General features: G+C 53.1%; 8 protein-coding genes and 1 pseudogene across 39 annotated transcripts; 3 read left to right on the plus strand and 6 right to left on the minus strand.

Moving 5' to 3' along the window:
- Positions 1-306: 306 nt before the first annotated feature.
- On the minus strand, positions 307-12,894 carry NKPD1 (NTPase KAP family P-loop domain containing 1). 6 transcript variants are annotated; one of them, XM_054463656.2, is made up of 6 exons: positions 12,876-12,894; positions 10,345-10,472; positions 9,739-9,900; positions 8,338-8,775; positions 5,463-5,594; positions 848-4,342 (listed from the first exon to the last, which is right to left on the minus strand). In XM_054463656.2, the coding sequence occupies exons 2-6, from the start codon at positions 10,352-10,354 to the stop codon at positions 2,508-2,510; spliced, it is 2,577 nt and encodes an 858-aa protein (XP_054319631.2). In that variant the 5' UTR covers positions 10,355-10,472; positions 12,876-12,894; the 3' UTR covers positions 848-2,507. The 6 variants fall into 6 exon arrangements, with proteins under 6 accessions (XP_063514194.1, XP_054319631.2, XP_063514192.1 ...); XM_063658122.1 differs by having other exon boundaries at positions 10,345-12,186; positions 12,876-12,890; XM_063658123.1 differs by lacking the exon at positions 12,876-12,894 and adding an exon at positions 10,607-12,451.
- TRAPPC6A (trafficking protein particle complex subunit 6A) lies at positions 12,585-28,376 on the minus strand. 6 transcript variants are annotated; one of them, XM_054463665.2, is made up of 6 exons: positions 28,099-28,376; positions 14,775-14,842; positions 14,505-14,622; positions 13,817-13,900; positions 13,568-13,661; positions 12,585-12,875 (listed from the first exon to the last, which is right to left on the minus strand). In XM_054463665.2, the coding sequence occupies exons 1-6, from the start codon at positions 28,174-28,176 to the stop codon at positions 12,844-12,846; spliced, it is 474 nt and encodes a 157-aa protein (XP_054319640.1). In that variant the 5' UTR covers positions 28,177-28,376; the 3' UTR covers positions 12,585-12,843. The 6 variants fall into 6 exon arrangements, with proteins under 6 accessions (XP_054319640.1, XP_063514202.1, XP_063514203.1 ...); XM_063658132.1 differs by having other exon boundaries at positions 13,817-13,937; positions 28,057-28,238; XM_063658133.1 differs by having other exon boundaries at positions 13,817-13,937; positions 28,099-28,236.
- A 140-nt stretch (positions 28,377-28,516) lies between these two features.
- BLOC1S3 (biogenesis of lysosomal organelles complex 1 subunit 3) lies at positions 28,517-69,118 on the plus strand. 10 transcript variants are annotated; one of them, XR_010124976.1, is made up of 5 exons: positions 28,517-28,789; positions 29,246-29,896; positions 37,316-37,715; positions 53,602-53,699; positions 68,790-69,118. XR_010124976.1 is itself a non-coding variant. In XM_063658131.1 (3 exons), the coding sequence occupies exon 2, from the start codon at positions 29,255-29,257 to the stop codon at positions 29,855-29,857; it is 603 nt and encodes a 200-aa protein (XP_063514201.1). In that variant the 5' UTR covers positions 28,517-28,789; positions 29,246-29,254; the 3' UTR covers positions 29,858-29,896; positions 37,316-37,933. The 10 variants fall into 10 exon arrangements, 5 of the variants coding, with proteins under 5 accessions (XP_063514201.1, XP_063514198.1, XP_063514199.1 ...); XR_010124978.1 differs by having other exon boundaries at positions 37,562-37,715; positions 68,790-69,114; XR_010124977.1 differs by lacking the exon at positions 37,316-37,715 and having other exon boundaries at positions 68,790-69,111.
- On the minus strand, positions 61,777-96,996 carry EXOC3L2 (exocyst complex component 3 like 2). Of its 2 annotated transcripts, none has more exons than XM_054463658.2 (12): positions 96,910-96,996; positions 90,106-90,644; positions 85,854-86,487; positions 83,411-83,522; positions 79,899-80,000; positions 79,708-79,808; positions 79,396-79,506; positions 76,883-77,018; positions 70,301-70,423; positions 69,643-69,798; positions 68,193-68,314; positions 61,777-65,475 (listed from the first exon to the last, which is right to left on the minus strand). In XM_054463658.2, exons 2-12 carry the CDS (start codon positions 90,626-90,628, stop codon positions 65,187-65,189), a joined length of 2,409 nt encoding a protein of 802 aa, XP_054319633.1. In that variant the 5' UTR covers positions 90,629-90,644; positions 96,910-96,996; the 3' UTR covers positions 61,777-65,186. The 2 variants fall into 2 exon arrangements, with proteins under 2 accessions (XP_054319633.1, XP_054319634.1); XM_054463659.2 differs by lacking the exon at positions 96,910-96,996 and adding an exon at positions 93,383-93,491.
- A 5,859-nt stretch (positions 96,997-102,855) lies between these two features.
- Positions 102,856-155,840, plus strand: MARK4 (microtubule affinity regulating kinase 4). 3 transcript variants are annotated; one of them, XM_063658137.1, is made up of 18 exons: positions 102,856-103,208; positions 110,546-110,746; positions 114,706-114,759; positions 114,912-114,960; positions 116,282-116,347; positions 116,441-116,511; positions 117,842-117,898; positions 123,085-123,321; positions 129,570-129,689; positions 130,164-130,263; positions 132,031-132,140; positions 132,232-132,391; positions 139,116-139,333; positions 146,195-146,298; positions 149,832-150,110; positions 150,273-150,352; positions 152,002-152,046; positions 154,566-155,840. In XM_063658137.1, exons 1-18 carry the CDS (start codon positions 103,158-103,160, stop codon positions 154,628-154,630), a joined length of 2,067 nt encoding a protein of 688 aa, XP_063514207.1. In that variant the 5' UTR covers positions 102,856-103,157; the 3' UTR covers positions 154,631-155,840. The 3 variants fall into 3 exon arrangements, with proteins under 3 accessions (XP_063514207.1, XP_054319642.2, XP_063514208.1); XM_054463667.2 differs by lacking the exon at positions 150,273-150,352; XM_063658138.1 differs by lacking the exons at positions 102,856-103,208; positions 110,546-110,746; positions 114,706-114,759; positions 114,912-114,960; positions 150,273-150,352 and adding an exon at positions 115,757-115,793.
- A 2,745-nt stretch (positions 155,841-158,585) lies between these two features.
- CKM (creatine kinase, M-type) lies at positions 158,586-176,078 on the minus strand. The gene is made up of 8 exons (XM_054463668.2): positions 176,023-176,078; positions 172,717-172,927; positions 171,033-171,187; positions 168,679-168,811; positions 163,959-164,130; positions 160,587-160,710; positions 159,639-159,828; positions 158,586-159,101 (listed from the first exon to the last, which is right to left on the minus strand). The coding sequence occupies exons 2-8, from the start codon at positions 172,907-172,909 to the stop codon at positions 158,923-158,925; spliced, it is 1,146 nt and encodes a 381-aa protein (XP_054319643.1). The 5' UTR covers positions 172,910-172,927; positions 176,023-176,078; the 3' UTR covers positions 158,586-158,922.
- A 10,321-nt stretch (positions 176,079-186,399) lies between these two features.
- LOC129019982 (small ribosomal subunit protein uS9-like) lies at positions 186,400-186,849 on the minus strand (annotated as a pseudogene).
- A 7,671-nt stretch (positions 186,850-194,520) lies between these two features.
- KLC3 (kinesin light chain 3) lies at positions 194,521-205,275 on the plus strand. Of its 7 annotated transcripts, XM_054463672.1 has the most exons (14): positions 194,957-194,985; positions 197,694-197,773; positions 199,344-199,609; positions 200,275-200,505; positions 201,227-201,296; positions 201,701-201,920; positions 202,407-202,494; positions 202,581-202,682; positions 203,188-203,361; positions 204,123-204,213; positions 204,292-204,329; positions 204,419-204,525; positions 204,727-204,790; positions 205,058-205,275. In XM_054463672.1, the coding sequence occupies exons 3-14, from the start codon at positions 199,352-199,354 to the stop codon at positions 205,127-205,129; spliced, it is 1,515 nt and encodes a 504-aa protein (XP_054319647.1). In that variant the 5' UTR covers positions 194,957-194,985; positions 197,694-197,773; positions 199,344-199,351; the 3' UTR covers positions 205,130-205,275. The 7 variants fall into 7 exon arrangements, with proteins under 7 accessions (XP_054319649.1, XP_054319651.1, XP_054319652.1 ...); XM_054463674.1 differs by lacking the exons at positions 194,957-194,985; positions 197,694-197,773 and adding an exon at positions 194,521-194,669; XM_054463676.1 differs by lacking the exons at positions 194,957-194,985; positions 197,694-197,773 and adding an exon at positions 194,536-194,664.
- Positions 205,276-205,355: 80 nt separating this feature from the next.
- ERCC2 (ERCC excision repair 2, TFIIH core complex helicase subunit) lies at positions 205,356-224,513 on the minus strand. Of its 4 annotated transcripts, none has more exons than XM_054463669.2 (23): positions 224,390-224,513; positions 223,989-224,088; positions 222,948-223,025; positions 222,808-222,870; positions 222,507-222,620; positions 218,929-219,045; positions 218,725-218,841; positions 218,314-218,437; positions 218,125-218,221; positions 217,876-218,009; positions 217,633-217,801; positions 215,340-215,458; positions 211,438-211,507; positions 211,282-211,351; positions 211,076-211,177; positions 209,465-209,528; positions 208,530-208,651; positions 207,019-207,111; positions 206,861-206,933; positions 206,525-206,595; positions 206,285-206,428; positions 205,992-206,135; positions 205,356-205,483 (listed from the first exon to the last, which is right to left on the minus strand). In XM_054463669.2, the coding sequence occupies exons 1-23, from the start codon at positions 224,392-224,394 to the stop codon at positions 205,391-205,393; spliced, it is 2,283 nt and encodes a 760-aa protein (XP_054319644.1). In that variant the 5' UTR covers positions 224,395-224,513; the 3' UTR covers positions 205,356-205,390. The 4 variants fall into 4 exon arrangements, with proteins under 4 accessions (XP_054319644.1, XP_054319645.1, XP_063514209.1 ...); XM_054463670.2 differs by lacking the exon at positions 224,390-224,513 and adding an exon at positions 224,324-224,347; XM_063658139.1 differs by lacking the exons at positions 222,808-222,870; positions 222,948-223,025; positions 223,989-224,088; positions 224,390-224,513 and adding an exon at positions 219,421-219,494 and having other exon boundaries at positions 222,507-222,619.
- Positions 224,514-232,274: the final 7,761 nt, after the last annotated feature.

A 232,274-nucleotide genomic window follows, 5' to 3' on the forward strand; every position in this document is an offset into this window, starting at 1 on the left:
GCACAGAGAGCCCACCTTCATCTGGAACTTTTAGCCTCCAGAAGTGAGAGATGACGTATTTGTCCTTCAAAGGCACGTGGTCTGTTAGACTGTTAGAGCAGCTCTAGAAACCACAGCCGTTATCACAACACCCCAGCCTATTGCGCTCCTGATTTTCTGAAGGGTCCCAGATCAAGGGCTGGAGGCTGAGAGGATCCCCCTTGCCATCTTGTCTTCCCCTTCCCTTCAGCCACCCAAGTGTCGCCCAAGCTTGTCACGTTTTAGTAGCCTTTGCTGAAGATGTAGGGGTCTGTTTCATGCAAGATCTCAATGTCCTAACACAGGAGATGTTTATTGTCACATGTGGATGTTCAGAGTGGCAGGCAGCTCTTCACCAAGTTATTCCTGGACCCAGGCTCCTTTGAAGCTCTTAGGGCTCTGTTGCTCCCCAGGACCTCAAGGATCCCAGATCAAGTGGGCAGATGGGGGAAGGGAGTGGAGAAGGGAAACCTGCTCCCTAACTCATTGCTGGGAAAGGCACACAGGTCAGCCGTGCTCCCTTTTTGTTGGTGACAACTGGTCCTGTGGCCTTACACAGGTGCAAGTTCTCATAGCAGCTTCACGTGAAGATACAGTGGCCAACAGTTTGGCCACAGCTTGTACCACGTAACAGAGGCTGCGGCTTTTTTTTTTTTCAGTCGGAGTCTTGCTCTGTCACCCAGGCTGGAGTGCAGTGGCATCATCTTGGCTCACTCCAGCCACCACCTCCCGGGTTCAAGTGATCCTCCCACCTCAGCCTCCTGAGTAGCTGGGATTACAGGCGTGCACCACCATGCCCAGCTAATCTTTTTGTATTTTTATTAGAGACAGGGTTTCACCATGTTGGCCAGGCTGATGCAGCTTCTTACTGAGGCATGGGGGGCTTCAGTCCTGCCCCCACCTCCAGCCAAGTCTACACATTAGCATCTCTCACAGCACCCCACTCCTGGTAATAGGAGTGAAAATTTATTTTCAGCTTGGATTCCAGGTGGTAAGAAACAAACCCAACTGCAACTGGCTTAAGGGAGGCTACAAGGATATATTGACCCCAACCACACATCTACAGAAACAGACTTAACGGTGTCACGAGGCCCCATCCTTCCCCCTCTGAGGCCAGCTCTCCCTGACTGCTGGGAAACAGCTCCCAGGAGGTCCAGGCGTATCCTACCAGCTTAGCCAGTCCAGGAATGGGAAACAGCAACTGTGCTTGCTCAGCCTCAGGGAAGATCATGGAGGGCTCCCACTGACCTGCATGCACCTGTGACAATTGCTGTGGCCTGAGAACTCCGGTGCTGCAGCCAGACCTGGATGCCATGCCCAGCCTTGGAGCTAAAGAACTGTGAGGTCAGTGACCCAGTCCCATGGCCTGAGGGTGGGTGCCTTTGCAGAGCTCTCAGGTTCCTAGCGGGCTGTCCCCTCCACCAGCCTCAGGGCCCAGGCTCAGAAGCCACACCCTCAGCCTCATCCCAGGATATGTTCAGTGTTGGCCCTTGTGGCCCCTGCCGGCACACACTTGGAACTGGGCCAGGCACCCCAGGGCCTGAGTGTGTGGCTGAACATTTGACCAGTGAGGAATCAGGAACTGCCCAGAGGAGTGACACCCACCCCCAGCCCAGGGCTCTGCCCAGAGGGAAGGTGGGGAGCCCTAGTGTAACCCCTCCTGGCTGGCTGTGGCTTGGGCCCTGTATGTCCCCATCTCTGCCCAAATTCCCTGTCCTCATCAGAGGGCTCATGCAGTGGCTTCAGTGTCAGTGACTAACCAGTGGCCCTGGAGTGACTTGTAAGGCAGGTACCCTGTGGACAGTTATTTGTCTGGGGGAGGTTAGTGCCACCCACCCCAGCTGGCTGAGGTGCCAGTGAGGTCTAATTAACCCATTACGTTGAGAATGGAGCCACCCTAGGGGTGGAGCAGCCTGCTGAGGTCACCGAGGTCACCCTCGGAAATGCCAGCCCCTGCCCTACTCACAGAGGGGCAAGCTAGGGCATGGGGACAAGGACTGGGATTCCCTGAGGCCTGGGTGCTCCATGTTGCCTGAGTCAACCCGGCCCATCCACCTGTCATCTCTGCAGCCTCACCCACCACCCCCGCAGCCTCTCGTGCCACAGAGATGCCAGATGAGGAGGCCAGCATGGTGCAGAGGAGGAAGTGGGCTTAGCAGGATGGGGCAGGCCCTGTGGCAGGACGGGGCAGGCCTGATCCCTGGTCAGATCAGGATGTGGAGGGCAACTCGGGGCTCTCGACACCTCTATTTATTGCATGTATACCCTGACTTCCTCACTGGTCCTTCTGTGCCTGCTCTCATGCTGGCACCGGCTCGTGGCCCCACTCCTTGGAGGCTATGTCCACGGCTCTGGCTCAGGTTCACCTGGGGGTGTGGGCCTCACAGGGCTCATTCGGACCCTGGGCTGCGGCCCCAGTCCAGCCCCCTATTCCCCCATCTGGGCAGATGGAGGAACCCTTGCCTCCTGCTGCCCGCGAAGTCCTCCATTCAAGGCCCACCTGGGCTGGATTGCCCTGGACGGAAGAGCGCACAGGCCACCGGCCATAGCTTGCCCCTGTGGGCCAAGTCCCCAGCGTGGTGGCCTTCGCCGGCTTGCCCTGAGGCACGGCCCGACGGGGGCGCCCTGGAGGCGCTGTTGGCCCGGTGGGCAGCGTGGGGGGCATCGCGGGCAGGGGACTTGGGCGGGCTGGGCGGCTTGAGCGCGCTGACGGCTCGGATGAGACCCATGCGCCGGCGGATGGAGTGGTCCAGGTTGACCGTGCAGCGCAGCAGGCTCTGCGCCTCGGCCACGGTGAAGGGGAAGTCGGCGCCCAGGAAGCGCTCGAAGAGCTCGGGGTCGCCGTCCAGGTCGAGCACGTTCTGCAACGCCTTGGTCATGGTGTGCAGCTCGCGGCTGTTGTCGCGGAAAACGTCCCAGAGGCGCGCGCGGCCCTCCGGCGCGCCCCCGGTCTGCTGCCGGTCCTCCAGGCACTGCAGCGCCCAGCTCAGGCGGCACGGCCACTGGTTGGCAAGCACCACCCACGCCACTGCCTGGCGCGGCGTGGGGCCCCCAAAGTCCCCCTGCTGCTGCTGCTGCAGCAGGCGCACGGTGATGGGCACGGTGTTGACGATGCGCCGCATGGACACCACGTTGTCGGGCACGTACTCGTAGAGGCAGTCGCGCTCGTCGTGAAGGCAGAAGAGCGCCTCCTGGATTCGCCGCGCCGCCTCGGCGTCGATGCGGCCCTGCCCGCGCTCCGTCCCCGCCTGCGCCTGCACCGCCAGCAGCTGCGCGCTCTCGCCCCCGGCGTCCCCCGGCAGCCACGGCTTGCGCGTCATCTCGCGGTACAACAGGTCGTCGCGGCTTTGCACCGCATCGTGCAGGAACTGCAGCTTGGTGCGGCGGCCCATAATGGGCACAGAGAAGGGCAGCGTGACCGTGCGGTTGAGGAAGAGGTAGCCGTTGTCGGCCGTGCCCTTCATGTTGCCCGCGCTCTCTAGGCACGCGGCCAGGATGCTGGGGTCTACGACCAGGATGAAGATGAAGGGCGCGTGGCTGTCGGACAGCAGTGTGTTGATGGCGTTGAGCACGCCCACCACGCGCTCCGGGTAGCACGTGTCCAGCCCGGTGACCTCCAGCACCACGCGCAGCCTGCGTCGCTGGTAGATCTCCAGGAAGCACAGGAAGTCGGTGAGCAGCTCCACCTCCTTCTTCACCTCGCACATGAAGCCCAGCTGGCTGCCGAACTTTTCACGCGACACCAGCCGCTCGATCTTCTTGCGCTGGCTTACGAACAGGTGCTTGCCCACCGAGTACACGGCCATGAGCAGCCCCGAGCCCGACAGTGTGGTGGCCGCGCCGCCAAACACCTTGAGCAGGCTGCCGTTCGGGCTGCCGTGGCCCAGCGCGTGGCCGCCCAGCGACAAGTAGAGCAGCCCCACGCCCAGGCCTAGCGCCGCCAGCAGCGCCAGCAGCCCCAGGCACACGCGGCGCCGACAATGCCACTCGCTCTGGCAGCAGTCCTGCCTGGTGGCCGGCTTGTTGCCCAGCACCGAGTACACGCTGAAGGGCAGTGCGCCATAGTGGTGGCGGATGCCCTCGCACAACGTGGTCACCAGGCCGGCCCACAGCTTGTCGGTGCCCGCGTACTGCCAGGCGCTAAAGCGGATGAAAAGGAACTGCACGTTCCTGCGCCGCAGGTGCACCTCGGTGATGATGGGCTGCAGGAACACCAGGTACCACAGTAGCTGCGGGACGCCCCAGCCGCTCACGGCACGCGGTCGCCACTGCACGTGCTGCAGCTCCTCGCTCTCGCGCTGCGCCGCCTCCTGCTGCATCAGCGCTGCGGGAAGGGAGCCCGGGAGCCGCGTGAGCCGCAGACCCGCCGGGGTGGGCGGGGCCTAGTACGGGCGGGGCGGAGCGCTCCTGGAGAGGCGAGGGGCGCCCAGCAGAGGCGAGGGGCTGGAAGCGAGGCGCGGCCGCTCCTTGAAGAGCTGGAAGCCGGTGCAGAAGCGGGGGCGTGGAGAGGCCTGGAGCCAGGCTTGGACCGGAAGTGGTCTGAAGGCCAGGCTGTGGGGTCGGGATGGGCAGAGGTAGAGCCGGCAGAGGAGAGACGATGAGAGAAGGCAAAAAGAGATACGAGGAAGAGCCAGGGCTGGCAAGGGGCTGGAGGCGGGGCGAGGGTGTGGAGGGCACCGGGAAGGTTCTGAGAGTGGGGCAGGGGACAAGTGGTCGGTGTGAGGGATGAATGAATGAGATGCTGAGGAGCAGCTATGCTAGGCAGCAGGATACAGCCTTGGTCCTATCTTGTTGACTTACTGCTCCTCCTACAGGAGGCCCTCCCTGATCCCCAGGCTGGGTCGGGGGCCCTCAGCCATTCCTACTCTGGGTCATCACTGTCTGAGGACAAGTCTCTCTCCCCTGCTGGACTGTGAGCCGGAAGCACCATTGCACTCCAGCCTGGAGACAGAGCAAGATTCCGTCTCAAAAAAAAAAAAAAAAAATAGCTGCTGGGGAACCTGGCGGGTTCCAGTTCATGTCTTCAGTTGGCATCTATATATCAGGTACTTTGTGACCACCAAGCCTTAAGACGTGGGTCTGGGTGGCACAGAGGCCAGTAGGGGCTTGGCAGGAGCCTGCAGCCTCAATAAAGAGCCTGGGCTTTCTGCCTCAGGTGCTGGGGAGCATGGAAGGCACCAAGCACGGGAGGGACAGGGTCAGATCTGTCCTTCAGAAAGAGTCCTTGGAGTGGATTTGGTGGCAGAAGCAGGGAAGGGTAAAACTTGGGGGCGGCCAGGAGGCCGGAGAAGCAGAGCCCGGGGTAGAGGCATGGGCTTGGGGAGGGCCTGGGCTGGAGCAGGCTGGCCGCAGAGGTGGGGGCATCTGGGGGAAGCCTGGAGCTAGGCGGGGACCAGAGGCCCTGTTTCTCATCCTCCCCCCAACAAACACACACAGCTCCTCACCCGTGATCTTGTCCAGCATCATGTGCAGGCGGCAGCCGAAAGGGGCATAGAAACCCACGGTCACAGGGACTGGCACGTGACAGAGTGTCTTGGCCAGGCAGCTGCAGTAGACGTCATCCTCTGTCAGGATGTCTGGTGGTTGGGGGTGGGGACACTGAGTAAGGACCACTGGCCAGGCACCACCCTCCTCCCATCTGCCCTCCATGGCCCCTGCTATCAGCCCCTCCCTGGCACCCTGTGCAAAGGGGACTCAGGTCAAACCCTGCAGTGGAGGTTTCTGTGGCCATCAGTGGCCCTCACCTCTAGGGTAAGCTGTGCCCCTTTGGGTCCCACCAGGCTGACGCTGGGAGGCTGGAATCCCCCCAGCCACACACCAGAGGCTGAGGCTGTGGGAAGTCAGCTTTCCTGGCCCTAGGTCACCAGGCTTGCTTGATCACTAGCCCGTGATTCCCCCGGGGAAAATCCCAAAGGCCTTTCTTTGGGATACGATGCCCTCAGATGCCAAGACACCACTTTCCACCATCAGCAGGACTCCAAGCCACTCTGCCTGCTCTGCTGGCCCGGCCAGAGGATGGAGAGGCCCTGGACCGCAGGCTCCTCTCACCTTCCTGTCCATCATGCTGGCAAGTCACTAATCCCACCTGAGCCCAGGCTTGGGAGAGAGATGACCAGACTGGAGCTTCAGTCCCGGCCCCACCGCCTTTGTCTGCAGACCCCAGGGAGAGCCACCTCTGAGAGGCTCAGTTCCCTCTGAAGAGTGGGGCAGCAGAGACACCAGGGAGCAGGAATGCCAAAGGGTCTGGCCAGCGCCGGGCCCTTGGTCAATGTCATGGTCTCCAGTGGCCATTTAGGGCCCTGGGGACCAGGCACTGGCATTACAGCGTCCACTCTGCAGAGGGCACCCTGTCCCCCAGCGAGGGTTGCTTCTCGGACCTGGAAATGGGATATCAAAAAGGTAGGGTTCAGTCTTGGGGGGACACATGGGGCCAGCCTTGTGGTGCACAGTGGGGGTAACACAGCCACTTTCAGAGAGGCCTGGTGGGCTGTAGGAAACAGGCCATGCCTGGGGGCAGAGCCAGGAGGCCAGGAAGCAGACTCAGGAGTAGGTCTACTAAGGTGTGGGCCAGGCGGATCTAATTCCAGCTCTGCCAGATCACTGGGTGGCTCCACCTCATCCACCCTCTATTTCCCTGTGTGTGAAACAGACATCATAGCCCTGAGGCTCTGGTGACAGGGCTGTGCCCGACCTAAGTCCTGGTTGCTCTACTTTCAATCCAGATCTGGAAACCCAGCCGCCGTCTCCACCTCTGCTGCCACCACCCCGGCCAGGCTGCCAGCACCTCTCGCCTGGATTTTTGCAATCTCCTGCTCCCTCGGCCAACTGCTTCTGTCCTCCTCCCATAGTCCATTCTCCTGGAGATCCTGTCAGCTCACATCCATCCTCGGCTCCTGCCTTCTTTAGGGCAAAAGCCGAAGTACTGGCTCCTTGCTGGCCTGGGAACACGCTTCCTCAGGGCCTCTGCTCAAACGCTGCCTTAATGAGGCCCAGCCTGACAACCCTATTTAAATCTGCAAACCCTGACATCCCCCATCTCCTATCCCTGCTTTATTTTTCCCTAGTGTGGTTGTTACCGAGTGGCATACTTTTAGAGGCAAGGTCTTGCTCTGTCACCCAGGCTGGAGTACAGTGGCACAATTATAGGTCACTGCAGCCTCGAACTCTGGGGCTCAAGGGATCCTCCTTTTTCAGCCTCCCATGTGGCTGGGACCACAGGCGTGCGTCACCATGCTGGGCTCATTTTTATCTTTTGTAGATACAGGGCATAACTATGCTGCCCAGGCTGGTCTGGAACTCCTGGCCTCAAGCCATCCTCTCGCCTCAGCCTTCCAAACTACTGGGATTACAGGCATGAGCCAGTGCACCCAGCCATACTTTTTTTTTTTTTTTTTTTTTTGAGACAGAGTCTTGCTCTGCTGCCCAGGCTGGAGTGCAGTGGCGTGATCTAGGCTCATTGCAACCTCCACTTCCCGGTTTCAAGTGATTCTCGTGCCTCAGCCTCCTGAGTAACTGGGATTACAGGCACCGGCCACCACACCCGGCTAATTTTTGTACTTTTAGTAGAGATAGGGTTTCACCATGTTGGCCAGGCTGGTCTCAAACCCCTGACCTCAAGTGATCCACCAGCTTCAGCCTCCCAAAGTGCTGGGATTACAGGCATGAGCCACTGCACCCGGCCTCCCAGCCACTTTTAAATTTCCATGTTTCCTGTACCTGCCCCTGGCTGCAATGCAATGTGAGCCCCATGAAGACAAGAGATGTCTGTTGATCCTGCTCCCCACTGTGCCCCTAGAACAGGGTCTGGCATGCTCAGGGTGCTGGATACCTAGTTGGGGAGTGAATGAGGGAGGGAGAGAACAAGCAAGTGGGTCCTCCCATTGCTGACCTTTGCTCTCCGTTCCCCAGGCTACTCCCTAGCTCTGTCTTCCCCAACGCCAGAGCCGGCCAACAACCCAGGGCTCCCATCCGTGCCCCATGTACCCTGTAGCCTGCTTAGCCAGAGGAGGGGGCTGAGAAGAGACCAGAGCAGAGCCAGGGTGTCAGCAGAGGGAAAGGGGGAAGGAGAGGGAGGCCTTCACTGCCTGGCGCAGGATGGAGGCACCAGGGCAGGCCTGGCCTGGAAGCCTTGGACCCCAACAGGCGAAGCTTAGGCAGCCAGCCTGAGCCCCATGGCCAGGGACGCACCCCTCCTAGATAGAGAACAGGGTGTGGATGAAGAGGTCAGGTGCAAGATGCTAGGCAGGGAGCAAGGGGAGCAGGTGGGAAGTGAGGCGGCAGGAGCGGGGACAGAACCCCCAAGAAGGCCAGGGTGAACACCGGAGCTGTAGGCAGTGAAGGAGCCACAGGCCGCTGGGGCGGGCAGGGGCCGGGCATCAGTGGGCTCGCTGGGCTTCAGGAGGACGCCAGCCGCGGAGGGTAGAGCTGGGCCACTCCTGGCCATGGCCGGTGCCGTGGTGGGTAAGGTGGGTGCCTGAGGGGCGCTGGCAGGTTCCTTGGGGACAGTGGAGGTTGCAGGCAGCCCCTTCTGGGCTTCGTGAATGGGGCAGAGCCGCTGCCTCAGGGGGCTGGGAGGTGAGGGCTGGGGCTGGGGCTGCCGCTGCTGCTGCAGGACGGAGGACAGGAGGCCCCGGCGCCAGCCACTGCCACCCACTTGGTGGCTGTGGTAGGCCAGCTGCCAGTGTGACTGGGGGGAAGGCCGACAGGGCCCATGGGCTCGGAGGGCCGCTGAGTCCTGGCGCCACTGATGACAGCATCCTGGAAGGAAGGAAGTGGGGGTGACTGGGCCTGTGTCCCCGACCCCCGGGGACACCGGCACAAGCCAGACCAAGTCCTCAGGTAGAACCTGGGGGCCAGAGTATTCTTGGGAGCCCCAGAAACCCCTCAAAAAGTCAGATTATGTGCAGGGGAGGTATGGGCAGGGGAGGGACCCGGGGTCTGTGCTGTCCCATGGCGGGGGAGCGGGGAAAGCGCAGGCTTGGACTTCAGCTGGGGGCAGAGAGAGGATGCCTGAGGCTGGGGCTTCAATGGAGGCTGGTGCCTGCCACAGCAGATTCCTGGATCCCTGGGGGGTGCCCCCAGTGCAGGGGTCAGGGAAACTGAGAGGATCCATTGGGAGCTGGCCCTGGCTGGCCCAGGGAGGCCGGAGTGATGGGTGGTGGCGTGGAGAGGGGTAGGCCAGGGATTTGGATGGGGGGGGTGGACCTTGTCCCCAGCTCGGGCCAGGGTGGCAGGAAGGGTGGTGACCTGGGAAGCTCCCACCCTCGCCCTAGCCCTGAGGAGGCTGAATCAGCCCCAGTGGGAGGGCACTGCCCTCTCCCCACGCTGAACAAGATCACCTGTGGTCACCACCAGAAACTGGGCCCAGCCTCATCCAGACACGTTCAATAGTGGGGGGCTCCCTCTCCTACCCCTCACTTCCCAGCACACTGCTCCCCTCCAGGCTGGGGGCTGTCCACACAGGCCTGGGGGTTTGGAGAGGGGGAAGGGCAGGCCAGGCGGCCCCTGCTTCCAACTCCAGCCCAGGCTCCTATCTTTGGTCCCGCAGGCCCTGTGGTCCCGGTCCTGGGTCCTGGCCCTGCTGCTACACAGATGCCTCTGGGTGGAGCGCAAGTGGCTTTTCTCTCCTGGGGATGGCGGCTCCCCTTCTGTTCCTCCATTCACTCTGGCTTCCTCACAGGCCTCTGTCGGCCATCACCCGCCCCCAAACTGTACCCGTACCTTTTTGGTGCCCCAACTCTGGGTCCCAGAAGTAGTGCCCGTTGGGGCTCTGGGTATCCTTGGCGAAGTGGACTTTGTAATGTTTGTGCATGGCAGCCGGGCAGCTGGGTGCTGGGGGCCTGCTCCTGAGGCAGGAGGGAGCACACAGGCTTGGCGTAGCCTCTGGGGCACGAACAGCAGAGAGCTGAGGTCAGGGTCCCTGCCCTGTCCGACAGCTTGGACAGGGGAAAGGCCAAGTCCCAGATGCTGGGTTCCTAAGTCACTTGGGAGGAGGGGGTAGAGGTAGCCTTCAGGGTACAGTGAGGATCAGGATGAGGAGGGATGGCCAGAGGAGGGAACGGAGAACCACTGGGGGTGGCTAGGGGCTAATTTGAGGCTGAGTGTTGGGAAGCCCCTGGGAGTTTCCAAGAGGCTAGGACATTGGGGAGTGTTAAGCAGACATGGGCTGGGGAAATAGGGGGTCAGGTGTCGTGGCTGAGTGACACAAGGGGGTCATTAAGTTGTGGGCGCCGTGGGAGGCTGGCACGCTTTGGAAGGACATGGAGCTAGTGAGGTGAGCTGGAGAGCAGATGAGAAGCAGGGTGAGTGAAAATCAGAGCTGGGTACCTGTGGGCATTGAATGATACAGTGGAGGAGGGAATTGTGAGGGAGCAATGAAATCGCGGTGGTCCAATTTGGGGAGAGGCTCAGCAAACTCGGGCAAGATGGGTGTACCGTGTTTCAAATGTGAAGAGCTGAAAGCAGGACAGGAAATGATGCTGTGTGGGGGACAGGGATGGGGAAAGGCTGAGGGGCAGAGGAAACTGGGGTGCTGAGGGTTGGTAGCCTGCCCACCACTCCCCACCCCCAGTCCCAGTCCCACTCGTACCTGATGGCGGCCTCACGGCCCCAGCTGCCTGCCCCGCGAGCTGCTGCCACACCAGCCCGGACTGACTGTCAGCGCAGGCCCATCCAGATGGAGGCCTCAGCCCAGCACCCGCCCGACCGGTTTGCCCGCCTGTCCCCGCCCCTTCCCCAGCGCCTGCCTGTCCTGGTGCTCTCTGCTCTCGAGGACTGGGACTCGGACTGGACTCAGTCTTGTGTCTCCATCCCTGGTAAGGAACGGAGATGCATCCTGCAGCACTGCCTGAATCTCCTTAAGGCAGCCACAGGTCCAGGCACTTCTGCTGGTGTGGGGGGGACAGGGAGCTGGGATGCCAGCTCCTCCGTGGCCCAGGTATATGACCTTGGGCAGGTGACTTCACTCTCCGAGCCTTGGCTTCCTGATTGCTGAGTGGGCACCTGTCTCTCATGGTTGTCGTGAGGGAGGCACTGGGTGGGAGTCCCCTCAGCTCACGGCCTGGGGCGCCTGACCTGGGGCTGTGCTGACCCATTTACCTGGCGCTGCTCTAAATGGATGTCCATAGGACGAGGGCAACAGTGCACACATCAAGGCTTGCTACACCCTAGCCCCATCTTCCTCTCCGCCACCCAGGGGGCCAGATGTGATGCCCGTTTCACAGATGAGGACACTGAGGCCCAGAGAAGCGAAGTCCTCGACCCCAGGGCACACAGAGGCAGAGCGGGGATTTGGAAGCTGACAGTGGTTGCCACTCCCAGGCTCGCCAAAGCTCTGTCTCCTGCCCTTGGGGCCAGCACTCAGTGACTGTCTCCTCACAGATGCCCTCTGAGGGGTGAGGGCCGGGGAGAGGCTGGGCAGGAGACGCCCTGAAGGCCCCTCGGCTCTCTGGGGCCCTGGCTCCCTGTGGCTGCCGGTGTAACGGGGTCAACAGTTGCTTCCCTGACAGATGGGGTGCTCCAATGGGGATGGGGGAGGCAGCCCCAGAACAGTGCCCAGGACAAGATAAAGGGAACCCACCCAGCCCTGGGTTCTGCCCAGGTGACCAAACACACTGCTCCCTACAGCCAGAGCCAGGGTCCTTCCTGCGACCTGGGACCCGCTCTGTCTCCTCCCCCACCCTTCAAGCTGGTTGCTCTGGGAAGGTTCCTCCCTGGCCCACCAGGGAGGCGGGGCTGGCATCTGAGCGTGGGCACATCTGCAGTGGACCTCCGTGCCAACCCCCCACACCCCCAGCCCGAACATGAAGCGTGGCCCAATGTAAACGAGCCATCTCCGCAGGACGAGGTTGCCCCAGGCTGGAAGCATAGTGGCCAGGAGGCTGCTGGACACTAGGGGGAGCAGGCATTTGGGGAGTGGGCCAGGCAAGGGGCAGTACTGCAGAGGCAGACACAGGACACGGCTACACTCAGCCAGGTGGACTAGGAAGGGGTGACCCAGGCAGGGGCTGACGGGGTGACTGGACCCCACTCCACAGGGGAGTTTCTTTAGCAAGGGGCCCCTTTCTCATCCCATCCTGGGGCTCACCCCCAGCCTCAGTGGGCAGCTCTGAGCCTGGGGCACTTACCCATGTCAGGCAGCGGGCGGCGAAGCCCAGGAGTCCCCAGATGCTACAGATGCAAGCGGGGTGGGAGGGGGCAGCATAAGGGCCACTCTGCCCAGGGACAGGCAGCAGGAGTGCGTAGGGGCCGCGTGTGTCCATGGGGGTGTCTGGCCTCCCCCTACCCCATGCATTCCCAGCCCTGCTCCCCCAGGAAGATGCTCCGTTCCGTGCACATCGCCGGGCAAAGGGCAGCCCCAGACTTGTTGACTTGGCAGAGGTGCCAGTAAGGCCGCCCGTGCCGGAGGCCAGCATCCCTCTGCCAGGAGCACGGGGAGGGAGGGAGCGGAGGGGGACCTGGCAGGGGAGGGAGGGTCTGAGGGGAATGGGAGCCAGAAAGGGTGCCCACTCCCCTTCAGGACCTGTGACAGTCGCTCCACAGATCCTCCCCCGCTGCTCTGAGTCAGATTCCACACACACAGCCTTTATTGAGCAGCTGCTGGGCAGTAACGCTGCCAAGGCGGGAATCCCACCACAGTCCTGACCGCAGCTGGGACCCCTTTGCCTCCTGTGACACCCCCACCTCAATTTGATACCCACTTCCTGAGTAAATGTGACCCCTAGGGCCTGGGATCCCCAAGACCACCCCGAAATGCAGCGGTCCCACCATCTCCTGAGGCCGGTGAGGCCAGGGGCAGCAGTGCGGCTCGGCGGGTGCAGGGCGGGCTTAGGATTTCGGAATCACCACCTGGAACTTACCTGGAAGAGAAGGCCTGGCTTAGGCTTGAGGATGGGACGGGGGAGGCAGAGGGCACCTGGACGGCTCTTAGGTGCTCACCCCCGTCCTGCACTGACACCCCAGTGGCTAGGTTGGGCTGTTTCCTCCCGCCCACGGGGCCGCATCCCTGGGCTGTGTGAGTAACCAGGAGCATGAGGGCCATGGATGCGGCCCCAGGGAGGCGCCCGGCACGGGCTTCTGTGGTATGCATTGCTCAGTCCTACCCCACGGGGGCCCCAGGGCCCCCCATGAGTGAGCCTGGGGAACCGGCAGAGCGAAAATAACTGAAGGTGGGGGAGGTGGTGGGGCAGGCTATCCCCAGGCAGGAATGGGGCTCCAGCTTGTCTGACAGAGGACACCCAGTCAGGCAGGCTGCAAGTTCCCTGGAGCCTGCCGTCCCCCCCATCGAAGGATCAGCGAGGATAACTTCTATTACGTCCACCTGGGCTCCCGTGCCGGGAAAAAATGTTCAAAACCGCCAGACAGTTCTCTCTGCAGGGCTGGCGACATCATGGCGCCAGGGGCACAGATGGGCCTGCACCGGCTGTGTGGCTGAGCAGGTGACTTAAACCTGGGCCTGCCTCCCAGGCACCCACACAGGAGTGGGGCTGGAACTCTGAAGCCCCCAGCAACTCAAGGGATGAGAAGAATCCCCCCACCCCCCATGACTCACAGACGGGGAGGGCTGCCACGGAGGCGGTGACCACACTCTCGATGCCCAGGGTACAGAGGGCGCCGCGCAGGAGGCCGCAGGTGAAGGCCAGGAACTGGGGAGGGAACACAGACCAGCATGGGAAGAGAGGGGAGGCCGGCACCCGAGGTCTGGGGCACCCCTTAGGCCTGGGGAAAGGCCTGATGTGGGATGGGGGCTGGGTAAATAGGAGGAAGGGAGGTGTGGACAAGGCCCCAGCTCCCCCCATACCTTGGGCGCTTCCTCCAGATACTGCAGGCCAGAGGCCATCGGGAGGAGGAGGGGGAAGCTGTTGTCTTGCAGGACGTAGGTCCCCTGGGGGAGAGGAGAGGCTGGTGGGTGGGGACAGGGCCTGTACATTTGAAGCGCAGGGAGGGTAAGCAGGGACCCAGGTCTTAGATTGGGCTGAGGTTGGGAAGGCCCCCTTCCTGAGAACCACTGGAGTCACAGCCTTGGCCTCCAGTGCTGTGGTAGGGCCCAGGGCTTCCAAACTTGGAGTGGGTGCTCGTGCCCTGGAGAGTGTGGGTCCTGCCCTCGCCTCCCAGGGTTGTGCAGAAAAGCTGGGGACCGGGCCCAGGAAGCTGCAGAAGGGCAGGTACAGCCTGGGTGTCACTGGGGGACTAGACCAGCTTGGGACAAGCAGCATCGCACTAGGGGGAGGGCAGGCAGCCACCAGGGGCTTTCTGCCCATGCATGGCTCACTCCTGGTAGGCTGGAGAAGTTCCAGAAACACCCCCTATGCCCCAGCGCAGCCTCCTGGCTTCCTTTAGAGGATCAGACAGAGCAAGAGCTGTGGCCGCCTGTGGAAAAGCTCTGGGCGGGTCCCGGCAGCCGCTGCTCTGGCGCCGGGGCTTCCTCTCTCACTCTCTTGGTCTTGCCCTCAGGAGGGAGCTGGACAGGCAGGTCGGGGTGCTCCCACCTGGTGATTGGTGCGCAGGCTGTCCATCTGCTTCTGGAACACGGCCACCCACAGGTCTTTGCACAAGAACTTCAGGACATCGAGCTCCTCCCTGAAGGCCAGCATCTCTCGGGGCAGCCTGGTGGGGCAGTGCCAAGCTGAGGCCGTGGGGCCAGGCCAGGAAGAGGAAGACAGGCCCGACTCCCGCATGGAGCGATGCAACCCTCCCCGCCCGGGGCCTGCCCAGCCCTGCCAGCCAGACTGGGGGAGAGCAGGAGGGGCCGTGCTCACCTCTCGCCTAGAGCCTGGCCCACACGGAACCCCATACCCTCCAGGACCGACAGGCTCATCTTCTGTCCCTAGAAGGCCAGGGGAGAGATGCTCAGGGGCTCTTAGCCACCTCGAATCCAGGGTCACCCAGCGGGGGACCTGCCAGGGGACCCGAAGACCAACTTGCTGGTGCTCGTCAGTTCAGGGATAAGCAGGGAGGGGCTCTGGCACAGCCTGGCCAGGGCAGGGGCAGGCCTCTAGGGTGCTGGGGCTCCCTCACCCACCTCTGCAGACCTCGCAGGCTCTCTGGATCCCCAGATCATCAGCCCCCAAGAACCAGCTCCCCCTTCCCTCAGGAACAATGGGGGTCTTCCCCAGGCTCCCTTCCTCCTGCATGACTTTGCCTGATAACACCCGTCACAGGCTGCACGTGCTTTCAGCGCGAACCCTCACAATGCCCTGGGAAGTGGGCGCTGCGACTCCACCAAGAGGCTCCAGGTGACCTGCCCAAGGGCTGGAGGCTGGGCCACAGGAAAGGGGGCTGTGGAAGTCAACCATGATCATCATGCCTTATAATATTGGCCAAGATCCCTGGGGAACACGTGGAAGCTCGGGACAGGCAGATCTTCATTTGGGTGCTCGCAAAGGACAGTGGCAGCCATGTAGTGTCTGGAGGGTAGGCCAGGGTCCATACAGGAGGGGACTGTGCTGGCAGAGGCAGGCCCCAGGCAGGAGGGCTGCACTCAGTGTCTGTCCACGTGCCTGTGTGTGTGGATGGCATGGCTGGAGGAAAGGAGATGCTCATGGATTTTTTTTTTTTTTTAAGAGATGGAGTCTCGCTTCATTGCCCAGGCTGGAATGCAGTGGCCCGATCTCTGACTCACTGCAACCTCCGCCTCCCGGATTCTAGCAATTCTCCTGCCTCAGCCTCCAGAGTAGCTGGGACTACAGGGATACGCCACCACACCCACTATTTTTTTGTATTTCATTAGAGACAGGGTTTCACTGTGTTGCCCAGGCTGGTCTCGAACTCCTGAGCTCAGGCAATCTGTCCGCCTCGGCCTCCCAAAGTGCTGGGATTACAGGCGTGAGCCACCGCGCCTGGCGAGTTTTCTTTTTTGGAGACAGAGTCTCACTCTGTTGCCCAGGCTAGAGTGCGGTGGTGCGATGTTGGCTCACTGCAACCTCCGCCTCCCGGGTTCAAACAATTCTCCTGCCTCAGCCTCCCGAGTAGCTGGGATTACAGGTGTGTGTGCCACCACACCCGGCTAATTTTTGTATTTTTGGGAGAGATGGGGTTTCATCATGTTGGCCAGGCTGGTCTCAAACTCCTAGCCTGAAGTGATCTGCCCACCTTGGCCTCCCAAAGTGCTGGGATTACAGCGAAAGCCACTGCACCTGGCCACGGATCTTTTTTTTTTTTTTTTTACTCGGGTGTTTTGCTGCAAGCAGAAGAAGGGAGGAGGCCCAGACTGGGGGGCACCAGAAATTCCAGGACGGCTTGGGCGTTAGGCGCCAGGTTTTTCAGAGAAAGCCTGGCAGAACAGAAGTGGGGGAACAGAGGTGGCAGGTGTGGAGCCCTGAGCTGAAGGAAGCTCACCCTCCCGCTGGCTGCTCTCAGGAGGCTGCAGTCACCGGGCCTGAGCCCTGTAGCCCTCCCTCTCCTGCCCTTGACCCCTGCCTTCCCTTGGGAATGGCAGCTACCGCCTCCTCCCTCCCTCCAGGGCTGCATCAATGCAGCCATCCGAATGGGGATGCAAATTATCTGCTTGGCTCCAGCCCTGGAGAGGGTCTCCCAGCCTGGAGAGGGTGTCCGAGGAAGGCTTCTTGCAGCCTGCGGGCCCAGCTGCCTCCATCCCTCCCTCACCCTCTCCTCTGCCCACTCAGGACATTCGCTTTCCTTGGTCGGGAAGGCTCAGACTTCTGGGCCTTTGTACTGACTTCCTTCCCTCCCTCCCTCCCAGCTTGTGTCCCCAGCCATGCCCACTGCGCACTGTCACTGGATGAGGACACAGCTCTGTGAAGGTGGGGACCCAGGCTGACCAATTCACATCCGGCCTTCAGCAGCCAACACAGGGCTTGGCATGTGGGTCGTGCTTAATAGACTGGCTGATGAGACAACGTGCATCAACAAAGGACACCGTAAGTCCTCACCTAATGCTGTCAACAGGCTCTTGGAAACTACGGCTTTAAGCAAAATGACACATGATGAAACCAATTTCACGCAGGTTAATTAACATAAACAAGAGTGAAGTTCCAATGCCATATTTCTGGTACAAACACATCACCAAACTTCTAAATAAGGATGAAAACACTTGAAATATTAAACACTGAAATAAATGTGAGCTATACATACGTTTAAGAAAGATTAGACCGGGCGCAGTGGCTCAATCCTGTAATCCCAGCACTTTGGGAGGTCAGAGTTTCGCTCTTGTTGCCCAGGCTGGAGTGCAGTGGCGCGATCTCAGCTCACCGCAACCTCTGCCTCCCAGGTTCAAGCGAATCTCCTGCCTCAGCCTCTTGAGTAGCTGGGATTACAGGCATGAGCCACCACGCCCGGCTAATTTTGTATTTTTAGTAGAGACCGGGTTTCTTCTCTTTTGGTCAGGCTGGTCTCGAACTCCCAACCTCAGGTGATCTACCCGCCTCGGCCTCCCAAAGTGCTGGGATTACAGGCGTGGGCCACCGCGCCCAGCTGAGCCCAGGAGCTCGAGTCCAGCCTGGGCGACATGGCAAAACCCCTTCTCTACAAAAAATACAAAAGTTAGCCGGGTGTGGTGGCATGCACCCGTGTCCCAGCTACTTGGGAAGCTGAGGCAGGAGGATCATCTGAGCCCAGGAGGTCGCGACTGCAGTGAGCCATGATCATGCCACTGTACTGCAGCCCAGGCAACACAGCAAGACCCTGTCTTTTTTTTTTTTTTTTGAGACGGAGTCTCGCCCTGTTGCCCAGGCTGGAGTGCAGTGGCGCGATCTCGGCTCACTGCAAGCTCTGCCTCCTGGGTTCACGCCATTCTCCTGCCTCAGCCTCCTAAGTAGCTGGCACTACAGGTGCCCGCCACCACACCCGGCTAATTTTTTTGTATTTTTAGTAGAGATGGGGTTTCACCATGTTAGCCAGGATGGTCTTGATCTCCTGACCTCGTGATTGTTAACCAGGATGGTCTTGATCTCCTGACCTCGTGATTCGCCCACCTCGGCCTCCCAAAGTGCTGGGATTATAGGCGTGAGCCACCGCGCCCAGCCCTGACCCTGTCTTAAAAAATAAATAGAAAACAAAAAACCAGTAAGACATTTACTCGCTTCCTCCAGCTCAGGGTCCTGGGTGGCCAGAGCCCATCCTGGCAGGGCCAAAAGCAGGAATGGACACTGGACAGGACGCCATCCCATCACAGGGTGCACACGGGCCCACACTCACTCACACTGGACCCACGGAGACCCGGGAGCTCACCCAGCAGACACATCCCAAGGATGCACAAGGAAAGGAGAGCCCAGAGGAACCTGCACCAGCACAGGGAGAACCCGCAACCACCACCCAGACTGTGGTCCCGGGAATCAATATTTTTTCCTCATCAATGTCACAACAAAATGTTATTCCAGGACCGGCATACTGTGTAGCAGGCGTTTTCTACAGCCCTCTTGTTTTACCTTTCCAGCCTCACAGGAGGCTGTAATTCTAGGTGGAAACTGGGGCTCTGAGGTTAAGAAGAACCCATCCAAGGCACCCTCAGCACAGGGCTGTCTTTCACACCCCAGCAGGTCCAGATAGGAGGGTGGGTGGGGTGACAGCCATGGCTGTTGAGGGCCTCATGGAGGTGGGGAGCGCTGGGAATGGCGGGGGGGCCTGAGCTGAGGTTGCCCATATCTGAAGCCAAGGTGGCCCTTCCTCTGCCTGGCCCCTTGCCAGGCCTTGCCCTCGTGGGTGACAACAACACAGCTTCGTGTTGCACTGTCTCCCTCTGGTGTCACCATCTGCTTTCCTCTGGTGTCCTCAGGCACAGCAGGGCCAGCCACACAGCAGAGGCTCAGGGAAGGGGCCGATGACTGCAGGAGACAGGCAGGTGTGTGTGAGAGACAGAGTGGGAAGAGACCCCTGCCCATGGGTCCTTCATGGCAGCACTACCAGCGGCGCAGGTGCAGAGCCACCGCCCGGGTCCAGATCCGCCCCAGCACTTACCAGGTGTGGGACCTGGGCCAATGGCTGAATGTCTGTGCCTCAGTTTCCTCATGTAAAAAAGAGGGTCATTTTCTTTGTTTTTGAGATAGGGTCTCATTCTGTCGCCCAGGCTAGAGTGCAATGGCACGATCTCAGCTCACTGCAGCCTCTACCTCCTGGGTTCAGGTGATCCTCCTACCTCCGCCTCCCAAGTAGCTGGGACTACAGGTGTGAGCCACTGCGTCCAGCCCAAAGGAGGGGAATATTAATGGCAGCTACCTCCAGGATCCTCACAAGGAGTAAGGGTTGGTAAAGGCAACCTGAGTGTACTTCAAGGCAGTTCTGGGAGCCTTACTTACTGTCATTCACAGCCTCCACGTCTGTCAAACAAGGAGACAGCCCCGGTCAATGAGGGATGAAGCCTTTGGCTGGAGGAAAACCCCAAGAAGAAAGGGGGTCTGTTCTGTGGGCTCCTGTAGCCAGCACCTAGAACAGCCCGGGCGAGAGCTCGCTGCCTGGTGGCTGCGGCTCCCGTGTCACCTCCTCCTACAGCAAAGCTCCTGGAGGCAGGGCCCAGGCTGCACTCTGATGGAACACATCTGTGTCCCTGCTCGTTAAGGGTTCCTTTATGTCCCTCCCTCGTTCATGCCACAAACATTTCCTAGTGTCCTCCAGGAGCTCACCTACCATGCCTGGTGGGGTTGACAGGTGCCCAGATGATGCCAACTGACAATCTGGGAAGGGCTGGGAGACTGAGTGCAAGGGGCCCGGGCAGTGCAGTGCAGAGCCTGCCCTCCAGGAGGGGGCCGGAAGTGGCAGGTATTCCAAGCAAAGGGCATGTGCCAAGGCAGGGGTGAGAGGCGGGGAAGGGAAGGGGCCCTCAGAGTGGGGCTGCAGAGGGGATATTTTCCCCTACAGGCAAGTGCAGCCAACCAGAGGGTCAACACAGGCCACGCTGCCTCAATGCCAGCCACAGTGGGCCACAGACTCAGTCCCTGCTCTGCTGGAGCTGGCGTTTCACCCGGGGAATGGGCAAAGGTGCAATGGCCGGCTTCACTATGCTCACAGCAACTGCCAAGAGGGAGGCAGGTGTGCTGCGAGGGTGCACTCCCACCCCTAGGAAGCACCCCGCCTGCGCTGAGCCTGAGGGAAGAGGAGGAGTTCAACAGCAGGAGTGGGCTGTGAAGGCACACCAGGCCCAGGTCACAGCCAGGACGGCAGCCCCGGGAGGGGTGAGTCAGGGTAGAGAGTCAGCAGGGTCCTTCAGCCAGGCCAGGAGCGTGTAGTTTGAAAGGGTTCCAGCAAGTTCAGCTTTTCCCTTCATGAACTTCACACTGCCTAGGTTTGAATCTCAGCCCTGCCACTCACTGGCTCTGTGACCTTGGGCAGATTATCCAACCATCCCATGCCTCAGTTTCCCCACATGTGCCACGGGGCTAATGGCAGCACCTGCTCACAGTGGTGGTGTGACTGGCAGGTGGCGACAGCTGGATACACGGCTGTGTGACTGCTGGCCCCACTGTACCCAGCCCTGGACAGGGGCCATTCAGATCCCTGCCGAACTGAAAAGGGCTGTGGGGAATCACGGCAAAAGGGAGGGGCCGAGGAGGAGCAGGAGACAGGGAAGAAAGGGCGGAGGAGGAAGGGAGAAGCCTCCACCCACCTCATCACAGCGAGATTTGGTGGTGTCCATGCCCACGTCACTGCAAAAGCTCTTCAGAGGTTAGGGGTTTATCTTTCTTAAAAACAAAAGGGGCTGGGCGCGGGGGCTCTTGCCTGTAATCTCAGCACTTTGGGAAGCCAAGGCGGGAGGATCACTTGAGGTTAGGAGTTTGAGACCAGCCTGGCCAACACAGCAAAACCCCGTCTCTACTGAAAATACAAACATTAGCCGGGCGTGGTGACGCACACCTGTAATCCCAGCTATTCAGGAGGCTGGGCCACCAGGATCGCTTGAACCCAGGAGGCAGAGGTTTCAGCGAGCTGAGATCACACCACCGCATTCCAGCCTGGGCGACAGAACGAGACTCAGTCTCAAAACAAAACAAAACAGAAGGGCTGGCCAGACAGAGACTCTCCCATTCATATGAATCTGCCAGAGCCCAGCCCAAAGCCGGTGCATTTCTGGGGCTCCCCACGCCTGCCTCTGCTGAGTTTACACACAGACCGGATGAAAGGAAAGGCGGAAGGGAAGTCTTATCAGTGTCGGTGCTAATGACATCCACCACACAGGAAGGATCAATCAGACACAAAGCAGAGTTCCTGGAAATGAACAAATATGGTGGCCAAAATCAACACTTTTTAACAAGGGAACTGAATAACAGAGAAACCTGTAATACAGATAACACCTCCCAGAAGAAAAACAGAAGGGAGGAAAAAAATGAGAGAAAAGCTACAAGATGCTTGGAAGAGATGCAGGAAGTCTAATATTCCCTGCGGTGCCACAGGACATACAGGGAACGATGCAGGAGAAATCATCAGAGATCACAGGAGAAAAATGTCCTGAGCTAAAGGAAGATCCACACGTCCAGACTGAAGCCAAGAGGTGAGCTCCAAGGAGGATGAATGGAAAACGCAAACCGAAGCCCCTTCAGACACTTGGGAACGTGGAAGAGAACATTCTGCCCTGAAGCGAGAGGGAGGCGGGTGTGGGCCATGTGCTCCACCCCTTCCTGTCTCTTGTGTCTGCCCTACCCCTCGATTGTTTTCTAGGCACCTGCTAGCTCCTGGGCAGAGGCTGACCCTGTTCAACGCCCACCTGCTGAGCCACTCTGTGCCAGGCCCAGGGGTGTGGTGGAGAACCCAGGGAAGGAGCAGCCCTGGTTAAGAAAAGCACAGAGAGAAGTGCTGGCACACGGACGGGTGAGTGAGGGGTGGGTGCAAGAAGCCTGCAGGACTCCCCCACTGTCGCTCTCAACTCTCCTCTCTCGTCCAGCAAGGCGTCCTGAGCAAGTCCAGATCCTGCCTCTGCCCACTCAGAACTCCCCATCCTGTCCCCTGGCCCAGCCCGGAGGGTTTAGCCTGCCACAGCCTCTGCCCTAAGCTCCTGCAACAGCGGGGCCCTTCCCAGGCCAATCTCCATCCAGTCCATTCCTGTGGCCAGGGAGGCATTTCTAGAATGTAAATCTGAGCCAGGCGCACCTCAGTTTAAACCCAGCTGTGGCTCCCACTGCCTTCGGGATGGAGCCCCAGTTCTCAGGAGGGCCTCGCTGGAGCTCCCAGCCTCAGATGCTCAGCACAGCGTTCCGGGCAGGGACCTATCTGACAGCTGCTCCGCCCGCCCCACGCCCTCCTCAGATAAGGGGCTGCCCAAGTGCACTCTCAGGGTGTGGTGGATGGAGGCTTGGCCCAGCAGGACTGTTCTTGGGGCGCCTCGGGCCTGGTCTCAGACAGTGGGTGACAGCGCCTTAGCTCTTTACTACATGCACTCAGGGGAATCCTCTTTGCCCAAAGGCTTCCCTTGTCTTCAAAGCCTCTGAGGTAGAAAAGCCACGGCCGCCTCCTCCAAGGGCTTCTCCTGCTTAGAGAACAAAGGCCTTCCTGGCCCCTCTGGCCGGTCCTCCAGTTCACAACCTGTGACAGCCCAGGAGAACGGCCACAAATAACCACCGTACCAGGCAGGATAGGAGGTCACAAAAGCCCTACACGCTGGCTGTGGCTCCTGGGCACCTGTGCTGTGGGGACAGAGATGAAGGAGCCACCATCCCTGTCCTCAAGGAGCTCTGGAGCTGGTGGGAAGGGCGGCCTGCGCTACCCAGAAGCCCTGGGGCCAGAAGCCTGAGTTGTAATTTTGCCTTTGAGTCTTGCTGAACCGCCTCAGGAAATCCCTTCCTCTCCCAAGCACAGGGTCTCTCCTCTGTGAATCGGGAGGGCTGTCCTGAGGACTAAATGCAGTCAACACTGTGCAAGTACTGCACAGACGTCCTCAGGAAACGGGAGGCCTGTCTGGTTCACAGGAACCCTTTTGGGCCAAAGAGAAGGAATGGAGAGAGGAGGTGGGGCCAATCAAGAGAAAGGACTGAGGAAATGAAGCCGTTTCTCATGACAGGTCCCCTGAAAAACAGGGCTCCACAGGAGGAAGGAGTGCGGGGAAACGATGCAGTTCTCGCCCCCGGCTGCACCGAGAGCCACCTGGGAGCTTTCTGAGGCCTGACACTCAGGCCTCACCCCAGCTGGGTTCGTCGGAGTCTCTAGTGTGGGACTCCAGCATCGGAATGTAGTGGCAGCTGGGTAGGGAAGCCCTGCCCAAGGTCCCAGGCACATTCGTGTGCTCTGAAAGGCTGGTGGTGAGCAGAGCTGAGTAAGCCAGTTTCCCACACTCGCTTGACCACAGAAACCCATTAAAATCCCTCCCAGGGAAAATGCTGAGAAATGCAAGTGAGAGTTTACAGCACAGGCTTTGGAAGTGGGAGGCCTGGTCGCGCTCCTGACTCTGCCACTTGAGAGCAAGGAACTCCATCCATCAAAGCCTCTGCCGCCTCATCTGTAAATCGGGGAGGACCATGCCAACCTCTCTGGGTCGTCAGAAGATCAAATGAAATCAAGAGTGAGAAGCCATGAGTGCACACAGGAAGCACTCATATGAGAGGAGGGAGGGAAGAGCTAGCACTGCTCATAAGCCAAATGAATCCCAGTCCCCACCCATCCCCACCTGCCACGGCACAGGCTCTGCATTCACCTCCTCAACACGTCCACGCTGAGGACCCACTACGAGCCAGGACATACAGTGGTCATCAATACACACCCAGGCCCATCCCACACAAAGTACACTCCAGCCGGGGGAGATGCATGTGAATCAAAGGATCATACAGATACACAATTCAGATGCATCCTGGCAGGGCATGGTGGCTCACACCTGTAATCCTAAGTGTGAGTTTTTGGGAGGCTGAGGCCAGAGGATCGCTTGAACCCAGGAGTTCAAGGTCAGCCTGGGCAACACTGTGAAAACCTATCTCTACAAAAAATTAAAAAATTAGCAGGGCATGATGGTGTGCCCCTGTACTCCTAGCTACTCAGGAGGCTGAGGTGGGAGGATCACTTGAGCCCAGGAATGTGAGGCTACAGTGAACTATGATCATGCTACTGCACTCCAGCTTGGGTGACAGAGCAAGACTCTCTCTAAAAAAAAAAAAAATCAGCCGGGCGCGGTGGCTCACGCCTGTAATCCCAGCACTTTGGGAGGCCAAGGCGGGCAGATCACGAGGTCAGGAGATTGAGACTATCCTGCCTAACACAGTGAAACCCCGTCTCTACTAAAAATACAAAAAAAAAAAAAAAAAAAAAATTGCCAGGCACGGTGGCTCACACCTGTAATCCCAGCACTTTGGGAGGCCAAGGCAGGCAGATCACAAGGTCAGGAGATCGAGACCATCATGGCTAACACAGTGAAACTCTGTCTCTACTAAAAATACAAAAAATTAGCCGGGCGTGGTGGCAGTCACCTGTAGTCCCAGCTACTCGGGAGGCTGAGGCAGAAGAATGGCGTGAACCCAGGAGGCGGAGCTTGTAGTGAGCCGAGATCGCGCCACTGCACTCCAGCCTGGGGGACAGAGCGAGACTCCGTCTCAAAAAAAAAAAAAAATTAGCCGGGTGTGGTGTCGGACGCCCGTGGTCCCAGCTACTTGAGAGGCTGAGGCAGGAGAATGGCATGAACCCGGGAGGCGGAGCTTGCAGTGAGCCGAGATTGCACCACTGCACTCCAGCCTGGGCGACTGAGTGAGACTCCGTCTCAAAAAAAAAAAAAAAATCAAATACATCCTTATTGAGTATGATGAAGCCTACCAAGAAAAAAGTGGGAGAGGGAGACCAGGAGAATGTATAAAGGAGATCCAAATTTGACTGGGGGCTCAGGGAAGGCATCCCTGAGGAAGGGATTGCTGCGCTAAGATCTGAAGGATTAATAGTTGTTAGCATGGTGAAGATGTGACAGGTGGAATGGGCTGGCAGAAGGGAGCAGGCTCATTTCACAGGAGGGCGGAAAGCACTGGACCAGGGCAGAGGAGGGGCCACGGGAGAAAGGTATTTAGACCGACTGGGCAGAGCCTGGGGGAGGGCTGCAGGTGAGGGAGACAAGGCAGGTGTCGGGACTCCAGGGTTTCTCGTTTGAAAGCCAGGAAGGATATGGAGTGTTGGGACATTATTACCCACCCCCAGGCTGATGCATACTTCCTGGGCCATGCTGTATCTTCTTCATAGCAGTTACACAATGTACCAGATACTTTACTCATTTACTTGTCTGTCTCCTCCAATGATGACAAAGCTCCAAGAGGGCAAAAATTTTTGATGGTTCACTGAGTAATCCCCATTTTTTTTTAGAGAAAGGGTCTCACTCTGTCACCCAGGCTGGAGTGCAGTGGCATGATCATAGCTCACTGCAGCCTTGAACTCCTGGGCCCAGGCGATCCTCCCACCTCAGCCTCCTGAGTTGCTGGTAGTATAGGCACGTGTCATCACGCCCAGCTAATTTTAAAAATTTCTTGGCCAGGCGCAGTGGCTCACGCCTGTAATCCCAGCACTTTGGGAGCCCGAGGAGGGCAGATCATGAGGTCAGATCAAAACCATCCTGGCTAACATGGTGAAACCCCATCTCTACTAAAAATACAAAAAAAAAAAAAAAAAAAAAATTAGCTGGGTGTGGTGGCAGGCACCTGTAGTCCCAACTAGTCGGGAGGCTGCAGCGGGAGAATGGCGTGAACCCAGGAGGCGGAGCTTGCAGTGAGCCAAGATTGCGCCACTGCACTCCAGCCTAGGCGACAGAGCAAGACTCTGTCTCAAAAATAAATAAATAAATAAAAATAAAAATAAAAATTTCTGTTAGAGGTGGGGTCTTGCTATGTTGCCCAGGCTAGTCTTGAACGCTGGGCCTCAAGTGATCCTCCCACCTCTGCTTCCTGAGTACCTGGGATTACAGGTGCAAGTCGCCACACCTGGCTAAATGCACTTTTGATTTATGATGTTTTCAACTTATGACAGGTTTATATCTGTATATCGAGATGGTAACAAGCAACATCCTCCCTGGGGCTTCTAACCCTGGAAGGAAACCAGAGCCAATAAAAATGTCTTACATGGCCAGGAGCGGTGGCTCACGCCTGTAATCCCAGCACTATGGGAGGCCGAGGAGGGTGGATCACAAGGTCAGGAGTTCAAGACCAGCCTGGCCAAGATGGTGAAACCCCATCTACTAAAAATAAAAAAAAAAATTGGCCGGGCGCAGTGGCTCACGCCTGTAATCCTAGCAATTTGGGAGGCCGAGATGGGCAGATCACGAGGTCAGGAGATGGAGACCATCCTGGCTAACACAGTGAAAACCCGTCTCTACTAAAAAAAAAAAAAAAAAAAACAAAAAATTAGCCAGGCGTGGTGGCGGATGCCTGTAGTCCCAGCTACTCAGGAGGCTGAGACAGCAGAATGGCGTGAACAGGGAGGCAGATCTTGCAGTGAGCCGAGATTGCATCACTGCACTCCAGCCTGGGCAACAGAGGAAGACTCTGTCTCAAAAAAAGAAAAAAAAAATAGCTGGGCATGAGCCTTCGAGGCGGAGGTTGCAGGGAGCCAACACTGCGACACTGCACTCCAGCCTGGGTGACAGAGTGAGACCCCCATCTCAAAAACAAAACAAGGATGGACGCAGTGGCTCATGCCTGTAATCCCAGCCCTTTGGGAGGCCAAGGCAGGCAGATCACCTGAGGTCAGGATTTCGAGACCAGCCTGACCAACATGGAGAAATCTCATCTCTACTAAACATACAAAATTGGCCGGGCGTGGTGGCACATGCCTGTAATCCCAGCTACTCCAGAGGCTGAGGCAGGAGAATCGCTTCAACCCAGGAGGCGGAGGCTGCGGTGAGCCGAGATTGTGCCATCGCACTCTAGCCTGGGCAACAAGAGCAAAACTCCATCTCAAAAACGAAAACAAAAACAAAAACAAAAAAAGGCCAGGTGCCCTAGCTCACGCCTATAATCCCAGCATTTTGGGAGGCCAAGGCACGCGGATCACCTGGGGTCGGGTGTTCCGAGACCAGCCTGGCCAACATAGCAAAACCCCATTTCTACTAAAAATACAAAAATTAGCCAGTCTTGGTGGCGCCAGCAGCGCTTGTGGTCCCAGCTACTTGGGAGGCTGAGAAGTGGGATGATCGCTTGAGCCCAGGAGGTCGAGGCAGCAGTGAGCCATGACTGCATCACTGCACTCCAGCCAGCCTGGGCGACCGAGCAGGACCCTGTCATACACGCGCACACGCGCACACACACACACACACACACAGAGTCCCGGGCCAGTCACGGTAGTTCACGCCTGTAATCCTAGCACTTTTGGAAGGCCCAGGCGGGAGAATCACTTGAGCCTAGGGGTTCAAGACCAGCCTGGGCAACATGGCAAAACCCCATCATCTCTTTTTTTTTTTTTTTTCCTGAGACAAGTCTTGCTCTGTCGCCTAGGCTGGAGTGCAATGGCACAATCTTGGCTCACTGCAACCTCCGCCTCCCGGGTTCAAGCCATTCTCCTGTCTCAGCCTCCCGAGTAGCTGGGATTACAGGTACCCGCCATCATGCTCGGCTAATTTTTGTAGACACGGGGTTTCACCATGTTGGCCAGGCTGGTCTTGAACTCCTGACCTCAGGTGATCCGACGGCCTCGGCCTCCCAAAGTGCTGGGAGCTACAGCGCCCAGCCGGCATATTTCAGTTTATTTTTATTTGACTCCCCTAGTGAAATGTAAGCTTCACGAGGACAGGGATTCTGTCTTAGAACGGTGCCTGGAATACAACAGACGCTCAATAAGTGGGTGTCGAATGAATAAATGTCCCACGCTGAGGCTTAGGTACGTTATGATGCTCATTTTACAAAAGAGAAAACTAGGACACACAAAGATTAAGTCATTGGGTCGCACACCTAGTGAGTGGCGGAGGCGAGTCCTCAGCACACGCCCAATAACAGCATTATTATGATTACCAGCCGCTTACTCAGACCTTGACCTAAGTGCTTTACCCTGAATCATCGCGCTCAATTTAGCAATAACCCCGAGCCCGCACCGTCGCGAACGCACTTTCCAAAGGAGGAAGCCAGCGCCAGACGTTGCCCTGCAAGGCCGGGGCTGGGCCGGGTTCGAACCCGACGCCTGACGCGCCCTCCGCTCTCCCCGAGGCGTTACCTTGGTGGCCCCCGCTTCCTCCCCACGGAGCCCGGCGCTCACCCCCGGGCCGGGGTCGTGAGCCCACAGCTCAGCCACCATCTCCGTGTGAAGAAACTCAAACAACACAGTATCCGCCATGCGCCCTCCTCGCGCGCCTACAGATGAGCCCAGCGCTTCCCGCTCTCATTGGCCAGGCTTGGTAAGCCACGCCTCTTGCGTCACGGCGCGAGCCCTCCTACTCCCGCTTCCATTGGTGTTTTAGGCTAGCCCCGCCTCCCCGCCTCGGACTCATGTGGTGTGCGCGTGAGCCTGGGACACTAGGGGACGGGCGTACGCCTTCTCTGGCCACACATGACAACATCTTCTGCACTTACTGCCGTCCCTTCCCTATTTCCGGGTTCTCGAGCATTCCTATTGGCCAAATTACTGGTTACACGTGACATACTCGGCTTTTAAAATCCCTATTTGTCCACTCCAGACTGTCCTCATCGCACAACCTGGAAGAGCCGGCCCAGCTGCTTCTCTATTGGCGGTTCCTCCATTCATGTGACTCTTCTGCACGCGCCCTCAAAGCTGATGCTGAGAACTTGCTTCCTGATTGGTAGCCGGGCGAATCCACGTGACTTGGCCGCTAATGCCCGCCCAACTCGCTCCCCTATTGGTTGAAATCGCAGCCCTTCAGCTGCTACGATGAGAACGGAGCACTCGGGCTAGGAAGCGGATCTCGCAGGCTCCGAGCGTCAGCTGCCGGGTACGGTCTTTGGCGTTAGCGCTTCTCCCATCCCATGAGTGCCCCCAGCAGAGTCCAGTCGGGCTGTCATCCTTTCTGCGACTCTGGCGCTGGTCCCGAGCAGCTCACGGGCCCGTGTGCTTCCGGGTCTGAGATTGGCACGGTGGACCAGGTGGAGGGTGTGGCCTCTACTAGGAGGCAAATTCGTGAAGAGCTCGGCTCGGGACTCCGGGAACTCGGGCCCCAGATCCTTGATCGAGCTGGTCTTCAGTTTCCCCATCTGTACGCTGAAGAGCCTGGGGTCCAGTAACCCCCATCATCACCCAGTTTACAGAAGAGGAAACTGAGGCCCAGACGGGGAGCAGCTGACCTGAAGTCGTTAAGAGAATCAGCGAAGGGGCTGGGAATCCAGGACCTGCGCCTTTTACCCACCGCGGCGCCGGTCTCACGTGCAGTCCTTTCACTCTTCTCCCCTAGCTCGGTGCCATGGCGTCCCAGGGTCGTCGGCGGAGGCCCCTGCGGAGGCCGGAGACGGTGGTGCCGGGGGAGGCGACCGAGACGGATTCCGAGCCCTCTGTGTCCTCGTCGGAGGAGGAGGAGCTGTACCTGGGTCCTTCGGGCCCGACGCGCGGCCGCCCCACGGGGCTGCGGGTGGCTGGGGAAGCCGCGGAGACCGACTCGGACCCGGAGCCGGAGCCGACGGCTGCGCCGAGGGACCTGCCTCCACTCGTGGTGCAGCGGGAATCGGCGGAGGAGGCCTGGGGCACGGAGGAGGCCCCGGCGCCCGCCCCCGCGCGCTCGCTCCTGCAACTTCGGCTGGCGGAGAGCCAGGCGCGGCTGGACCACGACGTGGCGGCCGCCGTGAGCGGTGTCTACCGCCGTGCGGGCCGCGACGTGGCCGCCCTGGCTAGTAGGCTGGCGGCAGCCCAGGCGGCGGGGCTGGCGGCGGCCCACAGCGTGCGCCTGGCGCGCGGGGACCTTTGTGCGCTGGCCGAGCGTCTGGACATCGTGGCTGGCTGCCGCCTGCTGCCGGACATCCGCGGCGTGCCAGGGACCGAGCCTGAGCAAGACCCGGGGCCGCGGGCCTAGCCATGATTCTACTTCCCAACCTGACTCTGCAATTTGGGGGTAGGCCTTGCTGCCTCTGGGACCTGACTCTGTCTCCTGTGTCTCTTATCATCCCCCACCCCGCTCCCATCTTGGTGTCACCCATGGGGGCTAATCCGGTTCCCTTGGATAATGCTTTATATTGGATATAGTTCAACCCCTACTGTGGAGACCAGGGCCCCACTACCCTTAGATCTGGTTCCTCCCCCGATCCTGACCCTGCCGCCTGATTCTGAGTCTTCCCCTGGGGCTTGGCTCCAGCCTTTGATAAATAGTTGCTCCTTAATCTGTTTCCACCCTGGGGGCTCACCTTTTTTTTTTTTTTTTTTTTTGAGACAGGGTGTCATATCTGTCACCCAGGCTAGAGTGCAGTGGCAGGATTACCACTCACTGCAACCTCGACCTCCTGGGCTCAAGTGATCCTCCCAGCTCAGCCTTCAGGAGTAGCTGGGACTGCAGACCTGCACCACCACACCCAGTTGCCTGGTTAATTTTTTTCTGTCGGTTTGAAGAGAAGAGAAGGTCTCACTATGTTGCCCAGGCTTGTCTCAAACTCCCGGGCTCAAGCAATCCTCCCACTGAGGCGTCCCAAAGTGCTGGGGTTACAGGTGTGAGCCACCACACACTGGGCTCTGCTCTGCCTTTCTGAGTTTGGTTTCTGCTTATGGTGGGGGGCTTGTTCCCGTTCTTCCCACAAGAACCCAGGATGTGGCACAGCTTCCCTGCCGTCTTCCTTCACTCAGTTGGCTACGCCTCCCATCCTAGCTCCACTTCCAGAACTGCCTTCACCCTAGGCTGGGTCCTTGTTTTGTTTTTAGAGACAGGGTCTCACTCTGTCTCCCAGGCTGGAGTACAGTGGCATGATCTTGGCTCACTGCCACCTCCACCTCCCGAGTTCAAGCGATTCTCCTGCCTCAGCCTCCCGAGTAGCTAGGATTACAGGCACGCACCACCACGCCTGGCTAATTTTTATATTTTTAGTAGAGATGAGGTTTCACCTTGTTGGCGAGGCTGGTCTTGAACTCCTGGCCTCAGGTGATCGACCCGCCTCACCTCCCAAAGTGCTGGGATTACAGGCATGGGCCACTGTGCCTGGCCAGCTGGGTCCTTGTTCTGCTGTCCAAGCTTGGCCCTGGTTCCGTGGGCTGGTTCTACTTTTTGTTCTCCCATCTTCTGCCTCCTGCCTCCTCCTGTTTGAGCTTAACCCCGCCCTCTCAGCCTGATTTCTGTTTCCCAAGTCCAGCTGTGTCTTGGGATAGGTTTTGCTTTCTTTTACTGTCTCCATCCTGCTTACACCTCCCTGATCCTGGGGTCTGGGGACTCCCCATGGTTTCCTTCCTTCTGCAGGCCCAAAATGATGGCTCCTTTTAACCCAAGGCAGGGGATCTTCCTCCCAACTCCCTGGACCAAGGTGGCATTTCCTGCACACCCCTCCAGGCCAAGATGATGCTCGCTCTCAACTCTCCAGGCCAAGATGGCGTCTCCTCTTGACTCTCCAGACCTAAAGTGACACCCTTCAGGCACTTCGGGCCCAATTCAGCCCTGCCCTGGTGCTTTGGGCGCCAGATGACAGCACTTTGCAGATAAGAACGATATGATGTGTGGATTTCACTACATTTGGCTCCTGGATGCTATAAAAGGACTTGGATTTCTGACTTGGCTCAGGGACTGGGGTTAGCAGTCTCTTTCTGCTCCTTCTCACCTGTGTTTTCTTCTGATCCCAGCTCTGGTCCCTCAGCCACATTCATATTTACTCTCCTCTCCCAGCCTGATACCCCTGTCCCTTATCTCAACCTGAAGCCAAGATCTGAGCCCCCAAGATGGAGAATGGGGAGGAGCTTTTTATGGCGGACTGATTAAAACTCTTAAGCATTTACCCTTATGGTTAGTTCCTTTTGTCTCCCTGTCTAAGCTAAGGGTGAGTTGGTTGATTTCTCTGAGAATGGGGGTCCCAAGACCTCCATGCCTGGCTTATGGAAGGTGAAGCTGTAGTTGGGAAATCAGGGGCCCTAGATTTTTGCCCTGATTCTATATTTACTTGTATTTTATTAATTCAACACACGAGTTTTGGGTACCCGACCTGTGCTGGGGCTAGGGGTATAGCACCCAGTCCCTGCCCTCACAGAGCTCGCAGTCCAGTGTGAGAAACAGTAATAAGATGTTCTCACAGATAATTCTAGTAATCATAATTTATAGTTTAATTTTTAAAAATAGAGACGATAGCCTGGCCAACATGGTGAAACCCCGTAGTTTCTAAAAATACAAAAATTATGGGCGATGGCTCACGCCTGTAATCCTAGCACTTTGGGAGGCTGAGGCACGTGCTAGTAATCCCAGCTACTCAGGGAGCTGGGGCATGAGAATCGCTTGAACCCTGGAGGCGGAGGTTGAAGTGACCCAAGATCGCGCCACTGCACTCCAGCCCGAGCGACAGAGCAAGACTCTGTCTCAAAAATAAATAGGCCAGGCGTGGTTATGCATATCTTTAATCCCAGCACTTTGGGAGATCGAGGTAGGCAGATCACCTGAGGTCAGGAGTTCTAGACCAGCCTGGCCAACATGGTGAAACTCTATCTCCACTAAAAATACATTAGCCAGGCATGGTGGCACATGCCTGTAATCCCAGCTACTCGGGAGGCTGAGGCAGGAGAATAGCTTGAGCCCAGGAGGTGGAGGTTGCAGTGAGCCGAGATCACGCCACTGCGCTCCATCCTGGGTGAGAGTGAGACTCCATCTCAAAAATAAATAAAAATAAAAACTAATTAATTTTAAAAAATAAAATAGAGACGAGCTCTCACAATGTTGCCCAGGTTGGTCTTGAACTTCTGAGCTCAAGGGATTCTCCTGTCTTGACCTCCCAAAGTGCTAGGATTACAGGCATGAGCCACTGCACCCAGCCATAATTTATAATTTAGATACAATTTTCTTGGCACCATGATTACAGCCACGAAGAAGTAAAGGAGCGTTATGAAGGTGGAGCAGGATCCATCTGACCTAATCTGGGCGAGAGAGAGGAAATGATGAGTGGTGTTGGAGCTGAGCCCGGAAGGTGGAAATAGGTGAAATGGGAGTAGGGTAAAGAGTTGCAGACAGGGAGAACAGCATATGTGAGGGCCCTGAGGCAGAAGGGAAAGGGACCATAACTTATTTAACAGAAGAAGATGATTTCTGCTCGCCACCTAGAGTGGAGAAGTATGGGGGTGGTTGTGGGGTGGGGGGTGCTGAGTGCAGTACCAGAAGGGGCCAGATAAAGGTGAGCTTTAAAACAATTATATTATTGGCTGTGCGCAGTGGCTCATGCCTGTAATTCCAGCACTTTGGGAGGTCGAGGCGGACAGATCACCTGAAGTCAGGAGTTCGAGACCAGCCTGGCCAACGTGGTGAAACCCTGTCTCTACTGAAAATATACAAATTAGGTGTGGTGGCACATGCCTGTAATCCCAGCTACTCGGGAGGCTGAGGCAGGAGAATCGCTTGAACCTGGGAGGCAGCAGTTGCAGTGAGCCAAGATTGCGCCACTGCACTCCAGCCTGGGGGACAGAGCGAGACTCTGTCTCAAAAAAAAAAAAAGTAGGTGCGGATCAACCAGCAACTCCTCCCTCCTCTGCACTCCCTTCAGCTCCCCTTCCACACCTAGGGCGAGCGGATCACAATTCAAAGAGGATGATCTCCCAGGACTTCCCTTTCTTTTTCTTTTCTTTCTTTCTTTTTTTTTTTTTTTTTTTTGAGATGGGGTCTCGCTCTGTCATCTAGGCTGGAGTCCAGTGGCGAGATCTCAGCTCACTGCAACCTCCGCCTCCCAGGTTTAAGCGATTCTCCTGCCTCAGCCTCCTGAGTAGCTGGGATTATAGGCATGTGCCACCACGCCCAGCTAGTTTTTGTTTTTTTTTTTTTTTTTTTTTTTTTTTAGTAGAGATGAGGTTTCACCATATTGGCCAGGCTGGTCTCAAACTCCTGACTTTGTGATCTGCCTGCCTCTGCCTCCCAAAGTGCTGGGATTACAGGCGTGAGCCACCACGCCTGGCCAGGACTTCCCTTTTCAATGAGTTTAGTGAGAGTCCCTGAGGAGCGGAGCTGCCTGGGAGAGTGGCAGCTTAGTGTCTTATGGTGGACCTCCAGCCCTGGAGCACAGAGCTTCCCTCACTCCTTAAACTCCAGCGCACTAGCCAGGCCTGGCTTTCAGCACCTTTCTTTCTTTTTCCCTCCCTCCTTCCTTCCTTCCTTCCTTCCTTCCTTCCTTTCTTTCGGTGGGGTCTCACTATTTTGCACAGGCTGGTCTTGAACTCCTGGCCTCAATGGATCTTCCCACCTCGGCATGGCAGGGATGGGAATATGATTGGAGAGGGTACAAGAGGGTGTGGAAGGAGAGCCAGAGACCATGGTCTTTGCAATGTTGAGTGAAGGGGTGGGATGGTAAGAAATGGGGAAGTGGCAGTGCATGGTGGCTTACACCTGTAATCCCAGCACTTTGGGAGGCCAAGGTGAGAGCATCGATTGAGCCCAGGAGTTCGAGACCAGCCTGGGCAATATAGCGAGACCCCATCTCTACAAAAAGTACAAAAACTAGCCGAGCGTGGTGGTGTGTGCCTGTGGTCCCAGCTACTCGTGAGGCTGAGATGGAAGAATCACTTGAACCCAGGAGGTCGAGGCTGCAGTGAGCCATGATTGTGCCATTGCACTCAAGCCTGGGCAACAGAGTGAGACCTTGTTTCAAAATAAAAAAAGAAAGGGGGCTGGGTGCAGTGGCTCACGGCTGTAATCCCAGCACTTTGGGAGGCTGAGGCGGGTGGATCATGAGGTCTGGAGATCAAGACCATCCTGGCTAACACGGTGAAACCCCATCTGTACTAAAAATACAAAAAATTAGCTGGGCACGGTGGCGGGCGCTTGTGGTCCAAGCTACTCGGGAGGCTGAGGCAGGAGAATGGCGTGAACCCAGGAGGTGGAGTGTGCAGTGAGCCGAGATAGTGCCACTTCAGTCTGGCCTGGGTGAAAGGGCAAGACTCAGTCTCAAAAAAAAAAAAAAAAAAGGAAGGGAGGGATGGGGGGAAGGAGGGATGGACTGGGGAAGTACCTAGATGGGGAAGATGGGAGGGGTCATGGCATGTTTGTATGCTGCTGGGAATATTTCAGAAGAGGGAGAAGTCGTGATACAGGGGAAAGATGGGAGAAAAGCCAGACCATTGTCCTGCAGTAGGTAAGAAGGGCGGAGGAGATAGCCCCCAAGGGGAAGGGCAACACTGGGGTAAGAGAGAGACTATTTGTAGCTAGTTGCAAGTCACTGGGTAGTGATGACCACTCTGGTCATCACTGCCTGGGGACTGGTCTGTCACCCCCACTGGGACTGTTGGCCCCATGAGGACAGGGCTGAGGCTGTCTTGGCCAGTGCCAGCTAACCCAGGGAAACCACAAAGTAGATACTGGGCAAAGTGTTTGTTGAATGAATGAATGGCCTTCACACCATCACACAGCATCAGCCTCTCAGGTGCATGGAGCTGTTGAGACGTTCAGGCACAGCCTCCCTCCAAAGGTGATGGGCACTGGGTCCCACATAACACATCACCCTCAGATATGCAGGATGAGAGGGTCAGACATGCACCGAAATGCTGATAACACCCACTCCACAAATATTTGCTAGCCGCATTTCAAGGGGAATGGCATTCAAGGCAGAAAGAATAGCATGTGCAAAGACCTAGAGACAGGAAAATCCTGGGGGTGCTTGTTTGGGTGAGACGAATTGTCTGTTGTGCATGGACTGCTATAGAGGGACCTTTGGCAGGAGGTAGAGCTGAAGACTCAGTCAAGAGCCAGGCCACACAGGGCCAGAATGAGGAGCAGGGCTTTGTCCCAAGGGCCCTGGGGAGCCAAGGCAAGTTCCAAGCAGGAGAGAGGCAGGGACAAGTTTGTGCTTTAGCAAGCAGTACCTAGATGGGTCAGGTGCGGTGGCTCATGCCTGTAATCCCAGCCCTTTGGAGGCCAAGGTGGACGGATCACCTGAGGTCAGAAGTTCAAGACCAGCCTGGCCGACATGGTGAAACCCCCGTCTCTACTGAAAATACAAAAATTAGCTGGGCATGGTGGTGTGCGCCTGTAATTCCAGTTACTCAGGAGGCTGAGGCAGGAGAATCACTTAAATCCGGGAGGCGGACATTGCAGTGAGCTGAGATTGCGCCACTGCACTCCAGCCTGGGCAACACAGCAAGACTCTGTCTTCAAAAAAAAAAAAAAAAAGAAACCTCTGGCTACTGAGTGGAGGGTGCGTGGGAGGGGGTGAGACTGGGTCTGTCCTGGTCACTCTGTGTCCCCAGCACCACTAGCAGGTGCTCAGTAAACACATTTTGAATGAAGATATGAATGAAGGAAGTGGCAAACACTTGAATTATTGGACTTTTGTTGTCACTGAGAATAAAAGCCAAATCATATATTATTATTATTATTATTATTATTTTAGAGATGGGATCTCACTATGTTGCTCAGGCTGGTCTTGAACTCGTGGGCTCAAGCAATCCTCCTACCTCGGCCTCCTAAAGTGAGCCACCATGCCCAGCCTGTAATCCCAGTACTTTGGGAGGCTGAGGCGGGCAGATCACCTGAGGTCAGTAGTTCGAAACCAGCCTGGCCAACATGGTGAAACCCTGTCTCTACTAAAAATACAAAAATTAGCCCAGTGTGGTGGCACGCACCTGTAATCCCAGCTACTCAGGAGGCTGAGGCAGAATGATCACTTGAACCTGGGATGTGGAGGTTGCAGTGAGCAGAGATCATGCAACCGCACTCCGGCCTGGGCGACAGAGTGAGACTCTGTCTCAACAACAACAACAACAACAACAACAAAGTGCTAGGATTACAGGCATGAGCCACCACACCCAGCCTCAACGCCACAGTCTTTACTGGGACATTGGAGGCCCTATGATCTGGTCCTGGGTCCATCTTGCTGAGCTCATAGACAACAGGCCACTTCACTGAGTAATACTGGACTCTGGGCTGTCCTCTAAGCTCCCAGACACAGCCTTTGCAATTTTGTTTTTCTCTTGCACTCAGCTCTGTATGGGCAGTGCCTATAGCAACATTGTATAACAGGCAGTCAGCAGGCAGTCACTGTTTGTTGACTTAATGAATGAATCCCCTGCAGCTCCACTGGAGAGGTCTGAACATCATCCTCATCAGTAGAAACCTGAGCTAGTTGGAGCAGGAGGCAAAGGAGATGGGTGGAGGCCATGAGGACCAGGCTGGGAGAATTCCAGGATAGGGACTGGGGCAGGGGGCAGGGTCAGGGTCAGGGGATGGAGCTGATGTCCAGCCAACAGCAGAATCTAGGATGGAACTGGGACAGGGATGGGGGCTGGGGCCATGGGAGGGACAGGGCCAGGGGCTAGGGAGGGGACACGACTGGGGGTGACCTTGGTTAAGGGCCTGACTCCCCAACACCTCTCTTTCTAGAGCGGCTTCACAGCAGGACCACAGGAGTCATTGTGGCCAACTTCGCTGGAGGCTTGGAGATCTTTGGAGCCGTTAAGGCAGAGCTGCAGGGCCTAGAGATTGAGATGCTGGGTATTTCCCCATACCTGCTTGGGGAGCCCCGCCAAGCTGCAGGCATCTCACACTGACCCAGGGCCCTTTGTGATCGCCCTCCATCTGGTCTCCTTGGGACTGTTGGGGTGACACAGCCTGTTCCCTCTCGCCCAGTGAACAATGTGGCATGCTGTATGCGCAGGGACGCTTGAGGAAGCCGCTCCACTGTGAGAATGTCGCCAGAGTGAAACCGAGACCTAGCCCACCTGGCACCTCTTCCTCCAACTCTTTACTGCCCTCTGTTGGAAAACCCGTGTAATATACAAAGGTAAAGTCCTCACTTGGTTCCTGTGGGGCTGATGCCCCAGACCCTAATACAAAATGGCCTAGTATTTGCACATAACCTATGCATACCCTCCCGTGTACTTTATTTCAATTTTTTAATTTTTTGTGGGTACATAGTAGATGTATATATTTGTGGGGTACATTATGAGATGTTTTGATACAGGCATGCAATGTGTAATAATTACAACATAGAAAATGGGGTATCCACTCCCTCAAGCATTTACTCTTTATGTTACAATCCAATTACACTTTTTTTTTTTTTGAGACAGAGCCTCACTCTGTCGCCCAGGGTGGAGTGCAGCAGCGCGATCTCAGCTCACTGCAACCTCTGCCTCCTGGGTTCAAGCAATTCTCCTGCCTCGGCCTCCCGAGTAGCTGGGATTACAAGTGTATGCCACTATGTCCGACTAATTTTTGTATTTTTAGTACAGTCGAGGTTTCACTACATTGGCCAGGCTGGTCTTGAACTCCCAACCTCAGGTGATCCGCCTGCCTCGGCCTCCCAAAGTGCTGGAATTTCAGGCATGAGCCACCACAACTGGCCAATTACACCCTTTTCATTATTTTTTTTCTTTTTAATAGAGATAGTCTCTGCCATGTTGACCAGGCTCGTATAGAACTCTTGGCCTCAGGCAGTCGCCCATCTCAGCCTCCCAAAGTGCTGGGATTACAGGTGTGAGCCGCGGCGCCTGGCTTCTTTTAGTTACTTTAAAATGTACAACTAGTCACCCTGATGTGCTGTCAAATAGTAGATCTTATTCATTCTTTCTAATTATTATTATTATTTATTATTATTTTTTGAGACAGACTTTCACTCTTGTTGCCCAGGCTAGAGTGCAATGGTGCATTCTTGGCTCATTGCAACCTGTGACTCCCAGGTTCAAGCAATTCTCCTGCCTCAGCCTCCCAAGTAGCTGGGATTACAGGCATGCGCCACCATGCCAGGCCAATTTTTTGTATTTAGTAGAGACAGGGTTTCACCACGTTGGTCAGACTGGTCTCGAACTCCTGACCTCAGGTGATCCACCCACCTTGGCCTCCCAAGGTGCTGGGATTACAGGCATGAGCCAACACTCCCAGCCTATTATTATTATTATTATTATTATTATTATTATTATTTTGAGGCAGAGTCTTGCTCTGTTGCCCAGGCTGGAGTGCAGTGGCGTGATCTCTGCTCACTGCAACCTCTGCCTCTGCCCAGCTAATTTTTGTATTTGTAGTAGAGATGGGGTTTCACCATGTTGGCCTGGCGAGTCTCAAACTCCTGACCTCAGGTGATCCTCCTGCCTTGGACTCCCAAAGTGCTGGGATTACAGGCATGAGTCACTGTGCCCGGCTGTTCTTTCTAATTATTATTTTTGTACCCATTAACCATCCATCCCCTCCTCTGCCACTTCCCCAACCCCACTGGCAATTCTTGTATTTTTAGTAGAGATAAGTTTTCACCATGTTGGCCAGGCTGGTCTCAAACTCCCGATGTCAGGTGATCCGCCCGCCTCGGCCTCCCAAAGTGTTGGGATTACAGGCGTGAGCCACTGCACCCGGCAAGGTAGTCTTCTTTGGGTTAAATCTGCTTGGTGTTCTATAACCTTCTTACATTTGAATACTGATATCCTTCTCTAGATTTGGGAAGTTCTGTGTTATTATTCCTTTAGACAAACCTTCTACCTCTGTCTCTCTCTACCTCCTCTTTAAGTCCAGTAATTCGTAGATTTGTCCTTTTGAGGCTATTTTCTAGATTTTGTAGGTATGCTTTATTCTTTTATCTTTTGTCTTCTCTGTGTATTTTCAAATAGCCTTTCTTCAAGTTCACTAATTATTTCTTTTTTTTCTTTTTCTGAGATAGAGAAGGGGGTCTTGCTATGTAACCTGGACTGGTCTCAAACTCCTAGGTTCCAGTGACCCTCCTGCCTTGGCCTCCCAAAGTACTGGGATTACAGGCATGAGTCACCATGCCCGGCCACTAATTTTTTCTTCTGCTTGATTAATTCTGCTGGTGAGAGACTCTGATGTATTCTTCAGTTTGTCAATTGAATTTTTCAACTCTAGAACTTCTGCCTGATTCTTTTAATTATTTCAATCTTTTTGTTTATCTGATAGGATTCTGAATTTCTTCTCTGTGTTATCTTGAATTTTGTTGAGTTTCCTCAAAACAGAGCCCTCCTTCTCTCTCTCTCTCTCTCTCTTCTTCTCCCCCCCCCCATATATATAGTTTTTGTTTATTTCTTGTTGAGACAAAGTCTGGCTCTATCACCCAGGCTGGAGTGCAGTGCCACAGTCTTGGCTTACTGCAACCTCCACTTCCTGGGCTCAAACCATCCTCTCACCTTAGCCTCCTGAGTAGCTGGGACCACAGGTGCACACCACCATGCCTGGCTAATTTTTGTATTTTTTTGTAGAGACGGGGTTTTGCCACGTTGCCCAGGCTGGTCTCGAACTCTTGAGCTCAAGTGATCTGCCCACCTCAGCCTCCCAAAATGCTGGGATTATAGGCATCAGCCACTGCACCCAACCCCAGGACAGCTATTAAATTATCTGCCTGAAAGGTCACATATCTCTGTCTCTCTATGATTGGTCACTGATGCTTTTATTTTATTTTATTTTATTTTTTGAGACAGAGTCTTGCTCTGTCGCCCAGGCTGGAGTGCAGTGGCGCAATCTCGGCTCACTGCAAGCTCCGCCTCCCAAGTTCACGCCATTCTTCTGCCTCAGCCTCCTGAGTAGCTGGGACCACAGGTGTCCACCACCATGCCCGGCTAATTTTTTGTTTTTTTAGTAGAGACGGGGTTTCACCGTGTTAGCCAGGATGGTCTCGATCTCCTGACCTCGCGATCCGCCTGCCTCAGCCTCCCAAAGTGCTGGGATTACAGGCATGAGCCACCGCGTCCGGCCTAGTTTATTTTTTATTTTATTTTTTTATTTTTTTTGAGACAGAGTTTTGCTCTTGTTGCCCAGGCTGGAATACAATGGCATGATCTTGGCTCACCACAACCTCCGCCTCCCTGGTTGAAGCGATTCTCATGCCTCAGCCTCCTGAGTAGCTGGGATTACAGGCATGTGCCACCACGCCCGGCTAATTTTGTATTTTTAGTGAGATGGGGTTTCTCCATGTTGGTCAGGCTGGTCTCGAACTCCCGACCTCAGGTGATCCGCCTGCCTCGGCCTTCCAAAGTGCTGGGATTACAGGCATGAGCCACTGTGCCTGGCCGGCTTTATTTAGTTTCTGTGGTGAGGTCATGTTTTCCTGGATGGTTTTGTTACCTGAGGATGTTCATAAATTTCTGGGCATTGAAGAGTTAGGTATTTATTATAGTCTTCACAGTCTGGGCTTGTCTGTACTCATCCTTCTTGGGGAGGCTTTCCAGGTATTTGAAAAGACTTGTGTGTTGTGATCTAAGTCTTTAGTCACTGCAGCTGTATCTGCATTAGGGGGCACCCCAAGCCCAGGAATGCCGTGGCCCTTGGCGACTTGTAGAGACACCGCCCTGGTGGTCTTGGATAAGATCTGGAAGAATTCTCTCGATTATCAGGCAGAGATTCTTGTCTTCTTCCTTTTCTCCCAAACAAATGGAGTCTCTCTGTGCTGAGCTGCCTGGAGCTGGGGGAGGGGTGATACAAGCACTGCTGTGGCCACCGGTGCTGGGACTGTGCTGGGTCAGACGTGTAGCCAGCCCAACACGGGGTCTCCCCCAAGACCCGTGGTCAGCACTGCCTGGGTACCACCTCTGTTCACGGAAGGCCCTAGGGCTCTATAAGCAGCAGACGGCAAATCCAGCCAGACTTGTGTTCATCCTTTCAGTGTGGTGCGAGCCCCCCATCACAGGTGCGCCCAGAGATGCCATCTGGGAGCCAGGGCCTGGAGTTGGAAACCTTAGGGAGTCTACCTGGTACTCTTTTCTACTGTGGCTGAGCTGGCACGCAAGCCACAAGACAAAATCTTCCCCACTCTTTTTTCTGCAAACAGGGGAGCCTCTCCCTGTGGTCACCACTGCCCCAGGACCATGGCAGCTACTGCTTGGCTACTGCTGGTGTTCATTTAAGGACCAAGGTCTCTTCAGTCAGCTTGTGTGAAGGCTGTCGGGCCTGGGTCTCTCCCTTCAGGGCAGTGGGCTCCCCTCTGGCCAAAGGTAGGTCCAGAAATGCCATCCAAGAGCCAAGGCCTGGAATCAGGGACCCCCAAGAGCCAACTTGGTGCTCTACTCCATTGTGGCCGAGCTGGTAACTAAGCTGCCAGACAAAGGCCCCATTACTCTTCCCTCCCGCTTCCTCAAGCAGTAGGAGCCCCTCTCCGTAGTCACCACGTCAGGGAATATGCTGGGTCATATCTGAAGTCAGCATGTCTCTGAGTCTCACTCAAGGCCCACACGGAGTACTGCCTGGGTACTGTTGCTGATTATTCAAGGGTCCTTTAGTCAGCAGGTAATGAATCCTGCCTGGACTGGGCCGTTTCCTTCAAGGCAGCAGGTTCCTTTCTGGCCCAGATGTTTCTAGAAATCGCCTTGAAGCTAGAGCCTGGAATGGGGCCCTCAGGACCCTGCTTGGTGCGCTATCCTACGGTGGCTGAGCTGATATCCAAGATGCAAAACAAAGCCCTCTTTGTTCTTCCCATTTATCTCCTCCAGTGTAAGGAAGGTGTTTCAGGCCGGGCTCGGTGGCTCATGCCTGTAATCCCAGCACTCTGGGAGGCTGAGGCAGGCAGATCACCTGAGATCAGGAGTTCGAGACCAGCCTGACCAACATGGTGAAACCCCGTGTCTACTAAAATTAGCCGGGTGTTGTGGCACACTCCTGTAATCCCAGCTACTCAGGAGGCTGAGGCAGGAGAATCACTTGAACCCAGGAGGCGGAGGTTGCTGTGAGCCAAGATCACTCCATTGCACTCCAGCCTGGGCAAGAAGAGCAAAACTCCATCTCAAAAAAAAAAAAAAAAAAGAGACTATCTTTGCTACCCCGTTTAGTGGCTCTTTCAGTGATATGAAGTTAAAACCAGGTACTATGTTCGCTCACCTGATTTTGGTTCTTATGAAGTGCTTTTTTGTGTGGATAGTTGTCCAGTTGGTTGTTCTTCTGACAGGGGATGATTACTGGAGGCTTCTATTCAGCCATCTTCCCCTGCCTCCTCATAATTGCTCTTTATTGATTTTCTCATGTTGTTTATATATCATTTTCCTGATTTCCATTTATTCTTTGTCTATGGTTTCCTTTAGCTCATAAAGCATATTTAAAACAGTTGATGATATCTGTGACTAGTAATTCCAATTTCTGTGCTTCCTCAGAGATGGTCTCTGTCAAAAGAGCTTTTTTTACTATAAATAAGCCATACTTGCCTGTTTCTTTGTATGTTTTGTAATATTTTTGTTGAAAATTGGACTTTTGGAGTATTATAATATGTTAATTATTGAAATTGGATTCACCCTTTCCTTGGAGATTGCTGGGTTTTGCTTGTCAAGGGCTTAGAGCCATCTGTTTGACTTTTTAAGACTGTTTTTGCAAAATGTGTATTTCTTTTCTTGTGTGGTCACTGAAGTTTCTATTCCATTTTTTCTGTTTTTTGTTTTTGTTTTTGTTTTTGTCTTTTTTGAGATGGAGTCTTGCCCTGTCCCCCAGGCTGGAGTGCAGTGGTGTGATCTCAGCTCACTGCAACCTCTGCCTCCTGGATTCAAGCAATTTTCCTGCCTCAGCCTCCCTTGTAGCTGGGATTACAGGCACCCACCAGCAACCCCAGTCAATATTTGTATTTTTAGTAGAGACAGGGTTTCACTGTGTTGGCCAGGCTGGTCTTGAACTCCCAACCTCAAGCGATCCGCCCATCTTGACCTCCCAAAGTGTTGGGATTACACGTGTGAGCCATTATGCCTACCGATTCCATTTTTTCTGTGATCAGCCAGTGACCTGGAAAAGATTTTTTTTTTGATGTCTGGCTCCAAAAAGGGGAACAGGGAGTGTCTTTCTTGCCTCTTTAAATCTTCTGATGTATACTGCCAGGGGAAGCCACTTCTGCTGAGATGGCTAAAACTAAGGTAAGTGTCTTCACCCATCCCTTGGGCACCATCAGACCAATCCAAATGCACAGCTCCAAAGTTTTGGAAGGCAAGGTTACCACTGTCCTCCCTGGTACTAGCTAGGCACTCCAGATTCCCTAGAATTTGAATTTTTAAAATCTCCATTTACCGAGTAAATTGTCAATTGGGATTTTTAAATATGTTGAATATATTAATCATAGTTATTTAAATATATATGTTGATTGGGCAGCCAAGGTGGGTGGATCATTTGAGGTCAGGAGTTTGAGACCAGCCTGGCCAACACAGTGAAACCCCATCTCTACTAAAAATACGAAAATTAGCCGGGCGTGGTGGCGCACGCCTGTAGTCCCAGCTACTCCGGAGGCTGAGGCAGGAAAATCGCTTGAACCCAGAAGGCAAAGGTTGCAGTGAGGAGAGATCGCGCCACTGCACTCCAGCCTGGGCGACAGAGCAAGACTCCATCTCAAAAGAAAAAAAAAAAAACAAATGAAACAACAAGCAAACAAACTATATATATATATATATATATATATATACACACACACACACACACATATATACACATATATAATATACCCATATATATACACATATATATACACACCCATATATACACATATATACACACACATATATATACATGTATATACACACATATATACACACATATACACACATATATACACACATATATACACATATATACACACATATATACACATATATACACACACATATATACACATATACACACACACGTATATATACACATATATAATACACCCGTATATATACACATATATATACACACCCATATATACACATATATACACACACATATATATACACGTATATACACACATATATATACACATATATATACACACATATATACACACATATATACGCATATATACACACATATATACGCATATATACACACATATATACGCATATATACACACATATATACGCATATATACACACATATACGCATATATACACACATATACGCATATATACACACATATATACGCATATATACACACATATATACGCATATATACACACATATATACGCATATATACACACATATATACGCATATATACACACATATATACGCATATATACACACATATATACGCATATACACACATATATACACATATATATATACACACATACACACACACACACACACACACATATATATATATATAAGCATCACACAAGAAGCTGTAGGGGTCACTTCCTCCACTGAAGCCACCAGCGAACTGGAAAGAGCAATTGAAATAAACTATTTCAGAAGTCTGGAGCCTGACTGGACATTTATAATAATCAGGGGAGTGCTTCATGGAGAGGCTGATAATCTTATGTAAGTGTGAGTGGTATGGACAGTATCAGCTAGCACCCCCATTCCTCAGCCCTATTGTGGCTATGGGGATAGCATCCTGCTCTCCATCAGGAGGACATAAAAATTTGGACAATTTGGGGACACTGTTTAGCAGTACTTCCTAAGATTAGAAATATGCATACCCCGTTGATATGGTTTGGTTGTGTGTCCCCACCCAAATCTCACCTGGAATTGTAATTCGCACATGTCAAGGGAGGGACCTGGTCGGAGGTGACTGGATTATAGGGGTGGTTTCCCCCACGCTGTTCTTGTGATGGTGAGGGAGTTCTCACGAGAGCTGATGGTTTTTTGTTTTTGTTTTTGTTTTTGTTTTTTTGAGATGGAGTCTTGCTCTGTCGCCCAGGCTGGAGGAGTGCAGTGGTGCGATCTCGGCTCACTGCAAGCTCCTCCTCCCAGGTTCACGCCATTCTCCTGCCTCAGCCTCCCGAGTAGCCAGGACTGCAGGCGCTCGCCACTACGCCCAGCTAATTTTTTTGTATTTTTAGTAGAGAAGGGGTTTCACCGTGTTAGCCAGGATGGTCTCGATCTCCTGACCTTGTGATCCGCCCTCCTTGGCCTCCCAAAGTGCTGGGATTACAGGTGTGAGCCACCACGCCCGGCCTTTTTTTTTTTTTTTTTTTTTTTTTTTTTTAATGAGACGGAGTCTCACTGTCGCCCAGGCTAGAGTGCAGTGGCACGATCTCAGCTCACTGCAACCTCTGCCTCCCAGGTTCAAGCAATTCTCCTGCCTCAGCCTCCCAAGTAGCTGGGATTTTAGGCCTAAAATGCCACCACGTCTGCCTAATTTTTGTGTTTTTAGTAGAGATGGGGTTTCACCATATTGGTCAGGCTGGTCTCAAACTCCTAACCTCAGGTGATCCACCTGCCTCAGCCTCCCAAAGTGCTGGGATTACAGGCATGAGCCACTGCGCCTAGCCAATTTCTCAGGTATTTATTTATAGCAGTATAAAAACAGACTAATACACCCGTGATCCTTCCATTTATTTCCCTCTTGTTTATTATGAGCACATATGTGTTCCAAAAGACAGTGTGCTTAGATAAATTGTTTGTGCCTTCAAACTAGACACAATCTAAATGTCAATCCATTGGTGACTGGATAAGTAAAGCATGCTACATTCATACAACAGACATTATAGCAATGAACACGAATGACCTTCTGCTCTACACAACATGAATGTATCTCACAAGCATAATGTTCCACCAACAAAGCCAGAGCACGTACTGTATGATTCCACTTATCTCCATTTAGAACCAGACAAAACCATGCTAGGGGTGTTGAAGGTCAGGACAGCAGTTAACTGGGGAGGAAATGACTGCATGAGGGGTTGCATCTGAGCCACTGTCAATATTGTATTTCTTCATATGGGTGGAAATTAAAGATTTGTGTTGACACTAAAAAATTTGTGCACTCTGGTGTGTGTGTTATACTTTTTTTTTTTTTTTTTTGAGATGGAGTTTCGCTCTTGTTGCCCAGGCTGGAGTGCAATGGCATGATCTCAGCTCACCGCAATCTCCACCTCCCAGTTCAAGCGAGTCTCCTGCCCCAGCCTCCCGAGTAGATGGGATTACAGGTATGCGCCAGCACGTAGTAGAGACGGGGTTTCTCCATGTTGGTCAGGCTGGTCTTGAACTCCTGACCTCAGGTGATCCGCCCACCTCTGCCTCCCAAAGTGCTGGGATTACAGGTGTGAACCACTGCGCCTGGCCAATTTTTTATTCTTTTTGAGGCAGGGTCTCACTCTGCCACCTTCCTAAGGTGTAGTGGCACGGTCATGGCTAACTGTAGCCTAGACCTCCTGGGCTCAGGCAGTCCTCCCACCTCAGCCACCCGAGTAGCTGGGACTACAGGTTCACACCACCATGCCCAGTTACTTTTTGTAATTTTAGTAGAGATAGGGTTTTGGAATGTTGCCCAGGCTGGTCTTGAACTCCTGCACTCAAGTGATCCACCCACTTCGGCCTCCCAAAGTGTTGGGATTATAGGCATGAGCCACAGGGCCCAGCCACAAATGTATATTTAATTTACATGGAAGCCTACTGTTCTCCTCCCTCCCTCCTTCCTCCCTCCCTCCCTCTCTCCCTTCCTCCCTCCTTCCTTTCTTCCTCCCTTCCTCCCTTCCTCAGAGTTTCTCTCTTGTTGGCCAGGCTGGAGTGCAATGGCATGATCTCAGCGCACTGCAACCTCCGCCTCCTGGCTTCAAGTGATTCTCCTGCCTCAGCCTCCCAAGTAGCTGGGATTACAGGTGTGCACCACCATGCTTGGCTAATTTTTGTGTTTTTTGGTAGAGACGAGGATTCACCATGTTGGCCAGGCTGGTCTCAACCTCCCAACCTCAGGTGATCCACCTGCCTTAGCCTCCCAAAGTGGTGGGATTACAGGCGTGAGCCACCGTGCCCAGCCTGCCTTTTTCAAGTAGTCATACGTCTTGGAGAGCATTCTAATCAGAACGAAAAACAGCTGAGCCATTCTGTTTACTTATACAGTGACCCAGCCATCTGCTAGTCATTCCCCTATTGATGATCATTCAGGGTGTTCCCTGTTGTTTGTGACTACATATGGTGTTGCAAAGAATATCTTTGAATATATTCATTTCCCACATGTATGGGTATCTTGGAAAGAAACACATTTCCAGATGTGGAGTTGATGGGTCAAAGGGTGAGTACATTTTAAATTCTGTTAGGTGCTACTTTATTTTTTAATTTATTTTTTTTTTTTTGAGACAGGATCTCATTCTGTTGCCCAGGCATGGTGGCACATGCCTGTGATCCCAGCTACTTGGGTGGCTGAAGCTCAAGAATTGCTTGAGCCCAGGAGATGGAGGTTGCAGTGAGCTGAGATCGCACCAGTGCAGTCTAGCCTGGGTGACCTAGTGAGACTCTGTCTCAAATATAATGCACCATGATGTCGATGGTCCAGGTGAGGCTGAGCTAGGAGGTCTGAGGTCAGGGTAGGTCTGACCCCTCTGGGTGGTCCTCAGTGTCTCACAACGCTGAGCCTGCCATGGAGGAGGTGCTAGGGGAATATTCCTGAGGGAATTTAGGGAGATAGGAGTGAATTTGATGAGCAGGAGGCAGGGGTCTTTGGGTAAGTGAGAGAATTGAAAAGGAAAAAACTCTTAGCCAGGCGCGGTGGCTCACGCCTGTAATCCCAGCACTTTGGGAGGCCGAGGCGGGCAGATCACAAGGTTAGGAGATCGAGACCATCCTGGCTAACACGGCGAAACCCTGTCTCTACTAAAAATACAGAAAATTAGCCAGGCGTGGTGGCGGGCGCCTGTAGTCCCAGCTACTTGGGAGGCTGAGGCAGGAGAATGGCGTGAACCCAGGAGGCAGAGCTTGCAGTGAGCCGAGATCGCGCCACTGCACTCCAGCCTGGGTGAAAGAGCAAGACTCCGTCTCAAAAAAAAAAAAAAAAAAATCAATTTTAGGAAGGTGTCTGAGAGAGATCAGTGACTCAGAAGAGTTTGAGTGGGGAAGTGCTCAGAAGCCATGGCTTCTTGCAGGGGGCATGGTCCCACAGGGGCCCACAGGGTCTCCTGGGCACAGGGACCCAAGTGGGACCTCAGCAGGTGGGTGGGATGCTGGGAGTGGAGGGGGCTGAGGGGTGTTCTTTCCTTTACCCCCTTATGGCTGCAGTGAGCTATGATCACGCCACTGCACTCCAGCCTGGGTGACACAGTGAGACCTTATCTCAAAAAAAGAAAAAGAAGGCCAGGTGCGGTGGCTCACACCTGTAATCCTAGCACTTTGGGAGACCAAGGTGGGAAGATTTGCTAGAGCTCAGGAGTTCAAGACCAGCCTGGGCAACATGGCGAAACCCTGTCTCTACAAAGTAAACAAAAATTAGCTGGGTGTGGTGGCAGGTGCCTGTAATTACAGCTACTCGGGAGGCTGAGGCATGAGAATCACTTGAACCCGGGAGGTGGAGGTTGCAGTGAGCTGAGATTGTGCCACTGCACTCCAGCCTGGGCAATGGAGTGAAACTGTCTCAACAACAACCACCACCAAAAAAAAAAAAAAAAAAAAAGAAGAGAAAGAATAAAAAAAGAAGATTTAGAGGCTGGGTGTGGTGGCTCACCCCTGTAATCCTAGCACTTTGGGAGGTCGAGGCGGGCAGATCACCTGAGGTCAGAAGTTCAAGACCACCCTGGCCAACATGGTGAAACCCCATCTCTACTAAAATACAAAAATTAGCTGGGCATGATGGTGGGTGCCTGTAATCCCAGCTACTCAGGAGGCTGAAACAGGAGAATTGCTTGAACCTGGGAGACGGTGGTTGCAGTGACCCAAGATTGCACCACTGCACTCCAGCCTGGGTGTCTGAGCGAGACTCCGTCTCAAAAAAAAAAAAAAGATCTAGAAAGGAGAGTTAGAGAGTCTGTGAAAAATCTCTAGCCAGCCCTCCTGAAGCACTAGACAGGGGAACAAGTCAGAGTTTGCAGGAAAATCTGGGAAGTCAGGCATATCCAACTATCAGTCATGGAAGGCTCTTGCCTCTGCATCTGGTGTTGAGCCCGAGGTCACTGGTGGTTAGCAGGGCAGAAAATTGAGAAGAGATAAACAGGAGTGTGGGAGAGACAAGGTCCTGAACATTTGCATCTGTCTCACCCTGCAGGGCAGAGCGAGAGCAAATGGGAACCCCCTAACACATCTACATCTGTCTCTTCCCACATCTAAATAGAGCAACCGTCCAAGAAAAATACCATGCTAAACTTCTTTCTTCCAGTTTTCATGCAATTTTCTCTTTTGGCCAACTCTAACTCAGAACCATATGGGGAAGGGTTTTTTGTTGTTGTCGTTGTTGTTTTGTTTTTGTTTGTTTGTTTTGTTTTGTTTTCAGAGTCTTGCTCTGTTGCCCAGGCTCTGGAGTGCAGTGGTGCAAGCTCGGCTCACTGCAACCTCTGCCTCCTGGGTTCAAGCAATTCTCCTGCCTCAGCCTCCCAAATAGCTGGGATTACAGGCGCCCGCCACCACGCTCAGCTTTTTTGTATTTTTAGTAGAGACAGGGTTTCGCCACGTTGACCAGGCTGGTCTTGAACTCCTGACCTCAGGTGATCCACCTGTCTCACCCTCCCAAATTGCTGGGATTACGGGCGTGAGCCACCGCACCCGGCCACCTTCATCACTTTCAATATGTCGTGCCACTCTATCCTAGCCTGTGAGGTTTCCACTGAAGTCTGCTGCCAGACGTATTGGAGCTCCATTATATGTTTGTTTTTGTTTTTGTTTTTGAGACAGAGTCTCACTCAGTCACCCAGGCTGGAGTGCAGTGATGAAATCTCAGCTCACTGCAACCTCCACCTCCCAGGTTCAAGCAATTCTTGTGCCTCAGCCTCCTGAGTAGCTGGGATTACAGGTGTGAGCCACTGCACCTGGCCTCATGCCTGGCTAATTTTTTTTGTATTTTTAGTTGAGACGGGATTTCACCATGTTGCCCAGACTGGTCTCTAACGCCTGGCCTCAAGTGATTCACCCGCCTCAGCCTCCCTAAATGCTGGGGATTACAGACGTGAACCACTGCACACGGCCTCCATTGTAAGTTAATTGTTACTTTTCTCTTGCTGCTTTTAGGACCCTTTCTTTATCCCTGATCTTTGGGAGTTTGATTATTAAATGCCTTGAAGGTAGTCTTTGGGTTAAATCTGCCTAGTGTTCTATAACCTTCTCGTATTTGAATATTGATATCTTTTTCTAGGTTTGGAAAGTTCTCTGTTATTATCCCACTTAACAAACTTTCTATTCCAATCTCTCTACTTTCTCTTTAGGGCCAATAAAACTCAGATTTTTCCCTTTTGTGGCTACTTTCTAGATCTTGTAGGTGTGCCTTCTTCTTTTCTTTTCTTTTTTTTGAGATGGAGTCTTGCTCTGTCTCCAGGCTGGAGCACAGTGGCACGATCTCGGCTCACTGCAACCTCCGCCTCCCAAGTTCAAGCAATTCCCCTGCCTCAGCCTCCCGAGTAGCTGGGATTACAGGTGCCTGCCACCACGCCTGGCTAATTTTTTGTATTTTGGTAGAGATGGGGTTTCACCATGTTGGCCAGGATGGTCTCAAACTCCTGACCTCGTGATCCGCCTGCCTCGGCCTCCCAAAGTGCTGGGATTACAGGTGTGAGCCACTGCGCCTGGCCCTTATTCTTTTTTATTTTTTCTTTTGTCTCCTCTGACTGTGTCTTGTCCTGTCTCGTCTCTTTTCTCTACTCTGTTCTCTTTTTGAGACAGAGTCTCACTTTGTCGACCAGGCTGGAGTGCAGTGGTGCAATCTTGGCTCACTGGAACCTCCACCTCCTGGGTTCAATCAATTCTGGTGCCTCAGCCTCCTGAGTAGCTGGGATTACAGGCACCCACCACCACGCCCAGCTAATTTTTGTATTTTTAGTAGAGACAGGATTTCACTATGTTGGCCAAGCTGGTCTCAAACTCCTGACCTCAGGTGATCCGACCACTTCAGCCTTTCAAAGTGCTGGGATTACAGGCGTGAGACACCGTGCCCGGCCCCTTTCTGCTTAATTTTTAAAAATTATTTCAATCTCTTTAGTTAATTTATCCAATAGGATTCTGAATCCCTTCTCTGTGTTATCTTGAATTTCATTGAGCTTCCTCAAAACAGCTGTTTTGAATTCTCCGCCCGAAAGGTCACATAGCTCTGTCACAATGGGGTTGGTCACTGGAGCCTTGTTTAGTTCACTTGGTGAGGTCATGTTTTCCTGGATGGTGTCAATGCTTGTGAATGTTCGTCAATGGCTGGGCATTGACGAGTTCAGTGTTTATTGTAGTCTTTGTAGTCTGAGCTTATTTGAACCCATCCTTCTTGGGAAGGCTTGCCAGGAAATTGAGTGTTGTGATCTAAACTTTTTGTCACTGCTGCTTTATCTGCATTAGGGGGCACCCCAGGCTCAGTAATGCTGTGATTCTTGCAGCATCTTAGAGGTACTGGCCAGGCGCAGTGGCTCACGCCTGTAATCCCAGCACATTGGGCAGCCGAGGCGGGCGGATCATCTGAGGTCGGGAGTTTGAGACCAGCCTGGCCAACATGGTGAAACCTTGTGTCTACCAAAAAATACAAAAATTTGCTGGGCGTAGGGTCAGGCGCCCGTAGTCCCAGTTACTTGGGAGGCTGAGACGGGAGAATCACTTGTGCATGGGAGGTGGAGGTTGCAATGAGTGGAGATTGCAGCACTGCCCTCCAGCCTGGATGACAGAGTAAGACCCTGTCTCAAAAAAAAAAAAAAAAAAGGAATCTTAGAGGTACTGCCTCGGTAGTCTTGGTTAAGATTCAGGAGAATTCCCTAAATTACCAGGCAGAAACTCTTCTTCTCTTCCCTTACTTTCTCCAAACAAACATAGTCTCTTTCTCTCTCTCTCTCTGTACGGAGCTGCCTGGGGCTGCTGGAGGGGTGACACAAGTACCCTTGTGGCCACCACCACTGGGACTGCACTGGGTCAGACCCAAAGCCAACACACCACTGGGTCTCACCCAGGGCCCGTGGCAGCCACCACCTGGCTTCTGCCAATATTCACACAAGGCCTAAGGGCTCTTTGGCCAGCAGGTGGTAAAGCCTGCCGGGCTTGTGTCCTTCCCTTCAGGATGGTGAGTTCCCTCCTGGCCCAGGGCAGGTCCAGAAATGCCATCTGGGAGCCAGGGCCTGGAGACAGAAACCTTAGGGATCTACCTGGTGCTCTATCCTACTGTGGCTGAGCTGGTACCCAAGCCACAAGAAAAAGTCTTTCCTACTTGATATGGTTTGGCTGTGTCCCCACCCAAATCTCATCTTGATTTGTAGCTCCCATAATTCCCCTATGTTATGGTGGGGACCCAGTGGGAGATAACTGAATCATGGGGGCAGTTTCCCCCATACTGTTCTTGTGGTATTGAATAAGTCTCATGAGAGCTGATGGCTCTATAAGGGGAAACCCCTTTGGCTTGGTTCTCATTCTGTCTTACCTGCCACCGTGTAAGACGTGCCTTTTGGCCAGGCATGGTGGCTCATGCCTGTAATCCCAGCACTTTGGGAGGCCGAGGCGGGCGGATCACGTGGTCAGGAGATCGAGACCATCCTGGCTAACACGGTGAAACCCCGTCTCTACTAAAAAATACAAAAAATTAGCTGGGCGTGGTGGCGGGCGCCTGTAATCCCAGCTACTCGGGAGGCTGAGGCAGGAGAATGGCGTGAACCTGGGAGGCGGAGCTTGCAGTGAGCCCAGACTGTGCCACTGCACTCCAGCCTGGGTGGCAGAGCGAGACTCCATCTAAAAAAAAAAAAAGACGTGCCTTTCAACTTCTGCCATGATTGTGAGGCCTCCCCAGCCACGTAGAACTGGGAGTTCATTAAGCCTCTTTTTCTTTATAAATTACCCAGTCTCAGGTATGTCTTTATCAGCAGCATGAAAACAAACTAATACACCACTCTTCCCTCACGTTTCCTCACACAGGAGTCTCTGTGGCCACCACTGCTCCAGGCCCATGGCGGGTACTGCCTGGCTACTGCTGATGTTCACTCAAGGCCCAGGCCCTCTTCAGTCAGCTTGTGGTGAGTGCTGTCAGGCCTGGGTCTTTTCCTTCAGGGAAGTTGGCTCCCCTCTGGCCCAGGGCAGGTCCGGAAATGCCGTGCAAGAGCCAAGACCTCAATTGGGGATGCCGGCAGCCGCTTGGTGCTCTACCCCACTGTGGCCAAGCTGGTGTCCAAGATGCAAGACAAAGTCTCCTTTACTCTTTCCTCTCCTTCCTCAAGCAGGAGTCTTTCCCCAGGGCCGCCACAGCTGGGAACGCACTGGGTCACACCTGAAATCAGCACGGCCCTGGGTCTCACCCAAGGCCTGCGGCGAGTACTCTCTGGCAACCACTGATGTTTATTCAAGACCCAAGAGATCTTTAGTCAGCAAGTAATGAATCCTGCCAGGACTGGGTCCTTCCTTTCAAGGCAGCGGCTTCCCTTCTGGTCCAGGGTGTGTCCAGAAATGTCATCCAGGAGTTAGGGCCTGGAATGGGGGCCTCAGGACTCTGCCTGGTGCCCTATCCTCCTGTGGCTGAGCTGGTATCCAAGTCGCAAAACAAAGACCTCTTGACTTTTCCCTCTCCTCTCCTCAAGCAGAAGGAAGGAGTCTCTCCCGGAACTGCAAGCTATACTGCCTGGGGTTTGGGGCTCGGGGGCTCAAGCACTCCCTTGGCTGCCTCAGCCAATGTCTCAGTGGGCCTCATGCCCTCCAGGTCCACTTGTTCTGAGCCCAGCAAGGCACCAGGACTTGCCCAGGAATTGCAGTCCTTGTGGCCTGACTGCCTTTCAAGTTTATTTATTTATTTATTTATTTATTTATTTGAGATGGAGTCTTGCTGTTGCCCAGGCCAGAGTGCAATGACGTGCTCTCGGCTCACTGCAATCTCTGCCTCCTGGGTTCAAGCGATTCTCCTGCTTCAGCCTCCTGAGTAGCTGGGATTACAGGCGGGCGCCACCATTCCCGGCTAATTTTTGTATTTGTAGTAGAGACAGGGTTTCACCATGTTGGTGAAGCTGGTCTCGAACTCCTGATCTCGTGATCCGCCCGCCTAAGCCTCCCAAAGTACTGGGATTACAGGCATGAGCCACTGTGCCCGGCCTCAAGTTTATTTAGGGTCCCTGAGCACTTTGGCCCACAGTGGCTAGGCATGCCAGAACTTGGGTTCTCACCACTAGAATGGATGATTTCCCTCTGTCTAATGCTCATTTAAATGCTCCCTCTGTGGGTGGTGTCTGATTTCTGCCCCATGTTGCTTTCCACTGTAATAGAACAGCACTGAGTTCCAATGCAAAGCCCCAATCAATTGCTGAGCTCTCCCTACCCCAAATGCACAGATTCTCTCTCCTTGCCATCTAACTGCTGCCAGGAGATGTGGGAGGGGTGGCATTTTGGGGTGGCACCTCACCCCAAAAGCCCTTTGGCTTAAAATAGCAGTCCCATCCCAAAAGCCCAAACCACCCCAAAAGCTCATTGGCTTAAAATAGCAGTCTAATAATACATCTCATGGTTTAATGGGTTAAGTGGATTTAACCAGCCGATTCTTTTTTTTTTTTTTTTTTTGAGATGGAGTCTCACCGTGTCGCCCAGGTTGGAGTGCAGTGGCGCGATTTCGGCTCACTGCAATCTCTGCCTCCCCGGTTCAAGCAATTCTCCTGCCTCAGCCTCCCGAGTAGCTGGGATTACAGGTGCCGGCCACCACACCCGGCTGATTTTTGTTTTGCCTTTTTTTTTTTTTTTTTTGAGATGGAGTTTTGCTCTCGTTGTCCAGGCTGGAGTGCAATGGTGTGATCTCGGTTCACTGCAACCTCCGCCTCCTGAGTTCAAGTGATTCTCCTGCCTCAGCCTCCCGAGTAGTTGGGATGATGGGCACCCAACGCCCCAGCTAATTTTTTGGTATTTTCAGTAGAGACAGGGCTTCACCATGTTGGCCGGGCTGGTCTTGAACTCCTGACCTCAGGTGATCCAAGCGCCTCAGCCTCCCAAACTGCTGGGATTACAGGTGTGAGCCACTGCGCCCTGCCAAATGAGCCAATTATTGGGTGGAGTTTCTCAACTAGTTGCATTCAGATGGCAGCTGGGGCTGGAGTCATCCAAAGGCTCAGCTGGGCCGGAATTCCAAGATGGCGTCTTACATGTCTGACATCTCAGTCATGTCAGATCATGGCTAGATCAGCTGCAGCTGACCAGTTATCTCTCTCTCTCTCTCTCCATGCAGCCTCTTGTCACGCCCAGCTTCAGCTTCTGCATAGCATGGCAGTCTCAGGATATTCAGAATTTTTTTTTCCCCAGATGGAATCTCACTCTGCCACCAAGGCTAGATAGAGTGCAGTGGCACGATCTCGGCTCACTGCAACCTCCACCTCCAGGGTTCAAGCGATTCTCGTGCCTCAGCCTCCCGAGTAGCTGTGATTACAGGCATGCACCACTGTGCCCGGTTAATTTTTTTGTATTTTTAGTAGAGACAGGGTTTCTCCGTGTTTGCCAGGCTGGTCTCAAACTCCTGACCTCACGTAATCCCCCCGCCTTGGCCTCCCAAAGTGCTAGGATTACATGTGTGAGCTGCCATGCCTGGCTGAAAATAATAGATTTATACCTAACCATACTAATAATTGCATTGGCTCTAAATTATGTAAACATCCAATTATAAGACAGAGATTTCAGACTAAATGAAAAAGCATGACCCAACTCTATGCTACCCACAAGAAATTTTGTGTGTGTGTGTGTGAGACGGAGTCTTGCACTGTCGCCCAGGCTGGAGTACAGTGGCATGATCTTGGCTCACTGCAACCTCCACTTCCCAGGTTCAAGCAATTCTCCTGCCTTAGCCTCCCAAGTAGCTGGGATTACAGGCACCCACCACCACACCCAGCTAATTTTTTGTATTTTTAGTAGAGATGAGGTTTCACTATGTTGGCCAGGCTGGTCTCGAACACCTGACCTTGTCATCCACCCGCCTCGGCCTCCCAAAGTGCAGGGATTACAGGCGTGAGCCACCGCACCTGGCCAAAATACACTTTAAATAGAAAGACGTTCTGTACAAAAGTTAACTCAAAATGGACCACATCACTAAATGCAAAACTTAAAACTATAACATTTCTGGAAGGAAACATAGGAGAAAATCTTTGTGACTCTAGATGATGCAAAAGTTCATTATGTACAAGCATGATCATAAGAGAAAACCTTGATAAAATAGATTCCATCAAAATTAAAAACTTCTGCTCTTCAACAAACATTATTAAGAGAATGAAAAGATAAGCCAAACAGTGGGAGAAAATATTTGCAAATTTAAACAACTAGTATCCAAATATTTTAAGAACTCTTAAAAGTCAATAGCTAGAAAACAAACAACCCAATTATTTAAAAAGGGCAAATGATTTGAATAAACACTCCACTAACAAAGATATGCAGATGACAAACAAGTACACAAAAAGTTGCTCAACATCATCAGTTGTTAGAGAAATGCCAATGAAAACCACAAGGTCACTCTCCACCTATTAGAGTGGTTATCATGGAGAAAAGAGGCAGTGATTGCTTGAGGCCAGGAGTTTGAGACCAGCTTGGGCAACATACCGAGACACCGTCTCTACAAACACAAAAATTAGGGGCCGGGCGCAGTGACTCACGCCTGTAATTCCAGCACTTTGGGAGGCCAAGGCGGGCAGATCACCTGAGGTCAGGAGTTCGAGACCAGCCTGGCCAACATGGTTAAACCCCATATCTAGTAAAAAAAATACATATATATACAAAAAATTAGCCGGGCATGCTGGCGCATGCCTGTAATTCCAGCTATTTGGGAGGCTGAGGCAGGAGAATCGCTTGAACCCAGGAGGTGGAGTTTGCAGTGAGTTGAAATCCCGTCATTGCACTCCAGCCTGGATGACAAGAGTGAAACTCCATCTCAAAAAAAAAAATCTATTATTTTCATGCTTTTTCCTGATTCATCTGGTCATTGTTCTCTTTTTCCACCTTCTTTTGGATTAATCAAAATTTTTTTTGTTTTTTTTTTTTTTTGAGCAAGAATCTCACTCTTTTGCCCAGGCTGGAGTGCAGTGGTGTGATCATGGCTCACTTCTGCCTCGAACTCCTGGACAAAAGTGATCCTCCTACCACAGCCTCTCCAGTAGCTGAGAGGCTACTGAGTACTGAGAGGCGTGTGCCCCCACACCTAGTTAATTTTTTTATTTTTTTTTTAATAGAGATGGTGTCTCATGTGCTGCCCAGGCTGGACTCGAACTCCTGGGCTCAAGTGATTCCTCCCGCCTTGGCCTCCCAAAGGGCTGGGATTACAGGCGTGAGCCACTATGCCTGGCTGGATTAATCAAGTAATTTTTTTATGATTCCATTTTATCTCTTTTGTAGGCTTATTAGCTATAGCTCTTTATTATTTTATTTATTTATTTATTAATTTGAGAGTTTCACTCTTGTCACCCAGGCTGGAGAGCAGTGGCACGACCTAGGCTCACTACAACCTCTGCCTCCCAGGTTCAAGTGACTCCCCTGCCTCACTCAGCCTCCAGAGTAGCTGGGATTACAGGCGCCTGCCACCATGCCCAGCTAATTTGTTTTAGTAGAGATAAGGTTTCACCATGTTGGCCAGGCTGGTCTTGAACTCCTGACCTCAAGTGATCCATCCGCCTCAGCCTTCCAAAGTGCTGGGATGACAGGTGTAAGCCACCGCGCCCAGCTATTTTATTTTTTTTGAGACAGAGTCTCACTCTGTCCCCCAGGCTGGAATGCAGTGGCATGATATCGGCTCAGTGCAACCTCTGCCTCCCGGGTTCAAGTGATTTTCCTGCCTCAGCCTCCTGAGTAGCTGGGACTACAGGTGCCCGACACCAACCCCGACTAATTTTTGTATTTTCAGTAGAGATGGGGTTTCACCATGTTGGCCAGGCTGGTCTCGAACTCCTGACCTAAGGTGATCCACCTGCCTCGGCCTCCCAAAGTGCTGGGATTACAGGCATGAGCCACTGGGCCTCGCCTGCTTTGTTTTTTTATGGTCACTGTAGAGTTTATAGTCCACATCTTTAACTTCTCGCAGTCTACATTCAAGTGCTACTGCACTCCACACTCCAGCGTGGGTGACAGAGCGAGACTCTGTCTCAAAAAAAAAAAAAAAAAAAAAAAAAAACTAGCTGGGTGTGGTAGCGCACACCTATAGTCTCAGCTACTTGGGAGGCTGAGTCATGAGAATTGCTTGAACCCAGGAGGCGGAGGTTGCAGAGAGCTGAGATCACACCACTGCACCCCAGCCTGGGACACAGAGCGAGACTCCATCTCAAAAAAATTTAAAAAAAATTTTGCCTAGTGCTACACATAGGAATGTGCAGGCGCACATGCATACACCTGCATGCACACACATGTGCACAGGTACACATAGGAGTGAGTAAAACCAGTGAAATTGGAAGATTAAGGTCTTAGAATTGAACTAATGTCAATGTCCTGTTTTGATGTTGTATTACAGTTATATAAGATATTAGCATCAGAGGTAAGTGGGCAAAAGGCAAACAAGACCACCATGTACTCTTTTTTTTTTTTTTTTGAGATGGAGTCTTGCTGTGTCACCCAGGCTGGAATGCAGTGGCGAGATCTTGGCTCATCGCAACCTCTACCTCCTGGGTTCAAGCGATTCTTCTGCCTCAGCCTTCCGAGTAGCTGGGATTACAGGCGCCTGGCACCATGCCCAGTTAATTTTTGTATTTTTAGTAGAGATGGGGTTTTGCCATGTTGGCCAAGCTGGTCTCGAACTCCTGACCTCGTGATCTGCCCGCCTTGACCTCCCAAAGTGCTGGGATTACAGGCGTGAGCCACCACACCCAGCCTCTCTTTTTGTAACTTCTTATGAATCTATAATCTCTTAGAAATAAAAATAATCAGTCGGGTGCCATCGCTCACACCTGTAATCCCAGTACTTTGGGAGGCCGAGGCGGGTGGATCATTTGAAGTCAAGACTTTGAGACCAGCCTAGCCAACATGGCAAAATGCTGTCTCCGCTAAAAATACAAAAATTAGCTGGACGTGGTGTCGGGCGTCTGCAATCCCAGCTACTAGGGAGGCTGAGGCAGGAGAATGGCTTGAACCTGGGAGGTGGAGGTTGCAGTGAGCCAAGATCCTGCCACTGCACTCCAGCCTGGGTAACAGAGTGAGACTCTGTCTCAATTAAAAATAAATAAATAAATAAAAGAAAAATAATAATTTTGTATTTGTATTCTTTTTATGATTACAAAGTTGTAATCATAAAAAGAATACAAATACAAAATGATCAATTAGTAATCATAAAAATTACAAAAGAATAAAGGAGATAGATGGAATATTAAAATTTTATTGAATTAAGCTAAAAGAAGGCAGGAAAAAGGCAACTGGAGAAAAACAACAACAACAAAAAAAAACAGAAGAGACAAATGAAATGCCAGATGGTAAACTTATGCCCAATTATTTCCATAATTACAAATAAATGTAAATAAATTCAACACTCCCATTAAAAGGTAGGGATTGGCAGACTGGATAAAAAGGCAAGATCTAGGCCAGGTGTGGTGGCTCACGCCTGTAATCCCAGCACTTTGGGAGGCTGAGGTGGGCAGATCACTGGAGGTCAGGAGTTCGAGACCAGCCTGGCCAACATGGTAAAACCCCGTCTCTACTGAAAATACAAAAATTAGCCTGTCGTGGTGGCAGGTGCCTGTAATCCCAGCTACTCAGGAGGCTGAGGCACGAGAATTGGTTGAACCCAGGAGGCAGAAGTTGCAGTGAGCTGAGATTGTGCCACTGTACTCCAGCCTGGGCAACAGAAGAGACTCTGTCTCAAAAAATAAATAAATAAATAAATAAGTAAATAAATAAATAAATAAAAAGGCAAGATCTAGCTAGAAGGTTAAAATATTATGAAATATGTTTTGTGACCATAACAGAAATCAGTAATATAAAGATAGCTCCAAAAAAATTAAAACCCTTGGCTGGGCGCGGTGGTTCATGCCTGTAATCCCAGCACTTTGAGGCCGAGGTAGACAGATCACCTGATGAGGTCAGGAGTTCGAGACCAGCCTGACCAACAGAGTGAAACACCATCTCTACTAAAAATACAAAAATTAGCTGGGTGTGGTGGCAGGTGCCTGTAATCCCAGCTACTTGGGAGGCTGAGGCAGGAGAATCACTTGAATCCAGGAGGCTGAGGTTGCAGTGAGCTGAGGCTGTGCCATTGCACTCCAGCCTGGGCAACAAGAGTAAAACTCTATCTCAGAAAGAAAAAAAAAAAAGCCCACAAGTATTTGGAAAGTAAATAACCCAGAAGTCGAAGAAGAAATCAAAAGAGAAAGTATAAACTACATAAAACTCAATGAAAAAAAAAATAATATATCAAAATACATGACATGAGATAAAGTAATGCTTAGAAAGACATTGATAGATTTTTAAATGCTTAATTAGAAAAGAGGAAAAGGAGGACTGGGGAGACGGTGGTCAAAGGATACAAATTTCAGTTAGGAGGAGTAAGTTCAGGAGATCTATTGCACAACATGGTGACTACAGTTTTTTTTTGTTGCTTGTTTGTTTGAGATCGAGTCTCTCTCTGTCGCCCAGGCTGGAGTGCAATGGCGCTACCTTGGCTCACTGCAACCTCTGCCTCCTGGGTTCAAGCCATTCTCCTGCCTCAGCCTCCTGAGTAACTGGGATTACAGGTGTGCACCACCACGCCTGGCTAATTTTTGTATTTTTAGTAGAGATGAGGTTTCACCATGTTGGCCAGGCTGGTCTTGAACTCCTGACCTCAAGTGATCCGCCCCCTTGGCCTCCCAAAGTGCTGGGATTACATGCATAAGCCACTGCGCCTGACCAACTACAGTTAATAACAATGTATTGTATACTTGAAAATTTTGAAGAGAGTAGTTCTATTTGTTTATTTTTATTATTATTATTATTTTTTTTCTGAGACAGCGTCTTGCTCTGTGGCCCAGGTTGGAGTGCAGTGGCGCGATCTCGGCTCACTGCAAGCTCCGCCTCCCGGTTTCACTCCGTTCTCCTGCCTCAGCCTCCCGAGTAGCTGGGACTACAGGCACCCGCCACCAAGCCTGGCTAATTTTTTGTATTTTTAGTAGAGACGGGGTTTCACCATGTTAGCCAGGATGGTCTTGATCTCCTGACCTCGTGATCCGCCCGCCTCGGCCTCCCAAAGTGCTGGGATTACAGGCTTGAGCCACCATGCCCAGCCTATTCTTTTTTTTTTTTTTTGAGGCGGAGTTTCGCCCTTGTTGCCCAGGCTGGAGTGCAGTGGCACCATCTTGGCTCACCGCAACCTCTGCCTCCCGGGTTTAAGCGAAGTAGCTGTGATTATAGGCATGCGCCACCACGCCCGGCTAATTTTTGTATTTTTAGTAGAGATGGGGTTTCACCGTGTTAGCCAGGATAGTCTTGATCTCCTGACCTTGTGATCCGCCCACCTCGGCCACCTCCCAAAGTGCTGGGATTACAGGCATGAGCCACCGTGCCTGGCCAGAACTCCGTCTCAAAAACAAAACAAAACAAAACAAAACAAAAATTATGCACATGAAAAACATCAGTCACAAAAGACCACATTGTGTATTTCCAAACGTGAAAAGTCCAAAATAGGTAGATTAATAGAGACAGAGAGATTAGTGTCTGCTTAGGGCTAGAAAGTTCCTAGGGAGATTGGATATTAACTGCAAATGAGTATGAGGTTTCTTTATTTAAAATTTTTTTATTGTGCTGAAATATACATAAAATTTACTATTTTAACTTTTTTTTTTTTTTTTTTTTTGAGATGGAGTCTTGCTCTGTCTCTTAGGCTGGAGTGCAGGGGCACGATCTCAGCTCACTTCAACCTCTGCCTCCTAGGCTCAAGTGATTCTCCTGCCTGAGCCTCCTGGAGTAGCTGGGATTATAGATGCGCCACCACGCCTGGCTAAGTTTTGTATTTTTAGTAGAGATGTGGTTTCTCCATGTTGGCCAGGCTGGTCTCGAACTCCTGACCTCACATGATCCGCCCACCTCAGCCTCCCAAAGCGCTGGGATTACAGGTGCGAGCCACCTTGCCCGGCCACTTTTTTTTTTTTTTAATGAGACAAGGTCTCACCTATCACCTAGGCTACAATGCAGAGGCACAATCACAGCCAACTGCAACCTTGAACACCTGGCTTCAGGCGATCGTCCCACCTCTGTGTCCCAAACTGCTGTGTGAGCCACTGTGCCCAGCCAAAAGCTGTTTTTCAATGGGGGACCAACATCTGAAAAGGATATTGACAAACTGAGGCTCTTATATGTTTAATTAAACACCTACAGGGCAGTGGCAGTGGCTCATGCCTGTAATCCCAGCACTTTGGGAGGATGAGGCAGGAGGATGGCTTGAGGCCAACCTGGTCAACATAGTGAGACTCTGTCTTTACAAAACAAATAAAATTAAAATATTAGCTGGGTGTGGTGGCACAAACCTGTAGTCCCAGCTACTCAGAAGGCTGAGGCGGGAGGATCACTTGGGCTAGGAGGTAGAGGCTGCAGTGAGCTATGATCGTGCCATTGCACTCTGGCCTGGGCGACAGAGCAAGACCCTGTCTCTAAAAAATAAATAATAAATGCCTATGGACTGCACAATATTGTTGATTCCTCAACTCCTCTCTTGCTCTTTTGCATATTGGCAACATAAAAAGTGTCATTTTCGGGCTGGACACAGTGGCTCATGCCTGTAATCCCAGCACTTTGGGAGGCTGAGGCGGGTGGATCACTTGAGGTCAGGAGTTGGAGACCAGCCTGGCCAACATGGTGAAACCCTGTCTCTACTAAAAATACAAAAATTAGCTGGGTATGGTGGTGGTGGAAGGGGGGCACCTGTAATCCCAGCTACTCAGGAGCCTGAGGCAGGAGAATAAATTGCTTGAACCTGGGAGGCGGAGGTTGCAGTGAGCTGAGATCGTGCCATTGCACTCTAGCCTGGGCGACAGAGCAAGACTCTGACTGAAAAAAAAAAAAAATGTCATTTTCAGAGGGCAAAGTGAGGAGGGTGCACCCTCAGAACATTGTTGCCTCAGTCTGGGGAAAGGGAGTTTAAGCAATTCCCCAGAAAGGCACAGGAACCTCAGCCCAGAGAGGGGCAGCTTCCTGCCTCGGGTCGCACAGCCTTGGGCTCCAAGAGTCCTTGTCTCTACCTCCCCAAGTTCAAATGTGCATGCGTGAGGTTCCAAACCCAGTCCCAATGCTAACCCCTGGCTGCCTCCTCTTTCTGACTTCTCAGGGGGAAAAAAAACCAACCACATACACACAAAAAATCCCACAAGTCAGGAAACATCCATCACGGGCTGTCCAGCCCAGGCCGGAGGGGCAGGAGTCAGCAGGGAGGTGACCTCAAGGTCTCCGTGGGGACCAGGATCCGGCGGGGCTGGGGGTGAGAGGCTGGAAATTTTCCCACCCCGAGACTTTCCTGCGTCAACCCAGGAGGGCGCCCTGGATGCCGCCAGCCCTGCCCCCAACCTCCTTCCTCTCCTGACAGGGCAGCTTCCCGGCTAAGGATGGATGGGGAGGGTGCGCCAAGATGGAGCCACCAGGACCAGGAATGGACAGGCACTTTGAGATTGACCAGACGAGGGACCCTGGCTCAGAGTGGTCAAGGCCTGGCCTCAGAGCCACAGAGCCAGGAGGTGTACACGGGTTGGCGTTGCTCCCGGCACACGCAGCCTCCCTCTACCTCCACTGCCCTGCCCAGGAGCTGGAGCCCAGCCCGGCCTTGGGTGTGTGAGAAGCCACTGGCCCGGGGCCCTGCTTCCCCGGTCCTTCCTCCCCACAACACACTCAGGACTCAGCCCTTCCTTGTGTTAAATAGAAACCTCTTTATTCTAAGTATCGAACGTTCCTTAATACATTGGATTGGGGCCAGACCTTGAGGTGAGGGAAAGGGGCGGGGGAGCTGGGATATTTCTGTAGAGACTTCCAGAACGCCACTCACCACTCTGGGCTATGGCAGGAGGGGAGGTGCTGGGAACAGGCTTCATGGCCTTGGGAAAATCCTTTGTCTCTTTGGCCTCTGTTTCTCCCTATCTTTTTTTTTTTTTTTTTTTTTTTTTTTTTTTTTTTTGAGAAAGGGTCTTGCTTTGTTGCCCAGGCTGGAGTGCAGTGGCACAATCATAGCTCACTGCAGCCTCAAACTCCAGCAATCCTCCAGCCTCAGCCTCCCCAGTAGCTGGGACTACAGGCACACACCACCATGCCCAGCTAATTTTTTATTTTTTGTAGAGATAGGGGGCAGGTCTCACTATGTTGCCCAGGCTGGTCTTGAACTCCTGGGCTCAAGCAATCCTCCGGCCTCAGCCTCCCAAAGTGTTGAGATTACAGGCATGAGCCACCGTGCCTGGCCTTTGTTTCCCTTCTGTACAGGGAGTTTGGGGTTGGGTGAGAAGACATCTAAGGGTCTTTCTATCCCAGGGGGGTGTGGTCCCAGGCAGGGAATCAGGAAGGGCGCCGTACGGGAGGTTGGCTTGTCAGCAGCATAGATGGGGTCACTAAGGCAGGTGGCTGGTTGACTCTCAGCGCTGGGCCCGAGGTCGCACTAGAGACGGAGGCCGGGGCCGAGGCAGACAGGCCAAACTGGGCCTGGCCAGCCGGGAGAGGGGGAGGCGGCCCAGGAAGAGAGGGAGGCTGAGACAGAAAGATGGGCGGGGCACGGGGATGTCTGCAAAGAAGGCACGGTCCCGAGGGGGTGACAGGGCTCCCTCCTCAGAGAGTTCCAGGTCCCGGGCCACGGCCAGGATCTCCTGGCGGGCGGCTGTGTTGCGTAGGCCACGGATGTCGAGGAGGGCTGCCACGTGCTTCTGCCTGTGGGGAGAGGAACAGACAGGGGCGTGCAGATCCCCAGCTCTAGACACACATCTAACCCACCCATGGACCCCACCTGACCCCCTCACCTGTCCCAGAACCTGCCTGAGTTCTGGGGCCTCTGTGGCGCCTCCAGAGCCTTCCCTCCAATCAGCTCCCTTGCCCAGGCCCTCACCTCATACCAGCTCCCTCCAGAACTTCACTTCCAACCATCTCCAAATCCCCCTTACAACCAACTCCAGAACCAGCCCTGGGATCTTCCGTTTCACCCCAAGCCTCAGTTCATGATTAAAATTCACCTTCTCAGCTGGGTGCCGTGGCTTATGCCTGTAATCTCAGCACTTTGGGAGGCCAAGGCGGGCGGATCACCTGAGGTCAGGAGTTCAAGACCAGCCTGGCCAACATGGCGAAACCCTCTCTCTACTAAAAACACATAAAAAAAAATAAAGCTGGGTGTGGTGGCAGGCGCTTGTAATCCTAGCTACTCAGGAGTCTGAGGCAAGAGAATCCCTTGAACCTGGGAGGCAGAGGTTGCAGTGAGCTGAGATCGCGCCACTGCAGTCCAGCCTGCGCGACACAGCGAGACTCCGTTTCAAAAGTAAAAAAAAGAAAGAAATCTTGTACCCCACTCCCCCTAAATCCTCAGCCCTAGGTACCTCCTAATCTCAAGCTCAACCCCATAAACCCAACCCAGCTAGCAAACTCTCAAACTTAGCTACAGATTCAAGTTCTTACTCATGATCCAATATTCAAGTTCAGAAACTCCACATCAGCAAGAATACTGGGACTTCCTGGGACCCCACGGGACTCCAGGAATCTGTGCCTTCCCAAGGACATGACCTTATCCCCCAGAATCAGAACTGACCACCCTGAATCAGTTCCAGGACCCCTACCCTCCGTGCTGAAACCGAAACCCACTCATGCCTCACTCCTTGTTTTTCTGGGGTTCTGTTTCTCTGAGTATGTCTGAGAATGTCTGTCTGCCCAAATAGCACTGCAGGGACTGGCGGTGCTCCGGCAGCCACCACCACTGCCACCACCATCCAGCACTGTCACATGGTGGTGTGGTGTGCTGATCTGGTACACTAGTTTTTTTGTTTATTTGTTTGTTTTTTGAGACAGAGTCTTGCTCTGTTGGCCAGGCTGAAGTGCAGTGGTGTGATCTCAGCTCACTGCAACCTCTGCCTCCTGGGCTCAAGCAGTTCTCCTGCCTCAGCCTCTCGAGTAGCTGGGATTACAGGCGTGTGCCATCACACCTGGCTAATTTTTGTATTTCTAGTAGAGATGGGGTTTCACCATGTTGGCCAGGCTGGTCTTGAACTCCTGACCTCAGGTGATCCGCCCGCCTCGGCCTCCCAAAGTGCTGGGATTACAGGCATGAGCCACCATGCCCAGCCGATCTGGTGCACTAGTTTTAGTGCCAGTCTACTGCCTGGGTTCAAGTTCCACCTTTGCCACTTGCTAGGCGTGATATTTCAATAGCTTTAATTATACCCCTTACTTATAGGCCAAGAGCAGTGGCTCACACCTGTAATCTCAGCACTTTGGGAGGCAGAGGCAGGCAGATCACCTGAAGTCAGGAGCTCAAGACCAGCGTGGTCAACTTGGTGAAATCCCGTCCCTACTAAAAATACAAAAATTAGCCGGGCGTGGTGGCGCATGCCTATACTTGGGAGGCTGAGGCAGAAGAATCGCTTGAACCCGGGAGGCAGAGGTTGCAGTGAGCTGAGATCACTGCATTTCAGCCTGGGCGACAAAGTGAGACTCTGTCTCAAAAAACAAAACAAAACAAACAACAACAATAAAATACCCCTTATAAAGTTGGCATGGGCTGGGCAACGGTGGCTCACACTTCCCTGTTCATGGGAAGCTGAGGCTGGCAGATCATTTGAGCCCAGAAGTTCGAGACCAGCCTGGGCAACGTGGTGAAACCCATCTCTGCAAAAAAATACAAAAAATTAGCTGGGCATTGTGGTGCATGCCTGTGGTCCCAGCTACTCAGGAGGCTGAGGTGGGAGGACTGCTTGAGCCCAGGAGGTCAAGGCTGCAGTGAACCGTGATTGTGCCACTGCATTCCAGCCAGGGAAACAGAGTGAGACCCTGTCTCAAAAAAAAAAAAAAAAAAAAGAAAAAAAGTTGGCATGTAAGATGCTTATTTAGGTCTGAAATAAGAACTCATTGAGTGAGAACTGGAATTGTTACTATAGTCATGGATGATGATGGTGATGATGTTGATGAGGATAAATTTCCCTAATAACCCTATGACGAGAATACTATTATCCCCATGGAACGGATGAGGAAACTGAGGCTCCGAGAAGGTCACATAGAAAGGAAGTGACCTGGCAGGAGCTGAATGCCGCCTGCGCCTGCCGCTGTCCCAGTACGTGTGCGCCCATGTGCCCTGCGTGTCCCTGAGTCCCCCGTGGCTCCCCTGCGGGCCAGCCCTTCCTGCCTCCAGGCAGCCCTGCGCCCCCCTGCCCCGGGCTTCCTGTGACCGCCTGTTTGTTTGTGAGCCCTGGTGGCGGTGGTGGCGGAGGCAGCAGCGGTAGCAGGAGAAGGAGGGAAATCTTATTAATAATGCCCTGGTTCCAGCAGGAAATGGCCGTCAGACACGCTCGCCGGCTCCCTCCCTCGCAGGAAACACAGGGACGGATGCCAAGGCCACCAGGAGACCTCGGCCAGGCACAGCGAGCCCTGGCCCAGGCGGGGTGTCTCACCTGATGTCTGGGTAGTCGCGCACCAACACTCCCACCTCCACCTGGATGCTGGGCGTGTCTTCCAGCTGCATGACTTCAGCCAAATGGGGCACCACGGCGTCCAGCCACGAGGCCTGGGACTCCTGCAGGGGAGGGAGGGCGCGGGGCTCACACCCTCCCAAGATTGACCCTGCCAATTCCTGCCCCTCCTATCTTGTTATACCATCTCTAAAATGTAGCAGAAACCAGGGGCGGTGGCTCAAGCCTGTAATCCCAGCACTTCGGGAGGAGGCCGAGGCGGGTGGATCACTAGAGGTCAGGAATTCAAGACCAACCTGGCCAACATGGTGAAACCCCATCTCTACTAAAAATACAAAAATTAGCCAGGCGTGGTGGTACACACCTGTAATCCCAACTACTCAGGAGGCTGAAGCAGGAGAATCACTTGAAATTGAGAGGCAGAGGTTACAGTGAGCGGAGATTGCACCACTGCACTCCAGCCTGGGCGACGGAGCGAGACTCTGTCTCAAAAATAAAGAATAAAAATAAAAATAAAACGTAGCAGAAGACATATTGTGGCCACATTTGAGAAAAATCCATAATATAATCTCCTCCCAGTTTTGCAGGTAATTTGGAACTCTGGGACACCTCTCCAAACCTCTTCCACGTTTGCAAAATCTTGCCTTTGCGGGGGTGGAGACTGGATAAAGTGTACAAGGAAGCTCCCTGCATTCTTTCTTACATCTGCATGTGAATCTACAATTACCTCAAAAATTTTCCAAAGAAAACATTCCAAGGACTCCGGGCTTGGAACTCTGAGAAGAGCGACTGAATGAGGCCCTTCCAGCCCAGCTGAATACAACTGAGTACAAATAAGATCTGGCAGTTTTTAATTCCAGGGTTAGAAATGTTAGGATTTCTGCGTTTCTGTTGCATGTAGTTTCTCTGTACGTTCATGGAGTCCTTTTTTTCTTTTTTTTTTTTTTGAGACGGAGTCTCACTCTGTCCTCCAGGCTGGAGTGCAGTGGCAGGATCTCGGCTCACTGCAACCTCCGCCTCTTAGTTCAAGAGATTCTCCTGCCTCAACCTCCTAAGTAGCTGGGACTACAGGCGTGAGCCACCGCTCCCGGATAATTTTGGTAATGCAAGGAGTTTTAACTGTGAGCCAGGCACTGTCCAAAGCACTTAACAGGAATTAACCAATCTGATCCTCAAAACAATGGATAGGGACCATTATTCGCCTTATTTAACAGCCGAGGAAAGCGCCCAAAGGCGAGTTCTCAGAGCAAGAAAGCCAGGTTTTAAGTGCAAAGGGTGTGGATCAAAGTTACTGGTTGCTATTGACCAGAAGTTGGGTGAGAGTTTCTGTCCTGAGCTCTGCCTCTCTCCCCCTGGCTTTTGAGACGTGAGATTCTCGGAAGCCAAGCCTTGTCCTGGTTTCTGAAACACCCCCAACCGTCCCGACACTGACCAGCCGCCGGAACAGCCTCTGCAGTTGCGCCGCGTCCTCCCGGAGCCTGCCGGCCACGCGGCTGCGGGTCCGCGCCGAGCTGCAGCGCAGGCGCCCACGGAGCAGGGGCCGCACGTACTCGACCAGCGCCCGCCGGTGCAGCTCGGCTACCAGCGCCTGGAGGCGGAGGAGGGAAACCCGAGGGGTGTGAGCCATGCCCCACGGACTCCCATCCCGCCAGTATGAAGGCCATCCCCGCCCCACTCGCCCACATCCACTCCGGGCACCCTTCCCGTGCCCACGCCCCAGCCCCCAGCCCCTGAACTATCCTAGGATGCCTTCCCTGGCCCCCTAATTAGCCCGCGGACAGCCCCTGCCAGCCCCCAAAAGGTGCTCCATCCCAGCCTCTCCCCATTCTCCAAGCTCCACTCTCAGGAGCCCTGACTCAGTCTGCACCCCGCCTTACACCCCAGTTCCACGCACACGCCTCCCCGCAGACCCCGGGCAGGGGCCACCTCTTCCATTCACAGGGAGCCTCTCCCCACCTTAGAGGGGTTTCCTCCAGCAGGAGCGTTCTTGCTCTCCCAACCTCCCAATCTCCCCTCTTCCCGTCCCTTTCCCCTTTCCTCCTCCCCTCTTTTCCCCCACCCCCACCTCCCCTCCCCTCAGGCAGGTGCACCTGGTAAGGCTCGTCCTGCATTCTGCGCAGGGCCAGGGCCTGGGCGCCCAGCGTGCCCACGATGCCATCCAGGGCCTCTGCGCTGCTCAGCCACTTCCGGCGCATCAGCTTGTTGAAGTGTGGCTGGCAGGGACAGAGGAGGGGGTCACGGCTCTCCTCCCTCCCTCCCTCCCTCCCTCTTCACTTAGGAATAAGTTCCTGCAACCCTGCTCCATGTTGAACCAGGGCTGTGTGGTGCTGGGAACACAAGGGGAAGAGATAGCCCCAGCCCTGGCATCCTGGGACTCACAGTCCAGAAGGGGAGAGAGACTGGTCCCCAGGTAGTGATGACCCAAAGCTGGCAAGGCTGGGACTCGGGAGCCCAGGGATTTAAGAAGCCCAGAGGGGATGCCTGACTCAGCATAGAGCCAAGGAGGGCTTCCTGGAGGAGGGGACACCGGAACTGAGGCCCTGGTGATGATCTTCCTTAGCCAAGTGAGGGATGGGGGAGGGAGTGGCTCAATGGGAGAAAAGAGTGAGTATTAAGAAAGTTCAGATTTCAGATGGGCATGCCAGGGAGAGGACCAGCGAAAAGGTCAGTGTAGCTGATGAAAACAGGGGACTTCATTTAAGAATTATTAAGGGCCGGGCACAGTGGTTCACACCTGTAATCCCAGCACTTTGGTAGGCCGAGACAGGAGGGTAGCTTGAGCCCCAGAGTTTGAGACCAGCCTGGGCAACATTGTGAGACCCCGTCTCTACAAAACATTTAAAAGTTAGCTGGGACTGCGCGCAGTGGCTCACGCCTGTAATCCTAGCACTCTGGGAGGCTGCGGCGAGTGGATCACCTGAGGTCAGGAGTTCAACCCTGTCTCTACTAAAATACAAAAATTAGCTGGGCGTGGTGGCGTGCAACTGTAGTTCCAGCTACTCTGTATGCTGAGACAGCAGAATTGCTTGAACCCAGGAGATGGAGGTTGCAGTGAGCTGAGATCACGCCACTGTACTCCAGCCTGGGTGACAGAGTAAGACTCCGTCTCAAAAATAAGTAAATCGATTAAAAAAATAAAAATTAGCTGGGTATGGTGTCATGTGCCTGTAGTCCCAGCTACTCAGGAGGCTGAGGTGGGAGGATCGCTTGAGCCCAGGAGTTCAAGGCTGCAGTAAAATATGATCATGATACTGCACTCCAGCCTGGGTAACAAAGGGAGGCCCTGTCTCTAAAAAAAAAAAAAAAAAGAGAAAAAGTAAGAACTTTAAGACATATTTTTAAAATTCATTAACTATGCACAGCCCTTAAGGGAAGGAGGACGGATTGCTTCCACATTCCACTTCCTAGATCTGGTTGAGAAAACATGTTCCCCATCTGGAGCTCTTAGGAAGGAGTATAGTAAATGCCTCAGTTAATAACATCCTCCTTTTTGAAAGTTGCCTTTTCTCTCCACCCTTGAGTAGATCCGGTATTTGATGAAACTTGTGAAAGTGGGTGGAACCTGTCTTGCCCCCTCTTTTCTAGAATGCACTGTATATGCGACTGTGACTTTCCAGGAAATGTGTTTGCCATTTGCTGATTTTGGGGGGAAGTTAATTTCTAACTTCTTCCACTGGTAAATGAAGGAAAGTATTGCACCTTGCAAATGCACCAAATGAATTGAGTTCATCATTTTAAAAACTGTCTTTTGGCCACGTGGACCTCATTGGAAAATTATTAAGGGGCCAGGCATGGTGGCTTAGACCTGTAATTCCAGCACTTTGGGAGGCTGAGGCGGGTGGATCACTTGAGGTCAGGAGTTCAAGACCAGCCTGGCCAGCATGGTGAAACCCCATCTCTACTAAAAATACAAAAAATTAGCCGGGCGTGATGGCGGGCACCTGTAATCCCAGCTACTAGGGAGGCTGAGGTAGTAGAATCTCTTGAACCTGGGAGGCGGAGGTTGCAGTGAGCCGAGATACTCCAGCCTCAGCAACAAGAGCAAAACTCTATCTCAAAAAAAAAAAAAATTAATTAATTAATTAAGGGCCGGGCACAGTGGCTTATGCCTGTAATCCCAGCACTTTGGGAGGCTGAGGCTCGAGAACTGCTTGAGCCAAGGGCAACATAGTGAGACTCCCTCTCTATAATTTTTGTTTGTTTGTTTAATTAGCTGGGCATGGTGGCCCACACTGTGGTCCTAGCTACTTAGGAGGCTGATGTGAGAGGATCATGTAAGCCCAGGTGGTTGAGGCTGCAGTGAGCTATGATCATGCCATTGCACTCCAGCCTAGGCAACAGAGCAAGATTCTATCTCAAAAAAACAAACAGAAACAAAAACAAAACTCTTTTTCCCTCTGTCCAAAACAAAAAAAATAATAACTTTAAAACAGTGACAAAGAGCATTAAACCAAGCTTCGGCCTTTCAAAGTGTGTTTTTTGGGGGTGAGGGAAGCTGTGCGACCCTGAAGCTGGCATTGGGGTTTATTCCAGGCATACGACAGGGAGGGGAGAGGTGAGGCTGGGGCAGGGCTGGAGTGCACAGGGCCTCCTGGGCTTGGGGAGAAGCCCCAGCTTTCTCCTGAGGGCACTAGGGAGCCATGGCCAGTTTTGAGCTGGGGAGGGAGAGGGTCAGATTTGTGCTTTACCAAGATGGGAGGAGGTGAAACTGAGGTAGAAATGATGGAGGAGGCTGGAAAAAGGGAAAGTGGAGATAGGGAGAGGATGAAAGGGGGTGAAGAGGGGGAAGAGGAGAATCCAAGTGGTAGAATTCATGGGATGAAGTGAGTGACCACCACCTATGCGGAGGGAAGGGAGGTGTCTGGAGGACACCAGAGACCCTGGAGATAGGCAGGCCGTGAGTCTCTCCCTGAGACAGGGGTGGGGGGAGGGTCGGGGGAGAGGCTGCAGTCTGGGTGGACACAGGGCATGTGAAGTTCGGAGATGTCTCCAAGATGGTATCCATGGGGGGTCTAATTCCCTCTTCAGCTCAGCCTCAGCACCTGCTCTCTCACCCTGACGCAGCCCAGTTTTCTTTTTTGTTTTTGTGTGTGTTTTTTTTTTTTTTGAAAGATAGGTTCTCACTATATTGCCCAGGCTGGTGTTGAACTGCTGAACTCAAGCGATCCTCCCACCTCAGCCTCCCAAAGTGCTGGGATCACAGGTGAGAGCCACCATGTCTAGCGTGTTGCTGGGTTTTGTTTGTTTGTTTGTTTTGAGACAAGTCTCGCTGTCGCCAGGCTGGGATGCAGTGGTGCGATCTCGGCTCACTGCAACCTCTGCCTCCCAGTCAAGTGATTCTCCTGCCTACTCTCCTGAGTAGCTGGGACTACAGGCACGTGCCACCATGCCCGGCTAATTTTTGTATTTTTAGTAGAGATTGGGTTTCACCGTGTTGGCCAGGATGGTTTCTTGACCTCGTGATCTGCCTGCCTTGGCCTCCCAAAATGCTGGGATTATAGGTGTGAGCCACTGTGCCTGGCAGGGCTTTTTTTTTTTTTTTTTTTTGAGACAGGGTTTTGCACTGTCTCCCAGGCTGGAGTGCGATGGTGTGAACACAGCTCACTACATCCTCGACTTCCTGGGCTCAAGCGATCCTCCCACTTCAGCCTCCCAAGTACCTGGGACCACAGGCACGCATCACCACACCCAGCTTATTGTTTTTTATTTTTTGTAGAGAGGAGGCCTCATTATGTTGCCCAGGCTGGTCTCGAACTCCTGGGCTCAAGCGATCCTCCCGCCTCAGCCTTCAAAAGTGCTGGGATTACAGGTGTGAGCCACCGTGCCCAGCCAGCTCTGTTTTCTGAACCTCCAAAAATGGAGCAAGGCATGAGGGAACCCACATAATGCCTGGGCCCTGGTGATTCTCCCAGGGTCCCCACCCTGGCTGATGCTCACATACACATGCACACTCATGCACACAGCACACACACACAAACACTCCCTCAAAAGCCTACAGCCATTCACACACTCACACAGGCATGCGAGCACAGCACTGTGTCCTGTCTTTTCATGTCTCTAGCTGGTTCTTTTTCTTTCCTTTTTTTTTTTTTTTTTTTGAGACAGAGTCTCACTCTGTCGCCCAGGCTGAAGTATAGTGGCACGATCTCATCTCACTGCAACCTCTGCCTCCCAGGTTCAAGCGATTCTCCTGCCTCAGCCTCCCGAGTAGCTGGGATTACAGGTGCTTGCCACCACGCCTGGCTAACTTTTTGTATTTTTAGTAGAGACGGGGTTTCACCATGTTGGCCAGGCTGGTCTCAAACTCTTGACCTCAAGTGATCTGCCCGCTTTGGCTTCCCAAAGTGCTAAGATTACAGGCGTTAGCCACCATGCACGGTCTATCTCTAGCTGGTTCTGATGTCTCTCCCTCTGTCCCTCTGTCCCAGTTGCTCTCCTTTCCTTCCTCCCTCACCTATCTTGTTTTCTCAGTCTCTGTTTCTTTTGCTTCTGCTCTGTCTGTGTCTCTCTCTCTCTCAAAACATACATAGTGGTTTATAAGGCCAGGCACAGTGGCTCATGCCTGTAATCCCAGCCTGGGTGACAGAGCGAGACTCTTGTCTCAAAAACAATTTAACAAAAAAACAAAAAAGCAAACATACATAGTGGTTTATAGATTAAGATCGTAGATTCGCAATGGGCTCTGCCACTTGCTGGTCTCATCTTCCTCACCTGTAAAATGAACCTACAACCCATCTCATAGGATTGCGGTGAGAATTAAATGAGCCGATACTCTCAAGCACCTGGCACAGTGAGTCCTGAGAATGTGTTTGCTGTTGCTACAAAGTCTGTATATTTAAGATAGCAAGCTGGGTGTGGTGGCTTACATCTGTAATCCCAACACTTTGGGAGGCCAAGTCAGGAGGATCGCTTGAGCCCAGGAGTTCAAGACCAGCCTGAGCAACACAGTGAGACCCTGTCTCTACCAGAAATACAAATAAATAGGCAGGGCGAGGTAGCTCACACCTATAATCCCAGCACTTTGGGAGGCCAACGTGGGCAGATCATGAGGTCAAGAGAGCGAGACCATCCTGGCCGACATGGTGAAACCCCATCTCTACTAAAAATACAAAAATTAGCGTGGTGGTGTGGTGGCAACCGCTATAGCATGGCAGGTGGCAGTAAGTGCTTTGGAGAAAAACAGCAGGGAGTGGGGAGGGGGGTTTGGTCTAGGGGCTTCTGTTTTTTTGTTTTTTCAGAGGGAGTCTCGCTCTGTCATCCAGGCTGGAGTGCAATGGTGCGATCTTGGCTCACTGCAACCTCAGCCCCCTGGGTTCAGGCAATCCTCCTGCCTCAGCCTCCGGAGTAGCTGGGAGTATGCTGCCATGCCTGGCTAATTTTTGTAATTTTAGTAGAGACGGGGTTTTGCCATATTGGCCAGGCTGGTCTCGAACTCCTGACCTCAAGTGATCCACCCACCTTGGCCTCCCAAGTGCTGGGATTATAGGCGTGAGCCACCGCACCCAGTCAGAGCTTCTGTTTTAAATGGGGCAATCAGAGAAGGTCGCACTGAGGTGACATTTGAGTCAAGACTTGAGGCAGGGCATGGTGGCTCACACCTGTAATCCCAGCACTTTGGGAGGCCAAGGTGGGCAGATCACATGAGGCCAGGAGTTTGAGACCAGCCTGGCCAACATGGTAAAACCCCACCTCTACTAAAAATACAAAAAAATTAGCTGGGCGTGGTGGTTCATGCCTGTAATCCCAGCTACTAGGGAGGCTAAGGCAGGAAAATCGCTTGAACCTGGGAGGCAGAGGTTGCAGTGAGCTGAGATTGTGCCATTCCACTCCAGCCTGGGCGACACAGGGAGACTGTCTCAAAACAAAACAAGACTTGAAAGAGGCGTGAGAGGCAGCTATGTGGCTGTGAGAGGGAGAGCATTCCAGGCAGAGGGAAGGGCAAGTGCAAAGGCCCTGAGGCAGGAATGTGCCTGCTGGGTTAAGAGACAGCAAGGCGGCTGGCGTGGCTGGAGTGGGATTAGCGGGAGAGCCAGGAGTTGCGGGGGGATGGTGGCGGGCAGGGGGAGGAGATGAGGTCTGAGAAGGAGAGGGGAGAGGGAAGGGGCTGATTGTGCAGGGTTGTGAGGGCTATGGCGGGATTTTGGCATTTGCTCTGCATGAGCTGGGAGTTGTGGGAGGATTCTGAGCAGAGAGGAGAGTGTTCCACTGTATAACATGGGTTGAGCTTGTGTTATGGCCAGGGACACACTCCCCCTGCAGTCTCTCTCCTCAGTGCTCTCACCCCCCCCACCACATTCACTCACCCACCTTTGCACCGAACCCCTATAGGGCGGGCACGAGGACCAGGAGATGGGTGTATGGGGCTCTGGGGTCTAGGAGAGCCTGAGCAGGGATTTGGGGGACCTCAGTGGGGAGGGGCTCCATCCAAACCTCAAGCCCCCTCCTGCTGATGGCCCTCTGTTCTCCCCCTGGTCACATCATCACAAATCTTCCTTCCTGCACCCTCTCCACCCCACCAACAGCCCAGGCATGGCCTTAACCACCCCTGCCCCCCGCCCCTGTCTGCTTCCCAAACACTGAGCCATGGGCTAAAGGGAACTGGAGGATGGTGGCGGGGGCAGCGCTTCCCTGTCCTGGCATGGGCCCCAACCCTGGCCTCCCATCTCACTCACCTGCAGCTCCTGGAACAGCAGGTCGGCCACGACACGGTGGCAGAGCCGGGTCACGTGGTCCAGAGCACTAGCAGATGCTTCCCGAGCTGGCTCGCTTTCTGGGGGCCCTACCCGGGCCAGGCGCTCGGCCAGAGCTCTGTGGGGATCAACAGAGCCAAAACTGAGGGACCCCAACATCTCAGCCCAGCTGCCTAGACCTGTCTCCCCTTAGGTAGATCAGAGGGGCACAGGGGTGACAGGTCAGATGGGGGGGCTGAGAAAGGTCAGGGACTCTGGAGAGGGGTCAGGGGATGCTTGACAGGTTGGGGATGTCTGGGGATTGGGGGTGTCTGGGGATGTCAGGGGACTCATGGATGTTGGGGGGCTGAGGGATGGATGGCTAGGAGGTCTAGGGTATATTGGGGGAGGGAAGGGGTCTCTCTGTGTCTTCGGGTCTCAGTTTCTCTTGGTGCTTTCTGGGTGAGAGTGTGGAGGCCTCCATTCTAAAACTCTGTGGTTCTTTTTTATTTTTTTGAGACGGAGTCTCGCTCTGTCGCCCAGGCTGGAGTGCAGTGGCGCCATCTCGGCTCACTGTAAGCTCCGCCTCCCGGGTTCCACGCCATTCTCCTGCCTCGGCCTCCAGAGTAGCTGGTACTACGCGCCCACCACCACACCCAGCTAATTTTTTGTATTTTTAGTAGAGACGGGGTTTCACCGTGTTAGCCAGGATGGTCTCGATCTCCTGACCTTGTAATCCACCTGCCTTGGCCTCCCAAAGTGCTGGGATTACAGGCGTGAGCCGCCGCACCCGGCCAAGTCTGGGGTTCTAATGGTCTACAGCTCTGAAACTCTACCCTTACTCTTCTCTTTTTTTTTTGAGACACAGTTTTGCTTTTGTTGCCCAGGCTGGAGTGCAGTGGCACGATCTCGGCTCATTGCAACCTCCACCTCCCAGGTTCAAGTGATTCTCCTGCCTCAGTCTCCCAAGTAGCTGAGACTACAGGCACCCGCACCACACCTGGCTAATTTTTGTATTTTTAGTAGAGACAGGCTTTCACCATGTTGGTCAGGCTGGTCTTGAATTCCTGGCCTCAAGAGATCCGCCCACCTTGGCCTCCCAAAGTGTGGGATTATAGGCGTGGGCCACTGCATCCTGCCCCGGCCATTTATTATTATGATGATGATTTGTAATACAAGTGGTGGAATAGTACACCCACTTCTGCCCTTTCCTTCAACAGCTTGGAGACTTTTCCGTTAGGGCATGAAGAGTTCTCACGCTCCGTTTTAACATCCGAACTGGATTCCACTGCTTAGCTGTCCTATCATTTATTTAATTGGCCCCCGATAGATGGAGAGTTGGTTCCATTTTTTCCAGGGAGGAACCCTGCACATATGTCATATCCCATGAGCTTTTGGCCTCTGAAGGGTGCATTCCTAGAGGATCTGCTGGGTCAAGCGCCCAGTGTTTGTGATTTGGGCAGAAAGTGCTTGGTCCGGATTGTTCTCCATTCAGCAATGGAAGAACACAGACTGCTACAATGACAGGAAATGGGAATGGCCAGGCGTGGTGGCTCATGCTTGTAATGCCAGCATTTTGGGAAGCTGAGGCAGGAGCATCACTTGAGCCTGGGAGTCGGAGACCAGCCTGGGCAACATAGAGAGACCCCCATCTCTTTTATTTTCTTTTTTTTGAGATGGAGTCTCACTCTGTCACCCAGGCTGCAGTGCAGTGATGGGATCTCGGCTCACTGCAACCTCCACCTCCCAAGTTCAAGCGATTCTCCCGCCTCAGCCTCCTGAGTAGCTGGTATTACAGGCACTGCCATCATGCCCAGCTAATTTTTGTATTTTTTTAGAGATGGGGTTTCACTATGTTGACCAGGCTAGTCTTGAACTCCTGACCTGAGATGAACTGCCCGCCTCGGCCTCCCAAAGTGCTGGGATTACAGGTGTGAGCCACCGTGCCCGGCTGACTCCCATCTCTCTCTCTTTTTTTTTTTTTTTTTTTTGAGACGGAGTCTTGCTCTGTCTCCCAGGCTGGAGTGCAGTGGTGTGATCTCGGCTCACTGCAAGCTCCACCTCCCGGGTTCTCGCCATTCTCCTGCCTCAGCCTCCCGAGTAGCTGGGACTACAGGCGCCCGCCACCACGCCTGGCTAATTTTTTTTGTATTTTTTAGTAGAGACGGGGTTTCACCGTGTTAGCCAGGATGGTCTCGATCTCTTGACCTCGTGACCCGCCCGCCTCGGCCTCCCAAAGTGCTGGGATTACAGGCATGAGCCACTGCACCCGGCCAAAATCTGTCATTCTTAGAGTCTTGAATCCGGCGTCTAGGTTTCTGTAATTCGAACACTCCAATATTCAGATGCTCTGTGGTGCTATGGCTGTTTCAAGGACTCCCAGATTTTATGCTTCTAAGATCCCATGCTCAGGCTCCCCTGAGTCAGTTCTGCAATCCCCACCCAGGATCTGGGCATCCCAGGTCAGCTTCCACCTTGGATTGGTCCTCCCTCCATCACACCGTGGATGCCCTCACCTCAGCGGGGGGCCGCAGTTGACCAGGGCGATGGTCTTGCTGATATAGGTGTCAGGTAGCATCTCCCGGACTGCTGGGCTCTCATGGAATCGCTCCACGCGCTGCTGGAAGCTGGTGGGAGGAAAGGGGACAGATGGGGCGCCACTGGGTCAGGGTCCCTCGTGGGCACCCAGCCTGCCAAAGCCACCATCCCTGCGGTGGCACTCTACCTGTCCTCAGGTGACTCCCTCTCATCTCTCCTCTCTCTATTGGATCCCAGGTCCTGATGCCCAACCCCCAGCAGAGCTAACCCGTGCTCCCAGGTCCCCCTACCTCTGCAGGAACTCTGCCAGCCCGCCTAGGCAGCAGTGGGCCATCCGCTCCCCAAACTCCTGGCTGATGCGGGGCGCTCGCTCTGTGTGCTCTTCCAGCAGCTGTGAGGTCCGGGGCGACAAGAAGAGGTGAGGAGGGGCAAGGTCCCACTTTCCATCCAGCCCATCCCCCAGCCTCCCTCCACCTCCTACCTCACACACATCCTGGGCCAGGCTGCTGGGCTGGTCCTCCAGGCTCCCCCAGTGCTCTTCATCCTCCTGCAGCACGCGGAGAAGGGCAGCCCGGGTCTGAGCCTACAGTAGGGAGAGGGGAGACAGGCAGGAGTTAGGGGCTGCCTGGGGGTCTTTTTCCATCTCTTTCTCCCACCACAATCCCCTAGCCCTTAACCCCAAGCAGTTCTGGATTCTACCTATGAGCTTGTCAAGGTGATGCTGGGGAGGGAGGCTGAGCCAGAAAACTTCTGCAGCCCTTCCCACTCCTAACTCTGCGGTTTGGAACTTCATATTAAAAGTCTGTGGTTTGGCCAAGCGCAATGGCTCATGCATGTAATCTCTTTGGGAGGCCGTGGTGGGCGGATCACCTAAGGTCAACAGTTCAAGACCAGCCTGGCCAACATGGAGAAACCCTGTCTCTACTAAAAATACAAAAATTAGCCGGGCGTGGTTGTGCGTGCCTGTAATCCCAACTACTCAGAAGGCAGAGGCAGGAGAATTGCTTCAACCTGGGAGACAGAGGTTGCAATGAGTGGAGATGGTGCCATTGCACTCCAGCCTGGGCAACACGGTGAGACTCCAACTCAAAAATAAAAATAAATAAAATAGGCCAGGTGCGGTGGCTCACGCCTGTAATCCCAGCACTTTCGCAGGTCGAGGCGGGTGGATCACGAGGTCAGGAGATGGAGACCATCCTGGCTAACACGGTGAAACCTCGTCTCTACTAAAAATACAAAAAATTAGCCAGGCGTGGTGGTGGGCGCCTGTAGTCCCAGCTACTCGGGAGGCTGAAGCAGGAGAATGGCATGAACCCGGGAGGTGGAGCTTGCAGTGAGCCGAGATTGTGCCACTGCACTCCAGCCTGGGCAACAGAGTGAGACTCATTCTCAAAAAAAAAATAATAATAAATAAATAAATAAATAAATAAATAAATAAAATAAAATAGTCCATGGTTTTAAGCTTCCTCCATCTAATAAGCAAGGGCTTAATTGTGTGTGTGTGTGTGTGTGTGTGTGTGTATAATTAAATATATAAATATATTTATGTATTAAATATTATATGTTATATAATATGTAATATTTTTATATATTAAATATTAGTATAAGCTATATAATGTATATTATATTAATAATTCATAATACATTATTAATATATTAATAATTTGTATTATATACTATAGTACATGAAATATATAATCTATATTAACATATAAATATTAAATATAAATCAATAATACATATAATAAATAATATATTATAAGTAATATACATATATGTGACCAGGTGTGGTGGCTCATGCCTGTAATCCCAGCACTTTGGGAGGCCAAGATGGGCAGATCACCTGAGGTTGGGAGTTCAAGACCAGCCTCACCAACATGTAGAAACCCCGTTTCTACTAAAAATACAAAATTAGCCAGGCGTGGTGGTGCATGCCTGTAATCCCAGCTACTTGGGAGGCTGAGGCAGGAGAATCACTTGAACCCAGGAGGAGGAGGTTGTGGTGAGCTGAGTTTGTGCCACTGCACTCCAGCCTAGGCAACGAGTGAAACTCCGTCTCAAAAAATATATATATACATTAATATACATATATGTACATAAATGTACACATGTGTACGTTATAATGTTATAATATAATATAAATATTATTGTATATTATTTATAATATACATATTTATATGTTAATATGTATACATAATGTATATTTAATATTTATATTTAATATAAATCCTATTATTACATATTATGATATGTATGAAGTATTATTTATATTAAATATTGTTTTTCATTAGAGGCCGTGTCTTGCTCTGTCCCCCAGGCTGGCATGCAGTGGCACCATCATGGCTCACTGCAGCCTCACACTCCTGGACTCAATCCTCCCGCCTCAGATTCCTGAGTAGCTGAGACTACAGGCATGCGCCACCACACCCAGCTAACTTTTTAAATGTTTTACAAAACATTTTTGTTTTGTTTTTGAGATGGAGTCTTGCTCTGTCGCCCAGGCTGGAGTGCAGTGGTGTGATCTTGGCTCACTGCAAGCTCCATCTCCCGGGTTCACGCTATTCTCCTGCCTCAGCCTCCAGAGTAGCTGGGACTACAGGCACCCGCCACCATGCCCAGCTAATTTTTTGTATTTTTAGTAGAGATGGGGTTTCACCGTGTTAGCCAGGATGGTCTCAATATCCTGACCTCGTGATCCACCCACCTCAGCCTCCCAAAGTGTTGGGATTACAGGTGTGAGCCACTGTGCCCGGCCACAAAACTTTTAAAACAGAGACAGTCTTGCTATGTTGTCCAGGCTGGTCTTGAACTCCTGGCCTCAAGGAATCCTCCCACCTCAGCCTCCCAAAGTGCTGGGATTACAGGTGTGAGCCACCGCGCCCGGCCAAGGGTCTATGTTTTATTGTCTTTTGGTCCCAAGACTCTGCTCTCAGGTTCTGCCAGTTAGTTTAAGATTCTCAGATTCTGTGTTTCAAGAACTCCAAGGCTGGGATGCAAAGGTGTTCACATCTCTGATTCTCTGATCAAATGTGTTGTCTCGGCTGGGGTGACTCATGCTTATACTCCTAGAGCTTTGGAAGGCTGAGGCTGGAGGATCGCTTGAGGCCAGGATTTTGAGACTAGCCTGGGCAAAATGGCAAGACCCTGTCTCTGCAAATTTTTTTTTTTTAATTATCCAGGCATGGTGGTGTGTGCCTGTAATCCCAGCTACTCAGGAGGCTGAGGTGGGAAGATCCCTTGAACCCAGGAGTTCGAGGCTGTAGTGAGCTGTAATCATGCCACTGCACTCCAGCCTGGGCAAAAGAGGGAGACATCTGTAATTAAAAAAATAAAAAAGTATTATCCTCAATTTGATGAGTTTAAGGATCCAGATTTCTTTTCTATGGTTCTAGGCTCTTGAGTAGCATTGACTGATTTCTGTGGCTGGAAGTAGGACTGGAATTGAGACAGCAAACATCACTGTAGCCAGGGAGGGTGTGCATGGCTGGGCCATTCTGCTCAGCAGTGTCTGTGCAGGTTCAGTAATTAACCATGTTTATTACCAGCCCCGCTTATATGTGAAGATCTTTGTCAGCCAGGCATGATGGCAAGTGCCTATGGTCCCAGCTACTGGAGAGGCTGAGGCAGGAGGATCGCTTGAGTCCAGGAGGTCAAGGCTCCAGCCTGGCAACAGAGTGAGACCCTGCCTCAAAAAAAAAAAAAAAAAAAAATCTTTGATGCCATACTTCTGTGAGTCTTTGGGCCTGTGAGCTGCAGTTCTGTGACTAACTTTCTTGTACTCTAAGGTTCGAAGTGTCCCGATATACTGAACCTTTACCAAGTGTCTCTGTACAGCGCCCTTTGTGTCTATGGCATATGGACAGAACTCAGAAGTTCATAAAGGGAAAAGGGAGTTGGAAAGAGTGAAAGGGGGAGGGGACAGGCTTCCCAAGCCCACTGTGACCCCCTCCCTCCACAGCACCTCCCACTTCCAAAATGCAAAGTTCCAGATACCTTAACATCTGTGACGCATTCATCCTCCAAACCCCGCAGGGTGCCAGGGGACAGAAGGGGCCCCAGCTCCCCATTCTCCAGGGCGGCCGTGTCCACCAGCCCTAGGACCTCTCTGGGGGTGGGGGTGAGAGAAAAGGAGGTCTGTGAAAAGCGGGGTTGGGCAGTTGGACCCTTCCCCACACCCTCCTACCCAGTGTTTCTGTGACCCTGGGCCACTCCCTTCCTCTCTCTAAGTCAGCTCTGCTCATCCCTCAGAGGAAGTCTTTGGAATTGTTGCTTCCCCGGCTCCAGCTCTCTGAGTCAGCTCCCTGATGGATGGTGTCCGGGCATGATATTTAGGGGTCAAGTCCAGGCTTGAAGATCTGACACGCAAGGCTTCGCCCATGATCCATTTCACCAGACAGAAGTTCCCCTTTGCACCTATGCTCCGAGGCCCTGCTGCCTTACCTGGCCTTGGAGGCTTCCCCAGTCCAGCCCTCTCTCCCCGCCTTCTACTCGCTTACATGCCTGGAGCTATGTGATATCATCAATATCCACCCCCACACACCCCAGACTTGGGCTTGTGGCATCCTCTCAATTATAAACACCATCTCCCTACAAATTGAACCAAACCCAGTTCCCACCACTCTTGGAAGCTTTCCGGACTCCCTATCCCGCCTCCATCCCTTACAGATAACATGAGAGCATTATCGACATACATTCCCAAATGAGATCTATGTGGTTGATGTGGGTATCTGTTGCCTTCCCAGTCTTCTGGTGACAGCATCCTGATTTTGTTGGAAGAACCACCCACCCCCTTCACTGTCCAATGTGTGGCTTGGATGTGGCTAACTCCCTTTTCTCTGGGGCAGACAGGTGACCTGGAGGTGGCTAATCACCATATTCCATCCCCTGGCCACAAGAATGGGTATGTTTTAGGACACAAAGCCTCAACAGTAATAAGATTCTAGGACTGAGAAGGACCGTGGTGCTGAGGTTCTGGGTGCTACGCTTATAGAATTGAAGGGGCAAACAGCACTCAAGTCCTAAAACTGGGCCGGGCGTGGTGGCTCACACCTGTAATCGAAGCACTTTGGGAGGCCAAGGTGGGTGGATCACTTGAGGTCAGGAGTTCGAGACCAGCCTGGCCAACATGGTAAAACCCTACCTCTACTAAAAATACAAAAAAATTAGGCTGGGCACAGTGGCCATGCATGTAATCCCAACACTTTGGGAGTTCGAGGCAAGTGGATCACCTGAGGTTAGGAGTTCAAGACCAGCCTGGCCAACATGGTGAAACCCCGTCTCTACTAAAAATACAGAAATTAGGTGTGCATGATGGTGGGTGCCTGTAATCCTAGCTACTCAGGAGGCTGAGGCAGGAGAATCACTTCAACCCGGGAGGCGGAGGTTGCAGTTGGCAGAGATTGCAGCACTGCACTCCAGCTTGGGCGACAGAGCAAGACTCCGTCTCAAAATAAATAAATAAATAAATAAATAAATAAATAAATAAATAAAGTCCTAAAACTAGGAGGATCAACAGTGTTGAGGTTCTAAGACCAAAAGAGGGAATGAGGCTAAGGTTTAGGATTCAAAGATTCATTGGTACTAAGCTTCTATGGTTGAGCCATAAATTCTAAGTTCTAAGATTGGAAACGTCAACAGTACTAATGCCCTAGGCTTTAAAGAGAAAGCAGTGTAGGATTCTAGAATTCTAAGTGTCGTTGTATTAAGGTGAAAGGTCAGTGGGGCAATGGTTCTAGGAAGGAATGGTCAACAGTGCTAAAACTCTAAGACTGGAAGGGTGAACAGCTAAGATTCTAGTAGTGTAAGTGTCATGAAGGCCAGGTTCTTGGACTGGTGGGCCTACGGTGCTGAGCTACTAGGATTGAAACTGTCGATAGTGCTAAAATTGTAGAACTGGAAGAGTCAATGGTGCCAATAGGTTCTAGGTCTGAAAGGGTGGGAATGCTAGGATTCTAAGACTGGAAGCGTCAGTGTTACTTAGATGCTACAGTGTAACTGTTGATGATGCTAAGGTTGTATGTAGGTCTAGAAGAATGAATGGTGTTGAGATTTTAGGAACAGAAAAGTAGCAACGCGAAGGTTCTAGGACTAGAGGAATCAATGGTGCTAAGATTCGGGGACTGGAAGGGTGGACAGCCAGTCGATCTAGAGTCTAAGTGTTGACAGAGCGCTGAGGTTCTTGGACCACAATGGTGCCGGAGCTCTTTTAGGACTCCAAGTGTCCATGGTACTAAGGTGCTGGAACCGGAAGCCTGGGTAGCAGTGAGATTCTAGGATTGTAACTGTCAGCGGTGCTGACGACTGGCTGGGTCAATGGTGTCAAAGTGCTAGGACTGTAGGGTCAGCTGTCCCAAGGTCCTTAAGGTCAGAAGAGGCCAGTGCTAGGGGGTGGGGCTGGGGGTTTCACGTGACCTTGGGCAACTTGAGTCCAGCTCACCTGGGGTAGACCTGATTGTGCCAGTGCAGCAGCGCGTAGCGGTCGGCCAGCGGCAGCCTGCGACGGGCGGAGGCCCCCAGCCACTCGGCCAGGGCCCCGTGGTAGCCGCGCAGGTAGACGCTGAAGGCGCCCAGGCCGGCGGGGTAGGCGGGCGCCAGGCGGCCCCGCACCACGGCCATATCCTCCAGCAGCCGCGCCCGCAGCGCCTCCAGCTGCCCGGCCAGGCCCCCGGGCGCCCCGGGAGCCGCTGCCTCTAGGCGCTCCCGGGCCGCGCGCGCCACAGCTTCGGCCCAGCGGGCGCGCAGTTTGCGGGCCGCCCCGGGCCCCCGACGCCCGTCGGCCGCCTCCTCCTGCACCAGCACCTGGCCCAGCTGCGCCACCGCGCCCGCCCCGGCGCACGCGCCCGGCCCGGGGCCCGCCAGCGTCTCGCGCACCAGCGCCCACAGCTCGCGCTGCAGTGCCTCGTACAGCAGCGCCACGTCCCGCGCCCGGCGGCCCCCGCCAGCGCCCTCGGCCTTAGGAGGCCCAGGCGCGCCGCCCCCCGACGGCGCCAGCTCCTCGGCCTCCAGCTCCAGGATATGCTCGTCCGCGCGTGCCAGTTCGCGCTGCTGGATCAGGCTCAGAATCTCCAGCACTGCGGGAGGAAGGCGGGAGGTCAGCAGTGCGCGGGGGGAGGAGGGCGATGCCGGACGCGGGGTTGGGGGGTGCTTAGGAAGGGGAGAGAGATGAGGGGAAGAGGGTTACAGGAGGCGGGAAGGTGTGGGGGCAGAGAAGAGCCCGGAGAAGAGCAAGAAAGAAAGATGTTGAGTGAAGGATGTAGGGGAGGGGTCAGGGTGAGGGGCTCATGCTTGTAATCCTAGCACTTTGGGAGGCCGAGGCTGGCGGATCACTTGAGGTCAGGAGTTCAAGACCAGCCTGGCCAACATGGCAAAACCTCGTCTCTACTAAAAATACAAAAATTAGCCGGGCGTAGTGGCGTACACCTATAATCCCAGCTACTCGGGAGGCCGAGGCAGGAGAATCGCTTGAACCCGGAAGGCAGAGGTTGCAGTGAGCCGAGATCGCGCCACTGCACCCCAGCCTGGGCAACATGTTGAGCGAGACTCTATCTCAAAAATAAATAAATAAGAACTTAAAAAAGAGAGGGAAAAGAAAAATGCCTGTGACTGAGGAAGGGATCTGGGGAGGTTGCAGGGCGGAAAAATGGAGGAGGGGTCGGAGGAGGCGGGAGCGAGCGTCGAGAGAGGAGCCACTGATGGGGTCTTTTTGGGGTGGCGATGGCTGTGGGCTGATCTGGCCCTCTGATGAGTTCAGACTGCCTCGAGAAAGGGGAGTCGTGGGGCTGGAAGGCCTCTGAGGCTGAAGGAGGGTCCTGGCAGCCCAGGGTTACCCTCGACACCTCCACCCCCCTCCACTTCCTCCCTGGCAGAGAAACTATTTCCTGGCCAGCGCTATTTCTGCCCATCCGTTTCCAGAAGGCGGGGCTCTAGTCACCCCCTCCTCACCTCCCTCCAGTGCCCTCCCAGTCCCCAGGGAGCTGGGGCTGAAATAGCCTCTGGCCAGAACGTGGAGGGCATCAGAGGACAGAAAAGGCTCTCCTGAGGTCCCCAGCCCTGGAGCAGTTCGGGCCTCAGGGCTAAAAGCAGGGCTCAGGCACGGGAGCAGAGATAAAGGCAGGGTTGGGGGTGGCGGTGAATTAAGATGGGGATTGGGGCAGGGATGGGGATAGGGCTGGAGGTGAGGATGGGGTGAAGGTGGGGGTTGGGATGAGGGAATTTAGGGTTAGGATGAGGTCAGGTGGGAGTCTGGACAGAAATGGGAAAGAGGCAAGAATGACATTGGGGTCTGGGTAGGGATGAGGTTGGAGAGGTGGGGGAGGGGAATGTAGGTGAAAGCTGAGGATGGAAAGGACATAAAGATTGATGTGAAGGCCGGGCGCGGTGGCTCACGCCTGTAATCGTAGCACTTTGGGAGGTGGGTGGATCACCTGAGGTCAGGAGTTCGAGACCAGACTGACCAATATGGTGAAACCTCGTCTCTACTAAAAATACAAAAATTAGCCAGGCATGGTGGTGCGTTCCTGTAGTCCCAGCTACTCAGGAGGCTGAGACAGGATAATTGCTTGAACCCAGGTGGCGAAGGCTGCAGTGAGCTGAGATCTTGCCATTTCACTCCAGCCTGGATGACAGAGCTAGACTCCATCTCAAAAAAAAAAAAAAAAAGATTGATGTGAGTTTGAAGATGAGTTGGGGAAGTGAGTTGGGCTTGGGAATAGGAACGTGGATGGAATTGAAGATGGAGGTTGGGGATGGGGGTTTAGGACTGGGACTCAGGATAGGGGTGAAGATACATTAGGGATGAAGAGGAGGTTGCATTTGGAGTTGGAGTTGAAACTGGGGGCTGAGGAAGAACTAGGAACTCAAATAGGACTGAATAAGGAGGTTGATGGCCAGGTGCGGTGGCTCATGCTTGTAATCCCAGCACTTTGGGAGGCTGAGGCGGGTGGATCACCTGAGTTCAGGAGTTCGAGACCAGCCTGGCCAACATGGCAAAACCCCATCTCTACTAAAAATACAAAAAAAAAATTAGCCAGGCATGGATGGTGATGCATGCCTGTAATCCCATCTACTTGGGAGGTTGAGACAGGAGAATCGCTTGAACCCAGGAAGCGGAGGTTGCAGTGAGCCGAGATTGCACCATTGCACTCTAGCCTGGGCAACAGAGTGAGACCCCATCTCAAAGGAAAAAAAAAAAAAAGAGGTTGCCAGAGGGAAATGGGTGGAAGGTGGGTGCTGAGAGGGGCGTGGGGTTGGGGGTTAAGAGTGAGACCAAAAGAGTGAAAAAGGGTTGAAGGTGAATATGGGGAAGAATGGGATATGAAACGTGACTGGACCAGTTGGGGGTTGCCATGGTGTTGGACGTAGACAATGACATTAAAGATGGCGTTGGACCACGCGCGGTGGCTCACGCCTGTCATTCCAGTGCTTTGGGAAGCTGAGGCAGGAGGATCACTTGAAGCCAGGAGTTCAAGACCAACTTGAGCAACATAGCGAGACCCCATCTCTACAAAAATGTAAAGATTAGCCAGGTGTGATCGTGTGTGCCTGTAGTCCCAGCTACTCTGGCGGCTAAGGTGGGAGGATTGCTTGAGCCCAGGAGGTCAGGGCTGCAGAGAGCCATGATTGCACCATTGCACTCTAGCCTCCAGCCTGGGTGATAGAGCGAGACCCTGTCTCCAAAATTAGATGGCATTTGGAGGAACGGATGAGCCGTATGAGAAGCATATGGATGTGTCTCAGATAGAGACTGATGGTGGGCTTGGAATAAGTGTGGGGTGAGAACAGAAAAGGCACTGAGGAAGACACTGGGGCTTGGAGTAGGAATGGGGACTGAGGATGAAGACAGGGTGGTGTTAGGGATTGAATTATGTCCCCCCAGAAAAAAAAAAAGATATGTGAAGTCTTCACCCCAGTACATCAGAATGTCACCTGATTTGGAAATAGGGTCTTTACAGAGGCAATCAAATTAAAGTGAGATGACAGGGCAGACCCAAATACCATGTGAGTGGTGTCCTCATAAAAAGGAGAAATTGGCCAGTCGCCGTGGCTCAAGCCTGTAATCCCAACATTTTGGGAGGACGAGGCTGGCAGATCACTTGAGGTCAGGAATTCGAGACCAGCCTGGCCAACATGGTGAAACCTCATCTCTACTAAAATACAAAAATTATCCAGGTGGCACATGCCTGTAATATCAGCTACTCGGGAGGCTGAGGCAGGAGAATCGTTTGAACCCAGGAGGCAGAGGTTGCAGTGAGCCTAGATTGCGCCACTGCACTCCAGCCTGGGCGACAGAGCGAGACTCTGTCTCAAAAAAAATAAAATAAAATAAAGAAATTGAAGAAATTGGGGATAGAAAGAGAAGGGGGAGAGATGAGACCAAAATCAGGTATTCCCTTGGCTTTAGACATGGGAATAGGGCTGAAGACGGCAGGTGGAGGAGGCAAAGATTGAGGGTGGGCATATATTAACAGGTGGCACTGAAGAGAAAGGTTGACGACAGGGATTAGGACTGCAGTGGTAACGGGTTGGAGCTGGCATGGAGGTGGGAGATGTGAGTTAGACATGTGAATTGCAGGTCGGGGTCACAGGTGGTAGCTGGGATGGGCTTAAGTATGAAGCCTGGGACCACCAGGGCTGGGGATGGACATGGGCACTGGGATTCTCCCAGGACAGGGTCAGAACTCCAGACTCACCTGACAATGGCTCCTTCATCTTTGGGGGCTCTGGGACCTTGGGTGGGGGCTCTGGAGCTGCCTCACCTGCAGGCACCACTCTCTCAGCCAGGGACGCACGTTGGGGCTTGGATCCACGCCCCAGTCTCAGGAAGGCCAGTCTCCGGGCGGCCTCCCCCGCTGCCTCCTCGTCGCCATGGGCTCGGGTCCCATGCAGCCGGGCCAGGAGGCCAAAATCTGCTGAGCTCCTGCGTATCCCTGGTACCAGCACACGGCCCAAGAAAGAGCGGGGCTGCCCATCCCCAGGGCTGCCTGCCCGCCGGCCCGGGGCCCAGCCCAGCCGGAAGGGGGCCAGGCCAGCAAGCTTCTCCAGGGTGGCGCGGCGGCGACAAGATGTTCCATTGGGGAGGGACCCCAGCTCCCCGGCCTCTTCTTCCTCCAGTCCTGAAACTTCTTCAAAGGGGTTCCGAGAGGACCTCAGGGGCAGGGTACCCGCCCGGGGCACCTTAGGGTCTGACACTCCCAGATTCTTCAGGATAGGCATTTTGACAGGTGGGGACCTGGGGAAAAAAATAATGACCATGGGTGATGCTGATGACAATGGTGGTGTGGATGACGGTGCTTCTGTGTACCGACCACTTTGGGGTGAGCGTACCAGACACTTGCCTGAGCACTTAATAAGCCCTTGATCTGCACAAGCTTATAAGATGGGGACTTTTTTTTTTTTTTTCCAGACGGGGTCTCGCTCTGTCACCAAGGCTGGAGTGCAGTGGCGCGATCTCAGCTCACTGCAAGCTCCACCTCCCAGGTTCACGCCATTCTCCTGCCTCAGCCTCCTGAGTAGCTGGGACTACAGGCGCCTACCACCACGCCCGGCTAATTTTTGTATTTTTAGTAGAGACAGGGTTTCACTGTATTAGCCAAGATGGTCTAGATCTCCTGACCTTGTGATCCACCCGCCTCGGCCTCCCAAAGGGCTGGGATTACAGGCGTGAGCCACCGCATCTGGCCTTTTTTTTTTTTTTTTTGACATGGAGTCTCACTCACTCTGTCACCCAGGCTGGAGTGCAGTGGCACAATCTCGGCTCACTGCAACCTCCGCCTCCCAGGTTCAAGCAATTCTCCTGCCTCAGCCTCCGGAGTAGCTGGGACTACAGGCACGCACCACCACACTAGGCTAAGTTTTATATTTTTAGTAGATATGTGGTTTCACCATGTTGGCCAGGCTGGTCTTGAACTCCTGACCTCAGGTGATCCACCTACTTCAGCCTCCCAAAGTGCTGGGATTACAAGCGTGAGCCACCTCTCCTGGCCTGGAATATTCTCTGTCTTAAGTTGATCCTCCTACTCCGTGGAGAAACAGGCTCAGAGAGGGGAAGGCTCCCTCTCAAGGTGACACAGTCAGTCCAAGGGCAGAGATGATATGGGGACTCAGGCCCCACCATCCACCCAGACGTCCAGGGCAGACTCCTGAGCACCTGCCTACACCCCCTCATCCCCTTCATTTCTCCTGTTTGATTTGTACCCTTGTTATCTCTCCCTCATTCATCTCTTCAGCAAAAACTTACTGGGAAATGTCTAGAATAGGCAAAGCCTTTTTTTTTTTTTTTTTTTTTTGAGACTGGGCCTCACCCTGTCACCCAGGCTGGAGTGCAATGGCCCCATCATAGTTCACTGCAGCCTGAAACTCTTGGGCTCAAATGATCCTCATACCTCAGCCTCCTCAGCAGCTGGGACTACAGGTGTGTACCACCATGCCCCCTTAATTAATTAGTTTATTTATTTATTGAGGCAGGGTCTTGCTATGTTGCCCAGGCTGGTCTCAAACTCCTGGCCTCAAGGGATCTACCTGCCTCTGCCTCCCAAAGTGCTGGGATTACAGGTGAGTCACCTCGCAGATCTCTAGGCAAATCCTTAGAGACTGAAAGGAGACTGACAGTTACCTACAGGACTGGAGAGAACGGGGAATGGCGAGTGGCTGCTAATGGATGCAGGGTTTCCTTTTGGGGAAAAGAAGACACTCTGGAACTAAATAAAGGTGATGGTTGTACAACATTGTGAATGCATTAAATGCCACTTAATTGTATGCTTTTAAAATGGCTTGAGGCCAGGCATGGTCGCTCATGCCTGTAATCCCAGCACTTTGGGAGGCAGAGGCAGGCAGATCACCTGAGGTCAGGAGTTCGAGACCAGCTTGGCCAACATGGTGAAACCCCGTCTCTACTAAAAATAAAAAAATAAAAAAATTAGCCGGGCATGGTGGCACACACCTGTAATCCCAGCTACTCGGGAGGCTGAGGCAGGAGAATTGTTTGAACCCAAGAGGCAGAAGTTGCGGTGAGCTGAGATCACACCACCGCATTCCGGCCTGGGCAATAGAGCAAGACTCAGTCTCAAAAAACAAAAAAAAAACAAACAGCTTACTAGGTATTTGCCATGGGCCCAGCCCTGTGCAGGCATTAGGGACACAGCAGTGGCCAGGGCAGCCCCAGTCCCTGCCCTCACAGCTTCCTGAGTCCTGCCCATTCCATCTCCTAAGCCTCTCTTCAGTCTGTGCTCCCTCCTTTCACTCCCTTCCCTTAGCCCCTACCCCAAGCGGAACCCTTGCCCACTTCCCTGCCCTGGCCTCCTCCCTGGTCCCCAGCCTCTAGTCTTGGCACCTCCATTCTACCTTTGAGGGCCTTGAAAAAGCCTAAACCAGGCCAGGCGCAGTGGCTCATGCCTGTAATCCCAGCACTTTGGGAGGCCGAGGCGGGCGGATCATGAGGTCAGGAGATCGAGACCACGGTGAAACCCCATCTCTACTAAAAATACAAAAAATTAGCTGGGCGCAGTGGCGGGCGCCTGTAGTCCCAGCTACTCAGGAGGCTGAGGCAGGAGAATGGCGTGAACCTGGAAGGCGGAGATTGCAGTGAGCCGAGATCGCGCCACTGCATTCCAGCCTGGGCGACAGAGCGAGATTCCATCTCAAAAAAAAAGAAAAAGCACAAACCTGCTCTTCTCCATCTCCTAAGCCTTCCATGGCTCCCCAGTGCCTTCAGGACAAAGCCGAGGCCTCTCGCCACAGCCTTCATGCTCTGGCAGCTGCACACGCCACTAGTGCTGTCCCGTAGCCTCCTCCTTACCCCAGGAGCCTCCAGGTTTCAGCATATGCTGGTGCTTCTACGTAGACACCTGTTCTCCATGGTCCAGTCAGGACTTCAGGACTCACATTTCAGGACTCAGCCCCATGCCCCCTCCTCCAGGACGCCCTCCGTGACCCTCAGGCTCCCACAGTCCCTGGGTTCCCACACCTCACCTCTGCCTGCTCTGGGTTGTCCCTGTCTGGGGACAGATCTGTGTCCCTTACTGGACTGCAAACCTCAGGAGGACAGGGCTGGGGCTGTCTCAGTCACCACTGTGTCCCCAGCTCCCAGCACAGTGCAGACACTCAGGGAATGGGTGCTAAACAGGAAATGAAGGAAGGAAAGAGGCAAGACAGTTCATTCCTTGTGTGGGGAGGAGGAGGGTGAGTTGAGCTGGAAGAGGTCACTAGGGAGCAGCCCACGCAGGGCTTTAAGTTCCTTGATAAGGGACAGGCTTTCTTCCAAGAGCCCTGCAGAGCCACAGATAGGTGCTTTTTAAAACAATGAAATAGTTCAAACATTCAGAAAAGTACAGAAGACAAGCTTAATAAACACTTCTGTGCCTGCAATCCTAGCCACAGCTCACACAATCATTTGCTCTCTTAGTTCAGGTTTTTGTTGTTGCTTTTGTCTTTAGAGACAGGGTCTCACTCTGTTGCTCAGGCTGGAGTGCAGAGGCGTGATCATGGCTCGCTGCAGCCTCGAACTCCTGGGCTCAAGCGATCCTCCCACCTCAGCCTCCCAAGCAACAGAGACATCCTGCTAATTTTATTTTTAAATTTTTTGTTATAGATGGGGTCTTGCTATATTGCCCATGCTGGTCTGGAACTCTTGCTCCTGGCCTCAAGCAATCCTCCCTTCTCGGTCTCCCAAAGTGCTAGAATTATAGGCGTGAGCCACCGTCCACTGCCCTGATTTTTGTTTTAAAGAACAAGCCAGGCGCGGTGGCTCACGCCTATAATCCCAGCACTTTGGGAGGCTGAGGAGGGAGGATCACCTGAGGTCAGGAGTTTGAGACAAGCCTGGCAAACATGGTGAAACCCTGCCTCTACTAAAAACACAAAAATTAGCTGGGTGTGGTGGCGGGTGCCTGTAGTCCTAGCTACTTGGGAGGCTGAGGCAGGAGAATCGCTTGAACCCAGGAGGCGGATGCTGCAGTGAGCCTAGACTGTGCCACTGCACTCCAGCCTGGGCAACAGAGTGAAACTCCATCTCAAAAAAAAAAAAAAAAAAAAAGAATTACAAATGCGTGTAGCCTCCTCCTGCCACCTCTCCTGGTCCCATTCACTCTGGCCTTCTCTTAAGGAATCCAGCATCCAGAATGAATGTGCTGTCTACCCGTCCAAGTAGATTTTTATCCCATGCTCCATAGACTTGTATCCAGAAATAATATACTGTTCTACATGGTTTCAAACTCTCTATAAATGGTATCATACTATTTGTATCTTGCAACTTGCTTTAAAATTTATTTTTTTGCTCACATTATGAACTTGTGAGAATTTATCCATGTCTAGCCATACAGCTCCAGTTCATTTAAGTGCTATGTAATATTCCACTGTATGAATTGTGTAAAGGGTCAGATGTTCACTCATTCTCCAATTGCTGGACCTGTAGCTTGTTTGTCACCAGGACAGGGTTCTAAGCAGGTCAGGACAGGGTCAGGATTATGCAGACGTGCGGGGGTGGACAGGAGGCCTGGGAAGAGGGTGGTGTGCAAAAGGCCTGGGTTGCCTAGGCTGTGGGTAAGAGCACCCCTTTCCATGATGGGGAGGCCCCTTCTTTCTTCCCCTGTTTCAACCCCTGAGCTGCTGCTTCTCAACCCTCCAGTTCCTAGAAACACTCTCGGCCCTCCTTCCAGTCTCCATGGGCCCCCGCCCCCCCAGGAGGCAGTCGCCGTGACGACCCCTTGCCTGGAGCCCCCATGGCTGTGTGCAATAGATACTCCCCCATGCACACACATTATTTGCACACTCATTTCTCTTTTATTTTATTTTATTTTTTCAGATGGAGTCTCGCTCTGTCACCCAGGCTGGAGTGCAATGGCGCGATTTCAGCTCACTGCAACCTCCACCTCTAGGGTTCAAGCAATTTCTCCTGCCTCAGCCTCCCAAGTAGCTGGGACAACAGGTGCCCACCACCACGCCTGGCTAATTTTTGTATTTTTAGTAGAGACGGGGTTTCACCATATTGGCCAGGCTGGTTTCGAACTTCTGACCTTGTGATCCGCCTGTTTCGGCCTCCCAAAGTGCTGGGATCACGGGTGTGAGCCACTGCGCTCTGTCCTTCTGTTTTATTTTTTAGACAGTCTCACTCTGTCACCCAGGTTGGAGTGCAGTGGCGTGGTCTCGGCTCACTGCAACCTGTGCTTCCCAGTCTCAAGCAATCCTCCCACCTCAACCTCCCGAGTAGCTGGGACTACAAGTGCAAGTCACCACACCTGGCTAATTTTTGTATTTTTAGTAGAAATGAGGTTTCGCCCTGTTGCCTAGGCTGGTCAACTCCTGAGCTCAAGCGATCCACCTGCCCCAGCCTCCCAAAGTGGCTGGGATTACAGTCATGAGCCACCACACCCGGCCTTGATTTCTCTTTCATCCTCTGAACTGGCATCCACATGCCTCATCCCAAAATGGCTCCATCATCCCCCCTCCACCCCATAACTGTCTCCATCTTCCTCTCCAAATTTCAGGCTCGAATTTCCCTCCGATTGAAGTCAACCTTGCCCAGACTACATCTGACTTTCCCCCACCTGGCTTCAATATCGCCTCCAAACTGGATCCAACATCCCCAAACCTGGCTGCAACATTTTCCCAAAACTGTCGCCGACGTCTTTCCCCTTCCTGGCTCCAACAGCCGCCTCTGCAAACTGGTGCTGACATCCTGCCCCCTCCAACCCTCTGTCTGCCTCCCAGTGCCCAGCCCCTGACTCACTTCCGAGGCATCCCTCAAGCCCCCAGCCTCTCAGGCCCGCAGGATGTCTTGGCCACCAGAGCTTCCCTCTTTGAGCCCCTCCTCCTCTTCCTCACTGCCAGCCTTTTCCCTGGAGTCCCTAACCTTCTGAGCGGCCCTGACCTCGGTTTGCAGAATCCATCACCTCCAACGCTCAGCGTCTATATTAGAGAATGGTCTTTCTGTATGGCATGTCCCCAAGCCCAACCCCAACCAGTGCAACCCCAATCCAGTCCTTGACCCCAAACACAATCCTGTCATCAGCCCAGACCACTGCAAGCTCATCCACATCTCCAATCCCAACCTGATCTCGGTCTCTCCTGCTTGATCTGAATCCCCACCTGGTCCCTGTCTCCCATCTCCGAGACCCCATCTCTTGGGATAGAACAAATATTCGATCCTTCCTGTCCTCAGTCTTCCCGCCCAGACTCGCAGGACATTCGACCCAATGTCATCTCATCTCTCTTCTCCTTTGGTGGCACCAAGGTGTTCAATGCTCCCTTGCACCCTTTCTGGACCCTGCGAGTCCTCAAATTCTCCCCTGTACCCTCCTCTCATTCTCATCTCCTTTCTGCCTTCTCGCTGGCACCCCCCTGGAGTCAGGCCCCAGATTCTCTCTTTGCCCCCAGCCTCTGCTGGGATCAAGGCACAGGTTCTCATGAGCTCTGGTCCAGTGCAACTCAGGGCAACTCTTTTCCCAGAAGGGCTACCAGTAGGAGCTGGGACCCCTTTCCCCTGTCCCCAGCACACTCACCTCTGTCCTCCTGCCTGTCCTTCTGTTCCCGCTGCTGTCCTGTCCCCAGGCTACTTCAGCCAGGACTGCTGAGAGCTTGGATCTGAGTTGGGGGGGTGCTCGGAGGAGGACAATTTCCTGTCAGGAAACCCCTCCCTCTCTGGGGCCAGGGGCGGGAAGGACTCATTATCTGTCTGCCCTTTTAGGCCAGGCTGCGGTTGGGCTGGGAAGGCCGAGGCGCACAGCCGGGCCCCCACCCTCACCCCGGCTCCAGGCCGGAATCCGCCCACGCCTGCATGCTCTTCACGCCTCCCAAGGTGACAACACCATCCTGGGCGCCCCGGGGAGACACCCCAAGCTGGACGCCAGCCCAGAGCTGCTCTCCAGCATGGGCAAGCCCGGAGGCCTTAGAATGAGAACTGGGGGGCAGGCACGCATCTCTTTAGAGTTCCCTGCCATGGGCTGAAGACCAGGAGGGAAGTTTGGCTGGGTCCAGGGGCTGGGGAGGGGGACCTACGGAGGACGGCACTGGACATGGCTTTGGAATTGTGGTTCTTTGTCTAGAAGCCCCTGTACCCAGGTCTCTGCATGAGGCCCTCCTTTTCATCATCCCAGTTCCAGCCCCACGGTCTCTTCCTCTGTTCTCCACTGTCCCGTCTCACAGAGGCATCACTCTGCTTTGTCAATTTATTTTGCTTTTTTTTTTTTCCTGAGACAGCATCTCACTCTGTCGCCCAGGCTGGAGTGCAGTGGCGTAAACAATAGCTTACTGCAGCCTCGATCTCCCAGACTCAAGAGATCCTCCCACCTCAGCCTCCTGAGTAGCTGGGACTACAGGCATGCGCCACCATGCCCAGCTAATTTTTGTATTTTTTGTAGAGACACGGGTCTCACTAGGTTCTCCAGGCTGGTCTCAAACTCCTGGTCTCAAGCCATCCTCCTGCCTCGGCTTCCCAAAGTGCTGGGATTACAGGTGTGAGCCACTGTGCCCAGCCTGTCAATTTCTTTATTGCACCTTTTACAATCTGAAATTATCAGATGCAGCTGGATTCCTTGCAGATCAACTCAGCAAAGCTCACTTTGTTGATCCTGTTCATCTCTATAAGCCTAGCTGCATGCCTGGCCCTCAGTAGTCAAGATTTAAATGAATTTAAATGAAGCTGAGGGTTGGAGGTGGGTTTGGAGATGGACTTCCTGCTAGAGTTGGGATGCCAAGTGAAGTGAGGGCTGGGGCTGGAGCTGGTGCTGGGTGGGGTTGGGTATGAGAGTCAGGGTTACTTTAAAAGGCTAGAGCCATGTGTGGTGGCTCATGCCTGTAATCCCAGCACTTTGGGAGCCAAGGCAGGGGGATTGCTTGAGCCCAGGAGATCGAGACCAGCCTGATAATATAGCAAGACCCCGTCTCTACAAAAAAAAAAATTTTTTTAATTAGCCAAGTGTGGTGGCACGCTGTAATCCTAGCTACTAAGGGAGCTGAAGTGGGAGGATCACTTGATCCTGGGAGGTGGAGGCTGCAGTGAGCCATGATCTCGCCACTGGGCTCCAGCCTGGGTGACAGAGAGAGACCCTGTCTCAAAAATTAAGAAAAAGAAAAAAAGATTTTTTTAAAATAAATAAAACTGGGCTGGTTGCAGTGGCTTATGCCTGTAATCCCAGCACCTTGGGAGGCCAAGGCGGGTGGATCACTTCAGGTCAGAAGTTTGAGACCAGTCTGGCCAACCTGATGAAACCCCGCCTCTACTAAAAACACAAAAATTAGCCAGGCACGGTGGTGCATACCTGTAATCCCATCTACTCGGGAGGCTGAGATGGAAGAAATCAATTGAACCCAGGAGGCAGAGGTTGTGGTGAGCCAAGATTGCACCACTGCACTCCAGCCTGTGCGACAGAGTGAGACTCCATCTCAAATAAACAAACAAACAAATAAATAAGATAAACTGTGTTCAAGTGCTCAGGCACAGCCTGAGGGGGATGCGTGATCACTGGCCTAGGCAAAGTCCAGGCTGGGATCAGGGTTGGGGTCAACATTAGGATCAGGGGCTGGGCTTAGGGATCACAGCTCCCTCCTGGATCCAAGGGTTAAGATTCAAAGGTCTGAATGCCCCAGTTGAAGGAATGAATTCACCAGACATAGGTTGTGGAGGAAGGGCTAGCTGGATGACCAGGTCGGGAGGCGGAGGAACAGGCCTTGCCCCCCAGCTCGGCCTCTGCACCGCGGACCCATGGTCAGCAGTGGCCCATCATGTGCTGGGATCGTGCAGGATTTCCACCCCGCCTTATTTATTTATTTATTTATTTATTTATTTATTTATTTAGAGACGGAGTCTTGCTCTGTCGCCAGGCTGGAGTGCAGTGGCGCGATCTCGGCTCACTGCAACCTCCACCTCCTGGGTTCAAGCAATTCTTCTTCCTCAGCCTCCCGAGTAGCTGGGACTACAGGCGCGTGCCACCACGCCCGGCTAATTTTTTGTATTTTTTTTTAGTAGAGATGGGGTTTCACTGTGTTAGCCAGGATGATCTCGATCTCCTGACCTCATGATCTGCCCACCTCAGCCTCCCAAAGGGCTGGGATTACAGGCGTGAGCCACCGTGCCCGTCCCCCGCCTTTTTAAAAATTATTTTTATTATTTTAATTTAGAGACAGGGTCTCACTATGTTGCCCAGGCTGGTCTCAAACTCCTGGGCTCAAGTGATCCTCCCGTTCTGGCCTCCCAAAGTACTGGGATTACAGGCGTGAGTCACCGCATCCAGCCCCCTTTTTAAAATTTATTATTATTTTTTATTGAAATACAATTCACATACATAAGATTCACCCTTTTTAAACAGAGCCCGGTAGGTTTTAGTATACTCACAAGGTTGCAGCAAGCGTCACCAATACTTAATTCCAGAACATTCTCATCACCCCAAAAAGAAACCTGGTACCCATCAGCAGTCACTTCTCATTCCCCGGCCTCCAATCCCTGGCAACCATTGATCTACTTTCTGTCTATGGATTTGCCAATTCTGAATATTTCATATGAATGGAAGCATACAATAAGTGGTCTTTTGCGTCTGACTTCTTTCGCTAAACATGCTGTTTTCTTTTTTTTTTTTTTGAGACGGAGTCTCACTCTGTTGCCCAGGCTGGAGTGCAGTGGCGCGATCTCAGCTCACTGCAAGCTCTGCTTCCCAGGTTCACGCCATTCTCCTGCCTCAGCCTCCTGAGTAGCTGGGACTACAGGCGCCGGCCACCGCGCGCGGCTAATTTTTTGTATTTTTAGTAGAGACGGGGTTTCACCGTGGTCTCAATCTCCTGACCTCGTGATCCGCCTGCCTCTGCCTCCCAAAGTGCTGGGATTACAGGCGTGAGCCACTGCGCCCGGCCACATGCTGTTTTCAAGGTTCATCCACTTTGCAGCCTCCCTCTCTAAGTCTCAGTCCCTCCGCATCTGGGAAATGGGGTGGGGACGCTGTTGGGGAAGGGAGCGCAGGGGTGGACCCCTGGAGTGTGTGGGGCGCGTGTAGGGAGGTGATCGGCTGCCCCCGTGTGGTGCATGGTAGAACTGCAGCTCTCAGCGCCAATGCAGGGAACGGGTTGGGGGCGCTCAGCCCCTCTAGCCTACCCCCAAGACCCCCACTTTCACCCTGCAGCGTCCCTGGGATCACAGTACATCTAGAACACTACCCCGGAACTCTTCCCTCTCTGCCACTGTCCCTGAGGCTCCTCGGGCCATATTTGCCAAATAGTAATAATAATGTCCCCACATGAATTTTGAAGCTGGTCCCCTGTGAAGCACTTTACTCAAAGATTCTCATTGATTTGTTAGCAGTAACAAATTAAAATAACAAATAACTATAAACAAGTTGACAAATAAAAATAGTAGCAGCCTGAGGTTGCTGCTATTATTATTCGGAGACAGGAAACCACAGTGGTTGAGAGAGGGTCCAAGTTTTGGAACTTGGGAGCACTTGGATTCAAATCGTAGCCCTGCCACTAATTTGCCGTGTGACCTTCAGTGTGTGACGTTTCTCCCTTCCTTGGGCCTCTGTTTCCTCATCTGTAAATGGGATTGATAAAGATGCTCCCTACCTCCTGGGGTGGCAGAAAGGAGAAACTGCTCAGAGCCTGGCACAAGGGCAACTGCCGTGAGTCTATGTTGCTGATAGTATCAAGCAGTGCTGTGCTGCTGACTTGCACAACCAGCTTTTGGCTGAGTGCAGGGTAGTCCCAGCACTTTGGGAGGCCGAAGTGGGAGGATCGCCTGAGCCTGAGAGTTGGAGATCAGCCTGGGCAATATGGCTACAAAAAATTAGCTGGGCGTGGTGGTGCACACCTGTAGTCCCAGCGACTCGGTGGGGCTGAGCTGGGAGGATTGCTTGAGCCCGGGATGTCCAGGCTGCGGTGAGCCATAATCGTGCCACTGCACTCTAGCCTGGGTGATGCAGTGAGACCCCGTCTCAAAAACAAAACAAAGCAAAGCAAAACAAAACACCCCCAGCTCTCTGCAGGTGGGGGTGGGGAGCCTTAATTTGTAGAATTTGCCAGTTTCCATGGTGTAAATATTTCCACCATGGCTAATTTCAAGCTACCAAGGTGATATCACATGGCATTTTTGCCCCCATTATATAGTAATTTTACTGTGCAGCTACAATAGACATAAGTAACCTCAAGATCACAGATAATGGCAAATGTAGTAAGATAATTAGGATGTGATGAGTATGTATTACTTGTACCTTTAATGTAATTTAATTGTAGGTTTGCATAATTTAATTTTTAATAATGGCTGTGTTTAACAACCAGTTCCAAAATTCCTGAGACATAACAATCAGGTCGCTCCAGCCAGATCCAGCACACTGCTGTTTTAGAAGGGGAAACTGAGGCTCAGGAAAATAAGCCTCAGATAGACGAAGGCAGGGCACAGACCCCTTCCCAAAACCATGTGACTCCCAGGCCAAGACTATGTAATACCTGTCTTTCTTTCATCCCACCCCGGTCCACAGAGCATGGATGGTCCCCACAGCGCTGTGTGGCCTCCGAGAGGCTCTTGTCCTCTCTGGTCTCAGTCTGCCCGCATGGGGGAGTGGCTGTGCCCTGCAGGCGAATACCTGCACAGGGTTCCTTCGCACCTGCCAGTGAGCAACACACGGATTCTTCCTCTCACTTTACGAACTGGGAAAGTGAAGCCCAGAAAGGGCAAGTGCTTGCCCCGGGTCATACAGGTGGACAGAGAGGGTCCCCACACCCCAGCTGGGGTGCAAAGGAGAGGATGCTGCAGCCCCAACCTGGGGGTCTGGAGCTATGTGGGTGAGTGGAGGCAGCCTGACTAGGGAGGTCACTGAGCCCTCAGCAGTGGCCAAGCCCTGCACACCATCCCCTTCACCCACCCCACCCTTAGGCCTCCGAGGGGAGAGCTTCCCCCGCCCCCCCCGCCAACTGGGGAGAGAATGGGCCGGGGGGAGGGACAATGTGGGCAGCGCCTCTGGGGGCTTCTCTGGCTCAGTCCCTTTATCTCCATCTCTTCACAGATCTCTGCGTCTCTGTATCTCTTTGTCTCTCCCTGTGTGTTGGGGGGTCTCTCTCAGTCTTTGTCCCTCTGCGTCTCTGGGTCTCTCGGTCTCTGTCTCCCTGCGTCTCTCTCTGTCCTCTGGCTCTCCGTTCATCTCCTTGCGCCTCTCTCTCCACCCTTTTGTAACTCGTCTCTCTCTCTTTGTGTCTCTCTATCTCTACGTCTCTTGATATCGCTCTCTGCGTCTCTGGCGCTCTGCCCCGGCCTCTCTCTCCCCTTCTCTCCTCTCCAGTGCGCCTCTCCTCTCGGGCGAGAACACGCTCCCCGCCGGCGCGCCCAGACCCGCCTCCGCTCCCGGAGCCCCCGGCGCCCTGGACCAGCCCGGGCCTGCGCCTTTAAGGGCCGGCGGCGGGGGGCGGGGTCCCGGCGCCCCGCCCTGCCCGCCCCTCCCCCTGACGTCCCTTCCTCCCTCCCCAGCCCCTCCACCGCCTCCCTCCGCCGCCGCCTGGGCCGGCTCCGCGCCCCCTCCGCGGCCCCCGCCCGCCCGCCTGCCCGCCGCCCCCATGGCGCCCGGGGTCCCCGCTGCACGGGGCCACTAGGACCCTCGGCGTCCCCTCCCCTCCCCCGCCCTGCCCCCTCTCCCGCGGCGCGGACCCGGGCGTTCTCGGCGCCCAGCTTTTGAGCTCGCGTCCCCAGGCCGGCGGGGGGGGAGGGGAAGAGAGGGGACCCTGGGACCCCCGCCCCCCCCACCCGGCCGCCCCTGCCCCCCGGGACCCGAAGAAGATGTCTTCGCGGACGGTGCTGGCCCCGGGCAACGATCGGAACTCGGACACGGTGAGTGGGGCCCGGCCCCTTGGGGAGCCCTGGCTGGGTTCAGCCGTCAAACCCTTCTCCCCGTTGTGCCCCTCGCCCCGCGAGCCCCTACCCTCGTTTCCTGAGCCCGACCCGGCTCGTCACCTCTCGACCCCTCCCGGACTCCCAGGCCTCTCCGCCCTCCCCACCTTTTCCAGCCCAGCCCGACCCCTGGGGGCGCCCCTCTCTCGGGACCCCTCTCGTCCCCGTGCAGACCGCTTCCGCTCGGGTCTGTTCCCTCCAGGAAGCCCCCTCCCCTGCTTCCAGGAGCCCCTCCTTTCTCTCGCGTGTGCTGAGCCCTTTCCCCTCCAGGCCGTCCGCGTCCGACACCTCGCCCCTTCTCGGATTTGCAGGGCCCCTGACCCCCCAAGGCCCGGCCCTGGCACTCTCAGCAGGGCCTGGCCCAGTCCTGCCTCTGGCTCCGGCCTTCCCTGTCTGGGGCTGGGTGCCGACTCCCCAGGAGCCCCCTCCTCTCATTCCCAGCCCTCTGCTCCTCCAGGGCGCACCCGGGGCGCCTGTGGGCAGCCCCTGGCAGGAAGCTGGTTTCCACCTCTCCTGGGCCCCGGCCCTTTTCTGGCTTCTTCAAGGTCTCTCCCGTCCCAGGCCTGGTCCCCATCTTCCAAGCAGCCGTGTCCCTAGATCCCAGCACCCCGGGGCCCCCAGATGCCACCTGGACCCTTTCTGGTTTCTTCCTCTCCCGGGAAGCCTTGGCCTCCAACTTCCAGGCCCCCACCTCACCCAGGCTCGTATTTCTAGGCCCTGGACCAGTCTGACTCCAGGCCTCATCCGCCCTCTATCAACTTCTCAGCTTCAGGCAAGCCCCTTCCCCAACCCCCAACCTCTGGACCCCCTGCTAGGCCAAACTCAGGCCCCTTCCCCACAAACCACCGTCCTTTCTCCTGCCCCAGGGCCTCCCCCTTCCTTGCTGGGGGTCTGGCCTTCCAAGGAAGCCCCCTCCTCAGCTTCAGAGGCCTTCCTCAGCTACAGGGCCTGGCCCCAGATCCTTCTTCCAGAAAACTCCTGGACCTGAAGCCTCTCATCTTGCCCTGGCTTCAAGCCCTTTTCTCTTGGGTCAATCTGCTGGAAGCCTTCTCCCCAAATTTCTAGACCCCTTGACCTTCCCCAGGGCTCATCCTTTATTCATCTGGGCTGCTCCTTGCCCAGGAAGTCCCTACCCCGTACTTCCAGGCCCCCCAGACCCTTCTCTAGTTTCAAGGACTGCTCCTAGAAACCCCTTTCTCTGATTCCTAGGAGCTTCCCCAAGACCCAGGGATTCCTGGCCTCTGACTTCTACTGTCCCCATGGCTTTGTCACTTTCCACCATTCCCAGGCGCCCCCTGCCCCTACACTGCTTCCCAGAGAGTCCCAGAGAGGCCCCTCCCCATCTCCTGTGTCTCTGATCACTGATCACTTCCAAAGACCTGCCCACCACCCGGTCCTAGACTTCTCCCCAGCTGGGATCTTTGTGCTTTTCTCCAAATCCTTCTGCCAGGTCCCTGTTCCCCTTCCCCCTGTTTCCCTCACCTCCGACAGATGCCCCGCGCCTCACACACCATCAGAGAGATTTATATCTGTCCCTTCCTCATCTTGCAGATCCCTCCCTCACAGAGACCACTCCGCATCATCACTATGGGCCAGAACTCCAATTTGGAGTCTAATGAAATGCCCACCACCTCTGTTCCTTGTTACAATCTACAGTGAGGTGCCAGGGGCTCCACAGTCCTGGGTTCTAATGCTGGCATGGCCAGCTGGTTTGCCTTGTGTCCTCAGACAACCAGTTCTCCCTTTCTGAGCCTCAGTTTCCTGCCCTGGAAAATAAGGGTGACCGCTTGAGTGCCTCCAATGCTTACTCGATTCAGGCGAAGCCTGGCACCTAGGAAGCACTCCACAAATGCCAGCTGCTATTGTGGCTGTGGGTATGAGTCAGACAGCCCGTGGATTCTCAGCTCAGGGCTGTTATTAGTTGTTGAGTGAGGCTGCAGATTCACTCCCAGCTTGCAGCCTCAGTTTCCTTATCTCTAAATCGGGTTGATGATGGCCCCCCACTGTTAGGGATGTTTGCAGGAGCCAGCGACGTGATGTGACTAAGGTGCACAGGGCCTGGCATGTGTCGTGGCTGTTGTGGTTATTAGTACTACTTTAATTGTTCAGATAAACTTGGGTTCACATCCTGTTTCTGTCCCTCCCTAGCTGTGTGACCTCGGGCAAGTAACCTCACCTCTCTGAGCCTTGGTTTCCTTGTCTGTTAAGTGGAATGCCTAATGACGACTTGCTGTTCCCTGGGTTGTTAAGATGCGTGCATGGTGCAGATTTGAGGATGGCTAATCCCCTTTTCTCTCTTCCAACCCTTGTCACTAAGACCTGCCTGTCTGTCCTGGTGGGGAATCACCTGCCTGCCTCTGGAATGGGAGGTTGCAGCCCCCTCTCCTGTTTCCTGGTTACCATGGCTATAGCCACGTGGGGTCATGCTCCCCCACCCCAAGTTCCAGGGCCCCCCACCAGGGGGCCAGCCTCCCCAGGTTCCCTAGCAACAGGCCCGGGCGTTGGGGCGCCAGCCGGGCGGGAGGGAGCCAGGCCAGCTGGTGGTGCAAGCCAATTTTAGCTCCCACCCCCGGCCCCCTGGGGCTTTGTCACCCACTGCCCCAGCTGCCCCTCGCAGGGGTCCCTCAGCCATGCTGCCTTCAGTGTGGTGCCATCCCACCTCCAGTTGGCTGCCCTGGCACCACCTGACAGGGGTTCTTCTCCAGGTCCTTATCTCAGTGGGGATCCGAGGCCTTATCTCCAGGATCTCCACCTGCCTCCCTGGTATCTCCTGGGAAGAAGCCTGGGGCTGTGGGGAAGCCTGGCTCAGCACTCAGGAGGAATCAGCAGGCCGGGGTTCTCATCCCAGCACTCTGCTCCATCTGCCCTGTGACCTTGGGGGAGGAACTCCCCCTGCCTGAGCCTGGGGGTCCCCATCTGGAGACTGCAGATCATAATTGGACCCACATTGGAGGCCAGGGTGAGGGCACGGCAGGCAGTGGCGATGCGTGGTTAGAGCCCTGGCCGTGGTGGTTGGAACTGCCCAGCCGTGGGGAGGTTGTCTTTCTGCCCCTGTGTGACCTTCACATGGCACCTTCTCTCTCAAAGGCTTAGTTTCTCTGCTGGAACGTGGAGTCGCTCCCTGGGCTACTGCAGGAATTAAGTGTAGGCGAGTTACCTGTTTACACAAGACTTGGTCCATAGCATGAGCTGCTTTGTAGAAATGGTTCATGACCCAGCGTGTTAGCTCACACCTATAATCCCAGAACTTTGGGAGACCCAGGCAGGAGGATGGCTTAAGCCTGGGAGCTGAAGACTAGCCTTGACAACATAGCAAGACTCCATCTCTACAAAAAAATTTAAAAATTAGCTGTGTGTGGTGGCGCACTCCTGTGGTCCCAGCTACTCGGGAGCCTGAGGTGGGAGGATTTGCTTGAACCCAGGCAGTTGAGGCTCCAGTGAGCCTTGATTACACCACTGCACTTCAGCCTGGATAACAGAGCAAGACCCTGTCTCAAAAAAAAAAAAAAGTTCAGGTGTGAGAGGCAGTGTGGCATTGTGACAGAGAAGAGCATCAAGTCTGGTGGAAACTATCAGGCGTGGTGGCTCATGCCTGTAATCCCAGCACGTTGGGAGGCCGAGGTGGGCGGATCACCTGAGGTCAGGAGTTCAAGACCAGCCTGGCCAACATGGTGAAACCCCCTCTTTACTAAAAATACAAAAATTAGCCGGTCGTGGTGGCGGGCGTCTATAATCCCAGCCACTCGGGAGGCTGAGGCAGGAGAATTGCTTGAACCCGGGAGGTGGAGGTTGCAGTGAGTTGAGATCGTGCCATTGCACTCCAGCCTGGGCAACAAGAGTGAAACTCTGCCAAAAAAAAAAAAAAAAAAAAAAACTGGTGGAAACTGTTTGGGTTCAGATCGTGGGTCCAGGCCTCAGTTTCCCCACCTGTAAAATGGAGGTGATAATGTGGTAATGGCCTCATATTGCATCAATGACCAGCATTAATTAAATGTTAGTTGTAGTTGCTATCAAGTGGCCCAGCAGTGCCTTTCTCAGAGACTTGGGCCCCCAGCCCATCAGCCTCTTGGCCTTTCTTCCTCCCCTCCCGTTGTCCTCCTGCTTCCCACTCCCAGCCGGAAGGGCACAGGCAGAACTGCCTTGGTGGGGGGCCTCAGGCACCCTGAACCCCAGCCCTGAAAGGGAGACACAGTCCCTGGGGCTTGCAATTAGGCCAGGGCAGCTGGGAGCAGGCAGGTGACCTGCGGGGGAGAGAGGCTGGGGAGGGACAGGACAGTAGGAACAGAACATCAGGAGGAGAGAAGCCATGGTGTGGGAGACAGCAAGTCAGGGCGCTTCTCAAGCCCTGGGTGTTTCAGGGGGTGGCAGAAGCAACAATGTTTCCCATGGAAGGAGGATAACAGGGATTCATCCAGGTCTCAGGGCCAGTGAAAGACTTGGTTACACCCCAGGGGGTGGTGGCTCAGGCCTGTAATCCCAGCACTTTGGGAGGCCGAGGTGGGTGGATCACCTGAGGTCAGGAGTTCAAGACCAACCTGGCCAACATGATGAAACCTCGTCTCTACTAAAAATACAAAATTAGCCAGGTGTGGTAGCATGTGCCTGTAATCCCAGCTACTTGGGAAGGCTGAGGCAGGAGAATCACTTGAACCCAGGAGGTAGAGGTTGTAGTGAGCCAGATCAGGCCACTGCACTCCAGCTTGGGCCACAAGAGTGAAACTCTGTCTCAAATAGAAAAAAAATAAGACTTGATTACAATGTTTGGAGTCCAATCTGGGGCAACAGTGATTGGAATCAAATGTTAGGGGCATTCCACTGGGACTCAAATGTTGACATTTGGGTTTGAAGTAGAATTTGGGGGCTGGAGAGCTGACGGTTGATGGGTAAAATAGCATGTCAGGACCAGTGGTGGTGGAGGAGGAGCCTCGAGTCCAGATTGAGGTCAGCGTTGATTGGGGTTGAGGGCAGCCTCATTTAGAGCAAAATACCGTAGAGTTGATCCAGGCTCAGGACAGGCATACCCTGCTTTTTCGCACTTTGCCTTATTGAACTTCACAGATACTGTTTTCTACAAATTGAAGGTTTCTGACGACCCTGTGTTGAGCAAACCTGTAGGCTCCATTTTTCCAACAACCTGTGCACAATTTGTGTCTCTGTCACATTTCGGTAATTCACACAATATTTCAAACTTTTTCATCATTATTATAATAGCTGTTATGGTGATCTGTGATCAGTGATGTTTTTCCTTTTTTTTTTTTTTTTTTTTAGAGACAGGGTCTTGCTCTGTTGCCCAGGTTGGAGTGGAGTGGCATGATCATAGCTCGCTGCAGCCTCAACCTCCCGGGGCTCAAGCGATCTTCCCATCCCTGAGTAGCTGGGACTATAGGCATGTGCCACCATGCCTAGCTAATTTTTTTTTTTTTTAAGTTTTTCTAGAGACGGGTGTCTCACTTCATTGCCCAGGCTGGTCTCAAACTCCCTGGCTTCAAGCGATCCTTCTGCCTTGTCAATGATTTTGTTTAATTGTGATTCACTGAAGGTTCAGATGATTGTTAGCATCTTTTAACAAGAAAGTATTATAAAATTAAAGTACGTACATTGTTTTTATAGCTGTAATGCTGTTATTGCACACTCAGTAGACTACGGTATGATGTAAACACAATTTTTCTTTCTTTTTTTTTTTTTTTTTGAGATGGAGTCCCACTCTGTCACCCAGACTGGAGTGCAGTGGCACCATCTCAGCTCACTGCAACCTCTGCCTCCCTGGTTCAAGCGATTCTCCTGCCTCAGTCTCCTGAGTAGCTGGGATTACAGGTGTGCATCACCATGTCCGGCTAATTTTTGTATTTTTAGTAGAGACAGGGTTTCCCCGTGTTGGCCAGGCAAGGTTCACACTCCTGACCTCAGGTGATCCACCTGCCTTAGCCTCCCAAAGTGCTGGAATTACAGGTGTGAGCCACCTCGCCTGGCCCATAATATTTTTTTTCTTTTTTTTTTGAGACGGAGTCTCGCTCTGTCACCCAGGCTGGAGTGCAGTGGCGCGATCTTGGCTCACTGCAAGCTCTGCCCCCTGGGTTCACGCCATTCTCCTGCCTCAGCCTCCCAAGTAGCTGGGACTACAGGCGCATACTGCCACGCCTGGCTAATTTTTTGTATTTTTAGTAGAGATGGGGTTTCACCGTGTTAGCCAGGATGGTCTCAATCTCCTGACCTCATGATCTGCCCGCCTTGGCCTCCCAAAGTGCTGGAATTACAGGCGTGAGCCACCATGCCCGGCCTTTTTTTTTTTTTTTTAGACCAAGTCTCACTCTGTCACCCAGGCTGGAGTGCAGTAGAGCGATCTCGGCTCACTACAACCTCTGCCTCCCAGGTTCAAGCGATTCTCCTGCCTCAGCCTCCAGAGTAGCTGGGATTACAGGTGTGTGCCAATGCCTGGCTAATTTTTGTATTTTTTTTAGTAGAGATGGGGTTTCACCATATTGGCCAGGCTGGTCTCGAACTGCTGACCTCATGATCCACCCACCTCGGCCTCCCAAAGTGCTGGGATTACAGGCCTGAGCCACAGCACCTGGCCACCTGACCCATAATTTTTATGTGCACTGGGAATCCAAAAGATTCATGTGCATTGCTTTTTTGCAGTATTTGCTTTATTGTGGTGATCTGGAACCAAACTTGCGATATCTCTGAGGTATGTGTGTCATTAGAAAAGGAGGTTGGGGCTGGATGCGGTGGCTCACATCTGTAATCCGTACAGCCGAGGCAGGTGGGTCACCTGAGTCAGGAGTTTGAGACCAGCTTAGTCAACATGGTGAAACCCTGTCTCTACTAAAAATACAGAAATTAGCCAGGCATGATGGTGCCTGCCTGTAATCCCAGCTACTCGGGAGGCTGAGGCAGGAAAATGGCTTGAACCCGGGAGGCAGAGGTTGCAGTGAGCTGAGATCGTGCCACTGCACTCCAGCCTGGATGACAGAGCAAGACTCCATCCCAAGGAAAAAAAAAAGACAAGGAGGTTGGGGGTAGTCAGACTGCAGTGAGGGTCGAAGAAGGGGTCTGATGCCTGGGGCCCTGGATGTTGCAGATTTGGAGGATATGGGGGCTTTTGTTTCTGGAGGCATCTTTTTGTAGAGAAAGATGAAGGATGCTTGGCTCTCTGGGGCCTGAGTTTGAAAAGGGCCACAGAGGGACCGGTAGCCAGGCCTCAAGTTAACTGCAGTAGCCCACGGGTGCCATGGAAGGTGGGATTGGATAGCTCATGCTCCATCTCTCCCGCCCAGCATGGCACCTTGGGCAGTGGCCGCTCCTCGGACAAAGGCCCATCCTGGTCCAGCCGCTCACTGGGTGCCCGTTGCCGGAACTCCATCGCCTCCTGTCCCGAGGAGCAGCCCCACGTGGGCAACTACCGCCTGCTGAGGACCATTGGGAAGGGCAACTTTGCCAAAGTCAAGCTGGCTCGGCACATCCTCACTGGTCGGGAGGTGAGTATGGGCACAGAGTGGGGCTCGGGGCAGGTCCCTGTGGGACTAGGTCTTCGGTGTATGTTGATAGAGGTCGGGATCGGCTCTGGGTTTGCTTTACGGCCTCAGGTAAGTTCCCGACTCTCTATGGGACAGGTCACAGTATCTCCGATGTTCCCAGAACCACCCCCGCGGGAAAAGAGAAGTAATTTCAGGTATCCCTGAAATTGCCGGGAAATCTCAGATCACAGGCAGTCCAATGTGTGCATTGCTAAGGATGCATGCAGCTTCTGTAGATAAACCTGAGCTGTGGCCGGATGCATTGGCTCACACATGTAATCCCAGCACTTTGAGGGGCCAAGGCAGGAGGACTGCTTGAGCTCAGGAGTTTGAGACCAGCCTGGGCAACATAGCAAGACTTTGTCTCTACTAAAAAATAAATAAAATTTTTAAAAAATTAGCTGGGTGCGGTGGTGTGTGCCTGTGGTCCCAGCTACTTAGGAGGCTGAGGCGGGAGGATCTCTTGAGCTCAGGAGTTTGAGGCTGCGGTGAGGTGTGATCTTACCACTGCACTCCAGCCTGGGTAACAGAGTGAGACCCTATCTCAAAAAATAATAATAAAATAAAATAAAAGAGAGCTGGGCGTGGTGGCTCACGCCCGTAATCCCAGTACTTTGGGAAGCTGAGGCAGGTGGATTACTTGAGGTCAGGAGTTCGAGACCAGCCTGACCAACATGATGAAACCCTGTCTCTACTAAAAATACAAAAATTAGCTGGGCGTGGTGACGCATGCCTATAATCCCAGCTGCTCAGGAGGCTGAGGCAGGAGAATTGCTTGAACCCAGGAGGCGGAAGTTTCAGTGAGCCAAGATCATGCCACTGCAGTGCAGCCTGGGTGACAGAGCGAGACTCTGTCTCAAAAAAAAAATAAAAAGGCCTGGTGTGGTCGTTGACTTCTATAGTCCCAGCACTTTGGGAGGCCAAGGCAAGTGGATCACCTGAGGTCAGGAATTCAAGACCAGCCTGGCCAAAATGGTAAAATCTCGTCTCTACTAAAAATATAAAGATTAGCTTGGTGTGATAGCAGGCACCTGTAATCTCAGCTACTTGGGAGGCTGAGGCAGGAGAATTGCTTGAGCCCAGGAGGCAGAGGTTGCGATGAGCCAAGATTGCGCCACTGTACTCCAGCCTGGGCAACAAGAGCGAGACTTTGTGTCAAAAAAAAAAACAAAAAACAAAAAACTGGCTGCGTGCAGTGGCTCATGCCTACAAACCCAGCGCTTTGGGAGGCCGAGGCAGGTGGATCCCCTGAGGTCAGGAGTTTGAGACCAGCCTGGCCAACATGGCAAAACCCCATTTTTACTAAAAAAAAAAAATACAAAAATTAGCCAGGCGTAGTGGTGCGTGCCTGTAATCCCAGCTACCTGGGAGGCTGAGACAGGAGAATCACTGGAACCCAGGAGGCAGAGGCCGCAGTGAGCCAAGATTGTGCCACTGCACTCCAGCCTGGGTGACAGAGCAAGACCATCTCAAAAAATAAATAAATAAATAAATAAAAAGTAAATAAATTAAAAATAAAAAATAAAGTTAAATAAACCTGAGCTGCCTCTCTGTTTTAAGGGTGGACTTTGGTTCCTTGAAATCTTCCTGTGATCTGGAGAACACAGCAGGTTTATTTATGTTGTATTCTCAGTTACACACAGTCTCACTCTCCCCACCTCCTCTTCCAGAGCAGGCATCTGTGCTGAGTATGGTGACATTATTGCAAAAAGGGCCCACACAGGCTTTGCAGCTTAGATATGAGGTCTCTAACTCACTTAGAGGAAAAGGAATGGTGGGTGATTTCATGATTTCCCCACCCCTCCTTCAGCTTCAGAGAAATGATTGGAATGAATTATCCTGCCTTGGATGGACTCTCTCCTGCCTTCACACTGTCGACACCATACACCCAAAAGACACCAGGCCCCGACGGTCTTACAGGCACATTCTACCAGATGTTCACATTTTATGCCAGTTTTTCCAGAGACTAAAGAAAGAACCGCCACTGCCTGACTGGTTTTTATGTGCTAGTTTGTCCTTAAGAGCAAAACCAGACAATTAACAAAATTACAGGCCAATCTGGTGAACGTAGGTACAAAAATCTTATACAAAATATTAACAAACAGAACCTGGCAAATCGATTAAAGAAAGCTGTGTGGTGATGAAACTGGCTTTATCTCAGGAATGCAAAGTTCTTTTCCCTTTGACAATTTATTCATGTACTTCACCACATTCTCAGATTAAAGAAGAGAAACCATATGATCGTCTCAATACTGGCATAAAAAGTGTTTGATAAAATTTTTAAAAACCCGTTCGTGAGAATATGAGGAAAGCTAAGGGGCTGTCTCTTCCATGAAGAACACATGGTTCCCTATATGTGGATCTGGTTCCAGGGGTTTCTGAGAGGGACCTGGCCCCATCTCTGTTTTAAAAATAAAATAAAAGTTTCACTGCAGACCGGGTGCGGTGGCTCGCGCCTGCAATCCCAGCACCTTAGGAGGCTCAGGCAGGCGGATCACCTGAGGCTGGGCATTCAAGACCAGCTTGGCCAACATGTAGAAACCCCGTCTCTACTAAAAATACGAAATTAGCCAGGCGTGGTGACGCATGCCTGTAATTCCAGATATTCGGGAGGCTGAGGCAGGAGAATCCCTTGAACCTGAGAGTTGGAGGTTGCAGTGAGCCAAGATCGCGCCATTGCACTCCAGCCTGAGCAACAAGAAGGAAACTGTCTCAAAAAAAAAAAAAAAAAAAGTTTCACTGCAAAAGAAGTATAAGGAGAGTTCAGTGACATTCTGATTTTCTCCCCAAATGTATCTCAAAGCTGTTTTAAAAGTTGTATTTAAGAGGTAGATTCCATCAGGCTGCGTAAGTTCAAATCTGGCCCACAACTTACTACAATTTACTAGCCATGTAACTTTGGCCAAGTGACTAAACAGCTCTGTGCCTCAGTTTCCCTGTTGGTAAAATGATGATAATCCTGTTAGCCAAATGTTGGTGGCATGTGCCTGTGGTCCCAGCTACTTGGGAGGCTGAGGTGGGAGGATCACTTGAGCCCAGGACGTCAAGGTTGCAGTGAGCTATGATCACACCACTGTAACACCACTGTACTCCAGCCTGGGAGACAGAGCGAGGCTCTGCCTCCAAAAAAAAAAAAAAAAGTCGGGGGGTGGGTGCGGAGAATGAGAGGGATAATCCTAGCACTTATCTCACAGGTTGTTGGGAGGATTAAGAGTTCTCATTTGTAAAGCACATAGGCCTGGTAGTGAGGGCTTAGCGGATGTTAGCCAGTTGTTATTTATTCCTCTGTTCATTTGTTCAAAATAAAGATGTAATGGGTGAGTGATCTTCGTTGCCCTCACAAAGGGATCCCCTCAAGGTCTCGGCCATGCCCACATCCACTCAGGCAGCTCTGGAGCAGTGTCAGCTAGGCCCTGCTGTGGAATAAGGATATTTCTCTGCAGAAGTGAGGGTGGCAGTGGAGACAGTGAGGACAGCTTGTGCAAAGGCCCTGAGGCCCTAAGTTCCCCATCCACTGGGTATGGCCCAGAGTGAGGGCTCTTCTGGGAGAGGGGGCAAAGGAAGGATATCCCGGGGTGATCTGAGCTGGGCCAGCTGGAGTGCAGTGGTGCCATCTTGGCTCACTGCAACCTCTGCCTCCCAGGCTCAAGCGATTCTCCCACCTCAGCCTCAAGCGACTCTCCCACCTCAGCCTCCCGAGTAGCTGGGATTACAGGCGCCTGCTACCACACCCGGATAATTTTTGTATTTTTATTAGAGACAGGGTTTCGTCATGTTGACCAGGCTGGTCTCGAACTCCTGGCCTCAAGTGATCCTCCCTCCTTGGTCCTCCCAAAATGCTGGGATTACAGGCCTGAGCCACCATGCCCAGTGGGGCTTGTGGCACCTTGACCGTCCCTCCTCCTTTCCTCCCCCTCTAGGTTGCCATCAAGATCATCGACAAAACCCAGCTGAATCCCAGCAGCCTGCAGAAGGTGAGGCTGGGGAGATGGGGGAGAGCAGGAGCCAGGCTTCCGGGACAACCGGGTGACCCACCTGAACCCTCCTGCTGGGGCCCGGCTGGGGAAAGGATCCCCCAAGCCACCCACCCTCACTCTCCTCTGTCTTCCTTTCTGGCCACGCCCAGCTGTTCCGAGAAGTCCGCATCATGAAGGGCCTAAACCACCCCAACATCGGTGAGGAGGGAACGGGAGCAGGGGCAGGCCACCAACTGGAACACTTGCAAAAGAGTTGGGGGTGGTGGCAGTGGTTAGAATAGTTCGAGACCCGCCAGGCGCAGCGGCTCACTCCTGTAATCCCAGCACTTTGGGAGGCCGAGGCGGGTGGATCACTTGAGGTCAGGAGTTCAACACCAGTCTGACCAACATGGTGAAACCCTGTCTCTACTGAAAATACAAAAATTAGCAGGGCATGGTGGCGGGCGCCTGTAATCCCAGCTACTCGGGAGGCTGAGGCAGGAGAATTGCTTGAGCCCAGGAGCCAGAAGTTGGAGTGAGCCGAGATCTCACCACTGTACCCCAGCCTGGGCAGTAAAGCAAGACTTCGTCTCAAAAAAAAAAAAAAAAAAAAAAAAGGGTTAGAGACCTGGTTTCTCATAGTTGCATCACTGCTGTGTGACCTTGGGCAAGTCACTTAACCTCTTTGAGCCTCTATTTTCTCTTCTGGAGTAGGGGTGATAAGAGGGCCTATTACCAGGTCATTGTGAGGATTGACAAAGATCATGCATCCAAAATGCTTAGTTTGGGCTGAGCTGTGGGACTCGGTCCAATTATTTCCACCAGCATCAACATCCTCACTGTCATTATCATTGGGCAGAGGCGGGAGAGAGGGGTCTTTAGGGAGAGAAGCGGAGTTTAGCTTCGCCTGGATGTGGCTGCAGCATTTGTTCATTCATTCATTCATTTACTCAGTAATTATTGATTGAGTGGCCGCTATGTGCCGGACCCTGGGGACACAACAGGGAAGAAAACAAGACACAAATCTCTGGCCTCATGGAGCTGACATTCATGTGAGAGAGAAAGTGGAAAGGGTGGCTGGGCGCGGTGGCTCACGTCTGTAATCCCAGCACTTTGGGAGGCCGAGGCGGGTGGATCACCTGAGGTTGGGAGTTCGAGACCAGCCTGACCAACATGGAGAAACCCCGTATCTATTAAAAATACAAAATTAGCCGGGTGTGGTGGCGCATGCTTGTAATCCCAGCTACTCGGGAGGCTGCGGCAGAATTGCTTGAACCTGGGAGGGTTAGCAGAGATCGCGCCATTGCACTCCAGCCTGGGCAACAAGAGCAAAACTCCGTCTCAAAAAAAAAAAACGAAAGTGGAAAGGGTGGTAGAGGCGGGCTGAGGAGTTTGGAAAATCTTGCTGTCAGTAGGGAGCCATTGAGTGTTCTTGAGTTGGGCAGGGGGTGTTATGGTTGGCACATTTGCATAGTTACTGAGGACAGATTAGGAGGGGCCCTTTCTCCCTAACGCTCTACACTGTTCCCAACCATTGTAGTGAAGCTCTTTGAGGTGATTGAGACTGAGAAGACGCTGTACCTGGTGATGGAGTATGCAAGTGCCGGTGAGCTGCCCACCCTCTCCGCCCTGCCCCTGTGCCACCCCCCCCCCCCGCCCCCACACCTGACCCTGACCCCACTCGGCCTCTGCCCTACAGGAGAAGTGTTTGACTACCTCGTGTCACATGGCCGCATGAAGGAGAAGGAAGCTCGAGCCAAGTTCCGACAGGTTGGGGCAGGGCTGAGGGTGGGGCTGACGGGGTGCCTGGGTCCCTGGGAGGGTGTACAAGAGCTGGACATGGTTTGGGCTGTCCAGCGACCTGGAGGCGGGGCTTAAGTCTGGGTAGGGGTGAAGGTGCAGAGCTGGGTGTGCTGGGCGTACAGTTGCTCAGATGTGAGGGCATCCGGATGTAGGTTTGCAGGTGCCCTGTTGGGTGGGTGAGAGGATGTTTGGGCATGAAGGCGCCCCGGTGGGCCGGTGTTGCATGTGTAGGGCATGTGGGTGTGCCCAGCGCATAGGTGTGTGGGTGATGGGGGCACGAAGGTGCCAGGGTGCCAGGTGTGAGTGTGCCGGAGTGTGATTCAAAAGATGTGTGGGCAGTAGCTATGTGGGTACCCAGGTATGTAGGTATGTAGGTGTGTGGGGAAGAGGGTATAGGGCACCCCAGGTAGACAGGCAGGAGAGGGCTGAGGGGTGGTTGTGTAGGCTTGTAGGTACTAGGGCATGCCGGTATGTGGGTGCGCGGGTGTGCGAGTGCCCAGATGTATGTGTTTCCAGGTGTGTGGTAGTGAGGACACCCAGGTGTGTAAGAGTGTGGTAGGGGGCCAGGTGTGGAGTAAGAGGACATGCAGGTGTGAGGGTGCCCAGGTATGTGGGATAAGAAGATGTGCAGGTATAAGGGTGCCCAGGTGTGGGGTAAGAGGAGATGCGGGTGTGAGAGTGCCCAGGTGTGGGGTAAGAGGAGATGCAGGTGTGAGGGTGCGCAGGTGTAGGGAAAGAGGAGATGTGGGTGTGAGGGTGCTGGGGTGTGAGGGGTAAGCAGATGTGCGGGTGTGAGGGTGCCAGGTGTGTGGGGTAAGAGGAGATGCGGGTGTGAGGATGCCGGGGCGTGAGGGGTAAGCAGATGTGCAGGTGTGAGGGTGCCAGGTGTGTGGGGTAAGAAGATGTGCAGGTGTGAGGGTGTCTCTTCGGGACTGTCCAGCTGCCTTGACGCTGCTGTCCTGAACTCAAGGGCCATAAGCCCTGGTGAGTTGGGGCGGCCTGTCTATCTGCAGGTATGGGATATCCTCATGGGAGTTTTGAGATGTGAAGGTCAAGAGAGGCTGGTCCCCATGCCTTGGTTCCGACATCCTTGGGCATGGGGGTGTCCTGGGGGAGGCGTGTGTCTGCCCAGGTTCCACGGGCACCTCTTGCTGTGACTGAATCAGGGTGCGAGGCCCCAAGTCTTGGGCTGTGCCTTGGGGAGGCCCGGGGCCCAGTTGTGAGTGGTTTCACAGTCCACTGAGGGAGGCTGAGGGTTTTAGGAGCCACAAGTAACCAACCTTCCCCTCCGTCCCAGATTGTCTCGGCTGTGCACTATTGTCACCAGAAAAATATCGTCCACAGGGACCTGAAGGTAAGCCCCCAGCCCGCTGTGATCTCGGGGACCCCAGCTCAGCCTACACACTTCTCCCTGCCCCCACCCCTCCACGGTTCCCGTGGCCTCCAGCAAATTCCTCCAGCCCTTTTCTCCTCCTGCTCCTCCCTCCACACCCAGCACCCCCTTGACCCTTTCCCAAGCTTTTGTGGCAGAAACAAGGCTAGCAGATGGGGGAGCGGATGGGGAGGAGGGGACGGGAGGAGTGAACAAAGCAGAGAGAAACAAAGTGTCCCAGAACGGCCCTGGATGCTACAGGGCTGTTGGATAAGGACGCTGGGACATGATAAGGGGTTTGTCGCTCTCAGAGCCTTTGGGACCTTGGCATCCTCCGACCTTAGGACATTCAGGACTCCTTGAGGATTTAGGTTGCAGAGCCCCAGAGTCACTCTGCCCGCAGGGTCCCAGAGTCACAGGAATCTGAGAACTTTTTTTTTTTTTTTTTGAGACGGAGCCTCGCTCTGTCACCCAGGCTGGAGTGCAGTGGCGCGATCTCCGCTCACTGCAAGCTCCGCCTCCCGGGTTCACGACATGCTCCTGCCTCAGCCTCCCAAGTAGCCGGGACTACAGGCGCACGCCACCACACCCGGCTAATTTTTTATATTTTTAGTAGAGACAGGGTTTCACCGTGTTAGCCAGGATGGTCTTGATCTCCTGACCTTGTGATCTGCCCGCCTGAGCCTACCAAAGTGCTGGGATTACAGGCATGAGCCACTGCGCCCGGCCTGGAATCTGAGAACTTGAGAAGGGGCTTCATTTTTATTTTTGTTGTTGACATGGAGTCTCACACTGTAGTTGCCCAGGCTGGAGTGTAGTGGCCCCATCTCGGCTCGCTGCAACCTCCACCTCCCGGGTTCAGGCGATTCTCCTGCCTCAGCCTCCCAAGTAGCTGAGATCACAGGTACCTGTCACCATGCCCAGCTATTTTTGTATTTTTAGTAGAGACGGGGTTTCACCATGTTGGCCAGGCTTGGTCTTGAACTCCTGACCTCAGGTGATCCACCTGCCTCGGTCTCCCAGAGTGCTGGGATTACAGATGTGAGCCACCGTGTCCAGTCTGAGAAGGGGCTTTGCGAGAAAAGCCACGTTGGCCAGTACCAGGCAGGAAGGGACTCAACAGGGCTCCAGCCCAGCTATCTGTAGGAGCCGAGCCAGGCAGCCTCCTCGAGTACCTGTGGCCCCAGGGTCCGCATTCCACACCTTCCACTGCATGTCTCAGACCTCGCGCTCCAAGACCAGGTGGCTGAACGTTTGGTTGGCTCAAATCCGGTTGTCTTGACTGTCATTTTGTGAGCACCTGTGTGCTAGGCGGCATCCTAAGTGCTTTAAGGAAGTGCTTATGGAACTATCTATGAGGAAGGACTGGGTTGGTTTTGTTGTTTTGTTTTGTTTTTTTGTTGCCCATGCTGAAGCGTGATGGTTCCATCACAGCTCACTGTAGCCTCAACCTCTTGGGCTCAAATAGTTCTCCCACCTCAGCCTCCTGAGTAGCTGGAACCACAGGTGTGAGCCACGAAGCCTGGCTAGTTTTTAATTTTTTTGTAGACAAGGGATCTCACTCTGTTGTCCAGGCTGGTCTCGAACTCCTGGCCTCAAGAGATTCTCCTGCCTCAGCCTTCTGAGTTGCTGGGATTACAGGTGGGCACCACTATGCCCGGCTAATTTTTGTATTTTTAGTAGAGACGGGGTTTCACCACGTTGGCCAGGCTGGTGTCAAACTCCTGACCTCAGGTGATCTGCCCGCCTTGGCCTCCCTAAAGTGCTGGGATTACAGGTCTGAGCCACTGTGCCCAGCCACAAACCCCATTTTAAAAGCTATTATTAGATTCTAAAGAAATTCCACAGTCAAATTCCTATGGAGGACCAGGCGCAGTCTCACATCTGTAATCCCAGCACTTTGGGAGGCTGCGGTGGGAGGATTGCTTGAGCCCAGAAGTTCGAAAACAGCCTGGGCAACACAGCAAAACCCGATCTCTACAAAAAATAATTGTAAAAAATTAGCTTGGCTGGGCGCGGTGGCTCTCACCTGTCCCAGCACTTTGGGAGGCCTAGGCAGGAAGATGACTTGAGGCCAGGAGTTCGAGACCAACCTGGGCAACACGGTGAAACTCCATCTCTACTAAAAATACAAAAATTAGCTGGACGTCGTGGCGCGTGCCTGTAATTCCAGCTGCTTGAGAGGCTTAGGCATGAGAATTGCTTGAACCTGGGAGGTGGAGGTTGCAGTGTGCCAAGATCGCGCCAATGCACTCCAGACTGGACAACAGAGCAAGACTCCATCTCAAAAAAGAAAAAAATTAGCTAGTATGCCTGTGGTCTCAGCTACTCAGGAGGCTGAGGCAGGAGGATCCCTTGAGCCCAGGAGGTTGAGGCTGCAGTGAGCCATGATCGCGCCACTGCATTCCAACCTGGGCAACAGAGCAAGACCCTGTCTCTAATCTGAAAAAAAGAAAAATAATACAAAATGAAAACAAAAAACAAATTGCTGTAGAAGTTGAAGTGCTAACCCTTCTTCACTTCTTCCGCTGGGCTAGGGTATCCCTCCACACGGCCCTGGAGGTAGCACCTTAGAGGCTTCCATGATTAACCTGGAGGTTGTACGCCCCCGGTGGAGGGTCCCCAAAGCAGCTAACACGAGTTTTGGAGTCCTATTAGTACACCAGGGGTACCAACCAAGGGGACCAACCCAAATGTGACCTTGGGGCTGGATTGCAGAGCCTCAAATGGCAGGAAAAGAAATGTAATCCCTGGCCTGGCGTGGCGGCTCACACCTGTAATCTCAGCACTTTTTGGGAGGCCGAGGTGGGCGGATCACCTGAGGTCAGGAGTTCGAGACCAGCCTGGCCAACATGGCGAGACCTCGTCTCTACTAAAAATAAAAAAAAATAGCTGGGTGTGGTGGTGGGCGCCTGTAGTCCCAGCTACTCAGGAGGCTGAGGCCGGAGACTTGCTTGAACCGAGGAGGAAGAGGTTACAGTGAGCCGAGATCGTGCCACTGCACTCCAACCTGGGTGACAGAGTGAGACTCCATTGCAAAAATAAAAAAATTTTAAAAAGTAAGCCCTGAGCAAGGCAGATGCGATTAGATTCAGGTTTAGGGAGGAGCTCTGTGGTGTGTCTTTGTAGGGTTTGGGCCTTTATTGGGGAGGAGCTGGGGAAGAGTGGTCCAGAAATAAACCAGGAGACATAGGGAGACCTGGGAGGAAGCCAGGGATGTTGGTGACCTGGGCGAGGGAAGGACCGCGGTTGGGATGGGCCAGACGCGGGTGACATTTTGAAAGGTGGAGCTGTGCCTCTGTTTGTAATCAAGAGGCTGGAGGCTTCTTCCTCCGCACACTGTGGAAATGGGTGGTCTTGTTTAGATTCTAGTTCTGCTGCTTTCTCGCAATGGGCATGAGATGTGGCCTCCCAGAGCTTCTGTTTCCTCCCCGGTGGCCTCCCAGAGCTTCTGTTTCCTCCCCGGTGAAATGGCAATTGCAAGACCGCATGCCGCAAAAAAATAGACAAAACTTTGTAACAATACAAAACGTTTATTTATTTATTTATTCATGTATTTTTGAGATGGAGTCTCGCTGTGTTGCCCAGGCTGGAGTACAGTGATGCAATCTCAGCTCACGCGATTCTCCTGCGTCAGCCTCCCAAGTTGCTGGGATTACAGGCGCCCGCCACCACGCCTGGCTGATTTTTGTATTTTTAGTAGAGACGGGGTTTCACCATGTTGCCCAAGCTAGTCTCGAACTCCTGACCTCAGGAGATCTGCCTGCCTTGGCCTCCCAAAGTGCTGAGATTACAGGTGTGAGCTACCGTGCCCGGCCATGAAATGTTTACTGATCACTGACTACGTTCTAGGGGCCGCTGTGAGCACTTTACGCTTAAACCCACAACCGTGCTTGAGGCAGGTGTCGGGATCACCCTCAGTTTACATACAAGGAAACTGAGGCACAGAGAGGTCTGGTAACCCACCTAAAGTTCACACAGCGAGTGAGTGATGGAGCTGGGATTTGCAGCTGGAATTCTCCAAGAGTCTATAGTTTCACCTTCACATTATGCAGACGGACACTGTTACAATTGATAGTCCACAGAGCCCAGTGCATGGTAGATACGCAACCAGGATTAGATTATTGCTTTCATTTTCCTGGGTCTTGAGCAATCAGGCCTTATTTTGTTTCTGCTGGGTAACTTGAGGCTCCAAGAGGGGCAGGAGATTACCTGAAGAGCCCTAGATCTACAGACCACACGGGGTAATAGTGATATTACATAGTGTTCACTGGGTATGAAATACTGTTCTAGCTTTTCTTTTTTTTTTTTTTGAGACAAGTTCTCACTCTGTTGCCCAGGCTGGAGTGCAGTGGCACAGTCTCAGCTCAGTGCAACCTCTGCCTCCCAGGTTCAAGCAATTTTTGTGCCTCAGCCTCCTGAGTACCTGGGACTACTGGCGCACACCGCCATGCCCAGCTAATTTTTATCTTTATGTTTTTTTTGAGACGGAGTTTTGCTCTTGTTGCCCAGGCTGGAGTGCAATGGTGTGATCTTGGCTCACTGCAACCTCCACCTCCTGGGTTCAAGCAATTCTCCTGCCTCAGCCTCCCGAGTAGCTGGGATTATAGGCATGTGCCACCACGCCCGGCTAATTTTGTATTTTTAGTAGAGACAGGGTTTCTCCATGTTGGTCAGGCTGGTCTCGAATTCCCGACCTCAGGTGATCTGCCCACCTCGGCTTCCCAAAGTCCTGGGATTATAGGCGTGAGCCACCGTGTCCAGCCCAATTTTTGTATTTTTAGTAGAGACGGGGATTCACCATGCTGGCCAGACTGACCTTGAACTCCTGACCTCAAGCGATCCACCTGCCTTGGCCTCCCAAAGTGCTGGGATTATAGGCGTGAGCCACTGTGTCCAGCCTGTGCTAGATTTTCTATGTGGATTAACTCATAATTCTCAAACTACTCTATGAAATAGGGACTAAGATTATCCCCATTCTATGGATGAGGAAACTGAGGCTCAGTGAGGTAAAGTCACTACCTAAGGTCGGGCAGACAGTAAAGGACAGGCCCAAGAGTTGATCCCTGTGGGCCAGCCCTAGAGCCTGTGCTCCTGTCTGCTTCCCACGTCCATGAAGGGCTTTGGCCTTGAGTCCCACTTTCCGCCCTCTCCTTCTCTCCCTGCAGGCTGAGAACCTCTTGCTGGATGCCGAGGCCAACATCAAGATTGCTGACTTTGGCTTCAGCAACGAGTTCACGCTGGGCTCAAAGCTGGACACGTTCTGCGGGAGCCCCCCATATGCCGCCCCGGAGCTGTTTCAGGGCAAGAAGTACGATGGGCCAGAGGTGGACATCTGGAGCCTGGGAGTCATCCTGTACACCCTCGTCAGCGGCTCCCTGCCCTTCGACGGGCACAACCTCAAGGTACCGGGAGGGGCTGGGTGTGGGGGCATCAGCCCCTCCCCACAGTCAGGCCTCTATCCCCCCCACACCTCCCCTGCAGAGGGCCTCAGTGGTGGGACTGGCCTGAGTTCTCATGGGAAGACGGGGGATGGGCAGGATTCAAGTCCCCTCTGCAGTGAGGCCAGCCGAATGGACCGTGCCACGCTGGGGTTAAGGGCATGATCTTTGCAGCCGACAGGCTTGAGTTCAAATCCTGACTCATCCGTTCACTGAGCTAATATTTATGGCCCACTTCTCTGTCAGGCTGTTTTGGGCTTTGCATGTAAGGCGAGAACAAGAGAGGCAAAAACTCCTGCTTGGCCGGGTGCGGTGGCTCATGCCTATAATCCCAGCACTTTGGGAGGCAGAGGCGGGAGACTCACTTGAGCCTGAGAGTTCGAGACTAGCCTGGGCAACATAGGGAGACGCTGCCTCTACAAAAAATACAAAAATTAACCGGGCATAATGGCGCACGCCTGTAGTCCCAGCTACTTGGGAGGCTGACGCGGGAGGATCACTTGAACCTGGGAGATCAAGACTGCAGTGAGCTGAGATCGTGCCACTGCACTCCAACCTGGGTGACAGAGGGAGACCCTATCTCCAAAAAGAAATTAAAAAACAAACAAACCCTGCCCTCATATATGCTACGCTGTGGGTGAACCTTGAAAACATTGTGCTAAGTGACAGAAGCCAGTCACATCAGGCCACAGAGTGTATGATTCCATTAATGTGAAATGTCCAGAATAGGCAAATCCATAGAGACGGAAAGTAGATTACTGGTTGCCTGAGGCTGGCGGGGAGGAGCGAGTTGGAGGTTGATTGCTAAAGGGTATTGAGTTTCTTTTGAGGTGAGGAAAAATGTTCTAAAATTGAATGTAGTGGCCGGCCTGATGGCTCACACCTATATTCCCAGCACTTTGGGAGGCCGAGGCGGGCGGATCACCCGAGGTCAGGAGTTCAAGACCAGCCTGGCCAACATGGTAAAACCCTGTCGTTACTAAAAATACAAAAATTAACCGGGTGTGGTGGCGGGCACCTGTAATCCCAGCTACTGGAGAGGCTGAGGCAGGAGAATCACTTGAACCTGGGAGGCAGAGGTTGCAGTGAGTCAAGATTGTGCCACTGCACTCCAGCCTGGGCGACAGAGCGAGACTCTGTCTCAAAAAAAAAATAAATAAAATTGAATGTAGTAATGATTGTGCAACTCCGTGCATATACTAAAAACCATCGAATTGTGCACTTCGCTTCGAACAAAACAATTCCTGTCTTCCCAGACTAACATTCCTACTGGGGCCAGGCAGCTAACAAAACAAATAAGCAAACTAGATATGATATCAGATGCTGGCCTGTGCTATGCGGGGAGGGGGGGAATGCTGTAAGGAGATGGGAGGTGTGGGCTGAGTTGTTGCTTGCTTTTTTTTTTCCCCTTTGAACTTTTTATTTTGAACGATTGCCAATCTACAGAAAAGTTGCAACAATAGAGCAAATAATACATGGTATGTTTCAGGAGCTTCACAATCGCTGGCCTGTGTCCACATTTGCTCTATCTGTCTGTATTTGCACATGATCTTTGCTGCCCTCATCGGCATTGATGGGGCATTTGACAGTTAGTTGCAGATGCTGTGTCCTTTTATCCCTAAAGGCGACAGCGGGTTATCTCCTTAGACCAGGGGCGTTCTCCTGTTGATGGTGACATACAGGAAATACAGCAGTGGTATAATCCTGACCTCTACACCATGGCCCGTACTCAGATTTCATCCATCATCCCAGGAATATCTTTGGCAGCTATTTTTTTTTCCCAGTCAGGGATCCGCTCGGGTCCCCACGTTGCATTTAGCTGCGCCATCTCTTGTGTCTCCTTTCATCCGGAACAGTTCTCAGCCTCTCTTTTGTCTTTCGTGACATTGACATTATCGATTAGTTCAGGCCAGTTAATTTTGCAGAACGTCCTTCAATTTGGGTTGCCTGGTGTTTCCTCTCGATTGGAATCGGGGGTGCACTGGGGCAGGAATTCTGCAGCTGGGATGCTCTGTCCTGCTCTGCGTGGCCCGTGAGGAGCCTGTACTGTGATCTGAAATTGGAAAGTCAGGGAAATACTTGCAGAGGACAGACCATCAAAGCGGAACCCTGAGTGATGAAGAGGAGGGAGTCCCTTCTTCACAGTGGCCTTGGCCAAATAGCCAGCCCCTCTAAGCCTCAGTCTCACCTGCTGTTCAGTGAAGATCATAAAGATACCAACCCTGTGGGCCGGGCGCAGTGGTTCACACCTGTAATCCCAGCACTTTGGGAGGCCAAGACAGGTGGATCACGAGGTCAGGAGATCGAGACCATCCTGGCTAACATGCTGAAACCCCGTCTCTTCTAAAAATACAAAAAATTAGCCGGGCGTGGTGGCGGGCGCCTGTAATCCCAGCCACTCGGGAGGCTGAGGCAGGAGAATGGCATGAACCCAGGAGATGGAGCTTGGAGTGAGCGGAGATCTCGCCACTGTACTCCAGCCTGGGCAACAGAGCGAGACTCCGTCTCAAAAAAAAAAAAAAAAAAAAAAAAAAAATGATACCAACCTTGTGGCAGTGATTTTTAAGGACTGGCTGAGATCAGGGATGCAAAGTGCTCATTCAAGACAGCTTTCTGGTGGTGCATGGTGGCTCAGGCCTGTAATCTCAGCACTTTGGGAGGTTGAGGTGGGCCGTTCACCTGAGGTCAGGAGTTCAAGACCAGCCTGGCCAACATGGTGAAACCTCGTCTCTACTAAAAACACAAAAATTAGCTGTGCGTGGTGGCACGCGCCTGTAATCCCAGCTACTCGGGAGGCTGAGGCAGGAGAATCACTTGAACCAGGGAGGCAGAGGTTGTAGTGAGCTGAGATCACACCACTGCACTCCAGCCTGGATGACAGAGCAAGACTCTGTCTCAAAAAAACAAAACAAAACAAACAAACAAAACAGCCTCTGACACTCTGGCCGTAGCTGAAGCCTGGGGTGGGGAGGTGCTGTCACAGAATAATTTTTCTGAGCCTCAAGCATGAAGCTAAGAGACCTTTTTGAAGGGCCAGGCCAATGTCTTACCTGCCCCAGGCCCTTATCACTTTCTGCTGTCCTGGTGTCCCCACCAGGCACCCCAGGCCTTGCTGTGCAAAGGAGGCACACAGCTGAGAAGAGGCAGGTTCTAGCTCTGTCATTTCCTTTCTGAGTGACCTTGGACATGTCCTTTTCTGAACCTCAGTTTCCCCACCTGTAAGATGAAGACATTAAGAGTATTCAGGACAGATGTGGTGGCTCATGCCTGTAATCCCAGCACCTTGGGTGGCCAAGGCGGGCAGATCCCTGGAGGTCAAGAGTTTGAGACCAGCCTGGCCAACACGGTGAAACCCCATCTCTACTAAAAATACAAAAAGTAGCCAGGCGTGGTGGCACGTGCCTGTAGACCCAGCTACTCGGGAGACTGATCCAGGAGAATCACTTGAACCTGGGAGGCAGAGACTCCAGTGAGCCGAGATTGCGCCCCTGCACTCCAGCCTGGACGACAGAGCAAGACTCCATCTCAAAAAAATAAAAAGAGTTTGATACCAGCCTGGGCAACATTTCAAGACCCCATCTCTACAAAAAATATTTTTTAAATTAGCCGGGCATTGTGGTGCATGCCTGTAGTCCCAGCTACTTGGGATGCTGAGGTGGGAGAATTGCTTGAGCCCAGGAGTTCCAGGCTACAGCGAACTACGATCACACCACTGCACTCCAGCTTCGGTGACAGAACAAGAGCCTGTCTCTTTAAAAAAAAAAAAGAAAGAAAGAAAAAGCATCTGCTTGCAGCCCATCTGCATATGTTAAGCCCTTTGCTGGAGCTAGGCATCTGGCCACAGCATCAAGCTTGGGAGCTGCGCTGGAGGTGGCAGTGGTGGCCTGGTGGCTTCTTCTCCCCCATCACGTGACAGGCAGTGTGGCATGGTGGTCACACAGCACAGGCTGCAGAGCCAAGGCCCTGCCACTTTCTGGCTGTGCAACCCTGGGGCAAGTGACCAGACCCCTCCAGGCCTCAACCTCCTCGTCTGGAAAGTGGGCGTTATAACCGGGCTTCGCGGCGTTGTGAAAATGGATGTAATATGCATAAAGCACTTAGAACACTGCCTGCTAAGGGGTAAGTGTCCTGAAAGTGATCCAAATTAAATATTAATAGCCCTTTATGATCTGCAGAGGCTCCCCAGGCATGGGCATCTTTCAACCCTTTTAGGAGAATGCCGCAGCAGAGGACTCTGTCCCAAAGGAGTCCTGTTCACCCCCGATGCTCAATTCATTCCTACCTGTTTTCTGCCTCCCTTCATTTTTTTTGTGTTTGTTTGTTTTTTGAGACAAGGTCTCACTCAGTCACCCAGGCTGGAGTGCACTGGTGCAGTCACAGCTCACTGCAGCCTCAACCTCCCGGGCTGAAGCAATCCTCCTGCTTCAGCCTCCCGAGTAGCTGGGACCACAGGCATGTACCACCACACTTGGCTAATTTTTGTATTTTTTGTAGAGACAGAGTCTCGCTGTGTTGCCCAGGCTGGTCTCAAACTCGCGGGCTCAAGCGGTCTTTCCACCTCGGCCTCCCGAAGTGCTGGGATTATAGACATAAGCCACCACGCCTGGCCTATTGCGGTATTTTATTCAGATGGAAAGAGCTCCCTCTGGTCTGCCAAGCCATGGATTTATCTTATTTTTCACAGCTTTGGTAGGGCCTCTCATAAAAGGCCCTTAAAGAGAAAGCCAGCAGATAAATCCATGAATGGCCTTGAGGAGTGTATCTCTTTGGACAACAGGCATGGCTGGGGGAGGGGAGAGATGAGGAGGCAGGAGGGGCGGTAGGGTCTCCTTCCCCTTGAGTGAATCTCATATTTACATGCTCTCTGGCTCTGGGCCAGGCATGTGGTAAGCATTTTACAGATTTTCTTTTTTTTTTTTTTGAGACAGAGTCTTGCTCTGCTGCCCAGGCTGGAGTGCAGTGGCGCAATCTCGGCTCACTGCAACCTCCATCTCCTGGGTTCAAGTGAATCTCCTGCCTCAGCCTCCCGAGTAGCTGGGATTACAGGCGTCTGCTACCACACCCAGCTAATTTTTGTATTTTTTTTTTTTTTTTTTTTTTTTTTTTAAGTAGGGATGGGGTTTCGCCATGTTGGCCAGGCTGGTCTCGATCTCCTGACCTCAGGTGATCTGCCTGCCTCAGCCTCCCAAAGTGCTGGAATTACAGGCGTGAGTCACTGCACCCGGCCACATTTTTACAGATGTTAACTCACTTGTACCCTGGCAGCAAGCATGTGAAGTGGGTCCTATAATCCCTTTCACAGATAAGGAGACTAAGGCCCCAGTGGCTGACTCACTTACCTACCTCCCTCTTACCTGACTTAAAGAATAAACTTCCTTTTTTTTTTTGAGACAGAATCTTGCCCTGTCACCCAGGCTGGAGTGCAGTGGTGTGGTCTCAACTCACTGCAGCCTCCACCTCCTGAGAGTTTAAGTGATTCTTGTGCCTTAGCCTCCCAAGTAGCTAGGACTACAGGCAGCCACCACCACATCCAGCTAATTTTTGTATTTTTAGAGGAGATGGGGTTTCACCATGTTAGCTAGGCTGGTCTCGAACTCCTGACCTCAGGCGATCTGCCTGTCTTGGCCTCCCAAAGTGCTGGGATTACAAGTGTGAGCCACCATGCCTGGCCAGATAATAAACTTTCTCTGCAAGTTTTCCTCTGAATGAAAAGTTATGTAGCTTAAATTTTTTTTTTTTTTTTTTTTGTAGAGACAGGCTGGTTGTTCAGGCTGGTCTTGAACTCCTGGGTTCAAGCGATCCTCCTCCCTCGGCCTCCCAAAGTGTTTGGATTACAGGTGTGCACCACCATGCTCAGGTCATTTTTTATTTTTTTGTAGAGAGGAGGTCTCCCTATGTTGCCCAGGCTGTTCTTGAACTCCTGGGCTCAACCGATACTCCCGTCTTGGCCTCCACGCCTGGCCAAGAATTTTTTTTTTTTAATTGCAGCGTCCGTATGATGTTCCCATTTTATGGACAGGGAACTGAGGTCAGGAGAAAGGAATGGGGTTTTGCCTACCTTGTCAAGGGCTGGGACTCAGAGCTTCTGTCACTTCTATCAAAGGGGCTGGGACAAAGATTGTGTGTGTGTGTGTGTGTGTGTGTGTGTGTGTGTGTGTGTAATAGGTGGGGGGTGGGGCAGACCCCCTCCTCCAGTAACCCCATCCCTGCAGGAGCTGCGGGAGCGAGTCCTCAGAGGGAAGTACCGGGTCCCTTTCTACATGTCAACAGACTGTGAGAGCATCCTGCGGAGATTTTTGGTGCTGAACCCAGCTAAACGCTGTACTCTCGAGGTGAGCCCAGCCTCACAGCCAGCGGGAGCCCTTCTTGTCTCCTGACTCCCCTAAACTCTGCCTTCCCTCACCCACAAAAGCCTTCTTGACACACTTTTCCTCTCCCGTGCCCACCGAAGATCTGGTGCTGGTGAGTGGGGGTAGACAGGCCGTCCAGGGAAAAGCTCCCAGGCCTGTCCTGACGTCACCCCCCCCGACAGGCTCACCCACTCCCCGCCTTGCCAGTAATTAGCTAATGAGCTCCTAGGATGATTACAGGGTGCCAGGGACCCAGATGATGCGGAGGAGGGAGGGTGGCATCAGGAGGCTCCGGCAGGGGACGTGGGGGAGAGAGAGGCCCAGGAGGCGCTATCTTTTAGGAAGCCCGCAATTCTGGGTGTTAGGCCTCGGAGGTCTGGGGCAGGGCAGAAGTTGTATGATTTCTGGTTCCTTCTGACACCTGTCTTCCCCCTTCCCTGCTCCTGATGCCTGCAGCAAATCATGAAAGACAAATGGATCAACATCGGCTATGAGGGTGAGGAGTTGAAGCCATACACAGAGCCCGAGGAGGACTTCGGGGACACCAAGAGAATCGGTGAGGGTCAGGGAGAGCCATCCTGTCACCCAGGATGGAGTGCAGTGGTGCAATCTCAGCTCACTGCAACCTCCGCCTCCCAGAATCAAGAGATTCTTGTGCCTCAGCCTCCGAAGTAGCTGGGACCACAGGCGCCTGCCGCCATGCCCGGCTAATTTTTGTTATTTTTAGTAGAGACAGGGTTTTGCCATGTTGGCCATGCTGGTCTCAAACTCCTGACCTCAGGTGATCTGCCTGCCTCAGCTTCCCAAATTGCCAAGATCACAGCTGTGAGCCACTGTACCCAGCTCATGTTTGCTTTGATATTAAGACATAAAAAGAGACCAGGCGAGGTGGTTCATGCCTGTAATCCCAGCACTTTGGGAGGTTGAGATAGAAGAATCACTTGAGCCCAGGAGTTGGAGACCAGCCTGGACAACACAGGGAGACCCTGTCTGTACAAAAAAATAAAAATAAAAAATTAGCCGGTTGTTGTGGTGTGTACCTGTAGTCTCAGCTACTCAGCAAGCTGAGGTAGGAAGATCCCTTGAGCCCAACAATTTGAGTCTGCAGTGAGCTATGATCATGCCACTGCACTCCAGGCGACAGGGTGAGACCATGTCTCAAAAAAAGAAAAAAGGGTCAGGCGCAGTGGCTCACGCCTATAATCTCAGCACTTTGGGAGGCTGAGGCTGACAGATCACCTGAGGTCAGGAGTTTGAGACCAGCCTGGCCAACATGATGAAACCTCGTCTCTACTAAGAATACAAAAATTAGACGAGTGTGGTGGCGGGCACCCATAATCCCAGCTCCTCTGGAGGCTGAGGCATGAGAATTGCTTGAATCTGGGAGGCAGAGGTTGCAGTGAGCTGAGATTGCACCACTGTACTCCACCCTGGGCAACGAGCAAAATTCTATCTAAAATAATAATAATTACTGTTTTTACCATTAAATGGCAAAACCAGAATTACTTTTGCATCAACCTAATTATATTAATAGGTTGAACACAACAAAAAGTTGAACCATATGAAATTGCCATTTTTTTTTTGGTTTAAAATTGTCAGTACCACCAATTTTGTATGGTTTAACCTAATAGTTAAATAAATAGATAATTTATTCTGCCACGTAACTAAAATGAATAGAGTAGGCAGCCTTCAGGCACAGTTGGATCCAGGTGCTCAGAGACAGTTGTTGGGAATGTTTTCTGTGGTAGCTTTTTCCCAGGCTGCTCTCCAGGAGGCAAGCAGATCTGGGTCACATGCCTTCAATGAACCAGTCAGTGTGGCTTTGGGTGTAGAACACACTGATTAGCCATACCTGGGTTATCCGCCTGCCTTAGGGTTGGAGCAGGGGAGCCATCCACGTGATCTGAGCGGAAAGAATGTTCTTTCAAAGGAAATCAGCGTGCTGTTGGGAAGGGAGGATGGGTACTGGACAGGTCAAAGAGCAGACACCGCTGAGTGACATAGAAATGGGTGGAAGTGGGCCAGGTGCAGTGGCTCATGCCTGTAATCCCAGCACTGTGGGAGGCCCAGGTGGGTGGATTGCTTGTGCCCAGGAGTTTCAGACCAGCCTGGACAACATAGCAAAACCCTGTCTCTACTAAAAATACAAAAACTGAGGTGGGAGGATCAGCAGAGCCTGGGGAGGCCGAGGCTGCAGTGAGCTGTGATCGTGCCACTGCACTCCAGCCTGGGTGACAGAGTGACACCCTGTCTCAAAAAAAAGAAATGGATGGAAGGTAAAGTTTCTGGGAGTCTGAAACTTCTCTCCATCCCCCTCTCCCAGAGGTGATGGTGGGTATGGGCTACACACGGGAAGAAATCAAAGAGGCCTTGACCAGCCAGAAGTACAACGAAGTGACCGCCACCTACCTCCTGCTGGGCAGGAAGACTGAGGTCAGGGGGCGCCAGGGGCCCTTGGGAACGCGTGATGCCTGGGTGGAGGGACTTGGGGTGCAGAAGAGCCTCACCTGTCATCCTCTCGCAGGAGGGTGGGGACCGGGGCGCCCCAGGGCTGGCCCTGGCACGGGTGCGGGCGCCCAGCGACACCACCAATGGAACAAGTTCCAGCAAAGGCACCAGCCATAGCAAAGGGCAGCGGAGTTCCTCTTCCACCTACCACCGCCAGCGCAGGCATAGCGATTTCTGTGAGTATCAGCCCCACGCCCTCACGCTCCCTCCTTCTCCCCAAGGCCCAGACTTACAGTTATGTCAGGGTTCTCTAATTGGCAAGCAACAGAAACCCACTGGAGCTAGCCTCAGAGAGGGAGGAATGCCTTATAAAGACACAGGGCATTGCATGGAACTTGGAGGCAGGAATGCACAGCCAGGCTCAGGAAGGGATTAAAACCGGAAAAGCAGCCAGACCCAGAGCAGACACTCTGTCTTGCTTCCTCTCTGCTTGCGTGGTTTTTCCTTTGTCTCTCACTTATCTCATCCTATCATTTTTCCTGATCTCCCAGCTCCCCGATTTTTTTTTTTTTTTTTTTTTTTTTTTGAGATGGAGTCTCACTCTGTCCCTCAGGCTGTAGTGCAGTGGTGTGATCTCAGCTCACGGCAACCTCTGCCGCACAGGTTCAAGTGATTCTTCTCCCTCAGCCTCCCAAGTAGCTGGGATTACAGGCGCCTGCTATAACGCCCGGCTAATTTTTGTATTTTCAGTAGAGACGGGGTTTCACCATGTTGGCCAAACTGGTCTTGAACTCCTGACCTCGTGATCCACCCTCAGCCTCCCAAAGTGCTGGGATTACAGGTGTGAGCCACTGTGCCCAGCCTTTCTTTTTCTTTCTTTTTTTTTTTTGAGACAGGGTCTCACTCTGTATCCCAGGCTGGAGTGCGGTGTCGTGATCTTGGCTCACTACAGCCTCCACCTCCTGGGTTCAAGCGATTCTTGTGCCTCAGCCTCCTGAGTAGCTGGGATTACAGGCACCTGCCACCACACCTGGCTAATTTTTGTATTTTTAGTAGAGATGGGGTTTCACCATGTTGGCCAGGCTGCTCTTATACTTCTGACCTTGTGATCCGCCCACCTCAGCCTCCCAAGGTGCTGGGATTACAGGCGTGAGCCACTGCACCCGGCCCCCAATTTCTTACCTTAGAGACCAGTCCAGATGGCAGCTGGAATCTCTGGTCCAGGATGAAGCTCTGATATCAGAGTCAAGTTTGAATTAATCCATTGTAACTGGGGCACAGGAGGACACATTGTACAAAGTGGCTGCTGAGAGTCTGCCCTCTGGCTTTGCCTCCACACTGAAGTAAAGGAGGCTCTTCCTAGTGGAAGAGGGCTGGGCAGACAGCTGATTATACCCCACATTCTGCAACTGACAGACATCTCATCTGCTGCAGAAAACGAACACAGAGTCTGAGTTTAAATCTGGGCCAGGCACGGTGGCTCACGTCTGTAATCCCTTTGGGAGGCCGAGGTGAGCGGATCATCTGAGGTTGGAAGTTTGAGACCGGCCTGGCTAACATGGTGAAACCCTGTCGCTACTAAAAATACAAAATCAGCTGGGCGTGTTGGTGCATGCTTATAATCCCAGCTACTCAGGAGGCTGAAGCAGAAGAATTGCTTGAAACTGGGAGGCGGAGGTTGCAGTGAGCCGAGATCATGCCATTGCACTCCAGCCTGGGCAACAGAGAGACCTCATCTCAAAAAAATTTAAAAAAGAAAAAAAAAGGATACACACCACCATCAGCACCCATTAGGCATGGAGACTTCCGAGAGGTCCCTTCACCCACACACTCATCAAATTTTAACCCGCTCAGCTATTTTCTTTAACGGCTTTATTAAGGTTAAAATTCATATACCAAACAACGTACCCATTTAAAGTGCACAATTCAGGCTGGGCATGGTGGCTCACGCCTGTAATCCCAGCACTGTGGGAGGCTGAGAGCAGGAGGATTGCTTGAGCCCAGGAGTTCTAGACCAGCCTAGGCAACAAAGCAAGACCCCGTCTCTGTAAAAAAATCAAAAATTGGCCAGGCGCAGTGGCTCACGCCTGTAATCCCAGCACTTTAGGAGGCCGAGGCGGGCGGATCACGAGGTTAGGAGTTCAAGACCAGCCTGCCCAAGATGGTGAAACCCTGTCTCTACTAAAAATACAAAAAAAGCCAGGCATGGTGGCGGGCGCCTGTAATCCCAGCTACTCGGGAGGCTGAGGCAGAGAATTGCTTGAACCTGGGAGGTGGAGGTTGCAGTGAGCTGAGATCACGCCACTGCACTCCAGCCTGGGCCACAGAGTGAGACTCCGCGCCCCACCCCCCGAAAAAAAATTAAAAATTAGTTGTGGTAGTACATGCCTGTGGTCCCAGCTACTTGGGAGGCCAAGGTAGGAAGACCACTTGAACCCAGGAGATCGAGGTCGTGGTGAGCCGTGATCGCGCCACTGCACTCCAGCCTGGGTGACAGAGCGAGACCTCATCTCAAAAAATAAATTAAAAAGTGCACAATTCAGTGGCTTTAATATATTTACAGAGTTGTACATCTATCATGATGACTGATTTCAGAACATTTTCATTACCCCAAAAAGAAAATTCACAACCTTTAGCAATCAACTTCCAGGCTTGGCATGGTAGCTCATGTCCGTAATCCTAGCACTTTGGGAGACTGAGGCAGGCATATCACCTGAGCGCAGGAGTTCGAGACCACTGGGCAAAATGGCGAAACCCCATCTCCACTATAAAATACAAAAATTAGCCGGGCGTAGTGGCAGGCGTCTGTAATCCTAGCTACTCAGGAGGCTGAGGCAGGAGAATTACTTGAACCCGGGAGGCGGAGGTTGCAGTAAGCCAAGATCATGCCACTACACTCTAGCCTGGGTGATAAGAGTGAGACTTCTTCTCAAAAAAAAAAAAAAAAAAAAATCAACTTCCAATCCCCCTTCCACCTTCAGCTACTAATCTACTTTCTGTGTCGATGAATTTGGCTGTTCTAGACATTTCAGGTAAATGGAATTACACGATGTGTGGCCTTCAGTGACTGGCTTCTTTCATTAAGCAGAAAGTTTTCAGGGTTCATCCATGATATGGGTATCAGCACTTCATTCCTTTTCATTGGCAAGTAATATTCCATTGCATAGATAGACCACATTTTGTTTATCCATTCGTGAACACGTGGATTGCCTCCACTTTTTGGCTGTTGTGAATGATGCTGCTGTGAACATTTGTATCCGTGTTTTTGTGTGGCTGTGTTTTGCCGTCATTTCTCTTGGGTACATATCTGAGAGTGGAATTGCTGACTCATCTGGTAACTTTGTGTTTAATAATAGTTTGAGGAACTTCCAGAGTGTTTTCCAACTCTGTTCGTTTTACAGCCCTGCTTGTCTGCAGGGGTGAAGTTCTTATTCTGGGCCAGGTACTAGGCTGGCTGCTTGTCTGATCTTTTTTTTCTCTCTCTTACATATCTCACCTTATCTTTTTCTAGATCTCTCAGCTCCTAGATTTCTTATTTTTTCTTTTTTTGAAACAGTCTCGCTCTGTCGCCCAGGCTGGAGTGCAGTGGTGTGATGTTGGCTCACTGAAACCTCAGTCTCCCAGGTTCAACTGATTCTCCTGCCTCAGGCCCCCAAGCTGGGATTACAAGCCACCTTGCCCAGCTAATTTTGTATTTTTAGTAGAGACAGGGTTTCACCATGTTGGCCTGGTTGGTCTTGAATTCCTGACCTGAGGTGATCCACCTGCCTCGGCCTCCCAAAGTGCTGGGGATTGCAGGCGTGAGCCACTGTGCCCAGCCGCTCCTAGATTTCTTTTCTTTTTTTTTTTTTTTTTTTTTTTGGAGACAAAGTCTTGCTCTGTCGCCCAGGCTGGAGTGCAGTGGCGCAATCTTGGCTCACTGCAAGCTCCACCTCCCGGGTTCATGCCATTCTCCTGCCTCAGCCTCCCAAGTAGCTGGGACTACAGGTGTCCGCCACCAGTGTCCAGATAATTTTTTGTATTTTTAGTAGAGATGGGGTTTCACTGTGTTAGCCAGGATGGTCTTGATCTTCTGACCTCATGATCCACCTGCTTCGGCCTCCCAAAGTGCTGGGATTACAGACGTGAGCCACTGCGCCTGGCCTGCTCCTAGATTTCTTACATCTCAGTTTTAGAATCCAGCCCAGGGCTGAGTGCAGTGGCTCACGCCTGTAATCCCAGCACTTTGGGAGGCTGAATTGGGTGGATCACTTGAGCTCTCAAGTTCGACACCAGCCTGGGCAACATGATGAAACCTCATCTCTACAGAAAAATACAAAAATTAGGCCGGGCGCAGTGGCTCTTGCCTTGTAATCCCAGCACTTTGGGAGGCCGAGCTGGGTGGATCACCTGAGGTCAGCAGTTTGAGACCAGCCTGGCCAACATGGTGAAACCCTGTCTCTACTAAAAACATCAAAATTAGCCGGGTGTGGTGGTGGGCACCTGTAATCTCAGCTACTTGGGAGGCTGAGGCAGGAGAATTGCTGGAACCCGGGACACAGAGGTTGCAGTGAGCTGAGATTGTGCCATTGCACTTCAGCCCGGGCGACAACAGTGAGACTCTGTCTCAAAAACAAAACAAAACAATTAGCTGGGCATGGTGGTGTGCACCTGTAATCCCAGCTACTTGAGAGGCTGAGGTGGGAGGATGGTTTGAGCCTGGGAGGCCAAGGTTGCAATGAGTCCAGATCGTGCCACTGCACTCCAGCCTGGGCGATAGAGCCAGACTGCCGTGTCTCAAAAAAAAAAAAAAAAAGGAATCCAGCCCAAGTGTTAGCCAGAATCTCCTTGGTCCACTCTTCAGGATCAGGATGGAGCTCTGATATCAAGTCCAGTTGGGATTAGTCTGCTGTAATGGGGGCACAGGAAGACACACTGCACAAAGTGGCTGCTGAGAGCCTGCGCTCTGGCCTCCCCTCCACACTGAAGCGAGGGAGGAGAGAGGTGTCAGGGAAGCTGAGACCCAGCATGAGCCCCACATGGGAAGTGGTGCTTCTGCCCTACCCCCACCATTGCTGGAGGTCAAACCATTCCCTGCCCCTGTGTCTTGTCTTCCCCACCTGTAAAATGACAGGGTGTGTCCAGAAAGTTCCTAAGGAGCTTGTGACTTTGGTATCGTATGGTTAGAACATGGTAACCTTCAGAACTCCCCACACTGAGACCTGAGTTCCAGGGATTCTCAGGGAGAGGGATTGCTGCAGGTATCTGTCATTGTCATTGTAGAGCTCTCAGCTTGTGGTTCTGGGACTTTTGAGCATGTATTGCTCCTGAGCATGTAACAAGCAGACCTTCTGATTCTCTCAAGTTTGAGATCACTTTTCACCCCTGGGTTCTAAAACAGTAGATTCCTAAGATGTTCCAAGGAACCAGAATTATTTTGTGTTGCTTTTGAAATTGTTCATACAATCACATCCTTGAAAATGTGTTGGTTTGGAAAGGATAGACAGTGAAAAAGTCTTCATCCAACCCATATCTCCAGCTCCCAGTTTCTCAAATACAGCGACTGTTATGGTTTTTTTTTCTGTTGTTGTTGTTGTTTTTGTTTTGTTTTTTGACAGAGTCTGGCACTGTTGCCAGGCTGGAGTGCGATGGTGTGATCTCTGCTCACTGCAACCTCCGCCTCCCAGGTTCAAGTGATTCTCCTGCCTCAGCCTCCCGAGTAGCTGGGATTACAGGCGCACGCCACCACACCCAGCTAATTTTTGTATTTTTAGTAGAGACGGGGTTTCACCATGTTAGCCAGGCTTGTCTCGATCTCCTGACCTCATGATCCACCCGCCTTGGCCTCCCAAAGTGCTGGGATTACAGGCGTGAGCCACTGCGCCTGGCCCTGTTATGGGTTTCATATGAATTCCTTTGGAGAGATTTTATTCATAAACAAACATGTAAAGAGATAAATATGGGGCCGGGCACGGTGGCTCATGCCTGTAATCCCAGCACTGTGGGAGGCCAAGGTGGGAGGATCGCTGGAGTCCAGGAGTTCGAGACCAGCCTGGACAACATGGCAAAATCCTGTCTCTACAAAAAAAAAATACAAAAATTAGCTGGGCATGGTAGTGTGTGCCTGTAGTCCCAGCTACTTGGGAGGCTGAAGTGGGAGGATGGCTTGAGCCTAGGAGGCCGAGGTTGCAGCGAGCTAAGGTCACACCAGTGTACTTCAGCTTGGACAACAGAGTGAGATCCTGTCTCAATAAAAAAAAAAAAGAGAGAGAAAGAAGGACACTAAAGATACATAAAAACAATAAGTAAATTCTCCCCTTTTGAAACAAGTTACAGTCCTTTGGAGATATTCATATATAAGCAAGTAGATATAGATACACACTTTTTTGCTTTTGTAGACAAATGATAACATTGTTGACCCAACTCTTGTCTTGCCTTTTCTACTTTCCAGTCTATCATGAAGATCATTCTGTATTGGTGCATAAAGTGCTTCCTTATGCTTTTTCCTAGCTGCATAATTTTCCACTGTGGAAATACCTTGACTTATCTAGTCATTCCCCTACTAAGGGGCATTTAGGCTGTTCCCAGTCTAATGGTGCAGGCCAGGTGGGGTGGCACACGCCTGTAATTCCAGCTACTTGGGAGGCTGAGGCAGAATTGCTTGAACCTGGGAGGTGGAGGTTGCGGTGAGCGGAGATCGCGCCACTGCACTCCAGCCTAGGCAACAGAGCCAGACTTTGTCTCAAAAAAAAAAAAAGAAGATGCAATGAATGGCCTGTATGTGCATGATGTCATTGATTTGGAGTTTCTAGGTCAGTATATGTGCGTTGGTAATCTTGAGGTAATTTTGACAGATATTGTCAGAAGGGCCCACACAGAGATTGCAGCCCACGTGAGGAATTCTCAGGTTCCAACGATCCCCCAGAGTCAGTTCTGGGTTTCCGTGGTGATGCCAGCTCTAAACGGTGCCCCCTCCCCCAGGTGGCCCATCCCCTGCACCCCTGCACCCCAAACGCAGCCCGACGAGCACGGGGGAGGCGGAGCTGAAGGAGGAGCGGCTGCCAGGCCGGAAGGCGAGCTGCAGCGCCGCGGGGAGCGGGAGTCGAGGGCTGCCCCCCTCCAGCCCCATGGTCAGCAGCGCCCACAACCCCAACAAGGCAGAGATCCCAGAGCGGCGGAAGGACAGCATGAGCACCCCCGTGAGTGACCAGGGCTGGGGGGCAGGGCTGGGGGCGCCACCCGGGCCACATTCCTCAGGCCCTGCCTTCATCTCATTCCCCAGACAGAACTCCTTCTTACCAACTCCTTCTTATACCCATTCATTCATTCAACAAATATTTATCGAGTGCCTCTGTTTGCCTGAGCTCAGTTTATACACTAACACTTTATGTTAGTGTATAAATTAGTGTTCTGTGTCAAAGAAGTGCAGAACGTACTCTTGGCAGAAAGGATTGAATACAGGAAATTAAGTGCTTTTAAAAATGTGGGAAGGGCCAGGCACGGTGGCTCATGCTTGTAATCCTGGCATTTTGGGAGGCCGAGGCGGGAGGATCACTTGAGGTCAGGAGTTTAAGAAGCATAGCAAGATGCCATCTCAACTAAAAATCAAAAAAACTAGCCAGGCATCATGTTATGTACCTGTGGTCCCAGCTACTCGAAAGACCGAGGTGGGAGAATCAATTGAGCCTGGGAGGTTGAGGCTATAGGGAGTTGTGTTCCCGCCACTGCACTCCATCCTGGGTGACAGAGCAAAACCCTGTCTCAATAAATCAATAAATAAAATATTAATAGTAATTTAAAAAATCAGGCCAGGCGCAGTGGCTTACGCTTGTAATCCCAGCACTTTGGGAGGCAGAGGTGGGCGGATCACTTGAGGTCAGGAATTTGAGACCCGCCTGGCCAATATGGTGAAATCCTGTCTCTACTAAAAATATAAAGATCAGCTGGGTGTGGTGGTGGGCACCTGTAATCCCAACTACTTGGGAGGCTGTGGCAGGAGAATCACTTGAACCCAGGAGGCAGAGGCTACAGTGAGCTGAGATTGCGCTACTGCACTCCAGGATGGGTGACAGAGTGAGACTCCATTTCAAAAAAAAAAAAAAAAAAAAAGCCAGGCGCAATGGCTCACGCCTGTAATCCCAGCACTTTGGGAGGCCAAGGCGGGCAGATCATGAGGTCAGGAGATCGAGACCGTCATGGCTAACACAGTGAAACCTCGTCTCTACTAAAAATACAAAAAATTAGCTGAGCATGGTGGCATGCACCTGTAGTCCCAGCTACTCTGGAGGCTGAGGCAGGAGAATCGCTTGAACCCAGGAGGCAGAAGTTGCAGTGAGCCAAGATTACACCACTGCATTCCAGTCTGGGCGACAGAGCAAGACTCCATCTCAAAAAAAAAAAAAAAAAAAAAAAAAAAAGTCGTGGGAAGCAGCAGCATCTTCCCCAGCTCCTCAGCTCTTCCGGCATCTACATTTGGTCCCACTCCCTGCTCCTCTGCTCTGCACATGTTCAGGAGCCGCCCCACGTAGCTGTGCCTGGCCTTTCGAGGCTGGTCATGGCAGGTTACTACCAGTCAAGTCCCAGCCTTGACCAGGGTGCACACAGGTGTGAGTCTGAGCCAATTGTGGGCCTAAACTTTTAAAAGTATAGGTCACCTGCCAGGCACGGTGGCTCACACCTACAATCCCAGCACTTTGGGAGGACGAGGAGGGTGGATCACAAGGTCAAGAGATCGAGACCACCTGGCCAACATGGTAAAACCCCATCTATACTAAAAATACAAAAATTAGCTGGCTGTGGTGGCGCATGCCTGTAGTCCCAGCTACTTGAGAGGTTGAGGCAGGAGAATGCCTTCAACCCGGAGGCAGAGGTTGCAGTGAGCCGAGATCGCGTCACTGCCCTCCAGCCTGGCGACAGAGCGAGACTCCGTTTCAAGAAAAAAAAAAGCATGGGTCACCACCCACACAGACACAAAATACTTATTAGTTATCTTTTACCATAAGATTTTGCTCTTTAACAAATAAGTTGGCTGGGCGCGGTGGCTCATGCCTGTAGTCTCAGCAATTTGGGAGGCCCAAGGCAGGTGGATCACGAGGTCAGGAGTTCGAGACCAGCCTGGCCACCATGGTGAAACCCCATTTCTACTAAAAATATAAAACTTAGCTAGGCGTGGTGGTGCACGCCTGTAATCCCAGCTACTCAGGAGGCTGAGGCAGGAGAATTGCTTGAACCCAGGAGGCAGAAGTTGCAGTGAGCCGAGATCACGCCACTGCACTTCAGCCTGGGTGACAGAGCAAGACTCCATCTCAAAACAAAACAAAACAAAACAAATAAGTCATAAAAATTAAGTTTTTAGTCGGACACGGTGGCTCACGCCTGTAATCCCAGCACTTTGAGAGGCTGAGGTGGGTGGATTGCTTGAACTCAGGAGTTTGAGACCAACCTGTGCAAAATGGTGACACCCCTTCCCTACAAAAAATAGAAAAATTAGTCTGGTGTGGCGGTGGCACGTGCTGGTAGTCCCAGCTACTTGGGAGGCTGAGGGAGGAGGATCACTTGAGTCCAGGAGGCAGAGGTTGCAGTGAGCCAAGATCGTGCCACTGCACTCCAGCCTGGGAGTCTCCAGAGGGAGACCTTGTCTCAAACAAAAAAAAAAGTTTTTAAATACTAGTTTTTCTCATACGTTCTTGAGAACATTCATCTTTTTAACTTCTTCTTAGTGCTCTTGGTGCCCCTGGGTACTTCCAGTTTATTTTGGTTCTAAAACCCAAGGCAAACCAAGGTCTCGCTGCACAGCTGTTTGCGGGGTAGGGGCGTTTCTGCGGAGGTCCTGACCATCAGGAGGCACCCAGCCGTGGTGGCTGGTGGTGTCTGGCTGTTACCAGCGTTCACCAGCCTTGACCGGCTTTGACCAATTGTGACTGACCTTCACTGGCAGTGCCTGCCAGGGCCCCACTGAAGCTTTGACCACAAGTGTCCACCTGTTATCAGTGGCAGCCAGCTGTGGCCAGCATTAACCAGCCTTTACTGGCAGTGTCCAGCCATGACCAGTATTAACCAGCAGCAACTGGCTGTGACCGGCTTTGACCAGCCTTGATTGGCCGTGACTACCCTTGGCCAACGGTATCTGGCTCTGACCAGTGGTATCTGGCCATTACCACTTATGACCAGCTTTAACCGTCCCTGACTGTTGGTGTCTGGCCATGATCAGCCTTAACTGGCTGTGACAGGCTTTGACCAGCAGTGTCTGGCCATGACCAGCAGTAGCCAGCAGCAACTGGCAGTGACCAGCTGTGTTTGGTTTGGCCAGCTGTGACCCTGCCACCACCTGTGAGGACTGCTAGTCCAGGTTCAGGGCCCTGGACTCCAGGGCTGTGCAGAGCCCGGGGTCAGTACAGGGAGGGGAGTGGAATGTTGTGAGGGAATCCCGTGGGGATGGGACAGGAGACAGTGCACCTGAGGACAGCTCACTGGCCACCTTACACCAGAAGGGCCTTGGGGAAACAGATCTTGAAGGCATCAGCTCAACTTCATGCAGGTGGCACAGGAGGGAGGTAGGGATGCTTGTGTGTCCTGAGTATTCCGGATAAGTACAAATTCACGCCCCTTGGCTCTTCCCCAACCCTGAGACCTGGAGCTCCACATGGCAGCCTCTGAGGCCCATGTGTCAGAGAATGATCCACAACCCAGAGAATGGGTGGGAGTGGCAGGGCCAGAGAAGGAGAGGATGAGGTGGGAGTGTGATTAAAGAAAAAAGAAAACAAAATTGTAGGAAGGACTAGAGGAGCGGACAAATGGGCGGGATTTGTAGGAACAACAGTCACAACCACACCACAGAACTGACCCACCAAGGGAGCTGCTCCTTCTGAGGCTGCCCCAGCACTGGTGAATTCAAGAGTGCATTGTTAGGCTGGGCATGGTGGCTCATGCCTGTAAGCCCAACACTTTGGGAGGCCGAGGCGGTGAATCACTTGAGGTCAGGAGTTCAAGACCAACCTGGCCAACATATGGCAAAATCCCATCTATACTAAAAATACAAAAATTAGGGCCGGGCGTGGTGGCTTACGCCTGTAATCCCAGCACTTTGGGAGGCCGAGGCGGGGGGATCACGAGGTCAGGAGATCGAGACCATCCTGGCTAACACAGTGAAACCCCATCTCTACTAAAAATACAAAAAATTAGCCGGCCATAGTGGCAGGCACCTGTAGTCCCAGCTACTCAGGAGGCTGAGGCAGGAGAATGGCGTGAACCCGGGAGGCGGAGCTTGCAGCGAGCCGAGATTGAGCCACTGCACTCCAGCCTGGGCGACAGAGCCAGACTCTGTCTCAAAAAAAAAAAAAAAAAAAAAAAAATACAAAAATTAGCCTGGCGTGGTGGTGCCTGCCTGTAATCTCAGCTACTTGGGAGGCTGAGGCAGGAGAACTGCATGAACCTAGGAGGCGGAGGTTGCAGTGAGCTGAGATTGCCCTACTGCACTCCAGCCTGGGTGACAGGGTGGGACTCTGTCTCTAAATAAATAAATAAATAAATAACCACATTGTCATGGCTGTAACCCAAGACTCAAAAACCTCATCCTCCATCAAAAGAGCTTCTTGATGCCCAGAGGGCTGGACAACAGGTACTGGGGCCCTGCTGAAGCAAAGACCTTCATCTCATAGCCTTGCCTGTGTGAGCTGAAGTCAAAGCAGGCAGGAGAGCAGCTGCTGCCCCATTTCCACCTTCCAAATCTTCATGAATGCAAAGATTGGCAGAACGCAACTTATATGCAGAACCGGAGCTGCAAAGGATTCTGGGAAATGTAGGACTTGGCTTTTCTGCATCTGAGTTCCCAAGAACAGCATAGTACGAAAATATTCTCAACATAGGAACAGGAGAGTGGAGGCAGCTGGACATGGTGGCACACACATGTAGTCCCAGCTACTTGGGAGGCTGAGGTGGGAGGATTGCTTGAGGCCAGGAGTTCGAGACCAGCCTGGGCAACATGGTGAGATCCTATCTCTTAAAAAAGAGAAAAAGGGTGGAGCAGTTTGAGAAAGTGGCCGGGACTCTGAAGCCACATAGAGTTTGAATTACATTAATGAGCCATGTGACCTTGGGCAAGTAACTTCACCTCTCTGATCTTCAATATCTCACTATGTGAAATGGGCTCATTAAAGAACCTGGGTCATTGTGAGGATCTTGTAAGATCTCATACGTGAAGTACTTCACATACTGGCACAGTAAGCACTCAGTGAATGAGAGCTATTGTTATTGCTAAACGAAACCCACACCTTAAGAAGGTAAAAAAGGAAAAGCAAATAAACCTCAAAGAAAGTAGAAGGGATTGGAAGTGGTGGCTCATGCCTGTAATCCCAGCACTTCGGGAGGCTGAGGCAGGAGGATTGCTTGAGCCCAGGAGTTCAAGACCAGCCCAGACAACATAGACCCTGTCTCTGCCAAAAATAAAAATTAGCTAAGTGTTGTGGCACATGCCTGAGGTTCTAGCTACTTGGGAGGCTGAGGTGAAAGGATCCACTTGAGGCCAGGAGGTCAAGGCTGCAGTGAGCCATGATCACACCACTGCACTCCAGCCTAGGCATCAGAACAAGACCCCATCTCAAAAAAAGTAGAAGGAAGGAGGCATTAAAGAGAATAAATCAGTGAAGGAGAAGGAAGAGGTACAATAAAGCAACAAAACCTAAAGTTGGTTTTTTGAAAATATTAATAAAATCAGTCTGGGCGTGGTGGCTCATGCCTGTAATCCCAGCACTTTGGGAGGCTGAGGCAGGTGGATCACTTGAGGTCAGGAGTTTGAGACCAGCCTGGCCAGCATGGTGAAACCCCGTCTCTACCAAAAATACAAAAAATTAGCTGGGCGTGGTGGTCCACGCCTGTAATCCCAGCTACTTGGGAGACTAAGGCAGGTTCACTTGAACCTGGGAGGTGGAGGTTGCAGTGAGCCGAGAGCATGCCATTGCACTCCAGCCTGGGCAAAAAGAGTGAAACTCTGTCCAAAAAAATAAATAAAATCCAATGGACCCCTGGTAAAAATCAATTAAGGAAAAAAGACAGCAAACATGAATCACCAGTATCCTAAATGAAAAGGGGAACTTTGTTCTAACATTAAAAGATAGTAAGATGATATTAGGAACTACTTTATGCCAATTTAACAGCTTAGATGAAATGGACACATTACTTTAAAAACACACTATCAAAACTGACACAAGAAGAAATAGAAAACCTGAACAGTCTTACATTCTTGTTAAAGAAATTGAATTCGTAACTGAAAACCTTCCCTATAAAGAAAATTTCTGGCTCGGATGACTCCCACCAGTGGAATTCTTCCAAACACTTAAAGAAGAAATAACACTAACCTTAGACAAACTTCCAGAGAATAGAAAAAGAGGGCTCTCTTCCTAACATGTTTATGAGGCAGCATAATCCTGATATTCCCCGTGTTCCCAGAGCTCACAGCCCAGTATGGGATGGGGACATATATGAGAACAGACATTGACAGCACAGTGATTGAAGCTGCAGTGGGGAGCCCAGGGGCCTGTGGGAGCCCAACGGAGGAGGCACGTGACTCAGCCTGGGGCCGGGGGTGGTGGTAGATTATGAACTGACACCTGAAAGATAAGTAGGAGTGAGTCAGGGGAAAAGGTAGGAGTAATGTTCTAACAGGTGAGACAGCCAGTGCACAGGCTAGGCACAGTGACAGAATGTGGCATGAATAAGTACATTAGCAAACGTTTGGTGTGGCTGGGCTGGACCTCGAGAAGGTGGGCATTGCTGAGAGAAGAGCAGTGGACAAGGATGCCCCCTGGAAACCTTTCCTGCCTTGTTTTCCCTCAGTGTCCCCCTCTTCTCCAGTCTCCAGGGGTCTCCCTTGACTCAGCCTCGGTGGCTGGGATTACTCATGAACCTTTCACATCTTTGGGACCTTTCACCATCTCCTACTCACCCTGGGTTCCCACACGAGCCCCTGACTTATTCATCGATGGGGAGGGCAGAGAAGGGAAGAGGGAGAAGCTCAGGGGCATATCTTCACCCCCTCACTCCCTTCCTGGCCGTGTCTCCTGCAGAACAACCTCCCTCCCAGCATGATGACCCGCAGAAACACCTACGTTTGCACAGAACGCCCGGGGACTGAGCGCCCATCACTGTTGCCAAATGGGAAAGAAAACAGGTATGGAGGGGGCAGCAACAGGGTGAGGGGTGGGAAGTAGGGGGTGGGTGAACAGGACCTCCCTTGATCTGAGATGATAGGCATTGGAAGCTGGTGCCATGGGGACCAGAGAGTGAGTGTATCTGCCCTGCCCTTGGCAGAATCGACCCATGTACCCCCCTGAAAATCCTCCCCACTTAATTAATTAGTCTTCAGCACCAGGAAAGCAGTTGGCCCTGTTCTCCGCCTACAAGCCTTGAGAACCTGAATTGATTTTTTGAATGATCCATTTTTAGAACTCGAGAGAAGCCCCAGAATGTCACAGCTTCAGCATCATCTGGTTGGCTGGTTTTCCAGCTTGTTGGCCTGAGTCTGTGAGGTCTCTTCCAGCTGGCAAGGGAGAGAAACCAGTTCAGACTGGCTGGAGCAGAGAGAGGGAAGGGATTGGTTCACATCACAGGTCAAGGCCAGCTAGAATGGGGCCGGCTCCAGGATGAGGACACTGCGCCCACCAGGACTGTAGGGCAGGTTGATGGCCAACACCAGGACACACTCTGGGATGCACCTGATTAGTGGGTGCAGGTGTTCCCACTGGGTGTGGGCAGGGGAATGGGGTAGTTAACAGTCATAATTCTGGCCGGGCACGGTGGCTCACGCCTGTAATCCCAGCACTTTGGGAGGCTGAGGCGGGTGGATCACGAAGTCAGGAGATCGAGACCATCCTGGCTAACATGGTGAAACCCCGTCTCTACTAAAAATACCCAAAAAAAAATTAGCTGGGCGCAGTGGCGGGCACCTGTAGTCCCAGCTACTCGGGAGGCAGAGGCAGGAGAATGGCGTGAGCCTGGGAGGTGGAGCTTGCAGTGAGCTGAGATCACGCCACTGCACTCCAGCCTGGGCAACCGAGTGAGACTCCATCTCAATAAAAAAAAAAAGTCACAATTCTGTGAATACTCAGTTCTGAGTTCGAATCTTACCTCTTTGCTCACACTGCTAGCAGAATGACTGGGTAAATCTCTGAGCCTCTGTTTCTTCCTTGGTAAAATGGGCTTGATGCTGGCTGGGCTTGGTGGCTCACACCTGTAATCCCAGCACTTTTTGAGGCCGAAGTGGGCAGATCACCTGAGGTCAGGAGTTCGAGACCAGCCTGGCCAACATGGTGAAACCCTGTCTCTACTAAAAATACGAAAATTAGCCAGGAATGGTGTCACGTGCATGTAATCCCAGCTACTCAGAAGGCTGAATGAGGCAGGAGAATCGCTTGAACCTGGGAGGCAGAGGTTGCAGTGAGCTGGGATTGCGCCACTGCACTCCAGCCTGGGCCGCACAGCGAGACTCTGTCTCAAAAAAAGCCCGGGTGTGGTGGCTCACGCCTGTAATCCCAGCATTTTGGGAGGCCGAGATGGGCGTATTATGAGGTCAGGAGATCAAAACCATCCTGGCTAACGTGGTGAAACCCCGTCTCTACTAAAAATGCAAAAAATTAGCCAGGCGTGGTGGTGGGTGCCAGTAGTCCCAGCTACTCAGGAGGCTGAGGCAGGAGAATGGCATGAACCTGGGAGGCAGAGGTTGCAGTGAGCCTAGACTGTGCCACTGCACTCCAGTCTGGGCGACAGAGCGAGAATCCGTCTCAAAAAAAAAAAAAAAAAAAAATAGGGCTGATGCTGTCTACTTCCAGGCCCCATTATAGAGATCCAGTAGAGATCAGGTGTGTCCTGTACCTGGCACTGGGTCTGTTGCTTAGGAGGCCTTCATTCAGTGACTGAGAGTGCTTTTTTTTGGTGGTTATCAAATAATAATAGTGAACATTCATGAAGCAGCAGCTACATGCCAGGCTTCTATGTCTATTGCCTGGCTCAGTGTCCCAAACAACTCTGTGAGGTAGATCCTAATATCTCCATTTTACAGCTGAGGACATAAGGCACAGAGAGGTTAAGTAACTTGTCTAAGGCCACACAACTGGTAAGTCAAGAAGCAGATTCCAGACTGACTCCAGAATCTATTTGTAATCACTGTAATACACGGCCTTCCAGTTCTGCTCAAGAGACAGTGGAACAGTTAAATTACAGACTCAGACAAAAAAAAAATCAAAAATTAAAAAAAAATTTAAAAACAAACAAAAAAAAGTATAGATTCAGCTGCTGTAACAAAAACAAAGAGATCCCAGGGTAGAGTAATTTAAATAAAAAGGAGGTTTAGTCCGGAGGGTCCTCCAAGGACCCAGGTAAGTTCTTCCAGCCCCAACATGAGTTTCCAGCTCTGGGACAGAGGCCGCTGCACCAGCTGCCATCATTTCCCAATCAGCAAGAAGTGGGGAAAGAGTAGGGGACAAGCAACAACTCTTTGTAAAGGCGTCACCCAGAGATGGTACAGAGCATTTCTGCTTATATCCCATTGGCCGGAGCATGGTCACATGACCATTCCCTAGCTGCAAGAGAGTCTGGGAAATGTAGTCTCTGGCTGGGTGGCCATGCACAGTGCTCATACTCTTAGGGGTTTGGTTACCAAGAGCGAAACAGGGAGGATGGATTCTAAGGGAGAAGGAATAGCCTCTGCCACAATCAGGATTCTTCTCTGAGATCCAGGCTGGGCCTGGAGTCCCTGGGAGGATAGAAATTGGAGATCTGGGCTGGGTGTGGTGGCTCACACCTGGAATCCCAGCACTTTGGGAGGCCAAGGCCAGTGGATCACCTGAGGTCAGGAGTTTGAGACCAGCCTGGCCAAAGTGGTGAAACCCCATCTCTACTGAAAATACATAAATTACCCAGGCGTGGTGCTGCTTGCCTATAGTCCCAGCTACTCAGGAGCCGGAGGCAGGAGAATCACTTGAACCCAGGAGGCAGAGGTTGCGGTAGCCAAGATCGCCCCATGGCCCTTCAGCCTGGGTGACAGAGTGAGACTCTGTCTCAAAAAAAAAAAAAAAAAAAAAAAAAAAAAAAAAAAAAAATTAGCCAGGCATGGTGGCACACGCTTGTAATCCCAGCTACTCAGGAGGGTGAGGCAGGAGAATTGAACTCAGGAGGTGGAGGTCTGGCCCCTGTTGTCGACTAGGAGGGTCCGAGGGGCTGGAGGAGGGTCCTGGGACAGTGGAACCCCCAATGCCCAAATTATCATAGTGAATACAGGTATCCTTGACCTTTACATCTATCCCTTTCCTGATTTTAGATGATGAGAGTTCAGATAGCAAAGTGTTTGCCAAGTTGATGTGGTTCCTGAGGTTTCGGCAAATAGCAAGGAAGTCACCCAAAAATGTCTGTGCGTCTATTCAGTTGCTGCGTTTGGAGAGAGGAGAGTTGTGATAGGAGATGACTTGGAAGGGGTAGAGTTTGAAGAAGGGACAGTTTGAAGGAGGGGTAATAGAAGAGGAGAGAGTCAATAAAACAATGGTAGGGTTGTACAGTGCACAGCCTGCACAACTGTACGTTGCAGCCCTGTCTCTGAGTTCCAGGCTGGTTGCAGTCCCTGGTCTCAGGACAGGAATGTGAAGAATCAAAGGGACTGGGGCCCTGGCCTGCCTCAGTCCCCCACCCTGACTTGTCTGTCTCTGCCCACAGCTCAGGCACCCCACGGGTGCCCCCTGCCTCCCCCTCCAGTCACAGCCTGGCACCCCCATCAGGGGAGCGGAGCCGCCTGGCACGCGGTTCCACCATCCGCAGCACCTTCCACGGTGGCCAGGTCCGGGACCGGCGGGCAGGGGGTGGGGGTGGTGGGGGTGTGCAGAATGGGCCCCCTGCCTCTCCCACACTGGCCCATGAGGCTGCACCCCTGCCTGCCGGGCGGCCCCGCCCCACCACCAACCTCTTCACCAAGCTGACCTCCAAACTGACCCGAAGGTGAGCTCCGCGGGGATGGCAGGGGTAGGGCGGGGCGGGGGGCTGATGGGACCTAACCTGTCTTCTACTCTGCTCTGTCTCCTGTACCCCAACATTTCCTCCTCCTCCTCCTCCTCCTTTCCTCCTCCCCTGTCACCCCTCACCTCCCTCCTCACACTGCAGGGTTACCCTCGATCCCTCTAAACGGCAGAACTCTAACCGCTGTGTTTCGGGCGCCTCTCTGCCCCAGGGATCCAAGATCAGTAAGTCCCGTCCATGCCGTGTTCACGCTGGCTCTGCCTCCCTGTCTGCATGTCTGACCTGTGTGTGCGGGCATTGGGGAGGGGGCTCTGTGGATGTGTGTGGGGTACAGGGTCTGTACGTGGGGTCTGGTTGTTCATTTACTCACAGAAGCACAGCCTCTGGAGGCAGACTCGGGGGTTCAAGTGGCAGCTCTGCCAAGTGACCTTGAGCAAGTCACTCAAGGTCTCTGGGCCTCGCTTTCCTCTTCTGTAAAATGGGTATAGTAATAACAGTACCTGTCTCCTAGGGTTATTGTGAGGACTAAATGAAGTGATGTATGGACTGAGCTTAGAACATTGCCTTGGAAAATGCTTTACATGTATATTAGTTATTAATTGCTATTATTCATTGAGTCCCTACTGTGTGCCTGGCACTGTCCTAAGCCCTGTAGTAGAGGGTGAGCAAAATGTACAAAACTCCTGCCCTGGCAGACCCAACATTCTACTAAGGGATCTAGACAAAAAACAAAGAAATAAGTAAAATATTATATAGACTGTTAGGTAGTGCAAAGTAACTAAGAAGAAAAATAGAATAGGAGCCACATTTGGTGGCTCATGCCTGTAATCACAGCACTTTGTATCGTAGTGCAAAGTAACTAAGAAGAAAAATAGAATAGGAGCCACATTTGGTGGCTCATGCCTGTAATCACAGTACTTTGGGAGGCTGAGGCGGGTGGATCACTTGAGCCCAGGAGTCCAAGACCAGCCTGGACAACGTAGCAAGATCCTATCTCCACAAAAAAGTAAATAAATTGGCCGGGCATGGTGACTGCACCTGTATTCCCATGGACTTGGGAGGCTGAGGCAGGAGGATCACTTGAACCCAGGAGGTCAAGGCTGCTGTGAGCTGTGATCATCAGTCTTGGCAACAAAGGGAGACCCTGTCTCTTAAAAAAAAAAAAAAAAAAAGAACAGGGAGGGGAATAAGGGGTGTGGGGAAGGGATGGGGTGCGGCATTAAATGGGCAGGCCTCTGGATGAGGTGGCTCAGGCCAGTAATCCCAGCACTTTGGACAGATCACTTGAGTCCAGGAGTTTGAGACCAGCCTGGGCAATGTGGCAAAGCCCCATCTCTACAAAAAAAAAAAAAAACAGATGTGGCATGTGCCTGTAGTCCCAGCTACTTCAGGGGCCAAGGCAGGAAGATTGCTTGAGCCCGGGAGGTTGAGGCTGCAGCGAGCTGAGATCACACCACTCCTGCATGACAGAGACTCTGTCTCAAAAAAAAAAAAAAGGGCAGGCCTCACGAAGGAGGTGTTGTTTGAGCAAAGCATGAATGTATATGTGAGTGAGTGAGTGTGTATGTGTGTGTGCAGGCGTGCGTGTGTCTCTCTCTCTGGCCACTTCTCTATATAAGGGTGTGTCTCTGCCCACTCCTCTCCCTTTCATCTTCCACATTCTTCAGTATCTTTCCTGTGACCTGCACTAACCATTTCAGAATGAGCCCCGTTATGGGGATGGACAGGGAGATCAAATCCTGACTCCGGGCCCACGCCAGCCTGGAGGGACTGGGGTTGAGGCAGGGGCTGCTTGGAGTCCCAGAGGCAGTGGGTTGGGGGAGGTGGGTTCCCTATGTCCAGATTAGACACTCTGTCCCCCTCCCCTCCCTAGGGTCGCAGACGAACCTGAGAGAATCGGGGGACCTGAGGTCACAAGGTGAGTGCTTGGGCCTACCCCTGACTGCCACTTCCCCTCTCCTGCCTCAGCACTTCCCGACACTTACCCCAGGGCATTAGATGGGGCCCCAGTCTCATCCTGCAAGGCCAACTTCCTGAAATGCCCTATGGCCCCTGCCTTCTCTGCCAGCTCCTCTCATTCCCACCCCATCCCAAGCACCTTCCCTTGACCATCTTAAACTTCAGCCTACAGCTGGGCGCCATGGCTCACGCCTGTAATCCCAGCACTTTGGGAGTCCAAGGCAGGCGGATCACCTGAGGTTGGGAGTTCGAGACCAGCCTAAGATGGAGAAACCCCGTCTTTACTAAAAATACAAAAATTAGCCGGGCGTAGTGGCGCATGCCTGTAATCCCAACTACTCGGGAGGCTGAGGCAAGAGAATCGCTTGAACCCGGGAGGCAGATGTTGCGGTGAGCTGGGATCGTGCCATCGCACTCCAGCCTGGGTAGCAAGAGTGAAACTCCGTCTTAAAAAAAACAAAACAAAACCTCATCCCATCTACAACTCAACTCCTCTTCTGGTCAATGCCCCACCTCCTTTTGCCTCTCATCCAATCATGGTACAACGTTTGCCGGCAGCTCAGGGCCAGCAGGAGGCAAACATCTGTACAGACCCAGATCATGAAGATTTTAGGCTTTGAGGGCCAGGCACCCTGTGTCACGCCTGTTCAGTTGTGCCATTGTAGTGCAAAAGCAGTCATATTCAACACAAAACAAATGGGTATGGCAGTGTTCCAATGAAACCTTATATACAAAAGCAGACAGCACTGGAGTTTGCCAAGCCCTGGTTTAGTCTGAGTTCCCAGGTTAGAGACCCAAGTGGAAACCGGAGCCTTCCCAGGAGCTGCAACAAACTCGCAGGGCTGACTCTCATTGGCTGGGACTAGGTCACATGCTCATTCCTAAACCAATGCCTGCAGCCAGAGAGGAGAAGTACTCTGGTTGGTCAGACCTGGTCATGTGGTCACCCTTGACCCAAGCATAGTGGCCGGGAAATAGAATGCTCTCATTGGCAGACCTGAGTCATGTGCTCACCCAAGCTGAGGGGCGGCCCCACCAGAACAAGGGAGGCTAGCCCTGGGATGCTCATCTAGAGCAGCGCTCGTACTTCAGGCGGGACATTTCTTTGTTGTGCAGGGCCCTCTTGCGCATTAGAGAATGTTTATCATCCCTGACCTACCCCATCCCCCCCCAACCTAGTCAGTGCCAGTAGTGCTCCCATCCTAAGACATGTGACAATCAAAAAGCCCTCAGAGGCCGAGCACAGTGGCTTATGCCTGTAATTCCAACAACTCAGGAGGCCAAGGCAGGAGGATCACTTGAGCCCAGGAGATCGAGGCTGCAGTGAGCTGTGATTGCACCACTGCATTGCAAGACCCTCTCTCAAAAAAACTAAAAAGTGGCCGGGCACTGTGGCTCGCGCCTGTAATCCCAGCACTTTGGGAGGCCAAGGCGGGTGGATCACCTGAGACCGGGAGTTTAAGACCTGCCTGGCCAACATGGTGAGACTCCGTCTCTACTAAAAATACAAAAATTAGCTGGCCGTGGTGCCTGTTCTCCCAGCTACTTGGGAAGCTGAGGCAGGAGAATTGCTTGAACCCGGGAAGCAGAGGTTGCAGTGAGCCAAGATTGTGTCATTGCCCTCCAGCCTGGGCGACAAGAGCGAAACTCTGTCTCAAAAAAAAAAAAAAAAAAGGCCGGGCGCGGTGGCTCACACCTGTAATCCCAGCACTTTGGGAGGCTGAGGCGGGCAGATCACGAGGTCAGGAGATCGAGACCATCCTGGCTGACACAGTGAAACCCCGTCTCTACTAAAAATACAGAAATTAGCTGGGCCCAGGCGTGGTGGCGTGTGCCTGTAATCCCAACTACTCAGGAGGCTACGGCAGGAGAATCTCTTCAACCCAGGAGGCGGAGGTTGTGGTGAGCCAAGATCGTTCCATTGCACTCCAGCCTGGGTAACAAGAGCAAAACTCCGTCTCAAAAAAAAAAAAAAAAAGAAAAGAAAAGAAAAAGAAATTTCTCATTCAAACATTCAAACCATGTGGCCAAGCCAGGCTGGTAAGGCCACTCTGATCTATGCGGTCATTCAGGTCCCCAGGTTCTGGCATCCCGATTCCCTGGAGCCCTTGTCATCTTCACAGCTGAGGCTGGCCTGTGCCACTGCTCCTGGGAGTCCAGCTCCTGGGAGATGTGGGACAGGAGAGCCTGGCACATGCAGGTTCTTTGAAGGAACTGATGTGGATGGCACACCTCACTTCTGCTCATGTCCCAGAATTTAGAGACAAGGTCACACCTGGTTGCAAGGGAGGCTGGAAAGTGTGGTCTCTAGCTGGGCAGCTCTGTGTCCAGTTGAAACTGTCGCTGGGGTAACAGGGGAAGATGTTTTTTGAAGGGATGGCTAGGAATCTGTCCCAAATTGGGAAGAGTTGTCCCTTCAGCCCTCCACCACATTCCTCTTCGCTCCCATCTCTGACCCCTGGTATCTTCTCGCCTCAGTTGCCATCTACCTTGGGATCAAACGGAAACCGCCCCCCGGCTGCTCCGATTCCCCTGGAGTGTGAAGCTGACCAGCTCGCGCCCTCCCGAGGCCCTGATGGCAGCTCTGCGCCAGGCCACAGCAGCCGCCCGCTGCCGCTGCCGCCAGCCACAGCCGTTCCTGCTGGCCTGCCTGCACGGGGGTGCGGGCGGGCCCGAGCCCCTGTCCCACTTCGAAGTGGAGGTCTGCCAGCTGCCCCGGCCAGGCTTGCGGGGAGTTCTCTTCCGCCGTGTGGCGGGCACCGCCCTGGCCTTCCGCACCCTCGTCACCCGCATCTCCAACGACCTCGAGCTCTGAGCCACCACGGTCCCAGGGCCCTTCCTCTTCCTCTCCCTTGTCCCCTTCACTTCTACAGGAGGGGAAGGGGCCAGGGAGGGATTCTCCCTTTATCATCACCTCAGTTTCCCTGAATTATATTTGGGGGCAAAGATTGTCCCCTCTGTGTTCTCTGGGGCCGCTCAGCACAGAAGAAGGATGAGGGGGCTCAGCGGGGGGAGCTGGCACCTTCCTGGAGCCTCCAGCCAGTCCTGTCCTCCCCCGCCCTACCAAGGGGGCACCTGAGGAGACTTTGGGGACACGGCAGGGGCAGGGAGGGAAACTGAGGAAATCTTCCCAGGGGCAGGGAGAGCTGCTGAGCCTAAAGACTGGAGAATCTGGGGGACTGGGAGTGGGGGTCAGAGAGGCAGATTCCTTCCCCTCCCCTCCCCTCACGCTCAAACCCCCCGTTCCTGCCCCAGGCTGGCGCGGGGCACTTTGTACAAATCCTTGTAAATACCCCACACCCTCCCCTCTGCAAAGGTCTCTTGAGGAGCTGCCACTGTCACCTACGGTTTTTAAGTTATTACACCCCGACCCTCCTCCTGTCAGCCCCCTCACCTGCAGCCTGTTGCCCAATAAATTTAGGAGAGTCCCCCCTCCCCAATGCTGACCCTAGGATTTTCCTTCTCTGCCCTCACCTGCAAATGAGTTAAAGAAGAGGCGTGGGAATCCAGGCAGTGGTTTTTCCTTTCGGAGCCTCGGTTTTCTCATCTGCAGAATGGGAGCGGTGGGGGTGGGAAGGTAAGGATGGTCGTGGAAGAAGGCAGGATGGAACTCGGCCTCATCCCCGAGGCCCCAGTTCCTGTATCGGGCCCCCCATTCATCCACTCACACTCCCAGCCACCATGTTACACTGGACTCTAAGCCACTTCTTACTCCAGTAGTAAATTTATTCAATAAACAATCATTGACCCGTGCCTACTCCATGCCAGGCCCAATGCTGGACACAGAGACATGAAGCCCTGTCTGTGGGAGACAGGGATTCTGACACAGACACTGGACAAACCATTGTCTTGGGGAGCCCAGAAGAGAAAGTGGGCAGCGTGGAGTCATTGGGGAAGATGCTCTGGAGGAATTAATGCTGGAGTGGGATGTTGAAGGATGGGTAGGAGTTGGCTGGGCATTGAGTTTGCCCTGGGCAAAAGCTCAGAAGTGGGAGTATGTGGTATATCTTCAGAGAACTGGGTAATTTCAGTGTGGCTGCTGTGTTGGGCACGGATGGAGAATTAGCAAGAGAAATGCTGTATTAGGACTCATAATCCATCTACGCTGCTTAAGCAAAAAGGTATTTGTTGGCTTATGTTACTTAATAGTCCAGGGGCACCTGGTTTCAGGTAGATTTGATCCAGGCATCAGGCCATTGCATCTGTTTTTTTCAGTGTAAGTTGAATTCTAGTAGTTTTTATCAAGTAAGTGCTCCTTTCCTGATGGCACAGATGACTTCAGCAGTTAGAAGTTTCTATCCCTCCAGCTTTCTGCAGCAGAAAGATCCTCATTGTCAGTTTCCCAGCAAAAGTCCCAGGGCAGACTCTCATTGGCCCAAATGGGCCATGTGATTTTCTCTAAACCAATCACTGTGACTCTAGAGTGGCCAGACTCAGAGCTGCACTTAGTAGGGGTTCCTCAAAGGAAGGTCAAGTGTCATGAGCAGGAGCAAAGGCATGGGAGCTGGACAGATTGTAGTGGTTGAAGTCTGTGCAGTACAGAAGGGCGGAGCTTATTCACACAGCACTTGTGGGGCCAAAATGAGTAAGCTGGACTTTCTCCCCATGGCACTGGGGAGCCATGGAAGTTCAGGGAACTTCAGGGAAGAGGCTTGGTCAATTCCTGAGAGCATCCTCTGTGCTGGGGACACAGTGGTAATCAAGACAGCCCCAACACTGCAATCGTAGAGCTCACAGTCCAATGGAGGAGGCAGATGTGTCCTCAGGCAGCAACTGGGCAGGGCTGGTATAGGGGAGTCCAGAGGTGATGCCTGCCTCAACCAGGGAGGGCTTCCTGGAGGAGAAGGAGCCAGCTAGACATGGATAGGAGTGCATTTTAGGCACAGCAAATGGCACATACAAGGGCCAGGGAGCAAGAGAGGGGACAGGTCCTCAACAAATGGCATGTGACTTGGTAAGTGTAGAATTGCTCTGAGGTATGGGGCTAGGGGCGTCAGTAGGGCCTTGAAGATTATGGACAGGGGCCTGGGCTTTCTTCCAAGGGCACTGGGGGAGCCATGGCAAGGTTGTAGGCAGGGTAGAGATGGGCGGGTTTGTGCTATGTGCAGGGTGGAAGGGAGGGAATTTGACAGGTCAGAAGAGCAGAAAAGAGGTCGGAGCCGGACAGATAGGGAGAACACGGATAGATTTAAGACAGTCCTATGAGGCAAAATGGGCAGGACATGGTAACTGACAAGTGTCTGGACTGTGGCTTTGGCTGGCTCAGAAGGTCCCCACTGGCGTGTGTGGTGTGTGTAGCCTCTGGTGTGGAGCTGAGATCTTCAGTTGGGGACAGTACAGTAAAGGACATCACAGCATCTCACAGGTTCTACATATCTTGATGTTTAGAATCTCTCCTAACCTTCCTTCTAGTAATGTCCCTGGGAACTTTTGGGGACTTCCCTAGGCCTCAGTTTCCTCTCTGTAAAACAGAGGGCAGATTGAACTACAAGGTCCCTTAATCTCTGTGATTCTTGAGGTTTGAAAAAGTACCTTAGGTTCCTGAGGGCTCTGTCGGGTCTTCCATTTACTCCCACCTCACTTTCCCCACCCCCCCCCCCAAAACGTCTGTCTTTTGGGGCCCACCCACTGTGTCCTTGTTAATGGAGACATTGGCCTGTTTGGCTGGGTGGAGGTGATTGACGTGTCCAACACCCAATGCATGTTCAGATACTGCTTGACTTTTATTAACTCTTCTTCTCCCTCCACCAATTGCTCTACCACGCCTCTTTCCTGTTCCTTCCTGGGACTGAGTTCTCCAAAAGGCCTATCCCTAAAGACTTCATGGGGATGCTCAGACGCAAGTTCCAGATTGGAGAGGGAAACAGCTTGGTCAAAGACATTGAGGTGGGAATTGGAGGGTGTAAGGTGCGAAAGAATCAGAGGAGTAATGGGGAAAGAATTGGAAACGTGAGCCTCCAGCAAATGGTATGCATTTCAGCGTGGCCTTGAGTTGCAAATAACAGAAAGGCTTTCTAGGAGAAATGGGGAGCCATGACAGGTGCTTGAGCAAAGTAAGGGACTGGCAGCAGCTACAGAGGGATGAAGTCAGACGGGACAGAAGGAGGTCAGTGAGAAGCAGAATATAGGTAGATGTGAAGAGCTGCATGGGAGGTCTCAAAACTGGAGACCGTTGGGCTAAATTCAAGTTTCAGACATTTCGTTTGGCTGCGTTCCTCCCCAGCGTGGACCTCGAGTTTGAGATCTGAGCATGACTAATTCAAAGCCAAAGTTGGAAAGGGCCCATGCTTTGGGTGAGTGACACTGGGCTCAGTGTCTCTCTGGGTCCCAGATTCCCCATAGAGCCTTCTAATTTTTGGACTAGATTCTGTGACCTAACTTTGCCTCATTTTAGACCCGGGATAAGACATGTTTAGTACATGCCTAGACAGGACAAACCACTCCGAGACCACACAGTGGCCAATTGCACGTCCTCCCTCAATAACTATCGCACAAAGCTAAGGCCACCATTGCTTTTATTTATCGCTTTGCGTGGAGACAAAGCGCAAGCTCCGAGTGTGCTGGGAGCTCTCCATTAACTAGAGCTCCTGGTTGGGGTGGAGCTCTAGGAAAAGAAGAGGACCCTGCCAGGGAGATATTTCATTGGCCAGAATCCAGAGGATGGAGCCCATTGGTTGGAACTCTGGTTGAAACTGGAACTCTGAGAAAGGTGGAGAGAGCCCCCAGGTGGGACTCTGGGACAGGGGGCGGGGCAAGGAGTGAGGGAGCAGGACTCTGGTGGGCCAGGCCCTCCCATTGGCTGGGTTCCAGCAGTCGGTGGCAGGTGGGCAGGCGCCTACTTCTGGGCAGGGATCATGTCGTCGATGGACTGGCCTTTCTCCAACTTCTTCTCCATTTCCACCATGAGCTTCACACCATCCACCACCAGCTGCACCTGTTCTACTTCGGACGAGCCCAGCCGATCAGCGTTGGACACGTCAAATACTGAGCCCACGGCAGCTGTGTCCACGCCACCTGTGGGAGCAAGGGACAGGGGCGTGAAGAGGCAGCGAAGGTGCAGAGGGGCTGAGACGTGGCCCCCGTGCCAAATGCAACAGCCGCATGTAGTGAGTGCCTACTGTGTAACAGGTTACCTGCACACAGGTAATGCCTGTTTATTCGTGGGCTCACGAGTCTCTGGCTTTAGATAGGGTACCACGCCACTCAATTATCAAACATGAAAATATAGTATAGTGGGTAAGAGAGTGGGTTCTGGAGCCAGGCGGCCTAGGGTCGAATCCTGACCACTCCTCGCTTTATAAATGGGGAAACTGAGGCCCCGAGGGAGGTCCCAAGGGCACGTGCAACGCATATCATATAATCATGAAAATCCTATACTGACTCCTATCACATAGGCATATTGACACCCATTTTACAGAGGAAGAAATGCAAGCTCACAGAGGGTCAGCCCTTGCCGGATCCCCAGAACTCGCAGGGATGTCGCACCTCTCCTTCCATCCCTGCAAAGGGCCCTCCCCATCCGTCGTGGTGCAAAGGATGTGGGAGCCGTACCTGTACCCCTCTTCTGCAGGCGCAGGCGGGTAAGGATCTCCTCGAACTTGGGGTGCTTGCTCAGGTGCGCCAGCTTCACGTGCACGCCTCCACGCAGCCCAGTGCCCAGGTTGGATGGGCAGGTGAGCACGTAGCCCAGGTGCTGGTTCCACATGAAGGGGTGGCCAGCTTTCTTAAAGATCTCCTCGATCTGAGGTTGAGGGAAAGGACCAGGGGTCAGCGCCAGCAGGCACCCCCAAATGCACCCGCAACATGGACAGGGTCCGGAGGGAAAGGGCGTGGGAACGTGGTGGAGGTGGGATTCTGAGGGGAACAGGGAGGTAGGAGATTCCGAGGGTACTGGCTAGACAATGGTGACCAAAGCAGGATTTTGAGGGGCGGGGACTAAGAACGCTTTGAAGGCGGGTTTTTTTTTTTTTTTTCAGAGTCTCATTGTGTTATCCAGGCTGGAGTGCAATGGCGTGATCTCGTCTCACTGCAACCTCTGCCTCCCAGGTTCAAGCGATTCTCCTGCCTCAGCCTCCCAAGTAGCTGGGACTACAGGCGCGCGCCACTACACCTGGCTAATTTTTTTTTTTTTTTTTTTTTTTTTAGTATAGAGACGGGGTTTCACCATGTTGGCCAGGCTGGTCTTGAACTCCTGACCCTCCTCAGCCTCCCAAAGTGCTGGGATTACAGGCGTGAGCCACCGCTCCGGGCCTGAAGGCGGATCCTTAAGGGCGGGGCTTGGGCATAGGGTGGAGCTGGGTCCAGGGGCGGGGCCCTGAAAAGCGGGTGGGGCTGGTTTTGAGGGGCGGGGTTTGGCATGGGGTGGAGCCAGGTCCGGGGGGCAGGGCCCTGGAAAATGGGTGGGGCAGGGCTTAGTATGGGGGAAGGGGCGGGGCCTCGGAAAGCAGGTGGGGCGTTCAAGGTGAAGTCAGAAGTCAGCAGCTAAGGGCAGACACCCACCTTCTGCAGCCCTACGCAGAAGCGGCGGAAAACCTCCTTCATGTTGCCCCCCTTCTCCATGGAGATGACCCGGAGGTGATCCTCCTCGTTCACCCACACCAGGAAGCTCTTGTTGTCATTGTGCCTAGAGTAAGGTGCCGCAGCAAGAGGCCAAGGTGTCAGCCCCGCGGGAACCCCATTCTCAGCCCTCCCCCAAAACATCTGCCCACCGATGGGGGAAGAGGGCCTGAGGGGTGGAGGTGGGTGGCACCTGCCTCCTCAAAACGCAGAAGCTTAAACCTGTAGACTCTAACGTCACAGGATCTGCAAAACGTTGAATCCTGGGATCAAGGACTTTTAGGGACTTAAGTCTTTGAACAGTATTATTATAGATCCTTGGGATCTCAGGATGTTTGACAAACAGAAGCTTGGGATCAGAATTGATAACACTTGGAAATCCTACATCTGGTCTCAGGACCAGAAAATCTTCCCATCGTAGTGTGTTAGCTCCCAATCCTAGCATCTCAGAAGCAGGATTAGAACATAAAATATTAAGGCCGGGTGCGGTGGCTCACGCCTGTAATCCCAGCACTTTGGGAGGCCGAGGCGGGCGGATCACAAGGTCAGGAGATTGAGACCATTCTGGCTAACAGGTCGAAACCCTGTCTCTACTAAAAAATACAAAAAAAATAGCTGGGCATGGTGGCGGGCGCCTGTAGTCCCAGCTACTCAGGAGGCTGAGGCAAGAGAATGGCGAGAACCCGGGAGGTGGAGCTTGCAGTGAGTCAAGATCGCGCCACTGCACTCCAGCCTGGGCGACAGAGCGAGACTCCATCTCAAAAAAAAAAAAAAAAGAACATAAAATATTAAGATCTGGAAATGGCTGGGTGTGGTGGCTCACGCCTGTAATCCCAGCACTTTAGGAGGCCGAGGCCGGAGGATTGCTTGAGCCCAGGAGTTCAAGACCACCCTGGGCAACATGGCAAGACCCACATATCTACAAAATTTAAAAAATTAGCAGGCATGGTGGGACACATGCCTGTAGTCCAAGCCACTGGGGAGGCTGAGGTGGGAGGATCACTTGACCTTGGAAGGTCCAGGCTGCAGTGAGCTATGATCCCATCACTGCGCCCCAGCCTGGGCAACAGAGCAAGACCCTGTCTCAAAAAAAAAAACAAAAAAAACCTGAGGGCAGGCATGGTGGCTCACGCTTGTAATCCCAGCACTTTGGGAGGCTGAGGTGGGCGGATCACTTAAGGTGAAGAGTTCGAGACCAGCCTGAGCAACATGGCAGAACCCTGTCTCTACCAAAAATACGAAAACTAGCTGGGCACAGTGGCACATGCCTGTAGTCCTAGCTACTAAGGAGGCGGAGGGTGAGAGGATCGTTTGAACCCGGGAGGAGGTTTCAGTGAGTCGAGATCAACCCACTGCACTCCAGCCTGGGCCTCAGAGTGACAGTCCATCTCAAAATAAGTAAATAAATAAATAAATCCGGAAATGCTTCAAATTATGGAATCACAGAATTTGAAATGAGTGGAATCTTAAAACCTAAAAATATTTAAAATCTTGAAATCTTAGAATCATCCCATCTGTATATCTTAGCACCCAGGCTCCCTTCATCGATTGAAACCTAGGTTCTCTAAATCTTTGACTATCTGAATCAGGGATTCAAAGAGTCAAAACAAGTCTAGCAATAATAGTTTATAATAAAGATAAGACGAATAACCAAGATGTACTGAACACCTAGTGTATACCAGGCACTGCTTTTTTTTTTTTTTTTTTTTTTTTTGAGACAGAGTCTCGCTGTGTCGCCCAGGCTGGAGTGCAGTGACACGATCTCGGCTCACTGCAAGCTCCACCTCCCGGGTTCACACCATTCTCCTGCCTCAGCCTCACGAGTAGGTGGGACTACAGGTGCCTGCCACCAAGCCCGGCTAATTTTTTGTATATTTAGTAGAGACGGTGTTTCACCATGTTAGCCAGGATGGTCTCCATCTCCTGGCCTCGTGATCCACCCGCCTTGGCCCCCCAAAGTGCTGGGATTACAGGCGTGAGGCACCACGCCTGGCCCAGGCACTGCTTTTAATACTTTACATAAATTAACTCATTTAATCCTCACAAGAACAACAGAAACTACAAATTATTGTGATCCCTATCCTATAGCTGGGAAACTGGGGTAGAGAAAAATAAAATAAGTTGCCCAAGGTCACAAAGCTAGTAAAGCTAGTAAATGGTAGAGCTGGGATTTGAACCTAGGGAGTATGGTTCAAGTCTGAGTTCTTATTTTTGAGACGGGTAACTGGAGTGCAGTACCTCGGTCACGATTCACAGTAACCTCAATCCCCTGGGCCCAACTGATCCTCAGCCTCTCGAGTAGCTGGGACCACAGGTATACGCCATCACGCCTGGCTTTTTTTTTTTTTTTTTGAGATGGAGTCTCCTGTCGCCCAGGTTGGAGTGCAGTGGCACGATCTCGGCTCACTGCAAGCTCCGCCTCTTGGGTTCAGGCCATTCTCCTGCCTCAGCCTCCCGAGTAGCTGGGACTACAGGTGCCTGCCACCACGCCGGGCTAATTTTTTTTTTTTTTTTTTTGTAGTTTTAGTAGAGACGGGGTTTCACCGTGTTAGCCAGGATGGTCTCAATCTCTTGACCTCATGATCCGCCCACCTTGGCCTCCCAAAGTGCTGGGATTACAGGTGTGAGCCACCGCACCCAGTTTTTTTTTTTTTTTTTTTTAATTTTTGTAGCGACGTGGTCTCCCTATGTTGCCCAGGCTGGTCTAGAACTCCTGGGCGCAAGGGACCTTCCTGCTGCAGCCTCCCAAAGTGCTGGGATTACAGGCGTGAGCCACTGCGCTCGGCCAAGTCTAAGTTCTTTCTTTTTTTTTTTTTTTTGAGACAGAGTCTGGATCTGTCGCCCAGGCTGGAGAGCAGTGGCACGATCTCGGCTCACTGCAACCTCCACCACCTGGGTTCAAGCGATTCTCCTGCATCATCTTCCCAAGTAGCTGGGACTACAGGCGCCTGCCACTACGCCCAGCTAAATTTTTGTCATTTTTAGTAGACACCGTGTTGGCCAGGCTGGTCTCAAACTCCTGACCTCAAGTGATCCGCCCGCCTTGGCCTCGCAAAGTGCAGGGATTACAGGCGTGAGCCACCGTGCCCGGCCAAGTCTAAGTTTTTAACTACCGCTTCTCCGGTCCAGATTTCCCAAAATCTGACACACAGACCACAGGATAGGCAGGGGCGGAGGGCAAGATCATCTTCCGTGGCATTTAGAAGATCATAATTATGTATATGGCCTTGGTTTTGGTGGAGGAGTGAGGAGGGCCGTTGCAGGACTGGAGGAGGCTGGGGGAAGAGGAAGCCAGGGGGCGGGGAGGGGCCTCACCAGATGCCACGGGCGTCGGGCCAGTCGCGGGCCATGCCTGAGGCCAGCAGCAGCGGGGACACGGGCTTGTCGAACAGGAAGTGGTCATCGATGAGCTGCTGCTGCTCCTTCTCCGTCATGCTCTTCAGAGGGTAGTACTTCCCTTTGAACTCTCCCGTCAGGCTGTTGAGAGCTATGGGGACACACGAGGGAGTGGTCGGCAGCCTGTCCCACTTCAACCAGGGCGTGGAGGCCCAGGGTTCCCCCTGCTGCTGCTCCTAATGGGCCTGGGCCTTGGCCCCCTGGATATCCTAAAGGCACCTGAACCCTGTGTCTAAACCCACACTCGTGACGGCTCCCCAAAATCTGTTCCTGCCATCTGTCCAGGCCCCCAGGAATGGCCACCCCATGTGCTCAATCTAGAAAACAGACCCACCCCTTCCCCCGAGGGACCCTCACATCCAATCCACCTGCAGGCCACAGTGTGCTGGTGCCTGCTCCTAATGGCTGGCAAGACAGATGGCTGAAGTCTCAGGACTTTGAGAGGCCATTAGTAAAAATTATTATAAACTAGAATGGTAGCCAGGTGCACTGGCATGAGCCTTTAGTCGTAGATACTGGGGAGGCTGAGGCAGGAGGATCACTTAAGCCCAGGAGTTCGAGTCCAGCCTGGTTAACATAGCAAGACCCCCATCTTTTTTTTTTTTTTTTTTTTTTTTTTTTTTTAATGAGACGGAGTTTTGCTCTTGTTGCCCAGGCTGGAGTGCAATGGCGCGATCTCGGCTCGCTGCCATGTCCGTCTCCCGGGTTCAAGCGAATCTCTTGCCTCAGCCTCTCAAGTACCTGGGATTACAGGCATGCGCCACCACGCCCAGCTAATTTTGTATTTTTGGTAGAGACGGGGTTTCTCCACTTGGGCGCCCGGCCCAAGACCCCCATCTTTAAAAAAAAAAAAAATTGTAGGCTGGGCGCAGTGGCTCATGCCTATAATCCCAGCACTTTGGGAGGCCAAGACAGGCAGATCACTTGAGGTCAGGATTTCGAGACCAGCCTGTCCAACAGGGTGAAACCCCGTCTCCACTAAAAATACAAAAATTAGTCGGCCATGGTGGCACACACCTGTAATCCCAGCTACCCTGGAGGCTGAGGCACGAGAATCACTTGAACCCAAGAGGTGGAGGTTGCAGTGAGCTGAGATTTCACCACTGCACTCCAGCCTGGGTGACAGAGTGAGATTCTGTCTTAAAAAAAAAAAAATTGTGTGTTTATTTGTATATTCATATATATATAAATATGTGTATAATAAATTTATATTTGTGCATATGTACAATAAATATATAATATTTATATATCTTATACATATTCATGTAATACACAGACATACCTCATTTTATTGCATTTTGCAGATACTGTGTTTTTTACAAATTGGAGGTTTGTGGCAACCCTTTGTCCAGCAGGTCTATTGGAGCCATTTTTCCTACAGCATGTGCCACTTCGTGTCTCTGTGTCACATGTGGGTAATTCTCACAGTACTGCAGACTTTCTCATTATTATTATATGTCATGGCAATCTGTGATCAGTGATCTCTGATGTTACTGTTTTAATTTTGGGGGGGTGCCACCGACCTTGCCCATATAAAAGGGTGAACTTAATGGATAAATGTGTGTGCTCTGACTGCACCACTGACCAGCCGTTCCCTCATCTCTCCCCATCTCCTTGAGCCTCCATATTCCCTGAGACACGTGATTTTGAAATCAGACCAATTCAATTAATAACCCTACAATGGCCTCGAGGTGTTCAAGTGAAAGGAAGAGTCAACATTTTTCACTTTAAATCAAAAGCTTCATAGGCCAGGTGCGGTGGCTCATGCCTGTAATCCCAGTGGTTTGGGAGGCTGAGGCGGACAGATCACCTGAGATCAGGAGTTTGAGACCAGCCTGGCCAAGATGGCGAAACCCCGACTCTACTAAAAATACAAAAATTAGCTAGGCATGGTGGTGCATGCCAGTGGTCTCAGCTACTTGGGTGGCTGAGACACGAGAATTGCTTGAACCAGGAGGCAGAGGTGACAGTAAGCCAAGATTGCACCACTGCACTCCAGCCTGGGCGACAAGAGTGTGGCTCCATCTGAAAAAAGAGATTCTTTTCAAACTATTACTGCTGGCCAGGTGCTGTGGCTCACACCTGTAATGCCAGCACTTTGGGAGACCAACATGGGAGGATCACTTAAGCCCAGGAGTTGGAAGTTATGGTAAGTCATGATTGCACCACTGCATTCCAGCTGGGCAACAGAACAAGACCCTGTCTGGAAAAGAGAGAGAGAGAGGGAGAGAAAAGGAAGGAAGGGAGGGAGGGAGGGAGGAAGGAAAGAAAGAAGGAAGGAAGGGGAAGAAAAGGGAAGGGAAGGGAAGGAAGGGAGGGAGGGAAGGAAGGGAGGGAGGGAAGGAAGGGAGGGAAGGAAGGGAGGGAGGGAAGGAAGGGAAGGAAGGGAGGAAGAAAAGAAAGGAAAGGAAAGGAAGGAAGGAAGGAAGGAAGGAAGGAATTGCAGCAGCCATCTCAACCTTGAACGACAATTGCTCTGATCAGTCAGCAGCCCATCAACATCAAGGCAAGGCCCTATACAACAAAAAGATTCCGACTTGCTGAGTCCTCAAATGATCACAGCATTTTTAGCAGGATTTTAAAATTAAGGTATGTACTTTTTTTTTTTCTAGACATAATGCTGTTGTGCACTTAACAGACTACAGTATAGGATAAACATAACTTTTTTTTTTGAGATGGAGTCACACTCTGTCCCCCAGGCTGTAGTGCAGTGGCATGATCTCAGGTCACTGCAACCTCTGCCTCCCAGGTTCAAGCGATTCTCCTGTCTCAGCCTCCCAAGTAGCTGGGATTACAGGTGTGTGCCACCAGACCCAGCTGATTTTTGTATTTTTAGTAGAGATGGGGTTTTACCATGTTGGCCAGGCTGGTCTCAAACTCCTGACCTCAAATCATCCACCTGCCTCAGCTTCCCAAAATGCTGGGATTACAGGTATGAGCCACCTTGCCTGGCCAAATGTAACTTTTATATGCACTGGGAAACCAATTTGCATGGCTCGCTTTATTGTGCTAATTGCTTCATTGCTGTGGTCTGGAGCCAAACCCACAATATTTCTGAGGTATGCCTGTAATATATACTGTGCTACATATCACATACCATGTTATACATAGTTAAGATTAAATATGCAAACTTTATATTTAAATAAATTATTTTTAAAATTTTTTATTTTTATTTATTTATTTTTGAGACTAGTCTCCTTCTGTCACCCAAGCTAGAGTACAGTGGTGTGATCTCAGCTCACTGCAGCCTTGACCTTCCAGGCTCAAGCAGTCCTCCCACCTCAGCCTCCCAAGTAGCTGGGACCACAAGTGCACACCACCACACCCGGCTAATTTTTGTATTTTTTGGAGATGGGGTTTCATCATGTTGCCCAGTCTGGTCTCAAACTCCCGGACTCAAGCAATCCTTCCACCTGAGACTCCCAAAGTGCTGGAATTACAGGCGTGAGCCACCCCATGCCCAGCCTAAATACATTATATTTAAAACAAAGGTAATAAGTACTCAAAACCAGCACTTCCTATTATTTTACAACATTTATTATTGACTTCTTGTCTTGAAATAAGTTCTTTCTTTTTTTCTTTCTTTTTTTTTTTTTTTTTTTTTTGAGACGGAGTTTCACTCTGTCGCCCAGGCTGGAGTGCAGTGGCATGATCTCGGCTCACTGCAACCTCCGCCTCCTGGGTTCAAGTGATTCTCCTGCCTCAGCCTCCCAAGTAGCTGGGATTACAGGCACATGCCACCATACCTGGCTAAATTTTGTATTTTTAGTAGAGATGGGGTTTCACCATGTTGGCCAGGCTGGTCTTGAACTCCTGACCTCAGGTGATCTACCTGCCTCGGCCTCCCAAAGTGCTGGGATTACAAGTGTGAGCCACTGTGCCTGGCCTCGTTTTATTTGTTTTTGAGGCAGGTTCTCGCTCTGTCACCCTGGCTGGAGTGCAGTGGCACAATCATGATTCACTGCAGCCTCAACCTCCCGGGCTCAAGTGATCCTCCCACCTCAGTCTCCTGAGTAGCTGGGATGACAGGTGTGTGCCACCACTCCTGGCTCATTTTTATATTTTTTGTAGAGACAGGGTCTTGCTATATTGCCCAGTCTGGTCTTGAACTCCTGGGCTCAAGCGATCCTCCCTCCTAGGCCTCCCACACTGCTGTGGGAGCCACTGTGCCCGGTCTCAACTCCTCCTTTCTGATGTGGCTCCCCTCAGTCATTCTCCACCATACCCATGTCTTGGCTTCATGGCACTTTTGAATTATCTTGTTCATCTGTGGGTTTCTGTATTTCCTCTCGTCTCCCCACCAGCTGAACACTCTGTGAGAACAGTGAGGGACCCCCATCTCCCCACACAGGGCAAGAACCCCTGGAAATGTGTGCTGGATGAACGGATGGCAGGACGCTGGGGGCAGCCAGGTGTCTGCGTAGGTCTTCTCAGGGGCCGTCGAGTCTGGACAGCATCCCTGGATCTCCAACACAGCAGGTAATGCTGACAGCCAGCACCACTCCCCAAGCCCCCACGATTTACCAAGCTCTTCCCCTACTTTGGAAAGCTGGGGCCCAAAGAGACTCGAGGACCTGCCCATGGAGGAACAGAGCCGGGGCTGGGTGACTCCAGCAGTGGACGGGGTAGGGGCGCTCACCTTCCACGGAGAGCTTCTCCACCGCCCGGCGCTCGCCACGGGAGCAGTGCGGGGGCAGCGTGTAGCCCTTGATGCTGCGGCCAGTGCGGACGCGGCTGCTGAGCACGTAGTTGGGGTCCAGGTCGTCTCCACCCTGGAGGGCGGGTGGGAGATCAGGACCAGGCAGATCCTCCGCCCTCTCCAGCAAGCCCAGGTCTCCCCCAGATGCTCCCGTCAGTCTCCCTGTTGCTTCCTTTGCCCTCTGCGTCCTCACTGATTGGGTGTGCTGAGCCTCTCCCCGCCACCCGTACCTGGGCTCTGTCTCTCCCTTCTCTGTCTCCCCTCTCCTATCTCTGTTTTTCTTTATACCTCTCTCTCCTCATCTTCGTATATTTCTTTTCCTTTTTTTTTTTTTTCCAAGACAGGGTCTCTCTGTTGCCCAGGCTGGAGTGCAGTGGTGCCATCATAGCTCACTGCAACCTCAAACTCCTGGGCTCAAGCAATTCCCCTGCCTCAGCCTCCCAAGTAGCTGGGACTAACAGGTATGTGCCACCATGTTCGGCTAACTTAAAATAAATTTTTTATAAATAGAGACAGGGGCTGGGCGCGGTGGCTCACACCTGTAATTCCAACACTTCGGGAAGCCAAGGTGAGCCAATCACCTGAGGTCAGGAGTTCGAAACCAGCTTGGCCAACATGGTGAAACCCCATTTCTATTAAAAATACAAAAATTAGCTGGGCGTGGTGGTGTGCGCCTGTAATCCCAGCTACTCAGGAGGCTGAGGCATGAGAATCACTTGAACCTGGGGATCAGGGGTTTCCGTGAGCTGAGATCGAGCCACTGCACTCCAACCTGGGTGACAGAGTGAGATTGTCTCAAAAAAAAAAAAAAAATAGAGACAGGGTGTCACTATATTGCCTAGGCTGGTCTCAAATTCCTGGGCTCAAGCAGTCCTCCTGCCTCAGCCTCCCAACACGGTGGGATTACAGGCATGAGCCGCCATGCCTAGTTAAATTTGTAGGCTTTTTTTTTTTCTTTTTTTTTTTTGGCAGAGATGGGTTCTTGCTATGTTGCCCAAGCTGGTCGTGAACTCTCCTGGCCTCAAGTGATCCTCACACCTCAGCCTCCCTAAGTGCTGGGATTACAGGTATAGCCACTGCACCCAGACTTTCTGCCCATTTCTGTTTCTCTTCCCGTCTCCCTTTCTCCCACTCTCCTTGTCTGTGTCTGACTGCAACTGCGTGTATCTCTCTCTCCCTGTCTCTCCTGCCTTCTCTGATGCTCCCTTCTGTTTCCCTCTGTATCTCTGCCTCTCCCCCCCTTTTTTTTTTAGGCAGAGTCTCGCTCTGTCGCCCAGGCTGAGTAGCTAGGATTATAGGTGAACACTAGCATGCCTAGCTAATTTTTGTATTTTTAGTAGAGACTGGGTTTCACCATGTTGGTCAGGCTGGTCTCGAACTCCTGACCTCATGATCCGCCCACCTCAGCCTCCCAAAGTGTTAGGATTACAAGGGTGAGCCACTGTGCCCGGCTATGCCTCTTCCTTTTCTATATGCTTTTGTGCCTTTCTTCTCCCTCTCCCTCTCCTTTGTCTCTCTGTCTCCTTGGCTGTCTGTCTCTGTGTCTCTCTGTCCCTCTCTCTTTCCTTTTTTTTTTTTTTTCTGAGATAGAATCTTGCTGTGTCACCCAGGCTGGAGTGCAGTGGAACGATCTCAGCTCACTGCAGCCTCCGTCTCCTGGGTTCAAGAGATTTTCCTGCCTCCACCTCCTGAGTAGCTGGGATTACAGGCACGCGCCACCATGCCCAGCTAATTTATTTTTTGTTTTTTGTTTTTTGGGTTTTTTTTTGAGACCGAGTTTCACCCTTGTTGCCCAGGCTGGAGTGCAATGGCACGATCTCTGCTCACCACAACCTCTGCCTCCCAGGTTCAAGCGATTCTCCTGCCTCAGCCTCCCACGTAGCTGGGATTACAGGCATGCGCCACCACACCCAACTAATTCTGTATCTTTAGTAGAGACGAGATTTCTCCATGTTGGTCAGGCTGGTCTCAAACTCTCAATCTAAGGTGATCTGCCCGCCTTGGCCTCCCAAAGTGCTGGGATTACAGGCGTGAGCCACCGCCGCGCCCAGCCCTTTTTTTTTTTTTTTTTTTTTAAGACAGAGTTTTGCCATGTTGGCCAGGCTGGTCTTGAACTCCTGACCTCAAGTGATATGCTCGCCTCGGCCTCCCAATGTCCCTCTCTCTTTCCATTTCTCTGCTTCTCCACACCTCTGTGTCTCTCTCTGTCATTGTATTTCTCTGTCTCCTCCCATCTCTCCTGTGATCTGTCTCCTCCTCACCCCTCGGCCCTCCCCTCCTGTGCAGACACCGACCTTGAGGTTTTCATGGTTGAGGTCAGTCTTGTGCTTGTCAGTGGGTTTGTAGCCCCCATGGCGATCCGAGATGATGGGGTCAAAGAGTTCCTTGAAAACTTCATAGGATTCCTCATCACCAGCCACGCAGCCCACGGTCATGATGAAGGGGTGACCTGGAGGGGTGGGGGTGAGGTCAGAGCTGCTTGTCCCCAGCAAACAGGGCCTGGGCTCGTGGGCTCAGTGGAGACTGTGTGGACATGTGTGTGTCAGGATGGGGGCGGGTACATTCAATACCTCTGGGTGGGAATTGACAATAATAAGGGTTGGACGCAGTGGCTCACGCCTGCAATCCCAGCACTTTGGGAGGGTGAGGCGGGTGGATCTCTTGAGGTCAGGAGTTTGAGACCAGCCTGGCCAACAGGGTGAAACCCCATCTCTACTAAAAATACAAAAATTAGCTGGGTATGGGGCATACGCCTGTAATCCCAGCTACTCGGGAGGCTGACGCATGAGAATTGCTTGAACCAAGGGGGTGGAGGTTGCAGTGAGCCAAGATCACACCACTGCACTCCAGCCTGGGTGACAGAGCAAGACTCTGTCTCCAAAAAAAAAAAAAAAAGACTGAACTGAGGACTGGTGGGAACTGGGAGGGAAGGAAGGCTAGGAAGGCTGGGAGAGGTGAAGGTAGGAGAGAAGAAAGAATGCTGGGGGTGGGGTCAAAGGAGAAGGGGGAGCTTCAGAGGGTACATGGTGCTAAAAACATCAGCACCTCAGAAACATTAGCACCCAAAGTCATGACATCTTAGCCTGAAATGTTAGGATCTCAGGCTACCACCTACCACGGTGGCTGAGGAGGGTAAGAGACTTGAAAGACCCTCTTATTTCCCAGTGGAAAAACAGGGGCCAGGAGAGAGGGGCCTCTCCCCGGCATCACACAGCGAGCTGGACGTGAGGGGCACTAGAGCCTCCTCTCCACTCCCAGCTCTCTTCGCCTTGCAATGTCCTTTGAGAAACAACCATAACATTAATAACATCCCCTGTCAGATTCTTTTTTTTTTTTGAGACAGGGTCTCACTCTGTGGCTGGAGTACAGTGGCGCGATCTCGGCTTACTGCAACCTGCACCTCCCAGGCTCAAGCGATCCTCCCAGCGCAGCCTCCTGAGTAGCTTGGACCACAAGCCCTCATCACCACACTTGGCTAATTTTTTTGTATTTTTTGTAGAGACAGGGTCTTGCTATGTTGCCCAGGCTGGTCTCAAACTCCTGGCCTCAAGTGATTCTCCCACCTGGGCCTCCCAAAGTGCTGGGATTACAGGCATGAGCCACTGCACCTGGCCCCCCTGTCAGAGCTTGAGCACTCACTTGGTGCCAGGCGCCACTCTAAGCACTGCACAGCCATTGACTTGTGTTTTCACAACGTGGGCGCCCATTTTTCAGATGAGGAGACTGAGGTTCGGGAGGTGAACCGACCTCCTTGGGGATCTCACATTATTCTTGTGCATGTTTATTGCGTGGTTTGCTGCGTACCTCGCACTGTCCCAAGCCTTTATGTTTATTAATGCATTGATTCCCACAACAGCCCCATTTTACAGATGAGAAAACTGAGGCCCCCCCCACTTCAAGGGAGGTGGGATTGGGGCATGGCCGGCAGCCTCCAGAGCCCCCATGTAGCCCCTTCAGTGCTCCACCGGGGAGGCTCACCTGGGTTGTCCACTCCTGTCTGGATGACATCGTCTACGGTGAAGCCAGATGGAGTCTCCTTGTCCCGCAGCTTCTTGTAGAGTTCAAGGGTCAGTACCTTGGCCATGTGGTTGTTATGTTTGCTGAGGTCAGGGTACTCCTCCTCAGGCTTGTAATTCAGCTTGAACTTGTTGTGGGTGTTACCGAACGGCATGGTGGCGGTGTAGGAGACCTGATGGGCAGGGCAGGAGGGGAAGATTGAAGATTAGCTCACATCTTTTTTCTTCTTCTTTTTTTTTTTGAGACGGAGTGTTGCTCTGTCACCCAGGCTGGAGTGCAGTGGCGCGATCTTGGCTCACTGCAAGCTTCACCTCCTGGGTTCACACCATTCTCCCACCTCAGCCTCCCGAGTAGCTGGGACTACAGGCGCCCGCCACCACACCCGGCTAATTTTTTGCATTTTTAGTAGAGACGGAGTTTCACCATGTTGGCCAGGATGGTCTTGATCTCCTGACCTCGTGATCCACCCGCCTTGGCCTCCCAAAGTGCTGGGATTACAGGCGTGATCCACTGCACCCGGCGTTTTCTTCTTTTTTTTGAGATGGAGTCTCACTCTGTTACCCAGGTTGGAGTGCAGTGCCGAGACCTTGGCTCACTGCAACCTCCACCTCCCAGGTTCAAGTGATTCTCCTGTCTCAGCCTCCTGAGTAGCTGGGATTACAGGCACACACCACCATGCCTGGCTAATTTTTTTGTATTTTTAGTAGAGATGGGGTTTCACCATCTCTACTGGTTGGCCAGGCTGGTCTCAAACTCCTGGCCTCAAGTGATCCACCCGCCTTGGCCTCCCAAAGTGCTGGGATTACAGGCGTGAGCCACTGTTCCCCGCCTAGCTCGCGTCTTGCAGACAGCAGCAAGAGAACCGGGAGAGGCGTTGGGGTCAGGCAGGCTGTGTGACTTGGAGCAAGAGAAATCCTCTCTCTGAGCCCCTGCGTCTCAGCAGGAAGGCATCCGGAGTCTTAGATCAAGGGCCTGGCTCTGCCATATCCCAGTTGGGTGAGCCTGGACTAGTCATTCTTGCTGGAAACTCAATTTCCCCAGGTGGAAAACGGGCCCCACCCGGAGGCTGGAAAAATATTATGTGTGGGTAAGTGTGTAGGTTCTGGAATAGGCCCAGGGTTTGATTCCCAGCTCTGCTACTTACAACCAGCTGTGTGGCTGGGGGCAAGTTGCTTAACCTCTCTGTGCCTCAATTTACTCATGTAGAAAATGAGGATCCTAACAGCAATCGCCGCATGGGAGTGTTGAAAGGATTAAATGTGTGAATGCAGGTGTAGCTCTCGCAACAGTGCCTGGTACACAATAAGCATTATTTCACTTAGCTGCTATTATTATTATTATTATTATTATGTTTGAGACAGAGTCTCGCTCTGTTGCCCAGGCTAGAGTGCAGTGGCGCAATCTCAATTCACTGCAACCTCCACCTCCCAGGTTCAAGCAATTATCCTGCTTCAGCCTCCTGAGTAGCTGCAACTACAGGCGTGTGCCACACCTGGCTATTTTTTTTTTTTTTTTTTTGGTATTTTTAGTAGAGATGGGGTTTTGCCATGTTGGCCATGCTGGTCTTGAACTCCTGACCTCAAGTGATCCGCCCACCTCTGCCTCCCAAAGTGCTGAGATTACAGGCATGAGTCACAGCACCTGGCCTGCTGTTATTTTAAAGGTTAGTGTGAGGAGCTGGTGAGAAGGTGGAGGTGAGGGTGCTGCTGGGAGTATGTGAGCAGGTTCTTGGATTATCAATCCAAAGACAAAGGGCTGGGTCGGGGGAGGGCTGGGTGGCTGCCCCCACCTCTGCCTGCTGACAGTTCTCTCACAGGGCTCAGCAGGGAAGAAAAGCTCAGCCTCTGGGTCGTCAGAGGCAGGTTCAAATCCCACCTATGCCATTTCCCTGCTGTGTGACCCCAGGCCAGTCACTATGCCTCTCTGGACCTCTGTCTCCTGTGAACTGAGCCTGCCCCATAGGATTGCCAGGATCCTCTGAGCTTGGCCATGAGGTTGGCTGAGCACAGGCCCTGGCATGGAGTTGGAGCCTGGAACCCTGGCGGCTGCTATTATTGTTATTACTACTTTTTTGTAGAGATGGGGTCTCACTATGTTGCCCAGGCTGGTCTGGGACTCCTGGCCTCAAGTGATCCTCCAGCATCGGCCTCCCAAAATGCTGGGATTATGCGTGTGAGCCACTGCACCAGGTCCTATTGTTATTATTATTTTATTCACTGGACCCAGAAAGGAGAAGGGACCCAGAAAGGAGAAGGGCCTCCAGCGGCGGTGGGAGACGGGGATGGGAAGCAGATGGGATTGTGGGAGGGAGATTGGGACCACGGTGAGCTGAAGCCAGGGAAGAGGAACAGGGACCCGCCAAAGACCTTGGGTGCTGCTGTCTAGGGTGGTTATTTTTAGAATCTGGCAACTGCCTGCCACCCCACCCCCAGCTGCTGCCCCGCCCCACCCCCACATTCCAGGGCTCGGCTTGCACCAAGTCAGCAGGCCCAAGGCAGGTGGGCCAGGGTGGCTGGGAGGACACGGGTCCAGGCCTCGGGGCTCAAGGACATCCTGGGATGGCAGCCCAGACCCCCTTCCTTCAGAGGATGCCCCCCTAATCCCTGCCAGGGACACCCCAGGAGAGGGCACTGAGGCAAGGTGGGTGACCCCCCCCCCACAAGAGACATAAGCAGAAAGCCCCAGAGCCACACACCCCCACCACCGCAGACTCCCCAGATCATACTGTAAACTGAGTCACACAGTCACACTTCCAAACTCAAGGACACGCCCAGGATAGAGGCACTCATGTGTCCGCTACCAAGTCAGATACAAGGTCACAGGGACCCACACGGTAGCAAACGCAAAGAAAGCCTTCGACACCTGCTTTTGCAGACTCTGCTAGGCGACAGACACACCTCCCACGGCTTGTGGCGCCAGTGTTGGCGACAAACTGTAATGAACGCAGGCCTGGCTCAACAGCCCCTTGCAGGGGGTGACAGTTGGCAGCTGTCAGGACCCCTTTCATCTCTGGGATCCCTCCCCATAACCCAAGACTTGTGCCGCAGAAATCACAGTTCCCAGTGGGGGGTTCGGGCGGCCTCACAGATGGAGGGGCCTCCCAGACACACAGGGTCAACCTTCCCATGCACCGACCTGCCTTTGTATAGGAGGATGTTGGTGGGGCAAGGGGTGACCCACAGGCCCTTTCCCAAGCCAAGACAGCCTCTAGCACCCACAGAAATCCCCTACTCTGGCCCCCACCCAGATTCCCGCCCTGTGCAGTACCTGGCTGGGCTGGGCTGAAGGGGGGCTGTCTGTATCCTGGAGGTGACACTGACCCAAAGGAAGGGCCCGAAGCCGTGGCCTTATATAGGGGGACCTAGGCTGTGCTATTGGCTGGGAGGGGCTGTCCCCAGGGAGGAGTTCTGGAGGGCAGCTGAGCCTCTCACCTCCCTGCTCGGGCACCATGCCCACCCTGAACCCAGGCATGCTTTGCGCCCAGCCCCATGGCCTTGTATGGGCTGAGCCGCCCCAGGGGCTGGGCTCACGCCCCCCCACCAAGCTGATACCCTGACCAAGTGCTGAGTCGGGCTGGCGGTGGGGACAGCTGGCCCCCCGCCGGGAACATGGGACGGTGGCTGGGAACGTCCCAAGCACGTAGAAGCCACCGCCCCCTGGCCCCTGAGTCTCCTTCAGCCACCAGCCCCTCCTGTGGCCCTCGGCTCCTCCTGTGCCCCCTGGGCCCTCACCCCTACCTGAGTCCCAGCGGCACCTCGGGGAACCAAGGTGTGGCTCCAGGAGGAGCAGGTACCCCGTGAGCAGGAGGAGGCAGAGGCCGGGAGAAGGACCAATTGCAATGGAGGGCGGTCTAACCCCAGAAACCCGCGCTTGGGCGCCCCTTGGTCCTAGGGACTGAGTGGAGGGGAAACTGAGGCTGGCTGAGTTGGAGAGATTCAAACTCAGGGCAAGGGTGGGAGGCGGTGGTCACCCTCCCCCCGACTTAGCCCTCGCCCCCTCGGTGCCACTGGGAGATTTCCGCTGTGCGGGGGACAGGGAGGGTCTCGGCCGCCGGGAAAGGAGTTATTTTTAGAGGGTGCTTTGCTGTCTCCTCCCCCGCAAAGGCCGAGACCCGAGGCGCTGGGTATGGGGGGGGGTTCGGGGGCAGGTGTTGGAGGGGGATTCGCCACGTGTCCTGGTTAATTATAACAGGGCGTCTCGGGTGTCCTTGGGCCTCGCCTCCTTACAAGGGTAGCCACGGGGCCCTGGGTGGCCGCTCCCACCTCCCGGGGAAGGGGGCTGGGCAGCGACGCCGTTCAGAGCGCGGGCGCCAGACTCGCGCAGATCTGGGCAGAGCAAGTGCTCTCGGCGCCTCGGCTGTGACCAAGGACTTCCAGGGCTGAGAAGGGGGTTCTATGGAGGAGGGTACAGTATAGAGGAAGCCGCTTTCTCCTCCTGGGACGCACCAAGATTGCAGGCTGATCGGGTCTCCTCCTCCAGGGAGCTCCCAGGATTGCGACAAGAAAAGAATGTCCCTTCCCTCTGGGTTCCTCCCTCTCCCAGGATCTCCTGGGTCTCCCTCATATCTTCTTAGGCAGGTGAGGACTGGCTTAGAGAAAGGGAGCCTCTCTGCCTCTCCCCCAGACTCCTGATCTGAGCGGGGAGGGGAGAGAGGTGTTTTAGAAATATTTACATGGGGCCCAGCCCTTTCCCAGCAAGCTCAGATTGCCAAGGGTCTCCTTCATGGTTACGGAAACTGAGGCCCAGAAAACTAAATGGAACTGGTCTTGAAACGGGGATCTATCAAGCACTTCCTGAGGCTACAACAAAACACAAAACCCCCGCCGTATAGTGCAAGAGGGTCACAGATGAGGGGACGGCACAGCAGCAGGGGAGGTCGAGGCAGGCCTCTTTGGGAAGACGACATCTGAGCAGAGACCTGAAGGAGAACAGGGAGCCAGCCATGTGCGGATCTGGGGGGAGCAGCAGGTGAAAAGGCACTGAGGTGAGAATGGTTGGGCAAATCTGAGGACAGACAAGGAGGCCAGGGGGGCTGGAGCAGATGGGGCCAAGGAGAGACTGGGAGGAAGATGAGGTTGGAGGGGGGACAAGAGCAGACCCATGGTGCCCTAGGGGCTGTGGGAGGAGTTTTAATCCCATTGTGATTGACAGTGAAAATGTTAGATGGGCCGGGCACAGTGGCTCGGGCCCGTAATCCCAGCACTTTGGGAGGCAGAGGCTGAGGCGGGTGAATCACTTGAGGCCAGGAGTTCAAGACCAGCCTGGCCAACATGGTGAAACCCCATCTCTACTAAAAGTACAAAAATTAGCCTGGCATGGTGGCACACGCCTGTAATCCCAGCTAGTCAGGAGGCTGAGGCATAAGAATTGCTTGAAGCTAGGAGGTGGAGGTTGCAGTGAGCTGAGATGGCACCATTGCCCTCCAGCCTGAGTGATAGAGCAAGACTCAGTCTCAAAAAAAAAAAAAAAAAAAAGAAAAGAAACAGAAAATGTTAAATGAACCAAGTATAGAAAGACAAACATCACAAGTTATTTGTGGGATCTAAAAATCAAAACAAGGAGGCTGAGGCAGGAGGATTGCTTGAGCTCAGGATTTCGAGACTACCCTGGCCAACATGGTGAAACCCTGTCTCTACTAAAAATACAAAAATTAGCCGGGCATGGTGGGACACACCTGTAGTCTCAGCTACTCAGGAGGCTGAGATGGGAGGATCACTTGAGCCTGGGGAGGTAAGGCTGCAGTGAGCTGTGATCGCGCTGCTGCACTCCAGCCTTGGTGACAGAGCGAGACTGTGTCTAAAAAAAAAAAAAAACAATTGAACTCAGGGAGACAGAGCAGAAGGATGGACACCAGAGCCTGAGAAGGGTAATAGGCAGCCAGGTGCAGTGGCTCATACCTGTAATCCCAGCACTTTGGGAGGCCAAGGAGGAAGGATTCCTTGAGCCCAGGAGTTAGAGACCAGCCTCGGCAACATAGCTAAACCCCGTCTCCGCAAAAAATTAAAAAACTACAAAAATTATCTGGGCGTAGTGGAGTGCACCTGTGGTCCCAGCTACTCAGGAGGCTGAGGCAGGAGGATTGCTTGAACCCAGCCAGTCGAGGCTGCAGTGAGCTGTGATCGAGCCACTGCTGCACTCCATCCTGGGCAAGAGAGTGAGACCCTGTCTCACACACACAAAAATTAATTAATTCAAATAACTAAAGGAGTATAATTGGATTGTTTGTAATATAAAGGATAAATGCTTAAGATGGACACCCCATTCTCCACGATGTGATTATTACAAGTTGCATGCCTGTATCAAAACATTTCATGGCTGGGTGCGGTGGCTCATGCCTGTAATCCCAGCACTTTGGGAGGCCGAGGTGGGCAGATCACCTGAGGTCGGGAGTTCAAGACCAGCCTGATCAACATGGAGAAACCCCGTCTCTACTAAAAATACAAAATTAGCCGGGGTGGTGGTGCATGCCTGTAATCCCAGCTACTCGGTAGGCTGAGGCAGGAGAATCACTTGAACTTGGGAGGCAGAGGTTGCTGTGGGCCGAAATCGCGCCATTGCGCTCTAGCCTGGGCAAAAAGAGTGAAACTCCATCTCGAAAAAAAAAAAAAAAAAAAAAGAACAAAACATTTCATGTGCCCCATAAATATACACACCTACTAAATACCTACAAAAATTTTTTTAGAATAATTTTTTAAAATATTAAATGGAAAAAATCATCATCATCATCCCACTGTGAGATTGACAGGAGGCACTGAGGGTCATAAGCAGGGAAGAGGCTGGATCCATGCCACACACATTTTGGGTGGCACAGCCCAGCCACACCTTGGGGGAGGGTTTGATTTTTTTTTTTTTTTTGAGACGGAGTCTTGCTCTGTCACCCAGGCTAGAGTGCAATGGTGCGATCTCAGCCCACGGCAACCTCCACCTCGCGGGTTCAAGCAATTCTCCTGCCTCAGCCTCCCGAGTAGCTGGGACTACAGGCATGGGCCACCACGCTCGGCTAACTTTTATATTTTTAGTAGAGAAGGGGTTTCGCCATGTTGGCCAGGCTAGTCTCAAACTCCTACCTCAAGTGATCCACCCGCCTCGGCCTCCCAAAGTGCTGGGGTTACAGGCGTGAGGCACCCTGCCGGGCCCATTGCACATTCTTTTTAGCCACACAGTGCCAGAAGCCCTTTCTATGTTTGGGGATTCCCCATGTAAGCCCGCCTCCTTTGGAGAAGCCAAAGACGCCAGAAACTCAATTTCCCAGAATCCCTTGCAGCAATGGTCCAGGCCAGTGACCTGGGCTGAGCCAATCAAACGCTCCAGCAGGACCTTGTGCCGTGAGCTCCCTCCGCTTTGAGTCTTAAAGAAACAATTGGCCCTGGGGAGCTTTACAACCTTCATCACGTATCCTCATCTCACCCCCCAGAGCCCTACTATCAATCCGACCTCTGCCTCTCCACTGCCTACACTAGCTCAAGACCCCCTCCACTGTCCCTCCTGACCCAACTTCCTCCCTGGACTCCTGTCCCAGTCTTTCCCACTCCCACCTAAACCCTACCTGCTGACCTCCCCTCCTCAGAGCTTGCCATGGCTCCCCAGTGCCCTCAAAGTAAATGAGTATTTGTTGACTAAATAAATAATAGTAACTGTATCTGGCAAATGTAGGCGAGAGTAACCACTACCCAGCTTAAATAGAAAGAACCCTGCTATCGGCTGGGCGCGGTGGCTCACGCCTGTAATCCCAGCACTTTGAGAGGCCGAGGCGGGCGGGTCACGAGGTCAGGAGATCGAGACCATCCTGGCTAACACGGTGAAACCCCGTCTCTACTAAAAAAAAATACAAAAAAGAAAAAAAAATAGCCGTGCGTGGTGGCAGGCAGCTGTCGTCCCAGCTACTCGGGGTGCTGAGGCAGGAGAATGGTGTGAACCCGGAAGGCGGAGCTTGCAGTGAGCTGAGATCACACCACTGCACTCCAGCCTGGGCGACAGAGCAAGACTCCATCTCAAAAAAAAAAAAAAAAAAAAAATGGACTCTACTATCATATATTAGGCACTGATAAAATCGTTGGAAGGGCTGAAGGAACACTGCTCGAGCCCCAGAACTACTTTCCTACTTTCCCTCTGGAAAATCTAGTCTTTAGCTTTCCAGCCTCTTCATTGACAGGAGAATGTGCTAGAAGGAGGTTATCATGGACACTAAACAGCCACTCCACAAACAAGCTTTTGTTTGTTTGTTTAGACATGGGTTCTTGATGAGGTCTCACTATGTTGCTCAGACTGGAGCACAGTAGTTATTCACAGGCACAATCATAGTGCACTGCAGCCTCCAATTCCAAGCCTCAAGCAATCCTCCCTCTTCAGCCTCCCGAGTAGCTGGTACTACAGGTGCACACCGCCATGCCAGGCCCTGACAGTTAACTTTTATTGAATATACCTATATGTCAAGTACTGTGCTAAGTGCTTTACATATGTTGACTTATTTAACATCCCCAACAATAAGGCTCAGAGAGGTTAAGTGACTTGCCCAAAGTCACACAGCTGGAAGGGGGCAGAACTGGGAATCAAATAGGTACAAGGCTGCCAAGAATGGATTCATTCAGGCTTTGGTGAAAATAACTTCCAGGCTTCTCCCTGACGTCAGACTGTATTGTCAGCCTAAGGTCTCTTTCTAGGTCATCAGGCTCTAGTGTACTCACTTCCCTGACCCATCTCCCATCACCCCAGCCATCTGACTTCAGGGTCCAGGCACTTTTATGGGTATTCACTAGTTTAATTTTCCAACAGTCCTATGAAGTGAGTACTGCCATTTTTTTTTTTTTTTTAATTTACTTTTCGTCTGGGAGTCTAGAAGGTACTGCCGCTTTTACAAATCAGGAAAGTAAGGCTGGCCCAGAGAGGTTGCAACACTTATCGAAAGTCACACAGCAGGGAAGTAGCAGAACCAGACTGGACTAGGCTGTCAGTCCTGGAGCTCGTCTTCCTAATCTCTTCCTGATCCCCACTTCTTCATGTCGAAGCCCCATTTCACAGAGGACGAACACTGGGGCCGAGAAAGGGCAAGGGAGTTACCAAAGGTCACAGCCAGTATAACTGGAATTACAGTCTACACTCTTCTCCCTCCATTCCCAAAGCAGCCCTGCCCTCAAACCCTGTCTTACTCTTAAGCATCTCATCTGTCTCTGTCCCTACCCTCAGGAAGAGGCTGCCACCTCCAGGAGAGACTCTGGGAGGGCAGCACTCCACCCCCATGGACCACCACCCTGTAATGCCCTCCCCCATCCACTCCTCAAATCCCTTTCCTGAACCGGGCCATTTACGATGCTATTTGATTCGTAGAAGACAAGTTGTAAATCAAGGCCAGCCCCAGGGGTGGGGAGTTAAGACCCTGCCCATTCCTCCTTTCTGTTCCTGGAGAGCCAGGCCAGCCTGCAACCCCATAATCAGCTGACTAGGGTCTGGTCCATAGGGTAGTGGGTGGTGAATAAGATAACGTCTTTCATGGCTCCCAACTTGTCCTGCCCCAGTCTCTCCAAATCAATCAATCTTTTTTTTTTTTCTTTGAGATGGAGTCTCACTCTGTCACCCAGGCTGGAGTGCACTGATTCGATCTCGGCTCACTGCAACCTCTGCTTTCCGGGTTCAAGCCATTATCCTGCCTCAGCCTCCTGAGTGGCTGGGATTCCAGCTGCCATCCACCAGCTTGGCTAATTTTTGTATTTTTAGTAGAGACAGGGTTTCACCGTGTTGGCCAGGCTGGTTTCCAACTCCTGACCTCAAATGATCCGCCCACCTTGGCCTCTCAAAGTGCTAGGATTACAGGCAGGAGCCACTGCGCCTGGCCTAATTTTTGTATTTTTAATAGAGATGGGGTTTCACCATGTTGGCCAGGCTAGTCTTCAACTCCTGACCTCAAGTGATCCGCCCGTCTCAGCCTCCCAAAGTGCTGGGATTACAGGCATAAGCCACTTCACCCAGCCCCAGATCAATCAATTTTATCAAATTAGCTATACATTTCCCTCTAGGTGCTGCTTTAGCTTTATCCTAGGTTGTTTTTTGTTTTGTTTTGTTTTTTTCTTGATGTTGTTTGTTTATTTAGAGACAGGATCTCACTCTGTCTCCCAGGCTGGAATGCAGTGGTATGATCCTAGCTCATTGCAGCCTCCATCTCCTGAGCTCAGTGATCCTCCCACCTCAGCCTCCTCAGTAGCTGGGATCACAGATGCGTGCCATCACGACCAGCTAATTTTTGTATCTTTTGTAAAGACACAGTCTTGCTATGTTACCCAGCCTGGTCTTGAACTCCTGACCTCAAGCAATCCTCCTGCCTCAGCCTCACAAAGTGCTGGGATTGCAGGTGTGAGCCACCATACCTGGCCTGTTTTTCTTTGTTGTTTTTGTTTTTGTTTTTTTGAGATGGAGTCTCACTCTGTTGCCCAGGCTGGAGTGCAGTGGCGCAATCTCGGCTCACTGCAAGCTCCGCCTCCCGGGTTCACACCATTCTCCCGCCTCAGTCTCCCGAGTAGCTAGGACTGCAGATGCCTGCCACCACACCCAGCTAAACTTTTTGTGTGTTTTTAGTAGAGACAGGGTTTCACTGTGTTAGCCTGGATGGTCTCGATCTCCTGACCTCGTGATCCGCCTGCCTCGGCCTCACAAAGTGCTTGGATTACAGGCGTGAGCCACCACACCCGGCCCATACCTGGCCTGTTTTTATATTCTATTATCGTTTCAAATGTATTTTTATTGGAACTGTTATATTTGGAGTGTATGAATGTTCACACTTATTCATATTTTATTTTCTCAAATCTACTCTTTTTTTTTTTTTTTTGAGATTGAGTTTTGCTCTTGTTGCCCAGGCTGGAGTGCAATGGCTGATCTCGGCTCACCGCAACCTCTGCCTCCCAGGTTCAAGCGATTCTCCTGCCTCAGCCTCCTGAGTAGCTGTGATTACAGGGATGTGCCACCATGCCTGGCTAATTTTTGTATTATTAGTAAAGACGGGGTTTCACCATGTTGGCCAGGCTGGTCTCAAACTCCTGACTTCTTGATCCTCCTGACTCGGCCTCCCAAAGTGTTGGGATTACAGGCGTGAGCCACTGCACTTGGCCAAATTTATTTTTTTTATTGAGGCATAATTTATTTTCTTTCCTTCCTTCCTTCCTCCTTCCCTCCTTTTTTTTTTTTTTTTTTGAGACGGAGTCTCACCCTGTCACCCAGGCTGGAGTGCGATGGCGCGATCTCGGCTCACTGCAACCTCTGCCTCCCGGGTTCAAGTGATTCTCCTGCTTCAGCCTTCAGAGTAGCTGGGACTATAGGCGCACGCCACCACACCTGGCTCTTTTTTTTTGTATCTTTAGTAGAGACGGGGTTTCACCATGTTGGCCAGGCCGGTCTCGAACTACTGACCTCATGATCCGCCCACCCAGGCCTCCCAAAGTGCTGGGATTACAGGTGTGTGCCACCGTGCCCGGCCTATTGAGGCATAATTTCTATTCAGTGAAGTGCCCTAATCTTAAAATCAATGAACTTTTATATTCGTGTACATGTGAATAAGCATCACCAGGATATAAATAGAGACTACTACCAGCTCCCAAAGAAACTCTCTCATGTCCCCTCCCAGTGAATGTCTCTCTCTCCTCCAAGAAAATGTTCTCACTGGGCGTGGTGGGAGGCCTAGGTGGGTGGATCACTTGAGGTCAGGAGTTCGAGACCAGCTTGACCAACATGGTGAAACCCCCATCTCTACTAAAAATACAAATATTAGCCGGGCGTGGTGATGCATGCCAGTAATCCCAGCTACTTGGGAGGCTGAGGCAGGAGAATCTCTTGAACCCGGGAGGCAGAGGTTGCAGTGAGCCGAGATAGTGCCATTGTACTCCAGTCTGGGCAACAACAGTGAAACTCCATCTCAAAAAAAAAAAAAGAAGGCCAGGCCACCCTCCGCCTCCCGGGTTCAAGCGATTCTCCTGCCTCAGCCGTCTGAGTAGCTGGGATTACAGATGCGTGCCACCACAACCTGGCTAATTTTTGTATTTTTAGTAGAGACGGGGTTTCACCATGTTGGTCAGGCTGGTCTTGAACTGCCGACCTTGTGATCTGCCCACCTCAGTCCGCAAAGTGCTGGGATTACAGGCATGAGTGACCATGCCTGGCCCATTTGTCTGATTTCTTTTGCTCAACCTTTTGTCTCTTAAGATTCCTTTTTTTCTTTCTTTTTTTCTTTTTGTACAGATGACGTGGGTCTTGCTATGTTGCCCAGGCTGGTCTTGAACTCCCAGCCTCAAGTGAGCCTGCAGCCTCCAATTCCAGGGCTCCAGGCTTAGCCTCCCAAAGTGTTGGTGTGGCAGAAGAATAGGGAATTAGGGTAACTGTGGGTTCATCAGGTATAGCCAGTTTGCATAAGCAACAGAATAGCAGGTGCAGTCAGTTCATAGAGGCAGGAGAGCCACAGGTGCATACAGGCTATGTTCTCCCTCCCTTGATAATAAACCACTCCAGGCTCTGATTGACTGCGAACCGGGTCTCCACTTGGGCTCTGATTGGTCGTGAGCCAATCCTTCATAATCTGTAACCAACTGGAGGCCTCTGAAGGGCACCTAGGGGGTGTTGCCGGGTCCTTTTTAGCTTAATAAAAAACCCTAACTGGCAGGCCTAGCGTGGTGGCTCGCCTGCAATCCCAGCACTTTGGGAGGCGAAGGCGGCCAAATCACTCGAGATCAGGAGTTTCGGACCAGCCTGGCCAACATGGTGTAATCCCATCTCTACTAAAACTACAATAATTAGCCGGGCGTGGTGGCACATCCGTGGTGGCTAGTGCTAGGAGTCCCAGCTACTCAGGACGCTGAGGTAGGAGAATCGCTTGAATGCGGGAGGCAGAGGTTGCAGTGAGCTGAGATCGTGTCACTGCACTCCAGCCTGGTCAACAGAGCGAGACTCCGTCTCAAAAAAAAAAAAAAAAAAATAGACAACCCTAATTGGGGAGGCGCTCCAGCCCGCTCCCACTCTGTGAATTGTCCTGGATAAATATCTGCTTTGGCTTTTGTTGCTTCGTTGTTTTTTTTTTCTTTTTTCTTTTTATTGAAACACACTACCCCAAATGCAATAACTTTTTTTTTCGTTTATTTGTTTTGTTTTTGAGACGGAGTCTTGCTCTGTCGCCCAGGCTGGAGTGCAGTGGCGCAATCTCGGCTCAATGCAAGCTCCGCCTCGCGGGTTCACGCCATTCTCCTGCCTCAGCCTCCCGAGTAGCTGGGACTACAGGCGCCTGCCACCACACCCAGCTAATTTTTTGTATTTTTAGTAGAGACGGGGTTTCACTGCATTAGCCAGGATGGTCTCGATCTCCTGACCTCGTGATCCGCCCGCCTCGGCCTCCCAAAGTGCTGGGATTACAGGCGTGAGCCACCGCGCCTGGCCTAATAACTGTTTTTTGTTTTCTTTTTTTGACTCTCACTCAGGCCCAGGCTGGAGTGCAGTGGTGCGATCTTGACGCACTGCAACTTCCACCTCCCAGGTTCAAGCGATTCTCCTGCCTCAGCCTCCGGAGTAGCTGCGTTACAGGTGTGCACCATCACGCCCGGCTAATTTTGTTTCTTGAAATTTTAAAATCCCTGAAAAACTTTATTATACAGGTGTATTTTGGTCGTCATGATGGGCTTATCGGTAGGATTTCTGGTAACAAGCACAGGCACCAGGGCCTCCAAACTTTTTGGACTCACAGCGACGGGGATCAGCTACCAGCAGGGTCTGGTCATACTGGATGAGGATGTCTTTGATCTCCTTCTTGGAAGACTCATCCACATATTTCTGGTAATAGGCCACCAGGGCTTTGGAGATGGACTGACAGAGAGCATAAATCTAGGCCACGTGACCACTACCCTTCACATAGACATGGATGTCCACACCAGCAAATCGCTCCTTGCCGAGACCGAGAAGCAGAACTGGCTCCAGCAGCTTGTATTGTAGCGTGCGCAGCTTGATCATCTCCGGGAGCCGCCCGTTCACCTTGATGAGGCCATCGCCGCGTTTGCAGTCCACCACAGCTGTGGCTGTTTTCTTGCCACCGAAGACCTGCACAGACTGCAGCGGGCCCTCGGACCGCATGGCTGCGAGCGTGAACTAGAGACCCTCATCACATGGCGCTGCAATCGGAAAAACTAATTTTTTTTTTTTTTTTTTTTTTTTTTTTTTTTTTTTGAGAGGGAGTTTTGCCCTTGTTGCTCAGGCCGGAGTGCAATGGCGTGATCTCAGCTCACTGCAACCTCCGCCTCCCCGGTTCAAGTGATTCTCCAGCCTCAGCCTCCCGAGTAGCTGGGATTACAGGCGCCCGCCACCACACCCGGCTAATTTTTGTATTTTTAGTAGAGACGGGGTTTCACCATGTTGGCCAGGCGGGTCTCAAACTCCTGACCTCAGGTGATCCACCTACCTCGGTCTCCCAAAGTGCCAGGATTACAGGCATGAGCCACTGCGCCTGGCCATTTATTTTTATTTTTATTTTTTTACATTTTATTTTTGGTTCATGGTTTTTTACATTTTATTTTGGTACATTTTTATTTTGGAGACAGGTTCTCACCTCTCGCCCCACTCTTTTTCATCCAAGCTGGAATACAGTGGTGCCATCATAGGTCACTGCAACCTTGATCTCTGGGGCTCCCACCTCAATCTCCCCAGTAGCTGGAACTACAGGTGTGCACCACCACACTTGGCTCATTTTAACTTTTTTTTTTTTGTAGAGATGGGGATCTTGCTATATCGCCCAGGCTGGTCTCAAACTCCTGGTCTCAAGCAATCCTCCTGCCTTGGCCTCTCAAAGTGCTGGGATTACAGGTGTGAGCTACCATGCCCGGTCAATAGCTCAAAAATGGATGTCGGGTTGGCTGAGAGTTGGCCAATCCAGGCTGGGCTCAGATGGGAAGCTCTGCTTCATATGGGAACCTTGTGGAGTGCAGGCTGAGGGGAGAGGAACCTCTCAGGGGAAGCCCGTCTCATGGCGATGCTGAGATGCAAAAAGAAATGTTCAAGGTCTCTTGAGGCCTAAGCTCAGAACTGACACGACTGTCACTTGTGCCCCTCTGCTATTGGCCAAAGCAAGTCACATGGCCACACCCAAAGTTCAAGGCCCATCATTTTGTCCTCCTCCACAGGTAAGGATTATATCAGGTGTGCTTTTCTTAAATGGGTCCACACACTCGTACATCCACACACGATCATATTCATGGAACATCTCTGGAAGGATATTGGAAACGGTCATCAGGTTTGCTTGCGCGAAGGGTGTCCGGGGATCAGGGAGAGAGAACGCCTACTTTCACTCTGTAGTCTTTTATTCTCTATGTCTATGAACGTTTTTTCTGACTGCATTCCCTTTTTTTTTTTTTTTTTTGAGATGGAGTCTCACTCTTTCGCCCGGGCTGGAGGGCAGCGGTGCGATCTTGGCTCACTGGAACCTCTGCCTCCCGGGTTCAAGCGATTCTCCTGCCTCAGCCTCCTGAGTAGCTGGGACTACTAGCACGTGCCACCATGCCCAGCTAATTTTTTGTGTGCATTTTGTTTTTGTTTTTGTTTTTTTTGAGATGGAGTCTCACTCTGTCTCCCGGGCTGGAGTGCAGTGCCGCAATCTTGGCTCACTGCAAGCTCCGCCTCCCGGGTTCACACCATTCTCCTGCCTCAGCCTCCGGAGTAGCTGGGACTACAGGTGCCCGCCACCATGCCTGGCTAATTTTTTGTATTTTTTAGTAGAGACGGGGTTTCACCGTGTTAGCCAGGATGGTCTCGATCTCCCGACTTCGTGATCCGCCCACCTCGGCCTCCCAAAGTGCTGGGATTACAGGCGTGAGCCACCGCGCCCGGCCTTTGTGTGCATTTTTAGTAGACACGGGGTTTCACCACGTTGGCCGGGCTGGTCTCAAACTCCTGACCTCAAGTGATCCACCTGCCTCGGCCTCCCAAAGTGCTGGGATGACAGGCGTGAGCCACCACTCCTGGCCATTATTTTTTAAATTAAAAAATTTTAAAAATTAAAAAATTTAATTTAAATTTTTTAAATTAAAAAACAATGGCCAGAAGGTGAAAACAGAAAAGCTCCCACCCTATGTACCCATTTTCCTGATGTGGCAAACTAAGGCCTTAAGGGATAGGGTGGAGTATTTGTTGAATGCCATGTTGGATATGCAAGCAATTTCTCCTCTCTGAGCCTCGGTTTCCTTTTTTATTTATTTATTTTTTTAGACAGGCTGTCACTCTGTCACTCAGGCTGGAGTGCAGTGGTATGATAATAGCTCACTGCAGGCTCAGACTCCTAGGCTCAAGCAATCCCCCTGCTTCAGCTTCCTGAGTTGCTGAGACCACATGTGAAACATCAAACATGGCTAATTTTTTTTTTTAATATTTTTTTGGCAGGTGGGTGACGCCTGTAATTCCAGCACTTTGGGAGGCCAAGGCAGGCAGATCATTTAAGGTCAGGAGTTGGAGACCAGCCTAACCAACATGGTGAAACCCTGTCTACACTAAAAATACACAAAAATTAGCCGGGGGTGGTGGCGCATGTCTGTAGTCCCAGCTACTCAGGAGGCTGCGGCAGAAGAATTGCTTAAACCTGGGAGGCGGAGGTTGCAGTGAGCTGATATTGTGCCACTGCATTCCAGCCTGGGCGACAGAGCAAGACTCCATCTCAAAAAAATAAACAGGCTGGGCCCGGTGGCTCACGCCAATAATCCCAGCAGTTTGGGGGGCCGAGGTGGGCAGATCACTTGAGGTCAGGAGTTTGAGACCAGCCTGGCCAACATGGTGAAACCCCATGTCTACTAAAAATACAAAAAAATTAGCCAGGTGTGGTTCCTGTAATCCTAGCTACTCAGGAGGCTGAGGCAGGAGAATTGCTTTAGCCCAGGACACGGAGGTTACAGTGAGCCAAAATCACGCCACTGCACTCCAGCCTGGGCGACAGAGTAAGACTCCATCTCAAAAAAATACTAATAAAATAATTTTTTTTTTGTAGAGATAGGTTCACCCTATGTTCCCCAAGTTGGTCTCAAACTCCTAGGCTCCAGCAATCCTACTGCCTCGGCCTCCTGAAGCCCTGGGATTACAGGTATGAGTCACCACATCCGGCCAGTTTCCTCATTTTTAGGTGGGGCTGGTAATAGTGCCTACCTTGGGGGGGTCAGCTACAAAGATGCTGGGGCTCTGCTACTCCTTGGCTGTGTGACCTTAGACAAGTTACTCAGCCTCTCTGTGCCTCATCTTTTTCACCTGTGGAATGGAGCGAATCATGGCAGCTGGTGTGAGGATTAACAATTTGTATATAGGAGTTGGCACAGGGCCAGTCTGGGGTAAGAACTCAAACATCAGCCATTGTTGGGGTTGTGCAAAAGTACTTGGAACAGGGCTGGCCTAAAGGAAGGTTTTCCTGGCCAGGTGTGGTGGCTCACACCTGTAATCCCAGCACTTTGGGAGGCTGAGGCAGGCAGATCCTGAGGTCAGGAGATCAAGACCATTCTGGCTAACACGGTGAAACCCCGTCTCTACTAAAAATACAAAAATTAGCTGGGCATGGCAGCACGCGCCTGTAGTCCCAGCTACTCGGGAGGCTGAGGCAGGAGAATTGTTTGAACCTGGAAGGCGGAAGTTGCAGTGAGCCGAGATTGTGCCACTGCATTCCAGCCGGGGAGAAAGAGCGTGACTCCTTCTCAAACAAAAACAACAGCAGCAGCAACAAAAGCAAGAAAGGCTTTCCTTAGTTAACACTTTCTTCTTCTTTCAATCTTTATCTCATTTAATCCTCACCTCAATGCTGTGTGATGAGTGTGATCATCCCCATTTTACAGATGAAGAGACAGAGGCTCAGCCAGAGATCATTGTTCCCCCGGTTTACATGGAACAGAAATGGCAGGGCCAGGATTTAAACCTAGATCTGCCTGGCTCCCTGCCGGGCTCCATCCCCTGCCCTCCCCCAACACACATAGTATTTACTGGGTACTACCCTGTTCTAAGCCTTTTCTGGGGGATTATACATTAATCCTCACCACAGCCTTAAAGTAAGGTACCTTATGAGTCTCGTTTGAGAGACCAGAAATCTGAAGTCCAGAGAGGTTACTTCTTGGCTCAGAGGGTCACACAGCTAGCAAATGACCCAGCTGAGATTCATCCCTGGGCTGCCTGGCTCCAATCCCTGCACTGCCTGTGGTTAAGCATGTGGCAGATCCAGATCCAACGTCCAGCGTCCTGAGGCCAAAAAAATGGGGGGCAGGGGGAAGGCTCTGCTGCCCCTCAATCCCATGCTGTTGAAATAGCTGGAGCTAGCAGGGGGAAGGCTCTGCTGCCCCTCAATCCCATGCTGTTGAAATAGTTGGAGCTAGCACTTTGGAAGGCCGAGGCGGGTAGATCACCTGAGGTCAGGAGTTCGAGACCAGCCTGGCCAACATGGCGAAACCCTGTCTATACTAAAAATATAAAAATTAGCCGGGCGTGATGGTGCATACCTGTAATCCCAGCTACTCTGGAGGCTGAGGCAGGAGAATCACTTGAACCTGGGAGATGGAGGTTTCAGTGAGCCAAGATCACGCCATTGCACTCCAGCCTGGGCAACAGAGACACTGTCTTTTTTTTTTTTTTTTTTTTGAGACGGAGTTTTGCTCTTGTTGCCCAGGCTAGAGTGCAATGACGCGATCTCGGCTCACTGCAACCTCCGCCTCCCTGGTTCAAGTGATTCTCCTGTCTTAGCCTCCTGACAAGCTGGAATTACAGGCGCATGCCACCAATCCCGGCTAATTTTTGTAATTTTAGTAGAGACAGGGTTTCATCATATTGGTCAGGCTGGTCTCAAACTCCTGATCTCAGGTGATCTGCCCTCCTCGGCCTCCCAAAGTGCTGGGATTATAGGCATGAGCCACCACTCCCTGTGAGATGCTGTCTTAATTTAAAAAAAAAAAAAAGAAAGAAAGAAATAGCTGGAGCTTGGCGCAGTGGCTCATGCCTGTGATCCCAGGACTTTGGGAGGATCGCTTGAGGGCAGGAGTTCAAGACCAGCCTGGGCAACATAGGGAGACCCCCATCTTTACAAAAAACAACAAAAAGTAGCTGGGTATGGTGGTGCATTTGTAGTCTCAGCTACCTGGGACTTGGGAGGCTGAGGAGAGAGCATTGCTTAAACCCGGGAAATCAAGGCTGCAGTGAGCTATGACTGCCACTGCACTCCAGCCTGGGTGACAGAGTGACGCCTGTCTTTTAAAAAAGCTGGAGTAGGCCGGGCATGGTGGCTCACGCCTGTAATCCCAGCACTCTGGGAGGCTGAAGCGGGTGGATCACCTGAGGTCAAGAGTTCAAGACCAGCCTGGCCAACATCGGAAACCCCATCTCTACAAAAATATAAAAATTAGCCAGGCATGATGGCGGGTGCCTGTAACCCCAGCTGCTTGGGAGGCTGGGGCGGGAGAATCGCTTGAACCTGGGAAGCGGAGGTTACACAGTGAGCCAAGATCGTGCCACTGCACTCCAGCCTGGGCAACAGAGCAAGACTCTGTCTTAAAAAAAAAAAAAATGCTGGAGTAGTTAGGATATGAGTTTGAATTTTTATTTCCATGATTCAATCAGCACCCATTCTCCCAAATGCCTTCTCTGTGTTGGGCCTGTGCTGGGTGGCACTGGGGACACAATGGAGACTGACATGGCCCCTCCTCCCTTCTTGGGGCTCATAATCTAATATGGGACTGACCTGTCTCCCAACACTGATGACCCAGAGTTGGCAGGGCTGGATGTGGGAGCCCAAGAGGCTGGAAACCTGGGAGGTAAGAAAGGGCTTCCTGGAGGAGGAAGCATCAGCACTGGGGCTCAGACAACAGGGAAGTAGACAACCCTCCGTTGGCTGCCATTCGGAGGGAGTGGGGAGCTGTGCCGAGTCTGGAGTTTGGTCCACGGACCAGCAGCGCCCTCTGCTGGAAGCATCCCATAGTGCAGTGACCGGGGTACAGCACGCATTGAGCCATGTATATATGTATGCATTTATTTATTTTTGAGATGGAGTTTCGCTCTTGTTGCCCAGGCAGGAGTGTAATGGTGTGATCTCGGCTCACTGCAACCTCTGCCGCTGGGATTCAAGCGATTCGCCTGCCTCAGCCTCCCAAGTAGCTGGGATTACAGGCGTGCGCTACCACACCCGGCTAATTTTGTATTTTTAGTAGAGGTGGGGTTTCACCATGTTGGCCAGGCTGGTCTCGAACTCCTGACCTCAAGTGATCCAGCCCCCTCGGCCTCCCAAAGTTCTGGGATTACAGGTGTGAGCCACTGCGCCGTCCTCAAGTTATATTAGAATCGTGTCCTCCCAGCTTTGGCCAGCTTACTATTCTAGGACTTGATTCCTTCATTCAGTCACAATTTATTGAGCACCAACTTTGCATCAGGCTCTTGCTGAAGATACAGTGCTGACAATATACAGCCCTGCCCTCAGAGCTGACATAGTAGAGGAGAAAAAGGAACCCATAATATGCAGTCAGTAGCGAGTATTTACTAAGTACTTTCTATGTGCGAGGCCCTGATAAAAGTACTGTCCTGGCTGGGCGCGGTGGCTCACGCCTGTAATCCCAGCACTTTGGGAGGCCGAGGTGGGCAGATCACCTAAGGTCAGGAGTTCGAGATCAGCCTGGCTAACATGGCGAAACCCTGTCTCTATTAAAAATACAAAAATTAGTTGGGCATGGTAGTGGGCAACTGTAATCCCAGCTACTCGGGAGGCTGAGACAGGAGAATGACTTGAACCCGGGAGTTGCAGTGAGCCAAGATAGCGCCATTGTACTCCAGCCTGGGTGACAGAGCGAGACTGTGTCTCAAAGTACTGTCCCTGTGTTAGTTAACATTCAATTCTCAAAGCCTTAGACTATTTTCATTTTATTGACTAGGGAAACTGAGGCACAGAGAGGTTAAGTTACTTGCCCAAGGCCTGCACAGCAAGTAAGTGCCGGAATCAGATTTGAACCCGAGCCCAGTTCTTAGATATCACATTCCCTTGCCAATAACGTAATGCATATTATATAACATAACATAATGATGTGATATATGTTATATAAAATAACTTTAGGGGCCGGGGGCGGTGGTTCACTCCTGTAATCCCAGAACTTTGGGAGGCCGAGGCGGGAGGGTCACTTGAGGTCAGGAGTTTGAGACCAGCCTGGCCGACATGGCGAAACCCCGTCTCTACTAGAAATATAAAAAGTAGCCGGGCGTGGTGGCGGACACCTGTAGTCGCAGCTACTCGGGAGGCTGAGATGGGAGAATCGCTTGAACTTGGGAGGTGGAGGTTGCAGTGAGCCGAGATCGCGGTACTGCACTCCAGCCTGGTGACAGAGCGAGACTCCCTCTCAATAAATAAATAAATACATAAATAAAATAATTTTAGGCCCTGAAAAGTTTTGTGAAAAAAATCAAGAGGAGAATGTAATGTTTTGGTGGAAGGGTGCCATTTAGAAGGGGGCAATCAGGGAAGGCCTACCGGAGGAGGTGGCCTTTGAGAAGAGACCAAAAGACGATGAGATCTGTGGAAAGAGAGATCGAAGCAGGCCATACAACCAAGGAAAAGGCTCCAGGGCAGGCACTGCAAGAAAGCCACCGGTCTGGGATCTAAAGTTTCCATGGTTTTAGCTTGGCCAAGGCCCCTGCGCTACAGTCACCCTGATTCGAGGTGTCCTGGAGGTTACCAGCTCCGCGTGCGAAGTTCTGCCATTCCCGCGGGGCTGGAGCCACGAGGCTGAACTTCCCGCGGGCGGTGGGCGTGGCCGGCTCACCTGCGGGGGCGTGGCTCCCGGCCGCCCCGCCCCTCCGAGGAGCCGCCCGCGGTCCCAGACGCCCGGCGCAGCGGGAGCTTCGGGGCGTGCCTGGCTTGCGGGACGCGACCGAGCGCAGTGGGGCGAAGCGGGGCAGGAGCCGCCAGAGGTCAGGTGGGCGCCAGGAGTGGGGCGCGGAACTCTCGGAGAGCCGCGATGATGGGGGGTGGGGGCGAAGGGTGAGGATGGGGCCTGGAGCAACCCTGGGCCCGTTCGCCCTGAGACGGGGAAGGGCCTTGGGGCTCCCGGATGCCCCCTGCCCCGTCCTGGGGCTCTCCGGGATCTGGAGGCCTGGCTGGGGTCGCACGCCCCCCACCCCAGCGCAGGTAAACAGCGAGGACGGGGCGGGGCCTGGGAGGGGGAGGGAGGGGGAGGGAGTGGGCCCTTGTGACGGCGGGTGAGCCTGGTGCGCGGGGCTGGGCAGGCCAGGGTAAGTTGGTGCGGCTTGCGGGGTTGGGCCACGATGGGAGTCTCCTGCCTTCCTGTGTGTGTGTGAGGATTTGTGTGTGTGCAAGAGTGTGTGTCAGGCTGTGGGTATGAGGGTGAAAGCGACTGTCCTCCGTGTAACCCTGTGATGGGACTGTGTGTACGACGTGACACTTTTAGCAATGTGAAAACATGGGTGACCTGTGACTGGAATGGTGTGTGTGTAGAATTGGATCGTCAGTAGCACTTTATGACCAAGAGCCAGTGCGACTGCAGTCAACTTTCTGCTTGGCCTGATGTGCATGTGTGGGGCTGTGTGTGTGGCTGTCTTCATCGCAGGGAGTGGAACTGGTTGTAGGATTAGGTGTGATTGTTGACCAAGAGGTTTTGCGGCTGTGGTTGTCTTTCTGCCTGTTGGGGTGTGTGTGTGTGTGTGGTGGACAGTGTGGCACTGGATCAGTGAGAGGTGACTGTGATTGACTTGATTGTGTGTCACTGATGGTGCATGGGGCTGGGCGGAACTGTGTCCAGAAGTGGGGCTGTTTCGTGGGACGGTGCGCTTGGAACCTCGGGGTTGGATGAGTGAGGTGTGGAGGTGTGTGAAGCCGTGTGTGCATGTGTGTGTGTGTGTACAGAGGAACTGGAGGGTGTGTGATCTGCAACAATGCCGTGGCTGGCAGTGGTGTGCAACGGAGAGTTTGTGGGAGGTGGGAGTGGAGACGTGGACATTTAAGTGGGATGCTCCTCCAAGTGGGTGACAGGATGGAAAAGGGGGTCCGTGTCAGGGATCGGTGTGTGGGACTGTGCCTATGATTATCAGCTGTGCGGTTGTGCACACAGGGCTCTGTGTGAGTGTGGGAGCTGGTGTGTGTCTGGGACACAGCCCGAGTGCTGGATGGCTGTGGTTGAGCCGTATTTGTTGCTGTGGTTGTCAGTCTGGCTGTGGAGTGGTGTGTGTAAGGCTGTGTCTGAGGTTATGGAGGGAGGTTGTTACATCGGCAAAATTGTGTGAAGAATGGTTGTGGTTGTCAGGATGACTCTTGATGAACCTGAGTGGTTGTGAGTTCAACCATTTATGATGTTTGTGTGTGAGGTGTGAGACTAGGTATGGTGTGATATACACAAGCACATAGAGATTGGCTGGGTCCAGTGGCTCATACCTGTAATCTCAACACTTTGGGAGGCTGAGGTGGCGGGGATTGCTTGAACCGAGGAATCCTAGACTAGCCTGGGCAATATGGTGATACCCCGTCTCTACAAAAAACAAAAATTAGCCAGGTATAGTTTAGTTTTTTAAAAATTAAAAAAAAGTTGGCTGGGTGCGGTAGCTCATGCCTGTAATCCCAGCACTTTGGGAGGCCAAGGTGGGGGCCGGGGGTGGATCATTTGAGGTCAGGAGTTCGAGACCAGCCTGGCCAACATGGTGAAACCCCGTCTCTATTAAAAATACAAAAATTAGCCAGGTTTGGTGGCAGGCGCCTGTAATCCCAGCTACTTGGGAGGGTGAGGGAGGAGAATCGCTTGAACCTGGGAGGTAGAGATTGCAGTGAGCCAAGATCATGCCATTGCACTCCAGTCTGGGCAACAGAGCAAGACTCAGTCTCAAAAAAATAAAATAAAATTTTAAAAAGGTTGATATATACATCACATATATACACATACATATATCTAGAGAGAGAGATCAATGACGATCAAGTCTGTGATGCACAAAATGTACAGGACCCTTACTGTACGTGGTCGTGTGTGTACAACACATACAAAAACCGCTGGGCTGCTTACGGTGGATGCAGTGGCTTGAGTGAAGTGTGTGAGAACGTAGCATCCCTCCACGCATATTCACAGCTCTCTGTTCCGACAGTGGAGCTGAATCCGAGTACTCGTGTGTGTATGGCGTGTAGGTGTGGGAGTCCCTGCTGGCCAGGCCTGGAGTGGGAGGGAGAGGAAGTGGGGAAACTGGCGAGGGATCCACAGTGAATCTTGGGAGTGTGTGCATCTGGAGGTGCGTTGGGCGCATTGTAGGGAGTTGGCTGCTTGGGAGCCGTGTGAGTTTGGGGGACAGCGAGTGTCACGGTCAAGTGCAAGGAGATGGTCTGAATGTGAGTGATTTGGGGAGTGGGAGAGACAGAGTTAGTTTCTGCATGGGTTGGCTTTTCTTTTTTTTAAAACAATATTATCATTTTTTGACATGGAGTTTTGCTCTTGTCACCCAGGCTGGAATGCGGTGGCGTGATCTTGGCTCACTGCAACCTCCGCCTCTCGGGTTCAAGCGATTCTCGTGCCTCAGCCTCATAAGTAGCTGGGGACTACAGGCACACACCACCATGCCTGGCTAATTTTGTATTTTTAGTAGAGCCGGGGTTTCACCATGCTGGCCAGGCTAGTCTCAAACTCCTGACCTCAACTGATCCACCCACCTCGGCCTCCCAAAGTGTTGGGATTACAGGTGTGAGCCACCGCACCTGGGCTTGGTTTTTATTTCTAAGAGAATATACCTGTGTGTTGGGAGTATATACAGATTGTTTTTGAAAGAATAGTATATGTGTGTGCCTGAGTCAGTGTGTTGTCTTAGGTTGTATTTCTAAAAGGAAAATGTAAGTTTGTACTGAGTTGTATATTTAATAGGAGAAAGTGAGTGCGTGTTCTAAGAGGAGAATGTATATTATGTTGTCTTTCTTTCTTTTTTTTTTGACTGGGTCCTACTCTTTCACCCAGGCTGAGTGCAGTGGCACTATCATGGCTCACTGCAGCTTCAACCTTCTGGGTTCAAGTGATCCTTCTACCTCAGCCTCCAGGTACACCACCACCACACCCGGCTAATTTTTTTTTTTTTTTTTTTTTTTTTGTAGAGATGGGGTCTCAGTATGTTTCCCAGGCTAGTCTTGAACTCCTGGGCTCAAGTGATCCTCCTGCCTCAGCCAAAATCCCAAAGTGCTGGGAGTATAGGTGTGAGCCACCGCACCCGGCCGACATTGTGTTTCTAATGAGGGAGTGTGTGTGTGTGTGTGTGTGTGTAACTATATTTCTGGGAGAGTGCGTGTGTGTACCGTGTTTTTTTTTTTTTTTAAATGAAATCTCACTCTGTTGCCCAGGCTGGATTGCAGTGGCGCGACCTTGGCTCACTGCAACCTCCGCCTCCTGGGTTCAAGCAGTTCTCCTGCCTCAGCCTCCCAAGTAGCTGGAACTACAGGCATGCGCCACCACCTCAGCTAATTTTTTTTTTTTTTTTTTTAGTAGAGACGGGGTTTCACTCTGTTGGCCAGGCTGGTCTCGAACTCCTGGCCTCAAGTGATCTGCCCACCTTGGCCTCTCAAAGTGCTGGCATTACAGGCATGAGCCACTACACCTGGCCCCATGTTGTACTGGAGAGAAGGGAGAGTGCGTGTGTCAAATTGTATTTTGGAGAGGAAAATGTGTATGTTGCATTGTGTCTTTAAGAAGGGAGGGTATGGGTATGTGAGGTATGTTTCTGAGGAGTGTGTTTGTGTGTCTATGAGGACCCCAGAGGCACCACCAGCTAAGTTTCTGTGACCTTGTCACCCACATACAACCACATGAAGTCCCATAGAGGGGGGCCCCCGCCCACTATGAGCTGGGCTTCAGACTCTCAGCTGTCACATGGCCAGTGTGACATCCCTGGACCACACCTATCACACGTGTGTCCCGACAGGCCCTGGGCTGGCTAAGCTTGTCTGATGGAGGAGGGTGGAGCCCCTGTTCCCCCAGGGTCCATCTGTTGCCTGGGAGCCAACACATGGCCCCATCCTCATTCCTCCCAACCTAGAGGCCTCCTGGGCTTCCGGGGGCCCTGGCCCCTGGGCCCTCTCCTCCCACCCCACCCACCCCCAGTGGTCTGACTGGTTCCCAACAAAAACACCCTAAGAATGAGCTCACGCAGAGGCTGCCGCCTCCACACGCCTCGCCCCACTCGTCCAGCAGAGGAGGGTGCCTCTGGTCCCAGGTCACACGGCCAACCAGGAGCTCTGGGCCAGGGGATCCAAGGGCCTTGGGGTGGGGAAGGCTGGCCAGGTGAGCTGAGGGCAGATGGGGGACCCCAGGCTAGCTGTTTGCCCTCTCTTGGTTAATTACACATAGGATTTGGGAACTGTCCTCAGGGCAGAACCCTGGGTTGGGAGGACAGACGAAGGTAGACAAGACTGTTCCAGATGAGAGCTGGCTGGGATGGGTGTGGAGACTGGGATGGAGAGGGTGTGGAGGCAGAGGGCTGGCCAGGATGGGTGGAGCAGGGAAGAGCCAGGATGGGGAGAAGTTAGGGGTCCTGATGGCAATTATGGGAATAGAGGCTGGGGGCCAACTGACTGGCCTGGGCAATGATTCCCCAAACCCCTCACCATTGCTCCCCAGGAGCAACAATGTCTGTGCAGGTGGCGGCTCCCGGAAGTGCAGGGCTGGGCCCAGAGCGCCTGAGCCCTGAGGAGCTGGTGCGGCAGACACGGCAAGTGGTCCAGGGGCTGGAGGCGCTGAGGGCAGAGCACCATGGCCTGGTTGGGCACCTGGCGGAGGCCCTGGCGGGACAGGGCCCGGTGGCCGGCTTGGAGATGCTGGAGGAAAAGCAGCAGGTGGTGAGCCACTCGCTGGAGGCCATCGAGCTGGGGCTGGGCGAGGCCCAGGTATGAGGGGGCCGGGTGGGGAGCTGAGGGAGGGTCAGCTGAGGGCGGAGGGAGGGCCAGGTATGCAGGGGTCTGGGAGAGGGGTTCACTATTGCAGAGGGGCACACTTTGGGAGGCCGAGGTGGGCGGATCACTTGAGGTCAGGAGTTCAAGAACAGCCTGGCCAATATGGCAAAACCCCATCTCTACTAAAAATACAAAAATTACCTGGGAGGCGGAGGTTGCAGTGAGTGGAGATCGTGCCATTCCACTCCAGTCTGGGCGACAGAGAGAGACTGTCCCAAAAAACAACAAAAAAAAGTATGGCAGAGAGGAACATCTGGGGCAGGGGGAGGCCTAGGGGAACAGGCCTGGGAAGGGGAGGCTCCAGGTCAGAGATGGAGTCCCTTGGCAGCTTTAGGGGGTCCTTGTGTGTGACAGGGACCCCTGAACCAGATGGCATTCTTCAGTAAACTGTGGGTTCTAGGGCAAGTTTGGGGGTGAAATCAGAGGGGACCCTGGGAGCCTCTGAGGGCACTGGAGCCATGTTGGCAGAGTCTCTGCAGAATCTGGGGGTGTCGTGCATAGTAGTGGGGTGCTACGGCCTGATTCGAGGCCTAGGCTGGGTCAGGGGCTGTCTGGCAGGGTAGGAACCAACCTCGACTTGGGACCCCCACCCTGGGCAGGTGCTGCTGGCCCTGTCGGCACATGTGGGTGCACTGGAGGCAGAGAAGCAGCGGCTGCGCTCGCAGGCCCGGCGGCTGGCCCAGGAGAACGTGTGGCTGCGGGAGGAACTGGAGGAGACGCAGCGGCGGCTTCGGGCCAGCGAGGAGGCTGTGGCCCAGCTGGAGGAGGAGAAGCGCCACCTGGAGTTCCTGGGGCAGCTGCGACAGTACGACCCACCGGCGGAGAGCCAGGTGCCACGGGCAGGGTGAGGTGGGGGGCGCTGGGCCCTTCACAGAGCCCCACAGTCCCCTAGACGCTCCTTAGAATCCCACAGTCCCCAAGACCCTCCTTAGAATCCCACAGTCCCCCACACCCTCCTTAGAATCCCACAGTCCCCAAGACCCTCCTTAGAATCCCAGTTCCCCAGACCCTCCTTAGAATGCCACAGTCCCCCAACCCTCCACAGAGCCCCCAGACCCACCAGAACTTCCACAGATGCCCCCACTAGCTACTCCACGAAGCCCCCAAGCCTCACCAGTCCCCCAGGGGGCCTCTGACGCTCGTGACCACCACCTCCCTCCAATCTTGAGATAGGCTGGGTGTGGTGGCTCACGGCTGTAATCCCAACACTTTGGGAGGCCAAGGCGAGCGGGATCACCTGAGGTCCGGAGTTCGACACCAGCATGACCAACATGGAGAAACCCCGTCTCTACTAAAAATACAAAATTAGCTGGGTGTGGTGGCACATGCCTGTAATCCCAGCTACTCCGGAGGCTGAGGCAGGAGAATGGCTTGAACCCAGGAGGTGGAGGTTGCTGTGAGCCAAGATCGCGCCATTGCACTCCAGCCTGGGCAACGAGCAAAACTCCGTCTCAAAAAAAAAAAAAAAAAAAAAACCTGAGATAGATCCAGGGCCCCAGTCTCTGAAACAAGCCCCCACCGCCCCGGACCCCCACTTTCCTGTCCCTGCAGCAGTCTGAGTCCCCGCCGCGCCGAGACAGCCTGGCCTCCCTGTTCCCCAGCGAGGAGGAGGAGAGGAAAGGTGGGTGTTGGGAGTACGTGCCACAGGGGATGGCAGGCCAGGGTGGGGAGGGGGCTCTGAGCTGCAGGACCCCAAAGTCTCTGAGCAGGGGATGGGGAGGTGAGGGCAGGGTCAGGAGGACCCTGAATGTGACAGTGCAGGTGAGGCTGGGAGCCACAAACACAGGATAGCCGCCTATTCACATCCCACAGGGCAGGTGGGCTGCCGTGTTCCTGTCCCGAGGCCAGGATGCATCCCACCAGCTGGTTAGATGCTAGTGACTCCTGTCTCAGAAGTTAGCGTGGGGGCCCAGAGTCCCAGGGGCCAGTTAGGCAGTCCGGCAGTTCTGGGGCACGTGTCCTCTCGTGCGAGACTGGAGGCTTAGGAGGCTTGCAGTGACCCAGAGCCCACCCCGCCCCACCTAGGTCCCGAGGCCGCAGGAGCAGCAGCGGCTCAGCAGGGTGGCTATGAGATCCCTGCCCGCCTTCGGACCCTGCATAACCTCGTGATCCAGTACGCGGGGCAGGGCCGCTATGAGGTGGCGGTGCCTCTGTGCCGCCAGGCCTTGGAGGACCTGGAGCGCAGCTCGGGCCACTGCCACCCCGACGTGGCCACCATGCTCAACATCCTGGCGCTGGTGTACCGGTGAGCGCTGTGGCCGGCCATGGCTGGGGGCAGGAACGGCAGGGACCCATTGGGTGCAAGTGTAAGGCTCCTGGTGCCCCCTCTGCCACCATGGAGCACCTGGGGAGGTCAGGGGAGGGGACAGCCAGAATGGGAAAGGAAGGGAAGACTCCTGCTATGAGAACGGCAAAGAGGGAGTGGGACAGGGATGGGGGTGGGGGGGGCCACTGAGCCAGGCAGAGAGGAGTCAGAGAGCACGGACACCAGGGACCCCAACAGAGCAGGCAAGAGACCTGGGGTGGCTAGAAGCTTGGCAGAGGTCTGGGGGTACAGGGCCCAGTGTTAGAGAATTGGGAGGTATGGAGGGGCCCACAAAAGGCCCCCAAAGGGTGCCACCCATGCTTGGTTCAGCCAGGTTCCCTGGGCCTGCCAGGATTGACCCAGCCCCTGTGGCTGCAGCTGTTCCAACCCTTGGCTAACGCTCTTCATTCCTGGGGCCCCCCACAGGGACCAGAACAAGTACAAAGAAGCCACAGACCTTCTCCATGATGCCCTGCAGATCCGGGAGCAGACGCTGGGCCCTGAGCACCCCGCGGTGAGTGGGGCCCCAGGGAGACGAAGTGGGGCCAAAGTGGGACCATGCCTGCCCATCCCTGACCTGTGCCTCCCCCAACCCCGCAGGTGGCCGCCACGCTCAACAACCTGGCCGTCCTCTATGGGAAGCGTGGGCGTTACCGGGAGGCAGAGCCCCTGTGCCAGCGCGCTTTGGAGATCCGAGAGAAGGTCCCATCCCCCTTACCCAACCCCGAGGAACCCCTTGTCCCATGTAGCCCTCCGCATGGATCCTGAGCACTTACATCGTGACCCTGACCCTCGGGCCCCTTGCGTTTGGTACTGGGAGACCCCAGTTGGAGCCTAGATCACCCAACCCATCACCCTTGACCTTCTGAGATCCCAGTTTGGTCTTGACCCTGACTCTGACCTCTCGCCTTACCTCACACACCACCCCCCAACTGGGTCCCCCCACAGCCTTTCCAACCCCTCATGGCCACCAGCACAAGCCCAACCCTGACCTACCCATCTCACCCTGTGCCCCCACGTTTCTGGACCACCGTGACCTCTGACCTTGGTAATCCCATTCGATGGTATAATTTGTGTCCCCAGCCCCCAACCTCTCAGGTCACTCTCTGCTTTGACCCTGTAATCCCCATGACCACCATACAGCAGTGATGTCATGTGTCCCACCAATCCTGTATGATCCCTCTGACTTGTGACCCCTGGCCCCCAGGTCCTGGGTGCTGACCACCCAGATGTGGCCAAGCAGCTCAACAACCTGGCCCTGCTGTGCCAGAACCAGGGCAAGTTTGAGGACGTGGAGCGGCACTATGCCCGGGCGCTGAGCATCTATGAGGCACTGGGCGGGCCCCACGACCCCAACGTGGCCAAGACCAAGAACAACCTGGTGAGGTCCCTGGGGCTCAGAGTGGGCCCAGAGTGGAGGGTCCTGCCCTGGGGAGGCACCCACTGGTTGGATACAGGGTGAGCACCGTGAGGGTGGGGGGTCCCCCCAGGCCGGGCCCTTGGAGCAAGTGTCAGACACAGGAGCTGGCTCAGCACAGAACACGGAATCAGGAAACGCTAAGTCCACGGGAGCCAGAGGACAGCCAGTGAAGGGGAAGCTGGCAGGCACAGATGGCAGCAGCAGACATTTATTGAGCTCACTGTGGCCGGCTCCCCTCTTAGCCCGGTCCCCACATCGCTAGTTCTTACAGCGTCCCTATGAGGTGGGAGCTGTCGCTGCACTTGGCATGTGAGAAGACTGAGGCACAGAGGCCATGCCACCAGCCCAAAGTACAGCAGACAGGCTCAGAAACAGGAGGCTGCCTGCCCTCCATCCCCCGGGCAGGAAGTAGGGCCGAGCTCCAAACCCACTCTGCCCCAGGGCAAGGCTTTAGGCAGGGGAGGGATACGGCCAGGTCAGCACATTAGAAAGTGGGGCCAGGCGTGGTGGCTCACACCTGTAACCCCAACACTTTGGGAGGCCAAGGCAGGAGGATCACTTGAGGCTAGGAGTTCAAGACCAGCCTGGGCAACATACCAAGACCCTGTCTCTACAAAAAACAAACAAACAAAAAAACGGGACTGGATGCAGTGTTGGGAACTGGGGTCTGAAAAGTTCCCAGACTAGAGCCAAGATCACCCAAGACACTCCCTTCTCCGCAGGCCTCAGCCTACCTGAAACAGAACAAGTACCAACAAGCGGAAGAGCTGTACAAAGAAATCCTCCACAAGGAGGACCTACCTGCCCCTCTAGGTGAGCCCCTCGCCCCTGCCTTCCCTCCTGGTGGCTTCTCTATGTCCCCATCTCAGTGTCCCCCATCTTTCCCCCTAGGTGCCCCCAACACAGGCACAGCTGGTGATGCAGAACAGGTGAGGACGGGCTGTGCTTCGGCTCCTGGGGTGGGTGTGGGGACTGCATGGGCTTGGGGGACTGAGCAGCATCCCCGGCCCCTCCCCAGGCCCTTCGCCGCAGCAGCTCACTCTCCAAGATCCGTGAGTCTATCAGGCGAGGAAGTGAGAAGCTGGTCTCCCGTCTCCGAGGCGAGGGGGCGGCGGGGGCAGCCGGGTGAGTGTTGATCAGGTCAGCAAAGAGCCCTGACATCAGCAGAATCCGCAGCCCACCCCACCCCCCGTCCTGCTCAAGAACCTTCCATAGCTCCCATCTCCCCTGTGATACACACAGATCAAACCCTGTGCTGGAAAGGTCCCTCGTGGAGGGGGGCCACTCCTGGATTCACTCATTTCCTCCCTGCTGCCCCCTTTGCAGAATGAAGAGAGCCATGTCACTCAACACACTGAACGTGGATGCCCCCAGGGCTCTTGGGACTCAGGTGAGGGGACATCTGGGTCAAAAATGGAGGGAGCCATGTGGATAGGCGCAGAGATGAGGCAAAGGCAGGGCGGTCGGGCCGGTGTTGGAGTCAGCAGGTGGTGGTCTGGTGTTAGAAGAGACCCAGGACAGGAGCAAAGATGGGTTTTACTTGGGGTAGAGGCGAGGGGGGTGGACAGTTGGCTGCAAGGCTGGACCTGGAGCTGGAGGGTGGACGTAGCACCTGCCCCTCACCTCCCCTCCAACCATCCCCTGTGCCTGTCTCCAGTTTCCCAGCTGGCATCTGGACAAGGCCCCTCGGACCCTCAGCGCCAGCACCCACGACCTGAGCCCCCACTAACGTCCAGTGAACTGTGCTGGCCACCACTTCTTGGGCACAGTACAGGAGGGATGGGCCTATCATCCCCTGGACCCCCCCCCCTTGCCTCTGGGTGCCTGGTGGATAGCTGCCTTCTCCTGCGATTAAAGGCTGTGGATGTGACAGTGAGAAATGTCACCTGAGTTCATAAGACCTTCCAGCACCACCGCCGCTGGGACCCAGGGCCGGGCCAGGCAAGACTCAGGAGTCACCAGGAACTGTTTATGGCCCCACCCGCCCCACTCAGAGCTGCTGAGCAATCTGCTCTATCCTCTGCAGCGTCTCCTCTGATTCTAGCTGTTCCAGGCTGAGCAGGGACAGGCCCAGCTGATCCTCCTGCAGAGAACAGAGGAAAGGGAGAAGGGGGCACTGTTGGGCAGGGGCCCAGGCAGCTGCTGCACTTCCCCGACTACCCGCCCCTGATGGGCATTAGGGGTCTTCAACATGACGGCCAGTAGGGACAGGATGTTTGAATTTGGAGATGTCCGTATAATCCAGAGCGGGCCATCCGTGTCAACATAAGATGGGGCTGAGGGAGGAGCCAGTCAGGGAGTCGGAGAAGGACCGGTTTTCCCCAGGCCGGCATAGTCTCTCCTGAAAACGCCCAATGCCTCCTCACCCCAACTTCTCTCACCCTGCCTTGCCTGGGCCACCTGCTGGCATCTGTGGCCCCTCGAATCTCCCCCTACCCCCCAGAGCCTGGCACGTAGATGCACGATAAACTTTTCTTTGCTGAGGGCAAGAGGACAGGCAGGCTGAGAGTGGGGAATGGGGAGAATCCAAGGGGCCTTTCTGGAGGAGGAGCTCAGCCTGGGAGGGGCCGGGAGGGGGACGCGGGCCTCACCCGGTGGAAGGGCTGTGCCATCTGCCGCAGGAAGTACTTGGCCACCTGGACACCCTCGTCCACGGTCAGATTGAGGTTGGCATCTGTGAGGTGCTCCTGGATCCAGCGGGGCAGCTTCCCCCTCTTGTCCCCACGGGCAAACCGCTGTGGGCAGGAGAGAAGGTCAGAACCCGAGTTTCGGGGAGCCTGGGCCACTCTCCACCCTGCGACCCACCCCATCTGGGAAATGAACGGGAAACAGCCTGGTTCTCAGAACCTGGGATGGGAGCACAGGGGCACCCCTGAACCTGCACCTTGTCGGCAAAGACCATGAGGCCGTAGTCCGTCTTGCCCCTGATGGCCCGACCCACACACTGGGCCGCATGGCGCATGGCATCGAAGGTAAGAAAGTCGTTCTCACGAATCTGGAACTGGTCCCGCAGGTATTCCAGCCGCGCCTGCAGATATGGAGGATGAGAAGTTGGGGAGGTGGGGGAGCCATCCCTCCCTTGGTCCTAACACTCTGGGACTCCCTGGGAGCCAGAGCTACTCACCTTGAGAATGCGGCTCTGTGTGTAGACGTAGGGGACACCAAACATGATGACGGCCCGCCCGTAGTGGTGCACTGGTGGGCAGAGGAGAGGGGCAAGGGGGGTTACAAGTGTGGCTGGTGGGACAGGGACAGCCTCACGCGACCCAGGATGCTGTGTCTGAGTGGTGGAGAGAGGGTGTGTTCCTGCCGGGTGCCTACGGACAGAGAGGAGGGGAGGGCCCCTCTGTGCACCTAGGCTGTGGGTGGGTGGTTCCCCGCAGGAGCAGACAGCAGAGCGGGCAGGTGTTCCAGAGAGCTCTGGGAAGACACCTGGGGAGGAAGAGCCCAGTCCACTCACCAAAGTCGATTCCCTCGGACACTTTGCCCCGGGCCACTGACAGCAGGATGGCCCCGCGGCCATTCTCGCAGGCCTGAGGTGGGGAGGCCGAGACGCAAGTTAGGTCACTCCTCGGAGCCACCTCCCCCACCCCCTCCACGCTGGCCTCGCACACCCACCTCCTGGTACTTCTCCAGGGCGACACTGGTTTCGGCACCATCCTGGGTTTCAATAAAGAGCAGCTTGTTCCTCTGGATGTTCTCAAGGATCCCCTGGGGAAGGACCCAGGGAGGTCAGGGTTGGGGTGGCAGAGGGTGGGTTCAGGGCACGGCCATCCTGGTTACATCCAACTCTTCTGGGGACTCCCACATCACCATTTCTCTGGGCCTCAGCTGGCTCATCTGAGATGTGGGGAGGGAGGGTGGAATTGTCCAACCTCACTTCTTTGGGGAAACAGTGATCTGGGTGGGGACCAATCACCGCTGGATAAGTGGGGCAGGCATGTGGCCCAAGCGGGTGGCCAATCAGGGAACCCCAACCCCTGCCAGCGATTGGTGGAGGTGCTGACTGTGAGGCAGGCAGAGCCAATCAGAGGCTGCCCTGAGACTTCCCATATGACACTACAATATAGACAGTGTGGAGCCGATGCAAGGACAGACACAGACCAGTGGGACAGAATGGAGAGTCCAGAAACACACAGCCACCTGTGTAGTTCAGTGGGGAGAGCTTTTACTGGAGCAAGTGGATTTCCAAATGGAACCAAAAAATGAACCTTGACCCCCTACTTCACACCACATACAAAGATGAATTTGAGGTACCTCATAGACCTGGATGGGAAAGCTAAAACCACAAGCTCCTAGAAGGAAACACAGGAGCCTCTCTTTATGACCTTGGGGTAGGCAAAGGTGTCTTAAGTAGGACACAAAAGGCACCTGGGCTGTGGGGACCGGGTCACCTTTCCCGCCGCGTGGAAGCTGCCTATTGAAGCACAAGGCCGATGTCCTGGCTGTGAGGATGAGGTCCCCGCCTCCCATGCGTGCCATTCCAATACCTGGATTAGCCAAGTTCACTCACCTCACCCCAAAGTGCTTTCACCCACTCCTGAGAGCCTGGCCATGGTGTGCTCAGAGGCACAAAGTGCAGAGTGGCCTCCCCTCCCGCCCATGTCCTGCTGGTCACCCAGGGCCTGGCTGTGGTGAGCCCTGTTTCCAGAATGCCCCACGACCTCCTCTACCTGCTTCCCTGAAGGGGCTCCTGCAGACCCTTGAGAGGCTCGACCCGAGTCTCGGTCCAGCCTTAATTCTCTAGAACCTTCCTCTAACCCAGCTAGAGCCACGCCTGCTACATGGGCCTCCCCACCAGGCCATCTGTGCTGGAGGATCACAGGGATGGGTAACCCCAAAGAGCAGCAGAGAAGCAAGGAACCTAGAACGTGGGGGTGACTCCACCACATGGTACTCCTCTGAGGGAGGGGCCCACATTGGGGCTTATATCTGCATTCTCAGCCTGATGTACTGGGGGCGGGGCATGGGGTGTGTGCCGCTTACACCCCATTCCTACATGCTGCACGCACTCTCCTGTCACACAGGAAACCTGTCACCATCAGAGTGTAAGAGGAATAAAGCTGACATAGCGGTGCAGTGCTAGGGGCTGAGGAGAGCAGGTGCAGGGAGGGGGTGGCCAGGCGTACCTGCTCATACCAGGAGGCCACGGTGCTCTCCATGTACTGGTAGCTGGTGAAGAAGGCCACGATGCCATCAGGGACCACAGCAGACATCTCCAGCAGGAGGTTCCCGTAGTTCCGGATCACAGCTGCAAGGGGTCAGAGGTTGGGCCCTCTCCTGACCCAGGTCCTCCTCCCTTCTGTGTCTTAGAACTAGGAGTTTCTGGAAACCCCACCGAGGCTGGCTGTCAGGCTGTTCACACACATCCCCCTCCTCCTCCTCCCGGGCGTGTTTGAGGACCCTCCTTGCCACTTCCTGAAGTCACGCCTCGCTATGTGATTTGCCATGGCCAATGACATGAGTGCAGAAGGGGCTGGGCGCTGTGGCTCACGCCTGTAATCCCAGCACTTTGGGAGGCCGAGGCGGGTGGATCATCTGAAGTCAGGAGTTTGAGATCAGCCTGGCCAACATGGCGAAACCCCGTCTCTACTAAAAATACAAAAATTAGCCCAGCATGGTGGCACACGCCTGTAATCCCACCTACTCGGGAGGCTGAGGCACGAGAATCGCTTGAACCCGCAAGGCAGAGATTGCAGTGAGCCGAGATCATGCCACTGCACTCCAGCCTAGGCAACAGAGCAAGACTCTGCCTCAAAAAAACGCCATGTGTCACTTCCAGGGGAGCACCCTTAGCAACCAGTGCACTATTCACCATGACCACTGTGATCCCGCCTGTCACACCACGCTGCCTCTGACACACCCAGCGGTGGAGGTTCCCAGGTGAGGAGACACAGGGCAGGCCCCTACCAGCTCACAGTGGACGTGTACCACGGGCAAGAAGCAAGCTCTGGGCTGAGCAACTGAGGCCAGGGATATTTGTTACAGCAGCATGACTCTGCCCATCTGACTGATACACCTCCCCTCTTGGAACCCACAGAAACCAGCCCCACTGGCAGCATACCAATATCCTCCCGGGTCTCAAATTTGGAGCTGATGGCCACCTGGTCATTGCCACGGCCGATGATCTGAAGAGAGCAACAGAGGTCATGATAAGCAAGGCAGCAGCAACTGCTCCAGCCTGAGTGCTGAACACCTGCTGGTGCTGTTCTAAGCCTTTTTTTTTTTAAAATAGAGACAGGTTGTCACCATGTTGCCCAGGCTGGTCTTGAACACCTGGCCTCAAGCGACCATCCCGCCTTGGCCTCCCAAAGTGCTGGGATTACAAGCATGAGCGACCACACCCAGTCTGCTCTAAACTTTTTATAAACACAATGTCATTGAATGAACCCTCAGCAACCCTGTTATCTGCATTGCACAAATGACCTGGGCTCAGAGAAGGTGAGATGCCTGCCCAAGGTCACACAGCAAATAGGTGGCAAAGATGGAACCAGACCTGAGTCTGTCCACACTCTCCAACAGCAGCTACGCTCTAGCCAGCCCCAGGCCCCAGGCCAGCCGGATCCCGAAGAACACCCTCACCATGCCAGTGGGCATCCCACCAGCCAGCAACCTCACACAACCACCATGCGGTGCGTGGTCACTACCGGTTCACAACCTCTGACAGGCAACTCCAAAAGCCAAAAGCTCTGAACACATTTCTTTTTCAAGTTTGGCACAAACTTATTAAGTAGCAAAACCTGCCCTGCCCCGAGTCTCTCCAGAGGCCTGACTTACTCCTTAGTGTGATGCTTCCAAATCTTTTACTGCCGAAATAGGAGTTTGACTCAGGGGAGCCGCCCAGACCCCACTGAGGGCATCACACACCACACAGCATATGCTTTGTCTCTAAAGGCTGGAAAATTCTGAATTCCAAAACAAATGGCTGCATGCAGTGGCTCACGCCTGTAATCCCAGCACTTTGTGAGGACCAGGAGGGTGGTGGATCACTTGAGGTCAGGAGTTTCAGACCAGCCTGGCCAACGTGGTGAAACCCCGTCTCTACTAAAATTACAAAAATTAGCTGGGCATCATGGCACATGCCTGTAATCCCAGCTACTCAGGAGGCTGAAGCACGAGAATCACCTGAATCCAGGAGGCGGAGGTTGCAGTGAGCTGAGATCCGCACCACTGCACTCCAGCCTGGGCAACAGAGCAAGACTCCGTCTCAAAACAAAAACAAAAAACTACATCCAGCCTCGGGACTTCAGATAACGGACTGAGGGCCCAGGCTGACATGCACATGTTACAGAGACGGAGACGGAGAGGAAGGCTCACTTACCTGGGTCACAGCCAGACCACGTACCCGGCAAGATGTTAACTAAGATGCTGACTAAGCGCCTACCTGTGCCAGGCCCTGGGCGACCTAAGTGTTTTACCCCAGTTCTCTCTCTCAATCCTCTCAACCACCCTGGGAGATTGGGGAGGATACATTCCCATTTCACAGATGAGAAAACTGAGGCTTGAGAGTCGAGCCCACAGAGAAGCAGAATCAAGCCTAAGTCTGTCCGAATCCCGAACCCAGCCTCTTCGCTGTAAAGCTCTCCTGCCTGAGCAGTGGGGGAAGCGAAGGAAGGAGGGCAGCCCCTTGCTCCCATCTCCCCTCCCGGCCCCAGCCCTAGCCTCTCCCACTCACCATAGGGCAGAGGCAGACCCGTGCCAGCGTCATGGTGAAGGTTGCCATGGTGACGGGGTGGAAGTCCAGGATCTTGGGGTAGATGTCCAGCGGGGACAGTGTCTGTAGGGGGGACAGTGGGAGAGATCTCAGCAGGACTGGGCAGGGACCAGGAGGCCCATGGAGGGAGGCCAGGGACTAGGAAGGGACAGGGGAAGGGTCCTCACCCCAGATGTGATGATGACAGACTGGAAACGCTCGAATACAGGTTTGATGGCCAGCGAGGCATCCATGCAGCTGGAGAGAGATGAGGGCGGTGAGGGCCCGGGGGGCTGGGTCCCCGACCCACAGTGCATTCACACCCTCACCAGGCAGGGTCCCACCTGAAGTGCAGGATGGGGTTGGCAATGGTCGGGGTTCTGTCGTCAAAGGGCTCGATGATGATGGTGAAGCCTGCAGAGGGTAGGCAAGGAGGGGTGAGATTCCCCACTACAGCCACAGCTGCACCCACTCAGTCATTCCCTCTCCCGCTCCCTTGCTTCACCCCAGTCTCCACCCTGTACTGCCTGGGAGTGAATGGGACCAAACGTGAGCTGCTTAAGCCCCAAACCAGGCATCTGAGTCCAAAATACACCCCAACCTGTCCGCTTCGGGCCCACACCTGTGCAAACTTTCACGAAGGATCCCAAGTAGTGCCACAGCCCCGCCCACTGCTCACTCTCCCAGCACCGCAGGGGCCGCCCAGCACCCACTCCAAAGCCAGGAGCCAGAGCCTCGCGCTTTCTCCCATGACCTTTTCTTGTTTTTGTTTTTTGAGATGGAGCCTCGCTCTGTCGCCCAGGCTAGAGTGCAGTGGCATGATCTTGGCTCACTGCAAGCTCTGCCTCCTGGGTTCAAGTGATTGATTCTCCTGCCTCAGCCTCTTGAGTAGCTGGGATTATAGGTACGCCCCTCTACAACACGCTCAGCTAATTTCTGTATTTTTAGTAGAGCTGGGGGACCTCCAGTGATCCGCCCGCCTCAGGCTCCCAAAGTGCCAGGATTACAAGTATGAGCCACTGCGCCTGGCCTCCCAAGCTTTCTACCTAAGCCATCAGCAAAGCCAGGCAGCTCTGCCTCCAAAACCTACCTGCAATCCGACCACTGCCCCCGACCCCACGCAGGGCCAGCCACCATCACCTCTGCCTGGACCTATCATCCCCTGCTCGCTTCACGGCAGCCAGAGGGACCCTATGGAAACCTGAGTCCGGCCATGTCACCTCCCCGCCCCCAGAAGCCTCCCAGGGCCCCCACACGCCTCCAGTGGCCTGGTGCCTGACCTTCAAAAATCAGCAGGCTCAGTCCCCCCAGGGCCTTTACACTTGCTGGTCCCATGTGGCCTGGAAAACCTCCCAAGGCGGCTCCATTTGGTCATCTGAGACTGCTCAAAAGTCAGCCCCTCCGAGAGGCCCTCCCCAGCCACCTTTTCTACGCAGACATATTCCAACACAACAACGTATTTTTTTTCATGATAACTGTCACTTTCTGGAATTATTTCCTTGTTTATTTGGCCGCATCTTTGCTACTGGTTTTCCCATCTGGAATATAAGTTCTGGGGGGTTAGGGATGAGATCTTTTTTGGTTCCTGCTGCTTCCAAAGTGCTGAGCCTGGCCTGTTTGTTGAAGAAATAAATGAATGAATGAATTTATATATTCAGTTTCACACAGTGAAAAAAAATCAAGTCCTCTGTGCTGGGGACACAGTGGTGACCAAGCCAGCCTTGCCCCTGCTCGCATGGGTTCGCAGTCCAGTAGGAGACAGACTTGTCCTCAGATAGCTCAGATAGTGATGACTGAGAGTGGGCAGTGCTGGGACAGAGGTGCCCAGAGGAGGGGCCTGACTCAGCCTGGAGGTCAGGGAGGGCTTCCTGGAGAAGACATCTCTACTAAGCTGAAAAGCTAAGGATGAGGGGGAAGTGGTTGGGGGATGAGGAAGATGAGGAAGGATGATCCAGGTGAAAGAACATGAGGTGTTGGCAGATGGGAAATAGTGGGTAGAGAATGACAAAGGCAGGGATGGAAGATGGGGCAGGACAGAGAGACAGAGAGAAGCAGCAGCCAGCCGGCATCGCTACCCAGCCCCAGGGCAGGGGCCCAGATCTCCATCCTCCTGTCAGGCCCTGCCGCAGGACATGAGGCCCGATCTGGTTTCCTGGGTACAGGAGAAACCCCCAGGAGGCAGACTGAGCCCCTGGTCAGCTTCACGCTGAGGATGGGGAGGGAACACTGGCCCATAAAGCCTCCATAATGATGGCCCTCTCTCGCAACCTGAAAATCTGAGCATCAGCCTCTACTCCTCTTGTCCCTAGTGCCAAAGCCCAGGCACCACGCTCCCCACATCCCAGCCTCTCTACCTCCCACATCTCTCTCCAAACCACACCTCTCTCTCTCCCCATGGCCACATCCTGGCCAAGGCACCTCCCCTCCTGCTCAAGTCCCTGCCTGCCACCCAGTCTCCTGCCTCTAGTCTCTGCCAGAAAAACTTTCTTTTTTTTTTTTTTTTTGAGATGGATTCTCGTTTTTGCCCAGGCTGGAGTGCAGCTGGTGTGATCTCGGCTCACTGCAACCTCTGCCTCCCAGGTTCAAGCAATTCTCCTGCCTCAGCCTCCTGAGTAGTTGGAACTACAGGTGCGCACCACCACGTCCAGCTAATTTTTGTATTTTTAGTAGAGACGGGGTTTCACCATGTTGGTCAGGCTGGTCTCGAACTCCTGACCTCAGGTGATCCACCCACCTCGGCCTCCCAAAGTGCTGGGATTACAGACATGAGCCACTACGTCAGGCCTATTTTTTTTTTTTTTGAGACGGAGTCTTTGCTCTGTCGCCCAGGCTGGAGTGCAGTGGCACGATCTCGGCTCACTGCAAGCTCTGCCTCCTGAGTTCACGCCATTCTCCTGCCTCAGCCTCCTGAGTAGCTGGGACTACAGGCGCCCGCCACCACGCCCGGCTAATTTTTCGTATTTTTAGTAGAGACGGGGTTTCACCGTGTTAGCCAGGATGGTCTCCATCTCCTGACCTCGCGATCCGCCTGCCTTGGCCTCCCAAAATACTGGGATTACAGGCGTAAGCCACCACGCCCGGCCTTTTTTTTTTTTTTGAGACGAAGTCTTGCTCTGTCGCCCAGGCTGGAGTGCAGTGCCACAATCTTGGCTCACTGTAATCTCTGCCTCCTGGGCTCAAGCAATTCTCCTGCCTCAGCCTCTCAAGTAGCTGGGATTATAGGAGCCCGCCACCATGCCTGGCAAATTGTTGTATTTTTAGTAGAGACAAGTTTTACCATGTTGGTCAGGCTGGTCTCAAACTCCTGACCTCAAGTGATCTGCCCACCTTGGCACCCCAAACTGCTGGGATTATGGGCGTGAGCCACCATGTCCGGCCCCGGCTAATTTTTGTATTTTTAGTAAAGACGGGGTTTCGCCACGTTCACCAGGCTGGTCTCGAACTCCTGACCTCAGGTCATCTGCCTGCCTCACCGTCCCAAAGTGCTGGGATTACAGGCATGAGCCACCACGTCCGGCACCCAGAAGAAATCTTTCCAAAGCACAAATCTGGGCCAGGTGCGGTGGCTCACGCCTGTAATCCCAGCACTTTGGGAGGCCGAGGCCAGTGGATCATGAGGTCGGGAGATCGAGACCATCCTGGCCAACACGGCGAAACCCCATCTCTACTAAAAATATAAAAATTAGCTGGGCATAGTGGCACGCGCCTGTAGTCCCAGATATTCGCGAGGCTGAGGCAGGAGAATTGCTTGAACCCAGGAGGTGGAGGCTGCAGTGAGCCGAGATCACACCACTGCACTCAAGCCTGGCAACAGAGCAAGACTGTCTCAATAAAAAAAAAAAAAAAAAAAAAAAAGCACAAAGCACAAATCTGACCTGGCACCTTGGTTGCTAGAACCTGCCATGGCTCCCCAGTGCCCTCAGGAGCACAAAGATCAACTCATTACCGTGCCCTCTAGTGTGAGCTGACCCCATAGAATTTCTCTGGCCTCATCCCTTACCACTGCCCATGCCATCCTTCTCCACTCTGCAGCCTGAGAAGTCTTTGAAAATATAAATCTGAGCACAAGGCTTACTCAAGGACCAACTATGGCTCCCCACTGCCTTCAAAATAGAGCCCACACTTCCAAGCCAAGCCCCACAAAGCCCTGTGTGTCCAAGTTCCTGCCAACAACCCTCTAGACTCTGCTGGGACCCTGATTCCAGCTGCTAGGAGGCCCAGCAGGGACAGAAAAAGGTGAGCTTACCTTTGGCATAGGTGCTGACAAGGGTGGCAAAGTTAGCAAGGAGGGTGAGCGGGGAGAAGTCAGCAAGGTCAGTGATCTCCAGAGTGTACAGCAGGGACCGGAGGCGTTCAGCACAGAATCTGGTGGGGAGGAGAGACGGGGTCGGGGGGCAGACGGAAGCATGAGCAGGACCAGCAGCCCTGCGTCCGCCATCACGGCGGTCACGTGCCTGTCTCCCCAGACAGTGGGCACTCCTCTGCCATCGTGGTCATGTTCCTGTCTCCCCAGACAATGGGCACTTGGTGAGGGCGGGCACTGGGCCTGTTTTGGAAACTTGCACCCCCACGCTGTAAACCTGCATGTCACCAACAGCCACTGCCACATAATGGCACAGACAGAGCAATAATCAGACACTCCAGAGTCATGTGGTCACTTGTCACACCTGCTAGCACTACCTCCTAAGTGGGTTCTTTTATTTCTTTTTTTCTTTTTTTTTTTTTTTCAGACGGAGTCTTGCCCTGTCATCCAAGCTAGAGAGCACTGGCGCCATCTTGGCTCACTGCAACCTCCGCCTCCCAATCAAATGATTCTCCTGCCTCGGCCTCCCAAGTAGCTGGGATTACAGGTGCCTGCCACCACACTCAGCTAATTTTTGTACTTTTAGTAGAGATGAGCTTTCACTATGTTGGCCAGGCTGGTCTCAAACTTCTGACCTCGTGATCCACCTGCCTCGGCCTCCCAAAGTGCTGGGATGACAGGTGTGAGCCACTGCACCCGGCCCTAAGTGGGTTCTGATCAAAACAAGAGACGCACAATCACACCCAGAACCCCCCAGTCATGGTATTAATCCTGCATGGCCACATGGTCACGCATTCACACCCAGAACCCCTCCCACTGCCTCTCATGCACCTGTGGGGACACACACGGTGTCGGAAGCCCATGGGCTCACAGAGGAATGCAGTCATCACCCACATCCCACAGAGTCCCAGGATACCGCGTCCACACACTCACTCATGTGCAGGCCGCTCGGCCACAACCGCACACAGGCAGGGCCGAGGCTCTCAGCCTCGGGGACGGGTCATGGAGCAGCTGGCTTTGAAGCCAGGCGGGCAGCCGCACTTGCAAACCTGCCTCCCACACGCCAGCCCTCCCAGCCTGGCTCCTCTAACCCCGGGCGCCTACCCTGGCTGGTCGCTAGCTGGGGATGAGTCTGTCCCCCCCACTGGGCCATGGAGCCTCTACGGCTGTGTCCCCAGCATGGAGCAGGCACTTGGGGAATGTGTGTTGAGTGACTGAGATCCCCTCTGTGCCCTCACAAGTCTCCAATCCTGGGGAAGATGGGCAAACCCACACGGAAGGTGGCTTCACCCACAGAGGCAGGGCAGCCAGGGCCTTTGGAGCCCACAAGCCTGGCTTCAAGCCCCAACTATCGGGCACAGTGCTGTGTGGCTCTGAGCAAAGGCTTCCCCTCTGGGAGTCCCAGCATCCTCATTTGCAGGGTGGGGATGCTGTACTGGGGGTGCAACTGAGGTAAGGAACATAAAGGGCTTAGCTCCTCCTTAGTGCTCAGGGCAGGGTAGGTGATTGGCTTCGCTGCTCTCTCATTAACCACCACAGAACCCTGTGAAGTAAAGATCCGACTCCCTGGCCATTTTACAAAGCAGGAAACTGCAGTTCAGAGAAGACCCATGACTTACCCAAAGGAAAAGCCCCCTCGTATCCCTTGGTCATTCTCTGCCTGCCCTGTGCCTCAAGAGACTGACTCCCCCAAAATGCGCCCAGACTGCTCCATGGGGACGCCCCTGCCCTCAGGTTTGGAAGATTAGAGGCATCGGTGCGAAGAGACATGGGCCGGGGCCTCCTCCCCCAGCTCCCAGCCTGCGAGGCTCAGGTTCTGGTTTCTGCTCCCAGCAGGAGCCCCTGTCCAGGCTCCCACCAGTTGGTTCTCAACATACTCCCTCCCTGCCGCTGTGGCCTGGCTTAGCTCCCAGCTCTCACCTCCCACCCTCCTTGGCTCCTCCCCCAGCCTGCCCCTCTGTAAATGGTGCTCCCACTACACTCTCCTGCGTGGGGTAGATTCTCCAATCCAGCCACGTGTTGCCTGCCAGGCCCCTGCCCAACGCAGGGACCCAGGATCAGTTCCAACCTTGCTCCCGGACCCGCCAGGTTAGACCAGACAGGGTCCCACATGCCTCGCCCAGCTCACTCACTCCTGACGCTGCAATGGTGACCCGGGGCTACAGGCGTGGAGGACACGGCTCTGCATAACCGGGACCTGCCGAGCCCCCACCCCGCGCACTGTCTGGGGCCGCACCTGAGGGGCTTGCGCTGGATGCACACGCGCTGGGCCAGGCCGCTCAGGAAGGCGGGCGGGCTCTCCTGCACCACATGCTGCACACGGAGCCGCCACTTCACGTACTCCAGTAGCCGCCGCAGGAAGCCCAGGAAATGCTCGGCCGTGCGGATGGAGCCAGGCACCGCCTCTGCGAGGAGACGCTATCAGCGGCCACGGGGAGGCGGGAAAGGGACTGGGGGGCAGCAGGGGGTGGGGGCTCACCCTGCAGCACTTCGTCCGGCAGCACGGGGTTGGCCAGGTGGGCGTCCGTCTCCCGGGCGACGCTGGCCTCCCGCAGCCCCTCCACCAGACGCCGGTACTCGTCCCGCAGTCGCTGCTCGTCTGTCTCTTTGATCCTGCGGGGAGATGAGCTGGGGCTGAGACGGGGCTGGCAACCCTGGTGACAAGTCAGACAGAGGCCAGGGTCCCAGGGGCAGGGCGGGCACCACCGCCAGCCGTCCCCAGCCCCACCTGAGCACCGTCTTCTGCAGGGTCTCCAGGTTGCCCTGGCACCGGTCAAGGGTCCGGCGGGTGAGGTTGACGCTCATGGAGTCGATGCAGACGTTGTCTGGAGAAGGGGGAGACAACCGGCTCAGGCAGGCTTGCAGGGGCCTCACTCAGAGGAGCTGGCGTCCCTTTGGCCCCTGGCGCCCCCCTCACCAATGTTGTGGGCCTCGTCGAAGACCACGACAGCCTTGCGGGCCAGTTCCTTGGACACCAGGTCTGCAATCTTGGGGTCCAGGAGGTAGTGGTAGCTATACACCACCACATTGGCATGCAGGATCTCGGGGACCAGGGAGCAGGGTTACCAGGGCCCTGCCACCCCAACCCCTACCCCTACCCCTGGCCACACTGGCCCGTCACTCCCACACAGGCCTGCAGAGGCAGACACAGGCCAGGCAGAAGTATGAGCGGATGGATAGAGACAGACCAACAGATACGGGCACCCACCAAGAGGGAGATGCCGACAGGCAGACTCACAGCAAGCAACAGACAGACATGTGCAGACAGATGGGGGGGCAGCCCACACCCTCACACTTGCCCCTCTGCCCACCCCACCAGCCTCCTCACTGAGTATCGAGCAAGGAAGTATGGGCACCAGCCCTGGCGCCGCCCCAGGGCCTTCAGGTCATCCAGGTTGTAGATGCCAGCGGAGAGGGGCACCTCACGCCCATGGGCATCAAATTCCTGGGACAAGAGTGCCAGGGGTCAGGGAGGCTGCCTGCCCCAGGCAACCCGTCCTGCCTCCCTCCCTCAGCCCTGCCCTCCAGGAACCTCATAGAAGCGGCAGTGGGGCAGGCTAGTATCATGCTGGTACTGCGCCCGCACATAGGAGGCTGTGAGGCTGTGGCATTTCCCATCGACGTCCTTCCCAAAGCGCAGGGGTGTCACCTGGGGGTGTGGGGCATCTTAGCATCCAGACAGGGTGGAAACCCAACCACTCTTCAAACCCAGGTCTCCACACCTCCCAGCTGGCTGGGGTTTTGGACAACTTGAACCTCAGTCCGTTGCATTATTAGTTAAGACACGTGGGAACTTAATACAGGGATACGAGAGTAGTAAAATTGGGCTGGGCGCGGTGGCTCACGCCTGTAATCCCAGCACTTTGTGAGGCTGAGGTGGGGAGATCACGAGGTCAGGAGTTTGAGACCAGCCTGGCCGACATGGTGAAACCCTGTCTCCACTAAAAATACATTAGCCAGGCGTGGTGGCGCACGCCTGTAATCCCAGTTACTCGGGAGGCTGAGGCAGGAGAATCGCTTGTACCTGGAAGGCGGAGGTTGCAGTGAGCAGAGATCGCGCCATAGCACTCCAGCCTGGGCGACAGAGAGAGACACCATCTCAAAAAAATAAGTAAAAATAAAAATACAAAAATGAGTCAGGTGTGGTGGTGCACACTTCGAATCCCAGCTACTCAGGAGGCTGAGGCAGGAGACTCCCTTGAACCCAGGAGGCAGAGGTTGCAGTGAGCCGAGATCATGCCACTGTACTCCATCCTGGGCCATGGAGTGAGACTCCCTCTCAAAAAAAAAAAGAGTAGTAAAATTGTTACATTCTTACAAGTTATACATACATATTTTTGGAGACAAGTCACTCCGCTACTCAGGCTGGAATGCAGTGGCGCAATCACGGCTCACTACATCCTTGACCTCCCAGGCTTAAGTGATCCTTCCCCCACTCAGCCTCCCGAGTAGCTGAGGCCACAGGTGTGCACCACCATGCCCAGCTAATTTTTGTCTTCTTAGTCGATATGAGGTCTTGCTATGTTGCCCAGGCTGGTCTCAAACTCCTGGTCTCAAGCAATCCTCCCACCTCAGCCTCCCAAAGCGCTGGGATTACAGGCTGAGCCACAGCACCCAGCCAGCCAAAACTAATATTTTATTTTATTTTATTATTTATTATTTTTTGAGATGGAGTCTTGCTCTGTTGCCCAGGCTGGAGTGCAATGGCACGATCTCAGCTCACCACAATCTCCGCCTCCCAGGTTCAAGCGATTCTCCTGTCTCAGCCTCCCGAGTAGCTGGGATTACAGACATGTGCCACCACACCCAGCTAATTTTGTCTTTTTAGTAGTGATGGGGTTTCTCCATGTTGATTAAGCTGGTCTCGAACTCCTGATCTCAGGTGATTCACCCGCCTCAGCCTCCCAAAGTGCTGGGATTACAGGCGTGAGCCACCACGCCTGGCCCAAAACTAATATTTTAAAACAATAAGCCTGAAAAATCTTTAGCATATAGGTTGAGGATAACTACTTCATCCTTGGAAATGCCAAAACACATAGAACCCTGGCAGGGCCTAAGAATCAAAGGAAGTTCCGCACAGTCTGGGACTCCCCTTACCCCTGACCTGCTCTGTACCCTCTAAGGCACCATCACAGCCTAAGGCTATCTTTCTGAAGAACAAATCCTTTTCCTATGCCAAAGGGAAAGCTCCAAGGCAGCCAGCCCTTCCTTCTTCATTTCCCCTTTCATCAGTCACCGAGGCCTGTGCTCTTTGTCATCCACTAGATGTATTATTTCTAATATATTCTTAGAAATAATGCGATATAATATATAGTCTGTGGGCCCAGTGTGGGAGTTTGAGACCAGCCTGGCCAACATGATGAAACCCCATCTCTATTAAAAATACAAAAAACTAGCCGGGCGTGGTGGTGGGCGCCTGTAATCCCAGCTACTCAGGAAACTGAGGCAGAAGAATCGCTTGAACCTGGGAGGTGGAGGTTGTAGTGAACCGAGATCACGCCACTGCACTCTAGCCTGGGCAACAAGAGTGAAACTCCGTCTCAAAAATAATAATAATAAATAAGGCTAGGCACGATGGCTCATGCCTGTAATCCCAGCACTTTGGGAGGCTAAGGCGGGCGGATCACGAGGTTGGGAGTTAGAGACCAGCCTAACCAACATGGTGAAACACTGTCTCTACTAAAAACACACAAATTAGCCGGGTGTAGTATAGGGCGCCTCTAATCCTAGCTACTCAGGAGGCTGAGGCAGGAGAATTGCTTGAACCTGGGAGGCGGAGCTTGCAGTGAGCCAAGATCACTCCACTGCACTCCAGCCTGGGTGACAGAGTGAGACTCCGTCTCAAAAACAAACAAACAAAATATACACACACACACACACACACAAATAAAAACATATATACACACACATATATATGTAAGTATAATATATACACATATATACATTCTGTGAGTTACCACACGTAAAGTATTCAGAACAGTGCCTGGCACACAGTGAGTACAATTTTTTTTTTTTTTTTGAGACGGAGTTTCACTCTTGTTGCCCAGGCTGGAGTGCAGTGGTGCGATCTTGGCTCACTGCAACCTCCCCCTCAGGGGTTTGAGCGATTCTCCTGTCTCAGCCTCCCAAGTAGCTGGGATTACAGGCATGTGCCCAGCTAATTTTTCTATTTTTTTTCAGTAGAGATGGGGTTTCTCCATATTGGCCAGGCTGGTCTCGAACTCCCGACCTCAGGCGTCCACCCGCCTCGGCCTCCCAAAGTGCTGGGATTATAGGCGTGAGCCACCACGCCCAGCCAAGTACAATGATTTTATAGCATAATTTAATGATAACAACTAATATTGTATTTGACATATATTGTTATGCATATAAATATCATGACAATTTCTTTTTTTTTTAGACAGAGTCTTACTCTGTCACCCAGGCTGGAGTGCAGTGGCATGACCTCAGCTCACTGCAACCTCTGCCTCCCGGGTACAAGTGATTGGCATTACCAATGTATACACCACCAGCCCCGGCTAATTTTTCTATTTTTAGTAGAAATGGGGTTTCGCCGTGTTGGCCAGGGTGGTCTCGAACTCCTGACCTCAAATGATCTGCCCACCTCAGACTCCCAAAGTGCTGGGACTATAGGCATGAACCACCGCACCTGGCGTATCATGAGAATTTCTAACATTCTTTTAGCTCTTTGTACATGCTAAGGGCATCGGCTGCAACATTTCACCCAATTTTATTATCAGCAACCTTATGAGGCAGGTACATAATTATCCCCATTTTACAGAAAGGAAGACTGAGGCCCAGGTGGCAGAAAATGACTCTCCATAAATACCCGGCTAGTAAGTTTCAGAGCCAGGAAACCAGGCCTGCCAGAGACTCTCACAGCTGCCTTTTTAACCTCTCCCAGCCTGGGGAGAATTCGAAGACTCCCTGGAGGAAGTGTGCTTGCCTGGGCTACAATGAATGAGAATTTGACCACTGAGACAGGAATTCTGTGTGTAGCCACCGCATGCCTTTGCAAAAGATCCGGCCTGGGGATCCAGGACTTGTGGCTGGATGAAAGAGTTTCCTCTACCTCTGGGCTAAGGGCAAGGAGAAGGAATGGGTGCTCACCTCAGGGTGAATACACAAGTTTTTGCGGGAGCTCAGAGCCAGCCCCAGAAACTGCAGCTTCTCGTCCTCCTGCTTCTCATAGAAGTTGAGCAACTTTCGAAGCTCTTCAATCACCTACTCCAAAGTTGAGGGGGCAGGGGGAGCTCGTGTTCATTGGAGGCACCAACCCCTGCCCTGCCAGGTCCCAGCCTCTTCCCCAGCTTCCCAAACACCCCCAAAAGCTGGTGACGGCCACCACCAGGGGGACCAATGGGGCCTAGGGAACAGTGGGGCTGGAGCACCAGGATGAGTCCCGGCTCACCTTCTCAATCTCCGGCACAGTTCTTGAGCAGTAGATGAGTTTGGTCACCTCCAGCGGATATGCCTGCCGATAACAAGCGGACTCAGTCCCTGTCCCGCCCCTTCCTTTGTCTGCCTTTACGGGTTCAGCGCATCACTCACCCGCTGGTATGCCATGATCAGGGCCAACAGGGACACTGTCTTCCCAGTGCCTGAGGGCATCTCCAGAACTCCATGACCCTGCATGTTGGGGACCAGAGGGGCAACACACAGGGTCTCGGAACCTTGGGCACACAAACTCTGGGGACTCTCCCCGACCCCCAATGCCACCAACTCAGAACAGCAGGATAACACAGCAGCAGTTAAGATTGGGCAGTGGGTTTGAACCTCACTTCTGCCTCCTCCTTGTTGAGTGGTCTTAGGCAAGTACCTTCACCTCCCCAGACCTCAGTATCCCTATCTCTAAAATCGGCCTAAGGCCAGGTGTGGTGGCTCACACCTGTAATCCCAGCACTTTGGGAGGCCGAGGCAGGTGGATCACCTGAGGTCAGGAGTTCCGAGACCAGCTGGGCCAACAAGGTGAAACCCTGTCTCTACTAAAAATACAAAAAATTAACCGGATGTGGTGGCGCGCACCTGTAATTCAATCTCAAAAATAAATAAATAAAATGGGCCTAATAATAAAATCTTCCTCATAAGATGACTATGAGGATTAGTGAGAAATTGCAGGTTAAATATTTAGCACAGTAGCTGATATATAGTGAATTTTTCTCCCTTCTTTTTTAAGAGACAGGTCTCACTCTGTTGCCCAGGCTGGAATGCAGTGGCACAATCATGACTCACTGCAGCCTCCAACTCCTGGCCTCAAGCGATCCTCCTGCCTCAGCCTCCCGAGTAGCTGGGATTACAGGCGCCCGCCAACACACCTGGCTAATTTTTTATTAGCCAGTTGGCCAGGCTGGTCTCCAACTCCTGACCTCAAGTGATCCGCCCGCCTCGGCCTCCCAAAGCGCTGGGATTACAGGCGCGAGCCACAGCGCCCAGCCTATTCACCATTATTATTTTAGATAACGGAAGATTATGGGGTCCTGGATTCCCAAGGACCTCGGACTTCTAAAATCCAGACGTGCTGCAATCTGTCTTAGGCCCAGGCGTGGCAGCCCCACCGGTCGAGTGGGCGGGTCGGGCCCACCGGCCACCCACCTTGGCGTCCAGCGTGCGTTTGAGCTCCCGCATGTAGGAGAACTGCTCGGGGTAGATGTAGTCGTACGGGAAGTAGACCAGGAGCCCGTCCACGTTGAGCCTGGAGGCAGGGGCTGCTGGGTCAGTTCCCGTCCCCTCAGCCCCTCTCCCGCCTCCACACTGCCCGGTCGGCGGGCCCAGGAGGGTGACCTGCCCGGCGCCCCCGGTAACCCTCAGGTCCTCAGGAGCCTCGGGGCCCCCTCAGTGTCTCCTCGCTATCACCGCTGCTCCCTGCAGCTGCCCCCGCTCCACCCCTTCAGCCTCCCCTCGCCCCCTGGGGACCCAGGCGCGCCCACCGATGACCCCATCTTCAAGACCCCCCGAGCCCGCTAGCGAGCCGCGACCCCCAGCCCCCTTCTCACTTCATGGCGCCGGCCAGACTGTACAGCGGCGTCGACCCGCCTCTCTCATGAATATTCAGCGAGAGGCCGGGTCGTGGACATCCTCGAGGGCTCGCTCCACCTACATTACGAGACCATTGGTTGACCTGCCCATCAATCCGCTAGGGCAGAGCCAATCGGGATACTGCGCGTGCGCACGGAAAAGCGAGGGCTGCTGACTCTCGGGAGAGGCGGTGCGGGAGGCGTCACTGAGGATCGTCGAGGGCCAATCAAAAAGAAAACATGGAAGGGAGAGAGCGGAGAGTCTCGATCTCATTCCCTAGAATTTGGTCCTCCTGCGCCTGCCAAGATTGTCTGAGTATTGATCGAACCCAGGAGTTCGAGATCAGCTTGAGCAAGATAGCGAGAACCCCCGCCCCTCCACCTCGTCTCAAAAAAAAAAAAAAAAAAAAAAAAAAAAAAATCGTCTCGGTAGCGAATAGTCTAACGGAGAATGACAGGGAAATTGGTGATCCTTTCTGGGCCCAAGAGTTAGAAATGGCTTTGCAGGCCGGGCGCGGTGGCTCAAGCCTGTAATCCCAGCACTTTGGGAGGCTGAGGCAGGTGGATCACCTGAGGTCGGGAGTTCAAGACCAGCCTGACCAACATGGAGAAACCCTGTCTCTACTAAAAATACAAAATTAGCCGGGCGTGCTGGCACATACCTGTAATCCCAGCTACTCGGGAGGCTGAAGCAGAATTGCTTGAACCCAGGAGGCAGAGGTTGCAGTGAGCAGAGATGGCGCCGTCGCACTCTAGCCTGGGCAACAAAAGCGAAACTCCATTTCAAATATTAATAATACCCTCTCCCTCTCCCTCTCCCTCTCCCTCTCCCTCTCCTCCCTCTCCCTTCGGTCTCCTTCTCCTTCTTTCTTCGGTCTCCCTCTGCCGGTCTCCCTCTGTTGCCGAGGCTGGACTGTACTGCCGTGATCTCAGCTCGCTGCAACCTCCCTGCCTCGGGCTCCTGTGATTCTCCTGCCTCGGCCCCCCGACTGCCTGGGATTGCAGGTGGGGTTTCGCCGTGTTGACCGGGCTAGTCTCCAGCTCCTGGCCTCGAGTGATCTGCCCGCCTCGGCCTCCCGAGGTGCTGGGATTGCAGACGGAGTCTCGCTCACTCAATGCTCAATGTTGCCCAGGCTGGAGTGCAGTGTGGCGTGATCTCGGCTGGCTACAACCTCCACCTCCCAGCCGCCTGCCTTGGCCTCCCAAAGTGCTAAGATTACAGCCTCTGCCCGGCCGCCACCCCGTCTAGGAAGTGAGGAGCGTCTCTGCCCGGCCGCCCCCTCTGGGAGGTGAGGAGCACCTCTGCCCGGCCGCCCCGTCTGGGAGGTGAGGAGCGCCTCTGCCCGGCCACCACCCCGTCTGGGAGGAAGTGAGGAGCTCCTCTGTCCGGCCGCCCATCGTCTGGGATGTGAGGAGCGCCTCTGCCCGGCCGCCCCGTCTGGGAGGTGAGGAGCGCCTCTGCCCGGCCGCCCCGTCTGGGAGGTGAGGAGCGCCTCTGCCCGGCCGCCCCGTCTGGGAGGTGAGGAGCGCCTCTGCCCGGCCGCCACCCCGTCTGGGAGGAAGTGAGGAGCGCCTCTGCCCGGCCGCCCCGTCTGGGAGGTGAGGAGCGCCTCTGCCCGGCCGCCACCCCGTCTGGGAGGAAGTGAGGAGCGCCTCTGCCCGGCCGCCCCGTCTGGGAGGTGAGGAGCGCCTCTGCCCGGCCGCCCCGTCTGGGAGGTGAGGAGCGCCTCTGCCCGGCCGCCCCGTCTGGGAGGTGAGGAGCGCCTCTGCCCGGCCGCCCCGTCTGGGAGGTGAGGAGCGCCTCTGCCCGGCCGCCCCGTCTGGGAGGTGAGGAGCGCCTCTGCCCGGCTGCCCCGTCTGGGAGGTGAGGAGCGCCTCTGCCCGGCTGCCCCGTCTGGGAGGTGAGGAGCGCCTCTGCCCGGCCGCCACCCCGTCTGGGAGGAAGTGAGGAGCGCCTCTGCCCGGCCGCCACCCCGTCTGGGAGGAAGTGAGGAGCGCCTCTGCCCGGCCGCCCCGTCTGGGAGGTGAGGAGCGCCTCTGCCCGGCTGCCACCTGGTCTGGGAGGAAGTGAGGAGCGCCTCTGCCCGGGCGGCCCCGTCTGGGAAGTGAGGAGCGCCTCTGCCCGGCCGCCCCGTCTGGGAGGTGAGGAGCGCCTCTGCCCGGCCGCCCCGTCTGGGAGGTGAGGAGCGCCTCTGCCCGGCCGCCCCGTCTGGGAGGTGAGGAGCGCCTCTGCCCGGCCGCCCCGTCTGGGAGGTGAGGAGCGCCTCTGCCCGGCCGCCCCGTCTGGGAGGTGAGGAGCGCCTCTGCCCGGCCGCCCCGTCTGGGAGGTGAGGAGCGCCTCTGCCCGGCCGCCCCGTCTGGGAGGTGAGGAGCGCCTCTGCCCGGCCGCCCCGTCTGGGAGGTGAGGAGCGCCTCTGCCCGGCCGCCCTGTCTGGGAGGTGAGGAGCGCCTCTGCCCGGCACCCTGTCTGGGAGGTGTACCCAACAGCTCCGAAGAGACAGCGACCATCGGGAGCGGGCCATGAGGACGATGGCGGTTTTGTTGAAAAGAAAAGGGGGAAGTGTGGGGAAAAGAAAGAGAGATCAGATTGTTATTGTGTCTGTGTAGAAAGAAGTAGGCATAGGAGACTCCATTTAGTTCTGTACTAGGAGAAATTCTTCTGCCTTGGGATGCTGTTGATCTATGGCCTTGCCCCCAGCCCCGGGCTCTCTGAAACATGTGCTGTGTCAACTCAGGGTTAAATGGATTAAGGGGGGTGCAAGATGTGCTTTGTTAAACAGATGCTTGAAGGCAGCATGCTCTTTAAGAGTCATCACCACTCCCTAATCTCAAGTACCCAGGGACACAAACACTGCAGAAGGCCGCAGGGTCCTCTGCCTAGGAAAACCAGAGACCTTTGTTCATGTGTTTTTCTGCTGACCTTCTCTCCACTATTATCCTATGACCCTGCCATATCCCCCTCTCCGAGAAACACCCAAGAATGATCAATAAATACTCAAAAATATATATATATATTAATAATAATAATAACTAATAAATAAAACATAAATGCTAGCTTTTGTTTGTTTCTTCAACAAATAGCTATGTGGCATCTACCATGTGCCTGATCCTGTGCTGGCCCCTGGGAACAGAAAGGTGACCATGACAGCCCCAGCAGCTGCCCTCAAAGAACAGATTTTTTTCTCTTTTTTTTTTTTTCTTGAGACAGGGTCTTTCTCTGTCGCCAAGGCTGGAGTGCAGTGGCACAGTCACAGCTCACTGCAGCCTCCACCTCTTGGGCTCAAGCGATCCTCCCACCTCAGTCTACCGAGTAGCTGGGACCACAGGTGTGCACCACCAAGCCCAGCTAATTTTTATTTTTTAAATTTTTTTAGAGACGAGGTCTCACCACGTTGCCCACGCTGGTTAAACTCTCAGGTTCAAGTGATCCTCTCCCCTCAGCCTTTCAAATTGTTGGGATTACAGGGGTGAGGCACCAGGCCTGGCCTCAAAGAACGGATATTAAACATACAAGTAAATATATGATTACAGCCTGGAGTGGTGACTCATGCCTGTAGTTCCAGCACTTTGGAAGGGCAAGGCGAGTACATTGCTTGAGCTCAGGAGCTAGAAACCAGCCTGGGCAACATGGTGAAAACCCGTCTCTACAAAAAATGCAAAAATTAGCTGGGCATGGTGGCGTGCACCTGTAGTCCCAGATACTCAGGAGGCTGAGGTGGGAGAATCACTTGGGCCTGGGAGGCAAAGGTTGCAATGGGCGGTGATTGTGCCACTGCACTCCAGTCTGGGCAACAGGAGTGAAACCCTGTCTCAAATGTGTGTGTGTGTGTGCGTGTATAATCACAAGTACAAAAGTGCTGTGAAGGAAAACTTCAAGTCACCATAAAGAGTTATTATGGGCTGGGTGCGGTGGCTCATGCCTGTAATCCCAGCACTTTGGGAGGCCAAGGCAGATGGATCATGAGGTCAGGAGTTCAAGACCAGCCTGGTCAACATGGTGAAACCCTATCTCTACTAAAAATACATAAAAAAAAAAAAAAAAAAAAAAGCCAGGCATAGTGGCATGCATCTGTAATCCCAGCTACTCGGGAGGCTAAGGCAGGAGAATTGCTTGAACCCAGGAGGCAGAGGTGAGCCAAGATCGCGCCACTGCACTCCAGCCTGGGTGACAGAGCAAGACTCCATCCCAGAAAAAGAAAAAAAAAAAAAAAAAAGACTTATTATGACAGGATGCCTACTGTCAACTGTGGGGTGTCAGTGTTGGCCAAGTGATCAGAGAAGGCTTCGTGGAAGAAGCGAGGTTTGAGTAGAGCCAGAAAATAATTAGAAGAGATCAACCAGCAAGAGAAGATGGATGAGAGAAGTGAGAAAGTTGTTCCAGGGAGAGAGACCATCATACACAAAAGCTCTAGGCCAGAAGAAAGCTGAGGCCTGTGAGCGCTGAAAGGAAGCCTGTGGGGGTGGAGCTCTGAGTTGAACACAGGGAGCAGAGAAAGGGTAGCTGGAGGAGAAGGCAGGGCCAGATCGAAATCTCTTTTTAAAATTAATTAATTCTTAATTAATCTATTTATTTTTGAGACAAGGTCTCACTCTTTCGCCCAGACTGGAGTACAGTGGCACAATCTCAGTGCACCGCAACCTCTGCCACCCAGGCTCAAGCAATTCTCTGGCCTCAGCCTCCCTAGTAGCTGGGATTACAGGTGCGCACGACTACCGCCCAGCTAATTTTTATACTTTTAGTAGAAATGGGGTTTCACCATGTTGGCCAGGCTGGCCTCAAACTCCTGACCTCAAAAGATCCACCCGCTTCAGCCTCCCAAAGTGCTGAGATTACAGGCGTGAGCCACCCTTCCCGGCTGTATTTTTGGAGACAGAGTCTTGCTCTGTCCCAGCCTGGAGTATGCTGGTGCGAATTTGGCTCATTGCCACCTTGACTTCCAGGGCTCAAGTGATCCTCCCACCTCAGCCTCCTGAGTAGCTGGGACTGCGGGTACACGACACCACACCTGGTTAATTTTTTTAAATTTTTTGTAGAGACGGGGGAATCTCACTATGTTGTCCAGGCTGGTTGAACTCCTGAGCTCAAGCAATTCTCCCACCTCAGCCTCCCAAAGTGGTGGGATTACAGACGTGAGCCACTGTGCCTGGCCTAATTTATTTATATAAATTTTTTTATGTTTACTTTTCTAACTCCTACAGGAAGAAAATATATTTTATTACTGACAGGGTCTCGCTCTGTTGCCCAGGCTGGTCTGGGGCTCAAGCCATCCTGCTCCCTCAGCCTCCCAAAGTGCTGGGATTACAAGCGTGAGCCTCCGCATCTGGCCTAGATCCAAAATCTTTACTGTCGCCTACAGAGTCCTCTGTAACTAGCTTACTGCTCATCATCCCCATACCAACCCACCTTACAGCTCTGATCTCCTCCTCTCTCTCCCCCAGCTCATTTTGTTTCAGCCATGCTGGTCTCCTTGCTGTCTGTAAAACATGACAAGCACATCCCACCTCAGTGCCTTTGCATCGGCTATTTTGTCTGTCTGGAATGCTGTTTCCCCTGATAGCCAGGTGGCTGACATACTCACCTCCCTCAGCTCTTTGCTCAATTGTCACCTTCTCGGCCCGGCGCGGTTGCTCACACCTGTAATCCTACCACTTTGGGAGGCTGAGGTGGGCAGATCACCTGAGATCAGGAGTTTGAGACCAGCCTGGCCAAGATGGTGAAATCTTGTCTCTACTAAAAATACAAAAATTGGCAAGGCATGGTAGCACATACCAGTAATCCCAGCTACCCGGGAGGCTGAGGCAGGAGAATCGCTGGAACCCGGGAGGCAGAGGCTGCAGTGAGCCAAGATCATGCCACTGTACTCCAGCCTGGGTGACAAAGCAAGACTCTGTCTCAAAAAAAAAAGTCACCTTCTCAATGAGGGCTTCCTGACCACCAAATTAAGTCTACCTCCTAGACACACACACACACACACACACACACACACACACACACACACACACACACACACACACACACACACACACACTATATCCCCCTTCCCTGCTTTATTGTTCTTGAGAGCTCATTTAACCATGTGACATGCTGAATATTTTACTTATTTATTTTGTTTAGAAAGTCAGCTCCTGGCTGGGCGCGGGGGCTCATGCCTGTAATCCCAGCACTTTGGGAGGCTGGGGCAGGTGGATCACGTGAGGTCAGGAGTTCGAGACCAGCCAGACCAACACAGTGAAACCTCATCTCTATTAAAAATGCAAAAATTAGCCAGGTGTGGTGTTGCATGCCTGTAATCCCAACTACTCAGGAGGCTGAAGCAGGAGAATCGCTTGAACCTGGGAGGCAGAGGTTAACGCTGAGCCGAGATCGCGCCATTGCACTCCAGCCTGGGCAACAAGAGTGAAACTCTGTCTCGAAAAAAAAAAAAAGTCAGCTCCATGGCAGGAGTGATGGCTCACGCCTATAATCCCAGCACTTTGTGAGGCCGAGGCGGGCGGATCACTTGAGGTCAGGAGTTGAAGATCAGCCTGGCCAGCATGGTGAAACCCCATCTCTACTAAAAATACAAAAATTAGCCGGGCGTGGTGACACATCTGTAGTCCCAGCTACTTGGGAGGCTGAGGCTGGAGAATGGCTTGAACCTGGGAGGTAGAGGTTGCAGTAAGCCAACATCGCGCCATTGCTCTCCATCCTAGGCAACAGACTCCGTCTCAAAAAGGAAGAAAGAAGGAAAGAGAGAAAGAGACAGAGAGAGAGAGAAAAAGAGAGAAAGAGAGAGAGAAAGGGAGAAAGAGAGAAAGGATGGAAAGGACCCTGACAAGCACTGTTGTGTAAAGGTTTCTTTTCTCTCTCTTTTTTTTTTGAGACAGGGTCTCACTTCTATTGCTCCAGCTGGAGTGCAGTGGTGAGAACACGGCTCAGTGCAGCCTCAACTTCCCAGGCTTAAGTGATCCTCCCACCTCAGCCTCCTGAGTAGCTGGGACTGTGGGTGCGCACCACCGTGCCTAGCTAATTTTTTGTATTTTTAGTAGAGACATGGTTCCGCCACGTTGCCCAGGCTGGTCTTGAACTCCTGGGCTTAAGGGATCTGCCCCCCTTGGCCTCCCAAAGTGCTGGGATTACCAGCGTGAGCCACTGTACCCAGCCGGAAGATAGGTTTCTGATAAATTTTAGGATCATATTATTTGGACTGGGTAAGAATTCCCAGAACTCTAATGAAGAAACTGACTGGTTTATATTTTATTTTATTTTATTATTATTATTATTATTGAGATGGATTTTCACTCTTGTTGCCCAAGCTGGATTGCAGTGGCACAATCTTGGCTCACCACAACCTCCGCCTCCCGGTTTTAAGCGATTCTCCTGCCTCAGCCTCCCCGGTAGCTGGGATTACAGGCGCCCACCACCATGCTCGGCTATTTTTTATTTTTTTATTTTTAGTAGAGACGAGGTTTCACCATGTTGGCCAGGCTGGTCTCGAACTCCTGACCTCAGGTGATCCACCTGCCTTGGCCTCCCAAAGCGCTGGGATTACAGGCGTGAGCCACTGTGCAAGGCCTAGGCTGGTTTATAAAACTGCTAAACCAAGCAGAACATGAATTAAATACCAAGGAAATAGTCTCCTAGATTGTCATGCTACATCAGCCAATATTAAAATTGTCAAGATACACAATTTGAATGAACTCCATGGTCCAAGCCGAATTACCTATGATATTATCCATCTAATACACAGCACTATGTCCCTTAATGGGAGAAAAAGTTGGAGAATTTAAGAGAATATCAATCCAATGTTGGTTGGGTGCAGTGGATCATGTCTATATTCCCAGCACTTTGGGAGGCCAAGGCAGGAGGATCACTTGAGCCCAG

This window comes from Pongo pygmaeus, chromosome 20, assembly GCF_028885625.2.
Source record: "Pongo pygmaeus isolate AG05252 chromosome 20, NHGRI_mPonPyg2-v2.0_pri, whole genome shotgun sequence".
In the NCBI taxonomy this organism is placed as follows: Eukaryota; Metazoa; Chordata; class Mammalia; order Primates; family Hominidae; genus Pongo; species Pongo pygmaeus.

What these genes read in the sequence shown, in the direction of transcription:
- NKPD1 (XM_054463656.2), bottom strand. An exon ending in AGAGTTGGGGCACCAAAAAG is followed by an intron (nt 8,776 to 9,738) that starts GTACGGGTACAG and finishes CCTTCCTTCCAG; the next exon opens with GATGCTGTCATCAGTGGCGC. An exon ending in CTTCACTGCCTACAGCTCCG is followed by an intron (nt 5,595 to 8,337) that starts GTGTTCACCCTG and finishes CCCAACCACCAG; the next exon opens with ACATCCTGACAGAGGATGAC.
- TRAPPC6A (XM_063658132.1), bottom strand. Translation starts at nt 28,176, where the DNA reads ATGGCGGATACTGTGTTGTTTGAGTTTCTTCACACGGAGATGGTGGCT. An exon ending in GGCCAGGCTCTAGGCGAGAG is followed by an intron (nt 14,623 to 14,774) that starts GTGAGCACGGCC and finishes CTGCCCCACCAG; the next exon opens with GCTGCCCCGAGAGATGCTGG. An exon ending in GCCTGCGCACCAATCACCAG is followed by an intron (nt 13,938 to 14,504) that starts GTGGGAGCACCC and finishes TCAAATGTACAG; the next exon opens with GCCCTGTCCCCACCCACCAG.
- BLOC1S3 (XM_063658131.1), top strand. Translation starts at nt 29,255, where the DNA reads ATGGCGTCCCAGGGTCGTCGGCGGAGGCCCCTGCGGAGGCCGGAGACG.
- EXOC3L2 (XM_054463658.2), bottom strand. Translation starts at nt 90,628, where the DNA reads ATGCCTATCCTGAAGAATCTGGGAGTGTCAGACCCTAAGGTGCCCCGG. An exon ending in TGGCCCAGGATGTGTGTGAG is followed by an intron (nt 79,809 to 79,898) that starts GTAGGAGGTGGA and finishes CGGACCTCACAG; the next exon opens with CTGCTGGAAGAGCACACAGA. An exon ending in CGCGACTACCCAGACATCAG is followed by an intron (nt 65,476 to 68,192) that starts GTGAGACACCCC and finishes CTCTCCCCACAG; the next exon opens with GCAGAAGCACGTGGCAGCCC.
- MARK4 (XM_054463667.2), top strand. Translation starts at nt 103,158, where the DNA reads ATGTCTTCGCGGACGGTGCTGGCCCCGGGCAACGATCGGAACTCGGAC. An exon ending in CGGGGACACCAAGAGAATCG is followed by an intron (nt 130,264 to 132,030) that starts GTGAGGGTCAGG and finishes CCCCTCTCCCAG; the next exon opens with AGGTGATGGTGGGTATGGGC. An exon ending in ACCTCCAAACTGACCCGAAG is followed by an intron (nt 150,111 to 152,001) that starts GTGAGCTCCGCG and finishes TCCCCTCCCTAG; the next exon opens with GGTCGCAGACGAACCTGAGA.
- CKM (XM_054463668.2), bottom strand. Translation starts at nt 172,909, where the DNA reads ATGCCGTTCGGTAACACCCACAACAAGTTCAAGCTGAATTACAAGCCT. An exon ending in TCAACCATGAAAACCTCAAG is followed by an intron (nt 168,812 to 171,032) that starts GTCGGTGTCTGC and finishes CCCGCCCTCCAG; the next exon opens with GGTGGAGACGACCTGGACCC. An exon ending in CCCGACGCCCGTGGCATCTG is followed by an intron (nt 160,711 to 163,958) that starts GTGAGGCCCCTC and finishes ACCTTACTCTAG; the next exon opens with GCACAATGACAACAAGAGCT.
- KLC3 (XM_054463674.1), top strand. Translation starts at nt 199,352, where the DNA reads ATGTCTGTGCAGGTGGCGGCTCCCGGAAGTGCAGGGCTGGGCCCAGAG. An exon ending in ATCCTGGCGCTGGTGTACCG is followed by an intron (nt 201,921 to 202,406) that starts GTGAGCGCTGTG and finishes GGCCCCCCACAG; the next exon opens with GGACCAGAACAAGTACAAAG. An exon ending in CTTTGGAGATCCGAGAGAAG is followed by an intron (nt 202,683 to 203,187) that starts GTCCCATCCCCC and finishes CCTGGCCCCCAG; the next exon opens with GTCCTGGGTGCTGACCACCC.
- ERCC2 (XM_054463669.2), bottom strand. An exon ending in CTGTGCCGGAGATTGAGAAG is followed by an intron (nt 222,621 to 222,807) that starts GTGAGCCGGGAC and finishes ACTTTGGAGTAG; the next exon opens with GTGATTGAAGAGCTTCGAAA. An exon ending in GCCGGACGAAGTGCTGCAGG is followed by an intron (nt 217,802 to 217,875) that starts GTGAGCCCCCAC and finishes GTCTCCTCGCAG; the next exon opens with AGGCGGTGCCTGGCTCCATC.